Raw genomic sequence first — 288,358 nt, 5'->3', positions numbered from 1 at the left:
GGCCGATAGTCTATGTGTAAGGCCGGTAGTCCATGTGTAGGGCAGGTAGTCCATGTGTAAGGCCGGAATTCCATGTGTAAGCCGGGTAGTCTATGTGTAAGGCCGGTAGTCCATGTTTGAGGCCGGTAGTCCATGTGTATGGCCGGCAGTCCATGTGTAAGGCCGGTAGTCCATGTTTGAGACCGGTAGTCCATGTGTAAGGTCGATAGTCCATGTGTAAGGTCATTAGCCTAGGTGAAGAGCCAATAGTCCATGTTTAACACTAATAGTCCATGTGTAAGGCCGGTAGTCCATGTGTAGGGCAGGTAGTCCATGTGTAAGGCCTACAGTCTATGTATAAGGTCGGTAGTCCATGTGTAAGGTCGGTAGTCCATGTGTTAGGACGGTAGTATATGTGTATGGCCGATTGTCCATGTGAAGACCGGTAATCCATGTGAAAGGCCGATAGTCCATGTGTAAGGCCGATAGTCCATGTGTTAGGTCGATAGTCCATGTGTTAGGTCGATAGTCCATGTGTTACGCCGATAGTCCATGTGTTAGGTCGATAGTCCATGTGTTAGGCCGGTAGTCCATGTTTAAGGCCGATAGTCCATGTGTAAGGCCGGTAGTCCATGGGTTAGGCCGGTAGTCCATGTGTCAGGCCGGTAGTCCATATGTTAGGCCTACAGGCCATGTGTAAGGCCGATAGTCCATGTGTAAGGCCGATAGTCCATGTGTAAGATTGATAGTCCATGTGTATGGCCATTTGTCGATGTGAAGAGCCAATAGTCCATGTGTTACACCGATAGTCCATATTGAAGGCCGGTAGTCCATGTGTAAGGCCGATAGTCCATGTGTAAGGCCAAAAGACCATGTGTAAGGCCGATAGTCCATGTGTAATTAAAGAGTTTTTGTGCACAACACTGATCCACTTTGGACTTAAATCACCATAGCAACGAAATTTTAAACCATTTTGACTGTTTGGTTTGATCGCAGGTTTTTATATTTAAGATCAAAAGTTGATGTATTATGCATTTTTCTTACAGTGAATAACAGTTGAAAGCTACACTGTCACAAATTGAACGTTTTGTCAACTTTTTTTATTATTTGTCTTGGAAAGAGCATTTTTTGCGTATATATCTGCAAACCAATGATATAAGACTGCTGACAAAAATTAGATCGCAGATTTTTATAAATGGTAACTCTGTGAGAGTGCAGCTTTAAGACATAAAACATTAATTTTCGAACAGAAATATGTAAATCTGCGATCGGATCTTTAGTCAGCTATCTTTTATCAGTGGTTTGCAGATATTGGCGCAAAAATTTGCTCTTTTCAAGACAAAACAATAAAAAGTTGTAAAAATGGTATAGCGGTGAGAGTGCAGCTTTAAAAACGCGATTGTAAACTAATACGGCTGTGGTGTTGCGTGGTTTAATGATGTTATCAATGTATGGTTTACAGGTCAACATATCCACAACTTCTGTACAATTCCCGGGGACCGTGTGGACTAGTCGTCTGTTTTCTATTTTTTCTTGACTTTAGCGGAATAGGTTCAAACCCTACTAAAACCATATTTTCTGCAATTTCGATGTCATAGAGTTAAGTAAAATAAGTGTTTCAGATGCATACTTTTTTTGGTCCAAAATATGAGCGAGTCACTTTGTGTATGGTATATTATTACAAATTATAGAAGACCTGAAAATAACATGTTTCGTTTGTTACTTTCTTAAAAAACCCTGCCTTTTTGACATTTTCAACGAAAACATTACCGACTATTGTGCTTCTTGACGTCTCCATAACAACAAAAGTACGTAAGATTTTAACCTAAAAAAAGCTGAAAATGTCTTTTGCACCTTTTACCCCTTTCTACACAGTCGTCCGATATACTTATTTGAACAAATAAATGTAAATCCTGTCTTAAAATCGTTCGCCTGCACTAGCGTGTCTAACAGTGTTTGGCGAATTAGAGCATATACTGCTGCATTTTATATAATTATTTACGTTAAAGCTCTGGTTTGTTCACATTTCGATTTTTTTGTTATCGATGTCAGTCCCTACGACACGTGAACTAGTCCCTTTAAGTAAACAAAAGTGTATCGTTACGAAATATTGGAACGGAAATAATGTATGGTGAGGTTTATTTTGGCTGTTTTATTGAAAAGAAGTGAAGGTACATCAGGCAAAAATTTTGATCTCTCGGAAAATGCATCTTTTATGTTCAACTACAAGGTCTTCGGCTTTCGACAAGTGAATATTGTGGCTTTTGGTTGCATTTATAGAATGCGTTCAGGCTAAAATTGAATAAAACCGGTATTAAAGATAAAGTTTTACGAATTGTTAAAGATATAAAGTCAAGCCAATACAAGATTTGTTTGTTGTTGGATTCTATATATAATATTTAAAACATAAGCTATGCATAGATTTTTACCGACATGATCATTTAACAAATAGGTGTACGAAAAAGTTAAATAGGCTGTTAAGGTGTTTATTCTTATTCTGTTTCGGAATTGCTGCGAAGCGCGGGTGCATGAAGCCGACCCCGTCTCGGATATGCTGCAAAGCGCGGGTGCACGAAGCCGACCCCGTCTCGGATATGCTGCGAAGCGCGGGTGCACGAAGCCGACCCCGTCTCGGATATGCTGCGAAGCGCGGATGCATGAAGCCGACCCCGTCTCGGATATGCTGCGAAGCGCGGGTGCATGAAGCCGACCCCGTCACGGATATGCTGCGAAGCGCGGGTGCATGAAGCCGACCCCGTCTCGGATATGCTGCGAAGCGCGGGTGCTTGAAGCCGACCCCGTCTCGGATATGCTGCGAAGCGCGGGTGCTTGAAGCCAACCGCGTCTCGGATATGCCGCGTAGCGCGGGTGCTTGAAGCCGACATTGTCTCGGATATGCTGCGAAGCGCGAGTGCTTGAAGCCGACCCCGTCTCGGATATGCTGCGAAGCGCAGGGTTTCGGATATGCTGCGAAGCGCGGTTGCTTGAAGTCAACCTCGTCTCGGATATGCTGCCTAGCGCGGGTGCTTGAAGCCGACATTGTCTCGGATATGCTGCGAAGCGCGGGTGCTTGGAGCCAACCTCGTCTCGGATATGCCGCGTAGCGCGGGTGATTAAAGCCGACCCGTCTCGGATATGCAGCGTAGGGCGGGTGCTTGAAGCCAACCTCATCTCAGATATGAAGCGTAGTGCGGTTGATTGACGCCGACGTCGTTGGTGCTTGAAACCGAACCCGTCTCGGATATGCTGTGTAGTGAGGGTGCTTGAAGCCGAACCCGTCTCGGATATGCTGCGTAGTGCAGGTGCTTGAAGCCGAACCCGTCTCGGATATGCTGCGTAGTGCGGGTGCTTGAAGCCGAACCCGTCTCGGAAATGCTGCGTAGCGCGGTAGCATGAAACCGACATTTTCTCGGATATGCTGCGTAGTGCGGGTGCTTGAAGCCAACCTCGTCTCGGATATGCCGCGAAGCACGGGTGCTTGAAGCCGACATTGTCTCGGATATGCCGCGTAGCGCGGGTGCTTGAAGCCGACATTGTCTCGTATATGCTGCGTAGCGCGGGTGCTTGAAGCCGACATTGTCCCTAGAACTATTGATCTTGTTATTGTTTGTATCGTGTCAGCAGACTCCGTAAAATATAAATCAACATTTTAGAAAATGTTAAGTTATTATATTTTAAACGTTTTGTTGCCAAAAGTGTTTCAATTTTACGTTTAAAAGTGATTTAAAGTGGTTGATCTTTTCCTGTTATTGTGACGTCATTTGAAAAAAATGTTTCCGGTAACAGTCGGGTCGTCCTATTTACAGAATGAGTAGAAAGGATTACTGAAAGGTAATCCGAAATGAAATGAAGTACATTTTTAACGTTTCTTGAAAAAAAATGAACTATTGGTGTAAATATAAGGAATTAATTGCGGGGTTGATGTCATTATCGGGGATATGAACGCAATTGGGCTGGTCAAAGTACACGTGGGGTCCTTCGGACTCCACACACACATCAACTCCGCAATCCGTTCCTTAATTGGACCACTTTTATCGAAATCTGGATAAGAACCACCCAAGGAACATTCCTGCGAAGTTTAATTGATCTTGTCGTAGTGATAAAGTTGTTGTTACGATAAAAATGTTGACGACGAACAATCCCTCTTTCGCAAAAGCTTAAGCTCAAAGAACTTTGCCAGATTTGCATTATATGCAATCCAGAGTGAGCAAACTGTATAAGGTTTCAAAACAATACATGGATTAGATGTTAGATTGAATTTCATTTGCTAACGAGTAAAACCGTACGCAAAATTATGACCGTTAGGGCGTCTTTTTTATAAAGTGTAGTACATGATGTAATTGCTGAGCTATTGAATTAAATGTGATAACATGCAAAACCTAAACCAGACGAAAGAAACTGAATAAAAAAGGAACAAACACTACTTAAAGACAGTGTGGTACCTTTGTATAAAGTTTCAATGCGATTTATCAAGTATGCTATGTTTTCTTACATGCAAAACTTTAACAATTTGTTTTGACGTAAAAGCCATAAGCAACGCAAAAGAACTATACAATTGGCCTAATCAGAGGTTGGATAGTTGAGTACAAATGTCACAAATAAACTTGGTTATTTGAATGGGATGAAAGGTTGAGTATCATTGTATAAAGTCGAAATACAATCAATGCATCAACTAGTGGCTGATATGTGTGCTTACATGCAAAACCTTAATCAGAATGTTCAAGTCAAAAGAAAAAGGTCCATAACTTGCTTTGTTTTCCTATACGTATAATCAAACATAATCATTAATAATTATTAAGTTATGTTGGGAGCACATACAATTTTTTTCAATCAATACATGATATACTTGCTTAGATCTTGAATGTATTGTTGCTATTATGCAAATCCTTCAACAAACTGAGACACCAACCGGCGCTAGGGAAAGCAGTGTAGCATTCCTTATTATTCTAATATTCCCTAAAACAGAGTTGTAAATTAAATTCCATCGAGTAGTATTTAAGTTTTCCGAACAAAAAAGTGACAAAGGGAAGTAGCTCTGCACTGAGCTGAAATAGAGATATGCTTTTTATACAATGCATTTCCGCTCATTGTGCTTTAAAAATGTTTCATCAAGTAGTTATGTTCCGGACAGGGGAATAATGCCATCTTTATAAGGTATAATAGTGTTATGTCAACTTTACTTATTGTGCTTTACAATTGTATGTAGTTAAATTAAGTTCTAACAAGTATTTTTAAGTTATGGACAAGGAAAAATGTCATACATGGCAATAACTGCGAAAAGCTTAATTTGACTAGTAGATCTTGTATAATGTACTTACTCTCATTCAATTATATCATTGAATGAAGCTCCACTGAATTTGATCTAGAAATGTTGAAGAAATGCTCTGGCCCCGAAATCTCGAATCTTCTGAAGTCCCTATAAACAGGATTAAGCTAAGCTCACTATTTTTGGATTTCAATAATAATGTTTACTTCTTTAAGAGATTTTATACTTGAGAAAGGAATTATCATCATGATTATCAGAAGAGGTTTTTATGATTTATCAAAATCTAGTTAAATATATATTTTGGCATTTTGAAATAAGCTACTTAAGCCTGTAAAGCTTAAGTAGTTTCGCGAAATCGGAGCCAGCTGGTTATGAAAAAGTTACAAAGGGCAAACGATCTGTTAGTAGCTTTAACAGTTTCTTGTACACTCTACTTATTCTCATTGTGCTTAACTATCGTGTGTAGTTGAAATACATCCTGTAGTTTTCAAAAATGGTTCTGATCAAGAAACGTAACACAGGACAATAACTCAATTTGCTGAAAGGTCCTCAGGAATATGATATGGCTGTTTGTGTGTCACTAAATATTGAGATGTAAAGGTCTCCAGGAACATGATGTGGCTGTTTGTGTGTCCCTCTATGTTGAGATGTAAAGGTCCTCAGGAATATGATGTGGCTGTTTATGTGTCCCTCTATGTTGAAATGTAAAGGTTTTCAGGAAAATGATGTGGCTGTTTATGTGTCCCTCTATGTTGAGATGTAAAGATCCTCAGGAATATGATGTGGCTGTTTGTATGTCCCTCTATTTTGAGTTGTAAAGGTTCTCAGGAATATGATGTGGCTGTTTGTGTGCCCCTCTATTTTGAGTTGTAAAGGTTCTCAGGAATATGATGTGGCTGTTTGTATGTCCCTCTATTTTGAGTTGTAAAGGTTCTCAGGAATATGATGTGGCTGTTTGTGTGTCCCTCTATTTTGAGTTGTAAAGGTTCTCAGGAATATATGATGTGGCTGTTTGTGTGTCCCTCTATTTTGAGTTGTAAAGGTCCTCAGGAATATGATGTGGCTGTTTGTGTGTCCCTCTATTTTGAGATGTAAAGGTCCTCAGGAATATGATGTGGCTGTTTGTGTGTCCCTCATTGTTGAGATGTAAAGGTCCTCAGGAATATGATGCGTCTGTTTGTGTGTCCCTCATTGTTGAGATGTAAAGGTCCTCAGGAATATGATGCGTCTATTTGTATGTCCCTCCTTGTAGAGATGTGAAGGTCCTCAGGAATATGATGTGTCTGTTTATGTGTCCCTCCTAGTAGATATGTAAAGGTCCTCAGAAATATGATGTGTCTGTTTGTGTGTCCCTCCTTGTAGAGATGTAAAGGTCCTCAGGAATAAGATGTGTCTGTTTATGTGTCCCTCCTAGTAGATATGTAAAGGTCCTCAGGAATATGATGTGTCTGTTTGTGTGTCCCTCCTTGTAGAGATGTAAAGGTCCTCAGGAATATGATGTGGCTGTTTGCTTGTCCCTCTATGTAGAGATGTAGGGGATTCTGAGGAATATGCTTATGAAAGTATAAAACAGATGTATTATTGAATCATCAGAGGCAAATTAAGTGTTCACTTCGAATATACATTTTATCAACAATATTTAATTAATTACTTTAAGTTTGAAACAGAAGAAGACACAGTGTTTTTCTTTATATATAGAAGAAAAAACAACAACATATAAGTGAAGAAATTGTACCTTTTTATATTTTTTGTTAAACCAACCAAACGCCCACAAATGTAAGAATGAACAAGAAACGCCGCAATGCGACGAAACCAGGGATTTAATGACTGACAGAAGAACTTCAGCCTGTGTCTGTTTTCCTATTTTTAATAACAGTGATCTTGACCCTAGGGGCCCCAAATGCAATCGATTGAAAGGTATCCATAAACGCTTCCTTTACACCAACTTGGGTCAGGATATGTCAACCCTTACTCAAGTTATTCAGTTTCAACTGTTTTTCTATTTTTAGTAACAGTGACCTTGACCTTGACTCTAAGGAACCATGAAAGGTATCCATAAACTCTTTCTATAGACCAAGTTTGATCAAGATATGTCAACCCTTACTAAAATTATTCAGTTTCAAATGTTTTCCATTTTTAGTAACAGTGACCTTGACCTTGAACCTAGGGAACCCAAACGCAATCCAATGAAAGGTCTCCATAAACTCTTCCCACAGACCAAGTTTAGTCAAGATAATTATGTCATCCCTAACTAAAGTCATTCAGTTTCAACCATTTTTCTATTTTTAGTAACAGTGAAACAGTACATGTCTAGTTAGTTATGTTGAAACCGAGGCTATGTAAACAGTGACACAGTAAATGTCTAGTTATAGGAAAAGAAGCTCAGAATTTGTTTATACAGATTTCAGATGCCATTCATGTTTTCAATGGCTACAACTCTGTATAAAAATGTTGCAATTAAAACAAATCTTTACTGATAATGATGCATAAATTTATATTTGTGAAGGGTCATGCAATAAAGCTACCTGTATAGTTTATTAAATTTGGCCCGGTAGTTTCAGAGAATTTTTAAAGCAAAATAGTCAGCAATTGTGTTGTTGTTTATGATCAATCTCAATGCCTTGTTGTATTTTTATAGAGTATGATGCAATGAAGCTTCCTGTTAAGTTCCAGTGAATATGGCCCTGTAGTTTAAGAAGAAAGATTTCTTTTAAAGCAAAACAAGAAGTTTGCCAGAATGTTGTTTGTATTTGATCAATCTCGACACCTTATATTTTTGTAGAAGGTTATCCAAAAAGGTTACCCTAGGAAGATTCCTGTATAGTTTCATTGAATTTGGACTGGTAGTTTTAAAGAAGATGTTTTTTATAAAGCAAAACAGGAATTTGGTCTTTTTGTAAATATTGTTTGTGATCAATCGTGACTCTTTGTTGTATTTTTTGTAGAAGTTTCATTGATTTCGAAGTGTTAGTTTCAGGGGATATGCTTTTTAAGCAAAACAGGAAATCAGCCATTTTGATGTTGTTGCTTTTGATGTTGTTGATAAATCATGATTCCTTGTTGTAGTTTTGGGTCACCCAAGGAAGCTTTCTGTAAGGTATAATTGAATTTGGAGTGAGTTTCAGAGGAGATGCTTTTAAAGTCAGTCATTTTGTTGTTGCTGTTCTTGTTGTTGTTGTTTATCAATCGTGATCCCTTGTTGTATTTTTGTAGAGGGACACCCAAGGAAGCTTTTTGAAAATTTTAATAAATTTGGCCTGGAAATTTCAGAGGAGTTGATTTTTTAAGCAATTGTTGATTTTGGACGGACAGACCACGGACAAAGACTGATCAGTGATCACAATAGCTCACCTTGGGCACTTGTGAGCTTAAAGGACTGGTATGTCAATGTTTTTTTTTGAAATAGGTCTATCAACACAGCAAGATATATAAGTGTGTGACATTATGATCTAGGAATATGCATGCAATTACTTGAATAAAGCCACAGCAGCACAAAGAAAGGACATTTATATTTTAGGCTTTTCAGAGTGAAGTGAGAAAAACATGAGTTCACTATATTGTGAACTGAATTCTGAAATTCACACGATTAAGTTTAAATCTGTCGAAACTTTGTTTTGACTTACATTTATTTTATAAAAAGGCTACAATCATCTAATGGATATTTTGGCTTTTCCCTACTCTCAACTCTAGTTGTGAAGATGTAGGTAGGATTGTTATTTCACTTCCTAACTTCTTTATTTCACAATGACCAACACAATTAATATAAGCATTGAACGTTATTTTCTGTTGGATGGTATAAGGCATACAACAAGAGCTGTCACAGAGACAGCGCGCTCGACTATTCCGCCGCTTTTCAGTGTAAGGATTGAAAAGTTTTGGCCAAACATGCATGGATCACTGTTAGATTAGATTTCAATGCAATTCATGATGTGCTGAGATAATAACATAAATGTGGTCACATGGAAAATTTCAACCACATTTTTTAAGTCTAATAATAAAGGGCAATTATTTGCAAAATACAGTTATATATCTTGGTTATTCAATTACGTTGAGTGGTTGAATACCATTCTATAAAGTCTCAATTCAATACATCGAGTAGTTGCTTAGAAATTAACCTGTGTGTGCTTACACGCAAAACCTTAACCAGAATTTCTATGTCGAATAATAAAGGGCAATTATTTGCATAAAATAAAACTAGAGTTATCTTACATGTTTAATTAAGTAGGTTGGATGGTTGAGTACCATTGTATCGAGTCTCAATGCAATACATCAAGTAGTTGCTTTGATATTAAAGTAATGTTTTTCAAATGAAATATTTCGTTTTCTATTATGCTTTATGTAAAAAAGTTATTATCAGCATTAGGTAGGAGTGTTCAAGTAACTTTAACGGTTTCAAACTATGTGTTTAAACACACTTATGAACAGGAGGCCAATAATGGCCTATGCTCTAATGGCATGGCTCTTGTGATAATTTTTAATCCAAAGCATGTATGCATGGGTAAAAGGCAACATACATATAGTTCAAGTTTTGTGTTTTGGTTACATAAAAATGTTGCAAGATCAACATCTGAGGTCAGTTAGTGTTGTTAGCAGATCTCTATTTCTCTCTCTGCATAAACTATTTTAATATGTGCCAAGTAAAGGTCATCTGACAAAAAATTGCTTAATATTACTGTATTCATGGTCAAATTTTCTGTAGTTTTAAAAATAAGAAGTTGGTCAAAAGGTCAATTATTAAGGGCATTCGAGGACAACATTGGTTCTCATTTGCAAAACTGTAGACATGGTCTAATTATCATTGCTGTAGCTTTAAAAATTAAAAAAAAATCAAAAGGGGTGGGGCCAGCTTTAGCGTAATGGGCATATTTTCAAATGCTTTGCTTGACAGTCATCGCTTTGCTTGACAGTCATCATATGATGCTCCACAACAAATATCAACGAGCTTTGTGCTTTGAAACAAGAGGATTTTGAAAATTTTCTTAAATAAGTTTCTAGAAAAATTGTGACCCCAGGGGACAGTGCCAGCTTTGACCCATAATTTGGTCATAATTTGAACAACCCTGGTAGCAGATCACTGAATTGTGCCTTATTCAAAATAGCAAGTCCAAACCTTTGAACACGTTGGATGACCAGTTATAACCCCAGTGGCATAATTTGAACAAAACATTCACAGGCAATTATGCTCAGATGGATGCGCGAAAACACGAACAGTTTTTCAACATTTCCCAAATTAAGTGTACAAACTTGTGAACACTTGATGTGGGCAGTACTGACCCCGGGTGCATAAATTTAACAATATGCGCGAAATACAGATAATAGAGCTAATCAATTGGCTTTATGGCTTTCAGCAAGAACAAGGCGGAGTAATTGACAAAACCAACTGCAGAACCAAAAAAGCAAGTTGTCTTCCTTAAATCCTAGACTTGACTTTACATGTTAACATGGCTACAAATAGAATTCGCTCATGCAGACCTGACTAAAACTAGGTTAGCTAAAATAGATTTTTTTAAACTTTCAATGGCAATAATCTCGGCATTGTTTTGAAAGGAACCAAGCTCAAATATATATTTAAACACTGTACAAGTTTCATAGAAATACATGAAAAACTGAAGATTGTATCGTGTTCACAAGGAATTGTTTACAGACGTATATAATACGAACACATAACTATCTCATAAGCTCTTTGGCCAGTAGATCTAAAAACAACCAAGTATAAAAAGGGAAAGGTCAGTGCCTATTTGGTATGTTGGGTTGGGTAGTCAAAACTATTTTTTTTCCGAGGCCTAATTGGTCAGGAATTCTTAAAAGCTTATTTGTTTTAAAATAATAAGCAGGTTTTTTACATGTTTTGTGGCCAAGCTGACAGAGAATGTTCTAGTAGAAGAGAATGTGTAGTAGTCATATATAGGACTGCAGGGACACACCCGCTACATGGAAGACGCACGTTTAATGCAATCCAATTACCTTTTAGTTCTTGAAAACAATCTAAATATATAAAGTGTTATTTTCTAATGGAGAAATATAAGTTAAAGCAGAATGGTTGCAAAATCACTCAATATATGTTTCAAAACTAGGACAAAAACAAAACAAAAACATGGCAGCGATTAAAAATATATTAACAAATTACATAGACCATGGTTGCCAATGACTATTAATATTAACTAATGCTTAAAAGTCACTCAACTGCAAAAATGTAAAAAGATATAGTTTGTTACCCATAACATAAAACAAACAAAACATGTTATATAAATTATGACTCCAAACCAAATAATATGAAGAGCAAAAAGAACAGGCTTCAAACAAATAGCAGAACTACCAAACAGAGCCAAAAACAAACCTTAAAACACTGACTTCACGCATTTAACATGTCATACATAAAAGAGCTAAAACCAAACTAAAAATATACCAGACTTCACATTTACAGCATGGCTGCCATGGGGGAGCCAAAAACAAACTAACAATGCAACAGACTTCACATTTACAGCATGGCTGCCATGGGGGAGCCAAAAACAAACTAACAATGCAACAGACTTCACATTTACAGCATGGCTGCCATGGGGAGCCAAAAACAAACTAACAATACAACAGACTTCACATTTATAAAAGGGCTGCCACGAAGAAACAATAAAATCTAACAATACAAATGGCTTTAAAACCATATGAACAAAAAGAGAAAAACAAACTAACAATACACAATAATACATACATATAGCAAGACAACCATGAAAAACAGCAACATACAATCTTACAATACACCAAACAATACATATAGCAATCGAGGCTACCAAAAAACCAAAATCAAACTAACAACACAACAGTCTTCATACATATAACAAGAATTAACTAAAACAATCAAATTACTTTAAACATATAAAACGTTTACAAGCAGACCATTAAAACACTCTAACAATACAACAGAACGTGTGTATAAAGCATGGATTCTGTAAAGAGCAAAAAGCAAAAACAAATACTTCATAAATTATATGGCATGGCTACTTAACGATTACAAACACAAATTGTGATGCATCAGCCTACAATTCCATAAAATGACAACCATAGAAAAATAACAAAGAAACAAGCAAAAACAATACAGAGCCAAAAGAAGACAAAAAGTTCAACAAACTACATACAAATTGCATTGCTATAATTAAAGACTTATATTACCAGATTTCATACAACTAGAATGGCGCACTACTCTAAAACAACACTTAAAAATAGTTACAATTTCAACACACTTCATACCCATCATGGGTACCATAACAGACAAAAACAAACTAATATTACTATATGCTCTAAACAAGGAAGCTTACCATAAAAAACATAATAAAAGTACCAACACATCTTACTCGACACATGTGGCATAAAAGGGGAAAAACAAACTAAAAAATCACAATACCCATACATATAAACAGACTTCTATTTCATGATCAGATTAACAATACAGTGTCAGACACAATAAGGTACAACAGACCTTATGCATGGAACATGGTTTTAATAATGTAACAATTAACTAACAATAAGTCAGACTTCATACAATATTAGCATGGCTTCTTCAAAGAAAACAAACACTAAAATACACATGACTTCATATATAATTGTTTTAAACAAAACATGGTAATTCAACATATCAAATACAAAATTATGGTTTTGCTACTAATAACCCCCAAAACAAACTTAGATTACACAGACGTTTTACATATAGAAAAGCTATCATAAAAAGACAAATAAGCAATTCTCAAGGCATCATTCAAATAGCATGGCTGAAATAAAGAGCCAAAACAAACTTACAACACAGCATACTTCATAAATACAGCATGGATATAATACTAAGAATAATAATAAACAACAACAATACAACACAAGTCATACACAGAGGAAGGCTTTCACAAAAATATCAACACAACAGATTAAATACATGTTACATGGCTACGAAAAAGACACTATAACAAACTAACACTACACCAAACTGCATACACAGAAAATGGCTTTCATAAAATACAAACAATATAAAAATACAACATATTTAACCCATGTTAAAATGAAGCATGGCCACCATAAAGATATAAAGATAACAATACATAAGCCTTATTATGTTTAGCATGGCCTCAATGAAGAGCCAATAAGAAAACAACAATACACATATTGCAAAAATAGGGCATCGCTACAAGAAGGAGCCAAAAATAAACAAACAACAAATTCAATACATGTAGCCTGGTTATCATAAAAATAAAAACCTAACAATGCACCATCCTTCGTACATATAGCATGGCTGAAATAAACTGACAATAATCAAACAGACAATACACAAGATTTTATACATAAAGTATGGCTACAATAAAGAGCAAAAACAATTCTAACAACATTCCAGACTTCATACATAGCCATAAAAATCAAACTAACAATACACAGGCACTTATATAAATATATAAATAGTATTACATATTAATACACAAATTAACTAACAACACAACAGATAACAAAGCATGGCTACCATAAAGAGCCAAAACAAGCTAACAAGGATATAATAAAGAGATAAAAAAAACACAAACAATACACCATACTTCATACATTTGATGTAGCATGGCTACAATGAAAGGTCAAGCACAACTTAACAATACACCATACTTCATACATATGATATAGCATGGCTACAATTAAATGCCAAAATCAACCTAACAATACACCATACTTCATTTATATGTATAACATGGTTACAATTAAGAACCTAACACAACCTAACAGTACACCAGACTTCATTCATTTAATATGGTTACAATAAAGAACCAAATACATGTACAACCTAACAATACCTCAGACTTCATACAGGTAACATGGCTACCATAAAGAGCCAAACCCAATCTATCAATACAACACATTTCATACATAGAGGAAGGGTATAATAAAGAGCCCAAAACAATCTCATATTACCCCAGACTGAATACATGTTGCATGGCTTTAATAAAAAGCCAAAACAAACAATACACCAGGTTTAATAAATCAAAATGATAGCATTCTAATAATACAAAATTATAATACTTCATACATATAGCATGGCTGCCATAACATGGCAATTTTAGTCAAACTTGCACTACAACAGACGTTATATGCATTGCATGGCTACAATTCATAGTTTTATAAACTTAAAAAAACAACACCAAACTTTAAACATGTAGGATCGCTACCATATAAAGCCCAAACAACAAACAATATGCCAGAATCTATACATAGATATTGCTTGGCTACAATGATAGTACAAAAGCAAACTTACAAGACAACATACTCCATCCATTTGAAATGGTAAGGTAAAAATAAAAAAAAAAACCTAGGAGGGAGTTTTAAATAATCAACATAAATCAAACATATAACATAACATATAAAGATATAAAACAATCAGTATGGAGCCAAATCAAACGTAAGAAGAATGTATATATCATGGCCTATAAAAAGATGCAAAGAACAAACTTACAGTACATCATACTAAATGCATAAAGCTTGGCTTTACAAACAGTAAAAACAAACTTATAGTTCAACAGACCATACATACATGGCTTCAACGAGTAAAGCCAAACTTACAATAAAATAGACATACAAGCACCCGCTTAACAAAGAGTAAAAACAGACCGACAATACAATAAGATTCATAAATATACGAGTAAATCGTACATGGCTAAACTAATGGAAAAAAACAACAAATTTACAAAACAGCAGATTTCATAAACACAGCATGGCTTTACAAAAAGTAAAAACAAACTTACAATACAACAGACTTCATACATACAGCATGGCTTAACAAACAGTAAAAACAATACACACAACACGGCTTTACTAAAAGTAAAACCAAACTTACAATACAACAAACTTCATACACCCAGCATGGCTTTACAAAGAGTAAAAACAAACATACAATACAAAAGACTTACAATACAAAATCCTTAATACATACTAAACAGACAGCATGGCTTTACAAAGAGTAAAATCAAACTTACAATACAACATACTTCATACATACAGCATGGCTTATCAAAGACTTTACCATGAGTACAAACAAACTCACAATACAACAGACTTCATACATACAGCATTACATACATATATACTTCATTCATACTATTTAAATTTATGATATACAATAAATTAAATGATTACACAAGCTTACATTACCACAATACAATAGGCTTCATAAATAAACATGGCTTAACAACAAGTAAAAACAAACTTACAATAAAACAATGCTCTAACATACATCATGGCTTAACAAAGAGTAAAAAACAATCTTACAAAAATACTACAAATGTTATACATACATCATGGCTTAACAAAGAGTAAAAAAACAATCTTACAAAAATACTACAAATGTTATACATACATCATGGCTTAACAAAGAGTAAAAAAAACAATCTTACAAAAATACTACAAATGTTATACATACAGCATGGCTTAAAAAAGAGTAAAAAAAAACAATCTTACAAAAATACTACAAATGTTATACATACATCATGGCTTAACAAAGTGTAAAAAAAAACAATCTTACAAAAATACTACAAATGTTATACATACAGCATGACTTAACAAAGAGTAAAAAAAAACAATCTTACAAAAATACTACAAATGTTATACATATAGCATGGCTTAACAAAGAGTAAAAAACAATCTTACAAAAATACTACAAATGTTATACATACAGCATGGCTTTACAAAGAGTAAAACAATCTTACAAAAATACTACAAATGTTATACATACAGCACGGCTTTACAAAGAGTAAAAACAATCTTACAAAAATACTACAAATGTTATACATACATGCAGCATGGGTTAACAAAGAGTAAAAACAAACTTACAGTAAACGTTATGCAAAAGACTTCTTACATATACCATGGCTTTAAATATAGAAAAATCAACCTTACAATACAACATACTCTATACTTACAGCATGGCTTTACTAACAGTAAAAACAAACTTACAAAACTACCAAATCCATAAACATGGCATGGCTTCACAAACAATGAAAACAAACTTACAATACAACATACTACATACACACAGCATGGCTTTACAAACAGTAAAAACAAACTTACAACACACCATACTTCATACATACAGCATAGCTTTACAACCAGTAAAAACAAACTAACAATAAAACAGACATACATCATGGCTTTATAAACAGTAAGGAACAACTTTACAATGCAACAAACTTCATATTTACAGAATGACTTTACAAACAATAAAAACATTTTACAATATAAAGGACTACATAAACATGGCATGGCTTCACAAACAGTAAAATCAAACTTACAATACAACATACTACATACACACAGCATGGCTTCACAAACAGTAAAATCAAACTTACAATACAACAAACTACATACATACAGCATGGCTTTTTAAAGAGTAAAAACAAACTTACAATACAATAGGCCTTATGCATACAGCATAGCTTCCAAACAGTTAACACAAACGAACAATACAACAGACTCCTTAAATACAGAATGGCTTTTCAAACAGTCAAAATAAACTTACAATACAACCAACTTCATAAATACAGCATTGATTCACAAACAGTGTATCATCCATGCAATACAACAGACAACATACATGAAACATGGTTTCACAAACGGTAAAAACAAACTTACAATACAAATGACTAACAATACAAAAGCCTTCATGCATACTTAACACACATCATTGCTTCACATGAGTAAAAACAAACGTACAATACAACAGACTTCATACATCAATACTTCATTCATACTATTTACATTTATAATATACAATAAATTAAAGGACATAAACCAAGCTTACATTACATCATGGCTTCACATACAGTAAAAACTAACTTACAATAAAACAGACTTCCTACATACATCATGGCTTCACATACAGTAAAAACTAACTTACAATAAAACAGACTTCCTACATACATCATGGCTTCACATACAGTAAAAACTAACTTACAATAAAACAGACTTCCTACACACATCATGGCTTCACAAACAGTAAAAACTAACTTACAATAAAACAGACTTCCTACATACAGCATGGCTTCACAAATAGTAAAAACAAACGTACAACACAAAAGACGTATTTCATATAGCATGGCTTTACAAACAGAAAAAACAAATTACAATACATCATAATGCACACATACAGCATGGCTTTACAAACAGTAAAAAGAATTAATGATACAACAGACTTCTTACATAATTTACAAACTGAAAAACACTTACAATACAAAATACTTCATACATATAGCATGGCTTTACAAACAGTTAAAACAAACTAGCATTATAACATACTTCATACCTATAGCATGGTTAAAAAAACAGTAAAAACAAACTTACAATACAACATACTTCTTACATATAGCATGGTTTTACCAACTGTAAACAAGAGGCCCAAAAGGGCATATGCTCTACTGGCATGGCTTTTGTGGTCATTTTGATCCACAGCATGTATGTAAGGGTAATAGGCAACAGACATATAGTTCACATTTTGTGTGTGGGTTACCTGAAAACGTTGCACGTTCAACATCTGAGCCCAGAAAGAATTGTAAGCAGATTAGTCGCATGAACTATTTTAATATGTGGCAAGTAAAAGTCATCTGACAAAAAAAATGCTTTCAAAACTGTACTCATGGTAAAAAATTCTGTAGTTTTAAAAATTTAAAAAGAGTTGGTCAAAAGGTCAAAGTCAAGGGCATCCGAGGAAAACATTGATCAATTTGAACAAACATTCGCAAGCAATTCTATTGAAATGGATACAAAAAAACACAAAAAGATTTTCAAACCTATCCCAATTTAATTTTACCAAACCTGTGAACCCTAGGTGTGGCCAGTAATGACCCCAGGTGCATAACTTGAACAAACATTCACAACCAATGTTGTTAAGATGAATGTGCAAACTACAGGCACTTAGAGCTAAAAAATGGCCTTTTGGCTTTCAACAAGAACAAGGCAGAGTATTTCACAAAATCAACTGCAGTACAAAATGCAAATTCTCTCCCTTAGTCCTAAACTTGAGTTTACACATGTAAACTTGACTAAAAATATAATTCACTCATGTGGATCTGGCTAAAACTAGGTTAGCTAAAAATAGCATTTCTTTAATTTAAAACTTTCAAGACCCTTTATCTAGGCATGCATATGCGAATTTGGCCGGTTTTTGAAAAAAAACAAGCTCTAATTATTATCTAAATACTATACAAGTTTCATCGAGATACAATCAAAACGGAAGACTGTATCGTGTTAACAAAAAAATGTTTACAAGAATTTTTTTACAGATACACGGACACACGGACGCACGCACGGACGCACATACAACATACACATTACCATCACATAAGCTCTTCTGGCCTTTGGCCATGAGAGCTAAATACTAACGTACAACAGACTTCATACATACAGCGAGGCTTTATAAACAGTTAAAAGAAAATTACAATACAACAGACTGCATACACACAGCACGGCTTCACAAACAGTTAAAACAAACTAACAATACAACAGATTTCATTCATACAGCGCGGCTTCACACATTAACCAAGCCGATATTAAAATGCAATTCACTGAATAAGCCAAACACACATTTACAATATACTTCCTCATATAATAGAACATAGACTATTGCTGCCTAAATGAGCCAAAGCATTCAATATCACTTGATACATGGCTTCTTGATGCAGGAATTATGGCTTTAAAGAATCCAAAAACAAACCAACAACACTAACACAAAAATTCCAAGTTTAACACAAAACACTGGAAAAACAAGACAATATATGACAATATATGACACAAACTTACATACACCAATGTGCCATTTAGAGGAGCCAAAACAACCTGACGTAACATTAACATCATAAGCTTGATGCATTTACTGTGGCTATCATAAATAAGCAAAAAATAAATAAAGCAAAAACACCACACTAAAAAATCATGATATAAAGAAACTGAGGCTTCAAAAACAGAACTTAGAATACATAAAAATCTTAAGACACTTGAGCACAATCATGTCATACACTAACATTGGCTACCATTAAAATAGCTAAAAACACAGCAACTATAAAACATTTTTTTCCGATATAGATTTTGCTATAAAATGAGCATAAAAACACAATTAAGACAACATCATTCAAGTCACCCAATACAAGTACTGTGGCTACAATACAGACACAAGTTTAAAAATAAACAACACTACTCTAATATTATGCAATGCATAAACCAAAGTTGAGCAAAAATATTTTTCATCAAAGCATAATACATTTACCATGACTAACATTAAAATGACAACAAAATCCTGAAAAACATATATCATGGCTCAAAACTGAAAGGCGAAGTAGTTCTAACAATACAAAGAAGAGTAGAATGTTACTTTGCATGTTTATGAATGTTGTTGTACCTACTTTTTGATTATACACAATGCCCATGAAAAAAAGAATGTGAGCAAACAATCATATATTTATATCTTTTGGTTGTGAAGTTTTTGGCCTTTGATTATGAAATATATTTGGATTTAGTTCTAAAATAATTTACTTTATACTTTGTAAGATTGAGATTTTCTGTACACCCTTTGAGAATACAAACAGGATGTTATGCACTAATAATGTACCTCGTAATAATATACCTCATAATGAAAGATATTGTTTATGTTGTAATCGTAGAGACATAGAGGATGAATATCACCACATAAGTATTTGTCAATGATATCATCAGTTACATGTAACTTATATAAAACAATGCTGTATATAATGTATATAATCCATCTGTATTCAAATTCCATCAGTTATTGGAATCATCAGGGTTCGAATTTAACTTTGAGGAACACTCGCAAAATTTTGCGAGTGCATTTTGAGGCAACTCGCAAAATGACAAATCAACTTGCAATTTTATTATTTGCTTTATTCCCTTATAATATTGTCTAATTAAAGTAGAAATTAACACCTAAGACATATTATGAATATTTAAAAGTGACTCGACTACTAGAACTTGTTGATGGCTTATTCTATTTGGGGGGTATGGAAAGACTCGTCTGATGCTGGCAGCTTTTTGATAACAAAGCTGTCCAATAATTTGACATTGTTCACTTTGTATATTTACCCTCGCCATCGGGTAATTTAATACCCATTCGACAAGCACGCTACAGATTTCATTAAGCTTGTAAGTATTAAAAACAATAAAATAAAATATATTTAAAATAAAAAAGCAACAGTAAATGTAGCGTGGATACTTTGGACCATGAACTATATCGATCAACGAAGTCTATTCAATTTGACAGTTGGGCGGAAATGTATTCAAAGGATGATGGGGTTTACATATAGTGCGCAAAAGCGCTAAATTTAGCCAATGATTGAGCTAGGTGATTACGTCATTCGTATTTACTTTGTATTATGCACGCCTCGGAGCATCCCGGAAAGATTCGAGATAAAACTCGGCCTTTTCCGTATTTGTTCTATTTTTGAAAACCTACTAGAGCGTGACTCCGTACTGTCTTCTTTATACCGGTAGTGTAAACATGCCACTTATAGGCTGTTCACACTCGACTACATAGCGGAATTAAGTTCATGTTTATTCTACTTTCCTTTTAACATTTTGTGGTCTAGAAAAAGCCACTCGCAGAATTTTGCGAGCTTGAATAAAAGTCACTCGCAATTTCCAAATATCGCTCGCATTTTGCGAGTATGCGAGTCTAAATTCGAACCCTGATCATGTAATAATAAAGATTTTATGAATGTTTGCAAATATATTAAAGAATCAATTGTTATACGCAACTCACATATAGATAATTTAACTTGATATAGTATCTATGAAACATTCCCTCACTGCCAAAGTTAACATATTACTTATTTGGTATTCAATTTACATAATATAATGAAATATAATATAAGCAAACATACTATGTTTGTAAGTTGAGATACATGGCATGTTTATATGTATAACTATATGTATTACGACATGTACACTTGTATAAGTCAAATAAACTGTCTGTTCTGTTTTGTTCTTCTAGGTCCTTTCGTTAATGAAGTTTATGGCTTCTTGTAGATCCTTCTTTGAATAAGTTCTAGACTTCTTGAAGATCCTTTCTTGAATGAAGTTCTTTAATTCTACAGTAGGTTCTATCAGCATCCATGGTTGTTTCTATCAACATCCAGGGTAGGTTTTACCAGTGACCATGCTTGGTTCTATCAGCCTCCAGTATCCATGGTTAGTTTTCAGTACGCATGAAAGACTAAAAATATAACATTTTGGTCATGCCATCTAGTTTTCCATATACATGCTATGTCCTATCTAATCATACAAGTTCCTTTCTACATACTGCAACTCAAAGTCAACCTTTTAAGTTTAAACCACTTGTCCCCTAAGCACTTCTATGAAAGGCCAAGTTAAAAACAAAACACATGGCCTGAAAGAGTTTTATAAATCCATCTTTATAGGAACACTTCTGTTAAACAATCTGGCCTGTTGTTAGTGGATAGTAGATTTCATTGATTTATAGTTATATAGTAAACTAGCCCTGTATAATGTTGGCAAAGGTTAAAGCAATCCAACATAGCTTGAACAAAAAATATAAAGGACCTTTGAGTTGTAATTTATATTTATACTGTATACAATTACTAAATTGATTCACCTTTATCTTTTACTTAAGTGTATGCTGACCATCCCTGACTGTCACTGCCACCATGGCCATCCAACCACAAATATTCTAAACCTTTCAAAACCAAAGGTTATTCTAACTAGTGATTGCTTTTTTGAAAATGCGCTTGTCTCCCCTATTGTGTGTTGGTATCTGAGAAAAAATAAATGATGGACATGAAATTTGTAATTTTGGACTGGAGATGAACCAACAGTGAAGTTTATTCAACCGTATTAAATATTTAATAGAAAAAAGAGTTGTTGATTAATCCTGGAAAATGGAAAATGTAAACAAATTTTGCATTGTTCCTGGGCGCAAGCGTTATTCAATTATTGAATGGAAACCATTTTATCAGCTCAATGTAATCATGACCTTGACCTTTGACCTACTGATCATAACATCAATAGGGATCTTCTACATGACCAACTTGCATACCAAGTATTAAGATCTTGGGTGCAAGTGTTCTCAAGTTACTGAGCGGTAATCGTTCCTTCACATTAATGTCACAGCAACCTTGACCTTTGGCCTATTGATCTCAAAATCAATAGAGGTCATCTACTAGTCATGACCGACTAGCATACCAAGTATGAATTTCCTGGGTGCAAGAATTTTTTATTTATTGAGCGGAAACAAAGTGTGATTTCAGACTAACAGTATTAAGTCAAGTATTAATTTCCTGGGTACAAGAGTTCTTTAGTTATTGAGCAGAAATCATTTTTAAGCTAAAGGTCACCACCAAAATATCATTTTTTACTTGAAGGTAATCTTGAACTTTGACCTTTTGATCTCAATATATATGCAAAAAGCTACTCAAAATCACTAGGGGTCATCTTTTAGTCATTATTAACTAGCATACCAAGTATGAAATTCCTGGTTGTCAGTGTTCTTTAGTTATTGAATGGGAACCGTTTTTTCAACTGAAGGTCATGGTGACCTTGACCTTTGACCTACTGATTTCAAAGTCAAAAGGAGTCATCTACTAGTCATGAACAACTAGCATACCAAGTAGGAAGTTCTTTGGTACAATCTTTTTTTAGTTATTGAGCAGAAACCATGTTTAAGCTTAAGGTCACTGCCAACATATCCTTTTTTTCCTGGAAGTAACATTGACCTTTGACCTTTCGATCTCAAAATCAATAGGGGTTATTTATTAGTAATGAACAACTAGCATACCAAGAATGCATTTCCTTGACTCGAAGGATCTTAAGTTATAGAGCGGAAACCATTTCTTTACCTCAAGGTCACAGAGACCTTAACCTTTGACTTTGTGACCCCAAAATATATAGTGGACGTCTTCTAGTCACGACCAATTAGCATAACAAGTATGGGTCTCAGCGTTCTATAGTTCTTGAGTGGGAACAAAGTGTGATGTAGTGACAGTCTGACTAATTGACAGGCCAAAAACAATTTGTCTCCACGTCAATTGGAGAGACATAAATATCAACTGTGAACTTGATGAGGTTATTTGGCACATTTTATTGTTACTGTTGAAATGGGAGGTCAATATGGGGGTTTCTCTCAAATGCACATAGATATAAACCACTTACTTCTTGCAATGCCTTAAGAGCTAATGCTACACAAGGTCATTAATTGGTTCTATAACATTATTTATCTATCGGTTCACACATGCATTCAGGAAATTAAAGACACATTTGTGCTAAATGATAAAAAAATAATGTTGTTTTCCATTGGCAATCACATTTATGACAAATTTGCAAAAGTGGTACCAATCTGAAAAAAAGGCTATTTTTCGGGGATAATTTTTTAAAATATTTTCTTAAATTGATATTAGCAGAGCACGAAAACTTTTAGGCTGATTTGGTATGTCCATTTTAAATTCAAACTTTTATAAGAGTTTGAAATGATACAGTCATACTGGCTATTTACCGATAATTCTATGTAACTGAGTAATTGCAATTATCACAATAAACTACAGTTTTTGAAACATCAGAAACAATACAAATAAGTATTGTCTTATTGCCTTTTCTTTCACTTAACCGTCTTTATTAATCCGCCGACTGTTTTCAAGCCTTTCCCAACCAAATCAGCTAGATTTGACCTGGTGATCTCTTTATTTCAAATCGTGTCAGACTTGTATTGATCTTTATGCGCGTAGCTTTATTAAAAAAAACGATTATTAGGAAAATCGGTATCAAATATTTGCGCCCCTTTGCCGTTTTTAGCCAGAATATTGGGTCGCGGTCGCCCCTTTCCTACATGACTACAATGGCATGATGGTATATAATCACTAGTAAAAATGTCAACTTGCCTCGTCAACGTTAACAAAAGTACATCCGTTCTTATTTTGGAAAAGTCTCGCATCCTTTTGTAAAACAAACAAAACAAAGCTTCGGCAAAGGAGGTCTGGAAATTAATATGCAAAAGCTTACCATGCTGCTCAGGAGTTTGATAATTATTTCTGACTGGAGATGTTGCTTTCACACAGGTGGTAAATCACACTGATGCTTCAGAAGTCCATGTACACCCACAGCAGTATCTGCAAGAGGAGCGTAAAAATCTAGATAACTGCATACAGGGTAATTTATTTAAGAAGTTTTTACCTAGCATTGAGATATTCACAGTTTTGGTAAAGAAGAGGCCCATAAGGGCCTATGCTCTACTGGCATGGCTCTTGTGGTCATTTTTAATCAAGAGCATGTATGTATGTAAAAGGCAACATACATAAATATCACGTTTTGTGTTTGCGTTCAACATCTCAGGACAGAAAGTATTGTAAGCAGATTAATTGCATTAACTATTTTACTACGTGCCAAGTAAAGGTCATCTGACAAAAAATGCTTTAAAACTGTACTCACGGTCAAAAATGTATGTAGTTTAAAAAAAAAGAAGTTGGTCAAAGACACGGGTATCAGAGGACAGCAATCAAAATCAATGTTGAACATTGATGCTCATTTTGAACGGTGTTGCTTGTCATTTCATTTTAGTAACAGTCTTAGGGACCTTAAACGCAATCTCATGAAAGGTATCACTAATATCTTCCTTCATACCAAGATTGGTTAAGATATGTCAACCTTTTAATGTAATACTAAAGTTATTTAGTTTCAACTTTTTTCTATTTTTAGAAACAGTGACCCTGACCTTGTATCTAGGGACCCCAAACGCAAACCTATGAAAAGACTGTCCAAAAACTTTTCCTTTATACCAAGTTTGGTTAAGGTATGTCAACCTTAACTAATAATTCAGTTTCAACCATTTTTCTATTTTTAGTAACAGTGACATTGACTCTAATTAGGACCCCAAACACAAGCCATGAAAGATATCCATAAACTCTTTCTTTATATCAAGCTGGTATAAGATATGTCAACCTTAACTTAAGTTATTCAGTTAAAACTTTATTTTTTTATTTTTAGAACCAGTGACCTTGACCTTGACCCTTGAAACCTAAAACGCAATCCAATGAAAGGCATCTTTAAAGTCTCAAGGTATGTCAACCCTAACAAAAGTTAATCTGTTTTAACTGTTTTTTGAAGTAACAGTGACCTTGACCTTAACTCTAGGAACACCAAATACAAGATATGTCTACTATTACTGAAATTGTTCAGTTTCATATGTGAGTTTGATGCCGCCTGTCTGCCCGCCCCAATACCATTTGTCGTCACATAGTGAAACCTGGTTAAAAAGGATATATTTTCATCACTTACAATTTATTAATTAGACGTTTAATTATCAGTGCATGACAATATTCTGTAAAACATCCATTTAAAATATATGTGTATTCAAATCGGCGAGCACACATGCATTTGAAATATAAATGCAGTAAAAAACACTTTAACTTCGATGAAAAGTTGAATGTTTCCATATTTAAAAACAAAGTTTAGTTATTATTCATAAACAAATGATTTCATGGTAATTGTCTATTTTTATTGTAAGGTGATTAGACACTCATAAATGTTTGTGGTCAAATGAATCAGATATTATCATCACTTACAAAATATGCACAAAAGGTCATGTTTACCTAGATAAATGTCTTAGGCCTGGAAAATATGCAATGAAAACGGTAGAATTGTATATTTTTTGACAATGCCGATATTTGTGCTCTCAATACGGAATTTAAATTACTTTCACGTATTCAGACAATTCATTTTTTATGTGGCTGCCAAATACATTGACTTTTGCATTAAAATAGTATTGTTTCACGTATCTTTGTTTTGAATATGAAATGCAAGAGTGATATTACCTGAAGGTGAATGTGAAATTTTAGCAAAATGTTCTTCTTGATATGCTTTTTTATTATGACTACGGTTACAATATTGAAAAGAAACCTCATTCAGGTAGAGATACATGTGAGTTGAATACATCTTCAATGTACCTTTAACATATCGAAGACTACCGCTGTTGAAACGTCTTTCTGTGTTATCATCTGTGTTTTAATAAATCAGTCTACCCTGTCAGCTCCTTTCGATTCCATATTGTGAATCTGCAATAAAGGATAGCATGCATGGTTAGACTATGCAAAGAAGTGAAAGAACCATATACTCTAGGGGAACTAGCTTGTGCATCTTAAATCACACTGTCTTATGGGAGAGTGGGTACATCTATGCAGCATTATTGCAATTGTATTAGTATTGGAGGATAGATCATGCCAACTCGAGTATGTGTTTACCACCATTTTGCTGGTAGTTTTTGGATATTTGAAGCAAAATGAACACAGCAGAACTACCAAGAAAATTCATAATTATATGGATTGAAATTTTATGATACTGCCACAATTTAAGAAATACAGTGTTTCTTTTACATAAATGTATATAGAAATCTTGTTTTTGTTTAACAAAGGTTGTAAGGCTAATTTCTTCACGTGAAAGGAAGTGATCAACAATACCCCTTTGAATACACTTTTTTTCATACTTATGAAGTGCTGTCCAGATTTTCTTTTTTCCTGAAATCACACCTTTCACCACGGTTTTTCTTATGGGTACTCTCAAACCAGAAGTATTTTAACTGACTTCCTGTTATTTGACCTTTTAAGTTTACCCAGTTATTAAAAATAAAAATGATTTTAAATAAATAAGAGGGCCCTGAAAGCCCTGTATCGCTCACCTGATCCAATAAAGATCATCAAGAATAACATTCAGATCAAGTTCCATCAATATATATGGTCATAAATGTGACCTTAAGAGTGTTACCATGCTTTTCCTCAATTTGGCCTGGTGACCTAGTTTTTGACTGCACATGACCCAGATTCGAACCTGAGCCAGAGATTATTAATATTAACATTTTCACTAAGTTTACTGACGATACAGTCATAAATGTGACCTCTCTAGTGTTAACAAGCTTTTCCTTTAATTTGACCTGGTGACCTAGATTTTAACCCCAGATGACCCCATATCAAACTCGTCCAAGATTTTATTGAGGGTAACATTCTGACAAAGTTTCATTAAGATTGTGCCAAAATTGTGTCCTCTAGAGTGTTAACAGTTAAATTGTTGAAGAATCAGCGCCGCATTTTACACAGACAGCTGATCAAAAGTAGACAATTATTGCTGCAGTTATACGGGTAAGTTGCTTTTCATAATGTCATTGTGTGCCAATAAGATGTGTGTGCATGACGTGCATTTAACAAAGTTTAAATTAAAAAAGTTTCCGCTTTGAAACTTTCCATTTCGTCTTTTATTATCGTATAGTTATCTAAAAAATATGCTAGAGCCCTTGTAAATAAATACATAACAATTTATTTGAAACAACTTTTTTGAATTTGTTTTTACTTCAGATAACTTATAACAATGACATTCAAAGTACCTACAGTACCGTTGAGTGCAATCACTATACTTTGTGAAGGTTTATATAGCACTAATTTTAAAGCATAAGTATGGGTGTCTGAGGTGGACGAGTGGTTAATGACTTAGCCTGTTAGTCCGTCAACTCTGGTTCGATTCCCCAGAACGGTTAGATATCTTTGTTGTTTTTTGAAAGGTTTATCTCAGTAAATGATATCTTTTTAATTCAATTTATCTGCCAAACATCATTGACAGAGAAGACAAATGTTTATTCCATGTCATTATATGATTAAACTAATACATTCAAAAAAAGTTTGATATGTTTATAATTAATTGTGCCCCCCCCCCCCCCATTTAGAGAGTCCTGGAGCCACCCCTGTATTAATTGGTTCAATTATAATTTGAATCTTCATATTTCAGGTCAATGTGAGGTCTTGGCTGCAAATTAACTTGTGCCTAACATAGCCTAAATCGCAGTGATGATATAAACACCATGTGCAACAATAATGTTGTGACATACAACCATGTGCTTTAAAAGGTTTTCCAAGTTTCGTTACAATGTTTGAGCATTGAAATACAAATGTATATATAGCGTTTTAGGATACATTTTCTATATCGTTGTTCATAAGATGAGTCAAATCAATCTTTGTTTTCATATTATTATTTTACTAAGTTCCCGAGTTAGTTTGGGTTTTCCATAGTTATATTTAGTTAATTAAGAGGTCAATCTCAGAACGAGGCTGCTCATCCTAAGTAAGGCCCTTCTTTGGTGCAAACACTATTTGACTAGTAATCCATCTAATTTCACATTGTTTAAAAATATAAAGGCTACGGAAATTATTCCGTATTTGTTTATAATGTATTGCTTTTTTTCTTCCTGATAATGAAAAACAAGAGGCCCAAAAGGGCCTATGCTCTACCGGCTGGTTTTGTGAGGTCAACATCACTGTTTTCGAAAATGAACCAACCCCTAATGGGTAACTGAATACTCAAAACTGAAAACTGTATCATGTTCGCAAGCATTGATTACACAATAGCATTTTTATACTATCAAGGTCCATAATCTAATCATTTCAAGGCCCATAATCTAGGCATGCATGGGCAGATCCAGCTGGTTTTCAAAAGGAACCGAGCTCTAATGGATATGTAGATACTGTACAAGTTTCATCGAGAAACAATCAAAACTAAAGGCTGTATCATGTTAATGAGCAATTGTTTACTGACATACTGATTTTTTTATACCATCAAGGGCCATAATCTAGGCATGCATGGGCGGATCTGGCTTGTTTTCGAAAGGAACCGAGCTCTTATGGATATGTAGATATTGTACAAGTTTCATCGAGATACAATCAAAACTGAAGTCTGTATTGTGTTAACGAGCAATTGTTAACAGGATTTTTATACTATCAAGGCCCATAATCTAGGCATGCATGGGCGGATCTGGCTGGTTTGCGAAAGGAACCAAGCTCTAATGGATATATGATCATGATCAGGTTTCATCAAGATACAATTAAAACTGAAGACTGTATCGTATGAACATGAATTGTTTACAGACACACGGATGCACATACTACGTACAAATAACTATCGCATAAGCTCTTCTGGCCTTTGGCCAATAGAGCTAAAAATCAAAGGCTCATTTGGGGAAAATCAGTATCGGCAGCGCTTACTCCGGGCTATGACAAAGTAGGGTAAAAATGTCCCAGCTAATACTTTAGCGAATAATCAAAGTAGTTTTAAAACAACATCTTCTAAAATATGTACTTTGGTAATCGAATATTCGATCGAAAGAATTAATGAATATTCGAATATCAGTTTTGCCATTCATTTGCATCCCTTATAGATACACAAACAACAAACAATGTACCATCCAATAAACTGCCTTAAACTCTAAATATCAAACATCAGAACACCTTCAGCACCTTCCACTAATATCATCACTTCTCTACAATCTAGGTCAACATCACCTTCCTCCACATGTTCAAACTCAAATGTTTCTTTTAATAAATCCGTTAAGGCTTAATCACTATCCACAAATAAGATAAGATTTTAGCTTAAAATAATCTACATGAAGTTCAATGGAAAAGTCTGATTATTTAATTTATCATTAATAAAAAAAAAAATCTTCTAAAGACTAAATGTATTAGAATTATTTGAATCTATGAACCTAAAAAAGAACAATAATAACCTTAAAGGGATTATGTTGAAGACTTAATTTGTTTAAATCTATTCCCTTGTTCCAAAAACTAGAAAGTAGAGAAATCTCCAACAAAAACGGAGACCATGAAGCAATACTTGCTGCCCTTGCTTCAAGAGTTAACGATACATAACATACAGATTTTAACATTTTATCCATTTTGTCCATTTTGTTGTTGTTGTTGTTGTTGATCAATCATGTTCTTTGGTGTATTTTTGTAGAGGGTCACCCAAAGAAGCTTACTGTAAAGTTTAATGGAAATTGGAGATGAAGTTTTAGAGGAGAAAGCAATATAGGAAGTTGGCCATTTTGTTGTTGTTGCTATTGTTGTTGTTGTTGATCAATCGTGACTCCATAACATATTTTTGTAGAGGGTCACCCAAAGGGGCTTCCTGTTAAGTATAATTGAATTTAGAGTGGTGGTATCAAAGAAGATGATTTTTTTAAAAGCAAAACAGGAAGTCAGCAATTTTGTTGTTCATACATGCCATATTTTCTGGAGACCATTCAGGGGGATTTGTTCAAAAGGCTGAAAATTCAGGGGGATTTTGGTTGTATTCAGGGGGATTTTTTTAGCAGGTCTAAGTTGGCGAAATTTTAAAGTATTTTTAGACGCAAGTATGAAAAAATGTATTCACATATAGTTTGCTTTGAAAACCTCTAAACTTTTTCATTATAAAGAATTATTTTATGTCATGATTTATCATATTTTTATGATACACTGTCATGTCATACTGTAATGCACTTGCAGAACAAAATATGTCATTGGAAAAATATGTTTTCGAGATAATTAAATTAAATTTACCTTCCTCCAAAGTCTTAAAAAAAATTGTGCTTAATTCTATCAGCTTTGATGACTTTCAGACAATAAGAGAATAGAATAAATATTATTAATTTCTTCCTTCCAAAAGTGTAATATTTCTTTGCCTTTGATAATTACTACAAATTAATTGATCACTTGTTGTTAAAGTTTCCTTTTGGAGAGTTTCACTCATATACTGTGGTTTCACTTTGTCATTATTGCCTGATGTAAAATTTAAAAAAAAAAATATTATTATTATTTTTTTATTTTTTTTAAATTCCGGGGGATTTTTATCTCCCGCCGGGAGACCGGGGAATGAATTGAAATTCCGGGGGATTTTTCCCCCCGCCGGGGGATATGGCATGTATGGTTGTTGATTGTTTTAATATAAACCCAGTCTCAGGAGATAAATTAATTTTCTGTTTTATTTCAGGTTGTAATAGACAAGTTTATCTAATAATGAATTTATTTCAGTGCTCATATTTTATTTATTTGATCTTATATATATATACTGTACGTTTAGTTTTCTGAACTTGTAATTGCATTCAAAAAAAAAAGATTCTTGCTTTGCGACTCAGATATGTACACATGCATATATTTGTCACATTGACAATTTGTATGTTTCTTCCTTTTTGATGAGGCATTTAACATTTTAATATTTTATACGGTGCTAGGGAGACAACTTAAATAACATTTTTGATTGGTGTGATGAACATCGGATAACGGTTCCTGAAATTTGTTTGATTAATATATTTTGCATAAATTATTCTCGTATTACATTTATTTTAGAATTTGAGGACAAACTTTCCCTTATGGGGGAAGTGTAACGGGGTGTTTTATTCATATGTTCATGTTTATCATTGCCTGCTTGCGTTTAGATTGCGCGTACATTATTATATAGTGTGTGAGAGGGTGGTCAGTGTGTATGTATTTAAGTGGTCATTTTAACAACTATCAATTGGATAATATTAGAATTAATTCATACATGTAATTACCCGTAACATTCTATCTCTCAGGCATTGCTGTCCTGACACTTATTGAAGTCGCATCTGAAAAATGTTTTCTACTTTTTTGCATTGTTGTTAAATAATACTTATTACACTGCTGGCCTTTTCCTTTTTGTAATTGGAAATAAAGAATATAAACGGACTGACCCATAATAATTGTATACCCAGGCTACAGTTGAAATATACATCAGCTATTATAGGAGTCCTTTGGACTGAGTGGTGAAGGCTTCAGTTTACTTTTTTTCCTTGCCTGTTCTGCAGTGGGTTTGCACCCCAATACAGCCGGATTATTCTAAATACTTTAATTGTTGCTGTTTTTCTGCAATTTTGGTTTCAAAGAGTCAAATAATTATAAAATAAGTCTTTAGGTACATTATAAATTGATCCAAAAGCATAAGTGAGTCCCTTTAAGTAGTAATACTACAAAAACTTTGTTTTATAAAAGTTTAAAATAAAAAAAAATAAGAAAATGTAATGAAATTGGAATTTTAAACTAAACTTTAATGGACAAAATTTAAAATATTTCTCACACATTAACGTTTTCTTGTCTTAATACTATAACCATACAGGCATATTTTCTACCAATAGACAGAGCTTCAACTAAGCAATAACTAACTATTCAATTATTTGTATGGTTGGTTTGATTCCTTAAATGAAGTTTAACTTGAGCATGCTCAGTCTTCTAACATTGTGCACAAAACAGTTATTTCACCGAAAATCCTTGTTATTGAGATAATCTTCTGTGTAGTGTTTTATTTCAATAGCTCAGAGACAGGTTACAAACAGTGACAAAAAAACCCATTAAGAATTATAAAACAAGAATGTACCTTGTTGTGTTTTTTGACTTTGGTCTTGCATGCTGGTCTCAATCTCGGTGGAAGGTTTGTGAAACACAAGTAGGCCACTGCCATCATAATTTCCATTTTAATTTGCCGCAGCTGTAGCTCCAGCCTGTAATACATTTTAAACCAAATTAATAAAATCCTAAAAGAAATAAAAATGGAGGTGCATTAAACCTAAAGGTAAGTGATCAAGGAGCTTGAGTGAAAAATACTCATATTTAAAGCTGCAGTCTCACAGGTTGACAACATATTACACTTTTTGTCTTGTAATGAGCCAATTTCTGCACATCTGAAAACCAGTGATACAGAGCTGCTGACAAAAAAAAAGTTGGTATATTGTAAGTAGTGTAAGTATTATGTACGAGGAATGTTGGTACAGTGTAAGTATTGTGTACGAGGAATGTCGGTACAGTGTAAGTATTGTGTACGAGGAATGTCGGTACAGTGTAAGTATTATGTACGAGGAATGTCGGTACAGTGTAAGTATTGTGTACGAGGAATGTCGGTACAGTGTAAGTATTGTGTACGAGGAATGTCGGTACAGTGTAAGTATTGTGTACGAGGAATGTCGGTACAGTGTAAGTATTGTGTACGAGGAATGTCGGTACAGTGTAAGTATTGTGTACGAGGAATGTCGGTACAGTACGAGGAATGTCGGTACAGTCTAAGTATTGTGTACGAGGAATGTCGGTACAGTGTAAGTATTATGTACGAGGAATGTTGGTACAGTGTAAGTATTATGTACGAGGAATGTTGGTACAGTGTAAGTATTATGTACGAGGAATGTCGGTACAGTGTAAGTATTATGTACCAGGAATGTCGGTACAGTGTAAGTATTATGTACCAGGTTTGTTGATTAACTGTGTGGACAATTTAGAAGTTTAAAAGCTGCACTCTCACAGATTGATTTTTTTGACAACTTTGATTATATTTGGTCATTAACATACATAGGGACATACATCAATATTGGCTAAGTTTAATATAGTTTTAAATTAGTTTTGTTCAACACAAAGAAAATGATTTACAATGAACAGACTCATGTGAGTTGGGCAGGTCATATTCATGCATCTGAAGAGGATGACCTTTTAAAATTTGGCAATTAAAGTGTCTGCTATTTAATAAAAGCTAAAGTGACATCCCTCAAAAATTAAACATTCAAGACATGTGGTAAAAACTGCACAAGCCTATAAGCCTTGCACTGGTGAACTGAACTGCTTTCTTGGTTTTATTAAATTCTAGATTTTATATAGACAGGCTTGTTCAAATAATGTGATGCCAAGCACAGGTGTAATAATTTGGTATTGTTTCATGAGGGAAAAAGCTTCTGGCAAAAATCATTATCTGCATGTTTTGGAGAGTGTAAAGGCTTCCGTTAAAGTTTAAAGTATATTACTCCCTAGATTAGATATTGGCTAATACTTCCAAAATTGATTCTTTGGATGTACAAGAACTCCATAATTTTGAAGAAAACTTCCACAGTTGAAGGCTTGGAATTTCAAAATATCAACACCTGGTGTCAATATTACTTTGATGGTCACAATTTCAATAAGGCTTCAAGAAGTATGTATTTTAATAATAAAAATCTGATTATGGCAACTTGCAAATTAATTATTCGATTTTTTACTACAAGCTGAAAACTGCGAGAAACCTAAACTTCCAAATTTCAGTAAAAACTTCAAATAATGATGGACAGGAAGTTAATACTTCCAGTTTCAAAGTCTTAAATATACACTCTTTAATACTCCCAAAATTAGATTAACTACAATTAAGTCTTTGTTTTAATATCCACAAAGGATGAATAAATGGTGAAAACAATAGTTCTTAAGAAGGATACCGAGTTTAATTTGTAAAAATGTGCATAAAATTAAAAGACTGTATTTCTACCCTATGCCATAATAGTAGATCACAGTAAATATTTTACAATGTAACTATCACCAATCATTTAATATTTTTGCAATTTTCTGTTATAAAATACAGGGTTACAAACTTACTTATCAGTAATAAATATTGTACACAAATGCATTTTTTAGTAAGTCGTTTAAGGTTTATCTGAGTAAAAATTTATGTTTGTTTACATGTGTATATATTGATTTTGAATAAGAGTGTCATTTTAATGGAAGTCTTGGAGTGTTATCTAGAGAAATCACAGGAGTGGTAAGGATCATGCATGTCAGAAAACAAAAAAATAATTTAAAAATATTCAAAAGTGGGTATTATTTACTTGGCACTTATCACTATTTTCAATTCTAGCTTATCAACATATACTGAAGAATGAAAAAGAGAAGACAAATCATAAAGAATCACAATAATCGTTACATACTTTTGAATATTGGGTTCTCTGCATCATTCTGTATCCCAATAGGAGGGAGCATCAGTTTTCTCCTCCACCAATACAGGAAATGGTCCTGTTAAAAAGGACAAAAAAGGGCAAACATAATTATATATCAAACTGACTGAAAAAAGTTGACTTAAACAAGCACAGCACACAGGAGCTTGTAATGTTATACAGTCATTCGGTCTTAGTCAGCAATATACAACCAGGTTTCTGTTACAAAATCAAGCTTCAAATTATTGTGGTTTTGCTCTGAAAACACATATACAAGACAACTAGATTTAGCCACTCAGATATATTTTTTTACATTTAGTAAATATTTTCAATACCTTTTTTCAAATATAATTATGTGGAAAGTGTCGGTCGGGTCAAGAAGCTTAAAATTCCAGTTGTAATGAAGTATGATGGCACAGGGAAGGTCCGGAAACAGACAGTAATATATCGGACAACTCATTTTTTATACAACGGCTGACATGGCGTTATTTGTACTTAACACTTAAATTTTGGTGTTGTTATAAATATTCCTTTTCAAAAAAAATCTGAAAAGAAAAATGCAAGAATCTGTTGATGGAGAATATAATATTGCGCCATATATATTTGACAGTTTTAATGCTTTCTACACAAGGATAGTCCATTTTGTAACCAAACACTCACAATTAATAAATATGACTTAATAAAAATGAAAAACCCAATATACACTTAAAAATGTCAATACTACAGAACAAACATGAATAATCCGATATTTTCTTTAAAAATTGTCATCCAGCACCACATTCATGAACTCATTTCTACAATGAAAGCTTTGCTAACAATCAATCATTTTAAGCTTTAGGGCCATGGGTGCAGGCATTGTCAAGTTATCACACAGACAAGCTTTTTGCGTTCAAGGTAACTGTGACATTGACCCGATGTACCCTTCCCCATATATTAAAAGGTGTCATCTACAGTTAAGGCTCAACCCTCAAGTCAAATGTGATGATCATAGGTCCACACTTTGTTGAGATATCTCTGGGAGAAGCTTTGTTAACCTTTTCGTGATCTTTGACCCAATGAAATCAAAATCAAGAGGAATCATGAGACTGCTGGTCAGGCCCAACCTTCATGCCAATTTGATGGTCCAGGAATTGTTGTGTTTGACTTCAAGGTCACTGTGACCTTTGACTTGAAGACCCCCAAAATCAATAGGGGTCATCTACTGGTCAAACACCACCTCCAAGTCAAGATTGAGGGCCATGGGTGCAGGCATTGTGAAATTGCCAATCGGACAACCATGTATCATTAAAGGTCACTGTGACCTTAACCTTTGACCCGATGACCCCAGCCTCCATGTAAATTTTGACGACCATAGGTCTAGGCATTGTTGATCAATCACTCGGACAAGCTTTAAAATCCTTTTACCATTTAAGGTCACTGTGACCTTGACCTTTGACCTGATGACCTCTGAAATCAGGGGTCATCTACTGGTCATGCCCTATCTCCATGTCAAGTTTGATTACCATATGTCAAGGAATTGTTGAGTTATCACCCCGACAAGCTTTGGTCTACCGACGGACAGACGGATCGACTGACATGTTCATAGCAATATATATACCCCTCTTATTTGAAGGGGGGCATAAAAATATCAATGAGTAGGTTTGCAAACTAAATTATTTGAAGTCAGTAATTAAGCTAAGTGTGAACCCTTTGAAGTCAGTTATTAAGATAAGTGTGAACCCAGTTTAATCTTTCTTCGAAGGATTATTGCACAATGTGATAATTTAGATGCCCTATCTTCTCTAATTAATAAGTCTTTAATATGTGCAAATTATATTTTATATTTCAAAACATTTTAATTATCAACAAATGCTGTTGTTTGATTAGCAATTACTGGGTATGTAAATTTCATACAAATATCTTAAAAATATTATAACTTACCTTCAAATATACATTTAAATAAAAAGGACTGGTGGCTATTTGACCAAATTGGGGCGTTTTGACCAAGTTGGGGGCGTTTTAACCATTTTTTTTTCCAAGTGAGGGCTATTGACCAAAATGGGGCCTATTTGGCTCAATAGTCCAAGTAATTGTATGACAGATTTTTTTTACGATTTTTGATATGACAAATCCTTCATGTACAAATTCTTTTGTATGTATGAAAAGTGGGTAGTTATTTGGGATTCTGGGTTAAGGCATATTGCGTCTATAAATTATCATAAAAACAAGAAATATTACCAGATAATGTTAATTTAAATTAGTTCCGTACACAAAAAATATCCAACGAATAATTATGAGTTTGAACGGTTTTCTTCATTTCATTCTGTCAAAACATAACAATATATACATGAAGGGAACCTGCAAGGCTTTAGGGCACAATTTTAAAACAATCGGATTCCGATGGCCAAGTTGTTATGATTGTACATGTATTTGTGAGGTCTATTTGAAGCTTGTCGGTGGTGGCAGAGTTATTACGATTTGAATGAGTTGTTCCGCTTGGCATAATTGTTGTCTGTGTCAGTCAATTTTCGTTTTATTTGAAAGGTAAATAATGTGTTAAAATCATGACATTTGTGTTTTAATGCATTAAATGCTTGTTTTGTGCAAAATAACTCTTCACTTACACATGTAAAATATGAATATAAACCTTTATGATAAATTTCAGCCATAAAATACTCCACTTAATACAATTTCAGTATTTTTCAAAACACGCTTGTTTTTTTGTACCAACCAGTTTAGACGTACGGGATTGGAAGAATCCTGTATAACATGTCTATTATTTTAGACTATTTGCCTTAAAATGGCTAGTTGACCAGGTACCGTTTTAATACAATGATTTTAATTCAGTTAGGGTTAGGGTTGAGGTTTTTATTCTTACGCATGTATAGAATTGAGATGTCAATATATTGTTTTGCATTAATTTGAGACGCGACACTATCACAAGATCATGATATCCGAATCTTTGTTCGTCCGATCTCTAGGTACCTCTGCTCATGGTGTTTAAATAGGCAAGGTTTTGCTAAACATGACCATTGAACCGAATGTTTCGTTGATGCCTTTTAAATCACGTTCATCCACCGATGCGATATACTAGTAAGGGCTGCACACGACAACAATTATGCTTCGTCTTTTGCTGCTTTTGTTGTGTTTGGCATATGTTGCAGGTAACTGCTTAGCAGTCCTGTGGTAGCAGTCAACAGTTTACGGCGTTGGAAATGATCGTTTTACAATAAAAATATTTTGTATGCCCAGGTCGGGATCCCAAATTCATTTATAAACCATTTTTATACAAACTATTTTGACACCTGTGCTTCTTGAGTGACAATGTACTTACTTATGTAATACACGCCAGAAAACGTTAACGATACAAACGGTTAAAGAATACTACAAAACAAGATTTGCCACCCCGCAAGCGCAGATCCGGATAAATCGGCGAACACTATCTTAGACAATCAATACAGAAGGCGACGTGGGTCCCAGCCTGATCACGTGTAGGGATGCTGAGATATCTTCGAGATTGCCGACCCCATTTTAGGGCATTTTGTGCTGCATTTTAGTGTATAAAATAACGTTATAGGCGAATGAAAACTGTGACGTAATAACGCCAGCGATGCACCGACGTGCGTGCGCGTGACGTAGGGTATGGTGAGACGTAAATTTCAATACCAGAACCAAGCTCCTATCACTCTTGGTTCCGAAGATACCTTCGAGATTAGCTCCCCCTTAGTAGCTATATGGGAGCGCGTTTTGTGTACGAAATGTCGCGAATTTGCGCAAACTTTGACGCTGTTGAAACCAGTCAAAACCTATCATCCCGCACACACCAAGGGGTGCATCTTGAAGGGTTTAGAGTCCCCTCAAGGTAAAATTGGTCCCAGCCTGATCACGTGTAGGGATGCTGAGATATCTTCGAGATTGCCGACCCCATTTTAGGGCATTTTGTGCTGCATTTTAGTGTATAAAATAACGTTATAGGCGAATGAAAACTGTGACGTAATATCGCCAGCGATGCACCGACGTGCGCGTGACGTAGGGTATGGTGAGACGTAAATTTCAATACCAGAACCAAGCTCCTATCACTCTTGGTTCCGAAGATACCTTCGAGATTAGCTCCCCCTTAGTAGCTATATGGGAGCGCGTTTTGTGTACGAAATGTCGCGAATTTGCGCAAACTTTGACGCTGTTGAAACCAGTCAAAACCTATCATTCCGCACACCCCAAGGGGTGCATCTTGAAGGGTTTAGCGTCCCCTACAAGGTAAAATTGGTCCCAGCCTGATCACGTGTAGGGATGCTGAGATATCTTCGAGATTGCCGACCCCATTTTAGGGCATTTTGTGCTGCATTTTAGTGTATAAAATAACGTTATAGGCGAATGAAAACTGTGACGTAATATCGCCAGCGATGCACCGACGTGCGCGTGACGTAGGGTATGGTGAGACGTAAATTTCAATACCAGAACCAAGCTCCTATCACTCTTGGTTCCGAAGATACCTTCGAGATTAGCTCCCCCTTAGTAGCTATATGGGAGCGCGTTTTGTGTACGAAATGTCGCGAATTTGCGAAAACTTTGACGCTGTTGAAACCAGTCAAAACCTATCATCCCGCACACCCCAAGGGGTGCATCTTGAAGGGTTTAGCGTCCCCTACAAGGTAAAATTAGTCCCAGCCTGATCACGTGTAGGGATGCTGAGATATCTTCGAGATTGCCGACCCCATTTAAGGGCATTTTGTGCTGCATTTTAGTGTATAAAATAACGTTATAGGCGAATGAAAACTGTGACGTAATAACGCCAGCGATGCACCGACGTGCGCGTGACGTAGGGTATGGTGAGACGTAAATTTCAATACCAGAACCAAGCTCCTATCACTCTTGGTTCCGAAGATACCTTCGAGATTAGCTCCCCCTTAGTAGCTATATGGGAGCGCGTTTTGTGTACGAAATGTCGCGAATTTGCGCAAACTTTGACGCTGTTGAAACCAGTCAAAACCTATCATCCCGCACACCCCAAGGGGTGCATCTTGAAGAGTTTAGCGTCCCCTACAAGGTAAAATTGGTCCCAGCCTGATCACGTGTAGGGATGCTGAGATATCTTCGAGATTGCCGACCCCATTTTAGGGCATTTTGTGCTGCATTTTCGTGTATAAAATAACGTTATAGGCGAATGAAAACTGTGACATAATAACGCCAGCGATGCACCGACGTGCGCGTGACGTAGGGTATGGTGAGACGTAAATTTCAATACCAGAACCAAGCTCCTATCACTCTTGGTTCCGAAGATACCTTCGAGATTAGCTCCCCCTTAGTAGCTATATGGGAGCGCGTTTTGTGTACGAAATGTCGCGAATTTGCGCAAATTTTGACGCTGTTGAAACCAGTCAAAAACTATCATCCCGCACACCCAAGGAGTGCATCTTGAAGGGTTTAGCGTCCCCTACAAGGTAAAATTGGTCCCAGCCTGATCACGTGTAGGGATGCTGAGATATCTTCGAGATTGCCGACCCCATTTTAGGGCATTTTGTGCTGCATTTTAGTGTATAAAATAACGTTATAGGCGAATGAAAACTGTGACGTAATAACGCCAGCGATGCACCGACGTGCGTGTGACGTAGGGTATGGTGAGACGTAAATTTCAATACCAGAACCAAGCTCCTATCACTCTTGGTTCCGAAGATACCTTCGAGATTAGCTCCCCCTTAGTAGCTATATGGGAGCGCGTTTTGTGTACAAAATGTCGCGAATTTGCGCAAACTTTGACGCTGTTGAAACCAGTCAAAACCTATCATCCCGCACACCCCAAGGGGTGCATCTTGAAGGGTTTAGCGTCCCCTACAAGGTAAAATTGGTCCCAGCCTGATCACGTGTAGGGATGCTGAGATATCTTCGAGATTGCCGACCCCATTTTAGGGCATTTTGTGCTGCATTTTAGTGTATAAAATAACGTTATAGGCGAATGAAAACTGCGTTGTTCTTAGACGGCGGCTCGCATGGTGACTACGTTCTTACTTCTGACCGAAATGACGTCACTTTACGTCACCGGCTGTCACCTGGGCCCTCCCATACGGTTAACGTGGGGACCTCGTTTCCCGCTTTTTGAACCCTTTCGCGTTGACGTAGAAGGCTGGGACCGGGCGCGTTGTTCTTAGACGGCGGCTCGCATGGCGACTACGTTCTTACTTCAGACCGATATGACGTCACTTTACGTCACCGGCTGTCACCTGGGCCCTCCCATACGGTTAACGTGGGGACCTCGTTTCCCGCTTTTTGAACCCTTTCGCGTTGACGTAGAAGGCTGGGACCGGGCGCGTTGTTCTTAGACGGCGGCTCGCATGGCGACTACGTTCTTACTTCAGACCGATATGACGTCACTTTACGTCACCGGCTGTCACCTGGGCCCTCCCATACGGTTAACGTGGGGACCTCGTTTCCCGTTTTTGAACACTTTCGCGTTGACGTAGAAGGCTGGGACCGCGCGCGTTGTTCTTAGACGGCGGCTCGCATGGCGACTACGTTCTTACTTCAGACCGATATGACGTCACTTTACGTCACCGGCTGTCACCTGGGCCCTCCCATACGGTTAACGTGGGGACCTCGTTTCCCGTTTTTTGAACACTTTCGCGTTGACGTAGAAGGCTGGGACCGGGCGCGTTGTTCTTAGACGGCGGCTCGCATGGCGACTACGTTCTTACTTCAGACCGATATGACGTCACTTTACGTCACCGGCTGTCACCTGGGCCCTCCCATACGGTTAACGTGGGGACCTCGTTTCCCGCTTTTGAACCCTTTCGCGTTGACGTAGAAGGCTGGGACCGCGCGCGTTGTTCTTAGACGGCGGCTCGCATGGCGACTACGTTCTTACTTCAGACCGATATGACGTCACTTTACGTCACCGGCTGTCACCTGGGCCCTCCCATACGGTTAACGTGGGGACCTCGTTTCCCGCTTTTGAACCCTTTCGCGTTGACGTAGAAGGCTGGGACCGGGCGCGTTGTTCTTAGACGGCGGCTCGCATGGCGACTACGTTCTTACTTCAGACCGATATGACGTCACTTTACGTCACCGGCTGTCACCTGGGCCCTCCCATACGGTTAACGTGGGGACCTCGTTTCCCGCTTTTGAACACTTTCGCGTTGACGTAGAAGGCTGGGACCGGGCGCGTTGTTCTTAGACGGCGGCTCGCATGGCGACTACGTTCTTACTTCAGACCGATATGACGTCACTTTACGTCACCGGCTGTCACCTGGGCCCTCCCATACGGTTAACGTGGGGACCTCGTTTCCCGCTTTTGAACCCTTTCGCGTTGACGTAGAAGGCTGGGACCGGGCGCGTTGTTCTTAGACGGCGGCTCGCATGGCGACTACGTTCTTACTTCAGACCGATATGACGTCACTTTACGTCACCGGCTGTCACCTGGGCCCTCCCATACGGTTAACGTGGGGACCTCGTTTCCCGCTTTTGAACCCTTTCGCGTTGACGTAGAAGGCTGGGACCGCGCGCGTTGTTCTTAGACGGCGGCTCGCATGGCGACTACGTTCTTACTTCAGACCGATATGACGTCACTTTACGTCACCGGCTGTCACCTGGGCCCTCCCATACGGTTAACGTGGGGACCTCGTTTCCCGCTTTTGAACCCTTTCGCGTTGACGTAGAAGGCTGGGACCGGGCGCGTTGTTCTTAGACGGCGGCTCGCATGGCGACTACGTTCTTACTTCAGACCGATATGACGTCACTTTACGTCACCGGCTGTCACCTGGGCCCTCCCATACGGTTAACGTGGGGACCTCGTTTCCCGCTTTTGAACCCTTTCGCGTTGACGTAGAAGGCTGGGACCGGGCGCGTTGTTCTTAGACGGCGGCTCGCATGGCGACTACGTTCTTACTTCAGACCGATATGACGTCACTTTACGTCACCGGCTGTCACCTGGGCCCTCCCATACGGTTAACGTGGGGACCTCGTTTCCCGCTTTTGAACCCTTTCGCGTTGACGTAGAAGGCTGGGACCGGGCGCGTTGTTCTTAGACGGCGGCTCGCATGGCGACTACGTTCTTACTTCAGACCGATATGACGTCACTTTACGTCACCGGCTGTCACCTGGGCCCTCCCATACGGTTAACGTGGGGACCTCGTTTCGCGCTTTTGAACCCTTTCGCGTTGACGTAGAAGGCTGGGACCGGGCGCGTTGTTCTTAGACGGCGGCTCGCATGGCGACTACGTTCTTACTTCAGACCGATATGACGTCACTTTACGTCACCGGCTGTCACCTGGGCCCTCCCATACGGTTAACGTGGGGACCTCGTTTCCCGCTTTTGAACACTTTCGCGTTGACGTAGAAGGCTGGGACCGGGCGCGTTGTTCTTAGACGGCGGCTCGCATGGCGACTACGTTCTTACTTCAGACCGATATGACGTCACTTTACGTCACCGGCTGTCACCTGGGCCCTCCCATACGGTTAACGTGGGGACCTCGTTTCCCGCTTTTGAACCCTTTCGCGTTGACGTAGAAGGCTGGGACCGCGCGCGTTGTTCTTAGACGGCGGCTCGCATGGCGACTACGTTCTTACTTCAGACCGATATGACGTCACTTTACGTCACCGGCTGTCACCTGGGCCCTCCCATACGGTTAACGTGGGGACCTCGTTTCCCGCTTTTTGAACACTTTCGCGTTGACGTAGAAGGCTGGGACCGGGCGCGTTGTTCTTAGACGGCGGCTCGCATGGCGACTACGTTCTTACTTCAGACCGATATGACGTCACTTTACGTCACCGGCTGTCACCTGGGCCCTCCCATACGGTTAACGTGGGGACCTCGTTTCCCGTTTTTGAACACTTTCGCGTTGACGTAGAAGGCTGGGACCGCGCGCGTTGTTCTTAGACGGCGGCTCGCATGGCGACTACGTTCTTACTTCAGACCGATATGACGTCACTTTACGTCACCGGCTGTCACCTGGGCCCTCCCATACGGTTAACGTGGGGACCTCGTTTCCCGTTTTTGAACACTTTCGCGTTGACGTAGAAGGCTGGGACCGCGCGCGTTGTTCTTAGACGGCGGCTCGCATGGCGACTACGTTCTTACTTCAGACCGATATGACGTCACTTTACGTCACCGGCTGTCACCTGGGCCCTCCCATACGGTTAACGTGGGGACCTCGTTTCCCGTTTTTTGAACACTTTCGCGTTGACGTAGAAGGCTGGGACCGGGCGCGTTGTTCTTAGACGGCGGCTCGCATGGCGACTACGTTCTTACTTCAGACCGATATGACGTCACTTTACGTCACCGGCTGTCACCTGGGCCCTCCCATACGGTTAACGTGGGGACCTCGTTTCCCGCTTTTGAACACTTTCGCGTTGACGTAGAAGGCTGGGACCGGGCGCGTTGTTCTTAGACGGCGGCTCGCATGGCGACTACGTTCTTACTTCTGACCGATATGACGTCACTTTACGTCACCGGCTGTCACCTGGGCCCTCCCATACGGTTAACGTGGGGACCTCGTTTCCCGTTTTTGAACACTTTCGCGTTGACGTAGAAGGCTGGGACCGCGCGCGTTGTTCTTAGACGGCGGCTCGCATGGCGACTACGTTCTTACTTCAGACCGATATGACGTCACTTTACGTCACCGGCTGTCACCTGGGCCCTCCCATACGGTTAACGTGGGGACCTCGTTTCCCGCTTTTGAACACTTTCGCGTTGACGTAGAAGGCTGGGACCGGCGCGCGTTGTTCTTAGACGGCGGCTCGCATGGCGACTACGTTCTTACTTCAGACCGATATGACGTCACTTTACGTCACCGGCTGTCACCTGGGCCCTCCCATACGGTTAACGTGGGGACCTCGTTTCCCGCTTTTTGAACCCTTTCGCGTTGACGTAGAAGGCTGGGACCGGGCGCGTTGTTCTTAGACGGCGGCTCGCATGGCGACTACGTTCTTACTTCAGACCGATATGACGTCACTTTACGTCACCGGCTGTCACCTGGGCCCTCCCATACGGTTAACGTGGGGACCTCGTTTCCCGCTTTTGAACACTTTCGCGTTGACGTAGAAGGCTGGGACCGCGCGCGTTGTTCTTAGACGGCGGCTCGCATGGCGACTACGTTCTTACTTCTGACCGATATGACGTCACTTTACGTCACCGGCTGTCACCTGGGCCCTCCCATACGGTTAACGTGGGGACCTCGTTTCCCGTTTTTGAACACTTTCGCGTTGACGTAGAAGGCTGGGACCGCGCGCGTTGTTCTTAGACGGCGGCTCGCATGGCGACTACGTTCTTACTTCAGACCGATATGACGTCACTTTACGTCACCGGCTGTCACCTGGGCCCTCCCATACGGTTAACGTGGGGACCTCGTTTCGCGCTTTTGAACCCTTTTGCGTTGACGTAGAAGGCTGGGACCGGGCGCGTTGTTCTTAGACGGCGGCTCGCATGGCGACTACGTTCTTACTTCAGACCGATATGACGTCACTTTACGTCACCGGCTGTCACCTGGGCCCTCCCATACGGTTAACGTGGGGACCTCGTTTCCCGCTTTTGAACACTTTCGCGTTGACGTAGAAGGCTGGGACCGCGCGCGTTGTTCTTAGACGGCGGCTCGCATGGCGACTACGTTCTTACTTCAGACCGATATGACGTCACTTTACGTCACCGGCTGTCACCTGGGCCCTCCCATACGGTTAACGTGGGGACCTCGTTTCCCGCTTTTGAACCCTTTCGCGTTGACGTAGAAGGCTGGGACCGGGCGCGTTGTTCTTAGACGGCGGCTCGCATGGCGACTACGTTCTTACTTCAGACCGATATGACGTCACTTTACGTCACCGGCTGTCACCTGGGCCCTCCCATACGGTTAACGTGGGGACCTCGTTTCCCGCTTTTGAACACTTTCGCGTTGACGTAGAAGGCTGGGACCGGGCGCGTTGTTCTTAGACGGCGGCTCGCATGGCGACTACGTTCTTACTTCAGACCGATATGACGTCACTTTACGTCACCGGCTGTCACCTGGGCCCTCCCATACGGTTAACGTGGGGACCTCGTTTCCCGCTTTTGAACACTTTCGCGTTGACGTAGAAGGCTGGGACCGGGCGCGTTGTTCTTAGACGGCGGCTCGCATGGCGACTACGTTCTTACTTCAGACCGATATGACGTCACTTTACGTCACCGGCTGTCACCTGGGCCCTCCCATACGGTTAACGTGGGGACCTCGTTTCCCGCTTTTGAACCCTTTCGCGTTGACGTAGAAGGCTGGGACCGGGCGCGTTGTTCTTAGACGGCGGCTCGCATGGCGACTACGTTCTTACTTCAGACCGATATGACGTCACTTTACGTCACCGGCTGTCACCTGGGCCCTCCCATACGGTTAACGTGGGGACCTCGTTTCCCGCTTTTGAACACTTTCGCGTTGACGTAGAAGGCTGGGACCGCGCGCGTTGTTCTTAGACGGCGGCTCGCATGGCGACTACGTTCTTACTTCAGACCGATATGACGTCACTTTACGTCACCGGCTGTCACCTGGGCCCTCCCATACGGTTAACGTGGGGACCTCGTTTCCCGCTTTTGAACCCTTTCGCGTTGACGTAGAAGGCTGGGACCGGGCGCGCAGTTCATGAAGGGTGAACTAATATTAATGAAGCTTTATGTATGATATTCATTATGTGCAGTTATAATGGGATATTTGAAGTATATCTAATTATTTAAAGTGGTCACTGTTATGGACTGCAAAAAAGCAATTACCTGAAAATGCAAACAAAGACGGCGGTGTTGTCACTTCAAGAAAAAACAACAACCAGCAACTATCGTTGGACATATTGTGCAGTTCTATAAATATGTCCTTCTACGAAATCCAATTAATACTGATATGAAAAACTACAGACACAAGTCCAGTAGTCGAATGTTAAACATTAACCCCGGTCAATGGCACAGTTTCAACGCCAATGACATCGAACGCAAAAACAAACAATCATAAACCAACAACATGGAACAATAATAACACAAAACTCCACAAACGACATAGTACATGCCAACATACGCAAAGGGTAGATACATTCCCGATAATATGCGACTAATCATTGAGGATATGCAATATCATGAAGAAAATAATATGCCCGGATTCTTATTATTTGCCGACTTTCAAAAAGCATTTGATAGTATTGATCACTTTTTTATATTCGATAGTCTTAAAACGTTGAACTTTGGCACCGATATCGTACAAAGGACTTTAACTCTTCTTAAGCGATATACAAAGTATAATAACATATAATGGTCCTTTGTCGGAAGCATTCAAAATTGAAAAAGAAGTACGACAGGGCTGTCCACTTTCGTCAATTTTATTTATCCTTTATCGAAATAAAACCTGTAAAGCTTTATTAAGTAAAACCCTGATATCAAAGGAATAAGTGTTGATAATACTAACATTAAACAATCCCTTTTCGCTGATACTTCTTATTATAATAATGGTTCAAAATTCTTTCGAATCCTTTATCAATCCTTTTAGAATAATTCTCAAAATGGTTACTTCTAAACCTCAACACAAATAAATTCATGCTCTTGAGAGTGGGTATGTTCAAACAACAGCGATACAATATTGCAAAGCTTAAACTTTTATATGAACATCAGAATGTGCAATAGTAAGCCAGAACTAAATAAAGAAATAAATATATTGTACCAAAACAATGAAAACTGGACTAAAGCTTACAATTATTGCAGTTTACATGACTCTTTAAAAGCTGTTTGGGTTAAAAGATACCTGGATGACAATACTTATAGTCAGTGGAAAATCTTTATTTACAGTTCGAGGGGTGAATGCGAAAAGGTTCTAAGTGACATTAAATTAAGAAGAAGATAAAACCTTTTCGCGTTCACCCCTCGAGTTGTAATCGTATAACTTAATGGGAAAAAAAATAATTATTCGAAAGTAAAATGGATAAGCGTTTCATTAAGAGTGTCAGAAAAGGCTCAGTTTTGTATGATGTTGAATCATGCTACACAATAAAAATAAACATACGACACTTATGAAATAAAAAAATGCCAAAGCAGTGATATGGAATTATACAAATGTTCGTAACACAGGAAACATTGTATTCTATAAAAAGTGGTATACAAAAGGGATAATCAAATTGAATATGGCATAACGTGTGTCGATTTCATTAGATACCAAACTCTTATTAAATTAATCCATCATATATTATGGGGTTTAAACGCAGTTATTCAGTGAACTGTGTGTAGCTTGTATGTTATTTATCAAATACTATTATTTTTTAAAAATCATCGTACTTTTAAGCTTGTCCGAAAGGAACTTATGGCGATAACTGTTCCGGGAGGTGTAGTTCATTTTGTGTTGATGTACTGTGCGACCACATCAGCGCGGTTTGCGATCTAGGTTGTAAACCCGGGTATGATTACAATGTGGACCCACAGTGCAATTACCGTAAGTATAAATAGTTCATGCGCATACCTTCAAAACCCCCTCAGCAATATTAATTATATTATATTCAACTGTTTGTTTACCATTTCTTTATATTTTCCTGAAATAAACGGCACTTTTTTAATGAATTTTCTCTATATTTCGTAGCATGTAATGATGGAACATATGGCGCAAATTGTACACACTTGTGTGGACACTGTGGGAATGACAAAACCTGTGAAAAGGACACAGGCCAGTGTGTAAACGGATGTTTATGCACTGTGTTGTTTGTGGAGTTTTGTGCTGTTGTTCCATGTTTCTTGTTTGTGTTATTTTGTTTTTGTGTTCTATATCTTTGGCGTTTACCCTGTGTCAATTAATGGGGTATTGTTTAAACTTTTGGATACTGAGCTTGTTTCTGCAGGTTTTCCATATTAATAATGAACTGATCATCAAGTAAGTGCTGTAGGTATTGAATATACAACATCATACATGCAAAGTCTCTTTGCCTAACAAACCTTTTTGCGGTTTGGAAATAGCGGTTTTCCATATGACTGTACCTTGATACTGTATATCCATGTTGCAAAAACATCATGGGGTACGAAAGCAAGGATTTTAAAGAGGTAATATTCATTTAGAAGAGATATTTCAATGATTGCATTTTTTCTTGTAAGGTGTATTTTGCATAGGCCAACGTTGTGCAGTTTTATTTGCGATATCGCACAATGATAATTACAACAGAGCGACAAGAGATTACATACCTATCTCGCAATAATTCATAAATGTGAATGGAACTATTTTAACTAAATTCAACACACACACATTTAAATCGTTCCCTGTTTCACGTTCTCCCCTGTGTTTATTATAATTAGACACTGTCCATAACATATTATTGAAAGTTAAGGATTCTAATCGTTGTTAAAAGTCTCATTTAGCTGGCAATGGAGTTTGCATTTATTTCGATGAAAAGACGTACTTAAAGAGTTGACTCTCAACGACGAAAAAGAGAATTTGCGATAAATGAAAGAATGAATGTCAATTTTCTTTAAAGGAAAACACATAGCATTTCAAGCATAAAGAGATAGGTGATAACATAATTAATCATAGTTAGTGACCTTCAATCCTGCAGGTGAAAAGGAGAGGCGGAAGTTTACCGCCTCCGAGGTTGCCGGGGTGGCTGGAGGGTTGCTAGGAGGTTGTCTTCTCCTTCTCGGACTGGTGTTTGCTTGTGTCCTTGTATATAGAAGATACAAGTCGGCCTCGACAAAAACATACACAACTTACGTTATTCCGTGAGTATGATATTATTATATCTTAAAGTTGATAGGGGTAGTAATGCAGGAGATATTTGATAAATGTACATTAGATATACATCTAAAAGTTTTTGGTGTTGTGAAAAATTAACACAAATTGGGCCAAAAGGAAAAGAAATACGTGTTAATATTATATGCGATAAGGGGAAATACAACTGATCCCGAAACTATGCATTCACATTGTAGAACAATCACCACTCTTAATACTTCATCAGATATTTTCATCGAACACAAGTATTGAAAATTCTTGATAATATTAAAGACTTAGAATGACAATTATTGTTATGATTAGATGGTACGAATGTATACTATACATATGTTCCAGAGACATAGAAAAAACCAATACTGGGAGAGCCCACGAAGGCCTCAATGAAATGCCGCTTAAAAACAACGATGAACATATCTATTATACAATCCAGAACTGACACCTGTCAAGAAGTGTTCTTTGTATGAAGATGCTATTTATTTACTTTATTTCAATGGAACTGCGACTTCTGTAACATCTTCAGTGACACGTATTCTTACATTACTAACATGTGTGCTCCAGTGTCACGTACACCTACTAATAATGTGTGTGACAGGAACACTTACGGGTATGCTTCATTGACAGGTATACTTAGCCGTGAGCTTCAGTGAAATGTATACTTACATGTGTGCTTCAGTGTCACTGATACTTATGTATATGATTCAGTGACAAGCATACACAAGTGAAATCAAAGGCTAAATATAGGGATGTGGTATTTCAAAGAGGTTAGATAAACACAACTAGGTTTTATATAGTATATATGTACTGTATTGTTTGTGGAGTTTTGTGCTGTTGTTCCGTGTTTCTTTTTTGCGATTTCTTGTTTTTGTGTTCTATGTCTTTGGAGTTTACCCTGGGGCATAAGACAAGGTTTATGTTTAAACCTTTGGCTTCTGGGCTTGTTTCTGTAGCTTTTTATATAAATATTCGAAGTCCCAAATACATATAAAGGATTGGCAAGTGCCGTCTTAAAACACAGTGTTTGCCCTAATCAACACAGCAGAGATACGTGGTTTTATGGGTGTCTTATCCTCATAATGTATAATTGGTCTACTGATGTGCTTTTTATTAATATAGCTATATGTCGTTATGATTTGTTTGAGCCCTGTGTACTGCATATGTTACCAAACAATTTTGATATATTTTTATGTTAGGTCGTAACTAAAAATGATAGTCACTTTTAAATTCATTGCAACATTTTTTGTTCACTTCATGAACAAAGTATGTGTCGGTAAAAGCTAAATATATATTTTATCTATCTGCCTTTACATATGACATCCGATAATAAACCAATATTTTGACATTTGCTACCGAAGGCCCATGGTCCGTATTTACAGGGCTACTTAGTGAAAAATTCACTTACTAAATAGTTAATATTGCCAGTCTTTCAATATAGGATATTCTGCATTCTTTCTACAGCAATTAAAGTATGTTGATATGAATTGATTAATAACAATAAATTTGCGTTTGTTGTGTATGATATTTTTTGTACTGATAAAGCCATTTATAAAATTTTGAATTTCATTTTACATTTACGATTTTCATTTACGTCGCATCCCCCCCTTGCCTCCAAATGCTAAAAATCAGGATGGTACGGTACGGGTTTAGTGAGCCGTTAACGACCTTTTTAGGGTAGTTAATTTTCATTTGAATACCTATTTTTCAGAAATTGCGTAGTTATTCAGTGTCTAATTGTAGTGAACCTATCATACCTGAGTTTGATTGATCTTGGTCATTTTCATCTTTGACGAGTTTGATTTACCGTTAAGCACTCTTTAAAGTCTCATTATATTTAAGTGATTGAAACTTATATATTTGTACACAAAACCAAATGAATTCTCTTACTTTTATGACGTTTTTTTTAACCCCTAGAATGATAAAATAGCATTTATCGCAATTACAAAATGCAACAAGACCGAAAGCAAATCTAATTTGAGTGCACATCATCACTATGAAATTTGCAAATCACATGACTTTCTGAATGCCTAAAATTTTATGTTACTGTATAGATGTTTACTAATGATTTGTACTTTTCAACTAGGTTGTTTTTGTTTTATAGATAGTAAAAGTAAATAGGTAAATAGTAAATTTATAAATGTATAAAAATATATTGTTTTTGTGGAGTGCGAACCCACGCCGCTAAGGTCAAGAAAAAAAGAGAGAAAAACAACACCTGATCCACTAGATTACGAATACTCTTATGTTTACGTCGTTATTTTGACGTGTGGTTTATACATTGGTAAAATCACGTAAAAATGTCAGTCAAACAATCACGCAACAACAAAGCTGTTGACGCTTATTAAAATGACAATTGTGGTCTTCAGAAACGATATTTGAGCAAATATTAACAATAACTGAAGTGTTTCAGCTTTAAGTATCTTAGTTTCAACACTTCTAATGAATTGTCACACTTAAGGTATTAGCCGCGTAATGCACACTTTTTTAAAATCTTTAACCGACAACATAGTTATAATCACGGTACACTATTGGACTTTTATCCAAATTTTGAAGATTTTTTACCGTGAATTAAAAAAGTTATTAATGTTTCATTACACCCACCCCCAAACTCCAAGGGCTACAAAGAGCGACAAGTAAAGATTTTGCCTATATTTTATTTTTTTTCGCATTATCAGAGATTATGAAATAAACACAACAGTTTCTGGTAAAATAAACTTCAGTTAACAGAAAACTAAATTTCAAACGAACACATTATTGATACACATGAAAAAAAAAATCATTTTGATTGATCTTATGATTCTTCGGAAAAGAGCAGTTTTTCGATGTTTGAAAATATATAGCAGTTTTATAAAATTCATAAAAAATAGTTAACTATAAGGCAAGCTGCTGAAATCATTTTAGATATTATCTATGATGTCTATTGAACAATTTAAAAGACAATTTATGATAGTTTACCGTCCAGTTTTGAAGAAAATATACATAATGTCATGTTACCATACATTTTTATAGCTAAGAAAATGCTTAAAAATCATCCTTTTTCTTGTAAAAAATTATAAAGCTTAATTGGACTTATTCATAAAATGTACTCTTTCAAATAAATGAATTTTACTTATGATACTAACTCAGAATACAGAGTTTAAAACAAATGAGTGTACTTTTAAACTAAAATATGTGAAGAAACAAGAACACTAAGTGGGCTCGCCGCTCCAAAAATATCAGAGTGAAAGTTCTCAACTAATGTGTTTTTTTTTTAATATTATAACATGTAAACAATCTCTGTGGGTAATTTGATGTCTATCTGTTTTATTTTATCATTGGTATTCTAACAATTAGTTTTTTACACAATAATTATTCACTCTTCAACAGTTGAAGTTTGCTCTGTTCCCATGCTTTGTACTTGTAGTGTGTGCACAGATGATAACTACTCAATGCTGAGTCAATGCTGATTTGGTTTTCATGCACCTTCAGGTACTTTACCCATCAAGAATGTTAAGTGCTGTAAAGGAAAAAAGTTGTACTTTAAAGCCTTTCTAACTAATTAGTATAGATCATTATACTGCCATACATATACAAAATAAAATATAAACAGTTTAATATTTCTCGACATTATTTTGAAAAAACAACAACAAGCTGATACATACATGTATATATATATAAAGAAAATTATTAAATTTATCAATAAAATTCATCATCATCATCATCATCATCATCATCATCATCATCATCATCATCATCACCACCACCACCACCACCACCACCACCACCACCACCACCACCACATGACCACCATCACCACCACCACCACTTGATTATTGAATACAGTGTGTTTATAAAAACAAAAACCAAGGCAAATATGTTTTATTTGAAATACTCACATTATCTCGATCAGATGCGACTGCCTTGTGGATGGACATGGCTGTCAAATCCGCTCTCAAGGATCCAACATAGTATTAAATGCAGGCTGGAATTCTTCATAACCCAGTGTTGTTGACTAAGTAATATTCAGTCATTTTCCTGCCTGAAAGAAATTAGACTTCTAATTATCAACCAGCAGAAACTACCACCGTAAAATACAAATGCACAAGTATTATACATTCTGCACTAATATCTGTTTTAGCCAAGAGTAAGGGTTGTTAGGCACAAATGTGTAGTTGTTGTGCATATGGTTGATAATGATTCACAACAGTATGGGGTTTTAACGAGACCTACACCAAGCCAATGAATGTCAATAGTGTCCTAGCAGATGCGGCTTCAAGCCCCAAACCATATACAACTTTTTTTCACAGGTTAATTTTGAAAATATGCATTTTGTAAACAAATAACGGGCATGTATACATGTATTGTGGTATGTTAGAAATAGGTCACGTAGCAAAACACATCATTTTTAAACAAAAATTTAAGACTAATATTTTTCTAAGATAAAACAATCAATTTAAAGATTACATAATCATATCATATCTTAAACATAAGTTATGTACATAAGTACATATAAAAATATGTAACATGTACATAAGTACATGTAAAATATGAACATGCTGTCTAAACATTTAGCTAATAAAAATGATTTAAGAATTCCAAAGATAAATTAAAACAAACGTTTTTGAACACATCAACGTACAAAACTGCTCAAGGATACTTACATTCAGAGCCCTTTGATACGAATATCTGAATATCCCAGTTCCATGCCGAGTGTTGACTTCGTTTTTTCGAGAGAAAATCTTCTCTTACGCGTATATTTCACTTATAATCCATGTTTTACTGTAATGACTCAAATTGTTAGATGTATCGTAATCAACTGTCAGCGTGTACTTTTAATGTTTATTTATTTTAAACGTATATTCATGAGAAAAACATCACAATGTTTCCAAATCCTACGATGAAGAAATTCCATTATTGACCTATGAATAGCCGGGAAATACCTTCTGTTTCTAAAAATAGCAACATCAGGTACAGGCCGAATACGCCCGATGTTCGTCGCGATCTGTTACGGCGAGTGGCGATATATGTCGATGTTATCCGATGTTTCCGAGTTGTATTTCATGGCTAATACCTTAATTTTGTCATACGCAAAAAGTGTATTTTACCAAAACATGAGCGATTACCCATCCGCGATTTTTTACTAAACAACATTGGTCAGTGAACAAGCACAGGCATCTGAATCATTGTTTGTCACTAAAATGTTGTTTAAAATCATTTTGGGTACATACAATGAGATAAACAACACATCTGAAGATATGTAGTATCTTTGATATACAAAAAAAGAAACAAGGTATGTAACTAAAACTTACCCGATATCACAATAAGACTAACACCACAGTTTAAGAAACAATTGTATCAGTCTTCAAATTAAATCCACTTTAAAATTTTGTTTGAGGTGGACATTTTCCTGACAGCGCTCAGATGTTTCTGATCAACCTCCAAAGAAGAGTATTTGACCCATCCAAGCTTGTGTGGCTCACATTCAAGCCGGTACAAAGATGTTAAATGTACATGTCAATGACATCATCTGGGTGCTTGTCGGTAAAATGGCCAGCTGCCTACGAAATTTAAAGAGGATTTAGTTTAAGACTGATACAGTTGTTTCTAACATTGTGATGTTAGTCTTTTCGTGATATTATGGAATGGAAATAATTTAACTGTACACTGAAGCATAAAATAACTTCAATAGGTCTGTGTTTAATAATGTTTACACGGGGAAAATTGAAGATTTGAATTTGCTGTACTCTTTCCGACTAAAGAAAACACGAGAATTGGACATTAAATTATGCTTGTTTATCTAAAGACAATATAGTTATACCAACATATCGCACACCATTTTAAAGGTAATTGACTCTTCTTTCCATGTCACTTATTTAAAAATGGATTGTTTATATGTTGGTTGAGAAATTTGCATAAAGCTGGACTCTACCGTGAAATCGGGTAAGTTTTAGTTACATACCTTGTTTCTTTTTTGTATATCAAAGACACTAAATATCTTCAGATGTGTTGTTCATCTCATTGTATGTACCCAAAATGGTTTTAAACAACATTTTAGTGACAAACAATGATTCAGATGCCTGTGTGAACAAGTTCGGAATTTCCTTGGTATTTCCCATACATTTCCTTTCAATAAAGCATTGTGTGGACCTCGGGAATTTATCAGACATTATATGAGACTTTATCATAGTTTTATTCTCACTTTTTCTTATTTTATCGTAAGTGGCACTGAAGTTCTAATAATACGATACATACTGTTTAAAACTTTAAATATATACTTGTTCTTCTTGCATTTCCATTTCATTGTACTGAACGAAAATCGTTCAAGCAGCAATCACCTAAGGGGCTTGATCACAGGAAAGCCGATTCTTATTTTGAGTCAATTTAATACAATCGTGTTGAAAGTTTGTTGGCCCAAGTTTTCATTCCACACCATTAACGTTTACCCTGAAAGAGAAATAGCAGACTAGGTTTCAAGTAGCGCATGGCCCAGTCTTCTGCTTCTTCTCGTAGGTCCGACATAGCCAAAAAAAATCCGACGAAGAGGTTTATACGAGGGTTGTCTCAAATCTCCACCTGACAAATTCAGTTATGAAAGTTGACGTAATAACATAGTTTAATGAATACTACATGTATCAATGATAATCGTGTTACATACTTGCAAGATTTAAAGAACAAAATACCACTAGCATAGTACTGATATCAATAAATATAATGAAAGGTACTGTTAACCGGTGCACGTAAATAGTTCTGACTTGGCGACGTTACAATAACATAGCAAACGGCAATTCAATTGCTTTGCCGGTACTGGGATGCTACCACTGTAGACTACTAACCAACTGAAGAAATTAGAGATATTTAAGAAAATCTCAAGAATTCAAATTTACAAATGATATGGGCGGTATGAGTAGGTATAGAGCGGTCGGAGACGAAAACAAAAACAGAGTCCATTACAGAAGATGTCATAGAGAAAGTAAGAACGTGTATATTTTCTGATTGGAAGCAAACTTCTGGTAAATTGCAGAAGTAATCGATTCTAGTAAAACCTTGGTGCATCTGATTCTTACCGACGACATGAAAATGACACCGGTATGTGCCAGACGGGCCCCAAAATTATTAAAACTGGAGGGAAAAAGAGCGATGGGTGGCAACGTCGGTCAAGTTTCCCGCGCGGATGGAAGCCAACGACTACTTCTTAGAGCGTACTATAACTACATACGAAATCTTGATACAAAACTTTGAGCCGGAAGGGAAGTGACAGACAAGCGAGACGCCCGTAACTCCACCTCCATAAAAAGCTTGCATGGTTAAATCGCTTTTGGAAAGACAATGTTAATTATCTTTATCGACATATTCGTTTCCATCTTTTTGCACGCCGTTCCACATGGACATACGTTGAAAGTTGCATATTATGCTAAGGTTTTATTTACTATTATTTCTAAATACGTTTGTCATAGATTAATAGACTATTTTAATTAAATAGTGAAATAATATTTATAAATGACACTAGTATTCATTTTAGGAACTACAATTTACAGACGATATCTAAATTTGAACTTATGCATGTTTTATGTTCTTTCAACCAGGTATTTCATTAACAGCTTGCATTAAATTTTAAAATTAGAACAGTTTTCACATGAAATAAATTCATACATAAATAAGTTCAAATGTTTAAATACATTCCATACTCATGTACAATTTTGATGCTCTCTGTATGTATACTGCCCTTAATTGTAAGTTGATAACATATGAATGCACCACAGAGTAGAGTATGTAACGAAGCACTGAACTTTCATTTCAGACAGCTGCCATGACGAATATACCATGTTTAACCGAAAATTCTGTTAACCGAGAATGTAACGAAGCATAGAACTTTCATTACAGAGAGCTACCATGACGAAAATACCATGTTTTAACCTAAAATACTGTGGACCGAGAATTTAACGAGCACTTAACTTTCATTTCAGAGAGCTACCATGACGAAAATTCCATGTTTAACCGAAAATACAGATGACCGAGAAGTCAACATTAAAATGTAACCATCACTTTTAATACAATGTAAGATGTAACAATAATGACTTATTTATATGTTTCATATAACAGACTAATTTGATGTTAGGTAAAGTATTACATAGTTACCATTTTAGTCGTCTAAATTGTTTAACAATTAAACAATGTCATGTTTGTGTTTCACTGAATATTATCTGACATTTTTAAAGTTAATACAAATAGAAACTTACTCCGCCACACTTTGTTTTCCAAATGGGGCCTTGTCCACCGTTTGGTTTAACTTGGAAGAAACTCCCAAACACTGTTGAGGGATGGTTACCACAGGTAGCCACCATTGTGCTCCCTCATCAGGTTACCAATACACTGGTCTTCATTTTCAGGTTAGTAGTTACTCAATTCCAAATGTAAAAAATAATTTCGAGATTAATAGTCAGCCATGTTACAATTGCATAGCCTCAACGCTATGATTTGTGGCTCGGTCACATTGGATCGCTCTGCAAAAAATACTTTAACTGACGTTCATGAAAATGTTGTTCTTTATTGAAAATCTTGTACATTTTAAGTTTAATAAAAAATACATACATTAGCTATCAATGTTTATATGAAAATCTACAAAAAAGTCCAGTAGTCGGGAGCTTTAACATTAACTCCGTTCAATGGCATTATGTTGGCATATTAATGAATCTAGTTTTTAAGTGTTTTATTTTTAAGGTAAAATAAACATGCAGTAAACTAACTATGTCGATTTATCGTGAAACCCCGACGAATTTTATTTAACTTCATGTATGTGGCTTATGTAGCTGGATGAGAAGCTTTCCACATAACTATATGATTGCCTATTTTTAAGAACTCCACTAACCCTCAGTTAACTCGCACAGTTCACATGCTGTCCCAAAATTGAACAACATAAGTAATAAATAATGTCAATCGTTCATAAAAATCGTTGCAAAAGCTACCAAACAGAGGCAGCTCCTGAAGTTGTGACGTTACACGGTCGCAACTTTTAACCCGCCCCATTCCCGTTGACAACCGAAAGCAGATCGCATGTAAAATTCGTTTATCTCTAATGAATCTTGTCAAGAAAATTGAATTTTTGCATTAAGAAAATAACAAATTGTATATACATTATATTAAAAAAAATAAAATAAAATGGTATTGATAGTTTAAAACCAATACACCATTAAATTTTGACTTGTTTTGCTAATATTAAAAAGTGCGAGTAAATGTTAGTCACTGCCGCCTACAACACCTTCATAAATCATCAATATATTTTATTAACGGGATTGTTCAGGTTCATATTTTGCAATTCTAAGGATACACGAATCAGAGATACTTAATAATATAAAAATAAGGATGCAGAAAACAGCCTTATACATGCTAGCCTTCTATAAGGCAGATGATCACCAAATTTCAATAAAATATCGTTTGACACAATCTGATATATATACTAGCGGATTAAAGCAATTATGTACATATCAGTAATTCAGTTATTGCGGTTAACATTAACATGTAGATAACTGTCTCGTCCTGAACTGCTTATGTCCTTGGCTAGTTTATGTTTTCGATTGCATATGGCCAAGGCTACAGCTGAGTTTTTCATTCATTATCGGACGATATTTTAACTTATTTAAAGAACGTCAACTTCCTTGTTTTAAAGTTACAGTATTTGACGAAGAGACATAAACTTTTTCTAAACTGTATTAAAGTAACACTCTTATTTAAAATCAATACATACATATGTGTAACAAACATTAATTTTGAGTGATAAACATTTAACTAATTACTAAATATTGCATTTATGAAAATTGTTAATTACTGATAACAAGATTGTAACCGTGTATTTAACAGCTGAAAACTCAGAAAACATTACATGATTGGTAAATGCTAAAAGATTTACTGTGATCTACTATGGTATAATAACGTAGAATAAACGTGTTGTATGCACATTTCTTTCAAATTAAACTCGGTATACTTTATAAGAACTATTGTTTTCAACATTTATTCATCCCTTTCGGAATATTAAAACAAAAGTTAAAAATGTGGATAATCTTACGTGGGTATAAGAGTGCATCTGTTCTGGGGGGCTTCTTCAACACTGATTTACTATATTTACTGTAATGCTTATCATTTATTATGGCTATTAAACTGAGCTAACGAGCGTGTAAAATTTCCTTTTCGTAATACAAATGTGATTGGAGATTCATGGATAAAGCAGCGCTTAACACATAACTTAAGTTTGCTTTAGTAATACGTTTATTTGTTATTAAAAATCTTAAAGTGTCCAGATACGAGGAATACTTGAAATTAGCTGGGAAATCAAAGTAAGCACAAATAGCTTTCTCCAATAATTATTACTTAAACATATTATTTGCTCATGCATAAAACAGTGACAGGAAGTGTATTTTAAATTGTACTGTATCTCCTTATTTCGTTTTCAATGTGATTTCAGGTACGTGCAGCCTTTGTATAAAACGATACGTACGTATCATGTGTTTTTTGCATTAAGAAAATAACAAACAAACATTTTGCTTCATTAGTAAATACATCATGTTTATTCAACATTTTTGTCTTAAACGTTACGTTTCTAACACATGGGGACTGATATAATTTAATGATTAATATTCTAGTTGTGCGTTGAGATTCATCGAATACTGGCATTATTTTTTATTTTTTAAATTATTAAGATTTGATACTTTAAACAGGATAGGCAACTGTTTGTATATTTATATGATAAAAGCGACTTTTTAAAACTATGCTGTGCACAAAATCAATGTTTTTATCCAAACAAGCGAGGTCACACTTGCTGGTCATATTGTGTGATTTCCATTGCACATGTATTGTCTTAGCAATTAATAGCTTATTTATAAATAAAAGCATTCAAACTTTAAAGCATTGGTGAAGACCATAGGATGTCATTGTTACCAAATGTTAATTTCATAGCAATTTTTCATGGCTTATCCGTTACTTTGTTATAACTATTTTTTTAATGTGATCAATGGCATTAATTTGTTATGATAAATGTCTTGATATAGATACTGGTTTGAAACTGCTATTTTAGTTATAACAAACTTTATATCGATATTCAAGGGAGTTCAAAACCACTTAACGTTTAAGGAAGAAAACGATAAGTTAATCCACCCTTTGTACACAATGTTTTATACCCTTACCCCAACCTATCTTAAAATGATAAAACGTCTTGACATCTTGGTAATTCGGTTAACTTGAGCACGTTAATCATAATTATTGTCGAGATCCTTCCTGCCTTCTACAGAATCCGCTTATAATGCACTTCCGGGCGAAATTTGTTCATCTCAAGCTTTTCCTATTCACAATAACAACCTTTTAAAATATAAATGTAAATGCTTCATTTTTACTATAGGGGGGAGGGGGGTTCGCCACTTGAATGTCACTCACGTATGCAATGTCGCATTTACAATTGAAGTTTGTTCTCCCCAAACTTGTCTTTATAATCAGAATTGCCAATTTAGAGAAATTGAGAATTGAAAACACTTCTTTATGACCTGTCTAGTATATCATAATAGCATACCATACTTTCATATCTTCGAGCAGAAATCATCTACTTTTAGACACTTTAAATATAATGATAACTTACCTCGTCCAGCTTTAGATTCGTCAAACTTTTTTGAATGTTTGAATGCTTCTTCCTAAACGGAAACACCATCTGATTCTACCACTGACATGACCGGTGCACTTAATTATTCCCCATCTTGTCTCGTTACGTTAATCTCAATGTGTCTACGTTCACTCCTAATCCCAATGCTCAAAATGTACATTTCAGAAAACTGTTTATTTATCATAAAGTGAAACGAGTTTACACAAAATAAAAATGATGTATATGTATTTGAAATGTATTATAGCTAATCAAAATGACTTCAAATACAAACTTGTAATATTATTTTTGTCCTGTTAATTTGTATTGGTACGATCTGTCATAAGAATAAGTTTAATGCCGAGACACGCGAAAGAGAGTTGTACTACCTTTTTGTGCATGTTTCTAGAGGGTTTATCAAATATCAAGACCTATTGACGTATTTGAATGTATTCTTAAAACTATATTTATACGTTCAGTTTTTATTCTTAAAAAGCATATGAAAGGCACAACTAAAATGCAATGCAGTTCATATACGTGTAAATAAATGATGTGTTTGAACGCATTTTTCGATATGTGAATTGCACATAATCAAGAGAGAGACATATATAAATCCAAAATGATCTTCCCACATTCAAAAACCCACTGCTGCATTTAATATTTTGGATAACAATCCAGCATTTATTCCTTAACCTTTTTTGGTGTTCAAAACATGGTGAAATGCAAAACAGTTTCGAGAAATATTTTGTCAGAAACTTTCGATTTCACAAATGTATGAGAGCAAAATAAAAAAAACATGTGAAAACTTACATTCAAACCAGGATTAATAATGTTTGGAATAAATAGTTTGCTCCATATTCATTCATTTATTCTAGTAATGGAAATTTTCACTACTTTAGTGCTTATGAACCCAAAACTAGAAATTCTTGAAAATGAGTCATAAACTATTTATTTCTCCAAAGATTTATTTAAATACAGTTTTTCTGTATTTCAAGCTTCAAAACCTCTTGTTTAACAAAATATCCGATTTTGGAATTATCTTCTACATTAGTATAACTTGTAACATAGAATGGATAAAGTAATATACCCTCAGAAATAAATAAAATGATATCTAAAATTCATATCTTATGATAAAGAATACTAAAAAGCTAAGACACAACTTCCTTAATAAAATGTCACAAGTACAAACAGGAAGTAACTATTCAGTTACTAGTTACAATTGATAAGTTCAAATGTTTTAATACAATCCATGAACGAATAATTAGGGATATAATTTATGAATGTACACTGCACTTAATTATGCCATATGAATATACTAGATTATGTTGCACAGTGTTTTATAATTTCTATTTCAGAGAGCTGCCTAACCTCGATTAAGATGTTTTAACCGAGTAGAAGGAAAATGAACCGAGAACTCAAAAGTCTTTTGGTTTTGATGATTTGGAACATCTTTACCGATATTTCAGTTTTAGGTAAATATTCTACACTGAATCATTGTATTTCATTTCGGTTAGATCAAATTTTACATAAAAATATGTATGGATTAATTTAAATACTGATTATAATGAGTACCAACATTTTAACTGGTTCCAGGACCAAAGTAGTAATGTACAAACCAAAGAATGGTGTTACTTGGTCAACTATAAAAAAGATAAAACCACTGAAATCTTAATTGCCTTAAGGCGGTTTGATTTTTATTTCATTTGTTTTAATTTATATTAAACATGTAGCTATAAGCCTTGGTTTACAAAAGCTAATATGAATTCATATAAGATCTTTCATTGAACATTTAAGTGGTATTTATCAAAAAACAGTGTTTAAAAATGGCCAACTGAGTTGGTTTTAAAATAATAACTGAACATCAGTTGTTTTGCCCCACATCAGGAAGCTTCCAGGCTTCCAGACGACAAAACAAATAAACAACCAATTAAGGGCACACACTAGCTACAATAATGAGCGATCAGGGATACTTTTTTATTATTTTGACATTTCATGTGTATCCCTGTAACGCTACAACTCTCTACCATTTAACACTGGGCGAAAGAATATATAGTAATATTATGCATCGATGTTGATTAATAATGATATAATTGTTACAAATGTACCTAACATTGATCTTAACTGGGTTGGATTTGTCGTTAGAGTCGTTATTTTCACATAAATATACTCTGGGTCACGAAATGAGCGTAGCAGTCCACCATTTTTTATACATGTTGATTTTTATCAAATAAATTTGTACCCATCCGTCAATGATGGTTAACCCTGTGCGCAGTCACAGTTATCCTCCCTTTTCTATGTATTGTGCAGAGCAACGCAACAGTGTTCAAAAATGGTGATACCTAATCATCATCATCATCATCATCATCATCATCATCATCATCATCATCATCATTATCATCATCACGAACATCATCATCATCAACTTCTCCCAACTTGACCCATCAAACACGTTAGCGTTCAGCGCATTGAAATGGTTGCATTTTAATAGTGTTATTTAACCGAGCCTATTAACGACCAAAATATTCGAAATCCTCTACCCCGTTTCATACATGTACACAACCTGTCAGATTTGTCCTAGATTTACAGATTAATGGATACAATCGATGCATGTAAGTGCATTATGGTATCTGAACATGTTTTTTTGGCATAATGACATAAATAAATGTGTGTTTGATAGTAGGCAATGATATTTTCGTAGAAATTTGAATTTATAACAAAGATAATTTAAAAATTGTGGCCGCGAGGATCCTCTGCGCAAGGCCCGTTTGCTACTTTTTGCTGGGATGGTGGACGTCACCAGTCTGCCATAGTCTAAAAATCGTCAAAAGACTGGTTGACGGCCATTTAGGTGGACTAGGGCACACACATAAGCACACCCAATTTACATACATATTAAAGATGCACACTCATTTCCAAATAAGATTCACCACGATAAATAAAATTGTTTCAATATACCAAAAAGGATGAATAAATGTCAAAACAGTGGTTCTTATAAAGGATACCAAGTTCAATTTGAAAGAAAGGTGCCGAAAACAAAGTTTTCAACCTTATCAGACGATAGTAAATCACAGTTTATATTTTAGCATTCACCAATTGTTTAATATTTTTGCATTTTCAGCTATTAAATACACAGTTACAATCTTGTTCAGTAATAAATATTTTCCATAAATGCATTAGTTAGTAATTGGTTTAAAGTTTTATCACTTGAAATTTATGTTTGTTATACATGTGTATGTATTGATTTTGAAAAAGAGAGACACTTTAAAGCATGATTTACCAATATGCGCAATATCAAGACAGATCGCTTTATAATTTATAATGCCAGACAAATGTCCGATTGATAAACTCGAGAAGGTCAGATTTTTTTCAGAATAATTATTCACATTTTGTTTTTCAAATATCATTTGAAGTGTATGCATTTTATAAATCGTTTGCATCCTTGCCTTATCATCTTTTCTGTTGGTTAATTTATTAAATTGTTATTTATCATCTTACTTAAGTAAACAAATTTGGAAAATTGTATATTCATGGTTAGTAAATGATAACATGAATAACACGGGTTTTGTCATTGAAAGGCGTTTGTAATCATTTACTGCTGGTTGACGTCTTGTTTTATTTCTCGAGTGGCATATATAAACATGTATGTTAACGCTTGGCGGCGCCCCTTTTTTACCTTTAGCCTCTCACGCAAAGTTTTGATTGCTGATGACGTAGACTGTCATTCCTTCGTCGGCTTTGGGAGAGCTAGTTCCCCAATACTGTTTGTTAATGAATATTGTTAAGTTTTGAAAAAGTGCATTCATTTCATTTTCATTCATCACTAAACTTTTATATATGTACTGGTCAAAATAATAGAAGCTTATGCTCGATTTGTTTTAATTGAAGAGGACATGGCGACTCGAATGTGTCGGCAAATCAAATATGGATTTACATTGGATAAAACCAATTTTCCGTGTTTAAAAGCTTACATATAAATAGTTTAAATGAGTTTTATATGTTTGAATGAAAGAGAGTATTAGTATCTTCCATTGTCGAGAGTGTAAGATAGGTTCATTCCGACCCGAGTGTAGGGTGTTTTGCGGAAACGAGGTTTACCGATTAAATTATTGGATCTACTGATCTGAGGTGGGAGAAAAATGTCTCTAGTGTAACATATTTAACGAAATGCTGAGGCATACCATAGAACAGGATCTATAATATATTTTAAAGATTAGGAATTTACTTTCAGTTAATATTCTGTTTCAATGTAAAGAATGCAAATAATAAAAACTTTGAATTCAATCCACTAAATGCAATCGGAATGAAAAAAGAAATGAATATTTCCGAAATAAATCTACTTTATGCTGAATTAAATATTTGCTAACTTCATGCCTAGTACAAAGGATTCTTTGAAAAATAAATGGGCTTAACTTTAAAGTGATTTAATTTCATGCGGAGAAGCATGAATTTCCTTTTTTACTTTGTAAATGAATTGGATTTGAAATGAATTCGAAGAAAATAATGGTGATCTAGTACGTTAATCGCTAGAAATTGCACTTTTATCAGTCTGAAATTTGCCTTTTACCTTGACATATAAGCGGATAATAAATGAACATTTTTAACAAATGTGACGAAATTTCCTTGTTGAATTAAAGCTAAAATATTACAAAATAAAATGTTATTGATTTAAGCATTTAAAAAGGTATTTCATATTTATCATGTGACAATTCACTCCCTTTGAAGTTAAGCATATTTCATGTAACCCAGTTGCATTAGGTCGGAAGTTAATCTTATTAGCAAAATATTATGAGATTTTTTTTTTTATTTCTGATTGTAGGAATTTGGTGTAATTCAATGTCTATAACAACAATTAATAAGGAGCAAACTAAGACTTGAACCGAATAATTTCCTAAAGTAGCCATCCCAATTTTAGATACAGGAAGAGCATCCTTAACCACATCAGGACACTTGGCATTTGGTTTTAGGAGCAACCGCGCCTGAGTCCCTTTTATATACTTGTATATTCTCCATTATTAGTGAGACCGGTCCAAACAAGTGTAATTCACCGGACAAGAATACACTAATTTAAACTATTAAATAAATTCTGCTTTACATGTCTATCCCCTTCCGTATGTTCATGTGCGTTAGCTTTAAAATTGAAATACTGAAGCAAGTGTTTCGAACTGAATATCTCATTTAACAGCGGGTATGAGTTAAACAATTTTAAAATGCTAACGATCGTTTTGAAACTAAGCTTGGTATAAACAAGCGTCAAACGTTGTGTCACACTCCCCACGATCATTATGAAACACTTTCAGTCATAACAATGCCACATTATTATACATCGGATACATTCAGAATGTGTTCGTTTTTTGTTATTGTTTTGAAAATGTTAATAAGTTGCCTTTTATTTAATTCTAGCGACGGGAAATCCAGTAAATGGAAGCGCAGATCAGTCTTCGCAATACAACAACTGTTCAGCTGATAAAGCCCTTGACGGCGTGAAGATATTCTCTATTCCAGATGAACATTTACCAACATGCACATGCAGTGTTACAGGAGTAAAAAGTTTCCCTCGATGGTGGGAAATGGATTTTGGGTCAATGCATCTGGTTGGGTTAATAATAGTGACTGGTCGGTCAGGTACGTATCAGTATGTTATTTTAATTTGTAAACACGCACATGTTTAGGGTTTAACAATCCAACAAAAAAACAAACTGATGACGAACGTCGCGTCTATCACTGTTTACTGATTTCTAGTATCTGGTTTGGGTATAAATTGAACTGTTTAAGGACAGTCCTTATACCTTAAATGATAAACATACCTATTGTTTTGTTAAAAGGCAAAATAAACGTAATCATACAATGAAAACTATTTTCTACAAAGTTTCAAGCCAAGTAGCAAAACAATTTACTATGACTCTGCTTAACGCCAAAAGCCAAACAAACATAACACGAGAGATACAGAAAAAAATCTAGATATACATACATACCACTTTCAAAACAACATTAACATACAACACATGCATAACCAGTGTGTGTATACCACGTGATAAATTGCTTCATAAATGCAACGTCTGAAGGCAGCATTTTGCTTCGAATAAAGACTTTAAACAACGATAGCTTCACTTTTTCTTCACCATTTTAAATGAAACAGCGCAGTCTAACGCCTCTTACGGAGCCCCGCCTTCGGTGTTTTACCAGAAATTGAGTTTAGTTTCTTTAAACACTTCGACAAACCTTTTCACAAAACGGCCGTCTGACGGAGCACTATCAAAATATGATTTTGGAACAGGTTTGTCGAAGTGTTTGATGAAACTAACCACCTTATAAAACTCCGGTAATAAAACGAAGGCATGGCTCTTTAAGCGGCATAGACTGCCCTTTGTTTCTTTTAAAATGTTTTAGTAAAAGAAAAGTTATCTTTGTTTTAAGTCTTCATTTTAAGCAAAATGGTACCTTCCGGAATATCATATATGAAGTAATTTTATTACGTGGTGTACACACACTTATAACTGTCAGTCAAAGAAGAGCTCACATGCGATTTTAGCTCGTTTGAGAGCGTTTAGCCTCAAAATTGGTCCTACATTTACTTAAAATTGCATATATTATTATATAAGTCAAACAAATTAAGTTTTCATTTGGTTTAGCGAAGCTAGACTTCAAACTGTAGTATTTTTTCAGACTACTATTCTATCAGTTGTCTGTACCTTTCTCTTATAAGTGATTACCGTCCCGCCCAAAACTTAACGATAAACTTAACGATATGTATTCGTTTTGCCAAATTGGGAATATCTAATTTTGTTTCTTACTCAGATGTAAATGAACAGAGTACAAACCTTACTGCTTTTATAAGTAACAATACAAAGGAGACGAATAAAAGTACACAGGTTAACTTACTTGACGAAACTACTATTGGACTACACGTACGCTTGGACCCTCCCAGGATTGCACAGTACATAAATATAAAAAAGGAGGACACTATTGATGTGATGACCATTTGTGAAGTTGAAGTATTCGAAACAAGTAAGGTTTTGAAATATTTTAAATATATATTTTTAAAGCCTATATATATATTATTATAATATATTTTATATATATATATATAACGTATGTTGTGATGGGGTTGTGTTTTAAAAACGTGCAAATGGTACATATTCAGACACATGATTTATTTATGATAGACTGTACTATGGGATATTTCGGTGACAAATGTTTACGACGGTGCCATTGTCAGAGCCCATGTGATGTACTGACTGGCAACTGCAACGAGTGTGAGCCGGGATGGTATCCGCCTACATGTGAAACTGGTCAGTTTGGCACTCCAAAGATACTCTTAACTAATCCACTTCAGTTTTTATACTTTAACTAAAAATTAGATGTCCATTACAATATTTATACAGAAAATGTGCACATCCTTTATGAATTATATTATCACTGTGTCAATACATCAAGCGTCTGGCTATTCCTGTTTATATTACTATATCTAATACTTGTGTATTCAACTGGTTTAAAACGTCTTTCATTCCAAATTACAAAAATGATGTATTTTACATAATTGTTTGTAAGAAGATTTAAAAAATGCAAGAAAAAGGTTTTAAAATGTTCATTGATTATCATCCGGTGAGTATAATGGTGGTTAACCTATTTTCGTAGACATGAAGTCTCTAAAAAGCAAAGACAGCGCCAAGAAATTTATACCCTACATTATATCACAATCAGTTGATATTAATATTACAAAATAGTATCATTTACGGTATTTTACAAGTCAAAAATACTTGCTTTCCACATTTGTAACTATCAAATTTTAAAACGTTTTCTTTCAAACGTGTTTGTTCAGATAACTTCGAATTTAAAATAAAACTCCGAGAGACAGTAGAGCTGAAAAGTCGTCACCGTTAGTGAGAAATATTAAAATGATTTATTCGATTTATCAGACTAAAGAAAACCCTAAACTACACATTTTGCCTTTTCGACGACTTTTCCGGCCGCAGATTCAAAAATCTGACTTAAATATTTGCAGACGTACTTTACCTTACTCCCCCCTGAGTATATGTTTTTATGTTTATCATTATATAATAGATGAACATATGAGACTGTTCTTTTCAATTCTATGACAGCTTGTTCACAAGGATACTATGGACAAAACTGCAGCAAAGAATGTTCACACAATTGTGAAGACAACAATTGCAACTCACAAAATGGCTCCTGCGTGCAAGGATGTACTCCTGGATATGATTATACCATGAGCACAAACTGTTCAGTTGGTAATTGTTTCATAATGTTTAAGCCAACATTGGAAGGGATTATAACTAGTTAAACGAAATGTCATGGGAATTGGTCGAGTGTCTTTTAAAAAAAATAAAAACAGCAGTTAAAGAGAAAATTTCATGAATGATTCTTTTAACATAAAAAAATATGTTTCCCAAAAAGGGGGTAATGTATTTAGATGCTCTGTCAAAATAATGAAGCGAAACGTTTTTTTGTTAGAACGAACTAGTTTTATGCGGCTCAGGTAGGTAACACTGTTTGGGACCGGACTTGGGACTCCGATTATAAAAAAGTGACTTAACTCTAATAATATAGCTCCATGATATGATAATTACAAACTTAAATACGACTTTTCATTATATAAACAACGTGCATATATAATAACAAATTATAAGCGTCAGGGTACATTGCCACCAAATGTCAAGTGCCATGATGCCGCCAAGTATCTATAATATATTTTAAAGATTGAGAATTTAATTTTGGTTAATATTTTGTTTCAGTGTAAAGAATGCAAATAATTCAATCAAGAAAATGCAATCAGAATGAAAAAAGAAATGAATATTTTCGAGATAAATCTACTTTATGCTGAATTACAATTTTGCTAATTTCATGCCTAGTACAAATGATTCTTTGAAAAACGATTGGGCTTAACTTTGAAGAGATTTAATTTCATGCAGAGAAGCATGAATTTTCCTCTTTACTGTTTAAATGAATTGGATTTGAAATAAATTTGAAGAAAATGTAGGATGATCTAGTACTTTAATCGCTAGAAATTGCACTTTTATCAGTCTGAAATTTGCCTTTTACCTTGACATGTAAGCGGATAATAAATGAATATATTTTAACAAAAGTGACGAAACTTTCCTTGTTGAATTAAAGCTAAAATATTATAAAATAAAATGTTATTGATTTAAGCATTTAAAAAGGTATTTCGTATTTCTCATGTGACAATTCACTTCCTTTAAAGATAAGCATATTTCATGTAACCCAGTTGCATTAGGTCGGAAGTTAATCTTATCAGCAGAATATTATTTGATTTAAAGTTTATTTTTACTTTCTGATTGTAGGAATTAGGCGTAATTCAATGTCTATAACAACAATTAATAAGGAGCAAACTAAGACTTGAACCAAATACTTACCTAAAGTAGCCATCCCAATTTCAGATACAGGGAAAACATCCTGAACCACATCAGGACACATGGCAATTAGTTTTAGGAGCTACTGAGTTTGAGTCCCTTTTATATACTTGTATACTCTCCATTATTTGTGAGACCGGTCCCAACAAGTGTAATTCACCGGACAAGAATACACTAATTTAAACTATTAAATAAAGTTTGCTTCACATGTCTATCCCCTTCCGTATGTTAATGTGTGTTAGCTTTAAAAGTAAAATACTGAAGCAAGTGTTTCGAACTGAATATCTCATTTAACAGTGGGTATGAATTAAACTAATTTATAATACAAACGATCGTTTTGAAACTAAGCTTGGTATAAACAAGCGCCAAACGTTGTGTCACACTCCCCACGATCATTATGAAACACTTTTCAGTCATAACAATGCCACATTATTATACATCGGATTCATTACGAATGCTATTGTTTTGAAAATGTAAATAAGTTGTCTTTTATTTATTTCTAGCGACGGGAACTCCAGTAAATGGAAGCGCAGATCAGTCTTCGCAATACAAAAACTGTTCAGCTGATAAAGCCCTTGACGGCGTGAAGATATTCTCTATTCCAGATGAACATTTACCAACATGCACATGCAGTGTTACAGGAGTAAAAAGTTTCCCTCGATGGTGGGAAATGGATTTTGGGTCAATGCATCTGGTTGGGTTAATAATAGTGACTGGTCGGTCAGGTACGTATCAGTATGTTATTTTAATTTGTAAACACGCACATGTTTAGGGTTTAACAATCCAACATGCACATGTAGTGTTACAGGAGTAAAAAGTTTCCCTCGATGGTGGGAAATGGATTTTGGGTCAATGCATCTGATAGGTTTTTTAATAGTGACCGGTCGATCAGGTACGTATCAGAGGGTTATTTTAATTTGTAAACATGTAAAGGGTTTAACAAGCAAACACACAACAGTTCACTAACGCCGCCACTATCATTGTTTTCTAATTTTCAGTATCTGTTTTGGGTATAAATTGAACTGTTTAAGGACAGTCCTTATACCTAAAATGATTAACATACCTATTGATTTGTTAAAAATCAATATAAACGTAATCATACATGAAAACTATTTTCTACAAAGTTTCAAGCCAAATAGTAAAACAATATACGATGACTCTGCTTAACGCCAAAAGCCAAAAAACATTAATCGAGAGATAGAGAAAAAATCTAGATATACAGACATACCACTTTCAAAACAACATATACATACAACACATGCATAACCAGTGTGTGTATACCACGTGAGAAATTGCTTCATAAATGCAACGTCTGAAGGCAGCATTTTGCTTCGAATGAAGACTTTTAATAAAGATAGTTTTACTTTTTCTTCACCATTTTAAATGAAACATAGCGCTGTCTACGTCACTTACGGAGCCCCGCTTTCGGTGTTTTACCAGAGATTGTTGATTGATAGTTTAGTTTCTTTTAACACTTTGACAAACCTTTTCACAAAACTGCCGTCTGACGGAGCACTGTCAAAACATAATGTTGGAAACAGATTTGTCGAAGTGTTTGATGAAATTAACCACCTTATCAAACTCCGGTAATAAAACGAAGGCGTCGCTCTTTAAGCGGCATAGACTGCCCTTTCTTTCTTTGAAAATGTTTAAGTAAAAGAAAAGTTATCTTTGTTTTAAGTCTTCATTTTAAGCAAAATGTTACCTTTCGACGTATCATATATGACGTTATTTTATCGCGTGGTGTACACACACTTATAACGGTCTGTCAAAGAAGAGTTTACATGGGCTTTTTGCTCGTTTGCGAGCGTTGGGCCTAAAAATTTGTCCTACAATTACTTAAAATTGCATATAGTATTATATAATTCAAACAAATTAAGATTTCATTTGGTTTACGAAGCTAGACTTCAAACTGTAGTATTTTTTCAGACTACTATCCTATCACTTGTCTGTACCTTTCTTTTTTGAGTGATTACCGTCCCGCCCAAAACTTAACGATAAACTTAACGATATGTATTCGTTTTGCCAAATTTGGAATATCTAATTTTGTTTCTAACTCAGATGTAAATGTGCAGAGTACAAATCTTACGACTTTTATAAGTAACAATACAATGGAGACAAATAACGGTACACAGGTTAACTCACCTGATGAGACTACTGTTGGATTACACGTACGCTTGGACCCTCCCCGAATTGCACAGTACATAAATATAAAAAAGGAGGACACTAATGATGTGATGACCATTTGTGAAATTGAAGTATTCGAAACAAGTAAGGTTTTGAAATATTTCAAATATATATTTTTAAAGCCTATATATGTATGTATATATATATATATATATATATATATATATATATATATACGTATGTATATATATATATATATATATATATATATGTATGTATATATATATATATGTTATATATATATATATATATATATATATATATATATATTATATATATATATATATATATATATATATATATATATATATATATATATATATATATATATATATAACGTATGTTGTGATGGGGTTGTGTTTTAAAAACGTGCAAATGGTACATATTCAGACACATGATTTATTTATGATAGACTGTACTATGGGATATTTCGGTGACAAATGTTTACGACGGTGCCATTGTCAGAGCCAATGTGATGTACTGACTGGCAACTGCAACGAGTGTGAGCCGGGATGGTATCCGCCTACATGTGAAACTGGTCAGTTTGGCACTCCAAAGATACTCTTAACTTATACATTTCAGTTTTTTATACTTTAACTTAAAATTAAATTTCCATTAATATATTTATACAGAAAATGTGCACAACCTTTATGAATTATATTATCACTGTGTCAATACATCTGGCTATTCCTGTTCATATAACTATATCTACAACAATTTCCTAACACATTATTGATCAGAAATAAAAATGAGACGCCGAAAAGTGGGATGAAGCATGCGACGACGCCACAGGCACAGTTATGCCTATGTGTGTTTACTTTCACATTCCGCAACTTTGTATGCACAATGTATATGGTCAGTAGATGTCCAATATTGCTTTCGGTGCTGTCGACTGGTGACTAGTTCAGTTCGCAAAACTATAGTTTAGGATGTAAGAGGTGATATATCCTTTAAAGCGTGATTAAAATCCAGTTTGTTTCGTGGTTTTAAGATTGTCCGACCGGCAGTTATGGCGAAAAGTGCTCTAGCAATTGCAGTCAACATTGCATTGCTGAAGATTGTAACCATGTCAACGGGATATGCAACCTTGGATGCAAGCCTGGTTATGATTTCCTGATAGACCATAAGTGTACAACTCGTAAGTATTTACTCGGGTACTCGATTACTCGGAAAAAATGATATTGTTTTTTTGGAAAGACAAGATCGTGTATACATGTACCGTTCATGGGGTATATGGTTCGTTGGTCGTATAACTGGTCATTGTCATCGTTAAATTAGACTTCCATTATTTACTTTAACAGAAAATTAAATAAAAGGAAAACAAATGCTGTTTCATGCTTTTAATTTTGTCTTTTTCATTTCACTTTAATGATTTTACATATAAGTATGCACTGCAAATTAGCTACAATATAGCTTGAAAGTTTAACCCGGATTTTATTCGAGCGTCTAGATCGTCGAGATTTATAATAAACATCAATCAGAATTACAATGAACGAAAATTAATAGCATACATAAGAATAAAGAACGAAATACTTCGTACTGTTTTATTGTTGTTCACCTCATTAATACTCATAATTCTTCATTTAAGATATCAACCAATCAATTGTGATAATCATTGCCAATTAAGAAATCAATGCTCGTAACGCTCGCTACTCGTTCGCTCGTTAGCGTCCATTGTTTGGTGAAAGGACTCTAATCGGTAAACAATAGAATTGTGTAGTTGAAAGTTCCGCTATCAACACTTCTCTATTTGACATTAGTGCTAATTGGAAATAGGGGCCCCTTGCTGACAGTTTGCAACTCTCAACTTATTTATTAGGGTCAATTATGTACACAGTGGGGATTAGAAGGACCGTAAATTGACCTCTTGGCAACTAACCAGACGTGTTACTTCGTCTGTAAATCGTGTATTTTTGTGATTTTTATAGATTTTTTCCGAGTACTGGAGTAGTGATTTGGTACTCGAGTACTCGGACGTTCGATCGAGTACTCAAGTACTTGGGTTTTCGTTGCCATCCCTTGTATATACATATGGTTACTTTAGCACCAATGAATACACTTTAATGCTTATAAAGCATGTAAAATAGGGATCATGGCACGAACTGCACCGTGCATTGCAGCGAATTTGTTACATGGTGTTACATTTGTACGAATGGGAGCAGACTGATATAAACTGACTTAGATATTCGCAATCTGACTAACGTATACCCACGGATGATATCACCTTATGATTATCATAATATACTACTATAATTATTACCTTTGTTGTCTAATTTTATGACAGCTTGTTCACAAGGCTACTATGGACAAGATTGCAGCAAAGAATGTTCACACAATTGTGTAGACAATAATTGCAACTCACAGAATGGCTCCTGTGTGCACGGATGTAAACCTGGATATGATTATACAATGAGCACAAACTGCTTGGTTGGTAAGTGTTTTACTAGTTGTACTTATTTATACTATGAGTGTTTCAGTTCGTAAAGGTCTTTTTTTCATAGGAAACATATGCTTGCAAATTTAATTTATTCAATATTGTATGAATTATAACTAGTAACAAGCAATTTAGTAACAAGCACTTTCAAGAAACGGTTAAACTATGTTTTTAAATTAAACAGAATAACAACCACTACTTATAGCGCTTATTTTATTGGCATATTTTTCTTACATGAATATCTAATTTTATATCCAAGTCTGGTTTTAATTTCCTGATAGACCTTAATTGTGAAAGTCGTTAGTAGTAACTTGTTTTATCTGTTTATATGATAATGGTTTCGTTTAGTAGAGCACAGTATGCATTTATAAAGTCCGTGACCAAATATTTTTTTTTTGTGCAATATAAGTACATACTATCACAAGGATACTACATCAGGTTTTATAATCGCAAAGGCGAATGCACTATCAAAGGAACAAATGCATTTTCACATATTGTACATATACGTTTTAAGATTATTCGTCATAACAAGTCGTTTAACGGAAAACTTCGTTGGACTTCTTCTATGCATTGCATTAACGACATACTGTATACTGCCATGACTGTGACCTAGTAGGGTTGAATGGTGCTTTGTCTATATATCTTGTTAACTTAAAGGGGCTGTACTCCGTATGATGAAATAGCGAAAAAAAGAAAATTGTCGAAAACTGACATAAACTTGGTATCGGTGTGTACAATGCATTTAAATTTACTAACTGAAGTATCACATAGTATACAATTAATTTACTTTTCGCAGTGTTTTCGTATTTTTCATTAAAAAAGATTAATAGGGATGTCTACCTAGTAGAATTAATTCCTTATGCGTGATTGACTAGTCGATGTTATCACGTGATATTACCAAGTTAGGTTTATTACTTAAATATTCAAACTGGGTAAGCCTTCGTAGCACAGTGGATACAACACTGGGGTTAAAGTTTGGCGACACCGGCTCAAACCCGGTCTCCGACACATTTTTTTTTACATTTTGGTATTTTATTTTACAATTATGATATTAAAGAGTAAAACATTTTATTAAATAATTGTCCTGAGATTCGTAAAAACCCCAACTTTTTTGGTGCCAATCTGATGTACTGTCCCTTTAAGCACCAATTTATAAATGTTGTTCGCATCTTATAAAGCATGTGAAGATGGTAACTATGGCACGAACTGCATCATGACATGCGGTGTCTGCTTTCCAAATACTATTTGTGACAAGGCCTCTGGTATTTGTCCAAACGGCTGTATGATCGGATTCAAAGGGACGACTTGTTCAGAACGTGAGTGGTAGCCAATAAACCAAAGTATCACTATGTATAAGTAAAACGAATTATATCTCATTGTTGTTTTTTCTAAATGTTTTTGTTAAAACCAGCGTCAGCAGCAGTTGTAGTAGTAGTAATAATAGTAGTTTTGAGATCCAACAGAAATACTGTTAATCCAAATGGGCTTTTCACGTCAAACATAAAGTGGTGAGTGATAACGTTATTCATAATTAAGATAATTACCTTCCTTCTTGCAGATGAAAAGGGGGAGCGGAGATTTACCGCTTCCGAGGTTGCCGGGGTGGCTGGAGGTTCGGTAGGATCTTGCCTGCTCTTTCTCGGACTGGTCTTTGCTAGTGTTCTTGGATATAGAAGATACAAGTCGGCCTCGTCGAAAACAGACTCAACTAACGTTATTTCGTGAGTATGATAATATTATCATATCATAAAGTTGATAGTCGTTTTATGCGCTTAGGGGAAATACAACTGATCCTGAAATGCATTTACATTGTAGACAATCACCACTCTAAAACTTCGTCAAATACCTTCATCGAGCGCAAGACTTGTATCACATCGTTTTGGTTTGAAAATTCTTTATAATATAAAAAAACTGACAATTATTGTTATAATAAGGTAGTAAGAATGTATTCTATACATATGTTCCAGAGACGTAGAAAATACTAATACTGGGAGAGCATACGAAGGCCCCTATGAAATGTCGCTTAAAAACAACGATGAACATATCTATCAGAAAATCTAGAACTGACACGAGTCAAGAAGTGTTCTTTGTGTAAAGATGTTGTTTGTTTACTTTATTTCAATGGAACTGTGACTTATGTGACGTTTTCAGTGACTCGTATTCTTACATTCTTGGGTGTTTCAGTGCCACTGATATTTATGAATATGAAACAGTGACAAGCATACTGTTATATCAAAAGTGAAATCAAAGGCTAAATATAGTTAAATCTTTTATGTTAAATATTATGTTTTGTGTTGAACTGTACAGCTTTGATGTGGTATTTCATTGAGGTTTGATAAACACAACTAGTTCTTGATAAATTATATATGCACTGTGTTGTTTGCGGAGATTTGTGTTGTTGTTCCGTGTTTCTTGTTTGATATTTCTTGTTTTTGCGTTCTATGTCTCTTGCGTTTACCCTGTGCCATTAAACGGGGTTTATGTTTAAACGTTTGGCTACTGAGCTTGTTTATGTAGCTTTTCATATAACTATTGGAAGCCCCAAACACATCCAAAGGAATGTCATGTGCCGTTTACAAATACATTGTTTGCATAAATCAACACAGCAGGGCTACGTGCTTTGATGGATGTCAATGCAAACATCTTATCGTGATAATGTATAATTGGTCTACTTTCGTTTTTTTTATTGATATGTCTATATGTCGTTATGATTTGTTTGAGCCCTGTGTATTGCATATGTTACCTAACAAAATTGATATATATTAATGTTCTTAACTATAAATGATAGTTACTTTTCAATTCATTGCAACATTCTTTGTTCACTTCACGAAATATATTGTTATTTGTTTAGAATTTGTCGGTAAAAAGCTAAGCATATCTTATACTTATCTGCTTTTACATATGACATCCAATAATAAACCAATATTGTATCGACTGGACATTTGCTTCTGAAGGCAAACACTCTTTTAAGTTAAAATTGCCAGTCTTTCAACATAGGATAGTCTGCATTCTTTCTACAGCAATTTAAGTATGTTGATATGAATTGATTTATAACAACAAGATTTGCGTTTGTTTTTATGACTATTTGTATTGATAAAGGCAGTTATAAATTATGTTTTTCAATTTACGCCGTTCCCCTCCACATGGTAAAAATCAGGATGGTACGGTACGGGTTTATTCGGAGCCTTTAACGACCTTTTTAGGGTAGTTAATTTTCATTTTAATACCTATTTTTCAGTGTCTTTTTGAAGTTAAGCTGTCATAACTGAGTTTGATTGATCTTGGTCATTTTATATCTTTGACGAGTATACATTGATTTACCGTTTAGCACTCTTTAAAGTTTCATTATGTTTTAGTGATGTAAACTTAAATATTTGTTCGCATAAGCAAATGACTCATCTCACCTGAATGACGTTTTTTAACCCCTAGAATGATAAAATAGCATTTATCGCAATTACAAAATGCAACAAGACCGAAAGCAAATCTAATTTGAGTGCACATCATCACTATGAAATTTGTATATCACGTGACTTTCTGAATGCCTAAAATTGAATGTTACTGTATAGATGTTTACTAATGATTTGTACTTTTTAACTAGGATGTTTTTGTTTTATATATAATACCTGGAAACATTACTTTACTGTATGATATCGAAATTGCAGAAAAAATATTTTTTGGTTTTAGTGGAGTGCGAACCCATGCCGGTAAAGTGTAGAAAAAAGAGAAAAACAACACCTGATCCACTAGATCAAGAATACTCTTATTTTTACGTCGTTATTTTGACGTGTGGTTTATACATATATAACCTCACGTAATAATGTAAGTCAACCCATCAGTGATCAACAAAGCTGTTGACACTAATTAATATGACAATTGTGGTGTTCAAAAACTATATTTGAGCAAATACATCATTTACTGGTGTTCCAGTTTGAAGTATCTTAGTTTAAACACTTCTAATGATTTGCCACACTTCATTTCGTCATACACAAAAAGTGCATTGCCTATCTGTGATTTTTTACTAAACAACATTGGTCAGTGAACCAGTTCGAATTTTCCTTCGTATTTCCAATACATTTCTTTTCAATAAAGCATCGTGTGGAGCTCGGGAATTTATCAGACATTATATGAGACTCTATCATAGTTTTATACTCATCTTTTCTTATTTTATCGTTAGTGGCACTGGCACAAGTTCTAATAATGCGATACATACTGTTTAATTCTTAACTCGTTCTTCTTGCATTTCAGTTTGTTTTGTACTGGACGAAAATCGTTTTTTTTAATCAAATCGTTCTCTGATCGCTCGTTAGTATTATTCTCCCCCGTCCGATGACCGAGACTTTAAAAACATAAAACTTTTCGTGGTAATATATGATAATATGGTCATTTCGTAATTTATGAAAATATTGTCTATGACATGGAAATATATCAGTCTGCCTCTCTAGGCAACATGATCAAGTACAGTATCATCTTGTAACCGTCACCTGCAATATTTGCAGTACTTTGGTTTGTACCTCTCAACATGTTTGACTAATCCCTGGCCGTCGTACACCGTATCGTACACTAGTTCATTTGACGTGTTTAAGTAAACGGAAGAACATGTTCAAAGTACTTGTGTATACATTTTTTTGATAATGTTTAATTGATTTTCACAAAAACCTTTATTTACGTTTAAAAGTAAATGCTGTTATGAACAATTATTGTCTGAAGAACAAGATTGTATCTAAAAATATATTAAAGAAAATACAAACAGAAGATAAAATGGAACTTTTTTCAATCAGATAACTTAGACAAGAGACATTCATGATAATAATGCTATACAAAACTTTTTTTTAAACAATTTTCTTATTAACTTAAAGTGATTATTGCATACGATGAATACATAAATGTTTTATATATAATATATTTTTTTCAGACGATATATCCTATAGTTCTTTTCTGAGTTAGGATTTACATTTTAAGTATGCTCCTGTCGACGAAGGATGTCACGCTGCTATCCCCTAAGGAGCTTGATCCCATGAAAGCCGATTCTTATTTTAAGTCGATACAATACAATCGTGTTGAATGTTTGTAGGCCCAAGTTTTCATTCCACACCATTAACGTTTACCCTGAAAGAGAAATAGCAGACTAGGTTTCAAGTAGCGCATGGTCCAGTCTTCTGCTTCTTCTCGTAGGTCCAACATAGCCAAAAAAGGTCCGACATAGTGGTTTATATGAGGGTTGTGTCAAATCTCCACCTGACAAATTCAGTTATGAAAGTTGACGTAATAACATAGTTTAATGAATACTACATGTATCAATGATAATCGTGTTACATACTTGCAAGATTTAAAGAACAAAAGACCAATAGCATAGTATTGATATCAATAAATATAATGAAAGGTACTGTTAACCGGCGCACGTAAATAGTTCTAACTTGGCGGCGTTACAATAGCATAGTAAACGGCAATTCAGTTGCTTTGCCGGTACTAGGATGCTACCACTGTAGACTTTTAACCAACTGAAGAAATGAGAGAAATTTAAGAAAGTTTGAAGAACTTTAATTGACGAATGATATGGGCGGTCTTTAGGTATAGAGCGGTCGGAGACGAAAACAAAAACAGAGTCCATTACAGAAGATGTCATAGAGAAAGTAAGAACGTGTATATTTTCTGATCGGAAGCAAACTTCTGGTAAATTGAAGAAGTAATCGATTCTAGTATAACCTCGGTGCATCTGATTCTTACCGACGACATGAAAATGACACCTGTATGTGCCAGACGGGCCCCCAGATTATTGAAACTAGAGGGAAAAAGAGCGACGGGTGGCAACGTCGGTCAAGTTTCCCGCACGGATGGAAGCCAACGACTCCTTCTTTGAGCGTACTATAACTACATACGAAATCTGGATACATAACTTTGAGCCGGAAGGGAAGTGACAGACAAGCGAGACGCCCGTAACTCAACTTCCATAAAAAGCTTGCATGTTTAGGTCGCTTTTGGAAAGACAATGATAATTATCTTTATCTATATATTCGTTTCCATCTTTGTGCACGCCGTTCCACATGGACAGACCTTGAACGTTGCATATTATGCTAAGGTTTTATTAACTATTATTTAAAGATACGTTTGTCATAGATTAATAGACTATTTTAATTAAAAAGAAAAATAATATTTATAAATGACTCTAGTATTCATTTAAGAAACTACAATTTACAGACGATAGTTAAATTTGAACGTATGCATGTATCATGTTTTCTCAACCAGGTATTTCATTACCAGCTTACATTAAATTTTAATATTAGAACAGTTTTAACATGAAATAAATTCATAAATAAATAAGTTCAAATGTTTAAATATATTCCATACTCATGTACAATTTTGATGCTTTCTGTATGCATACTGCCCTTAATGGTAAGTTGATAACATATGAATATACTACAGAGTAGAGTATGTAACGAAGCACTGAACTTTCATTTCAGACAGCTGCCATGACGAAAATACCATGTTTAACCGAAAATACTGTGGACCGAGAATGAAACGAAGCACTGAACTTTCATTTCAGGCAGCTACCATGAAGAAAATACCATGTTTAACCGAAAATACTGTTAACCGAGAATGTAACGAAGCACTGAACTTTCATTTCAGAGAGTTACCATGACGAAACTACCATGTTTTAATCGAAAATACAGATGACCGAGAAGTCAACATTAAAATGTAACCATCACTTCGAATACAATGTAAGATGTAACAATAATAACTTAGTTATATGTTTTATATAACTGACTAATTTGATGTTAGGTAAAGTATTACATAGTTACCATTTTAGTCGTCTAAATTGTTTAACAATTAAACAATGTCATGTTTGTGTTTCACTGAAGATTGTCTGACATGTTTTTATGTTAATAAAAATAGAAACTTACTCCGCCACACTCTGTTTTCTGAATGGGGCCTTGTCCACCGTTTGGTTCAACTTGGAAGAAACTCCCAAACACAGGTAGCCACCATTGTGCATCCTCATCAGGTGACCAATACACTGGTCTTCCTTTTCAGGTTTGTTGTTGCTCAATTCCAAATATAAAATAAACTAATATCAAGATTTATAGTCAGCCATGTTACAATTGCATAGCCTCAACGCTATGATTTGTGGCTCGGTCACATTGGATCGCTCTGCAAAGTACTTTAACTGACGTTCATGAAAATGTTATTCTTGATTGAAAATCTTGTACATTTTAAGTTTAATAAAAGATACATACATAAGCTATTAATGTTTATATGAAAATCTACAAAAAAAGTCCAGTAGTCGGGAGCTTTAACATTTACTCCGTTAAATGGCATTATGTTGGCATATTAATGAATCTAGTTTTTAAGCGTTTTATTTTAAGGTAAAATAAACATGCAGTAAACTAACTATGTCGATTTATCGTGAGACCACGACGAATTTAATTTAAAATCATGTAAGTGGCTTATGTAGCTGGATGAGAAGCTTTATTCACATAACTATATGATTGCCCATTTGAGAACTCCACTAACCCTCAGTAAACTCGCACAGTATACATGCTGTCCCAAAATTGAACCACATAAGTAAAAGCGTTCATAAAAATCGTTGCAAAAGCTGCCAACAGAGGCACCTCCCGAAGTTGTGACGTTACACGGCCGCAACTTTTAACCCGCCCCATTCCCGTTGGCAACCGAAAGCAGATCGCATGTAAAATTCCTTTATCTCTAATGAATCTTGTCAAGAAAATTGAATTTTTGCATTAAGAAAATAACAAATTGTATATACATTATATTGAAAAGAAATAAAATAAAATGGTATTTATAGTTTAAAACCAATACACCATTAAATGTTGACTTGTATTGCTAATATTAAAAAGTGCGAGTAAATTTTAGTCACTGCCGCTTACAAAACCTTCATAAATCATCAATATATTTTATTAACGGGATTGTTTAAGTTCAGGTTCATATTTTTCAAGTCTAAGGATACACGAATCAGAGAGATACTTAATAATATTAAAATAAGGATGCAGAAAAACAGCCTCATACATGCTAGCCTTCTGTAAGGCAGATGGTCATCAAATTTTCAAAAAATATCGTTTGACACAATCTGATATATATACTAGCGGATTAAAGCAATTATGTACATATAAGTAATTTAGTTAGTGCGGTTAACACTAACATGTAGATAACTGTCTCGTCCTGAACTGCTTCTTTCCTTGGCTAGTTTATGTTTTAGATTGCATATGGCCTGGGCTACAGCTGAGTTTTCCCTTCATTATCGGACGATATTTTAATTTATTTAAAGAACGTCAACTTCCTTGTTTTTAAGTTACATTATTTGACTAAGAGTGTTACTTGTTCTAAACTGTATTAAAGTAACACTCTTATTTAAAATCAATACATACATATGTGTAACAACATTGATTTTGAGAGAAAAACATTTACCTAAATATTGCATTTATGGAAATTGTTAATTACTGATAACAAGATTGTAACCGTGTATTTAACAGCTGAAAACTCAGAAAACATTACATGATTGGTGAATGCTAAAAGATTAACTGTGATCTACTACGGTATCATAACGAAGAATAAACGAGTTGTATTTCAAATTGCAAATTTCTTTCAAATTAAACTCGGTATACTTTATAAGAACTATTGTTTTCAACATTTATTCATCCTTTTCCGAATATTAAAACAAAAGTTAAAAATGTGGATAATCTTACGTGGGTATAAGAGTGCATCTGTTCTGGGGGGCTTCTTCAACACTGATTAACTATATTTACTGTTATGCTTATCATTTATTATGGCTATTAAACTGAGTTAACGGGCGTGTAAAATTTCCTTTTCGTAATGCAAATGTGATTAGAGATTCATAGATAAAGCAGCGCTAAACACATAACTTAAGTTTGCTTTAGTAATACGTTTATTTGTTATTAAAAATCTTAAAGTGTCCAGATACGAGGAATACTTGAAATTAGCTGGGAAATCAAAGTAAGCACAAATAGCTTTTTCCAATAATTATTACTTAAAAAAAAATATTTGCTCAAATATAAAAAAGTGACAGGAAGTGTATTTTAAATTGCACTGAATCCCTTTATTTCGTTTTCAATGTGATTTCAGGTACGTGCAGCCTTTGTATAAAATCAATACGTACGTATCATATATTTTTGCATTAGAAAATAACAAACAAACATTTTGGTTCATTAGTAAATACATCATGTTTATATAACATTTTTGTCTTAAACATTACGTTTCTAACACCTGGGGACTGATATAATTTAATGATTAATATTCTTGTTGTGCGTTGAGATTTATCGAATATATGTACTGGCATTATTTTTCATTTTTTAAATTATTAAGATTTGATACTTTAAACAGGAAAGGCAATTGTTTGTATATTTGTATGATAAAAGCGACTTTTTAAAACTATGCTGTGCACAAAATCAATGTTTTTATCCAAACAAGCGAGGTCACACTTGCTGGTCATATTGTGTGATTTCCGTTGCACATGTATTGTCTTAGCAATTAATAGCTTATTTATAAATGAAAGCATTCACACGTTAAACCATTGGTAAAGACCATGGGATGTCAAAATGACCAAATGAAAGTTTCAAAGCAATTTTTCATGGGTATTCCGTTTCTTTGTAATAGTTATTTTTTTAATATGATCAATGGCATTAATTTGTTATGATAAATGTCTTAATATAGATACTGGTTTGAAACTTATATTTTAGTTATAACAAAATTTTGTTTCGTTATTCAAGGGAGTTCAAAACCACTTAACGTTTAATGAAGAAAACGAGAAGTTAACCCACCCTTTGTACACAATTTTTCATACCCTTACCCCGACGTAACTTAAGATGATAAAACGTCTTGACATCTTGGTAATTCGGTTACTTGAGTACAACTGCATGTAAATCACAACTATTGTCGAGATCCGTCCTGCCATGTCAATTCGTTCATCTCAAGCTTTGCCCATTTACAAGAACAACCTTTTAAAATATAAACATTAATGCTTCATCTTACTATAAGGAGGGGGTCGCAACTTGAATGTCACTCACGTATGCATTGTCGCATTCACAATTGAAATTTGTTCTCCCACAACTTGTCTTTATAATCAGAATTGCCAATTTAGAGAAATTGTTAATTGAAAACACTTCTTCATTACCTGTCTAGTATATCATAATAGCATAGCATACTTTCATATCTTCGAGCAGAAATCATCTACTTTTAGACACTTTAAATATAATGATAACTTACCTCGTCCAGCTTTAGATTCGTCAAACTTAACGTGTTTGAATGCTTCTTCCTAAGCGGAAATAACATCTGATTCTACCACTGACATGACCGGTGCACTTTATTATTCCCCATCTTATCTCGTTACGTTAATCTTAATGTGTCTACGTTCACTCCTACTCCCAAACCTCAAAATGTACATTTCAGAAAACGGTTTATAAAGTGAATCGAGTTTACACAAAACAAAAATGATGTATAAGTATTTTTGAAATGTATTATATAGACAGCTAAGCAAAATGACTTTAAAACCTCAGATACAAACTTGTAATATACCTTTTGTCCTGTTAATTTGTATTGATACGAGCTGTCATAAGAATAAGTTTAATGCCGAAACAGGCGAAAGTGAGTTGTACTACCTTTTTGAGCATGTTTCTAGAGGGTATATCAAATATCATGACCTATTGACGTGTTTGAACGTATTCTTAAAACTAAATTTATACGTTCAGTTTTTATTCTTAAAAAGCATATGAAAGGCACAACTAAAATGCAATGCAGTTCATATACGTGTAAATAACTGATGTGTTAACTAACGCATTTTTCGATATGTGAATTGCACATGATCAAGAGAGAGACATATATAAATCCAAAATGATCTTCCCACATTCAAAAACCCACTGATATATTTAATATTTTGGATAACAACCCAGCAGTTATTCCTTATTTTTTGATGTTCAAAACATGGTGAAATGCAAAACAGTTTCGAAAAATATTTTGTCAGAAATTTTCGATTTCACAAATGTATGTGAGCAAAACAAAACAACATGTGAAAACTTACATTCAAAGCATGATTAAGAATGTTTGCAATAAATAGTTTGCTCCATATTAATTTATTCATTCTAGTGATAGAAAATTTCACCTCTTTAGAGCTTATGACCCCAAAACTAGAAATTCTTGAAAATGAGTCATAAACTATTTATTTTTCCAAAGATTTTTTTTAATACAGTTTTTCTGTATTTCTAGCTTCAAAACCTCTTGTTTAACAAAATATCCGATGTTGGAATTATCTCTTATCTTCTACATTAGTATAACTTGTAACATAGAATGGATAAAGTAATATACCCTCAGAAATAAATAAAAATGATATCTAAAATTCATATCTGATGATAAAGAATACTAAAAAGCAAAGACACAACTTCCTTGATAAAATGTCACAAGTACAAGCAGGAAGTAACTATTCAGTTACTAGTTACAATTGATAAGTTCAAATGTTTTAATACAATCCATGAACGAATAATTAGGGATATAATTTATGAATGTACACTGCACTTAATTATGCCATATGAATATACTAGATTATGTTGCACAGTGTTTTATAATTTCTATTTCAGAGAGCTGCCTAACCTCGATTAAGATGTTTTAAGGGAGTAGAAGGAAAATGAATCGAGAACTCAAAAGTCTTTTGGTTTTTATGATTTGGAACACCTTTACCGATATTTCAGTTTTAGGTAAATATTTTACACTGAATCATTGTATTTCATTTCGGTTAGATCAAATTTTACATAAAATATGTATGGATTAATTTAAATACTGATTATAATGAGTAACAACATTTAACTGGTTCCAGGACCAAAGTAATAATGTGCAAACCAAAGAATGTTGTTACTTGGTCAACTATAAAAAAGATAAAACCACTGAAATCTTAATTGCCTTAAGGCGGTTTGATTTTTATTTCATTTGTTTTAATTTATATTAACCATGTAGCTATAAGCCTTTGGTTTACAAAAACTAATATGAATTCATATAAGATCTTTCATTGAACATTTAAGTGGTATTCATCAAGAAACAGTGTTTAAAAAAATGGCCAACTGAGGTTGGTTTTAAAATAATAACTGAACATCAGTTGTTTTGCCCAACATCAGGAAGCTTCCAGACGACCCAAGAGACGACAAAAACAAATAAACAACCAATTAAGGGCACACACATAAGCACACCCAATTTACATACATATTAAAGATGCACACTCATTTCCAAATAAGATTCACCACGATTAATAAAATTAGTTTCAATATACCAAAAAGGATGAATAAATGTCAAAACAGTGGTTCTTATAAAGGATACCAAGTTCAATTTGAACGAAAGGTGCCGAAAACAAAGTTTTCAGCCTTATCAGACGATAGTAAATCACAGTTAATATTTTAGCATTCACCAATTGTTTAATATTTTTGCATTTTAAGCTATTAAATACACAGTTACAATCTTGTTATCAGTAATAAATATTGTCCATAAATGCATTTTTTAGTAATTGGTTTAAAGTTTTATCACTCGAAATTTATGTTTGTTATACATGTGTATGTATTGATTTTGAAAAAGAGAGACACGTGAAAGCATGATTTACCAAAAACTTTTTTATATGCGCAATATAAACACAGATCGCTTAATAATTTATAATGCTATAAAAATGTCCGATTGATAAACGCGAGAAGGTCAGAATTATTTCAAAATAATTATTCACATTTCGTTTTTCAAATATCATTTGAAGTGTATGCGTTTTATAAATCGTTTGCATCCTCGCCTTATCATCTTTTCTGTTGGTTAATTTATTAAATTGTTATTTATTATCTTACTTAAGTGAATACATTTCGAAAATTGTATATTCATGGTTAATAATGCTAACACGAATAACACGGGTTTTGTCACTGAAAGGCGTTTGTAACCATTTACTGCTGGTTGACGTCTTGTTTTATTTCTCGAGTGGCATATATAAACATGTATGTTAACGCTTGGCGACGCCCCTTTTGTACCTTTAGCCTCTCACGCAAAGTTTTGATTGCTGATGACGTAGCTCGTCATTCCTTCGTCGGCTTTGGGAGAAGTAGTTCCCCAATACTGTTTGTTAATGAATGTTGTTCACTCTTGAAACAGTGCATTCATTTCATTTTCATTCATCACTAAACTTTTATATATGTACTGGTCAAAATAATAGAAGCTTATGCTCGATTTGTTTTAACTGAAGAGGACATGACGGCTCGAAAGTGTCGGCAAATCAAATATGGATTTACATTGGAGAAAACCAATCTTCCATGTTTACAAGCTTAAATATAAATAGTATAAATGAGTTTATATGTTTGAATGAAAGAGAGTATTAGTATCTTCCATGGCCGAGAGTGTAAGATAGGTTCATTCCGACCCGAGTGTAGGGTGTTTCGCGGAAACGAGGTTTACCGAGTTTCCGCAAAACACCCTGCACGAGGGTCGGGATTTACCTATCTCACATGAGCGGCTATGGTAGATGCTTTTTCTCCCACATCAGGTAAACAAAATTATGTAAAAATGTATTTTTTGCTGGAACTCCTTTGTGCTTCGTGAAAATAATTTCGCATGGATATGCGATAATTCGTGGTTGTCATGGATATGCGCGCAGTGATTTAGATTATGTTCATAATCAAATAGTCTTCAAATAGTTCTGAGGAGAGTGAAGCATTATTTCTTGAAAGGTGCATTAAAACTGTTTTATGGTGACATTTGAAGCGAGAACCAATTATTTAGAGTTCTAAATATTGCAACAAGACAAGGTTTCCATGATGCTATAGTCGACAGTCTTCAACAAGGGAGGTAATTTCAATGTAGTGACCAATTAAAAGGAGTTCCATACGGGCATTTTATTTTCGCAAGGTAAGAATTTCTAGCATGGTTAAATTATTGGATCTACAAATGTACTTTTCTGAGGTGGGAGAAATATGTCTCTAGTGTAACATATTTAACGAAATGCTGAGGTAAAGGATGCAAATAACTAAAACTTTGAATTCAATCCACTAAATGCAATCAAAATGAAAAAAGAAATGAATGTTTCCGAGATAAATCTACTTTATGCTGAATTAAAATTTTGCTAACTTCATAACTAGAACAAAAGATTATTTGAAAAATGAATGAGCTTAACTTTAAAGTGATTTAATTTCATGCGGAGAAGCATGAATTTCCCTTTTTACTGTTTAAATGAATTGGATTTGAAATGAATTCGAAGGAAATGTAGGATGATCTAGTACTTTATTCGCTAGAAATTGCACTTTTATCAGTCTGAAATTTGCCTTTTACCTTGACATATAAGCGGATAATATTCGAACATTTTTTAACGAAAATGACGAAATTTCCTTGTTGAATTAAAGCTAAAATATTACAAAATAAAAGGTTATTGATTTATTAGAGCATTTAAAAATGTATTTCATATTTCTCATGTGACAATTCACTGCCTTTGAAGTAAAGAATATTTCATGTAACCCAGTTGCATTAGGTCGGAAGTTAATCTTATCAGCAGAATATTATGAGATTTAAAGTTGTCTTTCTGATTGTAGGAATTTGGCGTAATTCAATGTCTATAACAACAATTAATAAGGAGCAAACTAAGACTTGAACCAAATAATTACCTAAAGTAGCCATCCCAATTTCAGATACAGGGAGATCATCCTGAACCACATCAAGACGCTTGGCATTTATTTTTAGGAGCTACTGAGTTTGAGTCCTTTTTATATACTTGTATATTCTCCATTATTAGTGAGACCGGTCCCAACAAGCGTAATTCACCGGACAGGCATACACTAATTTAAACTATTAAATAAATTCTGCTTCACATGGTTATCCTCTTTCGTATGTTGATGTGTGTGAGCTTTAAAGGTGAAAAAATGAAGCAAGTGTTTCGAACTGAATATCTCATTTAACAGTGGGTATGAATTAAACTAATTTATAATACAAACGATCGTTTTGAAACTAAGCTTGATATAAACAAATGCCAAATGTTTTGTCATACTCCCCACGATCATTATGAAACACTTTTCAGTCATACCAATGCCACATTATTATACATCGGATACATTTAGAATATGTTCGTTTTTGTTATTGTTTTGAAAATGTTAATAAGTTGTCTTTTATTTATTTCTAGCGACGGGAAATCCAGTAAATGGAAGCGCAGATCTGTCTTCGCAATACAACAACTGTTCAGCTGATAAAGCCCTTGACGGCGTGAAGATATTCTCTATTCCTGATGAACTTTTACCAACATGCACATGTAGTATTACAGGAGTAAAAAGTTTTCCTTGATGGTTGGAAATGGATTTTGGGTCAATGCATCTGATTGTTATTTTAATAGTGACCGGTCGATTAGGTACATATCAGTATGTTATTTTAATTTGTAAACATGTTATGGATTTAACAAGCAAACACACAACAGTTCACTAACGCCGCCGCTATCATTGTTTTCCAATTTCCAGTATCTGGTTTGGGTATAAATTGAACTGTTTAAGGACAGTCCTTAAACCTAAAATGATAAACATACCTATTGATTTGATAAAAAGCATAAAACGTAATCATACAATGAAAACTATTTTCTACAGTTTCAAGCCAAGTAGCAAAACAATATACGACAAGACGAATTTCGAAGCAAGACATCAAAGACGCGGTAGAATATGTTTTTGTGTAGGTGAATATATATTTTGGCTACCAGACAAATCGGCCCCTTACCAAATCGGCCCCTAGCTCAAACGGTTACCTTTTCGGCCCCTTACCAAATCGTCCCCATCCCGTAGACGTTTCGGCCCCTGATTACCGAGACGTTTCGGCCCTTATTTTAATTTTATTTTTTATATCTAAATACATTGTTTAAGTAAAAAACATGTAATTTCATTTTAATTTTTTTTAATAGACAAAGCTATATACATGCATACAAAGGTATAGATAAAAATAGTTTTAAAGAAAATATCTGTACACTTGAAAACATATTTTTATTTTATTTCTAATTATAAGTAAAAAACATGTAATTTCATTTTTTTTATTTTAAGAGACAAAGCTATATACATGCATACAAAGATATAGATAAAAATAGATTTAAAGAAAATATCTGTACACTTGAAAACATGTAAAGATTTATTCACGAGATATTTTTATAAGACGAAATAGAGTTGAAGAAGAAATGTTTAAACTTCATTTTTTTTTAAATAATCTTTAAATAGTATACATAACTATGTTGCTAATATTATGTATAATGACATGTCCATTGTCTAACATCAGTCTTCACCAAACACCTATCGCCCGCCGTAGATGGCACCAACATTTTTCAGGACTCCTCGCAGGTGACCTTATGCGAATCGTATGAGTCCCACTCATCCATGATCCTGGCGTTGATGTCCCTGTAACGCTTCTCGATATAAGTTATAAATTTTATGAAATTCAGTTATTTATATTCAAATCAGGTAAGGATAAAAAAACTATTATTAATCTTATATTGAATACGTATGCAAAACCATACTGGCTTAAACGGTGTTTTTAGACAGACGGTCTTATGGCGAATTGTCACATTCCACAGAGGTATCAAGCGTTGGAATTGTGACACTTTGTGTTAACCAGGTTATAAATACGTCTACAAGGTTTGTTCCGACTTTCCCAACCGCTAATTCTCACACTTAAAGATTAATACCAATTATCTCTTCGCACCTCAAACAGAATATTATTTCACTTTCTTGATAGTTCAAATGCATTTTAAAAAGAGTAAAACAATATATCCGTAATACGGATATATTGTTTTACTCTTTTTAAAATGCATTTGAACAATCAAGTTGTATCTTGTTTGCAATTCATATCTATAAAACAAACATTATTTCCTAATTATGTTTAGATAAAACACTAATTGTCAAAAATAATAATTAATAATTATTCTGGAGCAATAGTATACCACATAGATAACAAATTAATGGTTGAAATGTAAAGGCATTTTTAAAAAAACGCAACACGTTTAAAACAAATGGTACCCACTTTTAGAAACGATTTAATATATATACTTACGTTGTTTATATTACTCAAATCTTCTTTAATCAACTCTAAATAACATTAACAAATTAAAGACAATTATTCATTCACACGTCTTTGAATGTCTTTTTCACACCCACAACACTAACAGTTTGCCTTGCAAAAATAGAACGCATGGTTCAAAGATAAATTTTCTTTAAAGTCTTTAATGATCAATTAATAATTAACAGTTATAACAAATAAACTTTCTTAGATTTTCTAACATTTTATATTAAAAATCAGGGTTAATAGTTATTTAGATTTTAATTATATTTTTATATCAGTCATATCAATGTTTTTCATGCATATCTGTCTATTTGTAAATTTAAAGATTTTATTTACAACTTATTTACAGATCTCATTGACATTTATAAGACGACCTACAATGTTTTTCTTTATACCCAAGATAAAAAATAAAATAAAATTAAGGGGCCGAAATGTCTCTTTTGAAAATCACTAAGGGGCCGAAACGTCTTGAGTCATTTTAATTAAGGGGACGAAATGGCAGGGCCGATACGTCTTAGGGGCCGATTTGGTAGTAGGCCGATTTGGTAAGGGGCCGATTTGTCTTGCTCCCTATATTTTCAGCATAATTCGAATAAGGATAAACATGCATAAGTTTTAACACTTAATATACATTGTATATAAGTGAATGAAAAAAGCGGGCATGACATGCGTCATATTGTCAGAAACACATTCAAGAGTTAACAATTGTTAACATTCCGAATAAACACGGACATAGCCGAACTATGGCGCTTTAATCAATTCTCTAGATCGTAGTTACTCGGTCGTCTCCGGCATGCGTAAATTATTTAGACTGGTACCTTGCATTATCACCGATAAAATTATTGGTGTCGGGTCGATTCGGCTGAGATATCATTTAGGCCTGATCCTTTTCGGCCTACTTTTATTCATTAATGTTTGTTTTAAATCGTGTGAATTACGCTTTGAACTTTCATTTTATATCAGTTAAATTTAAATTGTGATAATTTCGTTATTGCGACTTATATTTGTTAGTAAAATCGTGTAAATTAAGCTTCGTACATGCATTTCATATCACTTAAATTTAAAAAAGTCAATTAATGTCGTGTTAAGGCACCTATCTTTGTTATTAAATGCATAATTTAAACTATTATTTACAATATGCCCGTAAATTGTCACATGCTTATTTACTACCACAGCGGTTTTACACGCATCAACACGGTTATTGACGACAAAGTAAAGTTGAATAAGAGTTGATATGATTAACAAATATTTTTATAACTAAAATTTATCCGTATACACTTCCCCATTTACAATTGCAAACATCCAGGCCGCGTCTAATTAATCTGCTTAACGCCAAAAGCCAAATAAACATTAAACGACGGATACAGAACAAATCTAGATATACAGACATACTACATTCAAAACAACATAGACATACAACACATGCATATCCAGTGTGTGTATACCACGTGAGAAATTGCTTCATAAATGCTACGTCTGAAGGCAGCATTTTGCTTCAAATGAAGAGTTTAAACAAAGATAGCTTCACGTTTTCTTCACCATTTTAAATAAAAAATACAATATACGCCGCTTACGGAGCCCCGCCTTCGGTGTTTTACCAGAGATTAGTCGAGAGTTTAGATTCTTATAAGGCTTCGACAAACCTTTTAACAAAACGGCCGTCTAACGGATCACTGTCAAAATATTTTTTTGGTATCAGGGTTGTCGAAGTGTTTGATGAAACTAACCACCTTATCAAACTCCGGTAATAAAACGAAGGCGTGGCTCTTTAAGCGGCATATACTGCCCTTTGTTTCTTTTAAAATATTTTAGTAAAAGAAAAGTTATCTTTGTTTTAAGTCTTAATTTTAAGCAAAATGGTACATTCCGGCGTATCATATATGACGTAATTTTTCACGTTGTGTGCACACACTTATAACGGTCAGTCAAAGAAGAGTTCACAGAGGATTTTAGCTCGTTTAAGAGCGTTTAGCCTCAAAATTGGTCCTACATTTACTTAAAATTGCATATATAAATATACAAGTCAAACAAATTAAGTTTTTATTTGGTTTAGCGAAGCTAGACTTCAAACATTAGTATTTTTTCAGACTACTATTCTATCAGTTGTCTGTACCTTTCTCTCATGAGTGATTATCGTCCCGCCCAAAACTTAACGATAAACTTAACGATATGTATTCGTTTTGCCAAATTGGGAATATCTAATTTTGTTTCTTACTCAGATGTAAATGAACAGAGTACAAACCTTACTGCTTTTATAAGTGACAATACAAAGGAGACGAATAAAAGTACACAGGTTAACTTACCTGACGAGACTACTGTTGGACTACACGTACGCTTGGACCTTCCCCGAATTACACAGTACATAAATATAAAAAAGGAGGACACTATTGATGTGATGACCATTTGTGAAGTTGAAGTAATCGAAACAAGTCAGGTTTTGAAATATTTTAAATATATATTTTTAAAGCCTATATATATATATATCAGAATTAAGCTCGAGTTTTTTTTGCACTTACGAGGATTGTGTTTTAAGTAACTGTTTTTTAAAGGGCAATATTTAATAACTAGCGTATTGATATGTGAATATTGCTGTAATATATCTGCACGGTTAAACTTAGTTTTCTTGCTAGCGTTCAAATATTGGAGTGAATATTTAGACATCTAACAATTGTCGTAAATAACATGTTATCAGCAAATAAAGATACCTTTCTGGTCAAGCACATGCTCAATTATCAGCTAGTATTGGGCGTCAACTAAATTTTCCTTGTCGGTGAATCATTGGGTAACAAACCCTGTCAGGCATTTATGTAAGGAGTGCCGTGATTTACGATATGAACTGTGCGGAATATTTATAATGGCTTATTATCTGAGTATTCAAACTTGTAACAAACATGTGGTAGCATAATAAACTTAGATTGACACTTTTATTTGCTATGAATAAACAATATTTTTCTAAACGTTATCTTAAAGTGAACAGATACGAGAAATAAATTCCTAAACATCAGTAAGGAAATTAATGTAACAAAAAGAGCTGAAAGCTTCTTCCTTAAATAACTTTTTGTGTACATTGTAATTTTAGATGACTATTTGCTCAAAGACTCCAAAAGTGAGAATGGAATAACATAGGCATCTTTAACGGCACTGAAAGCCTTTAGATCTATATTAATTTACAGTTTCACTCGCAGTCGGATTTCAGGTACGTTCATATTTATTTATAAAATACGATCATACTTATATATATATATATAATCTGTTATTAGTTAATTAATAAATTAATAATAAACCATATTTATGTAACAGTTTCATAAAACTTCAGGCCACACATTTCTAAAACTTGAAGACTGACGATTTGTAGCTATCCTGATTTTACCACTTATACTACATCTGAACCATCAACATTCGTATTCCCACCTCGTTTCGATCCTATAAATATCATACACTTGTTTAACACTTCCATTTAAATCCCAATATTATAATTCGTAAATGTTAAAGCACAACAATACTTATAGAATAAACAGCTTAATGACAGGAACGTGACATTGAATAAACCTCATCGCTAAGCCACGATTTTGTTTAGTGAATATATCAATTCGTTTAAAACAACTGAATTTGAATTGTTCGTTAAAGGCTGCCAACTACAAAGGCTTCTACAAACCTAATAAAATACAAATAATATATGATATACTTATTGCTCTGTACACTTGAAAAGACAATCAGTGCTAATGTTAAAAGAATACTGCAAAATAAAGCAAAGTGACAAAATGGAACATATTTTGAAAAGTTCGGAATACTGGTTATAAATGGCTGGATTATAGAGTGATTGAAGCTAATAGTGTATGACCATAAGGTTGACTTAAGATAAATATTGAAAACTACCCCAGTTTTTTTTAAATGGAAATACTATTTGTAAATCGTTTGCGCTTGTACCAAACATCTAAAAAAAAAAATGTTTTTATGTTAAATACTGCATAAACTGTATGCCCTGGTACAAAATAGGGTCAATCGTTGTAAAAACAAAGCAACACAGTTGTAGGCAAAAGGTCCATTACTTTATTCATTAAACAAAGAATATCACAATACCAAACGTTCGATCGATTATTCGAATATTCGAAAAATCGTTTGCATCCCTACAAAATGCATATACAAATAGATAGTTTCAATTTTAGCCAGAAATTGAAAACTCCCATTTTCTGACTTATTGAATGGGTGGTATCTATTGCGCTTTAGAATTTCTCTTTTCAATGATAATTCATACTTTTCCGTCGTTTCATGAGTCATTTCTTTCATCTATCTTATTTTGGCTGCCTTTAAGAGTAAAAAATAAACGACCAAATGAGGTTATTCAAACTTCAGTAGCTGTGGAAATCGTTAACGGCTAGTAAGTAAATTACGAGTTATTAGAATTGGGCCAATGCAGAAACACAAGAATGTGAGTAATACTACTTTTTTGTAAACATATACATACACCAGCAGGTCTCTCGCTAGTTCCTTTGTATTAATAATAGTTTTGTTATACTTTGACTACATGATTTAGGGCCGAATTTTGAACAATCACTCTCACTCACACTCAATGAGTTAATCCTCTGTAATCACATAACGGTCGAGATATTTTCGAGTGAAAGGTCTATCCGTATTCACAGCTGTGAGTGAGACTCAAGTGTTTTGCGTGAGTGGGACATTTGTGAGTGCTCGGCGAGGCCACTTGAACCGCCCTCGATGACTGGTTGTGAATACGAATTGAATAAGTGTGAGTGATAAAAGTACATGACAAGTAGAAAAGATGAAATATATCAGATAGTTTGAACAAATAAGTGACATCCTCGTTCCCAGACAATATTTAAGAGACCTGGATAATCCATTGAAGTGCATGTACTTCAATAACGTGGCCATCTATAAAAAATCAATTTTCAAAAGGATGCGCCAATCATATATTTGTTTTGTTTCGTAATGATCTTGAACGCCCAGCAAAGTTGATGGTTGCAATTCATCGATGGCTGCAAAGACAGGCAGCAAAATATACACGAAGTTTGCAGCATAGCGGCGTGAAGTTGGCGGACTAGCAGCCTAAATTTGTTCTCTATTTCAAGGTCATTGTTTATGCGCTTAATTGGGAAATATGATTGATCAATGTTTTTTACTCGTACATTAACATAGCGGCCTTAAATTGTTTTCTACTTCAAAGCATTTATATATGAGTTTTCTTCTAAAACAATGCTAAAATAATAGCTTTTAAATGCAAAATTCATCACGCTGAAGCGATTTTTTTTCTCAAAAAGTAGATCAAGCAGTCCAGCGGCCTAGCGGCGTGAAGTTAGCAGCCTGGTGGCCTAGCGGCCTAAAATTTTCCAAACCTCAATCCACAGCCCATAAAAAGGGGGAAATGCTGATATTCGCTAAAGGATGTTGATTTATGAATTGAAACATTTAATTAATCATTGTTTCAGAAAAGAAAACATATAAAATGCTTTGGAATAGGAAACATTTTTAGGCCGCTAGTCACATGAGGCAGCTAGGCCGCCAGGCCGCTAACTTTACGCCGCTATGCCATTTCAGAACGTGGTCAGGGAATTGATATGTATTTTCCAGCCTTCATTCATTTGGTTCATTATTATTATTATTATTATTATTATTATTATTATTATTATTATTATTATTATTATTATTATTATTATCGTCATCTTCATCCATTATACCCTACATTTCTTCAGTTGTGTTTCACTCCGAGGTGTAATTTCCACAATGTATAATGTAAACACCACCATAGTCAAACAGATAATCCGATATGATCATGAAAACATACATGTATATAAACTGTATTGGTCACTTGATGATGTTAGCGAAGCGTGTGAATACGAACAGATCACTTGAGTGTCACTCCCATTATTCCACTCAAGTGATCACTTGAGTGTCCCTTACGGGAATGTGGTTGGAGTGTGAGTGAGAGTGGATGTTCTGAATTCGGCCCTTAGGCTCGATGATTTTAACAATCCTCAAAACATTTTTTCCAAATATGCAAGTATAAACTTGCCTTATGTTGACTATTCTTTATTAAAGCAATTAATACAGTTTGAGAACAAATTCTGTACGCTCAGGTTTTTATTTGTATAGTACATTGGCACAGTTAGAATACAATGCATTTATTAAAAATATCATATGCGTTTATATATTTGCGGTACGAATATTCCGATATGTGAATTGAACACTATCAAAGGAGAATCTAGAAAATTCAAAACTATATTCCCCTATAAAAAACCGTCAATATCTCAAAAATGACCTAGCAATTAATACATCATTTTTGTTTACAATTAAACAATTCCTCCTTAAGATATTTACATCAAAGCATGGTGAGGCACTGTAAAGTAGCAAAAAAAGCTTTTGTTCAGAATTGTCTTCTTTTTTCAAAATTTGAGCAGGCCTGGAAATCAGTAAACTCAGACAAGCATTTACTAATTTTATAAACCAAATCGTTTACCAGTATGCAAGCAAAGTGTCAGCAAAGAATTACAAGCGTTTATAAACGATATACTATAAAGAAAACTTATCTTTAAAAGGTGTATATTTACTGGCAGGAACGTAAGATTTGTATCTCAATCACATTAAATCGGACTGCGAAGTACGTCTACGCTATGAATTTAACAGACAAATGTGGTTTATTTTGCGTAATTGCAGAAATTTGAAATTATAATTGCAAAAAGATACATTTACAAGGTGTCAAGTGGATTACAAACACCTCAACGACGCCGTTTCCTTACATTTCAAGAGCAATAAGTAGTTTACACATGTAAACAAACCTGGGCGTAAAAAGAACTTACATGAGTTGTTTTATTTTTCAATCACACACCAAGATATTGGATAAATAAGTGGACGGATTGAGCGAACAATACCTTTACCAGTAAACACATTTCTTTACTTTCTTTTGACCGAAAGTAAAGGGTTACGAAAGCACCTTACGCTACATATGCGATGGTAACCTTCCAAGTTACGATATCGTAGATGTTACGGTAATAGTTGTTCTAATGAAACGGGCCTCAGCTGTTCGTAATATCCGATGACATATTGTAAAAATAATTACTGGTTCCGGATTTATATTGTTTGATGCACAAACTAAAAACAATAAAAACAGCAGTATTTAGGGAAACGTTGATAAAGATGCTATTTCTTCAAATTAAGTACGACGCTTTTATATTGATAAAAAGCAATATTATTGCGGGTTTTTTAATAAGACAACAAACCATTAATAAAAAATATATATAACCCGTCTTATATAAGTGTGGCGCCAATTACACGTGACCGCAATTAAGCCATGAGTTGTTCCAGATTGTTGTTCTGCATTGCGAATAGGACTCTATAGGAAGCATGGACAACATTAAACAACTTTTATTCCTGTAAAGCAAAGCTGATACAGTGTTAACTATTAATTGATGCATGTTCAATGCATACCTAATTAACACCCCTTCTATAACATTACGTTATAATGATTTTTTTTAAAGGAAATGCTTATTTCAGTCAGTCATGTTAAACCTCTTTGTGACAGTGTAAAATGACTTGCGTTTGTTTAAAACTTTAAAACTTGTTTAAATAAATATTGTAGAACGTTAAAATCAGTCATTCACGCATTAGCTATAAATAATAAACAAAGCGTTAAGTAGCTCCTATTCGATTTATTATTGTTTATTACCTAAGCTTATTCAAATATTGTTAGGACTATTGATGAATTACTGCAACATGAATTTGACTATCAACAAAATCACAATATATATTTAAATATGTGACTTAGAGGGAGTTTGTTGAAATAAAAGCATAATTAGCTATAAGTTTACACATAAATGCCCAAATACCACTTAAATATGCGTTTAATGTAAAACTTAGAAGCTGTCCATGATGCTGATTTAGCACTTATAAATCCGTTTGTTGTTAAAATTTGAAGCTGTTATAGACAAGTATGTTCTTGTTTTTTTTGAATCAGCAAAACAATAACCTGTGGTGCAATTAAAAAAAAACGCTTGATAAGTAAACAGTAAATGCATGTAAAGGAAACAGTACTGTTGGGGTAGTTTTTGCAACGGTTATGTTGTTAAGACATCTATAACTACTTATCAAAGTCTTGTTTAAGATAAAGAAAACATTTTTTATTATTTTATTTAAGCTGAATAATCATGTTATTTTTCAAAAGGGAAACACCATCATTTGACTTCATTCGTTTGCGCCGTCTTGCGGCCTCATGCATTTTTTCCACTCTCTTTGTATGTATGTAGTTGCGTCCGCCATGTGTTCTGCAAAGGATGTCATAGCCGATGTTCACTAGCGGAATGAATAAACTGTGCATGTAAGATATACTTTTAAAAAGCCTTTTACCTGAACAAATGATATAAATCTGAAAATTGTCTTAGTTACATGTTTTATGGTAACAAACAACATGCAATAAGCAATTGTCTAAAATAAACATTTGTACATTGTAGATAACTTTTCCATCTTGCATAGTCTCATTTATCAGCCAGTACCATGTTGAAAACCTACTTCCCTCTTTTTCTTTCTATGTCAGCATTTGAATGATGGCCCATTGATCCTATGGGCTTAATAACCATGAGTTATTTACTGTATGCAGATTATTTATCACGGGTTAACTGAATTATCATTTTTTCTTAAGTGATATGGAAAAAAAACACGTAGATGAAACTAATTGTAAACATTTATCTTTTTGTTAACTGTACTATTAAACACAATTTTTATATAAGAGATAACTAACGTTGAAATAGAACGGAAGAACAGGGACAATTGAAATAGAGTAACACAAGTATCGAAGGACGGAAAGAGTATTAATATTAATTTAGTTCATTTTACACATGTAGTTCTTTGGGAAAAGGAATCCGCGTCCATTCGTTTTATTTATTAAACAGCAATTAGCAATTAGAACTAGTAAAATTAATAAATTGTTTTCCTTTTTCAGTTAATACATAATTTACATGTTTTAATTATTTCATGGGATTGCTACTATTAGATAAAAAATGTGTGATATTCATTGAAAAGACAATTTATAATCTAACCCTAACGTCTATCTTATTGGCATTTTAAAATTGTGTTGTGTAGTCTTACAGTGAAGACAAAAGCTTAGAGTTTTAAGTATTTTGGACATTTTTCTCAATAATTGATAATAACTGTTTCTTTTTCCATATATTTCCAAAACTATGATATCTTGGCAAGTATCTTATCGCGATTTGTTTTCCAATTAAATATCAATTACATTTTTGATGAATCACAAATATAAAATTTAAAGGACAATTTGTTGTTTCAGCCTAAGACTGCAATACATTTTATCTGGTTCATATCAAAAGTATTTAATTTAGTCGTGAAAATACCATCCACTCTAAAACATTGCCATCTTACACTGACCCAAACAAATATCCTCTATATCTTGAATATTGGTATGCTTAAGATCTACTCATTGTTTTTTAACGTTGTTTATTTAAACTATATTTTGGTCACCTGTGATGCAGTTTAGTAACATTTAGAGTGTAACGAAGTTAGGTTGTTTTTCGACCTGCAAAACATTGGTTCCAGTATTGTTAGGTAGCAAAATCATATATCGTTCCTTTTAATTTAATCTTCCAATAACAACGTTTCAGTTCCTGATAGATTGCTGTCATCATACATTGAAACACCCGAAGACTGACAATGTACTCTGGGTTATTTTCATTGATTACCATGGGTATGCTGCGAGATTCAACGCAAACTGGTAACTGATATTTACCACTTAAAACATGATTCATATGTTTTACATCCATGACATATGTTATGGGAAATAACCTTCACAGAATTGTAAAGCGCCATCGTTAAATGTGTCGTGTGATATCAATGTACTCATCTCAAGGACCATGGCACGACTTGAAGTCACTGATGCCCAATATGGATTTGTTTGTAATAGTTTTAGGTTTAGATATAAGTTGCAAGCTATTCATAGAAATTCAATTTTCACGGGTTGTAGAGTACCATAAGAAGATGTTTCGCGCAAAACATTCATGTTTTTTTCTAACCGGCTAGCGTGAAACTAGAAGATTAATGTTACACAATAGGAATTCAAACTAAAATTAATCATCAGCTATATTTTTTTAACAATTTATCGGAAATCACTTTTGATAAGGATATATAAACTGTGTTGGCTCTCATTTTGAATATGAAGATCGCACTTCATCGTCAATGTTACACAATATGAATTCCATTCCGATAGATCATAGTTTAAAAACAAAATTAATAATTGAACATACACTTCTGACAAGTCTCAGTCGGGGACATTTGTCACATTTTTTGACAGCCTTCGTTTTATAAAATTGTTTTACTTACGCCGTGTTCACTAAAAGATAATATTTCATAAATGGTATATTTAGTTCATTAGCATATGTTGTAGTGTTGTTGTGTTTTTAGATAATTAGATATACACAAGAATTGATAAGGATCATTATGTCCTCCTTAATGCATCGAACCGTGTCGAAATGACTGACAGGTGATACTGAAAAGGAGATAACTAGAGTGCGTACATAATTACGTAAATTGAACAAAAATGCATTTGATAATGCCAATCGGCCATAACTCAAATACGATCTAACGGAGGAGTTACGAAACCCTGTTCAGTCCTGTTTAAGTCTAACTAACGATTAGTTCAGAGGATGCTTACATTTTGTCAAAAAAATCATTTTCTTCAACACTGAGTGTCTTATTACTTTTTATGTAGAATAACAGAGCAGTTTGTATTTTTTTTAAATTTAATAATGCTTTATTGCATGAATTTACATTTACCAAATAAATATTAATATAAATTGTACATCGTCGTTATATTTCCTTTATATATACTACTGTATACTTTGAAATCAAACTTATTGCAGGTGTTACCTAGCAAAATTTGTGCAGTATACAGAAATTAAAACATACTTACGGTAAATATATTGTCTTATATGTTCGTAACAAATATTACCATCTGTCCATTTTAAGTTGCAGAAATTGATGTGATAGCGATGCTTAAAGAGACAGGTCAGCATCCAATTATAACGGGTTTAAACCACTGGTCTGACTGGTCGCCTGGCAGAATTGTCGATGGAGACTACGGTGGCGGGAACGCCGAAGCATGCAATTGTTGTGCGGCGTTATTGGAACCAGCTTGGGCGAAACTAAACCTCACCTCGCCCTTTTTAATATCAAGAATTGAAGTTTTGGGAAGAACTGACGGAGGTAAGGGCAGAAATCATGTTTACACATTGAAATTAAGTATCATCATTGAACTCAATCGTTATAATAGGTAACATCAATGTAGTTACTAGTTAGTATGTGTTGGGTTATTTGTGGCTGTGTAGTTAAAATTAAATTTCCAGATCGAATTGAAAACTAAATACATTTTATATCCCTATTTATTCAAATCTTGAAACAAATTATGATGGTTGAAAGTGCAATTTAAGTATAAACAGTCGAAACAATTTTTTCAATTAATTATATTATGTTAATAAGTCTTGTAGCAATTAAACGTTTTACTCTTAATGATGAAATATTGAAAATAATAGTTCTGTGATTTCGGGCGGTGACATTTTAATTATTGCCTATTATGTGTCTATATTGATGTTCTGTCTATAAAATATAAGTTTGTTGTTGTACAGATAAGACCCAGTTTCAAAGCATTATGCTGTCAGTAGGCCGGACGCATTTAGAAGGTCTCTCCTCGGGTGATATTGCGGCAAATACTACGTACCTGATTGCTCAGCCTTATCCACCGCTTCTTCTGCAATATGTTAATGTTTCATCATCATCTTCAGTGTTGACCATTTGCGAAATGCATTTGTTTGCATATAGTAAGAATAGTTATATTTTTTTTCACAAAACCATATGTTCTGTTATAATTGTATATGATGAAAAATGCGAAAACAGAACAGTGAGAGGCTGGTCGTTTCCTTAAAAATGAACGTTTTAATTTTGTTAAACGATGGACCGAAAAGTTTTTAATAAACTTCCCAGCTGATATGGATCTGATTTCTCGTAAAATCTTAAACGTGTCAAATTCAAATCCGTTTTAGAGTTTATCATTTTAAGAATATTGCAGATCGATTTAACTGTAAATAAAAAGTAGTTGTACTGATGTTTTTTTCGGTAGTTTTTCGTAACAAGCTTTGACAATTTTTAAACGATAATCCTTAAGCAGATAGTGCCCAAACCAAAAAATAATAGGTTGGTTTTAACTTATTGTAAATCAGATTAGTCGCTATGATAGATATTTTTCAAAAACCCATGTGTTATATAAGCATACTCGCCATTTTCAAAGACATTTAGGAAGACTAATAATGAACTCGTGGATCCTTTCACCCTTGAACAGTTTTTTTTTAAATTTTAGATTACTGGGAATGTCCCTGTATTGTACACTGTATTATTATAGTAAGGTGAAAAAAATCAAATCTTACTGATGAACCATATTTTATGCTTGCCTGTTTAATAATCATACATTTAGCATGAATGAAAGTAAAAAATAACCCTGTTAATTTTAATTTATTATAGAGTTCGTTGAACTATTAAGTGGTAATGCAACGCAATCAATCACTTACAATGAATGTACTGCGGGCAAGGCGCAAGATGGCAGAAGGATATTCTTCGAGAGTCCTCTTTGTACCTGTAGTGTTACTAACAACACCAATAAAAATGCTTACTGGGAAATAGATTTTTCCGCACAGTATTTAATTGAGCACATAGCAGTGACCGGTCGTACAGGTAGGGACATACAAACTCTATTTCGTTAATATGTAAACAAAGCTTACAGCTTAAACGTTTAAAACAAAGAGAAGGGTTTGTCGGCTCGCTCTCTGCTGATACGATATGTACACTACATGCGGCACCGTGCCGTTTCAGGTCCAGTGAAACTATATCTAGCTAACTTGCAAAAACAAAGAAACCGATCAAGAAGAAATCAGGTTCAAAATGGCTCATGTCTGCGCTATTTATAAAAAAGTCCGATCCTTAGATGTCGAAGATTACGGTCAAACATCTTGTTGTTTATTTTTAGTAGGGTTTTAGAAAGAATCACTTCAATAACTAAAGGATAACTAGCTAAAAAACAATTACTCTACTGATAATCATAAATATTCGTGGGGCATTATTTTCGTGAATTTCGTGGGTTGGCTTATCCACAAATTCAATTTTCCAACGAAGATTGTACCGGTAATTCTGATATCATACTGTTTATATAAATGGGTATTCATGTACTCACATGAATATATACGACTGCGGTATATAAACTGTTAGTATCTTAATCACTGTTTATATTTCTATTAATATATTGTATACTATTTGATCTCAATGAAAAAAATGAAGTCAAACATAAGTACTTGCATTTAGTTTTTGTTTTTATCCGGAATATTAAAAGGAGCTGATTATCAAGCTCCTGTGCGGCACATGTAAAACGTGCTGATTGTATGTTTGAGCCTCGCCACTTGATTTTGTTTCTTTGATAAAATCGATGAATAAATTAAAAACACTTATTCAATTATCTGCTTAAAGGCCTTTACCACTGTTTGGGTCGAGTGAAGTCACGAGCAGATCAACACAGTGGTATTCAACCAAAGTCAGCGATACATTTGCAAACTTAATTGCTTCTAAATTCCGTATAAATCAGAGAAACCCAAATTAAACCACTAACAGGATCTGTCAACGTCCATCCTTCCCTCCCTTATTTCCGATTTTACTATTATGTTTGGGGCCACGCATTTAATCGCTTACTTTTAAATACGATTGCCAAACGGTAAATTTCAACTGATCACAACAGCCTTGACGCAGTATGTGCAGCTTTACAAAGTGACATAAGAGTTACATAGTTTAAGCTCTATGCTTCCGAAATTTCGTTTTTGTGCAATGTGGTATTATATCGCTTGTCTACTTTGCATGCATAATAAGCACAATTATTCCTTTGATTGTGTCCACAGTGGATATATCTGGATTTTGAAAATGGAACATTAAAATAAATAGTATCTAAACCAAGCAGAACTTTTGTTAAGGAAATAATGCTATTTTATGCTCATTTATTGTTTATTCTAACCACAAATCTTAAATATAATACATTTATACAACGCGTCGTAGTTTACGTACATTCTCAAAAAAACTGCAGGAAATGAAGGTCAACAAATGCAAAGTCAGAATCTTGTTGCCTACATTGGAAATTCATCAATGGGATTTCAGAGCGGAACACATCTGAACGACCCGAAAAGCACAAACACTGGCCTGTATATACATCTTGATCCTCCTCGACTAGCGCAGTACCTCAACATTAAAAAACCGGACGACGTTGATGTGATGACGATATGTGAGGTTGAGGTTTTTAAAACAGGTACAACCATGTGTTAATCTCAAATGCTACGTTAAATGTGAGTTGATGTCATTTTCGGACATACATCGTTTTTTAAAGCCTTTAAATGTCAAATGCAAAATACTACTAAATAGAGATTATTTTAAACACGGTTAAAAAGGTCGAAGTTTTGTGAAAAGAAATGCTCTTTTCATAAATCATAGAAATTTATACCTAATTTAAAAACTAACTCCAATGAATATGACAATAATCATGCAAATAAGAGTTGTATGGGAACCATCATGGACTAATTATACGATTAAATCAAAACAAGTAAGACAACCTGATTAACAGTGTCAATACAATTTATAAAACATGTTTATCAATATAAAGGTTGACTTTAAAATTCGTTTGCGACTTCTCTCTTAAACCCCATTTGTTTAAAACTCTTTAATAGTTATTATTTAGAAGATGCCTTTGTGTCACCTAATTTTATTCCGAAATAGAAATAGCAAAACTAATTAAAATCCAAGGGATCAATCCTGTTTGCACTTAACATGTTGCTGGCGTTTAGCCTCATAGAGTTTTGAACAGAGAAAAACTGAATATGAAAATGAAACTGTTAAAAGCATGGTTAATATGTTGAGCATATTTTTCAGACACATGACAAAGTTCTGCAATTGTTATTAATGGATGTCTGTAATTTTGTCTTATTGAAATATGTTTTTGAGATTTTAATTGATTCACGTTTCAAGAACAACAAGAACAATTGGAAATGCATTTGCCTCGCAACAATTTAAACCATAAGATATTTAAGAATTATAAAAGACTAATAACGATAAAGGTCTGTTAAAATCAGCTGCCAGTCACTTTAAAATCTTGTTGTTTTAATGGTTCTTTTATTTTCTTTATTAACATTTTTATAGGTAAAAGAAGTTTTTGTGTCGCCCGCAAAGCACAGAAAAAGTTTAGGTATTAGTTTGTGCGTATCGTCATCGTCAGTATCATGTTAACAAAGCTAATAAACTCTAAAACAAATCGTTGAAAGGTTTTAGATCGGAAACGAAGTTGTGACACCGATGACGCAGACGATGCGTGCGATTACGACCCGGACAAAGAAATCCCTATGAATCTGCTATGTTTTGCAAATAACGCACTAACCGAACATTTACTTTTTCATGTTATGCTTTAGAGTCCTTAACATCTTATACGCATTGGTTATGGTCACTTGAAGACCCATATCAATTATGGTTCGACAACTGTGGGTGCTGCTGATTTGCTATCCAATTCGCAAAACTATAGTTTAAAAATGGAAGAGATGTTTGAAATTGGTAAAGCGTGAAACCTCCAATTTTGTTTCATGTTTTAGAATGTCCCACCGGCAGTTATGGCGACAAGTGCTCTAGCAATTGTAGTCAACATTGTATTGCTAGAAAGTGTCACAATGTCAGCGGCGTGTGTAATCTTGGATGCATACCCGGTTATAATTTCCTGAAAGATCAACAGTGTGAGAGTCGTAAGTATTAAAATAATTTCTCGTTAAAGTAATTATGGTCTCATTAAAGAAAGCCAAGATTTGGTAATAATGTTCGTTCACAATATCTTGACGATGTCTTCCGTGTCGTGTATACGAAACACACACACTCTACAACTGTTAATGGAAAGGTAATTTATCGGAAACGAAGTTGTGACGCCGACGACACGTACGACGCTTTGGACAATATCGGACAAATGCATCCCATTGTGTCTGCCATGATTTGCATACGACAGAAACACGGTAATTGACCATTTACCTGCGGGTGACGTGTGGTAGAGACCTCAACCTTGCATGCTTAGTGGCTATGGTCAGTAGATGACCCCGGTTGCTTTTGACTCGACAACACCTTGGGCTGTCGCAAATTCGCGTAATTAGAGTTTAAAAAGTCAGATATTTATAAAGGTAGGAAAGTGTGAAACCCCTCAGATTGTTTAATGTTTTTAAGGATGTTCCCCTGGCAGTTATGGCGGCAATTGTTCAAGCAACTGCAGTCAACATTGTATTGCTGAAGATTGTCATCATGTCAACGGGATGTGCATCCTTGGATGCAAGCCTGGTTATCATTTCCAGATAGACCGAAAGTGTGGAACTAGTATGTATAAAGATGTGTTTTTTCTGTATATACAATAATGGTTTCATTGAGTTTGTGTTTCTTATGTTCGTTGACAATATGTGACATTAATACTTATATATATATATATATTATATTAACAGACACTATTATAATTGTACACAGCCGTAATGAATTTTAACCTTACTAAAAAGAAGTATTTTGATCGCTAGGTAAAAATTATAGGCCTTTAGCTACTGATATTTATATAAATGTATATAATGCAATTTTATTCAACATTATCACAATTACTTTACAGCAGTTCCGTTTTTTAATTATGGTATGATAGTATCTTCAATATTAAGCAAATTAATAGGTCGCACAATGAACATGGATTATTATCAGGTGAACATTATCAATATTTTTGTTATTAAACAGGAAGGCTCGATCAAAGCGAGGTCGCGTAACGTTTTTACATAACAGTGTACCACAATCGGGTGAACACTATTGCAAACAAGTACAAAACATAAATTAGAGCATAACCGCATGAAAAGTCCAAAATTCTTACTTTCCTCATTTGAAGACATCAGATAATTTCCGAAAGATATCCTTCTAAAACGTTTTTGTACGGTAACACAAGCATTTTTGTGTTGCCTGCGAATCATGTCTGACAAGTAGGATATTTGGTACTGTGTTTGTCGCCGCCCGCGTCGTCATCGACCGTAAATATATTTAAAGGTTTTTGATCGGAAATTATTAGTGACGCCGACGAAGTGTACGACGCATGCTATTACCATGTCGGATATAATAATCCTGTTGTGTCTGCCATGGTTCGTATGTTTCCGAACATTTACATATGCATGACGTATTGTCGAGTACACCGCTTGTGTGCGCATTGATGGTCAGTTGATGACCTTTATTGATATTTGCTTGACAACTATGGACGTTGTCAATTGGCGACACATCGCACTCGCGGTACTATAGTTAAATGCTATCGGAGATGGATACAGTTTGCAAATCGTGAAAAATAAATAAAAATGTTTTATGTTTTTAAGAATGTCCAACTGACAGTTATGGCGACACGTGCTCTACCAATTGCAGTCAACAGTGTATTGCCGAAGAGTGTCACCGCATCAGCGGCGTGTGTAATCGTGGTTGCAAGCCTGGTTTTGATTTCCCGATAGACCAAACTTGTGAAACTCGTACGTATTAAGAAAATTTTGTGTATATGTAAATATGGTTCCATTTAGGAGTGAACAGTTAGCGTTTATAATGCATTTTGACAATATATTACTGTTCTGATAAATGAATACCTCAGCTAAAATAAGAATAAACAGACTCACGAGGATGTTCATCATTCAACAAGGCAAGTTAATCGCAATGGCAAATGCAGTGGTATATGAGAATGAATTATTGTATGTCCACAGTTACAGATTTGTTTCAAGCAGATTTGTCACAACCAATGTTATGAAGGTTGTCTTCGTTAGGTTTATAGCCATTGCATTAAAACATTCAGTCCTGTTTATGTTTGCAAATCCGGAATATTGACAAATTGTATTTCTCGTTTCTGTTAATTTTTTAAAAGTTTAACTTCCTAAAAATCCTCTAAAGGAAATTGAAATTTCAGAGATGGGTGACGTTCGAGAGAATGCAACGTAGGAGAGCCACATTAAATATGCGCCCAATCCCCCTTGAAATTTATACATGAAAGGTATCCGCCAAGAATGTTAAAGCCAATATAGTGTTTCCCATTACACCGATCTACATCCTGTATTCAAAAAATATGGTCAGGCGGTCAAAAATGTATGGAAGCCTTGAAATGACGACTTACATGTTAGTGCTTCTATGTTACCTTGACGGTGGAAGGATACAGACTCACTTATTTACTGAGCGTACCGCGTTTATACTCACTGTCGGACGAGTCTATTTAAGCATACAAAGTTTATATTCTACTGTAAGTAAATACAAAGCAAAGGCCGGATAACTGTTTCGATAGTTTTTAATTCAAACCACCGAACATTAAATAAGTATATGACACATAAAAGCAATTCATTTAACAGCAAAATAAAACATTTTTTACTATTATTTTCAAATGAAATTAACCTCGGTCATTTTCCTTCGAAAACAACTTGGGATCAATACGGATGGTTAACATCCAAATCCTTAACATGTAACTACGTTGCAAGTAGATCGTGTAGAAAATTTAACTAAGCAGTTAAATCTAAAGATTTTACGCTGAAGAATCGTATCTGTTTATGAAATAAAACACTTCACTAGTAATACAAATTAAACATGTCAAAACACTACAATTAATTAATTATTATTATTTTTAATCTGACAAATTTCTTCTTATGTAACGGCACACATCCGAGGATGTTTTCGATGGAAAATTGCCGAGGTGCTCATATTGATATATATTTTTTTTCTTTTTTTAGTTTCATATCGAATGACAGACACACAACTCAGGCATATAATAATAAAACGGTGCTTTGACGCTACAAAATCATGATAAAAAACTTAATTTACTTTATAGTGGTAGGAACAGTACTTTCGTCATAAAGGGCTATGATATTAATGTGTTTTGTGACACATATCTCTCTATTCCCAAACGACTGTGGCAACTCGTATATATATATTAGTGTTAGTAAGCCGTTTCCAGATCAGCCCGAACGATTTAAATATCATATATACTGCATTCTTTGTTCCAATAAGACTATCAGTTCTGCTTTCAACTGGAACATACAAACATTATCTCAATACTACCATTTATAGCGCAGAGGTGTTGTCTCTAATTTCGACTTAAACACTCGATGAGATTCGGTTATGTCCAATTAAAAAATATATATATACCTTCAAGAAATGTTACAATTCGTTAGCACGATCCTCCATGGTAACTTAACGAAATACGAATAAAGCTTCACCTAACGGACGGCGTTTCAAATGAGCTAAGCGTTGCAACCTAGATGAACATAAGCGCTCGTATAATCAAAACCAAACCAAAGCGTGCTACCTGATTGTTAAGCATCTTCACTTGCCAAAATTCTTTATTAAACTAACGTTATTTTTTATGACTAGTGGGATATTTGTGGGATCATCTTCTCAATCGATTTTTTTTATCTCTCGTCAAGGGTTAACAAAGGTTTTAATCGATCCACATTTGATTTCTTCGAATCCCAACCAAACCTGACTATTCCTAAAGGACACTTACCTGGTATTACAGACCTGCCCACCTTACCTGATTTTGACATTCTTGTAACGGTATAATCAACTATTTTAAGATACTTAAGACTCAGCTCGCAATGGACCTATTATATACTAATTGGAATCGGGAATAAAATCGCCAGACCATTACAGGAACTATTTAACTATTCACTTCGTTGGAAAAGGGTATCTTGTCTTTTGAAATTATATAATGTATGTTCCATTGATAAGAAATTATTTCTCTAGGATATAGATAGTTAGTGGCAAAATTTCTCTACTGAAGTTCAATGAAAGAACTTTGTATAAAAACGCGATTGACGTTCCTATGCGACTTGTGTGACCAACATTCTGACCTTATTTAAGTCTTGTTTTATTTCTAGACATTAAACAGTGATCACGTTCACTCTTTCACCCTTGCACTTGATGAGATTAGAGATCATAAAGCCATATTATGCGACATTTCTAAATATTTTGACAGCGTATGACATCAAGATCTTCTCGTGAAGATTCGTCAATGTCAGTTTGGTATCCCATATTCCCTACTTTTCTGCATAACAGAGAGCAGCGTGTCTGTCTACCATTTTAGGATCTGGTGGAGAACCGCAACGTTCCATTCTCGGCTCCCTTCTTTTTTATGTCTACATTAAGTGTACAATGACCCGAAATACAGTCATCTATTTCACCTTTTGCATATGCAATGGCTTTTTATTTTTCGACAGGCTTTTTAGTAGCTTTTGACACTAAAATAGGACTTTTGGCTATTTTGAGCTTTTATATTATGCTAAAATAGAGCTGTCTAATAAAGATCGTATTCCTGAATAGTCGCAACAAATAAACTCACATATAATTGCTGTTATTGAGTTTTTAGCTGGCCTTGGCTATGTACTCACATATCAAATATGTTAAAACCACTAACAGTCAGCCCCAAGCTTAAACAACGATAAACTGGTAAACTGTGTAAAAAAGAGATTCTGTTTCAAAAACTGAAAAACAAATGTTAAATACAGTTATACAAAGACAAATAACCAAGAAAATACTTCCAACTCAACAGTGTATATTGAATATAAATGCAAAAGTTTGATAAAAATAGTAGGGATTTGGTATAATTGTTAATACTTAGTCTTGTACTTGGTTAAGAAATTTGAGCGCTTCAAAACAATGTATTTTTATAAACTTAAGGCGGCTGGAAAGTCTTTATGTATTATCGATGACGATCCTATTTTTGCTGCAAATAAATTAAACAACGACACGGGTTAGGTTAGCGTCTAGGCAGAAAAAGGGCTGGTATCCTTCGTCCAGTGAGAACATTAGGATGTATATTCTCTAGAAAGACCGATAAACCGTAAAAGGCACCTGTCTATATGAACAATTTCGATATCCACGAAGTAACAACACAAACAGAGCTTGTCGTCACGCTTTGGAGTTCATGCTCATGGCATGATGATATTCAATAAGTCAAACAAAACGCCTCGCAGCGTAGCATATAATGCGTTCCTTTATAATATATACCAAAGTCATAAAACACTTACTTAAATACGTAGGCATTATCAGGAACAATATTTCACAAGTCGAGTAAGACCTTGAAAATATTCAACACGAGACTGCATGGTCTTTATGTGGTGCCATTCGACATGCGTTCCACAACAATCTATATATTGAAACTTGGATTGAATCGCTCAAAGAAAGAAGATAAAAATGAACACTCAAACTGGACTACAAAGTGCGTCACTCATTGACACCAATAAAGTGTCAAGTGTTAGCGATATGACTTTTCACATTTCAGGAATATGGTAATCTGTATGTCTCAGCTATTATTTAAATATATCTTAAAACGTTCGTATTTGCTTAGGGTTCACTTTTACGATGAACTTCAAGTTATGTTTAAGACCATACAAAGATTTTTCAATAAAATTAAAAAAAATGTTTGTTTATTCTTACTGTGGAAATGTAGTTATTTTTTAGATTTTTCTTTAATTTCTTTGACATGCCTTGTATTCCAAAGTCCAGATATACATGTTAATTTCAAAGACTCTGAGATCATTTCAGAAATATATAATTTGTAGATAAAACAGTTTGGTAGTTTACTTTTATATATACATTTTATTCAAAATCCGTTGCTATAGAAACGTCATGTGATTCAATTAAAGTACGGCATATAATAAGTATAATCATCAATTGAAACTAACGAATTCATAGAAACTAATTCATGGAACTTAAAGACTCATTTAGAATTATACGGTTCCGGGGATAATATGGGAAACTGATATTAATAATGCTAATCTATAACCTAAAATGATTTTTGCAAAATTACGTTTTCACTTATCACTCTGCGTTACAAAAATGAACACATCATTTAGCGTTGAGTATAACAATGAAATAAGTTATCTTAAGGTATTAGCCATGTAATACAACTCTGGAAACATCGGGTAACATCGACATATATCGCCACTCGCCGTAACAGATCGCGACGAACATCGGGCGTATTCGGCCTGTACCGGATGTTGCTATTTTTAGAAACAGAAGGTATTTCCCGGCTATTCATAGGTCAATAATGGAATTTCTACATCGTAGGATTTGGAAATATTGTGATGTTTTTCTCATGAATATACGTTTAAAATAAATAAACACTAAAAGTACACGCTGACAGTTGATTACGATACATCTAACAATTTGAGTCATTACAGTTAAACATGGATTATAAGTGAAATATACGCGTAAAAGAAGATTTTCTCTCGAAAAAACGAACTGTCAACAATCGGCATGGAACTGGGATATTCGTATTCGGCTCTGAATGTAAGTCTCCTTGAGCAGTTTTGTACGTTTGTGTTCAAAAACGTTTTTTTTAATTTATCTTTGGAATTCTTAAATCATTTTTATTAGCTAAATGTTTAGACATTATGTTGAATTTGTTCATATTTTACAAGTACTTATGTACATGTTACATATTTTTATATGTACTTATGTACATAACTTATGTTTAAGATATAATATGAGTATGCAATCTTTAAATTGATTGTTTTATCTTAGAATTAGAATTAGAATTAGACTTAAAATTTTGTTTAAAAATGATGTGTTTTGGTACGTGACCTATTTCTAACATACCACAATACATTTACATACCCGTTATTTGTTTACAAAATGCATATTTTCAAAATTAACTTGTGAAAAAAAGTTGTATGTGGTTTGGGGCTTGAAGCCGCATCTGCTAGGACACTATTGACATTCATTGGCTTGGTGTAGGTCTCGTTAAAACCCCATACTGTTGTGAATCATTATCAACCATATGCACAACAACTACACATTTGTGCCTACCAACCCTTACTTTTGGCTAAAACAGATTTTAGTGCAGAATGTATAATACTTGTGCATTTGCATTTTACGGTGGTAGTTTCTGCTGGTTGATAATCAGAAGTCTAATTTCTTCCAGGCAGGAAAATGACTGAATATTACTTAGTCAACAACACTGGGTTATGAAGAATTCCAGCCTGCATTAAATACTATCTTGGATCCTTGAGAGCGGATTTGACAGCCATGTCCATCCACAAGGCAGTCGCATCTGATGGAGATGATGTGAGTATTTCATATAAAACATATTTGACTTGGTTTTTGTTTTTATAAACCTACTGTATTCAATAATCAAGTGGTGGTGGTGATGGTGGTGATGGTGGTCAATTGGTGGCGGTGGTGATGATGATGATGATAATGATGATGATGATGATGACGATGAATTTTATTGATCAATTTAATAATTTTCTTTTTATATATATACATGTATGTATCAGCTTGTTGTTGTTTTTTCAAAATAATGTCGAGAAATATTAAACTCTTTATATTTTATTTTGTATATGTATGGCAGTATAATTATCTATACTAATTAGTTAGAAAGGCTTTAAAGTACAACTTTTTTCCTTTACAGCACTAAACATTCTTGATGGGAAAGTACCTGAAGGTGCATGAAAACCAAATCAGCATTGACTCAGCATTGAGTTATCATCTGTGCACACACTACAAGTACAAAGCATGGGAACAGACCAAACTTCAAATGTTGAAGAGTGAAGAATTATTGTGAAAGAAAACTAATTGGTTAGAATACCAATGACAAAATAAAACAGATATACATCAAATTACCCACAGAGATTGTTTACATGTTATAATAATAAAAAAAACATTAGTTGAGAACTTTCACTCTGATATTTTTGGAGGGGCGAGCCCACTTAGTGTTCTTGTTTCTTCAAATATTTTAGTTTAAAAGTACACTCATTTGTTTTAAACTCTGTATTCTGAGTTAGTATCATAAGTAAAATTCATTTATTTGAAAGAGTACATTTTATGAATAAGTCCAATTAAGCTTTATAATTTTTTACAAGAAAAAGGTTCATTTTTAAGCATTTCATTAGCTATAAAAATGTATGGTAACATGACATTATGTATATTTTCTTCAAAACTGGACGGTAAACTATCATAAATTGTCTTTTAAATTGTTCAATAGACATCATAGATAATATCTAAAATGATTTCAGCAGCTTGCCTTATAGTTAACTATTTTTTATGAATTTTATAAAACTGCTATATATTTTCAAACATCGAAAAACTGCTCTTCTCCGAAGAATCATAAGATCAATCAAAATGATTTTTTTCCATGTGTATCAATAATGTGTTCGTTTTAACTTTAGTTTTCTGTTAACTGAAGTTTATTTTACCAGAAACTGTTGTGTTTATTTCATAATCTCTGATAATGCGAAAAAAATTCAAATATAGACAAAATATTTACTTGTCGCTCTTTGTAGCCCTTGGAGTTTAGGGGTGGGTGTAATGAAACATAAATAACTTTTTTAATTCACGGTAAAAAATCTTCAAAATTAGGATAAAAGTCCCATAGTGTACCGTGATTATAACTATGTTGTCGGTTAAAGCCTTTAAAATAGTGTGTATTACGCGGCTAATACCTTAAGCCGTTTATTATTTATTCAGTTATGGCAACCATATTTTAATGTTTTCGTTTGAAACAAAGTTAACAAAGTTAAAACTATTCGCACAACTAGATAATTGAGGTTTTATTAGATTAATAAAACACATATGGAATAATATATTCTGGGTAGTGATAATTTTGATATGGAAACTTTCATCTATCAGAAAGACTAACATATTCTAGATTGAGGTACATAAGATGTGATATGTTCATAGGATTGTATAAATGCTTATAATACACTCCCTTCAGTGTTTATTATAGGGTTCTATGTGAGTACAGACTATCATGTTGCTCCTTTAATTCAAAAGAGTAATTATACTTTTTAGTCTATTTGGGAGTAGAAAAATCATTAAAGGGAATTAGTAATATTTTTGTACACAGCATAAGGCTAATTTTATAGGACCATTGTGCTCTAGGCCGGGGGTATATTTTAAAACTGATTTTTACAAAATGCACATTTTAATTTAAAAAAGTCAATAGTTATGATTCAAACTGATTACTAAACAAAATGATACATACTTATAGTATAACTGTTAAATACGAACACTATCTGCATTCAATTTCATCTTTAACATTATACATTGCAGAGCATCATAGAAATTGAACACCTGCTGCTAAAGACATGGGCACATGTGTACCAAGACCCATAACTCTGGTTTAAATAATTATAATGTTTTGCCCAGTTTTGTCTACAAAAAGAGCGACAACAGCGGAACTTATGTGCTCAGGGATTTGTTTTGATATTTTAGAGTTAAATAAATGTATACCCTAATTTTAAGGCCGGTTATAAGTTTTAATAATAAATGAAGGAATAAAGTTTGCCACTTCTCTAGATCTCGACGCTGTCTTTACATCTGCAATAGATTTATTTTCATATTCATGGAAATACAAGTCATACTGATTTGTAACTCTCTGTAGCTCCCTCTCAATTATTTTAAATACTACTTGTATTGATTCAAGTTTTCATATGTACTTTTATAAAATTATATGTATTTAATTAGACCACATACTAGTCTCTGTCCTACCCAGTTTGCTTATTTGGTTACAGTTGTTTTAACAATGTCAGTGCCATGGGTAGGCTTTCATATGAGATATCACATTTGGAAATTACTCCACAGGTTGTTCGTTCGGGTATGGAGGACTCAATTGCAGTATCGGTGTGTAATAAAATAAATCAATAGCAAATTATTTAAATCGTTAAATTTGGTCAAATTTCGAATATGCTTAACATAATGTTTTATAAGTATTTATTAAGAAATGTCATGGTCCGTGGCATAATGTGATGGAATTAGCTTGAAGCATCAATATATTCATATCCATTAAATAAGGTATTATCAAAGACTGTTATTTTCAATGACACTTCATTTAGATTGTAAGGAAAATCAGCATAGCGTTTAAGCTTCAAATTTTTCAGCTCTCATTGAAGATTACAGTGAACAAGAAACCTCTTCCGCCGGTGCAGTTGCTGGAAGTGTAATTGGGGTTCTTTGTGTTGTCGCAGCCATTGTTGGCGGGGTATTTTTCTTCTACAGAAGAAGATCTCGGTAAGCCATTGTTTATAGGATTATGTTCTGTCATGACTGGGTACTAGTTTTTATTATAATATATTCTTAAATATCAATGATTAACATACAACGAGTATATTTCTTTCTTTCAGTAAACCGCAAACGATAGAATCAAGTAAAACGTACGAAAACGCTGAGTTTAATACACCAACGCAGACCGTTTCACATTCATTGAGTCATATCTCTGCAAATACATCAGAAAGTTAGTGAATATTGATACTGAAATTGATTTATACGAGAATATAACTACTAAACATTTTTAAGCAGACACTTAAACACCAAAAACGTATTTTTCTTGAATCTTAATAACAACCTTTCTTTAAAAATCGAAGCCTTGTTATAGAATATCGCTTTCAGAAGCATTTTAGATATGCTTAGATCTATCTCACCTACCAGAGACTATTTGAATTAAGAGTATATCAAACTACACAAAATATTTCAGTTGTAGATACGAAGGACACAGATGTTAATTACTATGAGTTTGAAAATAACATTCCTGGCATACAGATTCACAATCTTTGGGATTACATCAGAGTCAACAAGAGGAACGAATGCCAACACTTTAATGACGAGTTTGCAGTAAGTGCTCACAGCGCATTTTAATAGTTTTGTATGTAAGCCTGTTATTTGCTTAATTGATTTTTACTATTTACATTGTGATAAGGATAAAGAAAGACATGCATACGTTACCGTGTATATTATTACAAATAAGGCTTAAAGTGTTGAATATTTTGTCTGTTAAGGGGAATAAAATATTCGTTGTTCGCCTTAATTTAGAAACATAAATGGCAGTAATCAGGTTGGATTTCCGGCGGTTAATACTGTACACAAGACGACATCGGTCAAGGATATGATGTGACTTATGGTTCTCGTAAGTTTTACGTATTTATTGTTTTAAAGATCAACTTTTATTTTCGGCCAACAGAAACTTCCAACCGGACTTGTCCATAAACACGATGTGGCTGGCAGGGAAGAAAACAAGGGGAAGAACAGATACAGGGAGATGCACGCATGTAAGTCTCAATACGCGAGGAAACAATATACATACATCCAAACTTAAAAAAGGAATAAGTTGAACCATGAAAATACATAAATGGGCAAAGTATATAATTGATTACTAGGCCTGATGGAATTATAAAAAAGATATTATCATTGAACATCTATGTTAGTACAGCAAAACAGTTATGGAATATTTGTTGTCGTTTAAAAGAGGTATAGTGTATTTTGAAAAAAAAATTAAGTAAGAACGACGACTTTGTCATAAACACAAACAAATATGATATAAAATTGGCTTCATTTTTGTCTAACCAGTCATGCGTGTTCTGCTTATGTTAAGATGACCACTCCCGCGTGACGTTACAGAAGGAAAAGAGTGACGACTGCGACTACATTAATGCGAGCTACATAGACGTAAACTTATTTCATAATCTTGAAATAATCAAACGAGTTAAATCCTATGTGTTTTACACATGTAATATGTTGTCGGATTGTGAATTGAAAATAAAATCTAGAATCAAACCATTCTACCAGCAGCCCAAGCAAAATCTAAAATTGTCATTGATAAAGTTGTGTTTATTTTATTCCTGACAGGGTTACGATAAAGCTCGAAAGTTTATAGCGTCTCAAGGTAATACATTAATACTCTTTTAATATTCTACCAATTGACGAAGAAACTAAGCAAGAGTACAGTTATGACCTTTATTGTCAGATAAAGCCTTATTTGATCTCAAAACTTGTGGTATTTATTTCAAAACTACATTTATTTAGTTTTCTTCGGCTCCGTAAAGATGAATGAGATTACTAATAATAAGGTTGTGAATTAATATTCAGGAAGTGAAAACGTCTTTTTTCTTATACTATGGTGAAGGTCCAACCAAAAATATGGTCGATGACTTCTGGCGAATGGTCTGGCAAGAGAATGCTGAAAAGATAGTAATGCTTACTAACCTTATTGAAATGGCGACGGTAATATCAACTTGAATAACACTATTTTATGTTGATCATATATGATTCTGTTGCATGTTGTATATTGTAATTTCGATTAAGGTGCACAGTATAGGTTGATGCAAAAAAGACTTTTCGACTTTAATGACATAAAAATATTAATTATTTAGAGATAAAAAACATAAGCCTTTTACAAATTATCTTTTGAATGGAAATTTCGCCACAAATTACCGAAGTTTGAAAACCGCTATAATATCGCTTATACTTTAAAATCTGTTCAAAAATCATATGCTTTTACGATTAGGTCATCAAAGTCAAATAAGTTAAACATAATCATGCATAAAAATATAGAATAAAGATTTGCATCAACCTACATTGTGTTTTTGTTTGTTTGTCTCCCCCATAAATCAATCTTGCGACTGAACTAAATATATAATCACAACATTAGCATTTGCTAGAGAATGTACTACTATGTATGTATATTTTTATCATCAGGTCAAAAATGTCTTATATTATTATATAGAACTGTAAATAAAAATCAAACTATCTTTGTCATTCAAAACATGTCACATTATGGGCTTCATCCTGTTTGTAATCGCAGCAACTATCATTAATCTTCATCATTCTAGCTTAGATAATAATTATGTAATATATTATTCTACTTGCATTTGTTCCTTTATGCCAATTTTAACCGTTATAGCAACGCCGCAAATAAAGTTATTTTGCTAATTGCTTACATTTTTAACAGGTGAAGTGCCTGAGATACTGGCCAGAAATGGACCAAACCTGCTCCTTCGGGGGAATCGACATATCCTTTACAGCTGTTAAAACGTTTCGAGATTATGAAATGAGAACATTAATTGTCAAAAAGGTTTGTTAGTTTATGTTTGTTATATATAATATTTTAACTACTTACTTTTTTTTAGTAGTATACTATTTAATATTGCCATCAAATGTGTATTTTTTTCATTTTCATTGTAATGGTTTCCGTGACAGTTATGACGTTTAATACTTTTCCAGGGACAAAGTGAATCCAGGCGAATTCAACAGTATCATTTCAAAGCCTGGCCTGACAAAGATGTCCCTGACAATGGATGGTGTCTTGTTGAGTTTTTGAATGCTGTTGAAACAAAGTCTACAAATGCACCTATCATAGTACACTGCAGGTATACTTTTGTAAACTCAATGAAAAATCTTACAGTATAATTTGTTCTTGGTTCCAATTATAATATTAAGCGCTTAAAATTACATTTGAAATCATTTGGAATTTCTTTTTACAGTGCCGGTGTGGGTCGGACAGGCACGTTTGTTGCTCTTGACAACCTCGTTGATGAAGCAAATACTGAAGAATGTGTTAGACCTTTGCAAATGGTAGAAGTCCTGAGGCGGCAACGAGTCAACATGGTTCAGACAAAGGTCGTTGTTAAACTATGCTAACTGATGTTTAAACATGTAAATGTTTATAATACTATTTGCGTAGTATAGACATATTTAACGTATAACGTATTTTTATTGCCTTCTGATGTAGTACTTATTCTCGAGACACGTTGAAACGGCCTTAATGCTAGAGCTACCCGATATTTCAGTAACCCCGATTCCTGATCTCAGCTATGTATCCTTTTATATAAGTTCATGTGATGTAAATGTTTTATGATTTTCAATCAGGATCAGTATATATACTTGCACGAGGCGCTTGCCGAAGCCCTGCTGATGGGCACTGATCACGTCTGGTATAGACAGTTTGAAAGTGTCCATTCATTCATGATGACAAGAGAACCGGGACAAAAACAAACGAGGCTGGTTCAACAGTTTCTGGTACTTAGATGATTTTACTTCTAAATGAACAATGACTGCTGGATATCGTCCTTTTTATTAATTTTGAGATAGTAAAACACTTGTCAAACTTGGCATTATATGTTTGGTCCATATATTTTCTTTTCCGATTAATTACGGTCTGTTAGCTCGAGTGTATAGCCCTGAGTCCGTTTCTTTGGTAATAACCAGTGTATTTGGTTTTTGTTGCTTAAAGCGTTGATTAGGTTTTAAACACTGATTACAGTTGATAGAAAAAAGTCTTACAAATGAGTCGCAGGAGGTGCAGAATGGGCCGGAATATGGAAACATGGAATCAATTCTTTCAGAAAGTATGAGTTTCTAATATTTCTATATGTTAAATATGTGTTTCGTGTACCCTGATATGTCTTACAATATATATATATATATAAACATAAGAGATTATATTGCAAAGTTGAAAAGCGAAGATTTATCATCATTATCAGTTCCTCCTTAATTGTAGTTGACGCATACCGCCCGAAATTGAAGAAACGAGGTTCTGATTTTACACAACAGCTCGGCGCAATTATGTTGCCGGTAAGACTCCAGCGTACCATTTCACCAGAAATTACCTTTTTGTTCTGCTTTCATATTCATATATAATAAACCTGGATTTACTCTGTATCCAGGCCTATGTCTTTGTTTATTTTTTAATTTGGCTAGGATACATTTATTTATATGCAAAAGGGTGTATTATCAAATATCTAGCTGGTGTCAACAATATTGCTTATATATTTCAATACGATCTTAATGTGTTATTAAAAGTTAACGCTGCTTTATTTAAAAAAAACTGATTTTGTGCTTTATACGTTCGTCGAAAATTTCATGAGTGTAAACGTCATCAAAAAAGAATTAACACGATGTCTCATTTCAATGCAATTACTTTTACTACTTTATTTGTCACCGGTTTTACAATTTTCTGATGTATTACTATTGTGAATGTGAATACTTCAGAGCGTTTCCGGAAAGAATACGTTCTTGCTGTGCAAATCTCCGTGTGAAGAGGAGCTGGAAGAGTTCTGGTCTCTTGTTGAAGAGCAGCACGTGATCACCGTCATTATGCTTACTGCTACATCCTGCCGAGCACACCAGGTATGGGAGAACAATTCAAACGAAATATCGTTGGTTAATGTCACAATGTTCAAAACGACAATAACATATATCTAATCATACTTCAATTGCACATCGGGCTGCCAAACGACACTCTTTAGTTAAAGAGTTACGACCAATGGATGGATGTATTAGGATCTTTTATAAGCCCTAACTAAGGTAGCTCATAATGTCTAATATAGAAATGTGATAATGGTGCATGTGGCATGTTAAGGCGTCAAATATTTTTGAAACAAAAATAACAACAATACTTTCGTCCTTTGTTAAGTTAAAATGATTTTTTAAGACGTTGACTTGTTTACACTCAATAGTGATTAGGTCCCAATGCACGCCTGCTCTGAAAAATATGAATAAAGATAGTTCAATGTGTATGTATGCTGTGTTTGATTTGCGCCACAGAGTGTCTCTTGATGTTTGTTTTTCGTGTCTGGTAGGCTTTAACCTAGTGCAGCAAAACAGGGTTATCGTAAATAGTTTGCCTATTAGAGTTTGTTCCTGTAGATTCCAATGTATTATCAGATCAGATCAGATTAAGCTGACATCCGATTACCTTACTGTTCGTATTGCCTTAAACTATAGGTAGTAAAGCATGACTGAACAATCACGTGTTTTTTTTATCTTTGACAATACTAACATACAAGCGTACATTCATGGCGTTTGGCTTGAATTTTAGACCTGTGTGTACATGGGCGGGAATGGAAATGGGAAAGTTGGAAGATATTCTGTTAACTTCATACAAGAACGGAAGAATAAAACGTTTAACGAAAGGAGCTATTCATTTCGGGACGAGGACAATGAGGTATGGTTCCGAAAGAACTTGTAATGCCTAAAGTACAACAAAGAATTAGTGTGTATACTTTTTACGAAAACTTTATTTATGTCCATTGTAAGTATATATAAGTAGTTAATGAATAGGAAAACGGTTTGGAGTGCAAAATTAAGTTTACATATCCATTTAAGGACGAGGACTATCTGACAACAATAAAACAGTTTCAAATCACCGGTTGGACTGATGACGAACCACTTCCGCCAATGCAAAACATGTTGGACTGCCTCAATGCTGTCAGAAAGTGGCAGCCGCACCTAGCCGAAAACAGACCTGTTTTGATTCACTGCGAGTAGGTTTCTTATCAAGGAAATTTAACATGGTTTTCAATAACTGCTATTTAAGTCGGTTTTCTATTAAAATATTTGCGAAACTTGAGTTATGACCATTTACTGTAGCATTATCATACAATTATGTCATTGCAGTTATATTTTTAATTGGACATGTTTTTTAAAACATATGTCTGATAATTTAAAAACAATGATTATGTTCGAAATATTTTTCATGAAACAGCTTCATATTAACATAATTTTATCTGAAAACAAGGACGGGACATAAGCGAAGTGGATTGATCGCAGCACTTTTGAATGAGCTTTATCGTATGGAAAAGACACGAGGTCAGATAAACATCGTGGAGATTGTGACGACAATGAAACAGAGAAACAGGGACATCATCCCCAGTACTGTGCGTAACTTCAAATTAGGAAATTTTATGTTTTCGAATTTATTATACATATTTTAAATCAACAGTGTCGATAGCTGATGTGCGCATCCGTAACATGTTTAAAGAGTATATTGTTTCGTCTAAAATTCTCATCATCTTTAAGAATATTTCAATCCCTTTTGACTTGTGTCTTTTTCTTTCAGGTTCAATTCAAGTTCATTTATGATTCGCTTTTAGAACATGCAAAGAACGCCACCGACTATGAGATCCTTTGAAGAAAGTCGGCAAAGTCCTTAAATGTGACAGTGTCCATAGACTATAGAGTGCTTTACGAAGAGATGATTTAAAAGTTTAATGTTCATAACAAGACATATCCGATCTTTCTTAGATCACGACTGCGTTGCTTGCTTGAACGTTCAAAACGATTGTGCGTGTGTGTCTGTGCATGTGTGCGTGTTTGTGTGTGTATGTGTGTGCGCGCGCGTGTGTGCGTGTGTGTGCGTGTGTGTGTTTTATGATTGATATTAATAATCTTATTCATGACACATTGTTCTTTTGTTAATTTGAGTTTTGGTAAGCTTACACGAAGCTTTATACCTGTTTGGTGATCAGTAAGTAGATACACAAACCATTAACGTATCGTGTTTATAAAAAAGCGAATGAGTTTCATTTGGTTGTCCTGCACTTATAATCAAATGCTGGTTTACGTGTTGCATGTCTTGGAATTTGATTTCGTGATTTTAACTACACTTAAAACACTATAGTACTCTGTGATGTTATTGATATCTTGTTGCGGTCGCTGACCTGTTAAATGTCCGAAACATTTGTAAAAAACATTACTGTAAAGATCATTGACATTTGTATTGAAATTTAGCTACACACGGAATATAACATGAACGTAGAATACGTAATTATGAAAATAATACGTATATACATTATAAAAGAATCTTCTAAAAACAACATACATTAAGTACACTACCGGTGTCATAGAAACTGAAGTGTTCTGTGATAATATTGATATCTGGTAGTGTTTGCTCTCCTGTAAAATTTACAAATCATCTGTGAAACATCACTGTTGAGAATATTGACATTTGTTTTAAAATTTATCTTATGATTATAACCTTGTTATTGTTAAGGACAGTTTGTTTGCACGTGCATGCAACTCGATTTTACTGCGAATATATGCAACGCTTTTGCAATAAAAATACCAAAGCATGTTGTGTTTCATTGTGAAAATGGTTAAGCTGAGCTGCTTATATTTCTGTATAATCTCTTTTTATGATCTAAAAGAAGGTCGGAGGCCGCAAAAAAGAGTACTTAGGATGATTTATTGATCAACAAGAAAAAATGCAACTTGCAACATCCGATTTTAGACCTGTATACTGTATATATATATAAGCACTTTATTACTGACCAACGTCTAAAAGAAAATACATTGAATAACAAAAATGTAATAAAATGTAGTAGAATGTATTCAGTGTTTCAATTAAAATTGTCTTAAAAGTGGTGTCAGTGACCATGTTGTTTTTCTTTACTGATATTAATGTACATTTTCCCGTTAAACACGTGTCAAACACTATAGTGTCGAAACCCCAACATGAGCAACCGAATGATACCATATTTATATTTATTGTTGTTATTCTTTTAATACAGAACACAAATATATATATAATATAAATTCATATATACATCAGAAAATAAATATTTTGTTGGATCAGAACTTGGTGGCAACATGAATTACTTGAATAATTAATGGTGCTAAACTTCAAAGTGAATGCATCGTCTTAGGTGAAACGCGACATACTCTTTTATTGTTTCAACCAGTTGGGTTTGGAAATGTGTGGTGGTCATATTCGTTAAACGCTTTGCATAATATTTATGTTTTCCAATCTGAAGTGTTGCCTATTTACTTTAAAATGTTTATTGAAATTAAATATAAGTGTAAAACCTAACATAAATCATGACAGATCCCATGTATGTATAAGATTCAGCCGTTTTTAAGAAAATCTTCATCGATCAACAAAAAGTACTAAATTTTTTTAAAAAAATGTTAAAGCCGCTCAAAGGGTCTGTGTGTTAAGGAAGTGTTGCAACATTCAGACTTATAATCCTCAAGGAATCTTATCAAACATTCCATTATCCTTATAACCCCAAAGCGGACTACCTTTTACGCGCTACCTCTCCCCGCTAGATCTTCACCAGGACTACTTAACTTCCCGGGTCAAACGTGTTAATTTTGAACGCACACTAATGAACATATATAATCTAAACGACAGGTTGCATTAAAATAAAATGTGTACCTAAGCTCTTCACGAGGAAATTAGAATTAGTATTTAAACACAACTAATATACCAAGCAAATTATACGAAAAGGCTTTAGATACAATCAGCAGCCCGAAGATGGAGAGCTTAATACATGTCCTGATCAGCCTTTATGTTTCCTTACAATATAACTACTGCCAAGTTGATTAGTTGACAATACACGACGGGTTAAGACTAAGCGAGGGGGGGGGGGGGTGTCCTTTCTCGCTGAGATGGCACAATGGGCGGATCTTACAACCGATGAAGTAGATTCCAATTCACAGACATTTTAACACTTGTTTACATCAGTGTCCAAAAGGGATCAGCATATAGTTTGGAAATATTATCTGAGTTAGTGCAAATGCAATAAGATTAAAATATGTGGCCTGTGCCGTTATCGATCTGATTTTTAGAAAACAATTTACGAATAAAACAGTGTTAGTTAGAATTGGTAATGTAATGGTATACGTTTGAACCAGTAAACAATTGTGAAACTCTAATGGACATAAAGATGCCCTCGACACAATAGTACAAAAGAACATCAGCAAATAAATCATACCGCAATCTATGTAAGTTCCTGAATGGAATTTATTTTTTTATTATTGAACAAACAAGCGAATTTTTCATAGAAAATAAAAGTAAATCATCATTAACATAGTTTGGGAACATAAATGCGTATTTACATGCTAAACATAATCTTTTTGATAAGAACACAGTTGTGTTGTTTTATTAAATGAATGGCTACACGCCATAGAATTATATCAAAATAATGATTTCAGATCGATCAAATAAATGAAAACGTATGTCTTAAGACAAAGTGTTTTGGTACAGAAACAAAACTAACCATAAATCATTGCAATAGTGAAACTTTGATGATCTTTTATTGCACTTGTTTTCGTTTTGACAAAGAAAAAAAATCATTTTTATCCCTTTTTAATCTTCAAATACTCTGGTAAAGTAGCTCGGACATGACTGAAAAATTCATGTAGCAAACAAGCAATAAGCCAAAAATGATAAACATAACATCTAAATATAGTCATCAATGTAATCGGTGTAGAATGTTCATCTCATTGTTTCGCCCTTAACAAGCCTGGTTTGCAAACGATTAGGGTACAAACGATGTTCAGACAATGAAATAATAAATGACACTAAATACGCAATACTTAGATGTTGACTAGGTACTGACTTGGCGTACAGAAAAAAAATCAATTGCATACAATAGATTATAACAATTAAGCATACAAAATATTAGTTGAAGTATTATGATAAAATGTTAAATGATAATTCAAATTAATGACCGGTCATTTGGCTCCATTATTATCGACATTTCTTAAGCATTTATTTATTAAAAATATGCTTATTATAACTTACTCAACAAAATCAAGTCAAATCGTGACCTGTAATTTTTTAATTATTAACCAAATCAGTAAAAAGGAAGCATTTAACTAATACTTAACTTAATGTTTGTTTTAAATCGTTAAAAAAAGTGTTCTTATTGAAGCAACCTTTATTGATTTAAGAGGATGTATATTTCAATTAAAGGATCATTCCAGTGAGGCTCATTCATGTGTGAGGTTTCTAACCCCAGACGGACCGATCTTCTGATCAATTGATGGACAAATGTATAATGTCCACTATAACATTTTCAGATTCGACTTTTTCGACATACATGTAGACTGCATATTCGTCAGTTATGCAGTTGATTCGTTGGACATCACGCTTGATTTTCCTACAGCCGAGGATTTCTGGAAACACACATGCATTATTTATCAAATTTATATTTAGATTATAACCTATAAATGAGTCAATAAAATCAGCCTTCAATAAGTACGTTTAAATCTAAGACGTTTAGATCATTTTACCTAATATGTTTGAATTATTACATAGCCCGAACATTTAGACACCAATGCATCCTTTCAATTTTGTTCTGGCCTAAGATGGACTTACAATGACCGCATTAGTATCAATTTTAACCCATTTGTTTTAACAGCACTTCGGTAAGTTGAGTATTAACACACGAACAGATGTCAGATCATGTATTTTGCTATTTTCTTTACACATTCGATCTACTGGATAAAACTGAAATGTTATTTCGCAAACTAGCATAAAAAGCAAAGAACAAAACACAGCAATAAATAATTATTATTAAGATTCTTTAAATTGCTCTAGTTCACTTTTAAAAACTTTTCGGCCAATAGCCTTTTTCTTAAATGTAAGAGAAAAAAATGGCTTCTTGGTGATTGTATTATTTTTTTTTATATAACATCCTTGTTTTACTAAAATAAAAATATCCGAGTAATAATACTTAAACTATATGTTAGAAATAACCCAGCATCGTAAACAAAAGATAAGGATACGGTTTCCAACTATAACAAAATCAATTAGTACCGTTTTCATTTCGATTGCAGTGGTCGATACCTCTGGTGCAAGCCATCTGGGTCGCCTTGCTCTGAACGCCTCCTGCACCTACGTTGGAAAACAAACAGACAAAGATGGTGTAATTATTCCATTGACAGTGCGATCACCGAATTATGCAAACGTGCATTAGATGGAATTAAACCACTAGAAAAAAATAATAAACAAGCTCTGCTCTTTAAGTGAACACTGCTTTGTTTGAAAAAACAAAGAGCGCAATAATACCTTCCGATCCATTATGCACTGAACGATGAAGATAAGGACCCCCTGAAAATATACACATAGTTATTTGTTTCATATACGAGTATTAAATGACATGTGTTTGTGTATTTGTATTGTTGTTGTTTCTGTGCAATGTGAAGCAAAATAACAAAATGTGACAAATAAATGTAGTGTGGAAATGAACAATGTTTCGTAAAACGACAACATTTATACTTTTGCAAATAAACCTGCATCATATCGAACGTGCAACTACACTATAGTGTACCTGCACCTGTATTATCTTGTATTTGTCCCCGTATTAAATTGTACATGCATATTAATTCTGATGTACGTGCACCTGCATTATATTTTGTTCGTGTACTTGCATTATGTTGTACGTAAACTTGAATTATGTACGTACACATGTATTATGTTGTACGTACACATGCATGATGTTGTACGTACACCTGTATTATGTTGTAAGTGTACCTGCATTATGTTGTACGTACACATGTATTATGTTGTACGTACACCTGCATTATGTTGTACGTACACATTCTTTATACTGTATGTACACATGCATTATGTTGTACGTACACCTGTATTATGTTGTACGTGCGCATGCATTATCTTGTACGTACACATGTATTATGTTGTACGTACACCTGTATTATGTTGTACGTGCACATGCATTATGTTGTACGTACACATGCATTATGTTGTACGTACACATGCATTATGTTGTAAGTACACATGCATTATGTTGTAAGTACACCTGCATTATGTTGTTAGTACACCTGTATTACGTTTTACATCCACATTCTTTATCTTGTACATGTAGCTGCATTATGTTGTACGTGAATTTGCATTATATTGTAAATGCACCTGCAATATGATGTAAGTACACATGCATTGTGATATACGTGTAACTGCATTATCTTGTAAATGGGCCTTATGATGGTGTACGTACACATACAGTATACCTGAATGCACATTAAGACTGATACACGTATACACACACAATAGTATACAAATTATAAAATATATATTGTACATGTACCTGCATAATTTTGAACGTGTACCTTGGCAATGTTGTAGATTTACTTAAAGGCTGTTATACGTGCATATTCAGGTTGTTGTTCGTGTACAAACAGGCATTTGTACGCGTATCTGTTTATTGTTTTACGTCTACATGCAGGCTGTTGTACGTGCACGTGCAAAACATTGAACGTGTACCTGAATACTGTTGAAAATGACAAAGAGGTACTGGAAAACGACAGTATCTTTGTTGACAGCAAACACTCCGAACAGCCACGTGATCCCGAACACTGGCAACAAAATACACACGCTCCGTAGCCCGGTCCTGTGACATATCAAAACATAGAATAACGATAATTTAAGCTTATTTATTATAGATAAGTTGGTGGAGACCGCCATCTCAAATAATATGTGCTTTTAAATTGATTATACAGCTATTCTATGGTATGCATGTTTTTCATTACTTAGTATAATGTTTTCCGTGATATATGTGTTGCAATTTAACTGACCAAATCCAGTTGGCAACCCATTAGTATATAATTAGCATTCGCATTTAAATAGAAACAAATAAAATTACCAGAGCAACACATGAGCTTGACATTTTCACCGAATTACACCAATATTCAACACACCACTTTAGGATGACCGCGTTAGGGCGTACGCAAACATATATCCAGTAGCTCAATTGAGAAAAGGGACGGCCAAAGGTTGAGTCAGTTTTAACATTCTATTTAATCACACTCAAAATATAAGATATGTTTTCGTAAGCCAGTGCTCACGTACATCCAGTATATATGCGGTCATACTTCTGTTCTATGACAAAAGTATGAGAAAATATCTCTTCTCCGGTTGTAAAGTGTTCGAAATTAACATGAAGCTTCTATGTAGACGTGACATTTTACCCACCTGAGATATCCAGCATAAACTAACATTATATCAATCGTAAGGGCCGTTAACAGATGTATTCGATCTAAGAAATTGCATTTGTATTCTGGTATATAAGGCAAAGTATCGTCAAATTTCTCTATGTATGATGATTAATCATAGTCTTTTGAATTTGCTGAGAAAATAGGTGTTTTAAGAGATGCTTATATCATAAATGTAAGTCAGCGATAGAGAAAAGAAACTTTCTTGATCTTGTCAGCATCTCCTCGTTTTGACATAGCGGAAGTCCCAAACAACCTTTTGATAACAGCGACCGTGATGATGGTGTTCGTCTTTAACAAAAAAGAAACATCACCCTTAGTATCAAGAATAAAATCAACAACACATCCATCACCAACAAGAAAAAAATGACTAACAACTTCAAACACAAATGCAGCAACATCATAAACGTGTAAATATTACCGATACCAAGAACTAGTATAATACGTTAGAAACATGAGAACTTATCCACTTAAATGTTTATTTAACTGCTTCCGCAACAATAAGAGCTTCGAGAGAGTGTTGATTATCATATCTTAAGTTTTAAGATTTAACAATAAAATCAAGTATGTTTTCAAAAGCCGAATAAGGAAGTTACTTACAAAAATAATTGTCAATGCCGGTCCTGCAAAAGCCCAGAAAAGTCCCGAGTCAATGCTAAGCCAACAGCTAGAAAAAAAGATTCACATCAAAATGCTGCATTCTTGGAATTTAAATCAACGAAATATAAGTAGCAACACATGAGCGTGATTTGTTTAACGGGATTTTATACTTTTTTCTCGCAATGTTTTACTTACAATTTGTCATTTCCATAACCTTTCAGTTTAGATAATGTAGCAGAAATGACCACAACGACCAGGGGAAGTTCTGAAAATATTTAGCACCTCAATAGGTGAAATATTGATGTCTCCTAACCAACCCAATATAAGGTTATATCAATTTACGGCAATTATGATTAGGTTTTTATTCAAAACTTCGACCAAAAGGGGTTCGCTAAAAAGTAGTTTGTTCACTTGAACAAATTAATACTATTGTTATCGTTTAAACTTTATTACAATTAAATACAGGACTGGTATTCAATATTGGTTTTAATTGGATCTAAGAACGATGAACTTGTTATTAATAACTGTCAAACAGAGTGAATGAAGTCAATAATGTATGACTATAAGACTTAAGTTGAATATTAGATGCAAGCTCAAAACTATTTTAATAGCCTGCCTCTGAATTTAAATTCTTGTAACATGTATTTACATATTCTTTCCGAAATACGCCACTGTTTAAAACGATATCATTATAATAAATATATTATGATCACAAGCATAACAATTCAATCAATATCATGGCTTAATACTTTTACCAAATTACTTCTTTTGGGGGGTAAAAAATAAGTGTGTGTGTTAATATGTTTTCTGATAGTTTACTATACTGCGTACCAAATGTCTTTGTATGACTGTTTATTTTACGTAATAAAATACCGTAAGAAATTCCAAGCAATATTTTTAAAATGTTTCTTTTGTCAAGGGGTCTGAGCACCATTTGTGCAATAATACATCCTTCCGATAGCATCAAGAAAAAGGCAGCCAAAAATATGTAATGGAGCAGAACAGCAATGGACGTGCACACGGCCTGTAAGATATATACACACACAACATATACAGCAACGAATAATTGATTTCTTTCTATATAATTTCAGTAAGGAAAACACGCGTTCAAAACGTGTTCTTAAAAATTGTATATATACGTAAATATTACTTGTACGAATATCATGTACGGATCATTTGTTCAAATCATTTGCACTGGCATTTTTAAAATGAAATGGAATGGGTTTTTTCGAAAAAATAAAGTAACATTAGTGCATTTACATGATGCGAAGTGAAGTTCACTCCTGCAAGAAACAGGACGTAAGCCAGAACTAGAACCGTACACAGGTTGAGAAGCAAAACTGACCTATTCGAACGTACAGCCCTGGAACGATTATGATATCTGTTTGATCTTTTATAAGAAATTGTGCCTCTTTGTCGTAAGAATTTATTATGATGTTTTTGAAGTATTTCGCTTGTATTTTCTTGTCGTCAATCTGTATCATGTACTCAGCATTGACTCATCTATCGATCAAAGAACTCAAGTAGTTTGTTTATATAAAAATAAAACTAACCTCCAGAAGCACACATAGGTTGTAATGGTAAGAACCAAACCAATTATAGATATACTGCATCCCACGATTGATAAAACTCCAAGGCGGCGATGATGAATAGTTTCCTAAGTATTAAAAGGATTTTCATACAGTCGGAAGGAAATACGCAAATAAAATATATTAAAACTCTTATATATGGTCAGAAGGTTCAAATAAACGTTCGTTTGATAATGCAAGGACAACTAAGTTGCGCAAAAATATACAGGTTTTACTGCTAGTTGTGATAACACATCTTCACAACAGTGCTATGGAAATCATCTCAAACTAAAATACAAATTAAATCAAAAACCGTTTCAGTGGTAATGGCAGGGCTCATAAGAACAGCAAAGTTTGTAAGGTGGTCACAATGACAGGACACGGTTCCCTTTTTGGTGTCAAAGTGTTTCAAAGTGCATCCGTTTGTGGACCAGTGGCCTTTCTCGCTACAAACGAAACAGAACTGATAGGTTGTTAACTATTGCTTTTTTGATACATGATTGTAAAATGGAATATTAATATAATTAATTAGTTTGTTGAAGATTTATTATTTGTGTAGAGGAAACATACATTTTTCTTATATATTGTGTTCTCTAAGATTGTTTACTAAAATTATTTATACCCAAAAGAAAATATTTCATCGAATTTAAGTAAAAGCAAATGTTTTATAATAAACCTTTGATTTGTGTCCCAAAAGGAACATGCAGGCTTCCTTAATTTTCTCTGAAACAAAATGCGCAATAAATACATCAAGTTATGTTCATGCAAATTTGAATCGATCATCACATTATAAACCTGAGATTTTATATTCTCCAATAACGACTGAATTAATATAACGACTATATTGATTATAACACATATTATTGTCTATTAATACGACCAACGTCATGTTTAAAGACACAAAAACACTAAACGAGCGATTGAACTGACACATTAGAAGTAACCTTATATCGTATCATTTTATTTGCGAAAGCGCCATGGCTAAGTCAGTGAAATAAACTAAGACTCAAATTCTACTTAAAACAAAAAAACGATCCATGTACTATAAAGAATTATGATGAAATGTCAACAAAGATTCAACAAGATACACAACGCCATCAGACAACATAGGCATATAACATATATAAAATATATATAGTTATATCAAAAGTTATATATGAATTCGAACTGTTACATACATCAAAGACATGGAAGGTTAGCATGACGTCCTCTTTTCTGAGTTCATGTCCGTAAAAACTAAAGGCCAAAACCGGCCCGTTGATTGAACTGTCTAACCTGGCAATCAAAATAAGTAAGAAATCTTTATACTTAAGTCAAAGATCTTAGTCGTTCATTGCAGAGCAGGAAAGTTGCAAAACTATTATGCAAATGAAGCTATATTTCGCCGTTCGTTTTTTATAGCTACATCGTTTTACTTATATTTTATGCTTCTGAAACGCATATAAAAAGGTTATTGCACTTACGAGTCGATATCGGTAGTTGAAGGCAACATTCCCGACATGTTTTTAAACAAGCTGCCGCTAAATACTTTTTTTCCAATCTCTATGTCAAAAAAGGAATTTTTCAGAATTTAGGTACGTTAATAAAATAAACAATATTTACTACAATCAAACAAACAGTTGCGTCTAAGTATGTACTGAAACCAAAAAAGGTTGGTTACCTGTTCCACAGCCAACGACAATCTGATCAACCATTCTGTTCTTGGCTTGTTTAGTGTTAGCGGCAGTAGACGGAAACATTATATTGTCACACCTGTCTACTTCTCCAATTTCTATCACTTAAAGTAATAAACTACATGATGTAACAATCATACAAGTAGTAACATTTAATAATGCAATGAAAAGTACAGGAACAAACTAAGTACTTAAAAAAATCAATTATAAACACTACGATGTAAACAAACTCAGGAATAATCTGATAAGATACTTAGTAACATAGTTATGAATATGCAAGCTCGTTATTGTTACATTATCCTCTTGAGTTAAATATGGAAACGTGTATCGGTGACAGGTTCATTATTTTGATCGGGAGGAAAACAAGGACATGCTTATGTTTTGTTTTAAAATTACACCATCTCTTAATACTAAGCAAACATCTTACACAAGTTTGGCTTTTCGAAAGTCTTGTTCAAAACCGTAACAGACGTGTTCACAAGTTTCGTAATAAACCGGTCGATTGTATTTATTACCGAGTCGGCACCAACTCCCTTCTGTTGTTAAGAAAACATCAAACAAAAGCGTTACGTTACATTGAAAAATAAATAGCGAATTGACAATAAAAAATATTATTATTTATGTACACAATGTTTCGGCCATGATTTATAAAAGCGGAAAAATCTCAAAGCAAACGATCATCCACGGTAGGGTCGGCTTATAAATCGTTTACATCGTTCTTGTAGTAAAGACCTAGTAAATATCTTTGTTAAGTACATGCTTGACAAGAGTCAGTGAAATGGTGCGGCATGGTTTAACTATTGTAATTTTCGATTTGATGAACAAGAATACAAGTTGCTCAGTCTGCATCGCACCAAGTCATGAAACAAACGGTCATTAGTTCGAACCCTGCACCAGGTACATGCTATCCTTACAGGTTTACTGTCATAAAATAAAACAAAAGTTGGCTTGTTATGGGGTTGGAAAAAAGTTGATGTAAAGCAGAGGCATTTGAAAGTAAATTCTGCTACTTTTATGTGAAGATATACATAAAAAAAAACATGTTTATGAAGGTTTATCTAAAATCACATGAATACTTTTGCGTAATTTTTTATCTTTTTGAAAACTGAGTTTTCTTCGTTCGAAAATACATCAATTTGAATGCAATGAAAGAGGAATATTGGTACTGTGTTTTAATCCAGGCGGTTGTATTCGACTAAATTGTGAATCTGTAAACATTTATAAGATTCAAGTATGAAATTCAGGATCATTACGCAGTACAAATAACCCTTTGAGAATATGTATATTACTGGTTTAAATAACACCGAGACACGTTTTGACACTGCATTTGTTTCTAAGCTGAATAAAGTAAGTTTAATACAAAACTGGTTATAATAATGTCTTACTTAACTAAGCAATATGAAGGTATTATGAAACTTAATGAGTTAGCATACGTATATAATATTAAAAAGGAGGTCTTGCTAATCACTTAGTCGATCTTTGTTTTGTAAACTAGTTCCTTATCTCTTTCGGTTTTTTCAGACAAAAGTCATAAAACAAAGACGTGATGAGGAAAGCTAGTTTGTGTGTATGACTTCATGTAATCGAAGCAAAATCATTTTTATCTGATACATGTTCGGACAATCACAGAAACAAAAACATACGTACGTCATTAATCAAACTTTTCCATGACGATGTCGAATTTCCATCCAATAAATTATTCGCAACTTCGAAGAAACTCTGAAACGAAATTCGACATATATGTCTTAAGCTTTAACCGAAATAAACTCACAGTTTCGTAGTTGTATATAGATAATACAGATGTTTACAAGGGAGGATACGTAGCTGGCAATAAAGCACACATACGTCAGTGTCGTTCACGATTGTGACAGAATTGATTTCGATGTCGTCAATGACTTTATCAAGGATTTGGTTTACATTCTGTAGATCGCCCGCTGTTGGCAAGTGCTTACTATCTGTCGTCAAGATATTTGTTTCCTGTTTTAACCTCGACAAAGCCTCTGTGGAATTCAGGGAACCATTAAACACCTACAAATTGAAAGTTTCCACAGTACAATCAGCTTATTCGGACATATAAGTACTGCAAGATTCGTGTGTATATTACGTCTTCACTAAATAGGCTTAGACACAAAAGTGTGTTTGTTTTGCCAACTATGTGCATGATCTAATTTATTTGAAATTTGTGTTTGGGGGTGCCTTTCAATTATTGAGTCTTCTAAAATAATGTTTAATATTGAACAAAAGATGCCTTAAACAGATCAAGATTTAATAACAATTTATCATTATATTTATTTCATTTATTTTTTGAAATAAAGAGAAATATATAAATAATCTTTTTTTTCAAATCTCATTTTATTATTCGACTTTATAAATGTACGAACTTAATGTTTGTGTGTAAAAAAACATTTTAAAGTTACTCACAAACGAAATTTAATACATTTATTTTAAATTTTGGAGCCATTTTCTAGGATTTAAAATGAAAATAAGAAGTGCAAATGAAAATTAAAGACAATGTCGCTACAAAATTGAAATTCTATGAATACTAATATCATGTACCTGAACGTGTAAATCCTGTATGGCGATCTTTGTACAATTGTTAACGGGGCTCAAATAATTGCCATTTTGACAACGACGATAAACATCGCCTAAAACAAATGTCTAAGTATTCATTGACAAATAATAATATATTTTCAGACATACTTGTGAAATTACTTACGACACAACATTATTGGTTTTTATTGTGAGTAACTTCTGTCATTTCGTATTTTCGTCGCAAAATTACGGAAATAGGCCAAGTTGAGGGTTGAAATGTTTCTATCAGATGACGTATTTCTTTTTTTAATTTTCATTAGACATGCACAAACGATTGAGCAAGCTTTGTTGGCTTCAAGCTTCCCCTGAATCCAATTAAGCAATATGTTTAGGCTCTTGTTTTATGAGGGACTTTCTTGCTTTGGGAAAGTTAACAACTTAACATGTTTGAAAATGAAGCAGTATTTTTTGTCTGCAAAGTTTTGCGCAAAAATATTCGGGGCAAAATATGACGTATTATTATTTCGTATATTCGCCTTGCCGCATGTCGTATTTCGACCAACCATAGTTTCGCATAATGCCACAGCTTTATACAACAGAATTGATAAGTGTATAGCTCTCTCAACAATCGTGCTCAAATCAATCAGTATAAACTAAAAGATATTTCCATATTTTATACGCAGGATCAAATCTTTACCTCGGTACCCCTCACCGCATCCCTTTAGAGATATCTCTCCGTCAAGAACTGCTGGCCATTCTCTGTCTTGTTCGATGGATGCGGCGCATGACCTTGAAATTTTTCCTGAAAATTCGCTTAAATACTTTAACGAATGATAACGTTATCAATACAAATACTGTACTGTACTGTGTTGGTAGTTGTGTATAATAATTAAAACACACACACTATAATTGCATTGCAGTCGATTTAACAGACACATTCATTTCGGGCCGTGAGTATTATGTATATAATATTTTATATCTAACATATCTGTGTTTTATTTGTTCTGTGTCAAATTAGGCGTTTGCCCCGTGCCACTAAACCGGTTTTATGTTTAAACGTTTTGCTACTGAGCTTGTTTCTGTAGCTTTTTGCATAAATATTGAATATGTGCTTCAAACAGGAACATTTTCGATATTTTATGATTGAAATTGTCTCTGTATATGACATTGTATTTTACAAGAGTATATTGAAACACATATACACCATCATGTTTTAATTTAGCACTTATATTTTACATGTATCCCACTTCAGTGGCCTGTTGGGTAAGAGCAAAAAGGCGACAAATTGCTGTCGTTCTCTTTATCTCGTGTTCGCGTTGGCGTGCAAAAGGGCGAAACGCGAATTGGTGTTGACAAACATATACGAAACCTTGCCATTTCGCCAACTTTTGGCAACTATCTATCTGTCTTGTGTCTGTTTGTCTGTCTGAATGACTGTCGACCTGCATGCCTGCCGGCCTGCCGGCCCGCCCGATGAACGGCCGTTTGCCCAACGCCCGCACCTCCGCCCAACGTCCGTCCATCCGTCCGTCCGTCCGTCAATTCGTCCGTCCGTCTGTCTATTCGTCTGTCTGTCATTCCGTCTCTCCGTCCATATGTATTACTATATCAGTCAAAGAGTAATAAGAAAATTGTTTGATCTTGCCTTTGTTTGAACTTGAGTTAATATATATATGCTAATGACGGCATTCTGATTACGCAGTTATTAATATGTAAGCCTTTATGAAATATATTTTTTGAGTTGAAGATGATGTTTGAATGCGTACCCTAGACATACGACATGTTATGTATCGACAGATCGGATAAGTGTATATAATATCAATGTTGTCCAGCATCTTGTTTGAAAATGTCAATTGGCTTATTCATAACTCTGAGCAAAGACATAGCTGGAAAATCTAAATTGCCAACCTACAAAATACGTGTACTAGAAAACTATTTCCGTTGTCAAGGAAAGTGATTTTTACTTATTTCATTCAAGAAATATATATTTTCAACAGGTGAGTTTTTACAATGAGGTATTTGATATGAAACAAAAAAGTTACAGAACATAGAATAACACGTTAGTGTCCTGTACGGGAATTGTTTTTTTATCGTTCGGATGCAGAATATTTCTGTTAAACCTATAAATATTTTCAAAATACAATCAACAAATTATGATTATGATTGTGCGATGCATTTGTACTAAAACAGTCATAACAATTATGCATTCATTCACTCATATCTCACACTTATTCCAAAGTAAATTATAATCATAGTATGAAGAGCCATCTATTGCTACTGAAATTATAAGATTATAAAAAAGATATCTTGTAAACATCTTTTGAAACCAGAATCCAACTCAGGTACCTGTCACACACTGAACTCCTACATCCTCATTATGAAGGCAGTTGTGATGGCCCCATCCCCTATGAGCACAGTCTTCAATGTTTGATTCATTTCCAACGCAATGAACATCGTCTAGCCAGATTGGACCAATGCCTTTTCCGTAATGACTTCCCATTTTTATTACTGTTCTGATAAATGAATACCTCAGCTAAAATAAGAATAAACAGACTCACGAGGATGTTCATCATTCAACAAGGCAAGTTAATCGCAATGGCAAATGCAGTGGTATATGAGAATGAATTATTGTATGTCCACAGTTACAGATTTGTTTCAAGCAGATTTGTCACAACCAATGTTATGAAGGTTGTCTTCGTTAGGTTTATAGCCATTGCATTAAAACATTCAGTCCTGTTTATGTTTGCAAATCCGGAATATTGACAAATTGTATTTCTCGTTTCTGTTAATTTTTTAAAAGTTTAACTTCCTAAAAATCCTCTAAAGGAAATTGAAATTTCAGAGATGGGTGACGTTCGAGAGAATGCAACGTAGGAGAGCCACATTAAATATGCGCCCAATCCCCCTTGAAATTTATACATGAAAGGTATCCGCCAAGAATGTTAAAGCCAATATAGTGTTTCCCATTACACCGATCTACATCCTGTATTCAAAAAATATGGTCAGGCGGTCAAAAATGTATGGAAGCCTTGAAATGACGACTTACATGTTAGTGCTTCTATGTTACCTTGACGGTGGAAGGATACAGACTCACTTATTTACTGAGCGTACCGCGTTTATACTCACTGTCGGACGAGTCTATTTAAGCATACAAAGTTTATATTCTACTGTAAGTAAATACAAAGCAAAGGCCGGATAACTGTTTCGATAGTTTTTAATTCAAACCACCGAACATTAAATAAGTATATGACACATAAAAGCAATTCATTTAACAGCAAAATAAAACATTTTTTACTATTATTTTCAAATGAAATTAACCTCGGTCATTTTCCTTCGAAAACAACTTGGGATCAATACGGATGGTTAACATCCAAATCCTTAACATGTAACTACGTTGCAAGTAGATCGTGTAGAAAATTTAACTAAGCAGTTAAATCTAAAGATTTTACGCTGAAGAATCGTATCTGTTTATGAAATAAAACACTTCACTAGTAATACAAATTAAACATGTCAAAACACTACAATTAATTAATTATTATTATTTTTAATCTGACAAATTTCTTCTTATGTAACGGCACACATCCGAGGATGTTTTCGATGGAAAATTGCCGAGGTGCTCATATTGATATATATTTTTTTTCTTTTTTTAGTTTCATATCGAATGACAGACACACAACTCAGGCATATAATAATAAAACGGTGCTTTGACGCTACAAAATCATGATAAAAAACTTAATTTACTTTATAGTGGTAGGAACAGTACTTTCGTCATAAAGGGCTATGATATTAATGTGTTTTGTGACACATATCTCTCTATTCCCAAACGACTGTGGCAACTCGTATATATATATTAGTGTTAGTAAGCCGTTTCCAGATCAGCCCGAACGATTTAAATATCATATATACTGCATTCTTTGTTCCAATAAGACTATCAGTTCTGCTTTCAACTGGAACATACAAACATTATCTCAATACTACCATTTATAGCGCAGAGGTGTTGTCTCTAATTTCGACTTAAACACTCGATGAGATTCGGTTATGTCCAATTAAAAAATATATATATACCTTCAAGAAATGTTACAATTCGTTAGCACGATCCTCCATGGTAACTTAACGAAATACGAATAAAGCTTCACCTAACGGACGGCGTTTCAAATGAGCTAAGCGTTGCAACCTAGATGAACATAAGCGCTCGTATAATCAAAACCAAACCAAAGCGTGCTACCTGATTGTTAAGCATCTTCACTTGCCAAAATTCTTTATTAAACTAACGTTATTTTTTATGACTAGTGGGATATTTGTGGGATCATCTTCTCAATCGATTTTTTTTATCTCTCGTCAAGGGTTAACAAAGGTTTTAATCGATCCACATTTGATTTCTTCGAATCCCAACCAAACCTGACTATTCCTAAAGGACACTTACCTGGTATTACAGACCTGCCCACCTTACCTGATTTTGACATTCTTGTAACGGTATAATCAACTATTTTAAGATACTTAAGACTCAGCTCGCAATGGACCTATTATATACTAATTGGAATCGGGAATAAAATCGCCAGACCATTACAGGAACTATTTAACTATTCACTTCGTTGGAAAAGGGTATCTTGTCTTTTGAAATTATATAATGTATGTTCCATTGATAAGAAATTATTTCTCTAGGATATAGATAGTTAGTGGCAAAATTTCTCTACTGAAGTTCAATGAAAGAACTTTGTATAAAAACGCGATTGACGTTCCTATGCGACTTGTGTGACCAACATTCTGACCTTATTTAAGTCTTGTTTTATTTCTAGACATTAAACAGTGATCACGTTCACTCTTTCACCCTTGCACTTGATGAGATTAGAGATCATAAAGCCATATTATGCGACATTTCTAAATATTTTGACAGCGTATGACATCAAGATCTTCTCGTGAAGATTCGTCAATGTCAGTTTGGTATCCCATATTCCCTACTTTTCTGCATAACAGAGAGCAGCGTGTCTGTCTACCATTTTAGGATCTGGTGGAGAACCGCAACGTTCCATTCTCGGCTCCCTTCTTTTTTATGTCTACATTAAGTGTACAATGACCCGAAATACAGTCATCTATTTCACCTTTTGCATATGCAATGGCTTTTTATTTTTCGACAGGCTTTTTAGTAGCTTTTGACACTAAAATAGGACTTTTGGCTATTTTGAGCTTTTATATTATGCTAAAATAGAGCTGTCTAATAAAGATCGTATTCCTGAATAGTCGCAACAAATAAACTCACATATAATTGCTGTTATTGAGTTTTTAGCTGGCCTTGGCTATGTACTCACATATCAAATATGTTAAAACCACTAACAGTCAGCCCCAAGCTTAAACAACGATAAACTGGTAAACTGTGTAAAAAAGAGATTCTGTTTCAAAAACTGAAAAACAAATGTTAAATACAGTTATACAAAGACAAATAACCAAGAAAATACTTCCAACTCAACAGTGTATATTGAATATAAATGCAAAAATTTGATAAAAATAGTAGGGATTTGGTATAATTGTTAATACTTAGTCTTGTACTTGGTTAAGAAATTTGAGCGCTTCAAAACAATGTATTTTTATAAACTTAAGGCGGCTGGAAAGTCTTTATGTATTATCGATGACGATCCTATTTTTGCTGCAAATAAATTAAACAACGACACGGGTTAGGTTAGCGTCTAGGCAGAAAAAGGGCTGGTATCCTTCGTCCAGTAAGAACATTAGGATGTATATTCTCTAGAAAGACCGATAAACCGTAAAAGGCACCTGTCTATATGAACAATTTCGATATCCACGAAGTAACAACACAAACAGAGCTTGTCGTCACGCTTTGGAGTTCATGCTCATGGCATGATGATATTCAATAAGTCAAACAAAACGCCTCGCAGCGTAGCATATAATGCGTTCCTTTATAATATATACCAAAGTCATAAAACACTTACTTAAATACGTAGGCATTATCGGGAACAATATTTCACAAGTCGAGTAAGACCTTGAAAATATTCAACACGAGACTGCATGGTCTTTATGTGGTGCCATTCGACATGCGTTCCACAACAATCTATATATTGAAACTTGGATTGAATCGCTCAAAGAAAGAAGATAAAAATGAACACTCAAACTGGACTACAAAGTGCGTCACTCATTGACACCAATTAAGTGTCAAGTGTTAGCGATATGACTTTTCACATTTCAGGAATATGGTAATCTGTATGTCTCAGCTATTATTTAAATATATCTTAAAACGTTCGTATTTGCTTAGGGTTCACTTTTACGATGAACTTCAAGTTATGTTTAAGACCATACAAAGATTTTTCAATAAAATTAAAAAAAATGTTTGTTTATTCTTACTGTGGAAATGTAGTTATTTTTTAGATTTTTCTTTAATTTCTTTGACATGCCTTGTATTCCAAAGTCCAGATATACATGTTAATTTCAAAGACTCTGAGATCATTTCAGAAATATATAATTTGTAGATAAAACAGTTTGGTAGTTTACTTTTATATATACATTTTATTCAAAATCCGTTGCTATAGAAACGTCATGTGATTCAATTAAAGTACGGCATATAATAAGTATAATCATCAATTGAAACTAACGAATTCATAGAAACTAATTCATGGAACTTAAAGACTCATTTAGAATTATACGGTTCCGGGGATAATATGGGAAACTGATATTAATAATGCTAATCTATAACCTAAAATGATTTTTGCAAAATTACGTTTTCACTTATCACTCTGCGTTACAAAAATGAACACATCATTTAGCGTTGAGTATAACAATGAAATAAGTTATCTTAAGGTATTAGCCATGTAATACAACTCTGGAAACATCGGGTAACATCGACATATATCGCCACTCGCCGTAACAGATCGCGACGAACATCGGGCGTATTCGGCCTGTACCGGATGTTGCTATTTTTAGAAACAGAAGGTATTTCCCGGCTATTCATAGGTCAATAATGGAATTTCTACATCGTAGGATTTGGAAATATTGTGATGTTTTTCTCATGAATATACGTTTAAAATAAATAAACACTAAAAGTACACGCTGACAGTTGATTACGATACATCTAACAATTTGAGTCATTACAGTTAAACATGGATTATAAGTGAAATATACGCGTAAAAGAAGATTTTCTCTCGAAAAAACGAACTGTCAACAATCGGCATGGAACTGGGATATTCGTATTCGGCTCTGAATGTAAGTCTCCTTGAGCAGTTTTGTACGTTTGTGTTCAAAAACGTTTTTTTTAATTTATCTTTGGAATTCTTAAATCATTTTTATTAGCTAAATGTTTAGACATTATGTTGAATTTGTTCATATTTTACAAGTACTTATGTACATGTTACATATTTTTATATGTACTTATGTACATAACTTATGTTTAAGATATAATATGAGTATGCAATCTTTAAATTGATTGTTTTATCTTAGAATTAGAATTAGAATTAGACTTAAAATTTTGTTTAAAAATGATGTGTTTTGGTACGTGACCTATTTCTAACATACCACAATACATTTACATACCCGTTATTTGTTTACAAAATGCATATTTTCAAAATTAACTTGTGAAAAAAAGTTGTATGTGGTTTGGGGCTTGAAGCCGCATCTGCTAGGACACTATTGACATTCATTGGCTTGGTGTAGGTCTCGTTAAAACCCCATACTGTTGTGAATCATTATCAACCATATGCACAACAACTACACATTTGTGCCTACCAACCCTTACTTTTGGCTAAAACAGATTTTAGTGCAGAATGTATAATACTTGTGCATTTGCATTTTACGGTGGTAGTTTCTGCTGGTTGATAATCAGAAGTCTAATTTCTTCCAGGCAGGAAAATGACTGAATATTACTTAGTCAACAACACTGGGTTTTGAAGAATTCCAGCCTGCATTAAATACTATCTTGGATCCTTGAGAGCGGATTTGACAGCCATGTCCATCCACAAGGCAGTCGCATCTGATGGAGATGATGTGAGTATTTCATATAAAACATATTTGACTTGGTTTTTGTTTTTATAAACCTACTGTATTCAATAATCAAGTGGTGGTGGTGATGGTGGTGATGGTGGTCAAGTGGTGGCGGTGGTGATGATGATGATGATAATGATGATGATGATGATGGCGATGAATTTTATTGATCAATTTAATAATTTTCTTTTTATATATATACATGTATGTATCAGCTTGTTGTTGTTTTTTCAAAATAATGTCGAGAAATATTAAACTCTTTATATTTTATTTTGTATATGTATGGCAGTATAATTATCTATACTAATTAGTTAGAAAGGCTTTAAAGTACAACTTTTTTCCTTTACAGCACTAAACATTCTTGATGGGAAAGTACCTGAAGGTGCATGAAAACCAAATCAGCATTGACTCAGCATTGAGTTATCATCTGTGCACACACTACAAGTACAAAGCATGGGAACAGACCAAACTTCAAATGTTGAAGAGTGAAGAATTATTGTGAAAGAAAACTAATTGGTTAGAATACCAATGACAAAATAAAACAGATATACATCAAATTACCCACAGAGATTGTTTACATGTTATAATAATAAAAAAAACATTAGTTGAGAACTTTCACTCTGATATTTTTGGAGGGGCGAGCCCACTTAGTGTTCTTGTTTCTTCAAATATTTTAGTTTAAAAGTACACTCATTTGTTTTAAACTCTGTATTCTGAGTTAGTATCATAAGTAAAATTCATTTATTTGAAAGAGTACATTTTATGAATAAGTCCAATTAAGCTTTATAATTTTTTACAAGAAAAAGGTTCATTTTTAAGCATTTCATTAGCTATAAAAATGTATGGTAACATGACATTATGTATATTTTCTTCAAAACTGGACGGTAAACTATCATAAATTGTCTTTTAAATTGTTCAATAGACATCATAGATAATATCTAAAATGATTTCAGCAGCTTGCCTTATAGTTAACTATTTTTTATGAATTTTATAAAACTGCTATATATTTTCAAACATCGAAAAACTGCTCTTCTCCGAAGAATCATAAGATCAATCAAAATGATTTTTTTCCATGTGTATCAATAATGTGTTCGTTTTAACTTTAGTTTTCTGTTAACTGAAGTTTATTTTACCAGAAACTGTTGTGTTTATTTCATAATCTCTGATAATGCGAAAAAAATTCAAATATAGACAAAATATTTACTTGTCGCTCTTTGTAGCCCTTGGAGTTTAGGGGTGGGTGTAATGAAACATAAATAACTTTTTTAATTCACGGTAAAAAATCTTCAAAATTAGGATAAAAGTCCCATAGTGTACCGTGATTATAACTATGTTGTCGGTTAAAGCCTTTAAAATAGTGTGTATTACGCGGCTAATACCTTAAGCCGTTTATTATTTATTCAGTTATGGCAACCATATTTTAATGTTTTCGTTTGAAACAAAGTTAACAAAGTTAAAACTATTCGCACAACTAGATAATTGAGGTTTTATTAGATTAATAAAACACATATGGAATAATATATTCTGGGTAGTGATAATTTTGATATGGAAACTTTCATCTATCAGAAAGACTAACATATTCTAGATTGAGGTACATAAGATGTGATATGTTCATAGGATTGTATAAATGCTTATAATACACTCCCTTCAGTGTTTATTATAGGGTTCTATGTGAGTACAGACTATCATGTTGCTCCTTTAATTCAAAAGAGTAATTATACTTTTTAGTCTATTTGGGAGTAGAAAAATCATTAAAGGGAATTAGTAATATTTTTGTACACAGCATAAGGCTAATTTTATAGGACCATTGTGCTCTAGGCCGGGGGTATATTTTAAAACTGATTTTTACAAAATGCACATTTTAATTTAAAAAAGTCAATAGTTATGATTCAAACTGATTACTAAACAAAATGATACATACTTATAGTATAACTGTTAAATACGAACACTATCTGCATTCAATTTCATCTTTAACATTATACATTGCAGAGCATCATAGAAATTGAACACCTGCTGCTAAAGACATGGGCACATGTGTACCAAGACCCATAACTCTGGTTTAAATAATTATAATGTTTTGCCCAGTTTTGTCTACAAAAAGAGCGACAACAGCGGAACTTATGTGCTCAGGGATTTGTTTTGATATTTTAGAGTTAAATAAATGTATACCCTAATTTTAAGGCCGGTTATAAGTTTTAATAATAAATGAAGGAATAAAGTTTGCCACTTCTCTAGATCTCGACGCTGTCTTTACATCTGCAATAGATTTATTTTCATATTCATGGAAATACAAGTCATACTGATTTGTAACTCTCTGTAGCTCCCTCTCAATTATTTTAAATACTACTTGTATTCATTCAAGTTTTCATATGTACTTTTATAAAATTATATGTATTTAATTAGACCACATACTAGTCTCTGTCCTACCCAGTTTGCTTATTTGGTTACAGTTGTTTTAACAATGTCAGTGCCATGGGTAGGCTTTCATATGAGATATCACATTTGGAAATTACTCCACAGGTTGTTCGTTCGGGTATGGAGGACTCAATTGCAGTATCGGTGTGTAATAAAATAAATCAATAGCAAATTATTTAAATCGTTAAATTTGGTCAAATTTCGAATATGCTTAACATAATGTTTTATAAGTATTTATTAAGAAATGTCATGGTCCGTGGCATAATGTGATGGAATTAGCTTGAAGCATCAATATATTCATATCCATTAAATAAGGTATTATCAAAGACTGTTATTTTCAATGACACTTCATTTAGATTGTAAGGAAAATCAGCATAGCGTTTAAGCTTCAAATTTTTCAGCTCTCATTGAAGATTACAGTGAACAAGAAACCTCTTCCGCCGGTGCAGTTGCTGGAAGTGTAATTGGGGTTCTTTGTGTTGTCGCAGCCATTGTTGGCGGGGTATTTTTCTTCTACAGAAGAAGATCTCGGTAAGCCATTGTTTATAGGATTATGTTCTGTCATGACTGGGTACTAGTTTTTATTATAATATATTCTTAAATATCAATGATTAACATACAACGAGTATATTTCTTTCTTTCAGTAAACCGCAAACGATAGAATCAAGTAAAACGTACGAAAACGCTGAGTTTAATACACCAACGCAGACCGTTTCACATTCATTGAGTCATATCTCTGCAAATACATCAGAAAGTTAGTGAATATTGATACTGAAATTGATTTATACGAGAATATAACTACTAAACATTTTTAAGCAGACACTTAAACACCAAAAACGTATTTTTCTTGAATCTTAATAACAACCTTTCTTTAAAAATCGAAGCCTTGTTATAGAATATCGCTTTCAGAAGCATTTTAGATATGCTTAGATCTATCTCACCTACCAGAGACTATTTGAATTAAGAGTATATCAAACTACACAAAATATTTCAGTTGTAGATACGAAGGACACAGATGTTAATTACTATGAGTTTGAAAATAACATTCCTGGCATACAGATTCACAATCTTTGGGATTACATCAGAGTCAACAAGAGGAACGAATGCCAACACTTTAATGACGAGTTTGCAGTAAGTGCTCACAGCGCATTTTAATAGTTTTGTATGTAAGCCTGTTATTTGCTTAATTGATTTTTACTATTTACATTGTGATAAGGATAAAGAAAGACATGCATACGTTACCGTGTATATTATTACAAATAAGGCTTAAAGTGTTGAATATTTTGTCTGTTAAGGGGAATAAAATATTCGTTGTTCGCCTTAATTTAGAAACATAAATGGCAGTAATCAGGTTGGATTTCCGGCGGTTAATACTGTACACAAGACGACATCGGTCAAGGATATGATGTGACTTATGGTTCTCGTAAGTTTTACGTATTTATTGTTTTAAAGATCAACTTTTATTTTCGGCCAACAGAAACTTCCAACCGGACTTGTCCATAAACACGATGTGGCTGGCAGGGAAGAAAACAAGGGGAAGAACAGATACAGGGAGATGCACGCATGTAAGTCTCAATACGCGAGGAAACAATATACATACATTCAAACTTAAAAAAGGAATAAGTTGAACCATGAAAATACATAAATGGGCAAAGTATATAATTGATTACTAGGCCTGATGGAATTATAAAAAAGATATTATCATTGAACATCTATGTTAGTACAGCAAAACAGTTATGGAATATTTGTTGTCGTTTAAAAGAGGTATAGTGTATTTTGAAAAAAAAATTAAGTAAGAACGACGACTTTGTCATAAACACAAACAAATATGATATAAAATTGGCTTCATTTTTGTCTAACCAGTCATGCGTGTTCTGCTTATGTTAAGATGACCACTCCCGCGTGACGTTACAGAAGGAAAAGAGTGACGACTGCGACTACATTAATGCGAGCTACATAGACGTAAACTTATTTCATAAACTTGAAATAATCAAACGAGTTAAATCCTATGTGTTTTACACATGTAATATGTTGTCGGATTGTGAATTGAAAATAAAATCTAGAATCAAACCATTCTACCAGCAGCCCAAGCAAAATCTAAAATTGTCATTGATAAAGTTGTGTTTATTTTATTCCTGACAGGGTTACGATAAAGCTCGAAAGTTTATAGCGTCTCAAGGTAATACATTAATACTCTTTTAATATTCTACCAATTGACGAAGAAACTAAGCAAGAGTACAGTTATGACCTTTATTGTCAGATAAAGCCTTATTTGATCTCAAAACTTGTGGTATTTATTTCAAAACTACATTTATTTAGTTTTCTTCGGCTCCGTAAAGATGAATGAGATTACTAATAATAAGGTTGTGAATTAATATTCAGGAAGTGAAAACGTCTTTTTTCTTATACTATGGTGAAGGTCCAACCAAAAATATGGTCGATGACTTCTGGCGAATGGTCTGGCAAGAGAATGCTGAAAAGATAGTAATGCTTACTAACCTTATTGAAATGGCGACGGTAATATCAACTTGAATAACACTATTTTATGTTGATCATATATGATTCTGTTGCATGTTGTATATTGTAATTTCGATTAAGGTGCACAGTATAGGTTGATGCAAAAAAGACTTTTCGACTTTAATGACATAAAAATATTAATTATTTAGAGATAAAAAACATAAGCCTTTTACAAATTATCTTTTGAATGGAAATTTCGCCACAAATTACCGAAGTTTGAAAACCGCTATAATATCGCTTATACTTTAAAATCTGTTCAAAAATCATATGCTTTTACGATTAGGTCATCAAAGTCAAATAAGTTAAACATAATCATGCATAAAAATATAGAATAAAGATTTGCATCAACCTACATTGTGTTTTTGTTTGTTTGTCTCCCCCATAAATCAATCTTGCGACTGAACTAAATATATAATCACAACATTAGCATTTGCTAGAGAATGTACTACTATGTATGTATATTTTTATCATCAGGTCAAAAATGTCTTATATTATTATATAGAACTGTAAATAAAAATCAAACTATCTTTGTCATTCAAAACATGTCACATTATGGGCTTCATCCTGTTTGTAATCGCAGCAACTATCATTAATCTTCATCATTCTAGCTTAGATAATAATTATGTAATATATTATTCTACTTGCATTTGTTCCTTTATGCCAATTTTAACCGTTATAGCAACGCCGCAAATAAAGTTATTTTGCTAATTGCTTACATTTTTAACAGGTGAAGTGCCTGAGATACTGGCCAGAAATGGACCAAACCTGCTCCTTCGGGGGAATCGACATATCCTTTACAGCTGTTAAAACGTTTCGAGATTATGAAATGAGAACATTAATTGTCAAAAAGGTTTGTTAGTTTATGTTTGTTATATATAATATTTTAACTACTTACTTTTTTTTAGTAGTGTACTATTTAATATTGCCATCAAATGTGTATTTTTTTCATTTTCATTGTAATGGTTTCCGTGACAGTTATGACGTTTAATACTTTTCCAGGGACAAAGTGAATCCAGGCGAATTCAACAGTATCATTTCAAAGCCTGGCCTGACAAAGATGTCCCTGACAATGGATGGTGTCTTGTTGAGTTTTTGAATGCTGTTGAAACAAAGTCTACAAATGCACCTATCATAGTACACTGCAGGTATACTTTTGTAAACTCAATGAAAAATCTTACAGTATAATTTGTTCTTGGTTCCAATTATAATATTAAGCGCTTAAAATTACATTTGAAATCATTTGGAATTTCTTTTTACAGTGCCGGTGTGGGTCGGACAGGCACGTTTGTTGCTCTTGACAACCTCGTTGATGAAGCAAATACTGAAGAATGTGTTAGACCTTTGCAAATGGTAGAAGTCCTGAGGCGGCAACGAGTCAACATGGTTCAGACAAAGGTCGTTGTTAAACTATGCTAACTGATGTTTAAACATGTAAATGTTTATAATACTATTTGCGTAGTATAGACATATTTAACGTATAACGTATTTTTATTGCCTTCTGATGTAGTACTTATTCTCGAGACACTTTGAAACGGCCTTAATGCTAGAGCTACCCGATATTTCAGTAACCCCGATTCCTGATCTCAGCTATGTATCCTTTTATATAAGTTCATGTGATGTAAATGTTTTATGATTTTCAATCAGGATCAGTATATATACTTGCACGAGGCGCTTGCCGAAGCCCTGCTGATGGGCACTGATCACGTCTGGTATAGACAGTTTGAAAGTGTCCATTCATTCATGATGACAAGAGAACCGGGACAAAAACAAACGAGGCTGGTTCAACAGTTTCTGGTACTTAGATGATTTTACTTCTAAATGAACAATGACTGCTGGATATCGTCCTTTTTATTAATTTTGAGATAGTAAAACACTTGTCAAACTTGGCATTATATGTTTGGTCCATATATTTTCTTTTCCGATTAATTACGGTCTGTTAGCTCGAGTGTATAGCCCTGAGTCCGTTTCTTTGGTAATAACCAGTGTATTTGGTTTTTGTTGCTTAAAGCGTTGATTAGGTTTTAAACACTGATTACAGTTGATAGAAAAAAGTCTTACAAATGAGTCGCAGGAGGTGCAGAATGGGCCGGAATATGGAAACATGGAATCAATTCTTTCAGAAAGTATGAGTTTCTAATATTTCTATATGTTAAATATGTGTTTCGTGTACCCTGATATGTCTTACAATATATATATATATATAAACATAAGAGATTATATTGCAAAGTTGAAAAGCGAAGATTTATCATCATTATCAGTTCCTCCTTAATTGTAGTTGACGCATACCGCCCGAAATTGAAGAAACGAGGTTCTGATTTTACACAACAGCTCGGCGCAATTATGTTGCCGGTAAGACTCCAGCGTACCATTTCACCAGAAATTACCTTTTTGTTCTGCTTTCATATTCATATATAATAAACCTGGATTTACTCTGTATCCAGGCCTATGTCTTTGTTTATTTTTTAATTTGGCTAGGATACATTTATTTATATGCAAAAGGGTGTATTATCAAATATCTAGCTGGTGTCAACAATATTGCTTATATATTTCAATACGATCTTAATGTGTTATTAAAAGTTAACGCTGCTTTATTTAAAAAAACTGATTTTGTGCTTTATACGTTCGTCGAAAATTTCATGAGTGTAAACGTCATCAAAAAAGAATTAACACGATGTCTCATTTCAATGCAATTACTTTTACTACTTTATTTGTCACCGGTTTTACAATTTTCTGATGTATTACTATTGTGAATGTGAATACTTCAGAGCGTTTCCGGAAAGAATACGTTCTTGCTGTGCAAATCTCCGTGTGAAGAGCAGCTGGAAGAGTTCTGGTCTCTTGTTGAAGAGCAGCACGTGATCACCGTCATTATGCTTACTGCTACATCCTGCCGAGCACACCAGGTATGGGAGAACAATTCAAACGAAATATCGTTGGTTAATGTCACAATGTTCAAAACGACAATAACATATATCTAATCATACTTCAATTGCACATCGGGCTGCCAAACGACACTCTTTAGTTAAAGAGTTACGACCAATGGATAGATGTATTAGGATCTTTTATAAGCCCTAACTAAGGTAGCTCATAATGTCTAATATAGAAATGTGATAATGGTGCATGTGGCATGTTAAGGCGTCAAATATTTTTGAAACAAAAATAACAACAATACTTTCGTCCTTTGTTAAGTTAAAATGATTTTTTAAGACGTTGACTTGTTTACACTCAATAGTGATTAGGTCCCAATGCACGCCTGCTCTGAAAAATATGAATAAAGATAGTTCAATGTGTATGTATGCTGTGTTTGATTTGCGCCACAGAGTGTCTCTTGATGTTTGTTTTTCGTGTCTGGTAGGCTTTAACCTAGTGCAGCAAAACAGGGTTATCGTAAATAGTTTGCCTATTAGAGTTTGTTCCTGTAGATTCCAATGTATTATCAGATCAGATCAGATTAAGCTGACATCCGATTACCTTACTGTTCGTATTGCCTTAAACTATAGGTTGTAAAGCATGACTGAACAATCACGTGTTTTTTTTATCTTTGACAATACTAACATACAAGCGTACATTCATGGCGTTTGGCTTGAATTTTAGACCTGTGTGTACATGGGCGGGAATGGAAATGGGAAAGTTGGAAGATATTCTGTTAACTTCATACAAGAACGGAAGAATAAAACGTTTAACGAAAGGAGCTATTCATTTCGGGACGAGGACAATGAGGTATGGTTCCGAAAGAACTTGTAATGCCTAAAGTACAACAAAGAATAAGTGTGTATACTTTTTACGAAAACTTTATTTATGTCCATTGTAAGTATATATAAGTAGTTAATGAATAGGAAAACGGTTTGGAGTGCAAAATTAAGTTTACATATCCATTTAAGGACGAGGACTATCTGACAACAATAAAACAGTTTCAAATCACCGGTTGGACTGATGACGAACCACTTCCGCCAATGCAAAACATGTTGGACTGCCTCAATGCTGTCAGAAAGTGGCAGCCGCACCTAGCCGAAAACAGACCTGTTTTGATTCACTGCGAGTAGGTTTCTTATCAAGGAAATTTAACATGGTTTTCAATAACTGCTATTTAAGTCGGTTTTCTATTAAGATATTTGCGAAACTTGAGTTATGACCATTTACTGTAGCATTATCATACAATTATGTCATTGCAGTTATATTTTTAATTGGACATGTTTTTTAAAACATATGTCTGATAATTTAAAAACAATGATTATGTTCGAAATATTTTTCATGAAACAGCTTCATATTAACATAATTTTATCTGAAAACAAGGACGGGACATAAGCGAAGTGGATTGATCGCAGCACTTTTGAATGAGCTTTATCGTATGGAAAAGACACGAGGTCAGATAAACATCGTGGAGATTGTGAAGACAATGAAACAGAGAAACAGGGACATCATCCCCAGTACTGTGCGTAACTTCAAATTAGGAAATTTTATGTTTTCGAATTTATTATACATATTTTAAATCAACAGTGTCGATAGCTGATGTGCGCATCCGTAACATGTTTAAAGAGTATATTGTTTCGTCTAAAATTCTCATCATCTTTAAGAATATTTCAATCCCTTTTGACTTGTGTCTTTTTCTTTCAGGTTCAATTCAAGTTCATTTATGATTCGCTTTTAGAACATGCAAAGAACGCCACCGACTATGAGATCATTTGAAGAAAGTCGGCAAAGTCCTTAAATGTGACAGTGTCCATAGACTATAGAGTGCTTTACGAAGAGATGATTTAAAAGTTTAATGTTCATAACAAGACATATCCGATCTTTCTTAGATCACGACTGCGTTGCTTGCTTCAACGTTCAAAACGATTGTGCGTGTGTGTCTGTGCATGTGTGCGTGTTTGTGTGTGTATGTGTGTGCGCGCGCGTGTGTGCGTGTGTGTGCGTGTGTGTGTTTTATGATTGATATTAATAATCTTATTCATGACACATTGTTCTTTTGTTAATTTGAGTTTTGGTAAGCTTACACGAAGCTTTATACCTGTTTGGTGATCAGTAAGTAGATACACAAACCATTAACGTATCGTGTTTATAAAAAAGCGAATGAGTTTCATTTGGTTGTCCTGCACTTATAATCAAATGCTGGTTTACGTGTTGCATGTCTTGGAATTTGATTTCGTGATTTTAACTACACTTAAAACACTATAGTACTCTGTGATGTTATTGATATCTTGTTGCGGTCGCTGACCTGTTAAATGTCCGAAACATTTGTAAAAAACATTACTGTAAAGATCATTGACATTTGTATTGAAATTTAGCTACACACGGAATATAACATGAACGTAGAATACGTAATTATGAAAATAATACGTATATACATTATAAAAGAATCTTCTAAAAACAACATACATTAAGTACACTACCGGTGTCATAGAAACTGAAGTGTTCTGTGATAATATTGATATCTGGTAGTGTTTGCTCTCCTGTAAAATTTACAAATCATCTGTGAAACATCACTGTTGAGAATATTGACATTTGTTTTAAAATTTATCTTATGATTATAACCTTGTTATTGTTAAGGACAGTTTGTTTGCACGTGCATGCAACTCGATTTTACTGCGAATATATGCAACGCTTTTGCAATAAAAATACCAAAGCATGTTGTGTTTCATTGTGAAAATGGTTAAGCTGAGCTGCTTATATTTCTGTATAATCTCTTTTTATGATCTAAAAGAAGGTCGGAGGCCGCAAAAAAGAGTACTTAGGATGATTTATTGATCAACAAGAAAAAATGCAACTTGCAACATCCGATTTTAGACCTGTATACTGTATATATATATAAGCACTTTATTACTGACCAACGTCTAAAAGAAAATACATTGAATAACAAAAATGTAATAAAATGTAGTAGAATGTATTCAGTGTTTCAATTAAAATTGTCTTAAAAGTGGTGTCAGTGACCATGTTGTTTTTCTTTACTGATATTAATGTACATTTTCCCGTTAAACACGTGTCAAACACTATAGTGTCGAAACCCCAACATGAGCAACCGAATGATACCATATTTATATTTATTGTTGTTATTCTTTTAATACAGAACACAAATATATATATAATATAAATTCATATATACATCAGAAAATAAATATTTTGTTGGATCAGAACTTGGTGGCAACATGAATTACTTGAATAATTAATGGTGCTAAACTTCAAAGTGAATGCATCGTCTTAGGTGAAACGCGACATACTCTTTTATTGTTTCAAACAGTTGGGTTTGGAAATGTGTGGTGGTCATATTCGTTAAACGCTTTGTATAATATTTATGTTTTCCAATCTGAAGTGTTGCCTATTTACTTTAAAATGTTTATTGAAATTAAATATAAGTGTAAAACCTAACATAAATCATGACAGATCCCATGTATGTATAAGATTCAGCCGTTTTTAAGAAAATCTTCATCGATCAACAAAAAGTACTAAATTTTTAAAAAAAATGTTAAAGCCGCTCAAAGGGTCTGTGTGTTAAGGAAGTGTTGCAACATTCAGACTCATAATCCTCAAGGAATCTTATCAAACATTCCATTATCCTTATAACCCCAAAGCGGACTACCTTTTACGCGCTACCTCTCCCCGCTAGATCCTCACCAGGACTACTTAACTTCCCGGGTCAAACGTGTTAATTTTGAACGCACACTAATGAACATATATAATCTAAACGACAGGTTGCATTAAAAGAAAATGTGTACCTAAGCTCTTCACGAGGAAATTAGAATAAGTATTTAAACACAACTAATATACCAAGCAAATTATACGAAAAGGCTTTAGATACAATCAGCAGCCCGAAGATGGAGAGCTTAATACATGTCCTGATCAGCCTTTATGTATCCTTACAATACAACTACTGCCAAGTTGATTAGTTGACAATACACGACGGGTTAAGACCAAGCGATGGGGGGTGGGGGGGGGGGGAGTCCTTTCTCGCTGAGATGGCACATTGGGCGGATCTTACAACCGATGAAGCAGATTCCAATTCACAGACATTTTAACACTTGTTTACATCAGTGTCCAAAAGGGATCAGCATATAGTTTGGAAATATTATCTGAGTTAGTGCAAATGCAATACGATTAAAATATGTGGCCTGTGCCGTTATCGATCTGATTTTTAGAAAACAATTTACGAATAAAACAGTGTTAGTTAGAATTGGTAATGTAATGGTATACGTTTGAACCAGTAAACAATTGTGAAACTCTAATGGACATAAAGATGCCCTCGACACAATAGTACAAAAGAACATCAGCAAATAAATCATACCGCAATCTATGTAAGTTCCTGAATGGAATTTATTTTTTTATTATTGAACAAACAAGCGAATATTTCATAGAAAATAAAAGTAAATCATCATTAACATAGTTTGGGAACATAAATGCGTATTTACATGCTAAACATAATCTTTTTGATAAGAACACAGTTTTGTTGTTTTATTAAATGAATGGCTACACGCCATAGAATTATATCAAAATAATGATTTCAGATCGATCAAATAAATGAAAACGTATGTCTTAAGACAAAGTGTTTTGGTACAGAAACAAAACTAACCATAAATCATTGCAATAGTGAAACTTTGATGAACTTTTATTGCACTTGTTTTCGTTTTGACAAAGAAAAAAAATCATTTTTATCCCTTTTTAATCTTCAAATACTCTGGTAAAGTAGCTCGGACATGACTGAAAAATTCATGTAGCAAACAAGCAATAAGCCAAAAATGATAAACATAACATCTAAATATAGTCATCAATGTAATCGGCAAACGATTAGGGTACAAACGATGTTCAGACAATGAAATAATAAATGACACTAAATACGCAATACTTAGATGTTGACTAGGTACTGACTTGGCGTACAGAAAAAAAAATCAATTGCATACAATTGATTATAACAATTAAGCATACAAAAATATTAGTTGAAGTATTATGATAAAATGTTAAATGATAATTCAAATTAATAACCGGTCATTTGGCTCCATAATTATCGACATTTCTTAAGCATTTATTTATTAAAAATATGCTTATTATAACCTACTCAACAAAATCAAGTCAAATCGTGACCTGTAATTTTTTAATTATTAACCAAATCAGTAAAAAGGAAGCATTTAACTAATACTTAACTTAATGTTTGTTTGAATTCGTTAAAAAAAGTGTTCTTATTGAAGCAACCTTTATTGATTTAAGAGGATGTATATTTCAATTAAAGGATCATTCAAGTGAGGCTCATTCATGTGTGAGGTTTCTAACCCCAGACGGACCGATCTTCTGATCAATTGATGGACAAATGTATAATGTCAACTATAACATTTTCAGATTCGACTTTTTCGACATACATGTAGACTGCATATTCGTCAGTTATGCAGTTGATTCGTTGGACATCACGCTTGATTTTCCTACAGCCGAGGATTTCTGGAAACACACATGCATTATTTATCAAATTTATATTTAGATTATAACCTATAAATGAGTCAATAAAATCAGCCTTCAATAAGTACGTTTAAATCTAAGACGTTTAGATCATTTTACCTAATATGTTTGAATTATTACATAGCCCGAACATTTAGACACCAATGCATCGTTTCAATTTTGTTCTGGCCTTAGATGGACTTACAATGACCGCATTAGTATCAATTTTAACCCATTTGTTTTAACAGCACTTCGGTAGGTTGAGTATTAACACACGAACAGATGTCAGATCATGTATTTTGCTATTTTCTTTACACATTCGATCTACTGGATAAAACTGAAATGTTATTTCGCAAACTAGCATAAAAAGCAAAGAACAAAACACAGCAATAAATAATTATTATTAAGATTCTTTAAATTGCTCTAGTTCACTTTTAAAAAGTTTTCGGCCAATAGCCTTTTTCTTAAATGTAAGAGAAAAAAATGGCTTCTTGGTGATTGTACTATTTTTTTTTTATATAACATCCTTGTTTTACTAAAATAAAAATATCCCAGTAATAATACTTAAACTATATGTTAGAAATAACCCAGCATCGTAAACAAAAGATAAGGATACGGTTTCCAACTATAACAAAATCAATTAGTACCGTTTTCATTTCGATTGCAGTGGTCGATACCTCTGGTGCAAGCCATCTGGGTCGCCTTGCTCTGAACGCCTCCTGCACCTACGTTGGAAAACAAACAGACAAACATGGTGTAATTATTCCATTGACAGTGCGATCACCGAATTATGCAAACGTGCATTAGATGGAATTAAACCACTAGAAAAAAATAATAAACAAGCTCTGCACTTTAAGTGAACACTGCTTTGTTTGAAAAAACAAAGAGCGCAATAATACCTTCCGATCCATTATGCACTGAACGATGAAGATAAGGACCCCCTGAAAATATACACATAGTTATTTGTTTCATATACGAGTATTAAATGACATATGTTTGTGTATTTGTATTGTTGTTGTATCTGTGCAATGTGAAGCAAAATAACAAAATGTGACAAATAAATGTAGTGTGGAAATGAACAATGTTTCGTAAAACGACAACATTTATACTTTTGCAAATAAACCTGCATCATATCGAACGTGCAACAACACTATAGTGTACCTGCACCTGTATTATCTTGTATTTGTCCCCGTATTAAATTGTACATGCATATTAATTCTGATGTACGTGCACCTGCATTATATTTTGTTCGTGTACTTGCATTATGTTGTACGTAAACTTGAATTATGTACGTACACATGTATTATGTTGTACGTACACATGCATTATGTTGTACGTACACCTGTATTATGTTGTACGTGTACCTGCATTATGTTGTAAGTACACCTGCATTATGTTGTACGTACACATTCTTTATACTGTACGTACACCTGCATATGTTGTACGTGCACATGCATTATGTTGTACGTACACCTGCATTATGTTGTACGTACACATGCATTATGTTGTACGTACACCTGTATTATGTTGTACGTGCGCATGCATTATGTTGTACGTACACATGCATTATGTTGTACGTACACCTGTATTATGTTGTACGTGCACATGCATTATGTTGTACGTACACATGCATTATGTTGTACGTACACATGCATTATGTTGTAAGTACACATGCATTATGTTGTAAGTACAGCTGCATGATGTTAGTACACCTGTATTACGTTTTACATCCACATTCTTTATCTTGTACATGTAGCTGCATTATGTTGTACGTGAATTTGCATTATATTGTAAATGCACCTGCAATATGATTTAAGTACACATGCATTGTGATGTACGTGCAACTGCATTATCTTGTAAATGGACCTTATGATGGTGTACGTACACATACAGTATACCTGAATGCACATTAAGACTGATACACGTATACATACACAATAGTATACAAATTATAAAATATATATTGTACATGTACCTGCATAATTTTGAACGTGTACCTTGGCAATGTTGTAGATTTACTTTAAGGCTGTTATACGTGCATATTCAGGTTGTTGTTCGTGTACAAACAGGCATTTGTACGCGTATCTGTTAATTGTTTTACGTCTACATGCAGGCTGTTGTACGTGCACGTGCAAAACATTGAACGTGTACCTGAATACTGTTGAAAATGACAAAGAGGTACTGGAAAACGACAGTATCTTTGTTGACAGCAAACACTCCGAACAGCCACGTGATCCCGAACACTGGCAACAAGATACACACGCTCCGTAGCCCGGTCCTGTGACATATCAAAACATAGAATAACGGTAATTTAAGCTTATTTATTATAGATAAGTTGGTGGAGACCGCCATCTCAAATAATATGTGCTTTTAAATTGAGTATACAGCTATTCTATGGTATGCATGTTTTTCATTACTTAGTATAATGTTTTCCGTGATATATGTGTTGCAATTTAACTGATCAAATCCAGTTGGCAACCCATTAGTATATAATTAGCATTCGCATTTAAATAGAAACAAATAAAATTACCAGAGCAACACATGAGCTTGACATATTCACCGAATAACACCAATATTCAACACACCACTTCAGGATGACCGTGTTAGGGCGTATGCAAACATATATCCAGTAGCTCAATTGAGAAAAGGGACGGCCAAAGGTTGAGTCAGTTTTAACATTCTATTTAATCACACTCAAAATATAAGATATGTTTTCGTAAGCCAGTGCTCACGTACATCCAGTATATATGCGGTCATACTTCTGTTCTATGACAAAAGTATGAGAAAATATCTCTTCTCCGGTTGTCAAGTGTTCGAAATTAACATGAAGCTTCTATGTAGATGTGACATTTTACCCACCTGAGATATCCAGCATAAACTAACATTATATCAATCGTAAGGGCCGTTAACAGATGTATTCGATCTAAGAAATTTGCATTTGTATTCTGGTATATAAGGCAAAGTATCGTCAAATTTCTCTATGTATGATGATTAATCATAGTCTTTTGAATTTGCTGAGAAAATAGGTGTTTTAAGAGATGCTTATATCATAAATGTAAATCAGCGATAGAGAAAAGAAACTTTCTTGATCTTGTCAGCATCTCCTCGTTTTGACATAGCGGAAGTCCCAAACAACCTTTTGATGACAGCGACCGTGATGATGGTGTTCGTCTTTAACAAAAAAAGAAACATCACCCTTAGTAACAAGAATAAAATCAACAACACATCCATCACCAACAAGAAAAAATGACTAACAACTTCAAACACAAATGCAGCAACATCATAAACGTGTAAATATTACCGATACCAAGAACTAGTATAATACGTTAGAAACATGAGAACATCCACTTAAATGTTTATTTAACTGCTTCCGCAACAATAAGAGCTTCGAGAGAGTGTTGATTATCATATCTTAAGTTTTAAGATTTAACAATAAAATCAAGTATGTTTTCAAAAGCCGAATAAGGAAGTTACTTACAAAAATAATTGTCAATGCCGGTCCTGCAAAAGCCCAGAAAAGTCCCGAGTCAATGCTAAGCCAACAGCTAGAAAAAAAGATTCACATCAAAATGCTGCATTCTTGGAATTTAAATCAACGAAATATAAGTAGCAACACATGAGCGTGATTTGTTTAACGGGATTTTATACTTTTTTCTCGCAATGTTTTACTTACAATTTCTCATTTCCATAACCTTTCAGTTTAGATAATGTAGCAGAAATGACCACAACGACCAGGGGAAGTTCTGAAAATATTTAGCACCTCAATAGGTGAAATATTGATGTCTCCTAACCAACCCAATATAAGGTTATATCAATTTACGGCAATTATGATTAGGTTTTTATTCAAAACATCGACCAAAAGGGGTTCGCTAAAAAGTAGTTTGTTCACTTGAACAAATTAATACTATTGTTATCGTTTAAACTTTATTACAATTAAATACAGGACTGGTATTCAATATTGGTTTTAATTGGATCTAAGAACGATGAACTTGTTATTAATAACTGTCAAACAGAGTGAATGAAGTCAATAATGTATGACTATAAGACTTAAGTTGAATATTAGATGCAAGCTCAAAACTATTTTAATAGCCTGCCTCTGAATTTAAATTCTTGTAACATGTATTTACATATTCTTTCCGAAATACGCCACTGTTTAAAATGATATCATTATAATAAATATATTATGATTACAAGCATAACAATTCAATCAATATCATGGCTTAATACTTTTACCAAATTACTTCTTTTGGGGGGTAAAAAATAAGTGTGTGTGTTAATATGTTTTCTGATAGTTTACTATACTGCGTACCAAATGTCTTTGTATGACTGTTTATTTTACGTAATAAAATACCGTAAGAAATTCCAAGCAATATTTTTAAAATGTTCCTTTTGTCAAGGGGTCTGAGCACCATTTGTGCAATAATACATCCTTCCGATAGCATCAAGAAAAAGGCAGCCAAAAATATGTAATGGAGAAGAACAGCAATGGACGTGCACACGGCCTGTAAGATATATACACACACAACATATACAGCAACGAATAATTGATTTTTTTCTATATAATTTCAGTAAGGAAAACACGTGTTCAAAACATGTTCTTAAAAATTGTATATATACGTAAATATTACTTGTACGAATATCATGTACGGATCATTTGTTCAAATCATTTGCACTGGCATTTTTAAAATGAAATGAAATGGGTTTTTTCGAAAAAATAAATAAACATTAGTGCATTTACATGATGCGAAGTGAAGTTCACTCCTGCAAGAAACAGGACGTAAGCCAGAACTAGAACCGTACACAGGTTGAGAAGCAAAACTGACCTATTCGAACGTACAGCCCTGGAACGATTATGATATCTGTTTGATCTTTTATAAGAAATTGTGCATCTTTGTCGTAAGAATTTATTATGATGTTTTTGAAGTATTTCGCTTGTATTTTCTTGTCGTCAATCTATATCATGTACTCAGCATTGACTCATCTATCGATAAAAGAACTCAAGTAGTTTGTTTATATAAAAATAAAACTAACCTCCAGAAGCACACATAGGTTGTAATGGTAAGAACCAAACCAATTATAGATATACTGCATCCCACGATTGATAAAACTCCAAGGCGGCGATGATGAATAGTTTCCTAAGTATTAAAAGGATTTTCATACAGTCGGAAGGAAATACGCAAATAAAATATATTAAAACTCTTATATATGGTCAGAAGGTTCAAATAAACGTTCGTTTGATAATGCAAGGACAACTAGGTTGCGCAAAAATATACAGGTTTTACTGCTAGTTGTGATAACACATCTTCACAACAGTGCTATGGAAATCATCTCAAACTAAAATACAAATTAAATCAAAAACCGTCTCAGTGGTAATGGCAGGGCTCATAAGAACAGCAAAGTTTGTAAGGTGGTCACAATGACAGGACACGGTTCTCTTTTTGGTGTCAAAGTGTTTCAAAGTGCATCCGTTTGTGGACCAGTGGCCTTTCTCGCTACAAACGAAACAGAACGGATAGGTTGTTAACTATCGCTTTTTTGATACATGATTGTAAAATGGAATATTAATATAATTAATTAGTTTGTTGAAGATTTATTATTTGTGTAGAGGAAACATACATTTTTCTTATATATTGTGTGCTCTAAGATTGTTTACTAAAATTATTTATACCCAAAAGAAAATATTTCATCGAATTTAAGTAAAAGCAAATGTTTTAAAATAAACCTTTGATTTGTGTCCCAAAAGGAACATGCAGGCTTCCTTAATTTTTTCTGAAACAAAATGCGCAATAAATACATCAAGTTATGTTCATGCAAATTTGAATCGATCATCACATTATAAACCTGAGATTTTATATTCTCCAATAACGACTGAATTAATATAACGACTATATTGATTATAACACATATTATTGTCTATTAATACGACCAACGTCATGTTTAAAGACACAAAAACACTAAACGAGCGATTGAACTGACACATAAGAAGTAACCTTATATCGTATCATTTTATTTGCGAAAGCGCCATGGCTAAGTCAGTGAAATAAACTAAGACTCAAATTCTACTTAAAACAAAAAACGATCCATGTACTATAAAGAATTATGATGAAATGTCAACAAAGATTCAACAAGATACACAACGCCATCAGACAACATAGGCATATAACATATATAAAATATATATAGTTATATCAAAAGTTGATATATGAATTCGAACTGTTACATACATCAAAGACATGGAAGGTTAGCATGACGTCCTCTTTTCTGAGTTCATGTCCGTAAAAACTAAAGGCCAAAACCGGCCCGTTGATTGAACTGTCTAACCTGGCAATCAAAATAAGTAAGAAATCTTTATACTTAAGTCAAAGATCTTAGTCGTTCATTGCAGAGCAGGAAAGTTGCAAAACTATTATGCAAATGAAGCTATATTTCGCCGTTCGCTTTTTATAGCTACATCGTTTTACTTATATTTTCTTCTGAAACGCATATAAAAAGGTTATCGCACTTACGAGTCGATATCGGTAGTTGAAGGCAACATTCCCGACATGTTTTTAAACAAGCTGCCGCTAAATACTTTTTTTCCAATCTCTATGTCAAAAAAGAAATTTTTCAGAATTTAGGTAAGTTAATAAAATAAACAATATTTACTACAATCAAATAAACAGTTGCGTCTAAGTATGTACTGAAACCAAAAAAGGTTGGTTACCTGTTCCACAGCCAACGACGATCTGATCACCCATGCTGTCCTTGGCTTGTTTAGTGTTAGCGGCAGTAGACGGAAACATTATATTGTCACACCTGTCTACTTCTCCAATTTCTATCACTTAAAGTAATAAACTACATGATGTAACAATCATACAAGTAGTAACATTTAATAATGCAATGAAAAGTACAGGAACAAACTAAGTACTTAAAAAAAATCAATTATAAACACTACGATGTAAACAAACTCAGGAATAATCTGATTAGATACTTAGTAACATAGTTATGAATATGCAAGCTCGTTATTGTTACATTATCCTCTTGAGTTAAATATGGAAACGTGTATCGGTGACAGGTTCATTATTTTGATCGGGAGGAAAACAAGGACATGCTTATGTTTTGTTTTAAAATTACACCATCTCTTAATACTAAGCAAACATCTTACACAAGTTTGGCTTTTCGAAAGTCTTGTTCAAAACCGTAACAGACGTGTTCACAACTTTCGTAATAAACCGGTCGATTGTATTTATTACCGAGTCGGCACCAACTCCCTTCTGTTGTTAAGAAAAAATCAAACAAAAGCGTTACGTTACATTGAAAAATAAAAAGCGAATTGACAATAAAAAATATTATTATTTATGTACACAATGTTTCGGCCATGATTTATAAAAGCGGAAAAATCTCAAAGCAAACGATCATCCACGGTAAGACCTTGTAAATATCTTTGTTAAGTACATGCTTGACAAGAGTCAGTGAAATGGTGCGGCATGGTTTAACTATTGTAATTTTCGATTTGATGAACAAGAATACAAGTTGCTCAGTCTGCATCGCACCAAGTCATGAAACAAACGGTCATTAGTTCGAACCCTGCACCAGGTACATGCTATCCTTACAGGTTTACTGTCATAAAATAAAACAAAAGTTGGCTTGTTATGGGGTTGGAAAAAAGTTGATGCAAAGCAGAGGCATTTGAAAGTAAATTCTGCTACTTTTATGTGAAGATATACATAAAAAAACATGTTTATGAAGGTTTATCTAAAATCACATGAATACTTTTGCGTAATTTTTTATCTTTTTGAAAACTGAGTTTTCTTCGTTCGAAAATACATCAATTTGAATGCAATGAAAGAGGAATATTGGTACTGTGTTTTAATCCAGGCGGTTGTATTCGACTAAATTGTGAATCTGTAAACATTTATAAGATTCAAGTATGAAATTCAGGATCATTACGCAGTACAAATAACCCTTTGAGAATATGTATAATACTGGTTTAAATAACACCGAGACACGTTTTGACACTGCATTTGTTTCTAAGCTGAATAAAGTAAGTTTAATACAAAACTGGTTATAATAATGTCTTACTTAACTAAGCAATATGAAGGTATTATGAAACTTAATGAGTTAGCATACATATATAATATTAAAAAGGAGGTCTTGCTAATCACTTAGTCGATCTTTGTTTTGTAAACTAGTTCCTTATCTCTTTCGGTTTTTTCAGACAAAAGTCATAAAACAAAGACGTGATGAGGAAAGCTAGTTTGGGTGTATGACTTCATGTAATCGAAGCAAAATCATTTTTATCTGATACATGTTCGGACAATCACAGAAACAAAAACATACGTACGTCATTAATCAAACTTTTCCATGACGATGTCGAATTTCCATCCAATAAATTATTCGCAACTTCGAAGAAACTCTGAAACGAAATTCAACATATATGTCTTAAGCTTTAACCGAAATAAACTCACAGTTTCGTAGTTGTATATAGATAATACAGATGTTTACAAGGGAGGATACGTATCTGGCAATAAAGCACACATACGTCAGTGTCGTTCACGATTGTGACAGAATTGATTTCGATGTCGTCAATGACTTTATCAAGGATTTGGTTTACATTCTGTAGATCGCCCGCTGTTGGCAAGTGCTTACTATCTGTCGTCAAGATATTTGTTTCCTGTTTTAGCCTCGACAAAGCCTCTGTGGAATTCAGGGAACCATTAAACACCTACAAATTGAAAGTTTCCACAGTACAATCAGCTTATTCGGACATATAAGTACTGCAAGATTCGTGTGTATATTACGTCTTCACTAAATAGGCTTAGACACAAAAGTGTGTTTGTTTTGCCAACTATGTGCATGATCTAATTTATTTGAAATTTGTGTTTGGGGGTGCCTTTCAATTATTTAGTCTTCTAAAATAATGTTTAATATTGAACAAAAGATGCCTTAAACAGATCAAGATTTAATAACAATTTATCATTATATTTATTTCATTTATTTTTTGAAATAAAGAGAAATATATAAATAATCTTTTTTTTTCAAATCTCATTTTATTATTCGACTTTATAAATGTACGAACTTAATGTTTGTGTGTAAAAAAACATTTTAAAGTTACTCACAAACGAAATTTAATACATTTATTTTAAATTTTGGAGCCATTTTCTAGGATTTAAAATGAAAATAAGAAGTGCAAATGAAAATTAAAGACAATGTCGCTACAAAATTGAAATTCTATGAATACTAATATCATGTACCTGAACGTGTAGATCCTGTATGGCGATCTTTGTACAATTGTTAACGGGGCTCAAATAATTGCCATTTTGACAACGACGATAAACATCGCCTAAAACAAATGTCTAAGTATTCATTGACAAATAATAATATATTTTCAGACATACTTGTGAAATTACTTACGACACAACATTATTGGTTTTTATTGTGAGTTACTTCTGTCATTTCGTATTTTCGCCGCAAAATTACGGAGATAGGCCAAGTTGAGGGTTGAAATGTTTCTATCAGATGACGTATTTCTTTTTTTAATTTTCATTAGACATGCACAAACGATTGGGCAAGCTTTGTTGGCTTCAAGCTTCCCCTGAATCCAATTAAGCAATATGTTTATGCTCTTGTTTTATGAGGGACTTTCTTGCTTTGGGAAAGTTAACAACTTAACATGTTTGAAAATGAAGCAGTATTTTTTGTCTGCAAAGTTTTGCGCAAAAATATTCGGGGCAAAAATATGACGTATTATTATTTCGTATATTCGCCTTGCCGCATGTCGTATTTCGACCAACCATAGTTTCGCATAATGCCACAGCTTTATACAACAGAATTAATAAGTGTATAGCTCTCTCAACAATCGTGCTCAAATCAATCTGTATAAACTAACAGATATTTCCATATTTTATACGCAGGATCAAATCTTTACCTCGGTACCCCTCACCGCATCCCTTTAGAGATATCTGTCCGTCAAGAACTGCTGGCCATTCTCTGTCTTGTTCGATGGATGCGGCGCATGACCTTGAAATTTTTCCTGAAAATTCGCTTAAATACTTTAACGAATGATAACGTCATCAATACAAATACTGTACTGTACTGTGTTGGTAGTTGTGTATAATAATTAAAACACACACACTATAATTGCATTGCAGTCGATTTAACAGACACATTCATTTCGGGCCGTGAGTATTATGTATATAATATTTTATATCTAACATATCTGTGTTTTATTTGTTCTGTGTCAAATTAGGCGTTTGCCCCGTGCCACTAAACCGGTTTTATGTTTAAACGTGTTGCTACTGAGCTTGTTTCTGTAGCTTTTTGCATAAATATTGAATATGTGCTTCAAACAGGAACATTTTCGATATTTTATGATTGAAATTGTCTCTGTATATGACATTGTATTTTACAAGAGTATATTGAAACACATATACACCATCATGTTTTAATTTAGCACTTATATTTTACATGTATCCCGCTTCAGTGGGCTGTTGGGTAAGAGCAAAAAGGCGACAAATTGCTGTCGTTCTCGTTATCTCGTGTTCGCGTTGGCGTGCAAAAGCGCGAAACGCGAATTGGTGTTGACAAACAAATACGAAACCTTGCCATTTCGCCAACTTTTGGCAACTATCTATCTGTCTTGTGTCTGTTTGTCTGTCTGAATGACTGTCGACCTGCATGCCTGCCGGCCCGCCCGATGAACGGCCGTTTGCCCAACGCCCGCACCTCCGCCCAACGTCCGTCCATCCGTCCATCCGTCCGTCAATTCGTCCGTCCGTCTGTCTATCCGTCTGTCTGTCATTCCGTCTCTCCGTCCATATGTATTACTATATCAGTCAAAGAGTAATAAGAAAATTGTTTGATCTTGCCTTTGTTTGAACTTGAGTTAATATATATATGCTAATGACGGCATTCTGATTACGCAGTTATTAATATGTAAGCCTTTATGAAATATATTTTTTGAGTTGAAGATGATGTTTGAATGCGTACCCTAGACATACGACATATTGTGTATCGACAGATCGGATAAGTGTATATAATATCAATGTTGTCCAGCATCTTGTTTGAAAATGTCAATTGGCTTATTTATAACTCTGAGCAAAGACATAGCTGGAAAATCTAAATTGCCAACCTACAAAATACGTGTACTAGAAAACTATTTCCGTTGTCAAGGAAAGTGATGTTTACTTATTTCATTCAAGAAATATACATTTTCAACAGGTGAGTTTTTACAATGAGGTATTTGATATGAAACAAAAAAGTTACAGAACATAGAATAACACGTTAGTGTCCTGTATGGGAATTGTTTTTTTATCGTTCGGATGCAGAATATTTCTGTTAAACCTATAAATATTTTCAAAATACAATCAACAAATTATGATTATAATTGTGCGATGCATTTGTACTAAAACAGTCATAACAATTATGCATTCATTCACTCATCTCTCACACTTATTCCAAAGTAAATTATAATCATAGTATGAAGAGCCATCTATTGCTACTGAAATTATAAGATTATAAAAAAGATATCTTGTAAACATCTTTTGAAACCAGAATCCAACTCAGGTACCTGTCACACACTGAACTCCTACATCCTCATTATGAAGGCAGTTGTGATGGCCCCATCCCCTATGAGCACAGTCTTCAATGTTTGATTCATTTCCAACGCAATGAACATCGTCTAGCCAGATTGGACCAATGCCTTTTCCGTAATGACTTCCCATTTTTACAGTAGCATCATCTCTTTAACAAATAATACACAAATTTATGTGACCATTATTTAATAACAAACGTTTTCCAATACGCCCACAAAATAATTACCAGTATTTATCAATAAAGACTGAAATGACTTACATAGTAATATTGAGCATATTGCATACAACCAATGCATCATTTGAGTCAAAATCGTTTCTGCATACTGTTCCCCAGTGTCCATACTTGTAAACTTCAACACGGCCTTCAAGATACGTCGGTCCATCAACAAGCCGCACTTCCGCTTGCCCTGAATCTGTTCATACAGCAGATGGTGTTATTCGCATATGAGGTATCGTACGTATGTGAATATATAAAAGCTTGCTAAATTCCAAGTGAAGTATAAATTTGCAGTATGTTCTTGACAGGTCTTAAAATGAAATGAAGCCACACAATTACTTTTAGTATGTATCAGAAACTATTGTTTAATAGCATTGAACAGTTCGTTTAATTTCCTTAACTCCTTATGTTTTCTTTCATTCGTTGTTTCCGTTAACAATGCAGACATAAAAATGCAGACTTTTGTATTGTAGCCTATAAAGGTACAGTATTAAAATTGATTAACCAAAACATTTTTTCACTGCATAAAATGTGGTTTGGATTGTGCATCCAAATACTTAAATACACATAAAACAATATTAGGCTTATTTGAAGAATAATTATCTACTGCAATGCAAACATAGCAAATGTATTTTAATTGACATGATTAATTACGAAACGAAACTTGTAGGATAATGCCAGGCATTTGGACGCTTTATAGTTATAACATTTGTGCATTAATGAAATATTTCAAACGTTAACAAAGATATGCATGCATTCTTTATATTTCTAATGTATATTCTACCTTTTGATAGTAGTTAACGTTTTCGATGCGGTTCATCAAATGTCATTGTTTCAACACTATTTTAATAATTTTAAACACCCTCAGGCGTGCAAACTTTTGAGCAGTTTTTGCCACTAAATAAATTAGGTGTTGGAATAAAAAGCTGTGTGAAAATCCAGCTCAATTACCTGTCACACACATAACTCCTACATCCTTATTGTGAAGGCAGTTGTGATGACCCCATCCTCCATGAGCACAGTCTTCGATGTTTGATTCATTTCCAAGGCAATTAACATCGTCTAGCCAGATTTGACCATTGCCTTGTCCATAATAGGCTCCCGCTTTTACAATGCCATCAGTTCTTTAACAATAAATATAAATAACGTATTGCCGTAAGTTATAAATGCACTAATTGTAAATGTGCACACTAACACTATGATAAAACTTAAATAATACTCGATTTCTACATCCCGTGTTTACAGTGGCATCAAGTATTAAACAAATAACATTTGATTATATATGACCATAAATTATTGACACAATTCTTTTAAAAACGCACATTAATAGTATTTATCAATAAAGTTTAAAGTGGCTTACACATTCATATTCAGCATTTTGCATAAAACCCTTGCACCATTTGAGTCGAAGAAGTCACTGCATACTGTTCCCCAGCGTTCATATTTGTAAACTTCAACACGGCCTTCAAAATTAGTAAGTCCATCAACAAGTCGCACTTTCGCTTGTCCTGAATCTTTTTTTTTAAAATTAAACATGTCAGATTATTGGTATATGACGCATCGTATATATGTTATATAAAACCTTGCAGCTTAATCAGTATATGATAAACTCACAAAGAATGAATGACAAGTTTAAACAAAATATGCTGTTAAACAATTTCTAGAACTTTCAAAAACCGTTTAAAGAGCATTTAGCAGTTGCTGTAGCCAACTGTTTATGTTTGTCGAACGTTCTAATTTACAATGCAGGCATTAACATAAAATATATTGTAAGTGAGCAGTATTTGCTACAGCATTGAAATCAATTTACCAACTCATTTCTTACCGTCGTTGTAAGTGGTTATGTTTTCATACTTGTCACTTCAATATACTTATAACTATACCACGATATCAATGATCTCATCTCTCAAACGTGTACACATAAAGTGCATGTATCATATCTCAAGTGTATAGTCTGGCTGTTGATAGCTGATTGTGTTTTTTTTGCGGCAATTGCTTCAGTGCCATTGCATCGAAACTACTTTAAGTATTTTTGACCGTCTGTGAAATTTAATAATAGAACCATTCTTAGCAACTGAAAGTAGTAAATACTAAAATAAGATGTCCTGTGCATATCTTGCAAAACCAAAATTAAACTCAACTACCTTCCAAACACATAACTCCTACATCCTCATTGTGAAGGCAGTTGTGATGACCCCATCCTCCATGAGCACAGTCTTCGATGTTTGATTCATTTCCAAGACAATGAACATCGTCTAGCAAGATCGGACCCTTGCCTTCTTTATAATATCCTCCCGTTAATACAATGGTATCTTGTCTTAAACAAAAAATATAAAATCATATATATGATCAATTTATAACACAATTATATCCAATACGCCAACAAAATAATTACCAGTATTTATCAATAAAGATACAACATGACTTACACAGTAATATTTAGCATATTGCATACAACCAATGCATCATTTGATTCGAAGTCGTCTCTGCATACTGTTCCCCAGAGTCCATACTTATAAACTTCTACCCGACCTTCAGAATTAGTCAGTCCATCTACAAGTCGCACTTGCGCTTGCGCTGAATCTGCTCATAAGGCATGTCAGGTTATTGGTACATGGCTCATCATACAAATTTTAATATAAAACGTTGCAAGATTCTTGGTAAACCAACATTAACATAAAGTTTACGACAGGTCTAATTATTTAATATCGCCAACTATTACTAGCACTTTTAAAAGATGTATAAATAGCAATGGGCAGATATTTAACTGAACACTTTTTGTATTTAAAGGTTAGATAAATTAACAATGTTTGCATAAATTAAGTATTGAGTAACTAAACAGACATAGGAACATGATTTTAACAAATAAACCAACACATTGTTTCACTGCTTAGAACGTGGAAATAATTTTGGGTACAAGTTATTACAATACACAAATAATAATATCACAGTAAATGAAAGATAATTTAATTATGTAATACAATGTTATAATATAAATATATAATAATAATAATGCAAACATATTATTCTACAAATCAATAACGAATAGAAACTATTTGGGCCAAACACAGCTATAGCAAACGTCCTTAATGAAATTGCCTAAATATTAAAGCGTGGTCAAATAAATGGCGTCATCTTTCGAAATGCATATCTTTTTTATTGATAACTGATTAAATTGTTACTACGATCCCTTAAGTGTCATAGCATCAACATTCTTCTAAACGATTTAAACTTTCTTTGGCATGCATCTCATTGTGCAATTTGTCCCTCTCAAAATGTTAGGCATTGATAAAATGTCACATGAATATCTTCCGAAGCCTAAATCAAACTGTACCTGACGCACAGATAACTCCTACATCCTCATAGTGGTCACAGTTGCTATTCCCAAATCCACTATGACCACAATCTTCAATATTTGATTCATTTCCAAGACAGACAACATCATCCAGCCAGATCGGATCATTGCCTTCTCCATAAAAACCTCCCGTTTTTACAATTGGATCAGTTCTAGAACAAATAGTGTTTTAAGTAACTGGGTTAGTAGTCGACCCGATATGGGATATACGGGGCAAAGGAAACCATATCGGGTGAGAACGATGGTTTCTGCGCCCCATATATCCCATATGGGCTCATCTACTATTATCGCTACGTTTATATCATGTCGACAACCTGTTTACATGTTTGAATGTTTCACTTATTCACCGGAATATTCATGGGAATCGGAAAATAGACGCCATTTTGGTACGATTTAAATTTGGTGAACAAATATAGAAAAATATGGGGTTACCGCATGACCAGTCCTGGAATATTGGCGTTGTGTCATATGATATGATATTATAGTATATATAACCGTTAATTGTTAACTCAAAAGTCTTCAATAAGAACAGTCACTACATAATTATCAGTATTTGATCAATAAAGTACAAAATGACTTACACAGTCATATTTAGCATATTGCACACAACCAAAGCATTATTCGAGTTGAAGAAATCATCGCATACTGTTCCCCAGCGTCCATACTTGAAAATTTCAACACGACCTTCAAAAGCAGTCTGTCCATCAACAAGCCGCACTATCGCTTGCCCTGTATCTTTTCATCAAACAGTTCAGGTTATTGGAATATGAAGGAACGTACATATGCTAACTAAAACTGCAAAATTACCGGTGCGTCATAAATGTACAGGAATGTACAGGAAGAGCATGGGAGGTTTAAAAATGAAAAGTGGCCAAACTTATACTTGCATCTTAAAACATGTTGTTTAAAGTGCACTAAGCAGGCATGTTCTTCAACTTTCTTTGAAACGGAATTGTAATTCATAATGTAAGCATACAATTAGGTTAAGTGTAATGAAGCAAACAAAGGAACAGCATTCAAAACAATTAACCAACACAATGTCTCAGGGCAAAAGATGTGGTTATGGTTTTGAATCCAAATTATTACAGTACACATTGCTTTAAACCATGCTCTTTTAAAGAGGATTTCTTTTTCAAAAAGACATGTCATTCTTCCAAAAGAACAAATTACCATTGCAAACGAAATGTTGACTGGCATTATGGCATATCAGCGTTCTAATAAATGTGCTTTTATGAAATTGCATCATCTCTCAACGGATGTCATTTTTGCCACTGAAATTTTAAGCTGATAAAATAATAAAAAAAACATATAAATATATTTTGAAAACTAAATCAAACTCAATTACCTGTCACACACATGACCCCTACATCGTTATCGTGATCGCAGTTATGTACCCCCAATCCTCTATGACCACAATCTTTAATGTTTGATTCAATTCCAACGCAGCGAACATCGTCTAACCAGATTGGACCATTGCCTTCTCCATAATAAGCACTCGTTCGTACAATGGCATCAGTTCTTAAACGAACAATATACAAGTTTACGTTATGGACACATTCACAGTCCTTCGAAAGTTTACATACGAAAATACGAAATAAAATATTTCAATCCATAAAGTAAAATTCCTTACTTATTTAATTTCAGCATTTTACACACAACCAATGCGTCATTTGTGTCGAAGGAAGTATCACATATTGTTCCCCAGTGTCCATTCGCGTACACCTCGACACGACCTTCGTTATTAGTGTGCCCATCTACAAGCCTCACTTGCGTCTCATCTGAACGTATGTATATTTTTTAGGACTGATTTACCAAATATCCAAAAATTGATAAAGTTAGATAGATATATTTTAATTCCTTTATAAATAAAGATATTCAAATTTATACAAATGAGTACACCAAATATATACACAAGTCAATGATATAATAAACACGAACATCAATATAACATTATGATACAATACAGATGGATTTGATGAATATTTAACATTAAAATCTGCTCATGATGTAACAAAGAAAAGTCAGCTAAATTATACATCATTGAAGAAATACGGCGCCAACCAAGAGGCACATTCGTCCATATCCACAGTTAACGACGCTTAAATAGATTAGCAGCATGCTATACAGTTAACACTAAAGTTGCCTTAGACGAAACGAAAAGTAAGAAAGTTTAAAAAATATATATGTTAATTAGGTTGTTGAGGATACTGACTATTACAACCGCCGCTTCTATATTACTACTGAAAATTTGACCTGACAGTTGACAAAGCTTTCATCTTAAATATAGGTTATGAATGAAAATAAATACACACACACACTGATCAGATGATATTACATATTGATACTATTGTCTATCATTTAATTACAACATTTACAAATTATGCAATTTGAAATAAGCACGTGACAAAAATAGTCCAAAAATCACTTAAGATATTGTTACAGGTGATCGAAGTTTCGTTTGTTTTGTTTTTTGCAATATCTCATATTGGTGTAAAAGTATCAAAACTAATTACTTTTTTCATTGCCCGATTATTATCCACAGTTTGTCAAACTATGAGTAACATGTTTTACTTACAATTTTCTTCTATGCGTTCTCTCATGGAAAATTTCCCAGTATTCATGTATTGCTTTATAAACATGTTCTTGACTAGATTATACTTTAGGCACAATCGGCAAAAGCCTGGCACAAATCCAGTAGTTTTGCTATCAAACTTTATATAGCGTATACTTCTGTTGTTGACGAAATGTATTGACACGGTAGTCTGCACATTTGTCGGAGAAGTTGATATGTTTATATTCGCTACATTTTTTAACAGACTGAGGTAATATTCAAAGTAGACACAACGAATTTTATAGCATTGCTTCTCTGAAATCCTTGCATGTGTTTAACCCAAAACCGATGCGTTATCTCTAATCTCTGAATATCATTTTTTGATATATTAGTCCATAGTTCACACCCGTATAGGGCCCGTGGTAGAATCGCTGACTGGTAAATTGCCCTCTTTGCCACTGACGGTATCTGGTGCATATGTTAAGATAAACCCCGCGTACGTTTTAACACGACTTCTTGCATAGAAGGTGTCTCATTGCAAATTAAACCTAATTGGGTACTTTTCGTCAGTGTAGGGACGAGTTCGTGTCAATGAGTAAAAGTCGGTTATACAGATTGTTCCAGCACACATGATTTGTTAAACACAACAGTGGCACATTGACTCGAGTTATAAAGAAATCACCATCATTTGGAATTATTAGAGCAAATTCGTAACATATTTTCCATTCCGATATTTAAATATAATACCGGGGAACTCTTGCCACCTGCGGGTACCGTAATGTTTCGAAGTAGACTTCCCGATAATTTACCGGTCTACTTGCGCCCATGTAATAATAACGTAGGATTAAACAGTAAAGCTCGTAACCAGCAATAACAAAGTAAATTTTATCGCAAGTCCTTTGACATTGTTGAGGCATTAAAACATAAACTTTTTTATGAATTTACCTTTTAACGTGGGCTGTAGAGTTGATACAGAGTCTCCAGAATGATAAACATCGTCGTTTCCTCCTTGCCCAATTGCGACTGATATCCCTGTATTTACGAATAAACTCCTTTAACACAAATGAATATGCTTCACCAGGTTATAATTCTTTGACAAACTGAGTCTGACAGCTAGTTAAAAATGACAGGTTAAGAGATGCTGTACAAGTGGCTTTAAAGTCATACAATAATACATTTTATCCTTCCAACAAAGATGGAGGGAATAATCGAAAGGTTATCAATGAATTATGTGTGATTTACGAAGGGTGTTCCACTTTTAATATTATGCCATCTAGACAATATGGATACTAATAATCTGGGTTCCAAGTCTGAAATTTACTTTAGTAAATAGAGCATAAGTGTTTGTTTCAGTGTAAGATCGCAATATAGTTCACCTTGTGAAATATTTACATGTTTATATCCACGAGGTGAAATATATTGAGAACTTACACTAAAACAGATAATTTCTATATGAATTACATGCCTGAAAATGATACAAAATTACATTTAGTTTTAGTTCTTTAGAAAAACGCGCAAAATTAAATGCAAACGTATCCGTAATTCCGAGATGACGTCGTTGAAATTGTTTCCTAGCCATGTGCGCATGATATGAACAATGATTACTGGCTGGAATTTCAAAACAGTGCAAAAATCAGAATCGATATTTTCACAGGTTAAAACAGTGAAATATAATTCTTATTTAATAAATAGATATTAATAATTCATCGGAAAGCATAAAATAAAAAAAATAAAATAAATGTAATGATATTGATAGCAGTAAATATTTTATTTGCAAAGATGCTGAATATTTTGATAGTTAATGTTCTGATTTAAAATGAAATTGATTTCGTTTCAAAAGATGACGATTAGTCTTCTGCTTGAGTGGCGAAACGGTTGGCGGAAGGATATTGTGTAGAATAGACGAGGTATTCGTACAGTGGTATATAAGAAGGTTTATGGCGTGGTTTGCCACTCGAGGTTTTTAGTTGGCAGCGATAACAATCATTTATTCAATCAGCATTTAGCATCCCCACTCTTACTTTTCGATGAGTTATATTCTGAAAAGTTATTATTTGTCTTGAACAATGTATATATTGTTAGTCGTTGTTTTCATATCACAGACAAATGTTGGGGGTCTCGTTGAACGAATGAGAATGAGAAAAGTAAACATTTTTGTGTTTTTTTTCTAATATGAGTAGGGGACCAGACACATGGTTGAGGAAGATAACCACATGTCGAATTGATCAAACAAGTCGTTTATTACAAGTGTCTCAATGGTAAAATTAGTTTCGTTTCACAATGTTGACATCTTCTAAGCGAAATCTGTTGTGAACATAATTCTTCAGTAATATTATGTGAATGTTTTGAAAGGAAAATTAACTGAAATTTCAAAATAGTGATTACCAACAAACACAGCAACACATACAGCAACAACATTAAGTAACAAGTGTAACTTTAAACGCTGGCGCTAAAGTTAATAAAGATTCTCCAGACTGATGAACATCGTTATTTCACAAATGAATATGCTTCGTTTAGTTCCTTAATTCTAGGACACACTAGGAGTTTGGCAGTAAGAATGAGACAAATCTTCCCAGCAAAAATGGAGGTTACAATCGACACCTATCCGTGAATTTTATGTAATGTGCGAGGGTTTTTTCAGATAAAATATTTTCAGACCCAGACAATATGGATACCGAAATAACAAACATTCTGTAAAAGCAGAGATAATTAAAAAAATATATTTACAAATAACATAACCAATTAGCTGAAATTTACTTGCTCATATTAAATTACACATTGAAACGATTATTTTTTTGTCAGCTGTATTTAGTTAAGGGAAGAAGTAACACATTTTCTATTTACTCCAAACATGTTTTGAATGCTTAGTATTTGCGACACCATTTCATTTGGCGATGTTTTTTTGGCTTTTACATGTTAAGAAGTTTATAAACGTTGACATAATGTTTCAGCAGCGTTGAACATATAAGAAGCGATCACTTTTTCAAAACTCTTGAATATGATCTTATTATTAAAAACTACTTGAATTTTAGTCTGTCTTTCCTCATCTTTCAAATATGTCAGTATACATTAAAAACGATTCATTTTTTAAAAAAGCATCGACATGGGAAAGGAAATTGCATAAAACATCTCAAAAACTAATAAAATAACAGCCACCATGCAACTGATTTCAATTTACTATCAACCGTTTTGAAGAGAGTTGCTTCTTTTCTGTTGTCTGAGCTCACTGATCCTGACATTTCTTTGTCCACAAACACATACGTATTTTGCCAAATATGAACAGTTTTCTGATTGAAGCTTCATTATGTCACTTGTAATAACATATTGCTCTTTTTAGTTCTGAAGCACAATCGTAACGTTGCAATTGTACTCTCTGGTTGCATCAATTACTTGGTTTGTTTGCAGTCAGATTGTATATCATTGAAACTCACAAATACATGGATATGTGGTATCAATGTACATGCAACGATGTTTTCCTTGTAAATATGTGTAAATGCCATATATGTAATACACAATACAAGGGTATTACAAAGTCAGTAACATTACTGGTTAACACCGTCAGTATGTCTGTAAACACAGTCATTTAAACTTTAAACGAGATTGAGCGATATATAAAATGTATGCAAATCGTAAAAATATATACAAAAGTCTTACCAATAATTGAAGAAGAAATTATATAATCAGTTATCACGAAAACCAAAATTATATTCGTATAACACATTTTCGGGATAACATCAATGAAAGGAATGGTTTTAACTTTTTATGCAACTTATCTGATAGCAGTTTCAAACCAGTATCAATAAGGAAATTCTTAATTTAATAGAATGAAGTAAAAAAGCTTCCTTATATATTTATCTTTACTTTCTCATTTTATGTAAAGTGCAAGTGCTTGGGAAGATAAGGGAAACTCCAGCCGTAAAAAAACAAGAGCACACACATGTAAATCGTTAGCATGACAATTTTACGTAAATTTTGGATTGGTTAATCGAGTTCCAGATATTCATAGCTTAAAAATGTGTGAAAGGCAAAGCTTCGCCCGCCCGAAAGGTTAGGTCAAATGTTGAAAGTTACATGTCCTTATTTTTTTGTGAGTATACTCAAATTGAGGAAAGCTAAATAAATGAAAATTCAAACATTGCCAGATCTTTTACACGAATGTTTGAAAAGGAAAATGTGGAAAATAGAAATACACATGTAGTGGACAATCATGACTGTATCTTAAATTGGTGTTTATGGTTTTGAAAAATATCTTTACGGGGATGATATATCGGACGAATTGGACACTGGTAAAACATCTTCCCAGGAAATCGAGGAATGGGATGTTCAGTTTAAACCTTCTGCAAGTTATGTTGAAGGAAAATTATTTTAGGCCTAAAGATAAACTGTACACATGCTCAAATATCATACTTGAAGACCTCAATTTATAATTTCAATGGTCACATAACTTCAGCTTTATTGTTACGTGATTGGCTGATTGACATCACGTGGTGTTATCAATGTATTGTTAAAATGTCAAAATATCCAACACTGTTGTACAAGTCCTGGTGGCCAAGTGGTGGTGGCGTAAGTTTTTTATTTTTTCTTGACTCCATCGGTCAATCTCTATATACATCGTTTGTTAATTATCATGTTGTGAATGTCCATTAAAAAGCACATTTTAAAGACATCACAAGATATAATTAAGCACAGCTGATTTAATATATCACGGAAGAGGAAGAGCTTAAGGTGCTAAAAACTAGATTACGTGATGTGGCTGTATAATTATGTTAATCAGTTGATGAGAGATCAGAGATGACCTTACGCGATTTAATGAGAAGTTTTTTTATATCCAATCTTTAAATCGTGGGATTGTCATTATTATCCGAAACTTCAATTTCTATTTCTGTACGTTTATTGATTGAACCGTGTACAAACATAATACGTGGTATTTAATTAGGATAGCTCTTATCGTGCCAATATGCTTGATTTTAATCTTTGTGTGCTATTGTAATAACTATTCTGGGATTATATCCTCCTATTGTTACATACAACATAAATGGATTTTCTCAGACCGGAAGTATCCAGGCGGACCCTTGGGATTCCCAGTGGTCGGGCACCTACCGTTGCTAGGGAAATTCCCCCCTAAGCAGTTCATGGCTTGGCGTAATACATACGGCGGCGTTTACAGGATACGTTTGGGAAGCTGGCGCGCAATCGTTGTTAATGGCTACGCTGCCGTGAAGGAAGCGACGCTAACGGCCGCCCCAATTTTTGTCCGCACAGGTGCTCCGTAGTCGGACAGGAGACAAGGATTTCGCGTTTTGGAACTTTTTCTCCTGCCTATGTTAAGCAACGGAAACTATTAGGGCAAGCCTTGAGAATGTTTACAAATACAAAACAATCGTTCGTAGAAGAAATCGTTGATACTGCAGCCAAGAACTTAATAAAGACTCTTGTCGCAAAGTTTTCAAAAACAGCTGGTTCCCTCGCAGATGATGTACAATTTGCTGTGGCAAGTATTATGTATCAGATACTGTTTGGGAAGTCGAAACAAGTAGATAAAGACAAACACGTCAGGGTCATTGCTAAAGGGGTAGAGGAGATTAATCGTTTTACCGGAAATGGAAGCCCAATGGACGTCATGCCCTGGCTGAGATATATTATGCCAGGTAAACTTGAAACGCTGCGGAACATTCAATGCGAATCAGACAAAATTATGTTAACAGAAGTAGAATAACACTACAAAACGTTTGATAAGAACAATATACGCGATATAACCGATGCTATTCTGAGCCGCCGAGCAACTACAACAGGACGATGGAGGCGGGTATGAGCAGACCAACATGTGATTGATCATGTCATTGGTGAACCTTGAGAGTGCCGGATTTGACACCACACGTAAGACGACACTCTGGCTTGTGTTGTACATGGCGGCATACCCGGCCGTCCAGGGCCGTGTTCAAGAGAAAATCGATAGCGTCGTAGGGCCAGAACGGCCGCCTGCGCTCGCAAATAAGCCCCGCCTTGTATACACGGGAGCAGTCATTCAGGAAGTCATGCGCATTGTTACGATGCTTCCGGTTTCCTTGCCGCACTACGCGATACAAGACTCCAAGGTATGTAGCTACCATGTTGACAAAGACACCGTTGTCATTCTTAATATGTTCTCCGTTATAATGGTGCAGTATAGGAAATGAATTCAATCACGAATGATTTAATATGCAATACAATCGAAAACCCTTGGCTCGATATCGCTTGACTCGATTTCCTTGTTGGCTCGAACTGGATGTCAAGGCCGGATTTTGTTCTACACTTGTAGTCTTTTCCGCTTGGCTTGATATTCGCGAACCTCGAAATATTTTGCCGGTCCCTTGGATATCGAAAAAACGGGTTTCGACTGTACTAATATATTGACACTACACTGGTGCTGATATATCTTGTAAGCCGCCAAACATGCATCTATACTTATATTGTTAATATTCTAACCCTATGTGTATGTAGCGTTTTTGTACCGATTTTTTTTACTTTCACGAATTATATCTTATGTTGAATGAATGTAGTCAGTCTATGATTTAACAGAGTGGCCTTTGTGAGTTAATATACGTGTGAGTTATTAAAATGATTTTAATCATTGATGTTTTTTATATCTATATCAGACGTTGTTTCATTGAAAATGTAATGGTATTCAAATTTCAAGTATAGGATGTATTCATGCTTTTTTGTAGCTTAACAGATGACAATATATGCTAGCTTATTAACGTAAGCCATCCATCATTAGGATGTTCATGTGTTAAGTGCATTTTAGATATTTACATCGAGATGATTTCAATGTTTAATTTATATTGAATAACCATTCTATTGTGGCTGCAAGGAAAACATTTTTGAATAACACAATTAAGACGCTACTTTATTGATATAATATATTAAAGGGAGGCAATAAAATGTTTATTTGTTTCTTAAATACTATCATGGTATTTTAAAAAAGGTAAATCTGTAAAAACTTTAAAATTGTTTGATGTTAACTTTTTGTTACCTCTAATTATAAGTATACCAGTAGCAAGATTTGTATAATTGATGTATAGATAACCTTTATAACATACAGCGGGATTGTTCAACATCTTTCAAGTTTGATGAGTTAACCGATTACTTTGGAACTTGGAGAGTCATTGTTAATCTCCGGGTGCATTGTACCCAGTAACCATGCAGCATCCTTCTCTGACTTTAAATACTAACTATTTAAAACAAACATGAGTGGAACTTTGTAACAACAAATACAAAAGCTGAAACATCTGTAATCCAGTTGATATGTCGGTTGCCATTTGAAGTTATTAAAGTAACTATATAAATTCAGAATCTGAAACATCTGTCGTCCCTGCTGAGATTTCAGTTGACATTTGAAACAGAAACATCTGTCGTCCAAGCTGCGATAACGTTTGGTATTTGAAGTTCCTTTATACACCGAGAAGCTGAAACATCTGTCGTCCAGCTTAGATATCGGTTGACATTTGAAGTTTCTATACAAACTGAGAAGCTTAAACATCTGTCGTCCAGCTAAAATATAATTTGGTTGACATTTGAAGTTCCTATATAAACTGAGAAGCTGCAACATATATGTCGTCAAGCTGAGACGTCGGTTGACATTTGAAGTTAATCTATTTATTGTAGTATCTGTCTTCCAACCGAGATGACGGTTAACATTTAAAGTTCCTATGTACACTGAGAAGCTTAATTGTTTATAGTCCAGCTGAGACGTCGGTTGACATTTGAAGGTACTGTAAAAACTCAGAAGCTGAAACATCTGTCGTGCAAGCTAAGACGTCAGTTGACATTTGAACTAATTATATAAACTCAGAAGCTGAAACATCTGTCGTCCCAGCTTAGATGTCGGTTGACATTTGAAGTTACGATATAAACTCAGAAGCTGAAACATCGGTCGTCCCAGCTTAGATGTCGGTTGACATTTGAAGTTACTATATAAACTCAGAAGCTGAAACATCTGTCGTCCCAGCTTAGATGTCGGTTGACGTTTGAAGTTACTGTATAAACTCAGAAGCTGAAACATCTGTCGTCCCAGCTTAGATGTCGGTTGACATTTGAAGTTACTGTATAAACTCAGAAGCTGAAACATCTGTCGTCCCAGCTTAGATGTCGGTTAACATTTGAAGTTACTGTATAAACTCAGAAGCTGAAACATCTGTCGTCCCAGTTAAGATGTCGGTTGACATTTGAAGTTACTATATAAACTCAGAAGCTGAAACATCTGTCGTCCCAGCTTAGATGTCGGTTGACATTTGAAGTTACTGTATAAACTCAGAAGCTGAAACATCTGTCCACACTGCTGAGACTTTAGTTTAGGTTTGGAGTTCCTGTATAAACTGGGTGATTCAAGGAGATGTGGAGGGCATTTTTACATATACGTGTTTGGATTTCAAGTATATCATTAAACGACTGAAAATCGCTGTTTATTTGTATTTGGGCTGAGGTGGCAGAATAGTTATGTAACGTGCTTGACAATACATTGGGCGATTTAAAATAACAACTTATGTATGTTCGATCCTTCGTCCATCAATTCCTCCATACGATTTTGGCTTGTCCGGTTGTAACTAATCCGTGCATATGGGTATTCTTAATTAAACTTGAGAGAAAAGGTGCGTAGGAAGAGCAAAACTCTTTCCGTACATCAGCAGTCAAGACCTCAACCAATTGTCACTGATAACATTTCTTTTGGTTCGTTTAAAAAGGTCTATACTATTGTTTCAATGTCATGAAGAGTTGAGTAACATGTCTATCTATAAAACCCGAAACTGAAATTTTATTTGTATCAATTGAGTGCTTCTGTGAATTAAAACAAAATAAGTCGCAAGATGACATTATTATAATAAAACGATTTTCTACCCCTTAGGTTATGGCCTGACATGCTAAGGATACTGGTGACTGGTAAGTGGCGACGACTGTGGAAAGTGTTGGACATTGTGGTAAGTGGTGGACACTGTGGTAAGTGGTGGACACTGTGGCATTATTAGGGTATCATGCAAACCTTGTGTCAAATTGTCGAAGGAATAATAGTGTCTTAAGAGAGCTCATGTGCAAACTTTTCTATACCATTTTATTGCACGATAACACATTTGACGATGAGAAAATCAATACAAAGATTAACACAATATTTTAGTATGTAATTCAATCAATCAGGCTATTGCCTTTTGTTGAATCGCGCAAGTATCGCATTCCAAAATTGCTGACTTCATAGATAATCTTTGAGCATATATCAACATTTGTTGAAGGTGTTCCAGTAATCAGTATCTTAAGTTTAACACTCCTAATAATTTGCCACACTTTATTTAGTAATATTTACTCCTCAACTTCCATTCCTTAATTGAACTGCCTTTTAGCAATTGCAGTTATCATCCGATGAACGCAACATCTTCGGATATGTTCGGATCGCAATTCTTCGCATAACAATATTCATGAAAATTGTTGATATTGTTATTGTTTGTATTGTGTCAACAGGTCCCGTTAAATATAAATCAACATTTTAAAAAGTGTAAATTTACGATATGTTAAATGTTATGTTGCCATAAGTGTTTCAATTGTACGTTTAAAAATGATTTCAAGTGGTTGAGCTTTTCCCGCGTTATTGTGACTTCATTTGATAAAATGTTTTCGGTTACAGTCGGGTTGTGCTACTTACAGAATGGATAAGAAAGGATTACTGAAAGGTTTTTATAAATGAAATGAAGTTGTTTTTTAACATTTCTTGAATGAAATAATGAACTATTGGTGTAAATATAAGACATTAATTACGGGATTGATGTCATTATCGGGGATATGAACGCAACTAGGCTGGTCAAAGTACGCGTGGTGTCCTTTGCACACTTTACCAGCCCACATATGTGGTCTACATAATTTTGTGTAAAATACTCCCCAACTCGACCAGCTACTGTTATTAACGGCTTCACATGATTACAATCAATAGTGGCTGACTGCTTATTTACTGAAATAAATGTATAAACAAATTTAAAGTATCCTGTCTAAACAGTCTTACCACTATAAAAGGAGAATTTGTTTTATTTCTTTCATCATTTTTGTGAATTGTTTTCTTAAAAATTAATTCTCCAAATCCTACCTACTTATAAACATATAACATAGTGGAAAAAAGTATAAATGTGTGTGGCCTTATTTCGCTTTAGTTATATAGTATTTTTCTTATTTTTCAGATTGACAACATGATCGATATATGACAAAATCATAATACCAGCATTTACCTTACCATGAAAGCATACTCATGTAGTTACCTCATTAAATAACTTACATGGACAATTGGAGTAGTAATGCTGGACTGCCTACTGAAATCAGTGTGTGTATACCACGTGATAAATTACGTCATATATGCTATGTCGGAAGGCAGCATTTAGCTTAAAATGAACACTTTAATCAAAGATAACTTTTCTTTTACACCACCATTTTTAATGAAACAAAGGGCAGTCTATGCCGCTTAAAGAGCCCCGCATTAGTTTTATTACCGAAGTTTGATAAATTCATTAGTTTCATCAAACACTTCGACAAACCTGTTTCCAAAATTATGTTTTGACAGTGCTCCGTCAGACGGCCGTATTGTGAAAAGGTTTGTTTTAGTGTTTAAAGAAATTAAACTCGCAATCAAACTCTGGTAAAAGGCCGAAGGCAGGGCTCCGTAAGCTATCTTTGTTTAAAGTTTTTTTCAAATCAAAGTATTGCCTTCCGACGTAGCATTTATGACGCAATTTATTACGTGGTATACACACACTGGAAATGCCAGCTGGGGAAAGCAATGTTGCGTAGGAAGCTTATTTTGTCAAGTTACTCAGCCACTAGCAGAAGCCGGAGAATAAGTGGGGATTTGCTTTTGTTAACATAAGCCTGGCCTTCCCGATCAAAAATAATGTTTCGTCAGCAGCTTCATGGTGTTAAGATATTGAAAGCCATCCAGCAGATACGAAAAGAGGGGTTGACTCATATATACAGAGGTTTGCTACCATCGTTATTGCAGAAAACGACATCAATGTCACTTATGTTTGGGTTGTATTATGATTTCCAGCGCCAGATTTACCACTATAATCTATTCACTCCAATGTTTGTTGTGAAACCTTCAGCCACTATGTTAACAGGCTCAGTGGAAGCATTGCTGTCACCCTTTGAACACATGCAAGTGCTAATGCAAGACAGATCTTACCATGCTCAATACAACAATACTGCCCATGCTTTTAAGAATATTTACCTCACGTATGGAGTGAAAGAGTTCTACAGAGGGCTTTCAACAATTTTAATAAGAAATGGTCCAAGCAATGTGTTATTCTTCCTAGAAAGAGATAATTTGTTAGAAACCTATGCAGGGATAGAGTCCACTGGTGGGTGGAGAATTCAAGCATATGCTGCCGACCTTTTACTTAATATTAAAGGAGAGAAATTACAGCTTAAAAAAGTTGTTTAGAGGTGTACACATTAAGAACACAAGGGTTCTATTGTCTTTGGTAATCGCTAATGCCCCCTATGAGTTATTAAAGAAAAATGTGTTCCTTAGCGTTAGTAGTTAACTAGTTTGTGATATTGTTTAGATATATCCTTTTTTAGTGTAAAAGTCACTTTAAGCTGACAATAGTACCGAATATAATGCAAATTATGCACTATTTCGGATTAAAATTGTTTCAATTATTTTTGGGGGAGAAACAGGAAACCTCCCTAAAACACCTTAATTTTGGTCATGAGGGATGGGCGCAAGTCAAAACTGTATGCCCCTATGTTACGCCCCCTCCTATGTCAAATCATGGATTAGCCTCTGGAGGTTCACCTCTATTTCATTAATAGAGAATAATTGATGAACTTCTGTTATTTTTAGACCTATATCTCTTAATAAAGATGTGCACCTGTAAATTAGAAAGACTCTAGTGGGAAGCCCTAACCATAGAGGGGTTAATCTATTAAAAAAGAGGTGCACCTCTATTTTATACAATGTGACCCTGAACCATATGGTACATCATATAGATGAAAGTACATACATATATAAAGGTCTTTGGTGATACATGTATGCACTGATTACTCAGGTTTTCCATTAGTTGTTCTTTAACTCAAGTTATTTATTCTACTGTTAACTTTTGTAATTTGACGGGTTTATCAGATTTGTTTAGAGTCCTGATTATTCATTTATTCTTATACCAACTAATTGTGCTGTTGTTAAGTTGTTGAGGGTTCTAAAAGGAGTCTTTTTCAACTGATATTACTTTACAGTAAAATTATAAACACAATACCACATTGTTGGCAAAAACACAAGGAATGTTGCATTGAGATACAAACTTTTCATACAAACAAATGTCATATACAAAATACATTAGTATTTGGGCTGTCTTTGAGAAAATTTATTTCATTATTGTGACTATTTACAAGCCAAGGTTTAAAGTTTGATATTTGATACATTTTCATCCAATGAAATAGCCTTCAATCGATGCCAAACTTACCGGTAATCTGACCTGCCGAAAACAGGTTATAGCTTTTTTTCTGACAAAAAGCAAACTTTTAACAATGCTGTGTATGGGTTGAATTAATTGCACCTATTTCAAAATAAATAATATGTAATGTAATTTCTTTTTAAAGTTGATAAGTGTCTATTTGTAATTGTTGAATATTAATTATTCTAAACAATGTTAGGTAATCCATCCATTACTACTAATAAAAAGTGCTTATGTTTAAGTTTCATTTTCATTTTCAAGTTACAAAATGTTAAGTTTAAATATGTCAAAAGCTTTCATTCAGACTTTTGTTTTTTTAGACATTTTATTATTTAAGAAACAAATTAAAATAAAATTGCTGTATAATTATAATAGTTAAAAAAAAAATTATTACCTCTTTTTTACATAATTCTTATCATAATTTAGTATCGTCATTTTGTTGCTATTCAAAAATGTAATGATTGCAAACATAATCAAATAATTCATCAATATAAAACAGAAATAGATATTATCTTTAAATTAATATGTTAAATACACTAACACATGGTTAACCTTAATAAAAACATTGTTACTTGTCGCGATAAAACTAATGTGTTTTCTATCCTATAAAAAGCAGAAATAAAAAGGAGCATGTTCATTGTTCAGCGTTAAGTTATGATAAAACTGTTGTATTGAACTGCTTTATGACTTTTTTGTTTTTATTTGGTTTAAGTAGTTATACTATAGCAGGGTCCATATCCAAACCATGTCCATGGTTTTATGTATATTTTGATCCGAATGCGATATAGATGTAAATGTTTTGTGAAAAGGTAAATATTGCATTAACTTGCATGACGAATGGGGTTGTATTCTATGTCAGTTAGATGGCATGAAGTGAAGTCTTAATAATTAAGAAGGACCCGTTCACTACGCTCACTCCGCGCATTCTTGATAGTTAAGAATTCACTTCATGACATCTAACTATTACTTAGAAATTAGAATACAACCTACATTTTCAGCCAATGAGATTGCAAATTTAAAACCATTAAGTAGTAGCCTTAATCATTAAGAATTTCAGCGTTCGCTCGTGTTTAAAGGTCCGCCTATTTCCAATTATCCGATACATAATCCCTGCGTCATATTTTTCCACGACAGTGTATCAGCCAATAAGGTTGTATTCTAAGTCAGTTGGATGACATGAAGTGAATTCATAATGATTAAGAAGGAATCGTTCGCCGCGCTCTCTTCGCCCATTTTTAATTATTAATAATTTACTTCATGTCATCTAACCATTACATAGATAACCATTAAGTATTATAGTACTCTCTCTGCGTTACAACGTATAGCTGAGTGCTTTTGTCCTTACGGACTTTGTATAACAAACCGGTTTGTACGGTTGATTGAATTTGGATATAATATGAATAGGGATTAGTTTGAAATCAGTTTTAGCGAGTCCCTCTTCGTTATGACATCGAATTACCAATTCAAATTCACTGTTTACAAATGTTGTTTAATTTCACGTGTTACTGATTACACATGTATCCCAGTAATTCAAATAGAATTTTGTTTTATATCAAGATGTATTTGTTATAAGATAATTGTTCAATATATCGTTGTTAGGGAGATAATGGGAGATGAAGCCCGACATCAAGTGGTAGTTGACGAACCTGTATATCTGGTGACAAACAGGCAGAGGTTTCTGAATTTTCCCCCAAAAGAAGGGTTTTTTTATCTCAGTTTTGCCTCGGCCAGTCGACCACGTTCGTAGTCTCATTTTTGTTGCTAAACATTTTGTCTTGTCATTGCTTACGTTATCGAGCTGTGTATGCCATCTTGTACTCTGTTTCGTGTCATCAAACTCTACCTGTCAATCGGAAATCGCAACTGTGTTGTACTTTTCTTAGTCTGCAAGAAATATAGTTTTGACCTAGGCTTAATCATAACGAATTAAACTTTCGCGGGTGTTTAAATGTCCACCTGGCAATTCTGAATGCCGCCGAGAAACTGAAACAAGACGATGGATGCGGGTATGAGCTGATAACATTGCGGATGATCATGTCCTTGTTTGACCTTCAGAGTGCCGGATTTGACACTACACATAAGAAGATACGCTGGCTTGTGTTGTACATGGCAGCATACCCGGCCGTTCAGGGCTGTGTTCAAGAAGTAATTGATAGCGTCGTAGGGCAGAACCGGCCGCCAGTGCCGCAGATAAGCCCCGCCTTGTATACACAGAAGCAGTAATTCAAGAAGTCATGCGCATTGTTACGATGGTTCCGGTTTCATTGCCGCACTACGCGATAAAGGATTCCAAGCTATGTGGCTTCCACATATCGACATATACATAATTTATAAACTATACTAAACTATGGAATTTTGCATACAATTTTTACAATGGTTTTTGCAATTGATGATTTAAAAAGAACTTCTTGCAGCTGGCATTTAAGGTATTAGCCGCGTAATACACACATTTTTTAAAAGCTTTAACCGACAGCAAAGTTATAATCACGGTACACTATGGGACTGTTATCCAAATTTTGAAGATTTTTTTACCATGAATTAAAAAAGTTATTTATGTTTCATTGCACCCACCCCCAAACCCCAAGGGCCACAAAGAGCGACAAGTAAATATTTTGTCTATATTTGAATTTTTTTCGCATTATCAGAGATTATGAAATAAACACAACAGTTTCTGGTAAAAAAAAACTTCAGTTAACAGAAAACTAGTGTTCAAACGAACACATTATTGATACACATGAAAAAAATCATTTTGATTGATCTTATGATTCTTCGGAAAAGAGCAGTTTTTCGATGTTTGAAAATATATAGCAGTTTTATAAAATTCATAAAAAATAGTTAACTATAAGGCAAGCTGCTGAAATCATTTTAGATATTATCTATGATGTCTATTGAATAATTTAAAAGACAATTTATGATAGTTTACCGTCCAGGTTTGAAGAAAATATACATAATGTCATGTTACCATACATTTTTATAGCTAATAAAATGCTTAAAAATCAACATTTTTCTTGTAAAAATTTATAAAGCTTAATTGGACTTATTCATAAAATGTACTCTTTCAAATAAATGAATTTTACTTATGATACTAACTCAGAATACAGAGTTTAAAACAAATGAGTGTACTTTTAAACTAAAATATGTGAAGAAACAAGAACACTAAGTGGGCTCGCCCCTCCAAAAATATCAGAGTGAAAGTTCTCAACTAATGTTTTTTTAATATTATAACATGTAAACAATCTCTGTGGGTAATTTGATGTATATCTGTGTTATTTTGTCATTGGTATTCTAACAATTAGTTTTTTTCACAATAATTCTTCACTCTTCAACATTTGAAGTTTGGTCTGTTCCCATGCTTTGTACTCGTAGTGTGTGCACAGATGATAACTACTCAATGCTGATTTGGTTTTCATGCACCTTCAGGTACTTTACCAATCAAGAATATTTAGTGCTGTAAAGAAAAACAGTTGTACTTTAAAGCCGTTCTAACTAATTAGTATAGATAATTATACTGCCATACATATACAAAATAAAATATAAACAGTTTAATATTTCTCGATATTATTTTGAATAAACAACAACAAGTTGATACATACATGTATAAATATAAAGAAAATTATTAAATTTATCAATAAAATTCATCACCATCATCATCATCTTCATCATCATCATCATCATCATCATCATCATCATCATCATCATCATCATCATCATCACCACCACCACCACTTGACCACCATCACCACCATCACCACCACCACCACTTGATTATTGAATACAGTAGGTTTATAAAAACAAAAACCAAGTCAAATATGTTTTATATGAAATACTCACATCATCTCGATCAGATGCGACTGCCTTGTGGATGGACATGGCTGTCAAATCCGCTCTCAAGGATCCAACATAGTATTTAATGCAGGCTGGAATTCTTCATAACCCAGTGTTGTTGACTAAGTAACATTCAGTCATTTTCCTGCCTGGAAGAAATTAGACTTCTGATTATCAACCAGCAGAAACTACCACCGTAAAATACAAATGCACAAGTATTATACATTCTGCACTAATATCTGTTTTAGCCAAGAGTAAGGGATGGTAGGCACAAATGTGTAGTTGTTGTGCATATGGTTGCTAATGATTCACAACAGTATGGGGTTTTAACGAGACCTACACCAAGCCAATGAATGTCAATAGTGTCCTAGCAGATGCGGCTTCAAGCCCCAAACCACACATAACTTTTTTTCACAGGTTAATTTTGAAAACATGCATTTTGTAAACAAATAACGGGTATATACATGTATTGTGGTATGTTAGAAATAGGTCACGTACCAAAACACATCATTTTTAAACAAAATTTTAAGTCTAATATTTTTCTAAGATAAAACAACCCATTTAAAGATTACATACTCATATCTTATTTTAAACATAAGTTATGTACATAAGTACATATAAAAATATTTAACATGTACATAAGTACATGTAAAATATGAACATGCTGTCTAAACATTTAGCTAATAAAAATGATTTAAGAATTCCAAAGATAAATTAAAAAAAACAAAAACGTTTTTGAACACATCAACGTACAAAACTGCTCAAGGATACTTACATTCAGAGCCCTTTGATACGAATATCTGAATATCCCAGTTTCATGCCGATTGTTGACAGTTCGTTTTTTCGAGAGAAAATCTTCTCTTACGCGTATATTTCACTTATAATCCATGTTTTACTGTAATGACTCAAATTGTTAGATGTATCGTAATCAACTGTAAGCGTGTACTTTAAGTGTTTATTTATTTTAAACGTATATTCATGAGAAAAAGATCACAATGTTTCCAAATCCTACGATGTAGAAATTCCATTATTGACCTATGAATAGCCGGGAAATACCTTCTGTTTCTAAAAAAAAGCAACATCCGGTACAGGCCAAATACGCCCGATGTTTGTCGCGATCTGTTACGGCGAGATGCGATATATATGTCGATGTTACCCGATGTTTCCAGAGTTGTATTACATAGCTAATACCTTAAAATCTTTTCCGTGTTCGATTTACGTATTCCTTCTGGTTAAAGGTAATAAACTCTCACACTGTAGCATGCAAACGAGTGTTTTTTTGTAGTATGTTTTATGTCGAATGTGAGCAATGTCTTGTCGCGTAGAAGATCGTAATTCATATCGAGTATTGCTAGATATCTGAATAATGTATCTTATATTACTCGGTGTAAGATTGTTAATATATTTATATACCATAACAGCCGTTTGATATTTGCAACGGTATTCAAATTAAAGCCATTCTAATACTATAAATAATTCATGCGATGGCGTTCTTATAGGCTTAAAGATAATTATTTCTGCAGCTTTTTTGAAGCATGCTTATTCGTCTGATATGCGTTTGTTTACTTTTCCCCCAAATACTACAACATTAGTCAAACATAATAAGTATATACGGTTTATAAAACAATTTTCTCATTTGATCCGTTAAAAAGCAATTGAGCCTTTTAAAAGGGCTATCTTTGCAGTTACTTTATTGCAGATAAAGTCAACTTACAGATTCCATGACAATGATGACTCAATAACAAATCCAAGAAATTTCTTCGAAGTTACATTTTCAAACAGTACTTTGTCTACGAAAAATATGAGTGCATATGCATTTCTCAACTTTGCATTGGAACCCAGCAACATGCAACTTGTTTTACTGAATGTATTGCCATGTTCTTTATTTTGTACCAATCCGATACCATATCAAAATGTATTTGCACGTCCGTTTATTTCCTGCGTTCATCATAGTGGTACATGTGTATTGGCTTTATTTATGTGTGAGCTATTACGTTGATTGTATTTATACACGATATTGTTTCATTGAAAATGTAATGGTCTTCAAATAACTCGGATGGGTCTTTTTTTATATTTTTGTGTAGTTTAACATATGACAATATTTGCTAGTTAATTATAGAAAAGCCATCCATCATTAGGATGCAAAGATGTGTCGAGATTATGTTTATGTTTAATTTACATGTATTAAGCATTCTATTATTTTGGCATGCATTGCATATTTAGATAACACGATAATGAAGCTACTATAAAATGATATTATATATTAAACGGAGGTAATAAAAATTCTACAAATATATTAAAATTGTATTTACCTGTTTCTTAAATAATACAATAACCTTATAAAAATGAATATGTGAAAGTAAAATCTTCACGTTTTTTAGCTTCAAAATTGAGTAATTATCTAAATTCTGAGCTGAGCTGAGATGTCGGTTGACACTTGAAGTTACTATATAGACTGAGAAGCTGTATTATATGTCGTCCAGCTAAGATGTCGGTTGACACTTGAAGTTACTATATAAACTATGAAGCTGAAAAATTTGTCGTCCTGCTGAGATGTTGGTTGACACTTGAAGTTACTATATAAACTATGAAGCTGAAATATTTGTCGCCCAGCTAAGATGTCGGTTGACATTTGAAGTGACTATATATAATGAGAAGCTGAAACATTTGTCGTCCAGCTAAGATGTCGGTTGACATTTGAAGAGACTTTATAAACTAAGAAGCTGAATCACCTGTCGTCCAGCTGAGATGTCGGTTGAAACTTGAAGTTACTATAAACTCAGAAGCTGAAACATTTGTCGTCCCACCTTAGATGTTGGTTGACATTTGAAGTGACTATATAAACAAAGAAGCTGAATCATCTGTCGTTACAGCTGAGATGTCGGTTGACATTTGAAGTTACAATATAAACTGAGAAGCTGAAACATCTGTCGTCCAGCTAAGATGTCGGTTGACATTTGAAGTGACTACATAAACTCAGCAGCTGAAACATCTGTCGTCCAGCTGAGATATTGGTTGACACTTGAAGTGACTATATAAACTAAAAAGCTGAAAAATTTGTCGTCCAGCTAAGATATTGGTTGACACTTGAAGTTACAATATAAACCCAGAAAATGAAACATATATCGTCCAGCTAAGATGTCGGTTGACATTTGAAGTGACTATATAAACTCAGAAAATGAAACATATGTCGTCCAGCTAAGATGTCGGTTGACATTTGAAGTGACTATACAAACTCAGAAGCTGAAATATATGTCGTCCAGCTAAGATGTCGGTTGACATTTGAAGTGACTATATATACTGAGAAGCTGAAACATTTGTCGTCCAGCTAAGATGTCGGTTGACATTTGAAGAGACTTTATAAACTAAGAAGCTGAATCACCTGTCGTCCAGCTGAGATGTCGGTTGAAACTTGAAGTTACTATAAACTCAGAAGCTGAAACATTTGTCGTCCCACCTTAGATGTCGCTTGACATTTGAAGTGACTATATAAACAAAGAAGCTGAATCATCTGTCGTTACAGCTGAGATTTCGGTTGACATTTGAAGTTACAATATAAACTGAGAAGCTGAAACATCTGTCGTCCAGCTAAGATGTCGGTTGACATTTGAAGTGACTACATAAACTCAGCAGCTGAAACATCTGTCGTCCAGCTGAGATATTGGTTGACACTTGAAGTGACTATATAAACTGAAAAGCTGAAACATTTGTCGCCTAGCTGAGATGTCGGTTGACACTTGAAGTTACTATATAAACTAAGAAGCTGAAACATTTGTCGCCAAACTGAGATGTCGGTTGACACTTGAAGTTACTATATAGACTGAGAAGCTGAAACATTTGTCGCCCAGCTGAGATGTCGGTTGACATTTGAAAATACTATATAAACTGAGAAGCTGAAACATTTGTCATCCAGCTAAGATGTCGGTTGACATTTGAAGTTACTATATAAACTGAGAAGCTGAAATATTTGTCGTCCAGCTAAGATGTCGGTTGACACTTGAAGTTACTATATAAACTCAGAAGCTGAAACATGTTTCGCCAAGCTGAGATGTCGGTTGACATTTGAAGTGACTATATTAACGCAGAAGCTGAAACATCTGTCGTCCCAGCTGAGATGTCGGTTGAGACTTGAAGTGACTATATAAACTTAAAAGTTGAAACTTCTGTCGTTGAAAATCTATTTTGCACATATAGAATATCCAAAGAATTCGATGGCAGATAGGCAGATAGTTGTCTAGTATATTTTTACGTTCAAGTGTATGTGTCTGTTCCAATTTTGTTTTGTCGATTAACGACGATTAGGGCTTGTCGGCATTTACTTAACATGGCACAAATATTCACAATATGCCAGACATATATATATGTGAGTGAAGGTCACACTCAATGGTCATTGGTTGAATTCTCTTTTATTTTGGCTTGTCGGTGCTTGGCCAAACATTGGGGGATTTAAAACAACAACTTACGTCTGTGCGTTCGTTCGTCCATAAGTTCTTTCGAACGATTTTGGCTTGTCCGGCTTATCCATGCATGTGGAAATTTTCAATATACTTATTAAAGATAAGTGCATATTAGGTGCAAAACTCTTTTCTGTAGACCAAATGTCAAAATATCACCAAAGTGCCAGTTTGCCTAGTTAAAAAGGGAGTTTACTATCATTCCAATGTCATAATGAATTGCGTAACATGAGCATAACCCGAAACTGAAGTGGTACTTGGATCATTTGGGCGATTCTGCGATTATTAGTCGCAAGGTGACACTTTATGTATTAAATCCTGAACACATTATTAAACCATTTTCCACCCCTGACGTGCCAGGTGGTAGACACTGTAGAGTTTGCATGATATAGGTTAAATGCAAACCTTGTGTCAAATTATCAAAGTGATGTAAGAGTATAAAAAGAGCTTATGTGCAATTTTGATAATATTTATATGCACAAAAACACATTTGACAATGAAAATATCAATGCAAAAATGAACACAAAATTAAACCGACAATAGAATGCAAATGGATTTGGTAACAGTTTTGACAACACCAGTAATGGCCCTCTCCCATATTTGCATGTTGTTAAGGGTTCCAAAAAACTTTGTTAGTAGCAGGCTCTCAATGGCATTGATGAACGGTTGATTGGTTAAGCCAGCGAAATATAACACGGACACATTTTGCATTCAAAATATTATGTCAACCATGAGTTATGCACATATCAATAGTTTGCATTTGTGGAACTAAGAGGGTCTCGTTTATGTTTTGTCTCTTATAATGATTTCGCAGAAATGCATCTAATAACACCTATCTTCTAATTATTTTAACAATTGTTATAGAAAATGCCGAAAAAAAAATAACATTCAAGTATAGAAACTGGTTTTAGTGGGAAGACACGACAATACTGTCAGAAAAACAACACCAAACCAACATATTATCAACTATCCCACCGACACTCATTCTAAGCTAGGGGAAATTTAAACCTTTATTTAAAGCATTGATTGCATCACGTGATAATGTAACTCAACCAATCAGGCTATAGCCTTTTATTGAATCGGGCAAGAAACACATTTCAAAATTGTGGACATTATTAGAGCATATTTCAACAGTTGTTAAAGGTGTTACATCCATCAGTATCTTAGGTTTAATAATCCTAATGATTTGTCACATTTTTGTCGTAGTAAAAAGTGTATTTTACAAACCATGAACGAGTCCCTGAAGAATAACACTTGGTTAAACGTTGCTAGTATGCATGTGTCACATAACATTTAGTTTTGAAGCCATAACATACGTGTCCGCTCCCTATCTCTAACACGTCTACAAGAATCCACGTCATCGCGACGAAGTTCAGTCCCAGACATGCCGGCTCAAGTTCACAATTCAAGGACAAAGGTAAGCGCTATGGATTCCAAGTAAGCTACCTATCTCTTAGTCCCCTTGAAAGACTGTGAAAATAGAATGATGGTTAGACAGTAGACCATCAGTTAGAATAACTAAAATTGTCTGTCTGTAACACTATTATACAACCTACATTTACAGCCAATGAAATTACAAATAGGTAACCATTACGTTTTAGACTAAATAATTAGGAACTTCACCTTTCGCGGGTGTTTAAAGGTCCACCAACTGCCACTCATCCGAAACCCAATCCCTACGTCAGATTTTGCGTTGACAATGTGTCAGCAAATGAGGTTGTATTCTAAGTCAGGTAGTTGATCTGAATTAAATCTTTAATATTAAGAAGGGCTCATTGGCTACGCTCAGTCATTAAGATTTTAATTCAGGTAATCTTACTATTGCTAATACGCTCTGTTAATGTTAAAAGCCTTCAAATATTTTCACTAATATCAATGTTCAACGCAACAACACATCAACCAAAATCAACTTCATATTTTATAACGTAAAACTTCATAGGACAGAATAATACTAGTAATATACATCGTATGTTTGCGGTCCGGATAGACAAATCCGACACGAGATAACGCGCGTTACGAGGCTTGTTCGCGGACTTCATGACGCGTAAAAAATTAAGATCACAGTTGGCGTGCAATAGTTCCTCTAAAAATCATTTCTAATTAATATTTTTGTATACAGTTATATGAAATAAATTAAAATACCTATCCAGTGTGGAAGAAAAGCATGAGGGAGACATCCAAGAAAACGTTATGATTGATATTTATTGGAAAATTAACGTGCTTATTCACATTTAAGTAAAATCTAAAACGCTATTCCAAGGACTCGTTCATGATTCTTTATATAGTGTACTCTTTTGGATGACAAAATTAAGTGTGGAAATCATTAATAGAAGTGTTAAAACTAAGACTCCAAAAGCTGGAACCCTTTAGCTGATGTTGATTTTAACTTAAATATTGCACTTGAAGACCCCAATTTTCATTAGCGTTAAAACTATTGGTTACATAATTTCAGCTTTGTTGTTAATGTGATTTGCTGATTGAGATTATCACGTGGTGTTATCAATGTATTGTTAAAATGGCAAAACATCAAATACTTTTGTTGAAGTTCTGGTGGACAAGTGGTTGTGGCGTCAGTTTTCTATTTTTTCTTGATAACATCGGTTTGGGTTCACACTCCAATAGAACCAAAATACCTTTTTATACTACAATTGTACTTTTCTGCAATTTGGATATCATAGTAAGGAAACATGTGGTTTTAGACGCATAACCTGTAAAAATGATTTGTCCCAAAACATGAGCGAGTACCTTTAAGGTTCTTTTTCGGGAATCTATTTTTACATCGGTTGTTAATTACCATGTTCTGTGCATATCAAGCACATTCTAAACGTATCACAAGATATCTGCCCGAGTGATGTGATGTATCGCGGTAGAGAAAAAGCTTAATGTTCTAAAAACTAATTTTGGTGATTTGGCCGTATAATTATGTTTATATCAGTTGAGTATACCTGACGCGCATTAATGAGAAAGTTTTGTTTTACAATTAATCTTTAAATCGTGAGATTGTCATTATCATCATATACAACTCACTACTTTAATTTCTATTTGGATGTACGTTTACTATTTGAAACGTTTATGAACTTTATACGTGTTATTAAATTCGTATTGGTCTTTTCTTGCCAACATGCTCGATTTTAATTCTTTGTGTGCTATTGTTATAACTATACTGGGACTGGGACTTCTACTCTCATATTGTTACATAACACAGAAATGGATTTTCTCAGACCGGATGTATCCAGACGGACCCTGGGGATTCCCAGTGGTCGGGCATCTTCCGTTGCTGGGAAAATTCCTCCCTTAGCAGCTCATGGAGTGGCGTAAAACATACGGCGACGTTTACAGGATACGTTTGGAAAGCTGGCCCGCAATCGTTGTTAATGGCAACGCTGCCGTAAAAGAGACGACGCCAACGGCCGGTGATGCGTTTTCAGGCCGCCCCGATTTTGTGACCGCACAGGTGCTCCGTAGTCGGACAGGAGACGAAGATTTCGCGCTTGGAACTTTCTTTCCTGCCTATGTTAAGCAACGGAAACTGTTAGCGCAAGCCTTGAGAATGTTTACAAATACAAGATAATCGTTCGTAGAAGAAATCGTTGATACTGCGGCCAAGAACTTAGTAAAGACTCTTGTCGCAAAGTTTTCAAAAACAGGTGATTCCCTTGAAGGTGCTGTACAATTTGCTGTGGCAAGTATTATGTATCAGATACTGTATGGGAAGTCGAAACAAGTAGAAAAAGACAAACACGTCAGGGCGATTGTTTACGGGGTAGAGGAGATTAATTGTTTCATGAGAAGTGGAAGCCCAATTGACGTCATGCCCTGTCTGAGATATGTTATGCCAGGTAAACTGGAAACGCTGCGGAACCTTCAATGCGAATCAGACAAAATTATGTTAACAGAAGTAGAAGAACACTACAAAACGTTTGATAAGGACAATGTACGCGATATAACCGATGCTATTCTCAATGCCGCCGAGCAACTGAAACAAGACGATAAAGGCGGGTATGAGCTGACAAAAATTCGGATAATCATGACACCACACATAAGACGACACTATGGCTTGTGTTGTACATGGCGGTATACCCGGCCGTCAAGGGCCGTGTCCAATAGGAAATCGATAGCGTCGTAGGGCAAGAACGGCCGCCTGCGCTCACAGATAAGCCCCGCCTTGTATACACGGCAGCAGTCATTCAGGAAGTCATGCGCATTGTTGTGATGCTTCCGATTTCCTTGCCGCACTACGCGATACAGGACGCGAAGATTTTGTGGCTACCATGTTGACAAAGACACCGTCGTCATCCTTAATATGTTTTCCGTTTCCCACGAAGCAAGGGTCTGGGGCGACCCTGACAACTTTCGACCCGAGTGTTTTTTTACTGAGAGCGGGGAAATCAACACCTCATTGCTCGGTCACTCACTTCCGTTTGGTCTCGGACGGAGGCGATGTGTTGGTGAACAATTAGCCAACATCAGCCTCTTCATTTTGTTTTCATCTCTCATTCAGCAGTGTCGCTGTTCACTGCCAGGCAGTGCGGACCTTACATCGGTTCCGGAACTAGTTTCTACCCCGGAGAAATGCAATGTCATAGTGCAGAATAGGAATTGAATTCATTTACGAATGATTGAATATGCAATACAGTCGAAACCCTTTGGCTCCATATCGTTAGGTTTGATTTTCTGGTTTGTTCGAACAGGATGCCAAGGTTCGATTTCGTTATACATTAAGTAAGCCTTCCCGCTTGGCTCGATATTCGCGAGGCTCGAGGTATTTCTAGCCGGTCACTGGGATATCGAGCCAACGTGTTTCGACTGTAATTAAATAATGACACCACACTGGTACTGATATATTTTGTATGCCGACAAACTTGCATCTTCTTATCTCCTCTAAACTGAGTCATATCCACGAATTATATCTAATACTGAATGATTGTAGTCAGTTCATCGCCAATCAGAGTGGCCTCTGTGGCTTTATACATGTGTGAATCATTAATATGATTTTAATCAATGATGTTGTTTATATTCATATAATATGTTGTTTTATTGAAAATAAAATGGTTTTCAAATATCTCGGATGGGTTTTATTCATATTTTTATATAGCTTAACAGATGACAATATTTGCTTGTTATTTAAGGTCAGCCATCCATCAAGATATAGATTGTATATTTATATATACACCGATTCCGGGACTAGTTTATATATAAATATTATTTTCAAATCGAAATTGAAAGAAAGACCAAGCCCGTTCCATGTTGACGAACGTTTACAGTGAAGCTTCGCCTTCAAGAGTCTTGAAATATAATTGTTATGACAGTGTGTGAACTGACCGAGTGTTTTGGCAGAACAAATACAAAGAAAATTTCAAGAACAATTAAATAGAGAAACCTCTACTTTGACCTTAATTAAATGCAGGCATTAGAGAGAAACAAGACCTGCTTGGGTAGCTGACAAATATATAAGTTTCAAAATGGTAATGGTTATATTTCCTTTTACAATGCGCTTTCAGTTTTCAAAGCATGTCTTTTAACATAATTTAATATTATTCGTTCGGTTATTGGCTGTTTAACTTACGACTCCAACTTCGTTTTAGCTCTCGGCCGAAAAACCAACCGCGTACGGAATTTTTGCCATTTGTCACTGACAAAATTCTGGAATGCGTTTAGTGTTATCCTTCGCAAGTAGTTTGGATTACCGAGATGATCAGTGTGGAACAGTGGAGCATTGTCTACGACATTTTGCCCTAAAGTATAATTGCCTTCAGGACAGCCAACGCCTGAAAGCAGGTTTGTATAACAACAGTACGATGGAATTTGAAAATGACACTTTTTCAGGTTGGTTGCAGTTCAAAGTGAATATTGATGAATTCGGATCACTAGCCGCCCTGCGCCGAAACGAAATATGCTAATGACTGCCCCATGTTAGCATTTATATGGCGAAGGCTTGTACGTTGACTGGTATACAGTAAATAAGAATAAATCCTATTTTATGAACTAAAAATACTAGTAAAGAGCGGACGTAGATGGTGGAACTAGTCATTGGAATCAATATAATTAGTTGATTGAAAACCATACTAGAACATTATATATGGGGATACAATTTAATTTAGTCGTGTCTCCTGAAAAAAAGCGACATATAAGTATTACTTTTGATAATGGTTAACATGATAATTGTATGTGTGTATAATTTTATTAATAACAAAGCGATAACAGTAAAAGCTTTAAATGAAAATTTAAAAAAAATAAATAAATCTGTATATCAAATGTAATTCAGATTTAATATACCTTTTTTAAATTTGGCGAAAAAGGGTGGCCGGGTGACATTCGCCACATAAGTGTGCAAAAAGATTTTCAATGGTCCGCATAGAAAAGATACAAACAATTATCAAGAATAATTCAAATAATGAGCTGAAAACGATAACTTTGTTAGTGGATATACGGAATCACATTTCTTAAAAAGAATAAATAATGGAAACCTTTAGGTTGTGCTAGTAAATTATGAAAATATGATCTTGATGAAGGCCAACATACTGGTGGGCTTGACGACAGATTCGTTGTGCAGAGAATATCTGGATTCAACTGTAACTTTAGTGTTAGTAATCCATTCACCAAGGCGTTTATACTACAGGTTGACAAAATTGTGTAGAAACACATTTAAACACTATCCTTTTAGATGGATATTTAAGTTCGTTTGTTCATTCGGTACAAAATATTTTGTCGATCGTTTGTGGCCACTGCTTTGAGATAATATCATTTTCTATTAGAACTGATGAATGCAAATTATATAAGCAATACAACAAAACTTAATATATATATATATATATATATATATATATATATATATATATATATATATATATATATATATATATATATATATATATATGATGCAGAATATATCTTATTTTATTTAAATTCAAATCGAAATTGACAGAAAGACCAAGCCCGTTCCATGTTGACGAACGCTTTCAGTGAAGCTTCGCAGTTTGTTAACGGAATTTGAGCTGCCCAATTGCAATCGTTCATTTCCAAATGTACCTTATGTAATAAAATTATCTCTACTTTTTATACATTCCTTCTTTAATCATAGAACCATTGTCATCACAAGGCATCCAATATTAACATAATTGTCAATCGGATCCGTTGGGTTTATTCCCTTGCCATCGACATAATTGCCGGAGTGTTCTGTATTTCCATAGCTTCCTGTACGAGAGCACAAAGGGGACAGAATGCAATGGTAAGGCAGTCGTGGCATGTGGTACCATCAATGCCGCTTTGTTCTCTAATCTTCCCTCTCACAATTACAGCCTCAATCAGGTTCAGGATGGGAATAAAATAGACGAGACCTGAAATATATTAATAAGGTACAGATAATTTAATCTTCCCTCTCAAACTAACTTCAGGGTGGATATAAAGTAGACTACACCTGAAACATATTGATAAGGGGCAGGGAATGACCCCCCCCCCTCTCACTCTTACAACCTGTCCGAGGTTCAGAATGGGAAAAAAAACAAGTCTAGACCAGTAACATTTAAATAACGTACAGAAAATATCATCTTCGCTTTCACACTTACAACTTCAATGAATTTCAAAATGGAAATAAAGACGACTCGATCTGAAACATATTTATAAGGTACAGAGGATATCGTCCTCCCCCTCACTCTTACAAATTCGATGAGGTTAAGGATTTGAGAAAAAGTAGACTAGAACTGAACCATATTTATAAGGTAAAAATAATGTAATCGTCTCTCGCACACTTATAGACACAAGTTCAGGATTGGAATAAAGTAAACTATATATACTTATAACGTATTAATAAGGTAATATAAAAGAAAGTTTTATTTAAATATACATAACCATTATATGCTTTCTGATAGAAGATAGAGGTGTATCAGTGGAATACAATTGATATTTCATTGTATCAAACAGTGTTTCAATTTTCGGTTATCTAAATTTTAGCCCGTTCTTACGTCAAAATCAAACTTCAAATTTCATCAGCCTAGGACACAATTTAAATACGTCATATCCTAGAATACTTTGCGTTTGCTTACAATTTGGCGCGCTTTTCCATATGATATATTTTAACAAATCCTGTTAAAATATCTTTGGTGCTCACTCGGTTTATATTATAGCAATTTAACACTCAAACAAACAATTGTTTCCTATTTAAAACTATTATTTAATATATATATATATATATATATATATATATATATATATATATATATATATATATATATATATATATATATATATATATATATATATATATATATATATTATGAACGATCCAGACAATTCAAAAACTGGAATTATATCCAAACATATTTCTAGAAAAAAATTGGTATTTTTCAATTTCAATTATATTTCAGTTTAAATAATATTCTTTTCACACCCTATTTTGTATGTTTACGTATATATACGTTCAGTTTTGTTCCGAAAAATAATGCCAAAAACAAAGGATTGTTTTATCTCATTCAGGGAGACTTATTTAAAGACTATATCCAACATCTCGTGATGCAATAAAACAGATAAAATTACACAGTCAAAAATATTACTACGCGCCTATGTCATGTCCGGTGTTCATATGAGCTTGCTATTCATCTAGTCATTGGTAATAGAGTAACATTTTCATGTTTAGAGGTTTTGTTTTGGTATATGTTTTCCACATTCACTCAGGTGTAAATAACTTTTGTACAATAACCTTGACAACAATAAACAAAACCTTACCACAAACCACGCAGCGTCCTTCTCCCATTTTCTCTGCGCTCTGCCCAAAGAGGACGCAAGGGGCCAGATAGGCAATGATACAGAGCCCCAGGTCATCGAAGCAGCTGCACAAACCGTGGGCCCATTCACTAGACTGTGAACATTAAGATGCATAATTAAATCAGATCTGAGTACAGATCCACGAACGGTCGCCCACGTGCGCAAACAGTTTTATTGTGCATCTCTGTTGCATCGCAGCGCATACGCTGTAAACGGGGAACCAAAAAGCAACACCTCTAAATCACTTTTACTGAACCTAAGGCAGATGCGATATTTTTTTTGTAAGATTCTAAGTATTTGTTTTGTACATGGTCGCATGCATGCTACTGACATTGCGGGCAATTTAGGAATCGGACTTTCATAAAAGCTAGTCAAGTCATAGCGCATTAGCTATTATGTAATTTTTTGTTGCCTGAGAACTCTATACAATTTTGATATTATTTAAAAGGGTATTGCTAGCTGATTAAATGCAAATTAAATGACGAAAGGTATATTATAGATAATGATATTACAGATATTTTCGGCTCAGTTAGAACCGATGCCTTAGAATATTTCAACAATGCCCAAAGGGTCAACACCCAATTTAGGATCGGCTTAGGGTCATGATCTGAGTTATATCGATGGTATATAGTTCAGCACATAAAGTTTAAACTCATATCATGTATCATGTACGTACATTTTACAATGTTTAAGAGCGATTTATGTTTCATTGCTTTACATTTTCAAAAATATATTACTAAAACCTAATCCATCAAGTAGACATTTAACAGCTTTAAGTTCTTTATTATATTTACGTTTGAACATGGGTTGCCTCTAATTGTATTATCATGAATGTACAGATATAACAGAAGAGTTCGGATAATTTGTTACTTTACACCAACACTTAATAGCTCCCTTGTAACATACAACATATAATCAAACAAGTTCACTAAGAACAACCGCATTCGAAGTTTCTTGACGGACACCCAACATAATATTATATGTACAAAATTTGTAATGTTACATGTCAACCTCATTTATATACTCTTCATATTCTTCTATATGTCATTAGGAAAATAAAATTTTATTCGAAATATCAAGTTTAAATCTGTTTTATATCGCTAAGATAATGTTAAACACATTGAAGTTTTTTTTAGTGTTATTTGAAGGTACCATTGTAGTTAAATTTGATTGCTTAGTACGTAAAATGGTCAACAAATTCATCAAGTTATCATCATTTAAATGACCATAAAGATTTACAACGATAACCTATCTCTTCTGAAAAAGCATCTTCTATAAGCATTGTTGTAAAACCCCACCTACGTGAATACCTGTTCATACAGTTCAGTTGATACCATTTACAAGAGTCTGATTATTTCAACAGCAATGTTTTTCTATCAGCAAAATTAAAAAGCGTCCCGAACGTTTTTTAAATGATATCTTAACTACATAACGAACAGCTCCTTAATATTAAAGTACCATTTTTATTCGACGATCTGAGTACATTTGTTGTTTGTGTGAGTATTCTGTAATAAGGAAATACTCTTATTTTAGAATAAACGTTACTTATCTTATTATACTGGCCCTGTTTATCTCTCCTTAATATCATTTGATTGTATGCTTTCCCATGGAGATATCACAGTGAAATAAAATTTATATATTATTGATTCAAAAAGTGAAAAAATGGCAATGTAGCCAGTTCTTCAGTTCACTCAAACCTCAGCACTTAAGCAAAGCATTAAAAGAAGAATTTTAAATTGTAAGTGTAAAATTGCACTATATTTCACCTGGTTATCACCAAAAGTAAACTCTTGAGATATTACATTTGGTGCTCAGTCGCTGAAATATATTGCAATCAAACAATCACCCTCTGATAATCCTTGTGCAATAACAAAGTACGTGTATATCAATGGCAAAACTTTGGTCGATAATTCGCTTTATAAACACAAATGTAACCTAGATTGTTTACCTGATATAATTCACCCTGAACAGTTTCTATAAATAGCGTTTTGTCCGATTAATTGCTTATATTTATTGCAACCTACTTATATCATGCAAACAGACGTAATTTAAATAAGATTTCATTTTCTTTTTTGTCGCATCAACGACTGCACAAGTTGAAGAAATATTTGTAGTTTGTCATAATCATTAATGAATAAACAAGTTCTGCCTATATAACGTTAAGTTGTTGAAATCAGATTTAACATTTATACATTGCTATGATAAGACTGTTATGCCATTCAGCCAAATGACTTACAGAAACTTGATTTAACAAATTAAACAAATATCCTGATTATAATGAAAGCCTCAGAGCTCCTCGATTTAGTGTTTTTGTTTGATCATGTTAAAATGGACTTCAGATTGTTCGAGAAATGGAAGTCAGTACGTTTACATTTAGGAATATAACATACTTAATAAGCACAGTCTAGTCCATTAATCTATGTGATACATATAAAACGAAAGTAGTATTTCTAATCATTTTGACTTGTGCTTTCAGATTACAAAATTAAAAGGTAGAGAAATAAAAATGTACTCTTACCATTGTTAGATATCTATATAATTAACACATTCGTTTGTATATATACTGAAAGCATGTATTTTTCGACAAAGTTAAGTTTGTCAACTCCCTTAAACAAAATGTGTTAAACAAGGAAGTTGATGGGATATATATTCGACCGTAATCTTAATAAAGAAAAGCAATGCTTTGGAAATATGACACCGTGGTATAAAGCACAATGGATTTGAATAGAGCTTCATTACAAAAGCTGTATAGAAGAGCAAAGCTGTTGCGTTACATTCTGGACTGTTTAAATCATTAAATATGATCTTAAATGATATAACACTTTTAAAACCAAGGATAAGAAGTTTACGTTTACGGTATTAAATGTTGGTTTGCATTTGGGACTAAACAAGCTTTGTAACTTAACAGTTCACTCCCCGAAATCGATCGTGCCAATGTAAACAAACAATCAGTTCATGATAAGGTCTTAACAAATACATGTTTCTTCATAAAATAAAACTAAAGTATACACATGTATTCAACCCATGCGCTACGTATAAAAACATACTGCCTATCTATGTTTTGAATTTCTATAGAAGGCAGTATTTCAAATTGCACAGCTCTTTGTAGAACATAATTATACATATTTACTTATGTATTAGAAAAAAAATGATATTTAACTGCTTCAAACAATGAATATTTCAGTTTGACAGTTTTTACTGTTTTGATATTAAACTCACTCTCACTTCTAAATCATACGTCATCGCAAACAGGGCTGGGACACAATTTTAACAAAGATATTTCAAAAATGACGTTACTTTCGCATACAATGTTACGCCTTTCTGAGAAACAGCGATTTTAAATGACAAGAACCGAGAGTAGCTAGCTGAACGTTTGAGAGTATTCTTTCAATGTCACTTAAGCGTATGGTAAAGATTAGACGACAGGTAATTCAAAAATAATTATAATCGATAAAGATGACAATTAAAAGTCGTCTTGCTTTTTAGTTTTCGTTTGCTATACCCAGAAACCTTACTTGGATGTCTTTCATTATGCACGCTGATTACCTTTTGAGATATTTAAACTCTAGTTTGGGCTTAGTTTAAACTGTCTTACAACTTAAAATAAATTATCTTTCACCCTCATGTTTTTACTTTATTTAAATACATGGAATATGACAGTAGATACCCACGAAACAATTATATGTAACTAGATCCAGTAAGAAAGACTACTCCTGTTGTAAGAGTCAGTTAATTTATTAGCCCAAACCTCCCTTTGTTTATAAATGGTATACACCGAAGATTTTGCGGAAATTAGTCATGTGATAATCTCGTTTCGTTGTGTGCAAAATTCAATCTGTCAGCCATTAGGGGTTTAGGAGCGTTCAATTCCTCAATTTAAAATTAACTGAGATTGTATGAGTATGAAACTTCATACAGGTATTAGCCGAACATTATTGTGTTGTTTACTCGTTTTATCCATCATTGCTGAATGGTACCTCGGACAAATACGAACCTACCCTCAACTACCTCCCAAGGTTGTCTTACGACCTTAAGGTAAAACAATTCTCGAACATGGAATAAATCATTGAATGGACTACTCTTCAAAGGATGAACTGTGTATAACTTGATTGTACATGCTTAAAGTTAAAAAAAAACACTTCTCGAACGTGGACGAAATCCATCAATTAACTTAGCTATGAAGGGATTATCAAGTATAACTTGATTGTACATGCTCAAAGTAAGATACTCCTCGAACGTGGAAGAAATTATTGAATAAAATCCTCGACGGAAATATCAAGAATTACTTGATATTCGGACGTCACAGAACAGACTTGCGCAACTGCTTCTTTGCACAGTACATTTGTACTTCCTGATGCTAAAGAGGCTTTGAGTAGTCTAGTAAGGTACTTAATTTCAAGCTATATCTCTTGGACAACCACTCCACTTGGGCATGTGGATAGGGATGATTTCTCCTTGCAGACCACATTGCCTGAATGCATTACACGATTTACTGTTTTCTGCTGGAACCACGCACGGGCTATATGTTCAAAGGTGTGATCGTGCTTTTAGTTGTAGAACCTTTGATAAACATTGTTTGTAAAAGATAACTCACAAATTTGTTTGCGTCTATGTTTTGTCTTTGAAATGCAATGTACTTTGCACGATTTTATTTCTACTTTTCTGCTGTATAACCACGCATTTTCGTATTCGTTTTGAAACACCATCTGTTATAACACTCCAACGCATTGGACACGTTCTAGGTGGTTGTATTTGCCGGGTACCATCAACAAAATGTTCACCATGTGTAAAGTCATTTTAAGTGAATTGACATGTTCTTTGTCTGCTGCATTCAAAGCAATGTAAACATAGTTCCTTTCCATGCTGTTTTTAACAGAAAATCATTACGATCAAGGTGCTGCTTAGTATTCGGGGGGGGGGGGGGGTATCAATACTGTTCCCCTTTACATTGCTCGGTAATAATGATATACTGGGTTGTTCAAATGTATTGTCCGAAAATAGGTCATGAAGCGCACCTTTTGGAACTCGCTGTCCCCACGCCTGTTTGTGCTCAGTGAATGTTTTTTCACATAACCCATAATCCCATCAAGAACAACACCCTATAAGATTGCCTCAACGGGACTGCAACTTTTACCATCGGCTACAGGACATGTGCAATGGGCGATTTCTTCAGTGAACTCTTCTGAGATGGCTACCCGAGCCTGGTAGTTTTCGCGTCGAACACCAGTTTGGCTGGAAGAAACAAGGGCTTAAAGGAAATACTTAACTTACATATACAAATATTCATTTCCATGCCAGTCCGACTGTACATAGTTGTAGGCATATGTTGAACGCAAGCCTTTTTTTTATTTCTTTCATACGCCTTACTGTGGATGAGGTAATCTACAATGTCTTTATATGACAGCTTCGGCCATGTTCTGGTGTTGAATTTCATCTCTGGAAGTAAACCTGAGAATTGAAATACATTTCAGTCATCATTTTTAACAGATTGAAATGACTCATCATAAAGGGAAACAGTATGTACTCGTTACAGTAAGGTTCGTAACTTAAGGTGTACATTTCTATTTCTGTATCGTATGTCGTACTTATTTAATTACTCAATTTTATATCATCTCCCATTAAGCTAGCAATATTGATAATCAGTTTTTAAGCAGACTGCCAGGAACCTGCAGTAGTGTATTGCGGCCGGGTCACGAAAAAACCAAAATGGCTTCCATCAATTTTCCGGATATCAAATCGTCTATTGCACTGTGAAAATGCCTCATATGCTTATATAGTGTTCTAGTTCCTGTGTAAACATTACTGGACCGGCGCTAGCAACAATCATTGTAAGCTTATTCTTCATTATTTTTTTACACATTCTATATTGCTACCTTTTAATACTTGTAAGTATTTGTGAATTCTTAAAAGTAATATATGCACACGTTCTATTCGACCCCTGGTGTACTTATTGCATAAGTTTTACATTGTTTTTCATTAAAATGCTAAATCCAATAAATTGTATCTGTATTTAACTCCTCACTAGCATGTTTATCTCGTTGCATGTATTCACAATTAAATGGTTTGACTATTAACCTATACTCCATGTTTAAACTGCTGTTTTAACGAAAGTTCCGGAGACATTTTAAGCCAGGCGAGCGAGTCGATTTGAGGTGTCGACTACTGCTACCGAAAAAAATATGTGTTGGTCGTGAATCTTCATATCTGTGTTTATGCTCCCCATCCTTCTCCGCGGTGATACATTTTTAATAAAAAGAGAAGGTTTTATGTTTTCCTGGGTATACTGTCAATATCAACTTGTAATTTAAAAACAACTTATTGAACGACACTTTGTTGTTGCACTTGGAAATGAAATAGACAAGCATTAAGTAAAATCCAAAACATGACGTTTTATGAGGTATTGTGCTCTCTGCTTTTTATGTCAATTAGTCAAATTCCATTTTAATAAGGTAATTAAATCGCATGCGTAAACATGGTACTTATAAGATTTTTGTACGTCATGTTTACATCAGAAAACTTAAAAACCTAAATATATTATCAAGTGTTTTAATAATGATGATTGTTTGCTATTTATTTTTTGTTGATAGTCTTTTTCAATTATTAGATCATATATACAGCAAGAAAATCACATCTGCAACTTATCAATAGTAAACCGAGAGAGGCGACAGCGTATACGTCAACCTGCTCATCAGATGTCGTCATCTTAAGAAAAATGACATCATTTTATCCACGGTGTGGGGACGTTTCAGTGATCGAGCGCAGTTACAGAACAAATTGGAAATGTTTAGGCAATGGGCTATGGTTGTGAGGCCGGCAATTTATCTGAATCCCTTATATATAAGTTTTATTCGTAAATGATTTCCAGAAGTCCAAAAATAAGCGTTATGCCTTCCGATTCTAATGCATAGCTTTAGGTTAACCAACCGTCAAAATACTACAAGGCTCTTATTTTTGTAAATGAATTGAAGATAATAAAACAAAATTATAGTCTGTGTCGTAAGCCTCAAAACTACGTACTTGTAATGCAAAATACAACTGGTTTGTTGTGATTACACATTCAATAACAATGCGACCGCCATGAATACAAATACACAATTTTGCTTTATATATATGTAATGTTATTTCTTTAGACATATGCAATTTACTTATTCGGAAACAAAAATTAAATTCAGAAAATATCGATATGCCTTTTGTTACAATATTTGTATGTGCTACTGAGCGGTATCCAGTCGAGGGTATCATATAACAAAGTGGTTAATAACCCCGATAAATATTCGCGGTATATCCAGATGGATTTATTTAAAATAACAAAACATATTCATATTTTGAACAGAAGACTCGCTTTAAACACTCAATTTTCTAAACATTTGTATAACATATGAGGAAGGGGTTACTTCGTCGTTGAATTGCCCAATTGGTTTATGAGTGGATTGTCATTTAGGCCTATTTTGTTGAACTTTTTAACGTGTTTTCATCATGTCGGCTGATGATGTTTATGTTTGAAACAGTAATAGGTCTGCAAAGGCATTTGATTGTTCTTAAATAATTTTGTTCTGATGATGTGCTGCAATTTGAAACCAATCAGACAAATTTTCTGGTATTATGAACAGGTCGTCAGTTCTCATGTGAAAAAAATATAAATGTATTAATGAGGATGAAGATGTCGTATCTGGGTTAACCATAATGTCGGATTCTATTTTGATAGTACCCTGTCGTTGTTTAAAACGACAGAGAGCTCTGCTCTGCTGAATATCATTGTTATATTTAGTCTGGGGCGTTTTGAACACAGTTTCATTGTTATATTAAGTTTATGTCTGAGGTCGGAAGAAATCAGTTTCACTGACTCTGATGCATTATAAATTGAAATTCATTGTTGTATAAGGTCTGAGTCTAAGGCCTGAATAACTGAGTTTCATCGTACAATTTAGTTATCTGCACGGAACTTATTATGGAATAATAATTGTCACATTATCTTACTTCAAACAAAAGCATCTCCAACATATTGATAATAAAAATGAATTTCTGATAATGGATGGTTCATAAAAGTTAAGAACTTATATATAGATTCAGCTTTTATAACGAAGCATTTAGTTTTGTTTCTGATCTGTATCAAAATCCATGAATATCATGAAATGAAAACATGCAATTTTATACACTATCCTATTATAACTGAAGAATAAACACTTATTTATTGTTTTGATTTTAGTCATAGAATGCAAAAAAAAGTGCCAATAACAATCTTATACAGTGACAACAGTTTCCAATTTGCACAGTATTTGCTAATACAGAAGCATCCGCTTATCTCCCTGTAAAGTCCACATCCGTGGCTTATATCCAATAATAAAAAAAAAACACTAATTATAAGAAATGTCCAACTTCGTGTTAACTGGGTGTTGTATGTATTTGAAATGTTTTCTTATCGTTAATTTACACGCTTGATCAAAAAGATATGACTGCTTTCGAGTTTCAAATTATTTTATTCTTAGAATGGAGTAAATTCCATAAATTAAAAAAGAAGCAACATGGAGAAAGATGAAGTAGAAGACGGAAAGTGAAAATCAATTATGTGATGTGGCAAATTCGTACACAATGGCAATAAGCTTTCACCCATCACTTGAAACATGAAATGGGGCATCATTATATTAAGACCTACATTTACGAATCAAATAAACACAAAATCAGATTTACCTAACCTATATCATTTGGCAGTAATCTAAAAAAATGTTTTGGCCTAATACAGTTCAGGGCAGTCAAATACAATGAAAACTTACAAAACGACCCACTGTCTCGTGCTATATGTAAAATAATAAACGCGGATAATTTAAAACTCAAAACGAAACTGTGGGAAAAACAAATGTAATACCAAAAATAGTTTGTTATTAAAAAGACAAATACAGAGCGAGGATTTTGAAAAGGTATACACATATCCTCCGTCATAAAACTTCTCAAACAATATCGAACGTTGTTTCCGTTTCTCTGCTCACTGAACCTAGGCCGAACAAGCTGCGACTTATCAATATTATCATGGTTGAGCGAATACATTTCAGTCACTTCAAATGCTTACCGGACGGATGCTTCACCCGTCTTGTCGTTTGCACGCTGGATAAAAGCAAGACATTGCGCATTACAAACAGTGGTTTCCTTTCGAACACACGGCAAACTTGAAAAATATATACCATCAAATCTTGCACCGAGTGCTCCGAAATCTAAAGCGATTAAAATTGAGATCATATTTTTAGGTCTAAAAGTATGTGATCGAGATATATTGGTATTTAAGTTGGTATGGCATAGTACCTGCTGGTGACCCAGCGTTAGATCCCGAGCACCTACTTTTCTGAGCCTATGATAGAAAGATATATATGATGTTATCGTTAATTGATCATAATGATATCTACACATGTTTAAATCAACAATTAAGGCATGTTTTGTGTACTATATATCAAATGAAGCTATATATGTTCTTAAAGCAAATCATACCTTCACATCGAGTGGTTAAAGTATATTGCTTGTGTTGCATGGCATAATCAACAGTACGATTCAAATATGAATGGTGAGTCTTGATTGTCCATCACTAACATGATCGGTCTCTCCTTGCCTCAGTGAGGGATAAATATATTTTTAATCATTGGAAAAATACATCCGTGTTTATATACCCACCTTTGCAAGAAGTAGAATTGTAAACCATTTCCTGATAATTGGTCCGAGAATTTTATTACATTCTTATCGATGGACGTTGTGAATTCCGTATTGGCCGTCTCCCACACGTTTACTCCTCTTAGATCCCCGTGTATTGTAAGTGTAATAGTTTGCTTTATTGCTGTACATCTTTCATCTTGACAACGACTAATGAGACTGAGAGTCAAGTACAAACAGGTTTGATGGTAAACAAGATCTGTGAAAATAATTTTATTGTTTAGCTTATCTTCTTATTAATTAACTTGTTGATGATGAACGCTTTTTGTTAGCATACACGTTCTACTCTTCAGTGGTAGCCGGAGCATTTTGTATACGAGAACCATATAAACTTAATCACATATCTTGCTTTTCTCAATTTCCAGGAATGGATATGAACTCGAACTTTGAAGGCATATACATGTACGATGTACACAATTAAGAATAAATTCCTGATCAAATTTTACGCTTGGTTATGTTTTGTCAATGTCGACGCCGGTAAAGACGCCTCCATATTAGTTAGTGTGGTTATCGACCACTGTATTACTAATTTTATGTGTATGTTCGAATTAACTCCCTTAAATGGTTAAATATATTTCAACATATCAATGACCTTTGATGATGTAGTGACTATCGCATTATTCTGCGGGAAGAAAACTTTGTATTTTGGAGGAAATTTTATTCATTCACGTGCAGGCGGGCTGCAAAATGCATAATCCACCTGTTATAATCGGCAAACATTGAAAGTCATGTTTAAGTATGTAAAATAGAACATAAGTTTTACTATATTAAAGTAATATTTATTCTGAAAGGGTGTGAATTATACACTCTGCGGTATCTAGTACTTAAGCTCGTCCGCAGATGTATATTTATATTAGTGTTGGCAAGTGCATATAGGAAATTATTGCAGTATATTCACACGAACGTAGTTTACATATTACTTGAGACAGTACACCGATTTGTAGCAAGGCCAATACCTCAGGTTTTATTAAGTAACGAGTTATGTATTTTGAGCAACAAACAAACATAGATGACCTTTGGCTCCAGCTTGTGTAGTTCAAGATCACACCATGACGAAAATTCACGCTTATGGGAAAATACCCTTTATTAAGTTGCCAATGTTAAGTAAGAGCGTAAGGTAAAATATTAAGGCATTAATATATATGTGAAGTGTGCTATTATACCCTGTGTCTATTGTAAAAAAGATACCGAAATACCGAACATTTATCCAGATAACTAGAAAAATATGATAGAGCCGAGTTGTTGCGTAAAAACATGCTCGAATGTCTCATAACTGTCCGAGACGTTGTCTAATATATATGTTTTTTTCCATTGTTAATTTGCTGTGATTGTTAGATTTACCTCATGTTGTATTAAATTCCTATCATATAGATATGACGATGAGCGTTATTAACCTTCAAGTTTAGCGAGAATCATTGTTGTCCTTTTTTAAGTTTCTTTTTTACATTATTTGTGGCTAAATTATGCACGAGAATGTTCTATATACGACTACAAGAACTTGCAGCTAAAACGTAAACTTAGGTGAAAATGATTGGTATAGTTTCTGCTGAATATGTTTTTATGAAATGCTTGGCACCATATGCTTACACATGCTCTTTAATTTAGTAAAGGTTTTTATATCAATTTGGTCCCAATGAGGTCACGGATTTGCTAAGTGTGTCGCTCTGCATTACAAAAATAAGTCTAATAAGAATGGACTACACTTAACAACCGTTTTTTTCCGTAAGTCAAAGCAGAGATTGTTTACTATCAATTGATGCATATTGGTTGTATACTTAATTAATGCACTATCTACAGTTATGCCTTATGGTTTTATGAAAACAATTGAACCACCAAATCATTTAATATAACAGATGAATAATTCAAAAGATAGCCTCTTTAGACTCTTCGTTATAATGCAAGAATGACATTTTTTTGTTTTAAACTCCAAATATTGTAGAGACATGAGAAGGATAATGAAATAAAGCCACTGTTATGCGACACAAACTATCATTAGTAAAAGAAACATATTTTTATATAGTAAATAACGTTGCTGTGACCTTGAGGTCGGGAATTGGGTCTTGTGCGCGACACATCCTCATGCTATGGTGGTCACTCCTTCCAAATAATTTAAAATCATGTGACAACGTGCGTGATTCATGTGTACTCCCCACCCCCTCCACTTTGTGAAGCAGGGCTATAACAAATATTAAAGAGGGTCCAAATTACTCGAGATAAGCACTTGTAGATTATGACATTATTTTCTTTAATGTGAAATATACCCGATGCGTCCTGTATTTATGGCTATATGACGCTATCACTTAATGTTTAAGTGTTTGACATGCAATTAAGTCGTTAATGATAAGGTATGTGTAAACATGCATACCTACCGTGATATTTTCACAGTTTCCCAAATCCAGTCAATTGCATGATTATTCATCCGGCGACTGATTTATGTTTTGAAATTTATAAATGTGTGAAGTATATTTGTACTGAATACTTATACTGTTGTTTTTACTTTAAAAAGTTTATCGTCAATTGCAACTTTTCCGACGGCCAAGCTAAAGTTTGCTCGTATCTTTATAGCTTATTATCGAATGCTACCGCATTCACCAACAAATAGTTTTAAAGTTTCGTCGTCTAGAGCTGAAGAGAATGCTATTTTGATATAGATTTCGTTTTGTTTGAACAAACAATGGTTTTGTTGTGGGGTAAAAAGAAGAATCCAGTCCTGCATACTATTGGATATCAAGCAAAGTCGTGAGCTTGTTTAGTGGTCGCCAAGCCGAACAAGTTTGATTTTCCGGATATTTGATATTCACCTCAACACAAGATGATAATATTGTTCAAACTAGAGTGACATAGCACAAGTAAAAATAACTTTCGTCACAATCGTTGTAAAATAAATAAAGTTTAAACTTAAGACAGCCGTGTTAACATATATGTTAACGACCAAGATATTTAGATATTTGGGTTGACGTATTTATTATTCTACCGTCTTTAGTTATTTAGTTAAAGGGGCACCTAGTAAGGTAGTGCAATATAACTCATTTGACTTCAAAGATAAAAACATATGACTTGTGTACAGTTTAAACAATATGAGCCTTTTTAAATGAGTTTGCTGAATTAATAGTTATGTTGTTACGAATTTCCCAGTTTAAAAAGCGCATTGAAAATTACAGTCAAATAAGTCAAATTACGTCATCAAGCATTAAAATTACAAATATTATTTTACATCAACATAAAGTGTGCTACATTTAGGGTAAATCGTAAAAATGCAGTAGCCCATCTTTGTCGATATCTTTGGTTCGGAAGGTTACGTCGATTTCAAGCGAAAGAAGAATTGATATATTTTCTATTTACCCACATTGAAAGGGCAATAATGTGTTTTTAAAGCCTTCTGAAAACAGATAGGTATATGTATCGACCACTTGAGAATTCTACTTACTACTAAGTATAGTCATTTAGTATCACTGTGTTCCAAAGATTAACCTATTGTATTATACAATTGTATTCTAACGGATGTACCTGAAGCTGAGCATTCACAAGCACCTAAAAGGTTACGACTTCAATATCTTTTTGGAACAGGGCCCTTCTCCAAAAACTTCCGCAATTGTTTTCATTAAATTAATTTTCCTCCAATACTACTTTGGAAAATCAGTCTGAACTTTAATTTAAATTCAATGGACACTCTGAAAAATCGACAAACAGGTTTTGCTCTCTGTGTACATGTGGTCGCGAAACAGTTTTGCGATACCGTCCGACTTAAGGCAATGTGCATTTAATATATTGTACATCATATAACATGATATTATGTGGCCTATCAGTAACAGAGTAGCTTAAAAGAGTAAAACATCATTTCTGCATCCTCTTTCAGAGCTATTGTAGGTATTCGCGAGCGCTTAGCAGTTGTTTAGTAGCAATCACGAAGATTGTACTGGAGATAATTATTTTATCGAGAACGAATTTCAATAACTTACGAGTCTTTAAGTGAAAAATGTTAAAATTATACACAATAATAGCAATTTCACTGTTTAGCTCTGCTTACATGTAACAGTTCCTATATCGGAGGTAATGTACTGACAAAAACAGGAAACATTCTCAGATATATTACGTTTGTTGTAAACATCGTGCAACCAGAAAATGTCTGTATACAATATAAAGATACCTTTTTCGTCAAGCACATTCTCATTTATCAGCTAGTATATGTAGCTTGGGCTTCAGCGAAATTGACCTTATTGGTTTATCATTGTGTAATACGCCTTATAAGTCAATGTGTTTTTAATTTATTTTACAGTAGCCGACTTCCTTGTTCTTCATCTTTAGGTCGCCTTCAACATAGATTTACGATACGCAATGCTGTGCCTATTATTTATAATGGCTGATAAACTGACTGTTCAAACTGATCTAACTCAAATTTGACAGTGGAATAAACGGAGATAAACACTTGCTAAAATAAAACATTCATTGTAATAACATGTAACTACACATGTGCGACTGGAATAACACAGGCATCGGAAACTGCCACCGGAAATATTGTTTTCATTTGCAGTTGGATTACAGGTACATTCATAATTATCTATGTAGAAAAGCAATTCATAAGTACAAGTTAATTTTACATCTAGAAAGTATCACAAACTTTTCCTTTATTAGTACTTACATCATATTTATTAAACAGTTTCCCTAAACAACAAGCCACATATTGACAGTTTGATTGGTAGCTCTTCTCTGATTTTACCACTAAAATGATATGTCCACTGATTCTACCACGACCATACCACTGAAATGACCAGCCCACTGATTCTACCATTGATTCTACCACTTATTCTACTACTGACATGACCTGTCCACTGATTCTACTACAAATTCTATCACTGACATGACCTGTTCACTGATTTTACAACTGACCACTTCACTGATTCTAACAACATTTAAATTTGATATTTCAAATTTGACTTGACTCACATTACACGCACGGTGTTGAATGTATTATATTATAATAATTTGTTTGCAATACATTTTTACTCCATACCTATATATTATTTATATTTCCAAAAAAGGAAAAATCATGAAAATATACAATGCATGTATCTATAATATAATTCCTTAGTCCATACAACTAAATTAATCGCTGAATGGAAGATGATGATTATTATTATTATTATTATTTTTATTAATTATTATTATTATTATTATTATTAAGATAATATACATTATAAGAAGGCATCCGAGACGTTGTTTCGCCCCTTGCTCAATTATTTCTGGTGCTCAAAAAACGTCTTTAAAGTTATAAGACTAAATTAATGAGAACAAACCTGCACATTCACTGAAGAAAAACATCCGCGGAAACCGTGCTTATAATTTTCCAAATAGTTTTACGTTTTCTTTTATAGAAATGCAATTAATCATTCAATGTTATCGAGTTAAGTTATGTTTTTAGTAGGTCATCGAATACCATTATTGTATGATAGAATGCAGTAGATTGCTTTCTATCGCGCACAATTATTACATATACCTGTAAAGACACAAACAAGCTAAATATTATTTGTATACATATAAGAAGAAATGAACAACAACATTTAAACCTGAAACAAGTGTACATTGACTTAAGAAAAAATCTTGTTGTGTTGATGATAAGGTTATTAATTCAAGAACGAATAATAACCAAAACAAGAGGTAAACTTATTCTTTCTAAAAGTGTTTAAATGTACATCTTACCATTTTGTAATATTATCATAATTATATCAAATTTTGTTTTCAGTATCTCTGACTGATACTAAAATCATCTCAAATATTACTTGTCACTAGTCACTTGGTATTTTTCAACAACAACATAATCATTTAACAGGATAAGACGGAAAAGAGCAATGCGTCGGTTGGACACTTAGACATTATAACATTTCAGTCTGTCATTATAGCATGTCAGGTATTAAAACATATTCACATGTCGTTTATACATAATAACATGCTAGTTAGACAAAAACATTATCACAGGTCGGTTAAACATGAAAGCATGCTAGCTAGACATAATAACATTTCATTAAGACATAAAGACATACTATTTAGACATAATAATATGTCAGTTTGACATGGTATCATGTTGGTGAAACATACTAACATTTCATTTAGACATGATAGCATGTCAATTAGACATAACAGCATCAGATATCACAACATTTGCCAGATGTGGCTTTCCATAAGTGATGATTGCATACTGCACTAATTGATAACATATGAATACATTAGATTATGTAACCCAGCCTTTTTTTTTTCAGGAAGCTTCCTTACTTCAATTAAGATGTTTAAACCGAACTAATATGGAGCAAGTATTCTACTTTCTGCTGGATTTGATGATTCTGAACATCTTTACCAATGCTGAATTAGGTAAAAGTATCACCTACTATTCTAGTGTTTGACTTCAGTTAAATCAAGTTTAAATAATAGTTGCTTAATAAAAATAATCAATTTAAATACCGCCCTTAATGAGTATAAGATTGATTCACAGGTTCATGAACAAAGTTTTAATCTGCCAAACAAAAGTTGTAGCGAAATTTGTGTTGTATTTAAAAATGAATAGCATCACTGCAACAACATACTTTAATATGAATCGTATCAGTTTAAACCTAGAATATCTACCATGAAGCCTTCAGTTTTAAACGCGAAATACGTATATATATATATATATATATATATATATATATATATATATATATATATATATATATATATATATATATATATATATATATATATATATATATATATATATATACGTTTATATATATATATATATATATATATATATATATACATATATATATATATGTGGCGTATGCGATTGTTGTTATTGTAAAAATCACCATCTTGCTAAAATCATGACCTGAGCACAACCCGCGTTATGTAAAATAAATAAGCACAATGATGCATTATGCAGTAAATATCACATACTATAGCTTCATTCCGGTTAAATATAGTCATCACGTTTTTTTCTGTATAAAACATGTACCATATATAATTTCTCTTTTTTTGTTGGTCAGACAACATATCAGTCCGCATGTTTGCAACAAATTAATTTTCAAGACCAATTGCTTATTTGGTAAGTCATAATTTTATTTCTTATTTTGTATGTATGACGAATACAAATTTAAACAGAAATGATGTCATGAAGGAATAAAAAATATGACGTCATTTTGCCGGATATGACGTCACTATTCAAAAGATAGCATTTTTAAAAAAAGTATAGCCCTTTGTTGTTCTTCTTACTTTATTTACTTTTAATATGCATTCCACTGATAAACATAATTTAAACGATCGGATATATGTGTGGTTTTTAATTTTTTTGGGAACTACTTTTTTGCAATGCATGAACCGCAAACCGGAAAAAGACTTTAGTTTGTGATACTGGGCTCATCACTAAAACAGGTGATTCAGATACGTAGGTAGTGTTTGCCATTTGTACTGGAACAGCATGTAATAAATCTTTATCTGACACTAGACATCGTAAAGATACATCTTGTTGAGTAAAATTGTGTATTACATGACAACTCTTGACAGATGCTATATGTACGTCATAGCTCTCATAGTGGTACCTGGTATTGAATGCTCAATGGCCCGAAAACATAACGCATCAATGTGTTCCAGCTTATAACTGATTGAAACATTCCTATATTTGACAGCGATTATTTAAAAACATGCGCCTAGACCGGTACTCGAAACCGGGCCTACCTATCTGAGAAGCGACTGCGATAACCACTGTTCTAACTACACGAGATTGAACTATTGAACCTCCCGTTATCATCCGTAATTATAGAAAGAAAGAGGGTTTAGATTTTTATAACATTACTATTTTTATTTCTGAATTGTTTGATCAAAATTTGTGTGTAAAATCAAATCGTCGAAATACACTTGACCCTCACGAAACCCTCATGCGGAATTTTAAGAGGAATATAATATATTTAAATTATGGATAATTGTGAGGCTAAAAGGATACACATTATTTATTTATTTATTTTATTTACATCGTCCTTCATATAACTATAATCTACAGAGGTAAAGTCATTAGATGTTTACGATTTAAAGCAATACAAAAACGGACGCAAATCTATGTAGCACAACTATGGCAACTATCATTTTTAGCATTATGTTTTGATATAAGCTCATGCTTTGACTATAATCTGGTACTTTATACACACATGATACTATCATTATAATTACATATATTTCTTTTTCAAAAAATGGCAGACTGTAAGTCAGGATATTTTGGTGACAAGTGTTTGCGAAGATGTCATTGTAAGAGCCAATGTGAAGTTATTTCTGGCAACAACTGCACCGTTTGTGAGCATGGTTGGGAGCCACCTACATGTGAAGGTACGTAATTTCTCAATGACAAGTGCCTAGTGGCACTCTTCTAATTTTCTTGTACTGATATAGACGTCCGCCTCTGATTGAAAATATTTTTGGTTCAATCACCATCAGGGATATCTTCCCATGACATTTCTAAAACATATTTCAAAAGCCATACTTAAAACAAAAACATGTGTCAAAAAACACACGAAAACAACGGACTAGGTATATTTATAATAGACAAATTTTGAATTAATAAATTTGTTGATCAAGTATTAACGACACTGTGCTAGTTTTATTAATAAACAATTTATAAATACTGGGAAAAAGTGACATGTTTAACAATTCAAATAAAGTACAATGTTGATGAATCAGGGTCGCTCTTTGGCAACTCCAACAATTTATTATATCATGACACCAAGATGTTTGGGTACGTGTACATTAACAAAACTTTATATATGTTATGAGTAACAGCTATGAGCTTACGGCATATATTTTAAGATCATTTTCTTCAGCAAAATGTAAAAAGTATTTCAATCGGGAATTTTCTTCTATACATTTTGTTCATAGCGTGAGATATAAATTTATTTCTGTCACATCATTGTTTAATAGCGAGCCGAACATAAACTCTTAACGACAACACTTTAAATGACTTCAATTTTTAACGTGATGTATGAACATAGTAGTTAGAAACCCTTAACATTTTTTAACAATCAATTCTGCAATACTCTCGACAGCGGTCATTCTGAAAAGCGTAAGTGACGTAACGCTTTACGTGCACTACTTCTAAAGCGCAACTATTCTGATAATAGACCTGCACACAGAGGTCACATATGCAAAAAAAACAGGAACAAGTAAAACATGTTTTTCAACGTAATTATGTATATATATATCTATATTGTAACATTTCTGTTATACATATTTACTGTGACTCTCACACAAATTTCATGAAGTTTCCTTACAATATCAACAACAAAAATGAAGATATGTTGTTCAATGCATAGCAAAATAATCACGGTATGAAACTAAGATAACTTCAACTTACAACTTAAGACCTTTCATGAACCAGAGCTCTTAATTTTCTCTAGATTTTATCTATGTTTTTACCAAATACTTCTATTACAGTCTGTTCACAGGGCTATTATGGACAAAAGTGCAGCAAAGTATGCTTACAGAATTGCATGGATGATAATTGCAACGTTCAGGACGGCAACTGCGTGCTAGGATGCAAACCAGGATTTGATTTTACAATAAACAGGAATTGCTTATCCGGTAACTTTTTCCGTAAATAACAATGTTTTGTCCACTGAAATATTTGTGTAACAAATAAACAAGTTTTAGCCAATTCCTTTTTTATTTTTTTTGGTAAAAATATACTGTTTTTATATTCTTTAAATCAGTTTGTTCATAACTATAAAAAAAGATCAAAACACTTAATTGATTCCTGTTATCATTTTTTGCATCGTCTTTCAACAACCTAAATTATTATTTTTTGTTTAAACAAATATGTAGAACTACGTTATTTGTCTGTTGATCTTTGTTGCGGTGTGTTTAGAAGGCTACTTTGGCCATAAATGCAGCCAAAAATGTTCACATAATTGTTTGAACGACATTTGCATCGCTGAAGACGGCTACTGCGTGCACGGATGCAAACCAGGATTTAATAATACCATTAACACGAACTGCTCATCTTGTAAATAATGCCGTAAATGCCAATGTTCTGGCGACTGGAATATTCGCGTGCAAATGTTTATGCCTAAACGTTACGTAAATAATTTGATTTTTTCACAAGACTTGGGTTTTAATATTTATGTTATCTGCTGACCAAAACGGGGTGATTGTTGTATAAAGCAGAATGTTTTTAAAATAATATTGTGAACTTAAACATTTTACACAAACCGATCTATTTTAGATTGCCATCCTGGGTTCCACGATGCTTGTAAATCGCGGTGTGAGAAATGTGAACTGCAACCATGTAACAAAACTGATGGTCGATTTATGTTTTTCAGAATGTTCTACCGGTAGTTATGGTGACAAGTGCTCTAGCAATTGCAGTCAACAATGTATTGCTGAAGAGTGTCACCATGTCAGCGGGATGTGCAACCTTGGATGCAAGCCTGGATATGATATCCTGATAGATCCTATGTGTGAAACCCGTAAGTATTTAGATTTCTGTAAATGTGATAATGAGTTCAGTAAAGAGAGCACAGTTTGCGTTTATAACTCACGCTGACAAAATAATGTTACTCTCATGAATAATATTTCATCTGCATTATAAAAATCTAGCTTCACGATGATAAAGTATCATTCAATAAGGCAAGATGGTTTGATAATCGGAATGTCGGATGTACTGTTAAAGGTAAATGCGTATGACCGACTTAACAATGGACATATGTGTATCAAGCATATCCATCATTAAAAGTCGTATGAAGAAACGTATATTCCGTATAAAGTCATGACTGTAATCTTGTAGAGGTATATGCGCTACACACCATGTTTATATGTCTATATTTGGTTACAGCAGCATCAATTAAAAAGCTGTTGTTGTTTTTTCTCTCATTAAACCAAATGTATAGATGAAGAATATGGCAAAAAGCTGTACTATGTTATCGGCGAATGTAGTCAAATGGTATGTTTAAAGGGTGTATTATAAAAAAAAAAACAATCGTAATATTAATAGTAAAATGTGGGTTCGATCCCTAGAAATAGTTTGTTTGCCTCTCAAAATAGACACACGTACTTGTATCTACCAAGGATAATAACACCTTATTGGCGTCAATATCGAGCTGAAATACAATGCTATAATATAATAACTGTTATCAAGAAGAAGCAGAAAACAGCAGCAACTTTCATGTTTTCGTGTCAAATAAATCAACATTTATGAAGTTTTTGGAAAATCAACTCTTAATAATAATACTTATATTGATAATAATTAACATTTTTTTACAATAAGCGAAATTCAATTATACTATTGGGATACATATACACAAATAGTGTACCACAAACCTGGTAATAGTTTGTATATTACATACTACTGTACTATATACATGTGTCCGCAGACATTATTAAATAACATTCCATTGAATTGAAGTTGTTCGCTTCTCTTATATTATATCGAAGTTTTCGTAATATCACCAATCAATATATTTTGCAGTATGCGAACTTGGCAAATATGGAGAAGGCTGCATACACGATTGTCACTGTGCAAATGGAAACATATGTGACGGTGTAACAGGTGACTGTGCTCCATCGGAATGTGAGCAGAGATGGATTGGGTCCTCATGTAACTCCCGTAAGTTATCATTCTAACAAATGAGTACCGATAACGCAAGGCCATGGTAAAAAAGCAAGTATTTTTTAGTCAAATACTAAAAAATATTTAAAGTGGACATACTGGTATGTTTGACTGAACGTATGACGTCGGTTGCCTACTCGATTGTCACTATGCAGATGGGACAATGTGTGACAGTTATACTGGGAAATATGCCTCACTATAATGTAAACGGGGTTGTACATGATCCTCGTTGGTAACGAATTTAACATCGTCTATAAATAATATCTTTGCCAAGCAAATTGTACAGCGGTTTGAGAGTACCGTTTTCAATATTATTGTTCTTATAATTATACTGTTGATCATTTTGGCAAAAACATGTTGAGGTAAAAAAAGAGTTAATACATAAAGAGTAATGTCCATTCTAAATTTTGAAATATAACAAAAATGAAAAGTTCAAGATATTCGTTCATATCGATCAATCAAATTTTAACCTTAATGTTTTCATATAATAAGTAGATTTATTTGAATAATTGCATTTTCTTGTAAGGTGTTTTTTGCATAGACGAATGAATTTCAGTTGATTTTACGATCTCGCAAAATGGTAATTGCAATAAGATATAAAATAATTTTATTGCAGTTTATTTTTATAATTGGAACTATTTTAAGCTAGCTAAGCCTAACTTCAACACCCATCAATTGCAACCGTTTCCTGTTTCATGTTTATGACCAGTAGACACAGTCCTTAACAGACCATTGTATGTTAATCGTCATAATCGCTGCAAAATCGTCTACATTTATATCGGAAAATAAACATACTCGAATGAGCTGTCTATCAACGACGAAAATATGACTTGCGATTAATAAAAGAATGCATGTTAGTTTTCTTTATAGGAAAACCCGTAGCAGTTCAAGCATGAAGAGATGAGTGATAATATTAGTAATCATAGTTAAGGACTTTCAATATTGCAGATAAAAATGATGAGCGGAGGTTTACCGCTTCCGAGGTTGCCGGGGTTGCTGGAGGTTCGGTAGGAGGTTGTCTTCTGCTGCTCGGACTGGTGTTTGCTTGCGTTCTTGTATATAGAAGATACAAGTCGGCATCGACGAAATTAGACACAACTAACGTTACTCCGTGAGTATGATTATATTAATATATCGCCGGCTCAGTCTTAAAGTTGATGGTAGAAATAATGCAGGCGACATTTGATGAAATGAACACTATATGTACATTTATATACATTTACAATTTCGGCGATAATAATAAAAAAAAAACAATGACGCACATGTATTTTGTTATAAACGAATCGGGCAATACAACTGAACCAGAAACTACGCAATTACATTGTAGAACATTGACTACTTTTTCATCAGATACTTTCATTGGCACATTACATAACATGGATCAGATAGCTTTGCATTGAAATTTCTTAATACTATCAAATTATTAACGTTTTGTAATAAAGAAAGAATGGTGTACTAAAATGCATTTTCAAATGTTTATTGTCGATTTATCCGAACTAAAATAACTTTATTCAGATAAAAACTATTTGGTATAACATATTTGGATAATAATGATAATATTTTTTGTTGCAATGCTTGTTATAATACGATGGTAATAATACACACTACACATATTTTCCAGAGACATCGACTATGTTAATACGGGGAGGACATACGAAGGCCTCTTTGAAATGCCGCTTCAAAACACCGATGGACATATATATCAGACAATCCAGAACTGACACGTGTCAAGAAGTATACTCTGTGTGAAGATGTGAAGAAAACATTTCTTTATTTCAATGGAACTGCGACGTATGTGGGTGCTTCAGTGACACCTATACATATAAGTGTTCTTCAGTGACACGGATACTTATGCGTGCGCTTCAATGACACCCATAGTCTAATATACCAATATTAAAATCAAAGGCAGAATATATTTAAAACCTTTATGTAATGGTTAGGTTTTGGGTTTAACTGTACAGCTGTTTTGTGGTATTTCTTTTATGTGGTTTGAAAGCCCCAAATACCTAAGAAATGGCAGGAGCCGTCTTCAATTACAGTATTTGAAAAAAAACAAAGCTGAGGTACGTGGTTTTATGGATGTCAATGGTACCATCTTATCTTCATAATGTCTACTACATTGTTCAATATGCCAATAGGTCGTGACGGTTTTATGAGCCTTGTGTATTGCATATTTTACAAAACAAAAATAATATGTATAATGTTGTTTTTTCCTTTAACAAAACATGATAGCTACTTTTCAATTCATTGCAACATTATTTATTTACTTGATAAACTATGTTGCTATTTTTTGAAGATTTTGTCGATTAAAAAATAAACTTATCGTATCTCTATCTACATGTTTATTTGACACCCGATAATAAGCATATATTTACTTACAAATAATAACTTTCTACAACAATTTAGGTATATTAATATCAACCGATTAATTATACCAAGAATCTATTATGCTTTGCATGTTTTCGTATAGATGAACACATTTATAATTTTATATCTTGTAAAGTTTATTAGAAAAACCCACACTTTTCCAATAAATTGGGATTTGCCTTATTGAGTATTTCTTGAATACTGGCTCAGAAAAACTTCACTGTTAAAAATACTGGTCGACACTTTACGGTCTTCTTACTTGGTTATTTCAGCCAGTGTAATTTAAACTGTGCATACAATTTTGAATAGGCAATTCTGCGTCCTAAGTATAAAGACGACAGTTATAAATAACTCAAACCATTCAATGGCACCTATTATAAGTACAAACTGTCGACCCTTTACCAAAGGCTTTGGATATATTTTACTTTTGAAAATAATTTGAATTTTTCATTGATGCAAAGGGATCAGAACCTCAATTACTATATTTGACTACCTTGTGCATATACCAGGCGATAGTAAATGCAAGTTGCAGTGAAAGGTAAATACGCTATTGAAGAAATCTATATTTATAGTTTTTCGATCGGTGTTAGCAATTACTTATATTATAAGTTTGATATTTCAACACAAAGCTTTTATCTTTTAAAAGCAGAGGCGTAAGTGTAAACACAATTTCTATAAAAATGTAGTAAAATGAATGTTTGAAAAATGCTTTCAAAACAAGAGTCTATGGAGTTCAATTGAAAATCCTTCAATTTTCCGTTTTATTTATTGATATTTTCTTTCAAGAACAGATTAATGCCATGCTTGTGGCTAAGTGTGCTGTTCACAAACATCTGTGAATCTAATACAACTCTTTATTATCATCTCATCGCTGGTTTGTTTTCTCTGGGGCACATACATCATCGGGATCGACAAGCATCTGACGTTATCAATATCATTTCGACATCACAGTCAACATCGACAGTCCGATCCTAAAAGTGCACTTGATATGACTCTCGCATTTCATGAAACACATGCATATATTTCTATACATGACAGCCAGGCGTACATATTTTCTTGCGATTGATAACATTAAGCTCATACTTTGATTTTGTTTGATGGCTTCAGAAATTTCAAAACATGCATGTTTTTCATCGAAAATTGGTCAAAATCTCACCTCTCGCAGAAAACACATTTCAATTTTAGGCCGAACATTTGGATATGTGTTTTACTCAGTACCGAATAAAATAATCCAGGAAAAAATAATCAGCAGAAAAAAGCATCTATCAGTATTACATTTTTAGGTCCAGATAATGTCAGACATTACCTCTTTTAGATATAATTTTGACAGCTCCTGCACGAAAACTGTTGGCTGCCACCGTAGCAAAAGTCGCTAGAGTGCTCTCCCGTGGATAAGAAGGGTACCAGCATTTGGTTTCCATTCCCATTTAATGTTGCTGACGCAGGATACCAATATTTACTGGTTCCCTTCTAATTCCATTTGTTAAGTTGCGTTCGTCTAGATGCATTCGTCTATCGTCTATATGCTTATTGACAAGTGCATACTGCTATTGATGAATATTAATTTAGCTTTCAATGGTATTATTACAGTATATAAATACTATTATTTATTTTGTATTTATAGTTAAGTTGTACTTTTGTACACAATTTAATTATTTAGTTATTTAAATGTCAGAACTTGACACATGTCATTTGTCGTTTAGACGTTAACACTAAGCAATAAAGTGAAGGCATCTTAAAGTTGTACACATAGACAAATGTTTTTGTCAATAACAAAAAGGCACGCAACAATTGCACGAAGGCACCTGCCATTTAGACGAATGCAATTGCAATTTAAAATGAGAAATGTCATAAAGCAGCATGAATTAACTGGCGGATAATCCCTTCCATAGCCGACTAGTGAAGTTTCAAGTGCAGCACTTTTTCAGTAAATAGTTAATCTAAAAGTAGTTAATATAAGGTTTGACAACAAAAGCAACAACAACAACAACAACAACAGAAAAATAGCATCATCATCACCAACAACAACAATAACTACAAGAACAGTAACCACCACCACCACTTTCGCCCCCGCCACCACCACCACCAAAACAACAACAGATACAAAAGCTTTTGTGGAAATGGTATAACTGTTTATGATATGGTAGATTAGATGTGCTAAATTGGTCTCCCTTATTTATTTCAAAAGATATTCAACCTCATAAATAGTTTATGCACTAATGAAAACAGTGCACACAGAAGTGTCATTATCTCAGTGATACACAAGCATTACAACATAAATGAAATGTATCAGATACATACTGAGCTTGCAGATATGTTTTATGTATTTTGGACAAGAGTTTGATCCACTTAGAACAGAAGCAGTACACAGTTAACTCGCATACTATATTTAACTGAAACCAGAGATATCCATTTCGGCCCATTATAAATTTCTTGAATATTTAAATCTAAGATGAACCATTGCATACCAATGTTAGTTGCTTACTAACACTGCGCTGGTATTCTTCATTTACATATCGTCCATAACGGTGGTGCATCAACTGAGGGCATACTGTGCAAGTCATTCATTATCTTATGCTGTGTCGTTATTTATTACTTGTATACTGCACCGTTGCTTGATTTGTAATAGTAGGCCGTTTTCAATCGTTTGCCGACCGATGATTAAAATATAATACTGTACCATTGCTTACTAATCGTACTCCACGTTGTTGCTAACTTAAACGGTACAGAGTACACATTTTAAACAAAAACGCAACATTCGATCGTACATCAAAGATGCCTACAACTGGTCGACAACCGTCGCTTGCTAATCCTATGATTGTACGTTGCTTACTAGTCATACGCTCTGTCATTCATTACTTATCGTATAGTGCGTTGTTGCTTAGTTATCGTACGCTTTGTCATTCCTTACTAATTATATAGTGTGTTGTTGCTTACTAATCGTCCGCTCTGTCATTCATTACATATCGTATAGTGTGGTGTTGCTTAGTTATCGAACGCTCTGTCATTCCTTACTTATCGTATAGTACGTTGGTGCATTCATATCGTACTATCACCACTTCTAGCTGACCGTACGATGTGTCGTTTGTTTTAATTAATACATGAAATTTGTAAATTGTCAAAGCCAAGATGCATATTTAAATCAATTTTACGCAGCACCACTGTATAATAACTGTACGCTGCACCGACGCTTACAAATCGTTTACTGTATTATACATTGGACCGATTGTTTAGAACTTTGTTTAAGTAAACAACGTTGTTATAGTAGCATATTTACTGAGTCATCACGCGTATCATTCCGTTTATCTTTCACATAGGGCTTTCATTATAAGCATTTAGATTTAGATTATTGATATAGCCGATTCACACCATGGAATGGCTTTTTAATGCGACAAAATACTTAAACCTAATCGATATGATATGATTTAACTATATATCTATAGGCCAAACAAGATAAATTTTGTGCTCAGTTACATATTGTCCTAAAACAGGTACGGTAGAAAAAAAATTGTTTTCATTATTTAAATAGGCTTTATGTAAAAAGGTTAACGAAAAGTGTTTGTTTACTGATAGGGTCGGTGCCTATTTCGTAGTAAGGGCCAAAGCATCGGCGTCTCAAGTTGAAATAAACAAATATTTTTAAGATGCCAATTGTTTTTAATAATCTACTTCGTGAAACATTGAGCTGCATGGCATCGGTGACAAAATGCTCAAAATAAATGCTTAACAAAAATAACTAATATTAATATCCCAGTACTTCCATTACTCATTCGCTAGAGATGCACACCGAGCAGTCAACTTCTACATAGTTGATAGTTAATTGCTACTACGAAAGAGATGAAAGATAACAACATCTATATCAATTGAATTTGTTTGCTGTCGAGAACACGTATTAAGCTGTTTGAAAGCTTGTTTAAATATAGTTAAATACGCGATTGAGTACACAATGACATACTGCATTATGAATTTGCATCAGGAAATATCAAAAATTTGAAAATGGACAATGATCGGCGGTGGTCAGATTCAGTGGCCGTGTATTAGATTCTCGTTAACGTCAATAGGCTAGTGCTGAAGTCAACTAGCCTTAGCAATTAAGGTCACCATGTATAGGTTTATAAGTTTTAAATTGAGGTAAATCGTAAACATTCCGTTACCTAGCTTTGTCTGTGTCTTTTAAAATGCAATTTCTCATGATAATTGTACCAAACATAAGTGAAGTTCGTACAGTTGTCTCAATAGGTGCCAACAGTGGCGGCTCCAAGATATTTGACCTGTGATAGACGTGAATTTAGACACGATTCATCCGCCACCCTGAAAACCGAAAACACATCGCATATACACATATATATCGTACAAGTAACCTTTATACAATGAATAGTAATGTAAAGTAAATTAGGTTTTAAGTAATTGAAAAAAGAAATTTTATTTGAGACATATACAGCCTTTACTGGACATGGATTGATAATAATTAAGTACACCGAAACAAATGTAAGTCACCGACGACTGCAACACCTTCATAATAATTTGAAGCACTTTATCAACGGGACAGTTTATGTTTAGTACATATGAGCAAGTAATCCAACGCCTTACGAATGCAGACCGGATATAATTAATGCTATGAATATAAGCATGCAGAAAAGCGGCCTCATGCATTTCCACGCCCTCGTCCGTCAATTTGATTGTCGATAAAAATCCTATGAAATCTTTGGGTACCATTTGTTGTATACTTAAGAATAAAGCAGTTGTGAAGGTAGAATACACGATATCTTTATAGAGACACTCAACAGAGGAACTCTAACAGTAGAGTATTATTCTGAAATTTGTCGCATGTAATATGATATTAAAAGTGAGTAGCAATTTGTTTCACAGTTGCTCTAATAGCTTTAACAATTGCTGTAATAATATTTCTTTTTTATAACTTTCTCATGATCATCTAAAGCTCCATTTATCAGCTAGAACACATTCACGGCTCGGGTTACGGCGGAATGTTCCTCTCACTATCGTACGGTTTTCGTTAATTTATCTAAAGGGCGCCAACTTCCTTGTTCTTCTGTTTCTATGTAAAAATATTTGAAGAAAAGATATCACACATTGCTTGTTATGGGGCTACCTCTTTAAAACACGATATTTACTGAATGGATTAATTAATATTGTTTTTAACTGAAAATAATATCCTTTATACCATAATACAATTGTGTTACCAGATTCATAGATTAAGCGAAGGTAAACACATAACTTTTAGTTTTCTATAGTGATACTTTCATTTCTTACTCAAAGTCACGAAGTGTACAGACACGAAAAATACAGTACTACAAATTAGAAAGTAAAGAGCTTTCTTCAATAATTATTGGATTACATTATAATTTAAAAAAAATACTATTCGCTGAATAATTGGAACTACACATGTGCGAATGATTTAACACAGGAATCGGAAACAAACAATTGTAGTGTTGTATTCTAAGTTCCATTGCATCCCTTTGTCTCATTTGCTGTTGGATTTCAGGTACGTTAAGCTCTATGTATTAAAGCAATTTGTATATGTTACATGTTTTGCAGTTACAAAATTAAAACAAATATGATAATGTATTTATATGAGAGCTTTGAAGACGTCACGTCACTAATTTCTTACACCACTAGACTGACAATGTAATCTCCGATATTTCCATAGGTTACTATTAATATTGTGCTTTGAGATTCATCCAAAACTTGCAATATTGAACCTTTGTTACCTGAAACACGATAGGAAGTTTGTGTATCTCATAAGTTAAAAGCGACTTTTATGGAAACTGTGCCGTGCACAAAATCAACGCTTTCATCTAAACAAGCAAGACCACATTTGTTGGTCAAATGAACATACTATGAATTCCATTGTAATATATATTGTCTAAGTGATCCATATGTTAACTATTATTGGAAATTCAGTCAAACTTCAAAGCACATTTAATCACCATGATAAATCTTGTTGCCCATAAAATGTGTTTTATCATTTCAAATTTCAAGGTCACGTTTAAGGATTTTTTGGGAAGTAATAGACACCATGGACATTAAATTTGCATTGGAATTCAATAAAACTCTACAGAATTGTGAAGTAACAATTTAAGGTGTGTGAAGCATGATTTGCATGGTCGTTTATGAAAGTTTGGTGGTACATGGTGCACAATATGGATTTCTAAGCAATACTTTGTGTCGGCGCCATATCGTTTTTATTTTCTTGTGGAATAACTGGAGAGCAACCATTTAAAGGTGAGTTGCGCATAATATGTGTACGCTTATATCATTAAGCTCTCAAACTTGGATTTCACTTTAAATCAATGGTAATTTAATACGAATTATTTTTCGACCGCTACTTTGTAATGATTACTGTCTTGATATAATAACTGGCTTGAATTATGCTCTATCAGCTCAAACGGAAATTTCTATCGATAATACCTATTGTTTCAAACAATTTCAAATTTACGAAAACAGGACTCGTATTGATTAAACGTTTAAGCTCTTCCTTTTCTTCAAGAGGTTTCATTCTCCTTATCGAGCTTAGGTTTTGGTAATTCAGAAAACATGCGTACAATTACATGCAATTCACAATTGTTGTCGAGTTCATTCCTGCCATTTATAATGTCAACTTGGAATGCACTTCCAGTAGAACTCCGACTTTGCCCGCTAACAAGTACAACCTTACAAACAATAAAACAGTAATGCTTCATTTATACTTCATTTTATCGCAACGAAATTTTGTTTTCCGAAAATTGTGTCAATAGCTCCCATTTACAATTTGAAGAAATTGAGAATTCGCGTTTCATCCTTACCTGTCCACTTTATCAAACTCAAATATTTGATATCATCGTTACAGTTTATCTGCTTTAAGACATGCTGCCCTTCAAGTAAGTATGTTCGGATTGAGGAAGGTAACGAAACAAACAAAAATAACCATATCTCCAAAATTAAATTCGTCAAACTAATTATGTTTTTTATCTTCTGCCTGAATTAAAATTGCATCTGATTCTATCACTGATAAAACCGGTCATCATTCTTTTAACCATCCCGTTACTCTAAGTTATTCCACAAGAAAATAAAAACAATATGGCACGATATGGTAATTTTCACTTATATTTCAAAACCTCAAAAGTTACATTTCTGAAAATTGTTTATCTATAAGAAAGTTGTTTTTGTTTAAACGAAATGGTAAAAATGGATATGTACTTAAAATGCATCTTCTAGGCAGCTTAGCGCAAAGGCTTCTTTGAATCTTATCCGAAACAAAAGTAGTATTATACTTCGTGAACTATAAATTTTATAACAAAATCCGTGCTTAAGTTGATAGAAAACTACTAAATAAAGGGTCAAAATCGAACAAATTTTGCAAAGTTTAACTTTATCTCCAGATGTAATCTCTAGTTCTATTTTTATTATTTTCCATGAAAAAGCTAACTTATCTGTACGCGCTAGTACCAAAAACATCTTGAAAAAGATCATTTCGATGGAAATGCTACATAAATTGTATGCACTAGTTCCAAATACGTCTAAAAATAAATTAATACGATCGAGATGGGTACATGTAAGCGAATGTAAGTAACTAGGTATTAAATGAAAACTTTGTTTTATCACAAAGTTTAATATATAGGTTTAAGAGAATAGTGTTGTAATTTATCTGCACGATAGTATTTGCACAGTTAAGCTCCGCCTACTTGTAACCGATATGTTCCGATATAGAAGTTAATGTACAAACGAGTATAAGAAAAAAGACATGAACAAATTGTCGGTATCAGCGATTATCTCTTTACCATATGTGAATACCTTTCTCGAAGCACATTCTTATATATTATCTAATATAATGGCTTGGACGACATTGGAGTTTTCCCTGGTGGCTTATATTTGGGTTACGAGCATTGTCAGGCAGGTAGTTTTTATTTATTTCTCAAGTGCCGACTTCCTTGTTTGTGAATAATTAAATTCTTCTTCAATATTGATTTAAGATATGTACTCTGCTGTGCGGAATATTTATAATGGCAAATAAACTGAATATTTAAACTTGTAATAAAAATAAGACAGCAGAATAGACGCAGATTAACACTTAGCTTGTGTTATCTTAAGGTGTTTAAGTAGGGAGGAAATTCATTTAAAAGCGTAAGGAAGTCAATATCAACAAAAATGCAATAAGAAGCTTCCTTTACGGAATTAACTCAACAATTATTTTGATATTAATTCACATGTGGTACTGGATTAACACGTGCATCGGAAACTGCCACCGAACGCGTTGTATTGTAATTTTCAGTTTATAATTTAATCAAACTTGCAGTTGGATCTAAGGTACGTTTTTTTAAAACATCACGCCACCATGAACTGCCCAAATTCGTATCCCATCCTCGTCACGTTCTGTTTAATTCAGCTTATATATCACCACATTATTATCGGACAATGGTTAACATGTAACAAAAGTGCCTACAGTATAAGAATCTTATAAGAAAGACAGAGGTGAGCCATGGAATAACTTTAACGATTCTCAATGATTGTGTTTCTCATGGTTATTTGTAAAGTGATTACTTTTTTACTGTATTTGTTGGCATGGAAGTTGACAATGTTTAAACATAATCAGTGGTTAAATTGAAAGTGCACAATAAAGCAATGACATGAAAACACATGAAATATTAAACACCACTTGAAATGGCCATTTATATTCGTAAAATGGAAATACTACCTAAACTTAATGCACTAGACTGAAGTATCAAACACATCAAGAAATAAATCAAATAGATATTAGCCAGAAATTGCAAGCCCCACTTTTTAACCTGTTATATGGGTCGAATTCGGCCGGTTTCGAATTCGATTTTTGTGAATTTTCATACATTTGTGTCGCATATGTAACTTTAAGTTTTAAGTTAAAATAAATAATGAAGTTGGCTTGTATATCACTCGTTTATTTAACGTATTAGAATTGGAGAATTCTCCTTTGCTACATACCTTAAATATACATTCAATTTCGGATAATCTTAATAATTGGCATAATGTTGATTTTTTTTAAATGTTTTAAAATGATTAAACTAAACATAATTTTGATTCTGACTATTGATAATTGTAATGAAAGAATTTGAAACTCAATGTATTAACCCTTTCAGACAACTTTAAACTCATTGTATACGTTGTTTTCATATCTATATCCATTATGCGTCTGCATAAAGCCTCGTTATACTAAGCATTTATAATATCCTCATGTCTGTAAACTCTGTTTGCATTGAGTGTATGATTACACTTTGAAGCCTTTAACCTGACAAATAAACAACAACAAAAACTAAATTTTATTTAAGGTAATTTGCTATCATCTTAATTCATTAGAATGATAATATTGAACCCTGATATGAACAATTGTAGTTTCAATCAGATTAAGCTGTCGTCAAAATATCTAATATCTAATTAGTTCCGCCTCTGGCTTAATGTCTGGGAAATTGTAGCACAAACCCCTCGCTTGGTACATTTTATGTTTGTAAAAACTGTTACATTATAAAATAAATGTGTATTGTAACGAGCTGTTACAAGGTTTTTCCAATGCAGAGATACCAGCAGGTTTCTCAAGGGTATCTATAATGACCTCTTTGTCAAAATTTGAGTACCTGATTTGTTCTCGGATTATCATTCTTAAGATGCACTCTAACTCTAAAATGAGATGTTAAACAAATATTTTTTGTATTTACCGAAAAGTATGAATAATAATAGAAATCAATGTTTTTTACGAAGGATACCGTGTTTAAAACTGATAAGAAACCGGTATTTCTACCGTATGAGATGATAGTTGATCTCTGTAAATCTTTAAGGACTTACAATTAATCAAATATTTGTGCGTTATCAGCTATTATATACACGGTTACAATCTTGTTATCAGTAATCAATATTTTCCATAAATGCATTATTTAGTAAGTAGTTAAAGGTGTATCACTCAAACTTTGTTTGTTATACATGTGTATGTATTAATTTTCGAGTGTCACTTTAAATATAACAATCTGAAGACAATTTTGCATTTTATCGATAAAATAAACAATGATACATTTTAATGGTGAACATCTTAACCAATGACGCAGAATTAGGTAAAACACACCTTCAGTTCTCGTTAATCACTTTAATTAAATAAAGTCTTACTTATATGTATGTGCCACGACTGATTTGAATACTGCATTACAGTGAAGCTTTAAGCTTTAAGTTTAAAAAGATATTATGGAATTCTTATTGGATTCTGCAAAAGGAATTAAATTATATTTATTGTTGTTAATTAACTAAACCCGGTAAGGTTTTGAATACGATGAGATACATACTTTTATTTTATAAGTATTGGAAGATGTCAGGACAAGTGTGCGGTTATGGCCATACAAACTACTCTAAGCCCTCAGTTGTATCGTGATCCAGTGAGGCGGTAATCCTATCGTTTAAAGATAAATCTATGTTATCAAGTCTGTGGTCTGTTTGTAGTGTTTGTTTTTGTTACTTCAATTACTTTACGTTTGTGTATCTATTTTCCTGAAAGTTTGGCCACTGCCTTGTGCATCTATTTAATTTTGGAAATTTTGACTTAAAACATAGCTCTGAAAGTAGCATATATCTGTTTTCACTGGGAATATATAAAGTTGTTTTTTAAATGGAAAATAGGGAACAGTCGATAAATAACAAGCGATGTCGGTATACAAACAGCGCCGCCACACGAAAGGTACTTCATTGACTGACAGTGGTTCACAGCCGTCGGTTTAAAATTGAAACTAAAAGTACAACATCCTACAACGAGTTACACGAAACGAGTGCATTGTGTTTGAAACGATATTATGCCGATTCGTCTACAGTATCGACCAATATCTACTTGGATAGTCAAATAACCATTAACATATTGGGAGTAAAATAATAATGCCAAGCATATCAAGATACTCCAAGGTAACCTAAATATATAAATAATGGTATGGAAACGGTAAGGCCCAACGGTCAATAACATGCAGAGCACACATGGAAAATAATCATTTAAGACCTTTGACTCCAACATGACAAAACTTCACGTGTATGAAGAAACACCCTTAATTAAATAATTAAATTGTCTGTTTTCTTTGAGAGCAAAACGTACGAGCGTACGAAAAAAATATGTATGAATAAGTATTCTACATCGTCTTAATAGCGAGAAGTATCTGGTGAAGCCGGGTCGTTGGATAAATAATTGCCCAAAGTCACTGTCCGAGTCGTAGTCTTATTCGTCATAGGGTTTCTTCCATTGCAAGTTTACTGTTAGAATACTATGAGAATATACCTCCAGGTGTATTCCTATCATATAGATACGTCGATGAAGTTGATTAATCTTTAAGTAAAGCAAGAATCATTGTTGCCTTTTTTGTAATTTTCCTTCCTTATCTGGACACCTGTTAAAGATGCACTCCTACTCCCAAATGAGATTTACTACAATTCATACAGTTGTTTAAATATACCAAAAAGGATGAATTAATTTCAAAAACAATGGTTACAATAAAGAATACAGAGTTTAATTTGTAAGAAATGTGGAGGAAAAATGATATATCTACCTTATGAGACGAAAACAGATCACAGTTAATATTTTAGCACTCAACAATCATTTAATATTTTTGCGCTTCAGCTATTAAATACACGGTAAAAGTCTTGTTTGAGTAGTTAATAATTTCCATCAATGCATTATTAAATAAAGATTTCAAGGTTTACCACTCAATATTATGTTTTATTATACATGTGAATGTATTGATTTTGAATACGAGAGTCACTTTAATGCAGCATAAACATTGGACAAGAACTATCCAATCTTTTTTGTGCTTTGCACCACATGCTTTATATCAAGTAAAATAACTAACGTGGTTCCAATAAGGTCACGAATTTGTAAAGTGTGTTGCTCTGAGGAGGAGACTTAAAAGCAAGACTACATAAGACTCCGTAAGGCAAAGCAGAGGCAGTATTTTAAATTAAATTTTGCATATGCAGACTTCAATACACTTTGTATAAAGCTATAATATAATAAAAACACTGAATGCGTTGTGCAGTAATAACCACTTAATCACAACTTATTGATCCGTTCAAACAGTAAAATGTTTAAAATTTGAAAGCGAGGTAAAAACGAACACAGTTTACAAAAGAATGCTAGTATGCTATAACAATGCTAATAGGGCGGCGTTTTTTATTTAGCGTTGACATTGTAAACACTACAAACGAGGTGGCAATTTGCATTTCTTTACATTTTGAACACTGTTTAACTATATTTAAGTTTACTCATCGTCGTGAATTTTAAAGTTGACAACTGGATACAACTAGAGTAGAAGTTAACTTTAAATATCATAATAAGTTATGTAGTAAACGAACAAAATGAAAAAAAAACAACAGTTGAGTTGTTTTGATATTTAAAAAGGTAACGCATGATATTAACATTCAATAAGTGGTTTACTTACACTCGTTAAATTTCATTTGTTTTTTTCGCTCCGATTACCTAAAGCTAAGCATATAAAATAAATAGATGTGAGCTTTTAGTCATTAAATGAAACATGTGTGCCAGATTTTCTTGTCTTTTTTGAAGATCAAATAAAGATCTGAATACGAATAAAAACACATTACTATTTTCTGCGTAACGAACGATAAAATTGCTTTGGTGTGATCTTTTTAAAAGGGGCGGTACTTCGCTGTTCAATTGATTGGTACAGCGATGCATAGTTCACCTTCGTATGTAAACAGTTAACGTTTTTTAATTATGTCGATAAAAAACTCTGTTACAAAATGTGCGCAGAAATTCGTAAAAAAAAGATTGAAATTCATTTAGGGGGCATTCAGGTGATCTTGAATTGCATAACAATGTCTGACTGCATAACAGGAAAATATGTGTATATAGTGTTTTAGCTGTCCTTAATATTTTGTCCAAAGCCTAGATGTACGTGTTGTTAAAGGCAAATCATTACAAAATGAGTAGTCAAAACTACGCTAATAACTGTGTTACCTTTAAATGTGTTTCGTTAAAAATATCTTAAGAACATTTATCGAATAGATTCCTCTCGTTATCTTACATGTGAAGCTGAGCACTCTTAAGCAGCGAAAATGTTACGACTAAATATCATATTAGACCGGGGCTCTGCTACAATGTTTGCCGCAATATTTCCGCAATTGTTTTCACTATCCGTCCGCCAATACTACTCTAGAACATCACTCTGAATATCCATTGAAGTTCCGTGGAAATTCCATGGACACTCTGGAAAATCGACGGACAAATTTTGTACTCTTTGTACATGTGCTTGTGTTGTTCTTTTATCAGAAACAAGTAAGCAGGTATCCGATATCCTCCAGTGCATGCTATTGAAATAAGACACTGTGTATATTATATATAATACATTAAAAATACCTGATTATATGAAGAACTTCACTAGCAGAGTCGTTTAAATAATCATTTCTGCACCCTCTTTCCGAGCTATTATTATTTTTCAAGAGCGCTAAGCACGGGTTGTTTAGTAGCAATCGCGAGAATAGTACTCGAAGTTATTGTTTTATCAAGGACAACTTACTCAAAAACTAGCGAATATATCAGTGAATAGTGTTGTATTTTATCCCCACAACTTCTTGTAACTTGTTTGTTTGTAACCGTTTCGATATGGGAGCTTATCTACAGACCAAAAGAAAGCAAACATTGTCAAACATCTTACAATCGTCGTAAACAACGTGAAATCAGCAAATGTCTCTATACAATATATAGATATCTTTCTCGTCAAGCACAGTCTCATTTATCAGCTTGTATACATGGCTTGGGCTTCAGCGAAACTTTCCTTGTTGTTTATCATTGGGTAACAAGTGCCGCCTTTCTTGTTCCTTTTTAAGGTCTTCTTCAACATTGTTTTACTGCACTGCTGTGTGCATTATTTATAATGGCTAATAAACTGACTATTGAAACAAATCGAATTCCAATTTGAAAGCAGAAAAAACGATGAAAAACATTTGACAAAATAATACGTTTATTTGTTTTCTAAAAGTGTTCAGATACGAAATTTAACTACTTGAAATAAGAAAAGGAATTCAGCGTAAACAAAAAGCAGAAAAAAGCTTCCTTCTATATGAGATCATAAATAACTTCAAAGATGTAACTAAACATGAGCGACTAGAATAACACAGGCATCTGACAATGCCACACAAAGTTTTGTTTTCTGAACTACAGTTTACATATTTGTTTCATACGCAGCTGGATTTCAGGTACGGTCATAATTACCTATGTATAAAAGCAACTCATAAGTATAAATTACTTTTACATTTAGAAAATTGGTAATTACATGATATTTATATAAAAATTCTTTAAACGTCACGTTTTTCACTTGTTTTATGTTTATCACCAATCATTTAATCATTTACATAATAAGAAGAAATCCAATAGTGTTAAACCTGCACGTTCACTGGAAAAGAAAAATCCGAGAAAACCGTGCTAAAGCTGTTTAAATATTGTTTTGAGAAATTCACATTATCATTCTATTTATCGTGCTAACTTTTGTTTGAGAAATATCATCGAATCAAATAAGTGTATGATAAATTGCAGTTGAATGCCTTCTTTTGTGTAGTTTTATTGAATGTACATGTATAGACACAAACAGGCAAAATTATATTTGTATACATGTTATAAAATTCATTTAAACCTAACAATATTCTACATAGACTTAACGGTACATCAAACCATTTTTATAATGTACATACTAATATCTAGTTTTGTTTTCATACTCATTATCTGATAACCAATTGATCTCAGATAGCAACAGTCACTACACAAAACAACATGTCAGTTATACATGATACTCACATTTCGGTTAGACATAATAACATGTTAGTAATATATACTAGCATGTCAGTCTGACTAATAACATATCAGTTAGACATAATCACATGTCGGTTAGATATGATATCATGCTAGTTGGACATAGTAACATTTTATTTAGACACAATACAGGCTATTTAAACAAAACTACATGTCAGTCCGGCATAACAACACGTCAGTTATACATGATCACATGTCGGTTAGACATGATTTCATACTAGTTAGACATCAAAACAATTTATTTAGATATAATAGCTTGTCAGTTTAACATAATGGCACAATGTATCACAACATTTGGCAGTTGTAGCGTTCCAAAAGTGATGAATGCATACTGCACTAAATGATAACGTATTAATATAATATGTTTTGTGACACAGTCTTTTCTATTTCAGATAGCTGGCTTACCTTAATTACGATGTTTTAACCGAAACTTCTATGGAGCAAGTACTCAACAATCTGTTGGTTTTGTTGATTTTAAACATTGTTTCCAATGCTGAATCAGGTAAAAAAATCACATCCAATCCTAGTATTTAATTTCAGGCAAATCAAGTTTAAAGTATAGATACTTATTAGAAATGATCAATTTAAATACCGCCCCTAATGAGTATAGAATTAATTCATTCGTTCAAGGACAAAAGTTTAATCTGCCAACCAAAAGTTGTAGCGAAATTTGTCTAGTATTTTAAAATGAATAAATTCACTGCAACAGCATATTTTAATATGACTTGTATCAGTTTATACTTATACTTATACTTATACTTATACTTATATAGAAACATAAATTTATACTGTAAACCTGATTTCAAATCATGTTAACATTTAATGAATGCAATTATCAGTGTTTATTAACTAAACCCTATTTGGTTTTAAAAATAAAAGGAAATGTACACGAATCACAGCTCTAAATGTATTTTTTTACGGGAAGTCATTAAATATTTAAATGGTTTACGGAGAACAGTCAATAGATAACGAGCGTTATCTGTAAACAAGGCCGTCACACTATAGCTGATTGGACGGACAGTTTTTTTACAGCGGTTAGGAAATATCAATCGGTTTCAAAGTGAAACTGAAAGGTAAATAAATCCAACAGTAATAAGTTGCACTTTGCATTCTTAATTAATTCATTACAACGACGAGTTATCTACATAAGAAAAATAAGCACGTAGATATTGAAATAAGCATCATTTTAAAAGAAAACAAGACGTTTAAATAATAATACTGAGCATAAACTAGGTACTCAAACGTTACCTAGAAAATGGTTAATAGTACGGAAACTCTAAGACAAAAAAGTCAAAAACATACAAATGACACAAAGACACAACGAAACCAAACAGACAACCAATCATAGACACTCAAGAAAATACACTTCATTCACAGTTTTATTTTTTTATTTCCTGCATTTTTTGCGCCAGATAAACACAAGACCACATAATAACTTATCAAGCTTTAAACTCTCACTTGAGAAAGTCATGAATGTCCTTGCAATGGAGTGGCATATCGAAAAATATTTTGTCTAATACTACTTCAGTACTGCCCTACGATGATTTTTGTTTGTAAAGTTATTAATTTGCTATGTATTGTCATAACTTAAAGGGGCTAGACACCAGATGTAAGAAAAGAAGAAAATTGTCAAAAACTTGACATCGTTGTGTACAACGCATTTGTTTTTATTAATGGTTGCAATCCGGTGGTTTTAAATTATTCCGGGTACTTCTTTTTCTCGATGTTGTACCACAGGAAAAATGACAATGTTTTTTGGTATTGGTATCATCATTTAAGCACATGAAACAGGTATGAATGTCTTCATTGACATATTTTCTGGAAAAATCATGAATTAAAATGAATCTGACGCTAGTAATCATATAATACACAACTTCTTGAGTAAAATTGTGTATAAAAAGACGACTTGTGACTTATCCTATATGTACGCCATAGCTATCATAGTGGTACTTGGTATTGAATGCATGATTGGACAAACTCATAGGCATCACAGTGTTCAAGCTTATAACTGATTGAAACATTCCTATATATGACAACGATTATTTAAAAACCTTGATACTGCTTATTATGCTTAAGTATATGCATATACTATTTTGACCAATGTTTCCCATATATTTATATTAATGGCCTGCACATAAAGTAAGTTTTGTTTATATGTAACTTGAATTGAAAATTGAACCCAAGTAGGGCCCAAATAATACTTAACATTTGGAAATAATCATATAAACATTTGTAATTTATGGTTTGAATCCATGTACCTTACCCATGTACGAAAAAGTATTTATATCAGAGGATCTTACGTGAGAGAGTAGTCATGTGTTTTTAGGGGAACCGGAGTACCCGAAGAAAATCACCTGCCCGGTATAGTGACAACAAACCAAATTCACCTGCGCCCAGGCCGGTAATCGAACCCTGGTCACATATATGAGAAGCGAGTGCCCTAACTACTGCGCTAACCGGACAACCGTGAACCATTGAACCTCTCGTTATCATCCGGACCCCATTTATTTTAAATTGAAAATTATAAAGGGGACATAAACATCAGTGGACTGTTACCAAAAGTCGTACTTGACCTCACCTTAAAGTGGAACCAATTAATAGCCGAACTTAATCTTGCCCGAGATTCTTAAAAATTATCACGTTCTTATTTAACTGACGTTATTTTGTATCATATGCATATTGTATTTAAATAAAAAATTACATTATGATTATTTTATTTTTTATTTCTGAATTGTATGACCTAATTGTGTGTGAAATTTACCTCGATAAGGTCATTAAATAAGCAAAATACAGTTGACCTTAACGAAACCCTCATGTGATGTTTAAGAGGAATATAATATTTAAATATTAACATTGTCGATAATTATGATGTTAAAAGGATACACATTAATTATTCTTACCTATCATTCCACTTGCCATCAGTCTATAAAAGGGTTTTCACACCACATCGCTCAGTCTGTGAAAGGATTTCTTTTCTACAGATTGAGTTGTTTCGTGTTAAATCATGTGGTACATGGGTAATATATTCACAAAGCAGTATGATTTTTACTCTTGTCTATAGGCCAAATCAGTACTAGCATTTTTACTAAAATGTCGCGTTGAATAATCATACTTATAAATATTTGTGTTATATTCTAGCGACCCGAAATCTAGTGAAAGGAAGTGCATACCAGTCCTCAAATTACTCACAATGTGATGCATTGAAAGCATTTGACGGTGTACATGATTTCAATGAACCTCCATCTCCATGCACATGCAGTGTAACAGCTGTTGATACAGCCCCTCGGTGGTGGGAAATGGATTTAGGGTCCAAGCACTTGATTGGTTCCATTGTTGTCACGGGTCGTACAGGTATCTTTACATTGGTTATTTGAATTAAATTATATTTCAGGAATACATCGACTCAATGACTCTTCGATACCTGTTACACGAATATTAAATCTTTCACATATAGCGATAAGTGCTGACGTTGCACTTTCAGATATTTTGTTAAATCTTTCAAATGTGACCATTTAAGATAAAAGATAAGAAACATTCTTAAACTGATTCTGTAAAACGGTCGTTCTTGGTGGATGGTTGCATTCACATAGATATAATAGGCCTAAGTGTGTTAGGTTAAATTTTCTCAAAATTTATCGCCCTGAATGGTATTAAAACTCTATACTATAAGTACATAATTACATGTGTTATATGTTTCTCACCCATTCTTTGTAGGCAAGATATCATTCAGTTTACTCGTTGTCGTTTTTACCGTGTCTCATTCTATGACTTCTGACTCCGATTTTAACATGATGATGAGGCCAAAGCTGCTGTACAGTTTTGTAAAAAGTTTTAGTTTTAGTCGAATTGTCGGTTTAAACAATGAATGAGTTTCTATTTTTACCGCGTTATTCTTGTGCGATTAATTTGATGCTATATGTTAATTAGTCGCTTAATTTGAATTCAATGCAAACCGTTCATGTACGGAAACTTTGAAGCTTGATGGGATCTGTTTTTAAAATATATTCAATGAACCAACACAGTTAAAACATTGATTCGGCTATTTTTTACAAGCCCGTCTTTCTTGTTAAATTAAGTATCAAAAAGAGGTATCGCTTTTCGTCAAAAGGATTCAATAAAGTGGTTTAATTATTCAACACAAATTAAGTCGCTTGCGATTTTCGGTGTTTTATTGTCTGATATAACAGCTGCCCTTTTACTTTATTACAGTTCGACTACAAAAAGGTTTAATAGGTAAATGCCCGTTATTAATAGTATTTGTTTATGTTTTTCATCTGGCCGCGGCCCGGGTTTTAGTGTCACTTGGCAAGGATCAAGCCCGAGATCGGAGTTGAGTTAAATCGGCATCGTTTGAAGCATATTTTATTTTAGATACCGTGGAACAAAGTCAAAACCTTGGTGCCTCCATAAGTAACGACACGATGGGTCCTAACAACGGCATAGTCGTTCACTCACCTGATTGGAATACTATTGGGTTAATTGTGAATTTTAATAACACTCCTCGGGTTGCCCAGTATATCAACATCAAAAAAGATATTGCGAAGGACGTGATGACTATTTGTGAAGTTGAAGTATTCGAAGCAAGTAAGAAAGCATACTCCGTAAAATGTTCTTGACTTAAGACAGCTTTGTGAGAAATTTGTGTCATATAAAACTTCTAATATGTGGAACATGATTGTCGAAAACTAAAACGTTGTTTTTAAAATAGTTTTTAAAGGGTCAGGTAATGACAATTTCAACTTTGTGTAATGTGTACTGACAACATTCATCAATTGCAAGTTGCTTTAAAAAGCGGAGACAGTTAATATGTCCTTCATTTGACATTTGACAACTAATTTACCAGAGTCTTTACTGCTATTGGAGATTGGGCAATTTAGGCTCGAGTTTACAAATTCTGTTTAAAGTTAGTATGTTTGTTCAATATAATTTACATCAAACTTTACGTAAGGGTGAAAGGCCGAATTATGTCAGAGAAAGAACAGTCCGAGGCATGCAGTGACGAGACTGTTTTTTGCTGACATAATTGACAATTAGAGGCGTTTCCCTTATTTAAAACATGTAAACAACGAGGACAAATCATAAATTTCATGGCGCAATTGTCAACTTATTGGACACGGTCACACCATTTCAAAATAAACACATCATGTTAATGTCTTAAGCAAATCAAAATAAGTTTGCGCTCATTTACATGTATATATAAATTGTAATTATTCAAAATAATCACTTTTAGAATACAACATTTATTTCCAGCCAATGAATTTGCAGATAGGCAATTATTTAGTACTAGACTTAATCATTAAGAAGGTGTTTAAAGATCCGCCAACTGCCACTCATCCGATACACAATCATTGTGTCATGGTTTGCGTAAATAATGTGTCAGCCAATGAGGTTGTATTCTAAGTCAGTAAGATTACCTGAATTAAAAATTTATGATTCACAATGGGCGGAGTAAGAGTAGCGAAGATATTAATTCATGTCACCTTACTTTTACAAAACTTAAAACCTCTACGTATATATAACAAGGGCAAACTGTGATTTAATTGTGCATTGTTCACTTAAAACGGAAGCGTTTTTAAAAAAAAACTATCTACTCTTTAAGGGACATACAACTAATAAACATTGTTCTTTTCCCTTACGGCTGCGCAAACCTCTTCTCTGGGCACTGAGTGGTTACAACCTAAAAATCGGAATTTTATTAAACGCTAATAAAGAAGGGTTTTATTTTGTTTATTGTTTTTCATATTTCTACAAAGTTCAATAAAAAACAAGTTTGTCAACATACGTCTGGATTCTATCATACTTCTATTTGTACTAACTGTCCATTATTAGAACAATGACCGTCCATTATTTAAACAATGACTGTAAATTATAAACATATTTGACAGTCCATTCTTAAAATATTGGACGGTTAGTAGAAATAAAGTACAAACGCAGTCCAATAACCCATATAGAGTACAAAAAGAACAATGATGACGTCACAAACATGTTTTAAATAACTATAAGCTACAGATATAACCGTTTTAAACTTACAAATTGAAGCAATGGCTTTTATGGGCGCAAACATATGTAGGAAAACGATGGCAACTTTCAATGTAAGCATTGTTTGTCGCTATAGGTGCATGCTTTGACTTTAATGTGATAAGTAATACAAACATTATTATTATATTATAATAACATAATTTTTTTTCTAATAATGACAGACTGTTCGTCTGGATATTTTGGTGACCAGTGTTTGCGAAGATGTCATTGTAAAAACCAATGTGACGTTGTTTCGGGCCACTGCACTGATTGTGATGCGGGTTGGGAGCCACCTACATGTGAAGGTACGTTTAAACTCAATGTCAAGTGCCTTGTGGTGAAAGACGCACTCGTTTTTAAGATTAAGAATGCTACTTTAATGAAATATATTTGTTTAAGTCTGAGTTATGCAAATTCTTAATAGTTTTGATACTTCTTATTCAGTCGAGATAATTAAACTATAGGACATTAGTGGTTATGAGTGGTCTAGAGGGTTTGAGTGGTCCATAATATAGATGTCCGCCTCTGATTGAAGATAGTTTAGGTTCAATCACCATCAGGGATGCCTTCCCAAGTTCCCTCTCTAAAACTATTCGTAAGGCCGTACTTAAAACATGTGTCACAAAAAATGAAAACAACAAGCTGAATAAATTTATTATGAACGAAATTAAATAGATTATTTTGTTGATTAAAGTATTTATGACACTTTGCCAGTTTTTATTGATAAATATTTCATAAATACTGGCAAAAAGTGACATATTTAACAAGCAATATAAAACGTTAATGAATCAGGGTCCGAGTTCATCTTTAATATGGACGAAAGTCAGTTTGGCCAACTCCAACACCGTTTTAATATGATGTCATCAAGTTGTTAGTTTTGTGTTCGTGTTCTTCAACAGTAGTTAATTTATGTTATGGTAAACAGCTATAAGCTTACCGCGTACATTTTGAGATCATTTTCTACAGCGAAAATTATTTAAATCGGGAATTCTCTTGTATACATATTATTCATAGCGCGAGATATAAATACATTTCTGTCACGTCATTGTCCAATTGCGAGCCGAGCATAAACACTTAACGACAACACTTTAAGTTACAGCAACTTTTTAACTAAATATGTTCATATTAAGAGGCCCTTAACATTTGTTTACAATGCGTGATCTTTAATCGATTGTATTGCTTAGATACATTCAATAGCGAGCTTCCCAAGTGTATTCTCTACAGCGGTCATTTTAAAAAGCTTAAGTGACGTAACGCTTCATGTGCACTACTTTCATATTATACAGGCATATTATTCTAATAATAGACATGTATCACGCGGATGTCACAGATACGTTAAAACTTTTCAGGAACGAGTAAAAACATGTTTTTTACCGTAATTATATCATATATTGCAATGTTTTTATTAAACGTATTTACTGTGACTCTCAGACAAAATTCATGAATTGTATCTACAATACCAGCTATTATGTTAAAACGCATACCTGAAGTATGTTTAGTTCTTTTACCAAATATATAGAAGTGCGTAACTGGTTTGTTGAATTGTGTTACAGTCTGTTCACAAGGTTATTATGGACACAATTGCAGCAACGAATGTTCACAGAATTGTAGGAACGATACTTGCAACGCAGAAAACGGCAACTGCGTGTTAGGATGCAAACCAGGATTCGATTTTACAAAATACAAGAATTGCTCATCTGGTAAGTTATCCACTGGAATATTTGTGGTACAAATAGACAAATTTTAGCATAATCTGATTTACATTTGTTTTGGCAAAAATATCTATTCTAAAATTCAGAATGATAAAAGACTTTTTCCCAACTTCATAAAAAGATCAAAACACGAAATGGATTCTAGTTATCATTTTTATTATTGCATCGTCTGAAAAGAAGTTATATATTGTATAAATTGTTTATTTTTTTATTTATTTTATTTGTTTTTGGCGGGGGGGGGGTTACAAATATCTAGAACTACTTGTACGTTATCATAGAAGGGTAGAGGGGCTATAGTTCCAATGCGAGTGTTGACTGTATTACCTTGTTTGTTTATTTCATTATATTCATGCATTTTATAAATTCCATTTCGCCTGTTGATGATTAAATAACCTTGTGTTTTCAATTTCCTTTTGATTAATGCATTTTCACTGCGTCTATTTTTCATTTATACATGCATACAATAACATTGCTTTAATAGTTCAATTTTTATCGGAGGACATCTTGATCAAGTTGTTACAATTCTATTAGCTCTACGTATATTCGTTTACAAGAATTATGAAGCTAGCTACAATATGACATAACATATTATAGAAAACATAGATAACAGGATGATCGAGGAAAGTTTCCAAAGCAGCGAACAACAATTGTCTTATAGGTTAAAGTTATGCGTTTAGAAATACAAAATTAGATGTAACAAGAAACAGATTAGCAAAAAGACACGGTTTGTTTTCTGACATTTTAAAAACAAAAGACAGTATTTCCACAAGAAATGTCCAACAACAGTCGCTAATAGGATTGGAATTATGACCCTCTGCCCTTCCATACGTTATTGGTGTGTTGATTTTTGTTGCAGTCTGTCCACGAGGTTACTTTGGCCAAAATTGCAGCCAAGACTGTTCACATAATTGTTTGGACGACATTTGCAACGAAGAATACGGCAACTGCGTGCAAGGCTGCAAACCAGGATTCGATTTTACAATAAGCACGAACTGCTCATCTAGTAAATAATTCCGTAAATGTTTTCTCCGCTGGAATTTTCGTGTGCATATGCATAAACATTGCGTTAACTATTTGAGTTTTGACAATACTTGGGTTATATCATTTTGTTTTGCATATGATTGCCAAAATGGGGTAATAATTGTATAAAACAACATAGATAATGTTGTCAACAGCCTCAAATCACACAAATCAATCTATTTTAGATTGCCATCCTGGGTTCTACGGTGATTGTTTAACGCGGTGTGGGAAATGTAAACAGCTACCATGTAACACAACTGATGGTCATTGCACGGGTGGCTGTACAGAAGGATACACTGGCGATAAATGTGACCAAGGTGTTCGAATCTGGATATTAGTATCACTCGTTGTACTAATTGACTAACGTATTTCATATTTTAACGTACTTCAAATAAACACCAATCCCATCTGTAGAGATTATTAGATTTTCGACTGTGTAATTGGTATTTTTTGTCGCCCTTTTTCACGTATGGTTGCGATCATGAACTCGTGCATATATATTATATACCCATATTTTATATTTGGTATGCACATTGGCTATCGTTAGTATTTGACCCATATTGCTTGCTGCCGATAGGTGACACGTTAAATACGCGGAACTTTAATAAAAGAGTACGAGGTGATATAACTGTTTAATGCGTGAAACCAGACAGGTCGATTCATGTTTTAAAGAATGTCCCACCGGCGGTTATGGCGAGAAGTGCTCTAGCATTTGCAGACAACATTGTATTGCTGAAGATTGTCACTATGTCAGCGGGATGTGCAACCTTGGTTGCAAGCCTGGTTATTATTTCCTGATAGACCTGATAGACCTTAAGAGTAAAACTTGTCAGTATTATACATTTATGTAAATGTGATAATGAGTTCAGTAAAGAGAGCAGAGTTTATAACTCACGCTGACAAAATAGCGTTTCTCCAGTGAATTAATATTTCATCTGCGAAAGTAAAAGCGAGCTTCACGATGGTATAACATCATCAGGGCAATATAGGCCATGTACTCTGTTTTGCGGCGAAAGTCGTCAAACTGATATTTGTAAAAGGTGTCTGGCATTTGACCCAACTATACAATGAGATGTAAAGAGACGGCAAGTTCTGAATTGTGTTGTAGCCTATAAAGCGAATATCGAAGATATTTCTTACAGTAAAAATTGAATCAGTCGCATTAATAATGATACATTGTTATCACATTGTACTTTAAAAAAATAAAACGTCACATTCCTTCATTTTGTGTTTATTTAAATAGTTTATTTGACTCAAAAGAAAGTACATACATAAAGTATATCCAATACGGTTAACAAAACAATCCAATCCGTTCTTTTAAAGCCATGCCCGTTAGGATTTATCAATTCACATTGGAGTTTGACATGACTGCCTGTTTGATTTTTTTGTGAATTTAAAAAAGATACTTTTGGAAAATGAAAATGCTCATATAGTGCATTAACCCTTACAGTGATTTTGGATTGCCCCGTGGGCAAATTCCAATCTCTTATGAGTACCAATTTGATATGGGTGTTTTTGCCAAATAGAATTTGGGAAATTTGTATGAAATCAATATATTCTTAAAAACTTCTGTAAAAAGAATTCATTTTGAACAGTGCTCCGATACCATCATTTGGGAAAAAATTGTTGACTGCTATTTGTAACTGAAAGCATAATTAACACACTCAGATTGAAACAGTTTATAATATGTTCTTATTCAATATGAATCTGAAGAAAAGAGAAGATATTGAGCTTTAAACTTTAGTTTAATATGTACCACGGTGTTTTCTGTCGAAAAAAAGAAACTGTTTCTTAGCAAATAAGATATAAATTAAAGAGCAGCAAATACATTTGGTTAGACCCAAACATATAATACTATTATCAATTTATATTCAACATTACAATGATGCCTAAATCCTAACATTAGTCATAAAATCAAAATCAAAATTTACTTTAACGCAGAGGTAACGTCGGTTCTCATGGTAGGTAATTGATACCCACTTAAAGCTTGGAAATACGTCTCCTGGATCTGCTGAACTGCAAATTTATCCCGTCGCAGTGTAATGTAAAACTTAAGTCATGCTTCTGATGGGTAAATCTCTCATGGCTTGTCTGAAGAACTTGAGTGATCTGAAGCATAATTTGAAGCAGGATATATTTTGCATTTAAGTATGTTAAAATATGTTTTACTTTTGGACTGATTTGTTTTAACTACAAACGATGAGTAAAAAAAACGTGGTTTTACCTTTCCATGCCATGCCAGATCTATATACTATTAGGAGTAATTCAAATAACAATACATGTTTATTTAATCCAATTACACTGGAAAAGAATAAATTTTATAATCCCCGATATTGATTTATTTAAATAATATCATAAATTGTTCATTGTTTTTCCTCAATTAAAATCGAACCTCAGTTGTTTAATCATCTTCATTAACAACATGAAGATATTAGTTTGATCATGATTATCTATATTCTGTATTATTATTATTATTATTATTATTATTATTATTATTATTTTTATTATTATTATATAAGTGTATAAATAAAGAAGTAGCAGTAGAAGTAGTAGTAGTCGAAGTAGCATTAGCAGTAGCTGTAGGAGCAGTAAAAGAAGTGTGTTTTGCTATCTGATATATTGGAATTGTGGAAAACTAATAAAATCAGTGTTATCACTATAAATACATGGATGATTCAACAACAAGCCTTTGAACGTATCCATTTAGTTCCAATATATTACCTACGTGTATGCTACTTCTTTTTGGGTATTGAACTGGATTGGTTTATACACGATGTTTGAGACATGTTAAGGGCTTTAATCAATACAAATGAAGAACTTAAGTTTGCCACTATTCCTGATTGAAGTACTTATAACAGACGCTGTTTGCACACGCTCTACCGGTTGTTCGTTCGTATATGGTAGATTTCACTGCAGTATAGGTGTGAAATGTAATTAAAACGATAGCTTAATGATATAAACCGTTTGAAGTATTACAACTGGATAATGTGTATATACATTAAGCAAGATATACTCGACCACAGTTATGTGCAAAAACAATACATTGAGATGTTTGTGACAATTAGTATAGCGGGTAAGCTTTATATGTTCCAGCTCTCGTTGAATATCACAGTGAGCAAGAGGCTTCTAACGCCGGTGCAGTTGCTGGAAGTGTAATCGGAGCTCTTTGTGGTGTCGCTGCCATTGTTGGTGTGGTATTTTACTTCTACAGAAGAAGACATCGGTGAGGCATTGTCAATCAGTTTATGTTCTGTAATCACTGATTATTAATTGTGATTCTATTTAAATGTTTGAATATTAACGACTAATATACCATGAGTATATGATTTTTTTCAGAAAACCGCAAAGTTTAACAGTAAAATCAAGTAAAACGTACGGAAACGCTGAGTTAGATACACCAGCGCAGACCGTTTCACATTCATTGAGCCACATCTCTGCAAATATATCAGAAAGTGAGTGAATATTATTATTAAGATGGATTTGTAGAAGATTGTAACTACAAAACATTTTTGAAGAAGACACTTAAATCACCAAAAACGTATTTTTCTAGAATCTTAGTAACAAGGTATCTAAGCCTTGGTTTGGAATTTCACTTTCAGAAGCATTTTTGAATATGCTTGGATCTATCACATTTACCACAGACTATTTCATGTAAGAGTATAACAAACTACTAAAATATTTGAGTTGTAGATAGGAAGGACACAAATGTTAATTACTATGAGTTTGAAGATAACATACCTGGCATTCAGATTCACAATCTTTGGAATTACATCAGAGACAACAGGAGGAACGAATGCCAACACTTTAACGACGAATTTGCAGTAAGTGCTCACAACGCATTTTAATTGTTTTGTATGTAAACCTGCCATTTGCTTAATTCATTTTTACTATTTATATTATGATACGATAAAGAAAGACATGCACACGTTCGTGTAAATTTTAAAATTTAGAAACATAAATGGCAGTGATCAAGTTGGATTTCCGGCGGTGAATACTGTACACAAGACGACATAGGTCAAGGCTATGATATGACTTGTAGTTCTCGTAAGTTTTACTTATTTATTGTTATAAAGATCAACTTTAATTTCCGGCCCACAGAAACTTCCAACCGGACTTGTCCATAAACACGATGTGGCTGGCAGGGAAGAAAACAAGGGGAAGAACAGATACAGGGAGATGCACGCATGTAAGTCTCGATACGCGAGGAAACAGTATACATACATTCAAACTTGAAAGAGATGAATAGTTGAACCATGAAAATTCATAAACGGGCAACGTGTGTAATTGATTACTAGGCCTGATGGAATTATATAAAAAATTATATATTTTCTGAACATTGAACATGAGCATTAGAACATAATGCCAAAAAAAACGTTAATACCCTTACTTAAACTATAATTATGATTCATGTGTGAATTAATACACTTATTACACCTAATATTCGTTACATCAGTCTGCATTCATCTATGTTAGTACAGCAATAAGGTCATGGAATGTTTTTATCATGTAAAGGAGGTATAGTGTATTTTGAAAATAAATATTTTAGTGAGAAAGACGACTTCATCCTAGACACAAACAAATATGATATATAATTGATTTCATTTTTGTCTTACCATTCATGTGTGTTCTGCTTATGTTTAGATGACCACTCCCGCGTGACGTTACAGATGGAAAAGAGTGACGACTGTGACTACATTAATGCGAGCTACATAGACGTAACCTTATTTCATAATCTTGAAATAATCAAACAAGTTAAATCCTCTGTGTCTTACACATGTAATATGTAGTCGGATTGTGAATTGAAATCAAAATCTAGAATCAAACCATTCTACCAGCAGCCACCAGCAAAATCTATAACTGACATTGATAACGTTGTTTCTATTTTATCCTGACAGGGTTACGATAAAGCTCAAAAGTTTATTGCGTCTCAAGGTAATACATTAGTTCTCTTTTCTATGATATTCTACTAGTTGACAAAGAAACTAAGCAAGAGAACAGCTATGACCTTTTTTGTCAAATAAAGTCTTATTTGATCTCAAAACTTGTGGTATTTATTTCCAAACTACATTAGTTTTCTTTTGTTCCGTAAAGATGAATAAGATTACTTATAAAAAGGTTGTGTATTAATATTCAGGAAGTGAAAACGTCTTTTTCTTCTTATTCTATGGTGAAGGTCCAACCAAAAATATGATCGATGACTTCTGGCGAATGGTCTGGCAAGAGAAAGCTGAAAAGATAGTAATGCTTACTAACCTGATTGAAATGGCGACGGTAATAACAACTTGAATAACACTGTTTTATGTTGATCATATATGATTTTTTCGCGTGTTGTATCTTGTAATTTCGCTTAAGGTGCACAGTATACGTTGATGCAAAAAAGGACTTTTTGACTTTGATAACAAATAAGTATTAATTATTAAAAGATAAAAAATTAAACCTTTGACAAATTTATTATTTGAATGGAAATTTCGTTTTCAAATCACCCCAATTTGAAAACCGCAAAAAATATCGCTTATACCTTTAAATCTGTTCAAAAATCATATGCTTTTTCGATTTGGTCATTAAAGTCAAATGATTTAAACATAAGTATGCATAAAAAATAAAAAATAGCATTTTGCATTAACCTACATTGTGCCCTTTTTCGTTTGTATCCTCCATAAATCAATCATGCGACTGAACTAAATATCAGACTATAACATTAGCATTTGCTTCAGGATGTTCTATTATAAAATAAATATATAGATTTTTATCATCAGGTCAAATATGTCTTACATTATTATATAGAACTGTAAATACAAATCAAACTTTCTTTGTCATTCAAAACATGTCACACTAGCCGCTTCATCCTTTTGGTAATCGCAGCAACTATCATTAAGCTTCATCATTCTAGCTTAAATAATAATTATGTAATATATTATTCTCCTTGCATCGGTTCCTTTATGCCAATTTTAACCATTAAAGCAACGCCGCAAATAAGTTTATTTTGCTAATTGCTTACATTTTTATCAGGTAAAGTGCCTGAGATACTGGCCAGAAATGGACCAAACCTGCTCTTTCGGTAGAATCGACATATCCTTCACAGCTGTTAAAACGTTTCGAGATTATGAAATAAGAACATTAATTGTCAAAAAGGTTTGTTACAATAATCCAAGTACTTACTTTTTAAGCATAATACTATCAAATATTGCATAAAATAATGTTGTGTTCTTTTCATACGATTTTCATTGTAATGGTTTCCGTGACAGGTATTACGTTTGATACTATTTCCAGGAACAAGGTGAATCCAGGCGGATTCAACAGTATCATTTCAAAGCCTGGCCTGATAAAGATGTCCCTGACAATGGATGGTGTCTTGTTCAGTTTCTGAATGCTGTTGAAACAAAGTCTACAAATTCCCCAATCATAGTACACTGCAGGTATACTTTTATTAACTCAATCTTACATTTTACATTATCATTTGTTCTTGATTACAATTATATTATTTAGCGCTTAAAATACATCTTGGTAAAAAGTTTGTATTTATTTTCATAGTGCCGGTGTGGGGCGGACAGGCACGTTTATTGCTCTTGACAACCTCGTAGATCAAGCAAAGACCGAAAACTGTGTTAGACCTTTGCAGATGGTTATAGCCCTGAGGCGGCAACGAGTCAACATGGTTCAGACAAAGGTCGATGTTAAACTCTGCTAGCTAATGCTTAAACTTGTACATGTTTATACTACTATTTTTGTAGAAGACCTGTAGTTTTATTGCCATCTGACGTGGTACTTATTTTTTCAAATGACACTAGAAAGGCGCCAGCTCGAGACAATTTAAAACGGCCTTAATGCTAGAGTTACCCGATATTTTAGTAACCCCGATTCCTGATATTAGCTATGGTTCCTTGTATGTAAGTTTATGTTTTAATGATTTTCAATCAGGATCAGTATATATACCTGCACGAAGCGCTTGCCGAAGCTCTACTGATGGGCAATGATCACGTCTGGTATAGACAATTTGAAAGTGTCCATTCCTTCATGATGACAAGAGAACCGGGACAAAAACAAACGAGGCTGGTTCAACAGTTTCTGGTACTTAGATGATATAACTACTAAATAAACGATGACTGCTAGATACTGTCTTTTTTATCAGTTTTGAGATAGTAAAGAACTTATTATACGCCTAAGGCATTATATGTTTGGTCCACATTGGTAATAATCAGTGTATTTGGTTTGTGTTACTTAAAGCGTTGATTATGTTTTATACACTGATTACAGTTGATAGAAAAAAGTCTTACAAATGAGTCGCAGCAGTTGCAAAATGGGCCGGAATATGGAAACATGGAAACAGTTCTTTCAGAGAGTATGTATAAGTTTTAAGTAGTGTTATATGTTAAATATATGAATCGTGTACATTGATTATTCTTTAAACATATAAAAAAGAATATAGTTCATATTGCACAGTTGAAAAGCAAAGAGTTATATAATTATCCCTTGCTCCTTAATTGTAGTCGACGCATACCGCCCGAAATTAAAGAAACGAGGTTCAGATTTTACACAACAGCTCGGCTCAATTCTGTTGCCGGTAAGACTCCAGCGTACTATTTCACCAAAAGTGATCTGTTATGTTCTGTTACCATTTTTATATTGGATGAACCTGGGTTAACTGTCTGTATCCATGCCTTTGTCGTTTTTATAATTTGGATGGAATACATTTAATTATATACAAGAGAGTGTATTATCAATTATCAAAACTGTTGTCAACTATATTGCTGATATATTTCAACACAATCTTTATGTGTTATAAAAAGTTAACGCTGCCTTAATTAATAAACTGATTTTGTGTTATACACGTTCGACGAAAATTTCATGATTGGAAATGTCCAGTAATAATGGACACGATATCTAATTTCAATGAAATTACTTTTTACTTGTTTATTTCTCACTTATCGGATGTATTGCCCTTGTGAATGTGAATATTTCAGAGCTTTTCTGGAAAGAACACGTTCTTGCTGTGTAAATCTCCATGTGAAGAGGAGCTGGAAGAGTTTTGGTCCCTTGTTGAGGAGCAGCACGTGATCACCGTCATTATGCTTACCTCTACATTCTGCCGGGCACACCAGGTATGGGAGAACAATTGAAACGAAGTACCGTGGGTTGATATTTCAATGTACCAAACGACATAAACATATATCGAATCACACGTCATTTGCGCATCGGGCCCCCAAACGACACTCTGTAGTTATAAAGTTACGAACCTTGGATAGATGTATTAGGATTTTATGAGCCCAAACAAAGGTAGCACATACTGTATAATATAGCAATTGGATAATGGAAGTGCTTATGGCATGTTAATGCGTCAAATATTTGTGAAATAAAAATAATAACTATGTGTTCGTCTTTTATAAGTTAAAATGATTTTTACAGACGTCGACTTGTTTAAACTCGATGGTGGATTAGGTCCCAGTGAACGCCTGCTCTGAAAAATATGAATAAAGATAATTTGAGCCGCATCACGCGATTTTGGGCCTTCGGACATAATTATTACAAATGAAATAATCATTAATAAAAAATGCCAAAAATAATGATTATTTCTATGTAAATCGATTTCTTCCTGACTTCTTTGTTTTTAAGGTTTGTCACTGGTGCATCATTTTCTCGATAATTTATAACCATTGGTTTTCTCATGTTTCCATAGCAACCATGGATTTCGTCCTGACATATTTAGACTGGATTGATAGTCTGTGTTTAAAACGGTCAAATGTATTAAAAATACAAAAATGATTCATTATTTTTATCGTAATTTATGTTCCTTAAAGATTCTGTGATAAGAAAATAATTTAAATTATAAGCTAGTTGTAATATCGATACAATAATTTTGAACGTCATTTGAATAATGCAGTTTTATTACGACGTCATTTGAATGACGTCAAATTTAGTATTCAAAATGCGCAATACATGATCTCACTTGTAAACACGTAACTTAAGCAATTTAAGTGATATCAACATGAAAATTTCAGAATATCGTTCTGAAATTTCATGGCATTCAAATACCTTAAAACATTGTAATAGCAAAAATATGTCCGAAGGCCCAAAATCGCGCGACGCGGCTCATTTAATGTGTATTTATGCTTTGCATGATTTGTGCCACTGAGTATCTTTTGTTGTTTGTTTAATGTGTCTGGTAGGCCTTAACCTAATGCAGCAAAACAGGGTTATCATAAATATTTTGCCTATTAGTGTTTGTCCGGGTGGTCAGATTGAGTTATAAGAACGTCTTAAGCTGACATCCGATAACCTAATTAGTTATTTTTCGGGTTGCCTTTAAACTAATTGTAGTAACGCATGGCTTAACAATCACTTGTTTGTTTTACCTTTGACAATACGAACATACCAGCGGAAATTCATGGTTTGGTCTGCATTTCAGACCTGTGTTTACATGGGCGGAAATGGAAATGGGAAAGTTGGAAGATATTCGGTTAACTTCATACAAGAACGGAAGAATAAAACGTTTAACGAAAGGAGCTTTTCATTTCGGGACGAGGACAATGAGGTGTGGTCCTGAAAGAATTTGTAATACATAAAGTACAACATAGTATTAATGTGTATATTTTAAAAAAAAACTTTAACTGTATCCTTTGTGGGTATACATACGTATTTAATTGCATTTCTTAATAGGAAAACGGTAAAGAGTGTCACTTTTAGTTTACATATCCATTTTAGGACGAAGATTATCTAACAACAATAAAACAATTTCAAATCACCGGTTGGGCTGACGAAGAAACACTTCCGCCAATGCAAAACATGTTAGACTGCCTCGATGCTGTAAGAAAGTGGCAGCCGCACCTAGCCGAAAACAGACCTGTTTTGATTCACTGCGAGTAGGTATCTTAATAAAGGTTTCAATTACTGTAATGTAAGTGGCCGCTCTATTGAAATATTGGCCATACTTAAGTTATGACCATTTACAGTAATATTATTATGCAATAATGTCATTGTAGTTATATTTGCAATTGGACATGTCTTTGAAATTATTTCTGGTAAATGTAGCACAACAATATGTTTTAAACATTGTTTATGAAACAGCTAAATATCAACACTATTGTATATAACAAGGACGGGACATAAGCGAAGTGGATTGATCGCAGCACTTTTGAATGAGCTTCATCGCATGGAAAAGACACGAGGTCAGATAAACATCGTGGAGACTGTGAAGACAATGAAACAGAGAAATAAGGACATTATACCAAGTACTGTGCGTAACATGTGTACATATTAAATGTTTGCATTACGTTTATAAATGTTTTACCTTTGTCATCAAATTTCCAATTAAGATAATATTTGCATATTATTTCTTTCGTATTTTCTTATTTTAAAATCAACAGTGTTGGTAGTTGATGTGCGCATCCTAAGCATGTTAAAAGTGTATATTGTTTCGTCTATGATTCATACTATCTTTAAGAAAAACATTAACGTGTCGTGTTTATCTGTTTTGACTACAGACTTTCTTTTTTCAGGTCCAATACAAGTTCATTTACGATTCACTTCTGGAACATGCCAAGAACACAACGGACTATGAGAACATTTAAAGAAAACCTGCAAAAATCCTTAAATGCGACAATATCCTTAGACAGTAGAGTGCTAGACGAAAAGAAAATAACAATTTAAGAGTTTAATGAAGTTAATGTTCATAACAGCACAAATCGTACTTACGCCACGGTTGCTTGCTTGGATGTTTTAAACGTTTTGTGTTTGTGCGTGCGTGCGTGCGGACGTGCGTGCGTGTATGTGAGTGCGCGCGCGCGCGCACGTGTGTGTGTGTTTTATTATCAAAATTTAGTTATTATTTTATTGCATGGTTAGTCGCAATTTTGGAATTCTTATAATACTTTTCAAAACTCTGACTTATACATAAATGTTTCAAGTGTGTAATCATCACGCATTGTATTTTTGCTTTTTGAGTTTTGTATGGTTAGCTTACACGAAGCTAAAGACCTGTTGAATGGTCAGTTAGTAGAGACAAAACAATAACGTGTCGTGTTTATCGAAAATAACGGCTGAGATCAATTTGTATGTGTTGCACGTATAATCAGATTTTAGGTATACGTGTTTTTTGTCTTGGAATTGGCTCTCCTTATTTTAACAACAATTAAAATATAACATTAAAGTAAAATACCTGATTCGGTACGTAGTAAATATATTTATTAAAGTAGCTTATAAATCAAACGTACTTCAAGTGCACTACTAGTATCGTAGAAACTAAAGTACTCTGTGATGTAATTTATAGTATGCAGCTGTCCCTAGCCTGTAAAATGTACAAAAAAAATGTTAAAATATTACTGTAAAGATATTTGACATTTGTATTGAGATATACCTACACACGGAATGTAGCATGAACGTGTAAATCAAAATGGAGTAATAATAAGTATACTAATAATAGAAACTATTTAAAACAACATACTTTTAGTGCACTACCAGTATATTTGAAACTGAAGTATCTTGTGATATAATGGATATCTTGTTGCTTTTGCTAGCCTGTAAAAGGTACTATACTATGCATTTGTATAAACATAACTGTTGAGAATAATTACATTTGTATTGAAGTCTATCTAATGATTAAACACCTTGTGATTGGCAGTTTGTATGCACGTGCAAGTTACTTGATTTCACTTTAAATATATGCAACGCTTTTTCAATAAAAATACCAAAGTAGGTTGTGTTTCATTGTAAAAATAGTTAATCTAGGCTGCTTATATTGCTGTTTAAACCCTCTTTGTGATATAAAGAAAGTCTGAGGACGCCAACATGAAGGGTATTGAGGTCGATTTCCTGAACAACAATTAAAGAAATGCAACTTGCAACTTAATATTTTAGAGCTGAGTACTTTTCGTATGTAAGCAATTTATTAATGACCAATGTCTACACTGAATAACAAAAATGTGGTAGAATGTTTTCAAGGCTTCAATTAGAATTGTCTTAGAGGTGCTGTCAAATACAATATTCTTTTCTTTTACTGATGGTAATGAGCATTATCCCCGTAAAACACGTGTCAATCACTATAGTGTCGAGAACCCCAACATGAACAACCGAATGATACTAAGTACATCTTACGTTTAAACTTTTGGCTTCTGGGCTTGTTTCTGTAGTTTTTCATATAAATATTAAGTACGCTTAGCGTTCTCTGTCTAGCAATCCAGTACAAGACTATAATAATTCGTCAGTACTTGCATTCATGAAATGTTTCCCAGGGTTTCATGATTTCGCCCATTAAGGGTCGGCTTTAAAAGTACGAGGGTTGTCCGGAAAGATTTGAGACTGTGTCAATATTGTCATATATGTGTTGCTATTGTGTAAAACGGCCTGTCGAAACAGCTATCCTACTTTCCCATGTAAGCAAATTGATAACTGCCCCTAAACTCGCTAAATTGATTGTGTATTATGGAACGTTTCTTTCTGAATGCTAAATTTAAGAATGTGGTCCAGGATGACCTATATTTGAGATTGATACTGCCAGGTTAGACAGATAACATATTTAAGTCAACATGATTCACACACTTTATAGTTGTTATACTTTAAATTCAGTCCACTTCCAGCATTCATAAATACCTCAGAAATTAAATGTTTTGTTGGACCAAAACTTGACCTTTTTCCGACCTGATGCAAAATGAATTCCTAAAATAATTAACTGTGTTTAAATCTTATGTGAAAAACTACAGAATCAAGCTCAGTAGCAAAAGTTTAAACATAACTTCAAAGTGCGTGAATTGTGTTAGGAGAAACGCGACAAACCTTTTTATTGTTTAATTATGGCCCCAATTTAAAGTGAAGCTTGTTTGCATTGAACTGTATACGAAAATTAATTTGTATTATAGCACCTGAAATAATGACTCGTGACAGGTCCCATATATGTATCACATTCAGCTGACGGTAAAGTCGTTCGCTCTCTAGCTGTTCATAAGTTATACAATAGGCCGTTGTTCAGAATTTTGTTGAAGTAAACGTCATAAACGCAAACTTTCAAATCTTTTTTGCTTTCGAGCTTTTATGGATGCATTTATTATCTGATACCGTATATATAACACGCTTCGAGACTGTTTTAGTTGTACGTGTTCTATTTAAATAGTCATGATCATATCATAAACTATTACTACCAAAATGTTAATAATGATGTAAACTTTAACAAAGTTCTGAACAACCGGTCCGATATGAACCAAAACTGTTTACCAGTTATCATTTATATAACTTTCTCGATTTTCTCAAGTCTTTTTGATATGCTGATAGTGTTTGCTGCTGATGATTACCTGATACCGGGACAACATGACAATTCCAATTTCGTTACGGATATTCTTTAATAAAATAATAACTGCAACCAGAACTGGGCTCTAATGTCTTTGATAATCGAGTAAATTGCTTAATCATTTTGTCGGTTGTTCGCATTAATAATAGCATTTTTTGACGCATTCGTCCAGCATTACGATGCACACCATAGACATCTTTATCAATTAAGGAGCGCTATATATAATGTATAACATTCACGTACGTCTTGACACTAATGTATGCTAAATAAATGTCTAGACGAACATAACACTTGTACAGTGTATACACGTAATGACAAACTCTTGCTGATATAGTATTGTAGGGGGCTTACCCTAGTTTTACGCTAGCTATAACACATTTCTCAGTTTCATTTTCTTGTGAGCCCTGCTAACAAGCTCCGCTTGGCTCTCAGGTGACCCATTCCAACCATGCATTGAAAACAGTATGTACGTATTAACAGTTTTATTATATTTGGTTAAACAACACTCGAACTGAGTACAATTGTTCATACAGTAATAACATGTATCTATATCATAATATTTATTAGGAGTCACGTTAAACACCATATCTTTCGCTGGTGCGCACGTTCCGTTAAAACGTATTATATTATATTATAAATAACATATTTGTAGGGTTAGCCATGGACCTCGCGATGTTATTTCTGCACTATAACGCGATTTGAATATTGTTCTGGTAAAGAGATAAGCGAGATGACACACACAAGTCACCCTACTGGGACGATATAGTTGATTGTCCTTGTTATCTTCAATACATGATTGTATGTTTGTACATGCTCAAGGCCTATTTCAATTGTATCGAAATTGAACATTTGTAAAGATACAAATACATGTTTAAGTTATACAAGGCCACATAAGGTATATGCTTACTGAGTACTTATTTTATCAAGCAGTTCCATAATGCTACTATTGCTCTTTTTTCTAAATGTCGTCGTCGTATGCTTCAGTTTCATTTCCGCAAACTGTCTCCACAGACACGCCTGCTGCTTTTGCGTCATACTCCCTTTCAACTGTCCGGCTACCATCTCCCCTTACGGCCTTCACTCATATCCCTGCCACTTTTGTCAGGACTGTTCCCTTTTCCATCAACCACTTGACTCGTCTATGCATCTCTTTCAACCCGTTTGTCTTGTTTTTCCTCTCATCATCTCATTTCTCACAATAATTAAATATTACACACTCGTAGCGAGATGTACATGCCTGTGTAGGCAGGTTTAGGTTCATGTTCATGTTTAGATACCGGTGTTTGGTATATTAAAGATAAATAACATATATCCTTGTAGTGTGTATCTACGTTGACCATTACTCAAACGCCATCGTTAATAGTTATTACATATTCATACCTATAACAAGCAATAATATACATTATAGAAAACACGAGCGTGCTATCTGACCCAGAATACTTCGAAATGCATTATACTGTGATGGTTGTTTCAGATTTCGTATTGCGTGGATCTACATATCAGAAAGCGCTACATAATAATTATTGCTACTCGAAAGGGGCCAGGAAATAAAAGCAATATCAACATTTTCATATTTAATAAACGTCACTGGCCTTGCGGTTTCCTGATTTTACTTTAGGAGACAAAGGATCGGATAAGTTGAAAAATGCCCATTCCCACGAGCCAGACGATATAATGAGGTACAGGGAATATCCGGGTTCTCCCCGAACAGTTGTTTATATTTTTGTAAGTGTTGCCCTATGGACTGTTTATTTTTTTAAATCGCAATAAAATGTCCATGCACGATGGCACTTTAACAAACCAATCTTCCGACAATAAATACAATTAATTTGACCTAGTAACGTACGAAATAAAAAAAAGACTGAACAAAAAGACAGAACGTTAAATGACCACATGTGGTACGTTTTTGCAGGATGCCTGTAAATACGCCTGGCGGATCTAGTCTTGTCTGACAATTTGCATTTTAGGAGATAATTGATTTCATAAACAGTTTCCCTTTTTTCAAATGCAATAATCTTTTTCTAGTTGTATCTGTTAACAAGACGATAATGCAAGTCCACAGCCACTAGACGATAATGCAATTCTATTACCAGCAGACGATAATAGAAGTCCATCACCAGCAGACGATAACGCAAGTGAGACATCAGTAGACGATTATGCTGGTCCATCACAGCACACGGTAATAAAAAGTCATCTCCAGATGTTGTATGCCTAATATTCATATTTAAAAAAAATCTAATTTAATTGGCTCCTGATTTTGCCATCTCGTAATATGTAGATAAGCCTTCTGGCGGGCCAAAGTACGAACTGATAGGCCTTTTGATGATGACCCCGACGGGGACGGGTTAATTGGACACATGCAAATAATGAAAACCCTTCTTCTGATGGGATTTTGTCACATTTGTGATTATAAGAACGTTTCAGTTTCTCCCAATAAACATATTTCGAGTTTTGATATCGATTTTTGTTGCCATTGCAACACAAGTTTGACTTCGTTATTCAACATTGAAAGTTGGTCTATTTTGATACACAAGTGTTGAATTTAATAAACCTTCAAAGGCGATATCGGTGGCAGAAGTATGTATTAGCTATAGACGTTCTTTGGATGGTTCTAAATAATAAAAAAAATCACACATTGACCAATTCGTGATCAGGTTAGCTTTAAAATGAAATGATAGCAAATTAACGGGCATTCTCATCTTTGGCGGGTGCATTTGGCTTTTATCGGAAATGAATATAACAGGTAAAATGTGGACCTTCCAATAAGTTTTATTACCCAGCTTGCTGGTGCTGAAATAAAAGGTTTGTTTTTAGGTTCATTTACCTATAATTAAAATAAATAAACATTCAAATGTTGACAAATTCGGATGTACATATGGCCGCAGCGGTGCAGTCGATATGTCGTTGACTACAAACCTCGAATCATGGTGCCACCGTAATTTCTTAATGTTTTCCTCAATCTTCTAGTTTTCTTATTTATTGTTTATATGATTGAAATGATTTCTTCTCTTATTACTTTTCCTTAAATAATTTTCAAAATGTTTAAAAATATTTTACTTTGATTACAACAAAAATTCAGCTTTAAAATGCTAATGTATTCAAGAGGGTAACTTGCTTCGAGGCACCATGTGTGTATCCAGTTACGTCCAGTTACTTGTTGTTTTGATTGTAGTGCATGATTGCACATTATTTTTGTAAACATATTTTTAAATACATTGTTTGGTTCACATGATGTGTGGTGACACTTTAACAAACACATTGACCATAGACCTACGTCAATGACAAAACATTAACATTGCATCTAAGTGAGCTCAAACGTGTTCTTCTTTACTAAACGTAAGTTAATATATATTATTAGTCGAGCTCTATAGTTGAACTATATTCTTGACATTTGTAAGACGATTATTTGGAAAAATGTGTTTGTCCCGGAAATACTGTTATATTACAAAAGGTATGCATTACTGGTAATTCGATTTAAAATGGTTCCACGACGACTGGTTTATACAGCGTTTAAAATAATATTAAAAACACTATTAGAAATAGGCTTGTTTACAAAAAACAGACTGTTCACGTACAAAATGCGTGGTCGTAGCATACGACGACGACATTTAGAAATTGAAAGATGGATATGTACTCCCAAGGTAGGTGTCATGTGTCGTGGTCGGATATGGTCCGGAGGTTTAGGAAATGTGCATATGGGACCTAGGTGTAGCGCGTTTATAGGATATCCGGGTTGATGCTGTCGATGTCAAACAGTGGCCTGTTCGTACGTCGGTGGTGAATCGTCAGGCGGCGGCCATGAAACACTTTTGTGAAAGGTCATGAACAAATGTTAGAGCCTTTTTACCTCTTTTTCCGATTAAATTGAATAATGAAAACAAATCCTCACTACCATCGTTGTAATTAAACTAAGAGTTCCTATCTTAGCTTGTATAATTACGTTTGCCTTATCTTTCACGCACGGTACTTGGTTTACTACGTTGACTACCGAGTGTTCGGGCCTCAATAAGATGATACGTGGTTGGCAGATATTTTAAATGTGGCATACTTTGTTACGCAAAATAGTTGATTATTGTGATCAAGATTATGTGAATGTAAGTTCTACCTTTGTTTGCTTCTCTTCGTATTTCTCCACCAAATCAAGTCATAATTAGCTCTTAACCTGGACCATGTCGTCAAATTTATTTTGTAATCCGTCAACGTCCACACACTCTACGAAGTTATTCTGCTATCAGTAAATAACCATAAATGTTCATCGTGAACGTTTTTCAAGCATAGGTTACCGTGTTGTCGGAATCCGCCCTATAGTACTCCATAACTATGCAATACGTTATGGATGGTACCGAGAATGACTTGACATTCGATTCAAATAATTTTATAGGTAAATTCATAGTTTATTTATTTAATACCATGATGAATAATTTATTTTAAATTAAAGTTTCTATACCTAAATCATTAATAATTAATCATCATTGTAATATATTTTCCCAAATTTTAGAAATTTTATTGTTGCTTATTTTACGTGTAACTGAGAGCTAAATATGATTTGAAACTTTGAAGAATGCAGTTACAAGACATTGGTTAATGCAATATGCACTGCGAAATTGCGTACATATAATATATATTGATATATCTTATATCTATGTATGTCTTTGTTTGACTATTATAATACATAAATAGACATATCGTTCGGTGAGCCCTTCCTCTCCTTCAACCCCCTTCCCAAGAGTCAGGAATTCCCCCTTTTCCCACCCCCCACAGGCTAAATAATGTTTTATTGGTTGATATATAAAAAAGATGAAATTATCACATAATAATTGTTTAATAACGACTGGTATAATATGGAAAATAGAAATACAAACCGTCAGAAACAGTCTTCAAAAACACTGCTGAATTTGATAAATAAAATATTTGAGCAAACTTTAACTTCTAGCTTGGAGTTGTAGTAAATCCGAACTTTAATAATTTCAAACAATTGTTTTAAATAAATGTTAAATATTTTTGAAAATTATCACTTGAAAGTGAAAACAACAATACCTAAATACATTTTAATAGTAAGAAATATAAATGAAGGCCAGCAAAGTGCGCTAGAGATTATCTTAGTTTTGATCAAAGGGGAGTAACTATAATTAATATAAAATAGTTCTTTAATGTGTCATTTACTTAATATTTGTTTTTTCATTGAATATTTTTTTTTTCCGAATTAAACTGCATATTTTCAACGAAAAGCATGAAGAAGATATGATTATTGCACATGTTATATTCAATACTTTCCACTTTTCGACATAATGCTTATAAAATTTCGATATTGTTTGTGAGGCCGTCGTTCTCTCGTTTCGCCTTGGTAGTAAATCACCTAATGCTGGTGCAGACAAAAAAAACTTTAAACTATTTTGTCTCGATTCTTGAATCTAATTATAGCAGAAAATATCGTCTTTTCTACCCCTCAATAATAACTTTTGATGTTTTGTTTTGTTTTGTAGCTCCTCTGGTTGTATACTCTTTGCCTAACTTTTACTTTCCTGAAAGTGCTCGATCACTTCTATAACATCCCTGATAGTTTCTAGAACATTCCTTGCAAACTTAAACCATATACTGATGAGTGATTCAATAAAGCTTAGACAGGCACATTTTTTCGCCAAAACAATCCGAAATACTGCATAGCAAGTCTTCTGTACATTGTTTCCATGTGTTTATGTTTTGCTTTTGATAACACAATAATTTTGCGGTTTTTAGTCAATTACTCTTTTTCTGATAGCGATAAACTACTTAAACAGTACGGTATCGTCTTCTTACAACAAGGATGTAATTTCAAACTTTAAATCGTCAAGACAGAAAGCAGATAAGAAGTGAATGAAACACTCGTCATTTTCTTGTGTGGGATAAAGTTTAATTGAAGGCTGAATGGCACAATGGAGTAAGTGTTCTTATTTTCTGTTTGGTGTAGAATGACTGCAGTTAAGTGTAAACATGAATCTATTTAAAACAACAACAACACTAGAAACAAGAACAAAGTATATGTTAGGTACTAAACCAACGATTAGTCCGAGTATGGTGTTTGTTTTAAAATATAACATAAAATTAATCTTAGGTTTGTGAACCTGCATCGTCTTCTTATAGTCGTTAACAGTTAGATATTGTGTTTAACTTTTGATCATCCAGGGCGCTATCGTTTGTGCGTCATAGTATGTGATTTACTCTTTAATTTAATCTTATCAGTATGTTCAGTAGGCAGTTATGTTTAAACAATACTCGTAACGCAACCTGTTAGATTAAACATGACTGCACTTAGACTGCGTTTCATGTACAGAAATAGGGTTTCGAAATTAAACAGTTCAACCAGGGCTAAAATGTGTGCAGCATTTAAGTTGCATAATAACTTGCAATAATTTAATATTGTTAGATGTAAAAAATCATTAACGAGGCTAATATAAGGCTTTCATTACATGTATTAGTAATTGACATCGATAGATCTAAACTTTTAACTATAAACCTGACCCATTCATCTTTATGAAAGAAAATATCAGATTTGTCATAATTTTGAAGATGATTTTTTAATATTGTTCAAAAGATAATCATTTAGGAAAAGCATACCATAGTTTTAAATAACTAATTGCAAGTACTAGCATACTACTTGTATATATATATATATGTATTGTTAAAAACCCTATTTAACATACATAGCTTATTTCATTTATATATTACTGAGCTTTTGCATATCATTTCCGTTTATTCATGGAGTAACGGCTATTTTACATAAAGGAAAGTAACAATAAATTATATTTTATCATAAGTTAAAAATATGACTTTAGCGTTATTGTTTGCAAAACTGACTTTTAAACTAATCGGGTTTGCGTCATTGTTTACCACACATTTTAAAGGTTTCTATTTAACATTTTAAATGAGTGTATTCCAGAAAAGCAACACCGATTTTTGTTTATTTGTAGGCGTTCTAGCTCAAGTTCGGGTTTTACAGTATCCACGGAGACAACTTGGCAAGACAAGCTCATTGTTGCAGCAATTGACTTTGGGACAACATACAGTGGTTTTGCTCTGTCATTTCACGCAGATTATCGGCAAGATAAAACAAGTCATATATATTTACATAATTGGTCTTGTGGAGGGACAATTGGGTATGGTGTTTGACGTTGTATTTTTCATTTTAAAGAAATGTGTGTATAACACCTTAATATATTTCCCATTGAACTTTTTGCAGCATCCGACACTCGAACTATACATGTATTACCGTGTAATTGTTTAATTCGAAAATAGTTTTCACATTCGGTAAATTTTAAATCTATTTCAGAACTGCAAAGACTCCGACTGCTGTCTTACTAAAACCCGATACATCGTTTGACTCCTTTGGATATGAGGCAGAAAATCGATTTCTTTCTGATAACATTGAAGATGATGCGTTCGATGACAAATCTGACCACAGTGAAGTTGTAAATCCTGAAACGTGGTACTTCTTTCGACACTTCAAAATGAAGTTGTATGGTAATAAAGTATGTATGGTTCGTCAGTTTTAGTTGTTTGTTGTTATATTAGTATGATTGTTTTGTTGTTTTATTAACCTATTTAAATTTTGTTGTAAATTGCAAAGCGTTTGACCATGTGTCATGCACCCGAGTTACATGGTCACACGATCAGAACTGCACAATAAATTGAAACATCCTTAAACGATGGTAAACAAAAGTTTCTCTCATATCATTTCATTTTATTAAGACGAAAACGTATGTGTTTATATTTTCCAGTTTGACAAACCAATCACTTTGGATAGTACAATACCGGATGAGAGAGGACGGGAGCTCCCTGCAATCTTAGTTTTCTCAAGAGCAATTGCCTACATGAAGTCCAAAATTTTCAAGGTCGTGTCGGAAAAGTTTCCAACTGTTAGAGAGGATGAAATTTATTACGTTCTGACATGTCCTGCCATTTGGTCAGAAACTTCTAAGCAGTTTATGTCTGATGCTGCTGAAAAGGTACATTTTCTAAGCTCAAACGTGTAAAGGCCTAGTTTAAGCCTTCTATAAGTGACGCCCCCCCCCCCCCCCGATCCTTGTATTGTACACAACTACTATGAATTGATCTATATGTTAATTGACTTGTGTTGTTTTCAAATGATTATAAAATTATTATTACAAGCCCTTTGATTGAGAATAAGAGTAATGTTATATACAATAGTATATTTATAGGATTTAACTAGGATTCTGCACAATTTTGATAGCACAATGGTGACCATGCATTTAAAATGGATTTAAATAAATAGGTTATATGACTATTTAAAAAAATATCACCCTTATTTGTTTATAATATTAAATCGGTTAAATTATTGAATACATTAGCTATGCATATTGTTTATATGTTTTCGTTAGACAAAGATATTATCTACTCAAAAGGTGTCTACCCTTTATGGCTCTGAGCAAATAAACAAATACACAGGAAATTGCCCCTACTGTGACACCACTGCAATAAACAGGAGATGCACAGCAGAGGATTATCATGCCAAACATTCCTTAAACTAGGCCTTTTAAGTGCGCTTTATAATGTTCTCCCTCAAAATAAATGTATATCTTATTGTCAATAATAAGTAAAAGTATCGAATTAAGATGATGTTTTAGGCTGGGATTCCATACGACCATCTACGTATCGCTCTTGAGCCAGAATGTGCAGCGGTTTATATGTTGACAAAGGAAATACCGTCTCTAAGTTCCTCATTACAAAAGCGTTTCTCAATGAACGAAGGTGATAGCTACATAGTTGCTGATCTTGGAGGTAAAGAAAACTTAATACATGTACATTTTATAGTGTGTCAAAAATATAATACAAGGAAATAAATATTCAAAATATATTAGACATGTTAACATGTTTAGTTTACGTCCGTATTATATTTTATTTAAAAGGCAAAATGAATGCCAACGTAATTCTTAATCAAAATTTTAAACTAAGGTGAACATTACAAGATAAATATTTTTCAGGTGGTACTTTGGACATAGCAGCACATCAAATCAACATGAACCGAAAATGCGATGAAATAATGATTCCAGATGGAGGACCTAGTGGGGGCAACAACATCAACTACAAGTTCGAGCAGTTTCTGGTTTCCGTTTCAGGAGCCCAGGCATTCTTGAATTTTAAGAAGAAATATTCGCAGGATTATCTCTATCTTATGAGGGACTTTGAACACAAGAAGTATGGGTTTCCAGGTGATGCATATAACGCAAGGGTTACGTTGAGAATGCCGTTATCCTTCTTCGAATGTCATAGGGAAGAAAATCAGGAATCATTTCAGGATTCTGTTCGTCAAACTCCGTTTTCACAGTCTGTTTTTCAGAGAAGAGAAACCCTAACAGTAAATAAATCTCATTTTGAGAACTTTTTTGTAGACACTTTAACGCAGATAGAAGACAAGCTTGTTGAGGTCATGGAAAAACTTTCGAAACGATACAATATAAAAGCCTTGTTTTGTGTTGGAGGCTTTTCCGACTGTGGACTCGTTAAAGAGAAAGTTCAAGCAAAGTTTTCCTGTGTAATTATCCCTGCTGAAGCAATCGTTGCAATAATGAAAGGCGCAGTTATCTACGGAAGAGACGAAACAACAATAGAAACGCGACTCAGCAAGTACACGTTTGGTTTGGATTGGAATGAAGACTTTGATCCAAAAGTCCATCCTGAGAGCAAGCGGGAACATACTGATGACGGATACATGTGCAAAGATATTTTCAAGGTGATTGCAAAAGCAAATGATTCAATTCCTACAAACAAACCTACAAAGATTATGAAGTCCTACGTGAAGACAGCCTCACAGACAGCGATGGAGTTTCCGTTTTATAGAACTCTTACTGATCCCCCGCCAATGTTCGTAGACGATCAAAGCTGTACTTTTATGGGCTCAATGAAGGTGTCCTTGGATGATACTACTGGAGGAATGGATCGGTTTGTGACTTTAAAGGTTTTTCTTGGAGCAACGACGCTTCGAGCTGAAGCCGTTGACAAAAAGGGCAGGACCCATAGGGTTAACTTTTTGCTTGGAGAATCACAGGTGTAATACGTGGCTTCGGACGACTAACGATTGAAGTTTCTGTATTACGATAATTTTTTTAAATAATATGTCTTTTAATGCTGTTCCAAGAAAATATCATTTCACAGTAACATATATGAACATAAAAACCATAGAAAGCAAATGCAAATGTTCTATAAGTATCATGATATCATATAATTGTGGATAATAAGAAAATGCAAACAATCAGAGTTGTTAGTTTTATCCTTACCCAACCCACGTTTTGAGCGGTGGTCGTTTTTTACCGATGAAAAATGATCGTGAAAACAAACAAATAAATTCCGGAGAAGCTAAAATAGAATTGGGTCAACAGTATATATAAGCAAATGCAAATGTTCTATAAGTATCATGATATCATATAATTGTGGATAATAAGAAAATGCAAACAATCAGAGTTGTTAGTTTTATCCTTACCCAACCCACGTTTTGAGCGGAGGTCGTTTTTTACCGATGAAAAATGATCGTGAAAACAAACAAATAAATTCCGGAGAAGCTAAAATAGAATTGGGTCAACAGTATTTGTTTAGTCGGTAAGGTTGCACCGGGTCGAATCGTCACAAAGTAAAGAGGTGGAAAATGCGTTGCTTAATGGTGGGATAGCAATTGTCCAGAGGTTAGAACTTTCATAAAAGTTATTAAGAAATAGAAATGTTTTTACAGGTTTTTATAGGTATATTTGCAAGATGACATTCTTTTATTTCTGAATCCGAGTATGTATTCGATTTTCTCTAAAATTTCGCCGTTTCCTAAGCATTCGTGAAAAACATGATATTGTAAATGGAATATTGGCGAGCTATAAACTTTAAAGAAAAACACCACCAAATAATTGCAAGACAGGTTTGTCCGTAGGAAATATATTATCTCTAGTGTATTTTTATCCTGGGTTAAATTGTAACGCTGTATGACGTTATGGAATTGTCATTTTTGCTGGGGAACGCTGGTTGCACGGTGTGTTTAAATTATGTTTATTAGCATTTTCCAATATATTTCGTTCATGTTGACACTTAATCTGTACATTATTGAAAAATAAAGAACCCGTCAGAATTATTTGTTTATGAAATTTAGTTGTAAATCGATTGTATGTATTAATAGTGTACCATACACCTTTCACAATAGTTTGAAAAACTACAGGAACAAGCTCAATAACCAAACGTTTAAACATAAACCCTGTTTAATGGCACAGGATAAACGCAACAGACAAAGAACACACAAAAATCACAAACAAAAAACATGGAACAACAGTACAAAACTCCACTTACAGCAAAGTGCATATATACTTTAAAAACACCAAGTATGTTTATCAAGGATTGTTAGGTACCGCCTTGGAACGGTCTGTAAAATGTTATTTACTGGATTTTTCAATCAGTTTACGTGCAAAAACCGCACTCTTATCCCAACAATCCTAAATAAAGAAAAAACATAAAAGGTAAATCTTAACAAAGTATGCATTAAATTTGGAAAACTTGATGATAAAACAAATAATTATAAAGTACTGTGAAATCATTAATGTTCGTGGGGCATTAATGTTCGTGGTTTTCGTGGGTTGGGTGATCCACGAATTCAAGATCCCACGAAATATAAACCCTTTATTCACTTTTCAATTGCCTTGTTACGTACATGCTCTAGTATATTATTTACAGAGGTCCCAGTATACAGTGTTTAAACCTGTCTCACTGTATAACTTACGATCATTATTCTGTTAATATATTATAACTGCCTTTAACAAATAATGAACCAAATCAATTAAATGTGTTTTATACAGCAAATGACAGTTATAAGCACGTGTTTAAACGTGTGCTGTTTATGAAAATCTCCAAGTTTTACAAGATGTGCGTGATGAGTGTCTGTACTCGATTTTTTTATTTAATGAAATAATTAATCAATTACTAGTACATGGAAGGTTACTAAGCACCGAACGTGACAATATACGCACCTTTTCGGTGTTTTCACAGTTTGCAAAATTCTTAATTGGCATCCAATGGCTTCCCATATCTGTATTTATGATCAGGGTACATCTTCTTTTATTACCTTTATTCCCAATTAAATCGATAAGTGACATGGGTATATGCACTAATTAGCATGTCATACCACATTAGCAAGTGTCATAAACCGAGTGACGTAGAAGACGGAAATCTCGGGCCAGCGCGTGGATATTATGCAGACGATCTAGGACGATCGCATCTTGGATTTTTTTTCAAAAATGAAAATCCACGAATTCAAGTACCCACGAAATTGTTTTTATTCGGCAAACCACGAAATTTCATGCCCACGGACATTAATGATTTCACAGTAATAGGTAAACCCCAAGTACCTCAATGATAAGAGATCCCAACTATTTTTACAAACGGAGGAATTCAGTTCAGAGTACCTCATTCAAAAACTTACAAAGTTATGATGCAGTCATTGTTTAAAACTATGAGCATCACACACAGTCTGCCTTAGAAAATAAAAGGTTATAAACTGTTTGATAATAGAGTTTCATAATAAAAAGCATCATTGTACTAAAACTTGGAACAAATGAAGAAAACATTATTAAAAATAAAAGCGACATATATAAGCTAATCTTTTCTTCAGAATGAATTGTAAATGTTTTGAAGAAAATGACATCACATGCCAAAACATTCCGGGCCAGCCAAAGACGCTTCTATATTTGCTGCTGCGCTGTGTGATGTTTTAAAAATCACGCGGTCCGAATGGATAAATTATTACAACTTGCAATGGATACTTATCAAAAACACATTTCCTTTAACTTTCCTTAAGCGATATTGTAAACCGTTTTGATGTTCGTGAATAGTTAACAATCGAGATATAACATATTTTATAAAGAAATGTAAGCAGTAACGAAAATCTACAAATTTATTTCCCTTTCTACGTACTAGACTGGCCGCTGGTTAGACGCAGTGGTTATTTCCATTTGTCAAGGGAAACACTGTACTTGAAAAATCGCTACATATTCGCAGACATCTCGGAAAATAAAATATAAGACACACAGCAATCGTTATAATTCGGCCATTTCCGGCAGGGTTCGCGTTATAACTCATGATTTCATAAACCCAAAGAAGGCGATTACGCATCTAGATATCAATAATTATGTGCTTTCCATATATCTCCTAAAATTGTCCCGCAGACATTTACTAAAAAATGACTAATTGGCAGCCATTCGGGTGGCGGTGGTTGGATACATGTTTTTAATATTTTAATATTTTACATGTTTCTGATAACATGACGCTCTCTTGGTTTATTAAGATATATATCAAACAATATATGTTAACACTTAAACATGTTCAGCTGCGACTTTGATGTCTTGTCTTACACATAAGTTATTTTTCAGATAGCAGTCTACTCGAAACTTAATGTCATTCTTGACTTTGTTAGTGTTTTAATAAGATAATATTTCAGGTGCATAAATGGAAAATAACATCAATTTGGAACTGAATACTTAGTGTTACATGCCCTTTTTAATTTCAACACATGGCAGTGACTATTGATTGCTTTCTATATTTATATGTTTTGAAGATGAATGTCTCAGATTACTGCTGAACAAGTTCGATGTCCTTGAACTACTTTGTGCTTTTAAATTATTAATTTACTTTAGTTTATAAACATAACATTTTTTTGAAGAAAAACTGGAAGAAGTTACCCATTATGTTCTCGTGAGTAGTGACTTCTAAGTCGGCGTTATTTGTAACACAAATACTATTTAATACTACTTACAATGATAGCTCACAATTTTGTTAATGAGCATTAAAAGATGTAGATAATTGAGATAACCAATCCACACTCTGGTGTTGCCGGCTATTTAGTGCGATAAAATACTTCAAGCTTATCGATTCTCGAAACTTTTAAACTGAAGCGTAGAGGTATTTACTTTCATTAAACTAATCATTTCACATACACATCAAGATCCTACAAAAAGGACCTACAAGTACCCGATAATAGTTTAACAGTTTCCAATGCACCATATTACAAGAAAACGAAACACTCCTGTCAAAAAGAGGCAACCACAGCTAGATGAAAACATTCATACCAGTTCGCCTAAACCATTTGGCATTTTCAGATCTGTGCATTGCTCAATAAATCTTTATCTCCGAGTCTTGGTCATGTGGTCTGTTTATATCTTTGATTTAAAAATATCATAAATAGCTCACGTTTAGAGCGCTTGCACGGTTATTTATCTTAGGGTAGGTGAATGTGGAAATGTATAGTATGAGCTTTGTGTTGTACGCACTGTAGATGGTCCGTTGTTTTCACAATGCTTGTGCGACTTTTGGTTTCACTACCTGTTTTCATTCAAACACCTCTGAACAAATCACTCACTTGCCTTTCAGGTATAAAACAATTTTATATGCGATGCATTTCTACGACAAATGAAGACACGGACAGGCTATGAAAGTATTTAAATAATTGTCGTTTCAAATTTGTACTGGATAACAATTAAATGTCCTGCGAACTGCAAAAAACAATTTGAAAACAATTGTACAAAATGACGGGATAATATTTGTACAGGTAAAACGACATGAAGAAGTCATACCATTGTGCGGAATTGGTCCGACAAACATATGACTTCCCCCGGGACAATTATTACGCATCGACATTGAAAATAAACTAATTGTAGCTATCTGCTGTATTTCAAAATCTTTTTTAAATCATGTCGCAAAAAATACTAAGAATCATCAATCTAATATATAAGCGAAAAATAGCGCTTATCAGAAAATGCCTTTAAGTCCGAACGTATCATGGGCATGACAGACACCATATTGTATTTATTTAAGGAATTTTAATACTTATATTTACATTCATTTAAATCTACATTTCTTACATTCCTACATTGATTATTCAAGAGCATTTTCTCTTTTCTTTCTCTCGTTGTTCTCAACGGTGGGTAAATTAGAACAGCTATCGTAACCTAATTGTATACGACAATGAATGCACAGATAAAATAGTTCCTTATTTATATGTTTATTTTCTATCTTTTCAAGGTCAAGAATATTATGAATACGTATTTTTGCATACAATGTGTGTTTTCGGTCCGTTATAGGTGGTGTATTAAAACGCAAAAACCCGGGCGTTATCGGTAGAAAACGGTCATTATTCAGTAAATTCACGTGCCATTAATGCCAGGTTTTTTGTTTTACATATGCGCTTTCAGGGCCCGCATCATAACAATGAAGGCTGAGCGACCTGGTTTCTGACCGAAAGTTGGTCAACGATGCAAACTTTTGCACAAAAACATATTCTAGAATATATAATGTAGCTGCATACAAATACCAAAACAGGAAATAAACCACAAAAGTCATATAACTTACATATTTTCTGCTGAGTTGTCTTTTCCTGGCAAGCTGATGTGTTTACCAAATAGTTTTTCTGCAGTTGTTTTGACTATAAAAAGCACTAAATTATGTCTAAAACTCCTCCGAACTTTAAGTTATTTCTGTCGATTTTATTCAGAACATACGACTTATATGGACATGATTCCACTATGTCGTATGCAATGAACAAAGAAATTTCAAATATTTTTTCTCTGATGCTGAAGATGCTGTACATTTTATCAAGAACATGTTTACAAAATTTTCAGGCTTACATTAGTTATCAAAACAAATAATGGTTAAAGTAGGACTGAATAGGTAATTAATTGATTACCCAATAGGTATTAAGTGTAAATAATCCCAGTAATCCAGTCACTTTTCGAAAAACAACACTTTCAAAACGAATGAACACTGCAAAAAATGGCGTCGAAACAAAATGCAGCTGCCGAGTTATGTTGCGGCCCGAATCGAGCTTAATGTAAAACTTTTTCAATGACATCACTCATGACGTCATACAAGCACCCGTTATAGAGGTTATTTTGAACTAACTGTTTTTGCATTTTCGTGACATTTAACAGCATTTTTAAACACAAACGTTTCTTCAACTTTCCATCCATCATGAAATTATCTACCTTAAAATCAATCAAATAATCGTTGCTTATCTTGTTTTAACTGCTTTACTGCAGATTTCAGTTTTGCATGTTGCCAATAATTGTACAACGATTTCATTAAAAAAATAGTTCCGTAGTAAATATGCCCCGCCCCTTGGTATTATTGCGCCAAATGACAGGACAGAAGTATCGAACAAACGCACGTGATATCGATGGGAAATGCCATTGCACTTTATACAGAAATAAAGTGCAATTGATAAACAACAACCATCGTTAAGGAATGAAGTGTAAATGTAAATATTTTATCTTGGACGGTCAACATTGGTTCGTTTGCAGCGCGATGGTATAAATAAAGAATGATTCTAAAACAATATTATGATTTACAAATATAAGTAAAATTATCAGTATTTTTGAAGTCCACTATAGAAATATGTTGTCGTTGCTGTGTCATCATTAAAAGGTATAAATAACAGCAGCGACTGGTAGAAGAATGCATCAAATGTATGTTTCCGTTAAATATGTGCAAACATGTTCTTATGCACATGCATTATATGCATAATTCATATATTAACTATGAAAATGAATTAACAATTTGTACGGTACTGAGTACAAACCGGGCTCAAGTACTAGCCGATGCATTTTTATTGACTGGTTCCCGATTTCCAAAATGTTATGGCACGACCGAAAGCGACAAGTTGTTAAAACCCAAAACGAACAGTAAAGACAATATGCGTTTCTATCTATAGAAGAGCAATTCCTGACTAAGCCCTCATACTATATGTTTTTACAAGTATTCGATTAATACGAAAGCTGCAAAGAACGTGAGGCCGCAGATGTTTAAAAGTGTTCCTATACATGGCGCAAGGGTGTTATAAAAAGCATAGACTACTTGACCGAAGATTATTTCTGAAAGACAAAACAGAAAGAGTATTAATTAATTGGTGCAAATTCAATGCAAACTTTCTACATAATGCTTTTAATACGTTATGTTACAATTTAAACATTTAAATACAAAATAATTTAAAGCAATTGCTTAAATGCTCGAACCGCTTCGTGACGGTCCTCAAAAGGATTTGTGTTTGTTTTCAACTTCAAATAAATCTTGTAGTGTCTAAATCACTTGCAAAATGAAATATATGCAGTGTGTTTTGCATTTGGGAGCATATAAAGTTATAATATCTTGCTGAAGTGTTTGACAAGCATTTCAGCTGATGTTGATTAAGTGTTAGAACGTTTAGATCCAACCGTGACAGATATACAGATAATTCATTACAAGAATATCAATGACATGTCGATTCTTTATCCGGCAAATGATTAATGTATTTGACGTATATCAGTCTTAGCATTAATCAAGGTGAATACAAACACAGTTTTTTATGCAAAGAAGTATATCGGGATCTAAAAACTATCAGGTCTTTGGAGGACATCTTCTTGCACGTACCAGACGTTTTTGAAATCAGCCAGGTTATATGCAGCTCCTATAATTTGAGAATCTATACATGGCTTTAAATCATCGCAGCGACTTTTAAAATGTTTCCACGGGAGTATGGATTTACACACCATACATCTAGCCCAAAAATGCCTCAGAGTGATGGTCTTGCGGAAAGGTCTGTAAGAACTATTAAAGAGATACTGAAGAAATCAGACGACCCGTATTTGGCACTGTTGTCATATCATGCAACGCCATTGCACAATGGATTCAGTCCGTCAGAATTGTTTATGGGCAGAAAATTGAATACGTCAATACCAGTTAAACCCGAAACCTTGAATCCAAAGTGACCAAATTTAAAAAATTGTCCGAAATCGGAAAATAAGATTAAAGGTCAGCAAAAAAGAAAATTTCGATACAAGACTGAAGGAAAAATGTTGCCTTGCCTAAAAAATCGCGACCGAGTTATTGTAAAAGATCAAAACAAGTATGGGGTAATTAAATCTCAATCTGTATTCCCACGTTCATAGAATGTTGAGACGGATGAAGGTGTTATCCGCCGGAATAGGCGCCATCTTATAGAAACTCCCAGGCGGCCTAATGGTCAGCAGGATGGTCAAGGAGAACACATGGTTCAGATTAATTAGAGTGATAGTGAAAATTCTTTATCTTCATGGGAAAGTAATGAGGAGACCGTGGAACCGGGGAATGGTTACATAACAAGATCAGGATGATTGCCAAGAAACCCAGAAAGACTAATCGAATCGTGTTAGTTGAAATATAATATATGTTTTCATATTAAATAAATTGACAAGATTCGTATTTCAGAAGTCAACACCTCTAAATAATGTATTTATTAAATTACTTATCAACTTGAAAGGGAGGTTTTATAATATGATATCGGCTACCTGTGAGTGGCCAGGCTTATCAGCAGTCTGTAGTTAGCTAGCGTCGAATAAACATCGTAAACTGCATATCAGTCTTTATCTATCATCCCTATAGTTTACAAATAATACGACAAATAATTCCTTACACTGTTGAGAAAATAAACAACCCATTTAGATAGCTACCCACTATAAGGAAATCAAAACCCACAGTGACTTGTAGTGCATAACGACTGTGACGCCATGCATGGTTCGTGTTGTATTCAATATAGGCTCTGATACCTCCTTCATTTATTCTAACTTCCAAATGTTTAAGGATATACAGTCTTTGTTCAATGTAGTACGATGGGCAAATTATTATCAGCTTGATTTCTAAGTGTTTCATTTCCATGATTGAAACAAAAAAAAAATTACCTTCAAATTTTATTTTAATCTTGATAAAAACGACATCACTAGAGTGACAAGAAATTCCAATATTTCATTTATTTTTCAATATTTTTGACAGTTAGCATCAGAGAAGCAAAGAAGATATATCTGTGTAGTTATATATAACTTTTAGATATTTTAAAATTTACATAAATGGTCTTATTGATTAATACGACTGTTGACATGCGCACCGTCTATGGAAATCGAAAATGGTAAGTATGGTGCTCAATGCGGGTCATCGGTAAAATAAAATTTCGTTCGAATTTTAAATGTCTGCAGTTTGAATTGCCGCGTGAGCTCAGGTGAGGTCTTTTCACACGCTTAAGACAAAAATATAACCTATCGCAAAATACACAAAGAGTTTGTGAAGGAATTTGTTTAACCCCAATAAGTCAAAAGTCGGCTCAAAGAAGTCCACCTTTCATAAGCATTTTCCAGCTCAGAAAGCCAGCAGATAATTTAATTTGATCCAACACATTCAGCTAGGATTGCATGATATAGCTTTAAAGTAAACATTTAAGTATTAATTTGTGTGATCAGAAAGAGGGGAGATGAAAACCTTCCTTACAACAAAGCAGAAATTTGTACGTTCGAGTCCACCCAAGTACCACAATTTTTTTGTCAATGTCATATGCCCTCGAAGGGTGACATTACCCATGATGAAACTTAAAGTCTGCATTTAAGTGTAACGTTTATTCTAATTGAGTTTTGATAATGAAATTTGCTGAATTGTATCACTATTTTTTTACTATTTGAAATTGTACAATTATTCGCATTTATTTTGATAGAATAATAAATTTATAGAAACAATCGATGTAGTGATGCTCTTCAAATAGTTTTTATCAATTATATTAAGATTTGCAGTTTTGAGTCGTGAATGCCTTGTAACCCAAAATATTTGCAATTTTTAATATCACATCCAATATCATAGCTATTTGTTGGAAATATATCTCAATTCAACCAAAATATAGGAATGAAGAAAACACTTCTCAAGATATGTTGGTTAATGAGGTGACTCCAGTAAGGATAATGAGGATATTTGTTATTTTGTTATGACCACGAGTGAAATAAAATAGGATATTGCACTGAAATCAACAATTTTCTTTTATTTCATTCATTTTCGACCGTTTTTACATTTCTTTATCCGAGGGTGTGGCTCATGAATCTCATAACGTACCTCCTCCTCCAGCCAGGAAATTAACACAGCAAAACATTACATTTTAACGTTTTTATTATGTTTATCAATACAATATATCAGAAAATGAATTATATTCAATGCTAACAAAATGATTTCATTTATCCCTTAGTTTACTTTTGAAAGAACAAAACAAAAGTTTCCGTATGCCAAAACGTGCACTAGCCAGGAAAATGGAAGAAAAGAAAACCAGAACTTCTCAGATATTAAATAATTCGTGTATGCCAAGCAAAACTATATTACACTAGAGCTATCACAGGAGTGAATAGGGTCCCGAATGAAATGTTTGAATGCATGTTATAAGGTTATTGGCAAATGCTGTAGCAGGCAATTTATTTTTTTATTATTGTGGCATGACCTCCTTGACAACTGTACTTGTATTGCTTGTAACAAATGAACGTATTGTTACTGTGAAGAAGTTACGAAAGTATGAATTTGATATCTTGATTGGCTGTTATTAACAAAAAAGATTATAAGTGTGTATGGACGGACATAAAGACAAACATGTAAATAGTGTGAAAAACAATAACAAACTGTATCAAAATGATTTAAGTTTTTGCTCAATTAAAAATAATTATCGCAATAAAAGAAATAATACAAAATGCTTTCACCAGACATGTAATTGTGTCAAAGGCAAGCAGGCAAGCATGTTCAAAATATAAGTATGTATTTGTTGTATTAACGTCTTTAAGCATCTTAGCAAGCTAAAAACAAAAACAAAACATACTCAGCTGTTGCTGAAAAAGAATTTCTGGAAAAATGAAAATCATTTGATATCATTTACATGTAACCTTTTAAAGAGAAAAAAAACATTCGAGATAATAAAATTCAGTGTTTCAGAAATGGTGAAGAATATAGAAAATGCGTACAATGGTGTGGTATATATTATAGTTAATACATCATTCTGAACATTTTCAAACATGTATATAATTATATTTAGTATACATATACAATTAAATCATAGTATTAAAATAATCGATCGTTTATGAATAGATCGATTATTTTAATACTATGATACTAGTCATAAATTATAATCTTACACTTTCTGCATTTATGTGTCACATCATCTTAATAAAGGAAAAAAACGTCAAATCAAAATCAGAACGGAAAATATGACATCAATTGTCAATTGAAAAATGTCGTTTCAAATTAAGAATGCAAAACAAACAGTGGAAGAAATTCATTTCAAAATAAAAATGAAAGAATATTTCATAAATCGGAAATGGAGAACTGTATTTTTAATTTAAAATAGAAATGTCACATCAAATGGCATCGGAGGAATGAATGATAGAAAAGGTTGTCACATTAACTTAAGAATGTCAAATAAAATTGTCAAATCAATATAAGATTGTCACCTAAAAAAAGAATGAGTTTCTAATATAAGGAAGTCAGCTAACTACTTATTACTTTGTCAGCTAATACTTTAGAATATCGCAACAATAAAAGGTTGCCACATCAACATAAACATGTCATATCAACATTAAAATGTCAAATAAATTTAAGGTTGTCACATCAACTTAGGAATGTCCCAACAACATTGAAATTCCACATCAAGAACAGCT

General features: G+C 33.9%; 11 protein-coding genes, 1 long non-coding RNA gene and 1 pseudogene across 13 annotated transcripts; 8 read left to right on the top strand and 5 right to left on the bottom strand.

Moving 5' to 3' along the window:
* Positions 1-4,548: 4,548 nt before the first annotated feature.
* Positions 4,549-37,919, bottom strand: LOC128227224 (uncharacterized). Of its 2 annotated transcripts, none has more exons than XR_008259781.1 (6): positions 37,492-37,919; positions 34,776-34,860; positions 32,441-32,564; positions 26,203-26,310; positions 24,263-24,369; positions 4,549-6,798 (listed from the first exon to the last, which is right to left on the bottom strand). It is a non-coding gene; the product is annotated as an uncharacterized LOC128227224 (long non-coding RNA). The 2 variants fall into 2 exon arrangements; XR_008259780.1 differs by having other exon boundaries at positions 37,746-37,919.
* Positions 37,920-59,681: 21,762 nt separating this feature from the next.
* LOC128227210 (protein draper-like) lies at positions 59,682-78,056 on the top strand. Its single transcript, XM_052937513.1, has 14 exons — positions 59,682-59,748; positions 62,393-62,509; positions 66,438-66,659; positions 67,833-68,042; positions 68,201-68,326; positions 69,137-69,283; positions 70,927-71,148; positions 72,485-72,694; positions 73,023-73,148; positions 73,602-73,748; positions 74,895-75,041; positions 76,223-76,360; positions 76,603-76,765; positions 77,012-78,056. The coding sequence occupies exons 2-14, from the start codon at positions 62,440-62,442 to the stop codon at positions 77,103-77,105; spliced, it is 2,022 nt and encodes a 673-aa protein (XP_052793473.1). The 5' UTR covers positions 59,682-59,748; positions 62,393-62,439; the 3' UTR covers positions 77,106-78,056.
* A 28,224-nt stretch (positions 78,057-106,280) lies between these two features.
* Positions 106,281-124,872, top strand: LOC128225939 (receptor-type tyrosine-protein phosphatase epsilon-like). The gene is made up of 17 exons (XM_052935831.1): positions 106,281-106,440; positions 118,663-118,799; positions 119,146-119,233; positions 119,557-119,630; positions 119,811-119,847; positions 120,088-120,185; positions 120,913-121,035; positions 121,185-121,330; positions 121,445-121,580; positions 121,830-121,979; positions 122,224-122,308; positions 122,461-122,534; positions 122,952-123,089; positions 123,781-123,906; positions 124,068-124,225; positions 124,480-124,618; positions 124,801-124,872. The coding sequence occupies exons 1-17, from the start codon at positions 106,281-106,283 to the stop codon at positions 124,870-124,872; spliced, it is 1,941 nt and encodes a 646-aa protein (XP_052791791.1).
* A 3,677-nt stretch (positions 124,873-128,549) lies between these two features.
* On the bottom strand, positions 128,550-135,784 carry LOC128227211 (adhesion G protein-coupled receptor L3-like). The gene is made up of 16 exons (XM_052937514.1): positions 135,746-135,784; positions 135,306-135,422; positions 135,109-135,187; positions 134,824-134,920; positions 134,322-134,368; positions 133,959-134,091; positions 133,631-133,734; positions 133,338-133,440; positions 132,951-133,101; positions 132,273-132,342; positions 132,078-132,144; positions 131,683-131,768; positions 130,750-130,876; positions 129,538-129,579; positions 129,286-129,363; positions 128,550-128,642 (listed from the first exon to the last, which is right to left on the bottom strand). Exons 2-16 carry the CDS (start codon positions 135,382-135,384, stop codon positions 128,589-128,591), a joined length of 1,317 nt encoding a protein of 438 aa, XP_052793474.1. The 5' UTR covers positions 135,385-135,422; positions 135,746-135,784; the 3' UTR covers positions 128,550-128,588.
* LOC128225937 (deleted in malignant brain tumors 1 protein-like) lies at positions 135,729-140,350 on the bottom strand. The gene is made up of 6 exons (XM_052935830.1): positions 140,197-140,350; positions 138,548-138,652; positions 137,875-137,963; positions 137,164-137,346; positions 136,966-137,037; positions 135,729-135,854 (listed from the first exon to the last, which is right to left on the bottom strand). Exons 1-6 carry the CDS (start codon positions 140,348-140,350, stop codon positions 135,729-135,731), a joined length of 729 nt encoding a protein of 242 aa, XP_052791790.1.
* A 7,955-nt stretch (positions 140,351-148,305) lies between these two features.
* Positions 148,306-155,540, top strand: LOC128225936 (receptor-type tyrosine-protein phosphatase epsilon-like). Its single transcript, XM_052935829.1, has 17 exons — positions 148,306-148,309; positions 149,243-149,379; positions 149,726-149,813; positions 150,137-150,210; positions 150,391-150,427; positions 150,668-150,765; positions 151,493-151,615; positions 151,765-151,910; positions 152,025-152,160; positions 152,410-152,559; positions 152,804-152,888; positions 153,041-153,114; positions 153,531-153,668; positions 154,360-154,485; positions 154,647-154,804; positions 155,059-155,197; positions 155,380-155,540. Exons 1-17 carry the CDS (start codon positions 148,306-148,308, stop codon positions 155,449-155,451), a joined length of 1,785 nt encoding a protein of 594 aa, XP_052791789.1. The 3' UTR covers positions 155,452-155,540.
* Positions 155,541-157,714: 2,174 nt separating this feature from the next.
* LOC128227207 (deleted in malignant brain tumors 1 protein-like) lies at positions 157,715-180,664 on the bottom strand. The gene is made up of 32 exons (XM_052937509.1): positions 180,531-180,664; positions 177,822-177,908; positions 175,956-176,103; positions 175,671-175,843; positions 174,907-175,060; positions 174,305-174,477; positions 173,400-173,553; positions 173,115-173,287; positions 172,331-172,484; positions 171,922-172,094; positions 171,013-171,166; positions 170,729-170,901; positions 169,088-169,192; positions 168,414-168,502; positions 167,702-167,884; positions 167,504-167,575; positions 166,325-166,433; positions 165,884-166,000; positions 165,687-165,765; positions 165,405-165,501; positions 164,903-164,949; positions 164,540-164,672; positions 164,212-164,315; positions 163,919-164,021; positions 163,532-163,682; positions 162,854-162,923; positions 162,659-162,725; positions 162,266-162,351; positions 161,332-161,458; positions 160,080-160,121; positions 159,828-159,905; positions 157,715-159,183 (listed from the first exon to the last, which is right to left on the bottom strand). Exons 1-32 carry the CDS (start codon positions 180,595-180,597, stop codon positions 159,130-159,132), a joined length of 3,696 nt encoding a protein of 1,231 aa, XP_052793469.1. The 5' UTR covers positions 180,598-180,664; the 3' UTR covers positions 157,715-159,129.
* Positions 180,665-182,710: 2,046 nt separating this feature from the next.
* LOC128225935 (mitochondrial nicotinamide adenine dinucleotide transporter SLC25A51-like) lies at positions 182,711-191,557 on the top strand (annotated as a pseudogene).
* Positions 191,558-200,839: 9,282 nt separating this feature from the next.
* On the top strand, positions 200,840-202,613 carry LOC128225934 (cytochrome P450 1A1-like). The gene is given in 3 exon segments (XM_052935828.1): positions 200,840-201,127; positions 201,314-201,612; positions 201,862-202,613. Coding segments are annotated over 3 exon segments (942 nt in total). The 3' UTR covers positions 202,217-202,613.
* Positions 202,614-204,472: 1,859 nt separating this feature from the next.
* On the bottom strand, positions 204,473-209,028 carry LOC128227220 (uncharacterized). The gene is made up of 3 exons (XM_052937529.1): positions 208,892-209,028; positions 206,335-206,467; positions 204,473-204,950 (listed from the first exon to the last, which is right to left on the bottom strand). The coding sequence occupies exons 1-3, from the start codon at positions 208,892-208,894 to the stop codon at positions 204,754-204,756; spliced, it is 333 nt and encodes a 110-aa protein (XP_052793489.1). The 5' UTR covers positions 208,895-209,028; the 3' UTR covers positions 204,473-204,753.
* A 15,251-nt stretch (positions 209,029-224,279) lies between these two features.
* LOC128225933 (multiple epidermal growth factor-like domains protein 10) lies at positions 224,280-228,798 on the top strand. The gene is made up of 4 exons (XM_052935827.1): positions 224,280-224,412; positions 226,398-226,544; positions 227,543-227,680; positions 228,632-228,798. The coding sequence occupies exons 1-4, from the start codon at positions 224,280-224,282 to the stop codon at positions 228,796-228,798; spliced, it is 585 nt and encodes a 194-aa protein (XP_052791787.1).
* A 9,411-nt stretch (positions 228,799-238,209) lies between these two features.
* LOC128227208 (receptor-type tyrosine-protein phosphatase alpha-like) lies at positions 238,210-265,265 on the top strand. Its single transcript, XM_052937511.1, has 26 exons — positions 238,210-238,354; positions 245,255-245,364; positions 248,001-248,213; positions 249,234-249,446; positions 251,063-251,185; positions 252,434-252,580; positions 253,449-253,595; positions 253,798-253,929; positions 256,706-256,835; positions 256,949-257,064; positions 257,303-257,433; positions 257,711-257,798; positions 258,254-258,327; positions 258,508-258,544; positions 258,786-258,883; positions 259,622-259,744; positions 259,883-260,028; positions 260,144-260,279; positions 260,531-260,680; positions 260,867-260,951; positions 261,100-261,173; positions 261,574-261,711; positions 263,016-263,141; positions 263,312-263,469; positions 263,705-263,843; positions 264,106-265,265. Exons 2-26 carry the CDS (start codon positions 245,298-245,300, stop codon positions 264,175-264,177), a joined length of 3,063 nt encoding a protein of 1,020 aa, XP_052793471.1. The 5' UTR covers positions 238,210-238,354; positions 245,255-245,297; the 3' UTR covers positions 264,178-265,265.
* Positions 265,266-272,720: 7,455 nt separating this feature from the next.
* Positions 272,721-276,933, top strand: LOC128225932 (heat shock 70 kDa protein 12A-like). Its single transcript, XM_052935826.1, has 6 exons — positions 272,721-272,802; positions 273,833-274,018; positions 274,192-274,390; positions 274,640-274,867; positions 275,507-275,660; positions 275,864-276,933. The coding sequence occupies exons 1-6, from the start codon at positions 272,798-272,800 to the stop codon at positions 276,931-276,933; spliced, it is 1,842 nt and encodes a 613-aa protein (XP_052791786.1). The 5' UTR covers positions 272,721-272,797.
* The last annotated feature ends 11,425 nt before the right edge of the window (positions 276,934-288,358 follow it).

The sequence above is a fragment of the Mya arenaria genome, chromosome 3 (assembly GCF_026914265.1).
Source record: "Mya arenaria isolate MELC-2E11 chromosome 3, ASM2691426v1".
NCBI lineage: Eukaryota > Metazoa > Mollusca > Bivalvia > Myida > Myidae > Mya > Mya arenaria.
The sequence above is the reverse complement of the archived record's forward strand: the minus strand, read 5'-3'. Positions and strand labels throughout refer to the sequence as shown.

Coding starts and splice junctions, on each gene's coding strand:
- LOC128227210 (XM_052937513.1), top strand. CDS start 62,440: ATGAACCGAGAACTCAAAAGTCTTTTGGTTTTGATGATTTGGAACATC. Junction 68,043..68,200: donor AGTTGAAGTATTCGAAACAA/GTAAGGTTTTGA, acceptor TATTTATGATAG/ACTGTACTATGGGATATTTC. Junction 72,695..73,022: donor AATTGAAGTATTCGAAACAA/GTAAGGTTTTGA, acceptor TATTTATGATAG/ACTGTACTATGGGATATTTC.
- LOC128225939 (XM_052935831.1), top strand. CDS start 106,281: ATGGGATTTCAGAGCGGAACACATCTGAACGACCCGAAAAGCACAAAC. Junction 119,848..120,087: donor AAAGTTTATAGCGTCTCAAG/GTAATACATTAA, acceptor ACTATGGTGAAG/GTCCAACCAAAAATATGGTC. Junction 122,535..122,951: donor TCGGCGCAATTATGTTGCCG/GTAAGACTCCAG, acceptor TGAATACTTCAG/AGCGTTTCCGGAAAGAATAC.
- LOC128227211 (XM_052937514.1), bottom strand. CDS start 135,384: ATGTTTCCGTCTACTGCCGCTAACACTAAACAAGCCAAGAACAGAATG. Junction 134,921..135,108: donor TCAACTACCGATATCGACTC/GTAAGTGCAATA, acceptor TTTGATTGCCAG/GTTAGACAGTTCAATCAACG. Junction 128,643..129,285: donor CTGCAATCGAAATGAAAACG/GTACTAATTGAT, acceptor GTGTGTTTCCAG/AAATCCTCGGCTGTAGGAAA.
- LOC128225937 (XM_052935830.1), bottom strand. CDS start 140,350: ATGGGAAGTCATTACGGAAAAGGCATTGGTCCAATCTGGCTAGACGAT. Junction 137,038..137,163: donor CAATCGTGAACGACACTGAC/GTATGTGTGCTT, acceptor ATTTCGTTTCAG/AGTTTCTTCGAAGTTGCGAA. Junction 135,855..136,965: donor GGAAAAGTTTGATTAATGAC/GTACGTATGTTT, acceptor TCTTAACAACAG/AAGGGAGTTGGTGCCGACTC.
- LOC128225936 (XM_052935829.1), top strand. Junction 150,766..151,492: donor ACCTTATTGAAATGGCGACG/GTAATATCAACT, acceptor CATTTTTAACAG/GTGAAGTGCCTGAGATACTG. Junction 153,115..153,530: donor TCGGCGCAATTATGTTGCCG/GTAAGACTCCAG, acceptor TGAATACTTCAG/AGCGTTTCCGGAAAGAATAC.
- LOC128227207 (XM_052937509.1), bottom strand. CDS start 180,597: ATGTGTTATACGAATATAATTTTGGTTTTCGTGATAACTGATTATATA. Junction 175,844..175,955: donor AAAATGCTGAAATTAAATAA/GTAAGGAATTTT, acceptor TGTTCGTTTAAG/AACTGATGCCATTGTACGAA. Junction 166,434..167,503: donor GGAAAAGTTTGATTAATGAC/GTACGTATGTTT, acceptor TCTTAACAACAG/AAGGGAGTTGGTGCCGACTC.
- LOC128227220 (XM_052937529.1), bottom strand. Junction 204,951..206,334: donor AGGACGCTGCGTGGTTTGTG/GTAAGGTTTTGT, acceptor AATATATTTCAG/GTCTCGTCTATTTTATTCCC.
- LOC128225933 (XM_052935827.1), top strand. CDS start 224,280: ATGGCAGACTGTAAGTCAGGATATTTTGGTGACAAGTGTTTGCGAAGA. Junction 224,413..226,397: donor GGAGCCACCTACATGTGAAG/GTACGTAATTTC, acceptor TATGTTTTTCAG/AATGTTCTACCGGTAGTTAT. Junction 227,681..228,631: donor TGGGTCCTCATGTAACTCCC/GTAAGTTATCAT, acceptor TCAATATTGCAG/ATAAAAATGATGAGCGGAGG.
- LOC128227208 (XM_052937511.1), top strand. CDS start 245,298: ATGGAGCAAGTACTCAACAATCTGTTGGTTTTGTTGATTTTAAACATT. Junction 259,745..259,882: donor GAACATTAATTGTCAAAAAG/GTTTGTTACAAT, acceptor TACTATTTCCAG/GAACAAGGTGAATCCAGGCG. Junction 263,142..263,311: donor TTCGGGACGAGGACAATGAG/GTGTGGTCCTGA, acceptor TATCCATTTTAG/GACGAAGATTATCTAACAAC.
- LOC128225932 (XM_052935826.1), top strand. Junction 274,019..274,191: donor TCTTGTGGAGGGACAATTGG/GTATGGTGTTTG, acceptor AATCTATTTCAG/AACTGCAAAGACTCCGACTG. Junction 274,391..274,639: donor TGAAGTTGTATGGTAATAAA/GTATGTATGGTT, acceptor TATATTTTCCAG/TTTGACAAACCAATCACTTT.